The sequence below is a fragment of the Trematomus bernacchii genome, unplaced genomic scaffold (assembly GCF_902827165.1).
Source record: "Trematomus bernacchii unplaced genomic scaffold, fTreBer1.1, whole genome shotgun sequence".
Classification (NCBI taxonomy): Eukaryota; Metazoa; Chordata; class Actinopteri; order Perciformes; family Nototheniidae; genus Trematomus; species Trematomus bernacchii.
This window is the reverse complement of record NW_022987477.1, coordinates 8,492,543-8,780,900: the sequence shown is the minus strand read 5'-3', so window position 1 is coordinate 8,780,900 and position 288,358 is coordinate 8,492,543. Positions and strand designations below refer to the sequence as shown.

Here is a 288,358-nt window from a genome sequence, read left to right as displayed (position 1 = left end):
GAGGCCTAGCCATACCGAGCGAGGCCGAGCGAGGCCGTGTCGTGGAAATGCGGCATTATTGCCACTCGTCGACTGAAGTATTTGCGGTGTGTTCGTAGGCAGGCGGCGTAGCGGGCGACGTAGCCGACGCAGCCGACGCAGGCGACGAAGCTGACGTAAAAGTCGGGACGCCTTCGGTACGCGTTCTTTGGTCTCAGGTGGGTGTGTAGCGGCCTTAACAGGCCTGAAATGGAGGGATATAAGGGATGTCTAAAATGCATGATCTGTTTGTTATTTTGAGCAAAACACGTCATAGACATGTTTTTTATATATTTTTATATATCTGAGACCAATAATATATGCCTAAAAATAGCATAATAGGAGACCTTTAAATATGGATGGATTGAGCCAAAGATAGGTAAAGGTGCTTGGACGAACGTAATTGGACAAACTTCCCCCTTGCCATGTCAATTTGTGAAACCCATACCACTGTCAAAACAGTCAAGAAATAATAATCATTAATGACTTGAATTAAAAAGAGCAAACAAAGCGAAGATGTTTATCTGGAGCTCTCTACAATGACAGCCTTTCCGCCTCGATCAACAAGTCTTGATGTATCGTTGGTGTGCTCTCCGTCTGGCTGTCACTGATAAGAACTTACTGGGGGCCGCTGGATAATGGTATCGCCAGCTTAAAAAATGCAGGAGGGGGGCAGTAATGTATTCTTGGGGGAATTGTGCAAACAGGAGCCCATAAACCAAACCTCATCTCCGCCCTCTGAGCACATTTGGGCAAAGACTACGATGATAGAGCCAGTGGGGGTGGAGGGGGGTGGCGGGTGGCAACATCATGCTGCCATAGTCATGAATTGCCTTGAGCGTGATTTTATTCCTGAAGAGACAAGATGGAGAGACTCAGCCACAACATGCACTTCGTCCAATGCGAGCACAGAGATCAGCAGTGATACAGGTTATGTTTTGTTGAGATTCTACACTGTAGTTGATCTATTTCTCTGTTTGTACAGCACCTGCATGGCTTTGCCTCTTTGCACTGAAGAAAATATGTAAAGCTGGTATGACCTCTATTTTCAGGGTCAGAGGCACTAACTGTTGTCTGGTTCGTAACCCCCAGGTGTCCTCAGACTGACAGTGATGCCTCAAGGGAGAAATGGATGAAAAAAAGGATAATTGGTTGCATGCTGTAAGCTTTAAACGGTTGTTTCTAAAAATCAAATATGTATCCTGGTAGTTTGGTCATGTTATGGATATATTTTCAAAGCTACAAGTTAAAAAAATATCTGATTTATTTTTCTCCTCCTCCCCAGGCATGTGACAGCTACGTCCAGAGACATATCATTTGGACGCGTTGGAGATGATGGTATGTGACGTAAAAGAATACGCAGGATGACAGCATGAAGGAACCCCCCACCTCAAAACCCCCCCCTCAAATCCTGTTGGTTATTCGTCCAGTGACGCAGGGCGAATCAGACATATTTGGCACAAAAAAGAAAAATCATTTGAAGGGGAGTGGATTCAGGCAGACACACAAGTCAGGATGCAAAAACCCCACAATATGTTTCAGAGTATCTGCCTATACAGTACATAAGTGGCAGGGATAATTTGGATTTTGTTCATCATGTTTAGTGGGTCTCATCTCAGTGGGGGTGTCTAATCTTGATGTGTGTCAGCATGAGATGGTTGTTCGATTCTGATTATTAAATCATAGTAGTGTGGGTCGTCTTTTGCGGAGTTAATGACAGGAAGAAAGTGAAAATAAGTAAAAAAGGGAACGTGGAAGAGAGCAGATAAAGCCACTGGCCATTAACCCCCAATCAGAGCTGTCATATTATCTGGAAACACAGACAGATGGGGGGTTTGGCCTTGGGGCTTTTACTGTCTGCCTTAATAATACTATTGCATTACCATCGAGAAGTTGAAGCTTGATGAAAAAGATAGTGATTGCATGTCAGACAGTTATTATGATCGAAGGTCTAGCCTGGTTGTATTTTTTTTTTATTTTGGGAAGAAGGGATTACGTCAGAATAAGGGAAGCTCGGCTTTTCTGTGTTTGCACTTCTACATGACCTCTATTATGATAACAGCTGTTAATTACACAGTGCTGGCTTTCCCAATGTAACGTATGTTGTTTTCACACATTGCAGGTCCCCCCTGTGTGCCCCATCTCTTTCACAGACTCAAAGATGTATGCTTTGAGGTTTTTTGGGGAAAATACATGTCTTTCGTGTATTCCGGTGTTATTTCAGATTTTGGTGAAAGCATGAGAGGTGGGTGTGTTTGCTCCCGGCTGTGAATCTCAGCTCAACCTGGCAGCACTGCGGTATATGGAAAATCATGTGTGAAGCCATATGGAGAAAAAGCTGATTCAGTTTTATCGTATTGTTCAATTTAATGTGTTCCATCAGGGAATTCAAGCACTACATAATAACCTGAGGAAAAGGAAGTGAAACTCAAAAGGATACACAAAAAGTCACAAATATAACAGTAGTGTTGATCCACATTCTTTTTGGCTTGCATATCTAAAGTCCAACACCAAACTTCTAGGACTTCCAGGGATGAGAAGATTAAAACACAGAGACATATGTACTTATAAAAGAGAAATGAATGCTGAAGAGCAACATGGCACATTTGTTATACAACTCCTCTTCACTGGGGAAGAGGACAAACTCCTGATGATGAGTCACTGTTGGGACTACTCAGCATCCTGTCACGACCCCCGCTGATAGTACTTATGTGGGATGGCAGGGGAGTGGGAGGGAATAGGTCAACAGCAGTTTGTTGTTCACGCTGCAATTTAACTTAGCTACTGAAAAACTTAAAATAACTAGGATTTCGTTTACCAATAGTTGCATGGCTCTATTGTTATTAATGTTGCAATTGATTAATATACAACATGAACAAAGACTTACAACATTCCTACCAGCTGGATTTAATGTTTAGTGCTCAATCTTATAAGCAAATGCTTGTAGATTACACACTGAAGATTGCAAACATTGTAAACAGAATGACAGTAAATGTTAGCGTTGTCATGATATAAGGAAATTGATGTTAGCATTTAGCTCAGCACCACTTTCCCTATTAAGGCTGGTCTCTTAGTCCTGTTCATATTTTATTTGAAAAAGTAAAGAACATTAAATTCATACATTAATTGTGTATTTAAAACAAATATAAACACAGTAGTTATTAGAGACTTTGATGGGGTCACACCAGCCGCAATGCTAAATTGGAGGCGTAAAAACCGACCATACCTATTTTCAAACTGGACAATCATTTAGATCTCAACTGCTGTTGACTTGCAAGGTCGCAAGCTATTGCAATGACAAAATCTATTCTCAGACATACATTTTTAGAACACAAATAGTTTATCACACATTGAATGTTACTGCCTACAGTATATGGAACAAGATAAATGATAATCTGTGAGCTGTAGGAGGTGCTATCAACAAATGTCTCAAAGAAGCCCTGTGTTAAGATCTGCAATTATGGACTTCTAAACGAGAATTCATTTCCGTATATCAAAGGACAACCGGTAACAGATTCATTACCATCCGAGGCGTACCAAGGCTCATAAGCTATTCCTTCACTTCCACAGTTAGATTGGCTTGTGTTCCTCACGGTTGCGTTACATTGACTTGTTTTTTCTCCAATTTGACCTCAAAGCATTTTTGTCTCCAAACACCTTAAAACATCAGCAAACAAGGTTAAATGCTTTAGCCTGCATTGTCCTCTGCACAAAATGTTCATATAAACATTGTAATGAGCAAGGTTGTCAGGTCAACTGAAAAAAAAGGTTGGAAATGGAGCTGCATGCATGTACATGGTTGTATTCTAATGAACCTTCTATCAACTGCACAATCCCAATACTCATTTAAGTGGCTCATGATGTGCTATATAACACAGCTGGGAAAGTCATGGCCCAGTGGGCTGCTACAATGGCAGCCAGTCATTGAGGACGGCCACGTGTCTGTCAGGCATTCACACCACGTATACGGCCACAATAGCCTCATCAGTAGCCTTATTCAATCAGTCTTTACAGACGGGAGTCGACTCGGGTGCTGCAGACCCAGCCAGCCGTCCACTGATCTGCATCACACAGGCATAAACAATCAGAGCGTCCCTCCTTAAATCTCCTTGAAGTGATCTCTGATTTCTTCTGATTGTGCCCGACACCATGCACTCTGCGCTCTGGAGTATAACCATGTGATTAGCACAAGGGGAAGGTAGGGACAATCACATAGTGGTTTACTGTTTGTACAGTATGTATTGTTTTAGCAGCAGTTTACAAAAAAGGCAGTAAGAAAAGACGTTTGAGTCAATGGTTTTGAGTGGCAAATATGGTAAATTAATGATATTTGAATGCATGTTTGCCTCTCTGTGAAATGGAAAAAGTGTGCTTGTTATAAGTTAAATGAAACAATTTCAACCTCAATAATCTAATTTAGGCTAGAATTAACTTAGTAATGCAAGCGCAGGACAGAGTAGGATCCAGTTGGTGCAGCGTTGACAATGTCAGAAGCGATTCCAGGCTGAGATCGATTCCCACATGTGCACACACACAAAGAGGGACTGTGTTAATCAATTCCCTTATCAATCAATCAATTAATCATCCATCCATCAACCTTCATGAACTGCTGCTTGTCCTTCAGCCCCAGTGTGTCACCACTGCAGCAAATCTGCTGTCAAAAGCATTTAGATTAACAAGTTCTGCGAATATTCATCTTTCCTTTTTTAAAGTGGCCTGACTCCGCCTGCAGGACTGCAGAAAGTGCTGCCCTGCTAATCCTTTTTTTATTTCAAGAACATTTATCTATCATTCTGTGCACTGTGTGAATGTGAAGTCAAAGTCAATTTCACCAAGACAATTGATTCTTGAGTTTGTCTTTGCAGCATTTTGTACAGGTATTGATCAAACTGCAAATGGCTCTGCACTGTTACATAATCATACAGTACAATTCAAGTTTAATAATGCTTTTATTTAGAATGATTATGACGTAAGGAAAATTGCTCAAGTTTTTGAGACAATGCAGATGCATTCATAATAACAATGCCGTCAGAGTGTGTGGGCTAGAAGAGACTGAATGACTTTCTGTACTGAATGTCATTCCAGTGCCACTTAATTTTCAACAACATAATTGTTCTCAACCACTTACACTGTTCTGAATCCTAACACATTTCACAAATGATTTGTCAACGGAGTAGGTCTGAAATAATGTCTGAAAAAAGCTACTTTCATTTCAGGTAAGACTAATTTCTCATGAAATCCTTCTTATGCTAAATGACAGTATATCTAAGTATCTGGCTTAGTTACTGTGTTTAACTCTTCAGAGTAGTTTTGGATGATCATCTGAAAAATTCTTGATAAAAAGCAATGCAGCTCCACTAGAGATGTTGACAAAAGGAAAGAAAATGTGTTTTTGTGTGTTTGAGAGACCAATTATCGGTTTGCTTGCTTGTTGAGGGTTTAAAAAATGTACATCATAATCATTGCGGAGTTTATTTTGTATTTCTATTGGGCACAAATAGATAACATTTATTAGCCGCAGAGTTACGTGATCTTCATTTGTGAGGATTATTTGATCATGCAGCCATGAAATATCTCACGGGTAGTGTCAGAGAGGATGATTCTTCATGGTGTTGAGACTAGCGGCTGATCAGTGGGTGAGAAGCTCGCACTGCAGCAGAGCAATATGTAGGTTACCTGTCAGGAAATTAAGCCTATTAACTGCTTATGTAACACATCACACATTAGGCACGTGGATTCTCTCCTAATGTTTTATTCTGTTTAAGGCAAAAAGAGACTTATGTAAAGATGGTGTACTCATTGGGATGTCTTGCTGCAAGCTGATATTAAACCTTTATTAGTTTTTCCAGTGTTGCTGTTGCATTCCATTGTAATTAGCCTATAATAAATATGCATTTTCCACTTCATGACACCAACTGTTTACTTTTCTGTGTACAGTGTTTCTTTTTAGAAATATGTGTAGAAGGCAATTTGTTTATTAGAAGCTGAATAGCTATGCTAGCAAAGAAGCTTCAAGCTAATTGTCAGTATTCTAACCTGATCACAATCTAACAAACTGATGTTTAGCAGTGCATATTTAAAGTGTATGTATCATAGGCAGGTGATAACAATTCATTCTGAGGGCAACATACATTTCTGAATTTATGTTTCATTTTTTTAATAAATGAAGAAATAGTAAAGTAGCATTAAAAGGCATAAAAAAGGACACCTGATTAAACAATAGTTTGGAAAAGTGTCACTTAGTTTTACAGACATCTTCAATCTTGTGTGCTTTTCTACTCTCTGGTCAAATAGTGAGGTAGGGGGCAAGGAGGTGTGTCCAGTCTGCACACTGAACTGGACCTTTGCCCACTCTAATCATACGGTTATTATGGCCATCAGTACATCCCCATCCTTGGTCTTGGTCCAGCTTCAGGAGCCATTTGTAAATCAGCAGAGCAGGAAATGAGGTTGGTTTGCTGCTGTCACCCAAGCCTAGAGGACATGCTTGAGGGAACCACAATAAAGTCGGCACGGGCCCGCTGATCATGTGGAGTCCCAGACGGAAAGTGAGGGGGGGTCATTGGAGGCTGAGGTGAAGACAGGACAGAGACATCACTAGCCCCTATATTTATCATTGGCTAATAATAAGGGCCCCAATGCTGACTGATTAATGAGGTTTTATGGCACAGTCAAAGAAATAGAACTATTGCAGGTCCACCTTTAAAACTGAAAAATGACATCCCCTTTTAGCCATTTGAAAAAGAGGCTACTACTCCTTGTTCTTCTCTATGACCTATTTCTTCTTCTTTTTAGTAAAAATAAACATTCAGTCTTTTATAACTATGACTCCTGTCTTTCTGACTTTTCTTGAAGTCTTTGCCATATGTGATCTTTTATGGTCCTGTTAGGATATCAGAAACATCTTGGATTTGAGATATTTGTCATATGGTCTACCTTCTAATGTTCATAAATCTAATGAATTTGCTAAATAAATGGAGTTGAAAAATGAAAACTCACAAATAAACATATCTAGTCATAGGCCAAAAAAGCCCAACAGAAGCAACCATTTATTTGTTATTCGGAGCTATAGTGATTGGAGGCTAGTGACTAGATGTTTCATTCCAATTGTTGTTTGTGTTTGGTGCAATAACAATGAGTAGAACACACCAATTTGATAGCTTTTACTGCTTTGATAGATGACAATAAATATTTCTCTCTCTGATGGAAACCTGCCTCTGAGTGCAGAAAACAATCACTGTGCCATCTGTCAGTATAACAAATGAACAGCTTCACTGCTTGAGCAATTCATTTCTGACAGTTTCAGCAGAATCAACTTTACAGGGGAAAGTTGATCTCAAAGTGTTGTTTGCGTTGACAAAAAAGTTAGCCTATTATTAATGCAACATTCTTCCCACATGTTACAAATCTGATGAACACTTCAAATCTGACACAAAACATATATTTACTTTTATGATTTTTAACAGTTAAAATGCTTGAATTTTACCAGGTAGGCCTAGCCCTATAGGGTACAGATCATCATGAACTGCCACTCTCTAGGTACCACATGAAGTATAGACATGCAGCATTAGCATAAGGTATTTTCTGTAGGCTACATAGCCTATACACCCATTCAATAGTTACAATGCTCTTCGCACTGTATTTGTATTGTTATTTTTTGTTTGCAGGACAGCAGAGAACAAACATGTTTTCTTTATGATAATTGAAGGTAATGTAATTATAATGTAATAAGTCCCCAAGTCTGCAACTTTACCTGTTAGTAGCTCATAAGGATAATGGCTCTAACTTTCTGGGAGGCCAAATCAGCAAACGTGAGTAGGCTTTTTTAGAGATAGATAATTCTTTAATAAATATTTATAACAATACTCTATCACATAACTTATAGTATGTTAAAAAAGCTAGCTACAAAGATTAACGGGTGTTTAAATAGCAGTTTAGCTGTGGAAATAATGCTAGTGGTTTCGTAGGTGGCCAAACAGGTGTGGAAACTGCGGTAGGTTTTCTATTAGCTTGTATTGTATTGTATTAGTTGTAGCAATAACACCAGCAGCTACAGAGGTAGCTAAAAATAAAGTTAGTTGTTAATTGAGTGTTGATAACAGTCTGTTTATCAGTAAGCTAAACAAGTGTGGGAGTTAAGCTAGTAGTTTTAAGAAGTGTTGAGCCTGCTAACAGCTATTGTGACTAAGCTAAATCTATATGTAAATCGCAGTTTAGCTTGTTTGTTAGCAACATGACATTATGCACAAATGGTACGCATGTACGCATGCGCGGCAACAATCTGAAATGCGTAACGTCACTTTTGTCACTGCGCGCCTTTGCGTATCTGATAGGTCAGCAAAACAAAACACATATTTCGTCCACACGTGTTTTTTGTCAACACTCAATGGAGTCAATTACTAGACATGTCCAAAAAAACAAAATACATTAGGCAGCCACTTTGGCGTTTTGCTCCCTGCAAAACAATTCCGGACTTTATTGGACTGATCGAACTGAGCCGAGCCGCACAGGCCATAACGGACCTGTGAAGCCTTTACAGGAGGCAGAGGCTTAGATTACCGGACGACAGAGTTGTTCACCGTGTGCACAGACGGGGTTGTTGTTAACGTCGGTATGTATGAACAACATAGGCTACGTCAACTGGCTGCGGAGGGAGACTCCCCCTGTGCACATTCTGTGCCCCGCGCATACACTGGAGAACTGTGCAAAATCAGCTGATCGCAAAGTTCACGCGCTGTCAAGCTGCTGCTGCAGTTTTATTTACAACAAGGTGGAGCAGAACCGAACACACAACTTACTCAGGGTGTTGAGTTTGAAATCAGAAAGAGGTGGAAGAAGTACTCAGCTCTTGTGTAGGAATTCATAATGTTACTCAAGTAAAAGTAGAAAAGTATTATCATCAAAATATAGTTAAAGTACCAAAAGTAAAAGTAGTTATTGTGCAGATTGGTCCATTTCAGAATAATATATATGATATGTTTTATAATTATTGAATCATTAAGTGTTATCAAAAAGCTGGCAAAGGTGCTGCTAGTTTTAATGACTTTGTATACTGCAGGGTAGCTTCTGAATTTACTCCAGGTGTAACTAAAGTCTGATGTAAGACTTGATTATATTTTACATCATTAATCCAAATCTGTAAAGTAACTAAAGGTATTAAATAAATATAGTGGAGTAAAAGTACACCATTTACCTCTGAACTGTAGTGGAGTAGAAGTACAAAGTAGCATCAAATAGAAATACCCAAGTAAAGTACAAGAATCTCAAAATTGTACCTAAGTACAGTACTTGAATAACTGTACTTAGTTACTTCCCACATCTGAAATTAGATATGATTTCAAGTCATGTGATCATTTCTTAGTATTTGATCCTTCAACTTGGCCTCAGGAAATGCAAGGACTTCACATTTTTGGCAACAAGTTTTGGAGAAAGCAAATCGGAGGCTTAAACAGGGACAGGGAGGTGCATCTGCAGCATCTTCATCATCTACCATGCAAGAAGAGGACAGTGAAGGAGACACTGAGGAGGACAGTGAGGAAGACTGCACTTATTAACACCACGCTTTGTGTGGGGTGAGTACCTAACGCTGTCTCCTGGTACTCATCTGAGTAACTCACTAAAAAAGTGATGTGTACATTGTATTTTCAGTTCTGTGTTGTGACCTGTGACGTAGGGAAGGACATTTCATCCAAAAATCAGATTAGCTGTTTCTTTACAAATAATTTATGATGCTCACAAACAGAATGTATTCGAGCCAAGCTTCAGATAGCATCAGACCCTGAACTGAACTCTCAGTCCAGCTCTGGCTCAGCCCCACAGCAGCTCTTTCCCCAGCAGCAGAGCCTGTAACGGGACACTGCTAACGATGCTGAGGGCACTCAGTGCAGTCATGGCCTGTTGCACCTGACTCGCTCCTCGCTGCACACGGTACACTTGCCTGTTGTTAGTTTGTCTTCCACAGGCTAATTTATGACACTATCAGACTTATCGGCTGCTACTGCACGCCCTCATGCTAAAACTAATTACTTAAACTAATTACGTATTGAGCCTATATTACTTTGTAATATTGTGTTCCTTTATTGTTGATGTATAATACAGCAGAAGAGGTTGGGGCACACAGGAACTACACCCTGCTGCTGCTGCTTGCTAATGCTTCATCCTCAACTTATACTCAAGCATACAAATGAGCTCACAGTAAGTATGATGACTTTTTGGCTAGCATGAGAGTGTTTGCATGTGTTACTAGATCTTTAGACCCAAGCATGGCTCCTTCATTTGGATTCCTTATTTGCAAATGTTGGGAGTGGCTCAGCACATGTTTACTTGACATTCAGTGTGTGTGTGTGTGTGTGTGTGTGTGTGTGTGTGTGTGTGTGTGTGTGTGTGTGTGTGTGTGTGTGTGTGTGTGTGTGTGTGTGTGTGTGTGTGTGTGTGTGTGTGTGTGTGTGTGTGTGTGTGTGTGTGTGTGTGTGTGTGTGTGTGTGTGTGTGTGTGTGTGTGTGTGTGTGTGTGTGTGTGTGTGTGTTTGCATGTTTATGTGTCTAAATCTATGCTTTACCCTCACCCTGCTTGGGTTCTATTCTCACCTTCTCACCATCATCCATCAAATGTAAGTTTATATGAATATTGAAATATTTCTTTTTCATTTGGTAGACAGCGGTGTTGCTTATTTTAATTTTAAGCTGTGTTACTATTTTCTGCTGAGTAGTTATGAGACTCCTATTCAGGTTTTCCCATTGAGATTCGTTAAACAGTGTTTCTTACATATCCTAGACCTTAGTCCTCAAAATATTGTTCTCTTATTGTGAATGTTGTATAATTACTTTATTTACTTTTATTATGTTAGCAAAATTCAAGAACCAAACCATAGACATAATTTTTTCTGCTTTATGTAGCATTGTGATCCGAAACCCCATACTTGAATCTTAGCAGTATATCTTATATTTACTCAATTGCTGTACTTAAGTACAAATACGAGTACATTTTACTTTCCATTTTATGCTACTACACCACTACATCTCAGATGGAAATATTGTACTTTTTACTCCTATTTGTCTGCAAGCTTTGGTTACTTTACAGATAAGATTTTTCATTGCCTCTCTGTCCACTGTAAACCAATATCTCCAGATTTGGTGATATGTTTGTGATAAACTGAACAATATTATACTTTTCAGAAATGTTACTCCTTAAGCCTTAAGCCAAATATACAATTTGGATTAGCTGGCAAATGCATTGTCACAAAACTGAAGAGAAAGTGGAGTTTTTAGGGAAACATGGTTCTCCCTGAACAGCAATGCCACGTTTATAATGGTCTTGTACATTATGATGCATTTTATGTTATTCTAACCAACAGTATTAGTTCATATAAGCACAACCTTAAACCACATATTATTGCAGCAGTAATAATAATCAACACCCATGATTGTGAAACACTGGACATTTTTTACTGCACAATATATTACTTTTGAGAACTTTTAAGTAATTTTTTTTATAAAACTGACATACTTTTCCTTTCACTAAGTAATTGTGAAGTATTTTTACATTGTGGTATCAGTATTTTTTTTTAAATAAGAATCTGAATACTTCTTTAATCACTTGCACTTGCATAAATACTACTGTCTCCAACCAGCTACATTATCTTTGACTTGTTCACTGGCAGTATTGTTGTGCCAAGGTTAAGCCGAAACTTTAACCCACTCATCAGCGTTGCGGATTAGTCCACGCCGGTGTCCGCTTTTACCAAATGCATCTTCAGTTTCTTTTAGGAGCTTCAAGTGACCAAAAGTCCACTTACACATCGCTCAGATCAGAGAGTACATTTCCACTTAGGACTTTTAAGATGTAATTTGGTTTTCAATTAGATTTTTTTCAAATGTTATAACCTTCTTTCTTTCTATAAAAACACAGTAATACAGTAATGCTCAGTTATACCTGTGCAGTCCATGATTTGTGCACTTCAAAGACTCTGGTTAATGCCAGTAAACATCTAACTAAAAGTGACAAGCAGCCAGTGTTTCAGGGCGAACAAGGTTGGATAACCCCACACACACACAGACACACACAGTCTCCTGTAAGGGCTCATTTCCCTGCAGCTCCTGTTGGAGGTGTCCAATGTGAGTCCTACAGTTTCACCCTCCTTTCTCATGTGTCAAAGCACGTTGTCACTTATAGAAGCACTTATGTTTTATTGAAGTTATCTGCAGGTTTGCACTGGAGTGCAATTACCTAAACATGCATTCACATGTACAGGAGTCTAATTGCTGTGCATAGGTGATGACTGATAATATCACTGCAAAATCATGACTATGTGCCAGCTTTACGTTTCCCTGGAGTGATTTATGATCATTTACTAATTTATTCATAATAATTATAATATTTAGATTAGATAAAATTACTGTTGAGAGGTGAGTTAAGAGGCAATTTCCCTTAACACAAATAAAGTGACCACTGATAATAATAGGAGTAGTTGCCCACTGCAGCACTGTTTGTGCTTAGGTCTTCTAACCAGCTTTGTGTATGAATGGGCGTCTATATGGGGAAAGGCTCACGGTGCTACAGTGGCTAATTCCTGCTAATCCCGCTGTATCTCATACCACTTAGAGATGGTTTCCAATGGCAGCCCTGGAGCGGGGGAATTGCTGGTGAGATTAGCTGGCGTTAGCTCACGTTAGCTCCTCCTCTGTGGTTTACACTCACCGCCAGGCCAGGCTGGCCCACCACCGCTCCAAGCTAACCTTTTGCACAGAAATGGATTAACTGTTTATTCAAAAATGTTTCAAGTCTTATTAAGAAAACAATGTAAGTTTGTTTGGATTTACTCTGCTGTCAGTATGTTTTTTAGTAGTAGTAGTTTAGTAGATTCAATGTTTAATGCACAATTGAGAGGGCAGCAACAGGCACCCTTCTCTTGAAGGATTGTTAAGCAGTGTGTTTGTGGAGGATTTAGTGTTGCTTTCCTTAACATTATGAGTTTTTTGGCTCTGACTAACTTTCCTTTGGACATCTTCATGCAATCTACATTTTTTTTTTTTTTTCACTGCATTTAATAACCTTGATAATGTGTGTGTGTTTTTATCCTAGTTGGATATATGTTATTATAGTTTAAATTACACTTTTCTAACTATGAAATACTGTAGTAATGATAGAGTGATATCAGTGGCTATCATAGAAACTGAGGTCAGTTACACATTTTTAAAGTTGACATAATACTAAGGAGTAAAATGAAGTTGAATACATGTTTATTATACGTATGCCCACTTATGTCCAGAGTTTTGATTTAACCTTGTTGCGTCATGCAGCTAAATGGAAACCTCCAAGAATTAACCCTCAATCTGCCACTGGATTATCCTGTAGTGAAAAGGTCCTCCAGTTCAATTCCCAAACAAACCAGTATGACATCACTTTCAACAGTCAACAAGACACAAGTAAACAAGACACTTATCTGGTAACACTTTTGTACAAAATCATTTCACACAAAAAAATGCATTGAGTATTGTATTTGATCTTAAGAAAGGTAATATGTCTGTTTTTAAGAGACACTCCTCAGACAAATAACCGTTTCATGTGTGATAATCCAATGATTATCACGCAACAACACACCAATGTGTGTTGTTCAAAATGTATTCTATATACTGACTATATGCATAATGGCCTTTAAATCTCCTTCAGTGGAACTCTTAAAGAACAAAGCACATCTGCAGGTTTTATACAAGTTGCCACTTTCCTCTCTTGCAACACTCAGTGATCCTTGTGTGTTTTTCTTTCATAGGAGAAATCTCCAGAAGATGTTTCCACAATCAGGGAAATCGATTGTGTTCGACAACTTTCCAGATCCTACTGACGCCTGGGACATCATCGAGACAATCGGGAAAGGGACTTATGGAAAAGTCTACAAGGTGCTCAACAAACTTGATGGAAGTAAAGCGGCTGTAAAGATACTGGATCCCATCCATGTAAGTTGACTTTGTTATCTGGTACAGGAGTGTATTTCAATTTAAATGGCATATGTTATACTTCTTCTATTAGTGTTAACACTCCTTATACACTTGTATACCTGGAAAAACATTATATGCAGGGGTAGACATTTTATTGTCACATGCCCCACCATTGTCACCACTGGCCCAAGAGCATTCGTCCAAAAAATCGACTAATAATGAAGAAAATTAACACATTTGTTGCAATAGTAATTTATGCACAAACTACATTACTACTTGTACTACAACATTTTAATCATCAGTTCTTCCTCATTTTCCTCAATTGTTCATATTTGGTTTATTAAAGGTCCGTGTCATGGCCATTTCTACTGATCATAATTCCATTGTTGAGGTCTACTAGAATAGATTTATATTGTGCAATTTTCCAAACTCACATTGGTTTCTCATACAGCATCTCTGTATAGTATGTGTATTCACTCTCTGTCCTAAACGGCTTGTTGGAACTCCTGCCCCCCCCCTCCCTGTGAGCCCACTGTGCTCTGATTGGTCAGCTCGCCCACTCTGTTCTGATGAGTCTACCACCGTTACAGCGGAACATCAGTGATTGCTGCGTGGGATCTGCGAGACAGTGAGACATCGCGAATGAACGCAGCGAGGCTCCCCCCGCCCTCCCGTAGACAGTTCACGAGCTCAGTCACTTCATAACACCAAAGATGGATCGCGGTAAACGCTCTAAAGTGAGGCTCCACTACACTAAAAAAGGAAAAGACAAGGCACAGTATAATGCCTGTTAATAGCTTGCCACAGGCATAGCTCAGTTAAAGTAAAGCACAGCTATTGTGCAATACATTTGTATTGCATGTATATTTTTTATTTGTAAAAATGTCAGTTAAAGCTTAAAAGAATAAAGATATTTTTGTTATCTAAACGTTTGACCTCTTTCTTTTACAATTTTGGAATCAAAACGGGGAATCGATAAGAACCGGAATCGATAAGCAGAACCGGAATCGGAATCGGAATCGGAATCGATACATTTCAAACGATACCCATCCCTACATGGGACCTTTAAAATAATTATATTGTGGTCATTGTTAAAAAATGTCTGCTATTATCATTATTATGAGTATTATTATTTGTATAATGCGCTTTCTGCCTTCCTGTCATTAGGAGTTAGACATGTAATGGCTATATAATAGCCTAGATTAGAACCTTCATTATCCCTGCTGGGACATTTCCCTACAGCGAATACCTTTATATTTTCTACTCTTCACTTACTTGTCAGCATAGGTCGGCATTGATGTACAGAGCTTGTTTATATTGGCATCATATTGAAGCCAACTCCATCGATCAAGCCAGTGTGGCTGAAACTTTCTCTCCCTCTTCTTCTCATACTCCCTGTCACTCTCCTTTAACTCCTCCGGTGACATTCTTTTATTTGAAGATTGTTTTTTGCCCGGCGCTTGGCCGGTTACCGCTGGTATTAAAAACATTTTGGCGAATGGTTAGGTGGCGAGAAAGTCTGTAGTGAAGGAGCGCGCTCCCGCGCACGGGAGCCTGCTTGCGCTGCGCTCTGCAGCAAACAGCTGTTTGCTTTTCACCCAACATCGACAACCGCCTCATGAAACGCTATGTTGTAGCATTAATAAACGAAACAATTTAACAAAATTGCTTGTCAAAATACCAATACCACAGGACACATTTTTTTTTTTAAAGCAATATTTGTAGTGGCCCGAGCGGGCAAGTGGAAAATACGTTATGCTGGCCTGGGGTGTCTAAATAGTGCTTCCGGGCCAGCGGGCCATTTATAATGTCGAGCCCTGATATGTATTTGTATATACTGCACATTATATAAAGTATTTATGCTACACCATGTAAAAACATCACTCTTAAGTGATATGGATATGACAGTTCCAGAAGATATGATTAAACACATTTGTTTTTTAAGTTTAATTTAATCTTTGTGAGTTCTCTTCCTTTTTTATTTCTTGGCTACAGTTCAAAACAAGACATGACAATAATATTTGCAAACCATTTCAAGAGTTTGTGTTACATTACATAGTAATTATATAATAGCAAAAGCAGTTAAGAACTGACCCATCCTTACAAAAATGATTTCAGAATGAGGAGTTTAATAGGAAGAATATGTGTATAAAGTTCTGGAAAGTATTTGGACAGATCTCTTGTAAATCTGACACATCGCAGTCACTGACTCATTAGTAGATTTAAGTCATGGTGCTCTGCTCTGTTCTCTGCAGAGGGCGTTAAGAAAAGGAGGTTTCTTCCATCTACAATCATTATCTCAGCAAATTGCCTCTGACTAATTCTTGGATTTATCATTGCAGGGCTCCTCTTGCTTGTGCAGAGTTTTTAGAACTGAGCCAAAACCCATTTGGCACCCATGCATAAGTGTGTGAAGCAAATATGGCCCAAAGCAAGAACAATTTGACACAGAGCAGATAAACACGATGTTGCTTCTGACATCCAAGAAGCAGAAAAGATTTACGAATTACAGAACATTACTGCGCAAGAGGTACTAACTACAATTAAGAAAGGTTACTATTTTTAGATAAAGAAACATTAGTGTTGACTTTCATACTTCATATTTCCTTGATGTCATAGTGCATAGCCATCATTTACCTCTGTTTATTTTGATGGTACAGTGAACTGTATGGCTGAAACAGCAGCTCTAATGAGCAGCCATTTTCTATTAATTCCTGCCTTCATGCTTATGAAAGTCCCATTAGTCTTTTGTACATTTGTTACTCTTTCTCATTATTGAGAAATGATTATCCTCAGACCACTAGACTGTGAGCACCATCATTACCATCGTTTTAATCACTTGGTTGAGTATTAGACCTATTACTTTCATTACAAGTACAGTGGAAAGTCCCCTTATGTGCTACAGTATGCTGAGGTTCAGGTTATAGCATTTCAGGAGAATAATTTGTTTCTTTTTGGTGCACAGAGGCACTATATAATCATTTTTGCTACAGCTACTCTGAGGGGTTATGAGAGGGAATCAAAACCATATTTCTTTTACACAAAACCTTTTCTTGTATTCGTTTTTTCCTCTAACACTTTTTTCTCCTTGAAAAATACTGGATAGTTTTTATCTTTCTGGTGTCTTAAGAAGGAACAATCTGTTTCATTTACCTTTGTATGACTCGCTGCTTTGTTTTGGGTGGATTGGAAAAACTGCAGTGGAGTATTAGTCATAAATAATATGTCATATGTAATTTGTCATGTTATTTTTGTATTTGATCCTGATTTCAACTTATATAAATTGCGAAAAACTGTATAATATTGTGTTATATTTGCATAATATACAATTATTGAACAATTACAACTGCACAGTCAAAGGTAACACTGAATTATTTGTGTCTATGGTTAACCTAGTTTTGAATACGTTTAATTTCCATGTACAATACCCCTGTCTCGTTAGAATTAATCACACTGTATGGCTGCAAATTACAGTAAAAGAGTATCCCATAATTTATGTATTTATGAACTCCTGGATTTGCCCCTTTCACACACATTCAATTCAAGAGTCAGTGGTAGAGACTTCACTAGTTGTCCTAAAGAACAGCAACAGTTCTAAAGTGATTATTCACTTGTTTCGCTAGAGTTAGAAAACAAGATCAATAACTCTGTTACAGCTGAATTTCCCCAAGGTGATGAATAAAATACCTTCTCTTCTCTAAAAACGTTTTATGAAGCTAAATCCAGGTGACGCTTACTGTAGCTTAGCATCCAGGCTGTAACCAGCGGAGAACCTTTAGTTTTTAAAACACAATATAACATAAGGATTAGTGAGCTTTATAAATGAAGTATCCTTTTACAATACCTTTGGTCAGAGCCATGTCTTCAGTCTTAATGATATGTAAAGATAACCTTTCTCTTGGCTTAAGCTTAGTTTACAGTATAGGCATGGGAGTGGTTTCAATTTCGTTAATATAGAATGCTAAAGTCACCATCACTAGATATTTTTGTCATTTTTATCCTCATATCTATTTGAGTAAAAAGTGTTACAAAAAGGGAAAAAATGGTTGGTAAACATGAGAAATGTGTTATGTTAACTGATCTGTGTCCCTGTTTTTCAGGATATTGATGAGGAAATCGAGGCAGAGTACAACATCCTCAAAGCTCTTTCTGACCACACCAATGTTGTCAAATTCTACGGGATGTACTACAAGAAGGATGTGAAATGTGGAGACCAGTTGTGGCTAGTACTGGAGGTAGGAACACTTATTGTATTTAAAACCACCATATGTTTGCAAACCATATTGATTGAATCCTTTGTGCTGGGGTGAGCTGTTTAGTTTTGGTATTATAAAACCCATGATAATTATGCCATTGTTGCTTACTTTGGTACAAACCCCCTTCAGCAGTGGCACAGGAGTTTGTCTTGAGTATTAAAGAGATATTGCAATTATTTACTGACAAATCAATTGTAAACTCACTGCACTAAAACGTTCCCAGGTAAAACATTACCATACTCACTGTACACTTAATATTGATACGTAACGCCAATAGCGCTGCTCCCTGACAGGGCGAGATGCTTCGTTTAAATGATTTCACCTAATGATATTGGATCCTTGCTGGCATCATATGGATCATCTCTATCTTTTCTTTCTCGATGGGAGTTAAAAACTACAAAAATAATTGTGTAAATTAAAAATTGTTAAAATAAATAACTAATCGTACCAAAGGCAATGCTACGAAGCAGATCCATCTTGTGGGTATTGATTTGATGTAAAGCGTCTTCGAAAATTAGGAAAAGCGCTATAAAAATCCCATGTATTATTATTATATTATTTTTAAATTTCACAATCAAATAAATAAATAAAATCTATATGAATCCATGATGAAGTTTAAATGATTCATATTTTTTATTATATAAGTACCAGTTTATATAGCTTATGCGTCTTAACCCTGCATAACCGAATGCAACATCATATTTATGATATTCACGCTGTCAAGCTTGGCTTGCAATCGTCTGCTACAAAAACAGAATCAGAGCGGCAGGAAAAACGCCCCGCTGACGACCAAGTTCAGTATTTGAGCCATGTTGAGAGGTTTTTGTGGATTTTTTGTCCAATGACAGCAAAAATAACTCACTACCTACCTAGCCTCACGTGCTTTAAATACCATTCACCTGTATAATGTGGCTGCACCGTGCAGACACAATGCATACGTGCAGATTAAAGGTCTGGTTGTACATCTCAACCTATGTCTGGCCAGGTATATGCAGTGGTGACCAATCTGCCCAGGGATTATGTAACAGTATAAGCCACCCGGGTAGTCTAGGAGTTTACTTATAGGCCACCTCAGGGATTTGGATGTAGGCCAACAACATGGATATGTTGGGGGTGGAGGTGAGCACCCTGCTGAGAGCAGCAGAGCAGGGATTTCTGTTTACAGGCGCTGTCGCAGTGCATTACTCTATACACGCACTGCAGCAGGTTGGAGCACAGGCCCATGTGTCCTGTGGCTGATTTCAGTTTTTGGGGATTTTAGGTAGAAAATGCTAAAATGGTGGAAAGTATTCAAACATTTTTGAGGTTGTTGGTGCACTAACATGTAAACTACCTTAGCTAAATTGGCAACTGATTAGAGAAAATAACGATTTTGAACAAAAGCCTTACTGCATTTAACAAGAATCTGCTTTCTTGCACCTACTGTTGTGCAGCAATGGCTAGATGTAGGTATGAATTTGTGAAAGTTCAAGCGGACCTTCCTGATCTTTCTTTACATCTTAAAACCCCTGCAGCTCCCCAGTTCTGGGTCTTTCATATTTCATTGCCTGCTGTAGCCTTTTTAAAATGTCAACCTCCAGACAAACATGTAATGGAGGTCAACCTCAGAGAGGTGGTTGTGGGGTCTAACACTTTGGCGGATTCGGGGTGTTTCATTGAATTTCTGAGCATGTCATTTCTGTTCCTGCTTTGATAGAGAGCAGTACAAACCTTGATACATCTGATAAACATGTCAGCAAACTTGAGCGTTGATAATAATAACTAATGCTGCTGAAGTGTAGAAGTTAATGTATTTTGCTGTCTTTATAGTTGTGATTTTGAATGTGACGTTGCATTTTTTTAGTAACGCTTTCTAATAAGTCCAATAGCTATTGCCATTAAATATTTTACAGATAATCATGATCCCCAGAGGATGAATCCCAATACCTTTTGTTACTTTTCTCTTTAGTGCAAAATAAGATGATCAGAATGTTGTAGTGCTATTTACAAGAATGCTAATATGCGTCAAACTATGTTAAAATAATAAATACAACAAGTATTTGCAAACGTTTAAATGTTGCACATGGCATTATTGTGATGACAGCCATGCCTAAGTATTGAATTTACATTTCCACCATTGCTTCGGATTTTGCTAACATTTAGTTGTTTTGAGAAGTAATAATAAAAAAAGACCACATTTCTTTCCCAAACCTTATCCCTCTATAGCAGAAACTCATTTGACAGAATACCAACACATGTAAAAACACATGGAGGAGTACATTGAAAAAGCATAAAAATGAGAGAAGAGATTTGAATTTTTAGTCCATTTGCAGTTCCAGTACAAGATTGAATCAAATGGCATTTAAGCTTTGGTGTATTGTTCGTTCAGGCAATCGCTTTCAACCAAGTAACCTTTTGTGATTGCACCTTAAAAAGAAATCTGTACAAACTGTACTCTGCATTGTTCTATTCCTTCTTTCATTATCAGGCACAGCCATGCTAGAACAGAGTGTTTACATTTCTGTAATCCAAGCGCAGTGGGCTTTGCATCTACAGTAGCAGTGTTCTGTAACCCAGTAGATAGTTTTCACCTCTGCAGCTTGTGTTTCTTCCCCTTTTCATCGCTGTCCTTCCTCATGACCTCTGCAGAGGACCCTGCAATCACTTTGCTCGGATATCAAGTACAAGACGCTGAAGAATCAGACCACAAACTGCACGCAGAGTTCACTCAGCTTTGCTACTTTGTTTATTGTTTCCTCTGTGGTTTGCATGTCCATTTTCTACATTTCCCTTGCAAACATCTGCAGCCAGCACTCCAAATCTGTCTAATCCTGAGGCTGAAATCACTGCCTGACAGTTTAGCAAGTGGCTGTGCGGGGCATGTGTGTGTATGTGTGCTCTGAAGTAGATGCACATGGGGGTTTAGAAGTGGAGAGACAGGAAAGCAGGCAGTGAGGTGGACATTCACCATGGTTACTGTAATTTTCCATCCTTTAGCTCTGCTGAGAGGAGCCTTTCTCTGCCCCGCGCTGACAAGCAGGCCGCTCATTATGAACTGAATACATACAAATGGCGTCCTTCACTTTGTTAGCCCCTCATTGGGGTCTGCAAGCTTTTGGCTTCGTCTGTGTACTGCGCTCCTTTATGGCGGCGGATGTGGGCAGAGATGAGCGCGCTTTCATGTATGATGGCCTAATTTAGCTCCCAGAGAGCTCAAGCACACTTCAAAGATTGCGATGAGGAAAAACCTGATTTAGATGTGCATGTCATTTGTGAGCATCCCTGTTTTACTGGAAGACCCTGTAATATAAAGGGCAACGATGATTGGAAACTTTAAAAGCTTTCTTTAAGATGTACCAGGCAAAAATCTAATCACAATTTTGAATTGTAATGACCTATGTTGCCTTTCAAATGTAACTTTAAATTGTTGTAAAGAATGCTACTGTTTTACTAATGCTTTGTTGTCACTTACATTGGTTATAATTATATAAGTGGCAGTAGTTGGAGAGTAACTATTACATGGGAAAGCTAACTTTTACGTCTGGTTAAAAGCTGCTGATCTCTGATGTGAAACATTGCTTCTGTGATCAATTTATTGACTAAACAGAGCACACATCGGATCGTTTTCATGATGTTATCACACATCCAGCATCTTTTTCACCATTTTCAGCAAATCCTGTGTATGTAAATCTCTGTTGAATATTTAAAAAAAACCTCGTTTACATGTTCATAAAGTCTCGGCGTAGCATAGACCTCTTTACAAATATTTGCATCAAAGCTGTGGAGGGGGCACTTGGAGACCAACTTGGAACTGCGATGTGAACAGAGAAATCATATCAGACAGGAAGATTTCAAAAATTAAAGAGCTCCTATACTAGGGAATTGAAGTAAGCAGGCATGAAGGGCATTCATCAGAACCATTGGCCGAGTTCCTGCAGCCATGGAAAGTCTTGTCAAACAAGTGTGACAGCAAACCCACAGTTTATTAAATTACACTTAGAGAATAATGTAATAGTATAAGACGCATTGCGATCTTGGAGAATGGCCAAAATGGAGAAACGTGTGAATAAAACAAAGAGGTTTCTTGGAAAGGAAACAAACATGCAAGCTTGTGTACAGATATAACTGTAGAGCTTGAGATGACCTGAAATGTGAAATCAAAGAAAAACTAAGTAGGCAAAGCAAAGAGTCAAACCAAAGACATCGAGAGTCATTTCCATGTGGTGCTCTTGAAAATTCAGAATAAAGTTACATTTTTACTGAATGTAAATCTTACCCCCCAAAAAAAGAAATACGGAGAGAGATTAAATTCCATCTGAATCATAGAAATATAATTGTATTTATCCTGTTGTTCGTCCTCTTATTGACCCCACATTGATATTTTGTCGGATTTCTTCTAAAAGTCACAACAATAAACCACTGCGGCCTGCATTTCCCCCATTAGTCTCTGTATTGACTCCAACCTCAGCCAAACCACCTCTGCACTCATTAATTGACAATGAGGTCTACAATGTTATTCCTTGCTTGGACTTTGCAATAAACGGTGGCAGAAAGTAGACACCAGCTTTTGTGTGTAAACGATAAGCCCACAGTAACAATAGAGGTGTTTTTCTGTGGAGAAGATCCAGCGTGTAACACTAACAGGAATGATTAAGTGCTGCAGGCATGACACAACTACAAACATCCAATCATTTACAGGAAATAGGAAATGCTAGTTATATTTGCTTGGATACGTACATCAAAGATAGTTGACCAAAAAGTCAGCAGCTGTGTATTTTAGCGGCTGCTGTGGTTTCTCCTCACTGAGTCAAGGGTCAGGCCTGATCATTTCATCTTTATTTTTTGTTTCATCCATTTATTTAAAAGGTCTTTGATCAACTCATTTGATTAACATGACTAAACACACACTTGACCTAATTTGTAATGGAGAATATTCCACTCAGTATTCAGTGTTTTAATTTTTCTTCTTTGATAATTGATGGTTCTTTGGAAACACACATGACTTTGCAGTCCTAGTGAAGTTGTAGGAAATAAATAGTAAATATGAATAGTTTTTATTCAGATTCTACGCAAATCTGTGTTGGACAAACCTCATTAAGAAAGTCTTAAGTAAGTAGCATTTACACTTTTTATTTAGCAAAAACAACTATTTCCCAATTGTTTGGAAATGGTAGTGTTGACTTTAGTTTTAAAGTGTTATTTTCTTGATGTTTATGTCTTGTTGGCAGCTGTCGGTAATAATACATCTTGAGGGGAATCATTAGAAGTATGCTCTATAAAGAAGGTCCTAATTTTACATTTATGGCAGAATACAGTTACATTGCTAACCTGAAATGTATCAGATGTGTTTATAGCCACATGAAATTACTAAAGCTATTTTCTATTCAGCTGTTTTCTTTATTCCTATCTATGTTTACAATCAATGAGCATCATAAATTAATGATGTTTTACAATTGAATGGGAATTTGTCTTTCGTTTCTTCATTGTTACATGAAGGAATAAAACCCTCACTAGATGTGATTACATATCTGTACCCGAGGGTTAGGAAATCTGGTTTAATCTGTACAAGATTTACATCAAACCAGGTCTGAAGTTTCAAATATATCGTCTTCACCACATCTCAAATAATTAATGTTCATGCCCAGCATCACTTTCTGGAAGTGGGCTCAGGTGAGAGCGCTAACGTTTAGCTCGGCTAAATCTAGGACACAGGACCTCTCATTAATATGGATCTCTTTGTCTGCCCGGTGTAATTTAATGATGACAGGTGATATGGCAGCAGTGATGTGGACTGACGTCAGGCGCGGCTCATTGTCAGAGAGCTGTGCTGTCTGTGAAATCCTCAGTGGTGTTCTCTGCTTAACTGCAGTTAGTCTGCACGTCTGATAGCAGAGAGAGGAAGTGATTAAGCTCCCCATGTGGCAGCTGAGATGCATGCCATCCATCCTGCAACAGCTCTCTGGACTCCTGATGGATAGGTAGATTGATAGGCAAACAGAAAACAGACACGAGGCACAGAGTCGAAAACTTATGCCGTTGCTTAGTCAAGGTCAAAGACCTGCGTCACTCTCAGCATCTAGTGCATGGAAGGATTAGTGTCTACCAGCCCCAGGTGCTAATGGTGCCCCTGAGTCTCTGTCTGAAGTGACTGTTTACATTTATCGTTGGAAAGCCAATTAAATGACTGAAGAAAGACACAATGAGAGGCAAAACTACGACAAATAGGAACACCATTACTACAAGACACTCCAAACAACAACAAAGAGAGGTTAAATGACCACAAAGACAGACAAAACGCCTGAAGAGAGAAACAAAATTGCTACTAAGAGACGAAAGACAAAGAAAGAAAGACAAAGAAACACAAAATGACAGAATAATGACACGCTGTTTTTCAGGGTGTATTGCTGCAATACTGTAGGAGGGGTGGGTGGCTTTTCACATGATCATGGCCTATTGTGGTGCTATGTTCTATTGTTATACATGTTCTGATGTTCCAACATCCAAAGGGCAATTCTTATGAATTCATGATCACTATTGATATCATTTTTTAAATATTTTTTAACAAATAAAACCAAACTCATATTTGCGATAACAGTTTTTCCCAGGATGTAAGAATGTGCTGCTTTTATACCATTGTAAATTACAATCTTCATGTTTCATTGTTTGATAAAAAAAAATTAATAGGAAAATGAATCACTAGAATAAACAGTAATGACATTCATTTGTACATCCCTCAAATTAATGTAATGCAATGTTTTGTTCTCTTTAAAAATTGTTCACTGTAAGTTGTTGGTGGTAAAAGCATTTGATGGCTTCCTGCAGTTAGCTCAATTAACATAGAAACACTTGTGTGTGGATTGTGTGCAAAGGCAATCATGCCTTGTGGGTAAAAGTATAATGAAATAACACATATGAGCCTTTAGGAGATTTTAGCACACCCTGCATATATAATCTCTGTATTATGATGCTACTATTGTACCAGCATTTTAATTCTTAAGATTGCAGGGGACTATCTATATTCATTGGATAATAATACATCATTTTCTATCTAGTGCCATTATGCAACATTCAATTCATTTTATTTCAATGTCAATTTTAAAGAAATAACTATAACAATATATGCTCCATGCTAAGGCACAACAATCATTGTTTTTAATGTAATGTATAAGTTCTTTATGAGTAACCTTTGTTGACATGTGCTGTACAATGTCTTTATCACTATCGCTGCAGGGGGCTGATTCAAATCCTAAATAACCACACTCCACTGCATGCCTGATTAAGCCTTTAGTTTACTAAGTGTGGGAAATGAGTGTAATTATACAGGACAAATGCTCCATACATAGAAAGATATGATAGAAATTTCCCATCTGACAAAATGTTTTCATATGCAGTTAAGTATAAAGCTGTGAAATTCAAAATATTCATATCGAATAAAAAAAGAGGCGTTTGTATGTTTATTGCATCTGTAGATGATATATTTCCCCCCCCCAGGGATGTGTGTTTACACGCAGCATCTACAATTTCTTTTCACTAGCAGCCGGCATATCTCGAAGAAAAGTCCAAATTAAGGGTTATCATTGTTGCCAAGGCAACGTGCTGGGTAATTTTCTGTAATTTTCCAAGAACGATTGCCACTGACGGTGGAGTCCATATCTAAACGCAGTACACTATAAAAAAACACAGGAAATCAAACACTAAAAAAGAAATCTTCCATGTGGATTTGTGTTCTTGTTACATTCTGTTTCCACTCTAGATTGCTGTCCTAAAATGTCCTTTATTCCTTATTAAATGTTTGAAAACACAAGAGGATGTACTTCAATTGTGCATGTTTAATATTTACCCTGCTTAGTCATCACAGCATGCTGTAGATTAAGCCCTGCACACATAATGTACATTCTCCTTGTGGGCACGATTTGCACCCCTCACTAAACTGCCTCAGAAAGATAAGCTGCTAAAGATTGGCAGAATTACTTCCAGCATCTCTTTTCTCACTATGAAATCTTAGGATCAGAACTTTGTTCCTCCTCTGCTGTTTCTCTGTGTGAACATCTCAGATGCCCCAGATTTCAGCGTATTGAATAAGCTCATCTATAAGTGCTGACTCATGTTGAGTTTTAGCTCATTATTCCCCTCTCTTTGTGTGTTTTTCTGTTGCAGCTCTGCAATGGCGGCTCTGTGACAGATCTGGCTAAAGGCATGCTGAAGAGAGGAGACCGAATGGATGAAGCTATTATTGCATACATCTTGCATGAGGCCCTTATGGTAAGTCTGGCCTTTTCCGTGTGCAAGAGGGGAGACAATAACAATTGAATACATTGCTTCGGGGAAAAAGCTTGAACAGGATCATTTGATAGCAGGTGCTTCAGAAAAATCGGTTAATCTTTTTTATTTTTGTCACAGGGCCTCCAGCACCTGCACGTCCACAAAACTATTCACCGTGACGTCAAAGGCAACAACATCCTGTTGACGACGCATGGAGGTGTCAAACTCGTGGATTTTGGTACGCAATGTGTAAAAAACACAAACAAACCATGTCTTTTTCTGTTCTATCCTCCTCTAATCAGTTTCAATCAAGTTATGGCTCTACTTAACAGAAGAGGGTCAAATCCATTACCCTCAGATGCTTGCCAAATAATATTGTGGAGCTAATTAGTTCCGTTGAGAGGTTGAAATGTGTTTACAGGACCTGACGAGGTGGCAGACGATACACTTTTCCATTACAACCTATCTTTCACATTCCCAAGTAGACAGCAGCGGACATTGTTGCTGTTCACTCTGTGTTTGCACGGATTTGCTTTTGTGTTTTCTTAACCAAATGAGGCGCTCAGAGCAGCACGACCATATTTTTTCAATTGAAGGCTTACAATACGCAAAGTGAATCTGACTATTTCCAGGGGATGACTCACCACTGTTTTCTTCAGGGGCTGAACATCAGCTGCCTGTTTTCATTACACATACAATCCCCTTTCAACATGTGTGTAGGTTTGCATTTAGTCTGCTAATTGTGGGGCTTCTCTTAAAAGCCTTTTTCTAACCACAAAGCACAAAGTGCACAGTTCTTAGAAGGGGGGTGCACTTTAATATGAACTAGCTAATAAAAAGCAGGGCTTTCCGTTTAGTCTTAAGAGCAGCTCCTCCTCACAGATTCTCAACACCTGGTTTTTGCACCAGTTTTAAAAAGGAACTCTGAAGCCTTGAGGTTTTCAGCAATTGAAATGTTGTCATAAAAGGTCTCTTAATATCTGCATCTGGTGGTAAGCACTCTGTTATAGCTTTTTTACATTTTCCAATATTTGTTGTGATTTAGTACTCATCGCAAACACCTACATTTTTTAAATGGGCCTACTTTCGCACAATTGACATGTCTATATAAGCCTTTTTTATTGCATTCAATATTTAATTCTTGATTTCACATATATGCTTAAATTGGTTATATTAAAGACAGCAATTCAAAGCCAACAGTAAACACTGTAAATCTAATATTGTATACCTGATTACTCAGCTGAGATTGATTTGTGATTATTTCCCAAACATTAGGTTTTACCTTTTTTATTTTATTTCTTTTGCCCTGATACCCGACCATGACCCTACGGCTAAATACTAAATTGGGCAATGAATATTATGAATTGATACAACCTTAGCGCTTATGACTGGATTATGACTAGAACTGATGCAACATATATGTCAAAGTAGAACATCTCATCGTCAATTAAAATGATTTGTATAACTACAGTAAAGAAAACAGGAATAAAAGATAAAGTAGCAACATATTAACGAAAAAAAAATCCTAAATTGGGATCAATAAAGTATATCCTATCCTATCTTATCTTATATTTATAGTTCAACTGTACAGTGACTTAAAGTTGACCTTGTAACAGTTTAACACTAGTTACAAAAATGTTTGATGTAAAATGTAATTTAAAAATATTAGCTGGTTAGTTTTCGACTTTCACTACATTTTTACAATGGCATATCTACGCTGTAAAAAAAAAGCTTATAAAATAAGAGCTTATAATATATATAGATACTGGCCTTTTACAACAGAAAGTTGAGGGCATCATATGTTATTACTTACGAGCTGTTAGTGGTTGTGAAGAACTGCCACGTCACAAGATTGATATTCACAACAGCCCAGTGTGTCCATCTACAGCCACTTGAGCTGTCAAAAGCGTCATTGAGACAGACTGGTAATGCATTAAGTCCCTCTTGACAAGAGTGGCAGTTACATATTTGCTGATAAATGTCAACAGCCAAGTCTAGCATCAGCCTTTATTAGTGTCAGATAATGTAGGTAAAGGGAAGCTATTGTCCCACATATTTATTTAGCAATATATATTTCATTTTTATTTGTTCCGTTCATGGTATGCACAACTTAATGTATAACAATTATTTACAAAACATGTCTCTATAAACACACCATACCTGAAAAGGAGCAGGGAGGAGAAAATAATCTTATGTTACCTGACCCTTTCTCAAAATAAATAAATAAATAGAAATAGATGGTCTGTCCTTCATATTTTCTTAATCACAGCCAATCATAACAGTTTCGTAGGAAAATAAGAGAAACACAAAAACTTGCAAAAAAATACTTAGTTCCCACTTGACAGTTAACGGAAAGACAATGTGGACATCACATGTACAAGGAAAAATGCAACACCCTCATCTGAGTCCTACTGGAGTAAATCTAAAGTATGACATGTTAGGAAGCTCATAAAATGAATTGTTCTTGAATTGTCTTGTTGGAAAGTGAAATACAGAGAAATTCAGAATATAGCCCTCAAGTCAAGTATGATTTACAAGCTTACACAGCAGTGATGTGGAGGGCTTCACCCACTCATATTGAATGTAGCTTAAATATTAGCTTGTTAGCAACACAAATTGAATGTCGGACAACTTGACAACATCTTAGGTAATGCAAATAATTATGAGTTTGAATTTGTCTCTATAAAAGTCATATATCTCTTCATAAATCTAAATATAGGTCTGCCTCCCACTCACAATTTGAAGTACATCATGAAAGGCTTTAGGGTCTCAGAAGATATTGCACATAAGACCATTTATAGGAAGTTATAATAATACAATTACCCCAAACATCCAAACAATTTGTTATTATATAGAGATGTGGTTTGCAGAACATCTTATCAGGCATTTCTTTCACTAGCTAATCCTGATTTCCATGCCTAAAATAGGAAGAATGCAGTATCTACTATTATTATTCATAGCATTAACACATTGCTGTCACTTAGTTCATCGTGTTTTGGGAGCCCCTAAAACCAGATAGGAAGTTATTACATTTAAAGTTGGATCATTATGACCAATAAATCATTACTGCAATAACTTGACATTCTATAATTGCTCTAAAGTAACTTTACTATCAAACTTTAACTTCCATGTTAACATATTCACTGTTATCTGCTCTTATCCTTCTGCTGGCTATTCAAAACAAATGCATGTTGGCATACAGAAAGTACGAAATGTTATCTTTGTGAAACATTGGGGTTTGTAATGAAACATGATCTAAGCTGTGGGCACCATTACAGATAAGAAAGCAGAAGAATAGAGGTAAGAATTGGAGGTGAGAATTTGGTGGGCAAAGCAGCAAGAGCATCATCATGTGACTGTAATATGATATTAAAAAAGATCCAGTTATGATATTCATGATCCCATAAGGATACTGGCTTAGCTATCTCCTTAACTCTCTTATTGTCACCACAAAGAGGTTTATATTTTTTGGGGAGATTTTTTCTGACAATTACTATTTTATCCCAGCAACAAAACAAGTGTACTACTGTTATTGGGATACTGTTAGCATGCTATCATTAGCATTTAGTACATGCTGAGGTAGCTGCTAGCAATGCTGTAGAGACGTTTAGTCTTGATCAATTCTGATGTGATTTTGGCTAGAAAATTGAAACGTCAGGCATGCGACATATACATATGGGACTTCTAGAAGGATCTATCTGAGTAAGTAAATATCATATGTTTCACCAGGCACAATGGTGGCAGCGAAATCAGCCGATAAGACTCGGCCTCCTGTCCTGTTAACTTAATTTAAAGTCTAAAGTTGAATCTTTTCCAGCCAATATACAGAGCAGGCATAAAAAGCTATTTCACATCTTTTGTTTTAGCTTGTTTGCAAGCCTTTAACAATGCTGACAGTTCAAATTTCAATCAGATATTGGAAATGACGACATCAGAGAAGGAACAAAAGGAAGCAGCAGTTTAGAGAAACCCTTTGTGTATAAAAACTTGCAGAGTGACGAAAACAGTTGAAAAAAAGAATCCGACTCGTGCTCGCCTCGATGCCACTGCGTCACGCTGGGATTAATGGTTTTTCATGTGGAGGGGTGTACGCTACAATAAGCAGCTGAAGAGATAAAGCCCCCGCAGTGACTCATCACCAGCAGAGACACATAATGGCAAAGAGATGTACCCAAAAGGAAGAAAAAAAGGGAAGAATTAGAGGCACTTTTCATTCATGGGTCTCTCATGAATATTCTAATTGACAGCGTTATCTGTGTGATGATTATTAAGTGTGGCCCACCAGGCTCCACTCCGGGCTAATGTAGTGGAAAGAGAGGGGTTGTGAGAGCTTTAATAGGGGTTCTTTGGTTCTGTATCCTCACACACCTTATGTATATTTACTGTAGTGTGTGTGTGTGTTTTATTGGACATTCGGTTTCTTCTCACTAATGCCGGTTGAAGTGTTACTGTGTAGTGGTTTGCTGTTTTGGTGACAGCATTAAGTGTCTCTGTGCGTGTGTGTGTACAGCTTTACGCATATATCCCCTCCTACACACGTTTCTAATCCCCTTTCGACGTTTGCCACAGAATCATTTTCCTCTGCTTTGCTCGACTCTATTTCTTTACTGTAGCGACTGTAATGAAGTCGTCAAAACAGAAACGTACATATGGAGCTTTTACAGGAAACAATCGCTCAGAAATACATTTATGTTCAATATCATGTCATGACACATTCCCACATCTGGGTACTATGTTGGTACATTTTTAGATAAAACCCCTTTGGATCCCTATGGCTTTGATTGAGCTGTAACAAGTTGTGCAGCAACATTTAGAGTCAGTTTTACACGTCACATGCATATACTATATTTTAAGAATTATAAACTACTTGGTTAGGATTAGGACAAAATGTTAGTTAAGTAAGTAGCATGTAATGCAAGTATGTCACCTGGGTGCTTTTTACATTTTAGGGTACTTTGCACTCCCTTACATCACCTCACTGCTACCTTTGTTCCCTGCATTATAACACAAACATATTTCATAATAGCTTAAAGCGTAGGGTCCCTGACCAATCTGCCATATTTGACATCTTGTGAGTGACAATGGGCTGGACATGCTGTACAAGACAAAAACATTTTTCTGCAACAGCATGTCGTGCATCAGCCGATCACCTTTTGTTTGTTTGTAGCTGCTTTTGTCACGAGGCTCTGCTTTTGTCCTAGTTGCTGCTTGAGCTGAGCCAGCCCTGGGATACATTACAGTGTGGCATGACACTGATTTGTCTGGACTGGAAGGAAGTCACGATTGTGGGTCAGCATGTTCCTTGTCAGGCATCGTACCGCATATTACCACACACATAAGGAGGACACACAAGCATTCTCTACGATCCCTCTTTTGCTGAATTTAAACATCTTGTCCTATTATTTACATTTAGATAAACCAGAAGCTTCTAAATAACTTAAAACCATAACATGTTGTTTTGAGAGACAGTGAAAGGTTGTCTCCTGCCAAAACCTGTTTACAGCTGAATTGTATTCAAATGTTGTTCTTGAAATGCCCCTCAAAATCACCTGCAGTCACATGTGAATGTGTAATGCAAAGCAATCTATCATTTGTAGGGGATAAACATTGCAGTTTGTTGGCACTGTGTATATGAGTGTGTGTGTTTTGTTTTTCCTCCTTGTCACTATAGTGACAGCTCAATCAGTGGTACACGTGAAAGCTCTGAGATCCATTCAGCCCCGTATCAGTTGAGCAGTACCCCACTGTGTACTGTTTCCCTCTTCACAGATCATCACTTTTACCAGCCAGACTGATGTTTGTTGGGGAAAAAAAAAAATGTCAAGGAAGCTACTGAGATAGTGAAAATTGTCTCCACTGAGTGCACGTTCTGAGAGCGAGGCTAAAGTGTCTAAGGGATGCATTCTCTTCCCTGCAGGTGTTTCTGCCCAGCTGACAAATACCCGACTGAGGAGGAACACCTCTGTGGGAACTCCCTTCTGGATGGCTCCCGAGGTACAGTAAAACTCCCTTTCCACTACATTAGCCCGGAGCAGATCCCACTGGGCCACACTTAATAATCATCAAAGAGATAACACTGTCAAATACAATGTGCATGAAAAAAAGGGATTGCCGTTATTCATTTCCTGTCCAAGCATAGCTCAGTGCACCAGCAGGTTTTATACCTTCCTTGTAGAAATACTTACATTAAGAACTCGTATGGTTTTTATGGTAGCTTATTTTCTCCTTTGTGGTGTAAGGGACAACAAAAAGCGAGGCGGTTTCTCAGCTGGAGGATCGTGTTATTGATTCATCTGCCTTTACTTTGTAGCACTGGTTGATTCTGTTTGGTAATTTGTATCTTTCTCCCGTCAGACAATAGGCAGGCAGCTGTTTCTGTGTTTTGTTTCATAACTTTTATGTTTTAAGTTGATGAGCACATCCAAGTATCTCAAGGAAGTACATAGCTTAATATTCTGATGGACAGATTGACATATAATAACACGGTTTATTGCCAGTGCAGGAAGCAGTGTGCCCTCCAATCTTAAATAGGCAAGTTTGAAAGTAAGATCGTTTGAGATGTTTTCTTCTCATGTTATACCAGAAATTAAAAGAGGATTCAACCGAATAATACACATACATGTTTATTAATTCATATGGGAAAACTACAGCATATTTGAAAACAGTTGCATTAAGTCTGATAAATTGGGGGTTTGTAGAAAGCTGACCAGGCTTCTGGAGAAGAGTTTCCTTGATCTGGTAGTTGCCATTTCTTTTTTGTTGACATATCAAGCCTTTTAATCAGAATGTAATCTTTCTAGTATTTAAAAAAAGGTATCATAAGCTTATTCTGGTGATTATTTCTGCCTGTAACTAGCTGTCAAAGTGGCTAGTTGTCACTCTTTCTAGCCTTATAAATGATTTAATTTGAAGAAGGTTCAGTAACACCTGGTAACTTGGTATTTTACCGCATGCTAAGTGCTATCTTGAATGTTAGGACAGAGTGTTCTGCAAGACCAGAGCCATGCTTGGGGTTATCACACTGACGGCTTTCATTCATATTTAATTGAACTGAACCCACGACACTTCAGGAAACCCTCAACACGTAATGGCATCCCATAACCAGCCGTCTGCACACCTGAACCTCAAGGCGATTCTCTGGAGGGATACGATGTGTAGTTTAAAGGAGTGGGGATGCTGCCCTCTTCATTTGCCCTTCATTAAGGCAACTTGCATATTCAATTGTAAAATCTAAATGGACGTTTTTACATGAGCTTTGCATGCCTTGCAAATTGTGCATCACAGTATACATGACGTGTTTGGGGAAGATTTTAATGTGATTTGGGTAAAGTGTTAAACAAAGTTGCTCAGATGCTCTCTCTCAACTTGAAAGTCTTTGATTGAAAGCTTTATTCATGGCAGTAGGGAGATTTGTGTCAAGGATATTTTTATTACAAATACAACAATATTTGTTTTGACTTTGTTTTAACTAAAGATATTATATAATATAGTATTGCATTTGTAGGGACACATTCTTACCTACTTTCTCAAGAAGATCTTGTTTTGCAACTTTGATTTGTACGGGTAAGTTGTGCTTTTCTCCTTATTTTCTTGTTATCATTTTAAATACCAAAATTGTCTTTATGAGAACTGCTTTAACATTGATATTTTGTGTCTTCATTTTGTTTCTTATGTATAGAAATGGACAGGGACTTTATTTGTGATGTTTTATTAGTGATCTAATTATGATTTTTCTGCTTCTCTTGACTTTGTACATAAAACAAACAGTTTTTATTGATTTAAAAAATACTTGCAGTAAAGGTGAATGTGCGTTTTTGTGCCTCCTGCTGAGAAATGCATCATATTGTTGATGGGGTACCATGTTGCCCTAAGGACACTGAAGATTGTTGTAGTGTTTGTTTGTGTGTGGGCACTCTAATGCCCACAGCGGATTATGATGAGACTGCAGCTTTGGCTGAGCTCTGTTACACTCTATAACAGGTTCCTTTGATATTTTGGTACATTTTGCTCTTTGTAATGTTTGTTTCATGTATGTCCTTAATAAGGAAGTAGGGCCAAACTTTACCTCTTTACTCCAGAAGTATGTGCCGTATAGCAGAATATTCAACCTGTTGGATGAGACTTTATTCTCCAAAACAAAAGTATAATGTTATTTTGACATAATAAATGGTGAAGCTATGAAAGTCAAAGGCAATACAATGTTATATCTCCCACGATAACTGTCTAAGATATCAATTGATGGCTAGCTGTTTGACAAAGTAATAATATACAGGGCTGTTTTTTATTTCTGTTTCAATATTTTATCCTTATATTTTTGTGTTTTTTTTTTACTTTGTCCTTCGTCTGCTGTAGGTAATAGCGTGTGAGCAGCAGTTGGACTCAACCTACGATGCTCGCTGTGATGTGTGGTCACTCGGCATCACTGCCATAGAGCTGGGAGATGGAGACCCTCCCCTCTCTGAACTCCACCCAATGAGAGCCCTCTTCAAAATACCCAGGTGAGCTTCCATGTCACATATATTGAATTACATTTTATTTTTATTTGATAAGCACGATGCAATCTAACATAATTTAAAGCTTTTGCTACACAATACAATTTAGAGGTATTCTACTGTTATCATCAATACTCTAAACCAAGGTGCTGATGAAGTTACAGTATAGCTTAAGGTGACAGTGCTAACCAGTTAGCCACAGCACTGTGCTAAATGTGTTTTTCTGGATTAAAAACCTCATATTCAGATTGTATAGGAACTAAAAGTTGTAGTTATTATGGTAGGATCATAAAAAAATGTATTACTTTGACTTGACTTATGATTTACTGAATGAATCCTTATTCATTCAGCAAAACACAATTTGCTCGAACATACTGAATTTCATGGAGACACAACAGCCCTATTTGTATTTATAACTTGCAACATGCATTTTCCTATCTTCCTTTTTTAATACAAAAGATTAATGACAGTGTCAAAGTGAAGAAACAACAGTGTCTTTATCCCATTGGCATGTTTTTCACTCTGATGCACTTTATGTGGTGACTTCCTAATTACAACCTGTGAACTGAGAAATCCGTGCTATATTATTGTAGTGTTATTAAACCGTCATCTGGCTGCCATCTACCATAGAAGACCAAGCAATCACAAGTATTAATACATATAATTCAGTTTAATGTTTTGCATGCAGTGAGTTTATTAGTTACAAATTATATGGAATTTTAAAACAATACCCACAATTTTAATATGACAAGACCATGAAATAGTCTTTATTCTACACAATTGCTAATATGTTGAATTTTATTTCGCCAACATAATGTATGGCATTTTCACTTGGAAAAAATAAAGATGCATTTGCTTTATTTTTGTTGATTGATTGTCTGATACTGTTTTATGGAGATCTAAGACATATTCTTAATTAACAGTGAGTTAAAGAACCAATAATAATATAATTTATTTTTTAAATTAAATAGGTATAATACGATCACCAAATATACTTAAAGGGCCAACAGTAAAAGTACTTATTGTGCCTAATGGCACATTTCTGTAAAAATGTAATTGCTTAATAATATTGTTTAATTAAGGCAATCTTGGTTACTTCTCATCTTGCTCAGTAGCTTAATCAGAATACACAGGTTACATGTAGGTGTAGCTGCAATAGTGCAATCCAGGAAAGCTCCTGCTCCCAAGCACAATGATTTGCCTCTCTTTGCAGACTGTCACCTGACAAATCGCAGTCTTTTTTATTTCAAATAGCTTTTTTCCGCTCGCAGGGTTTTTTCCATAAACCCCTCCCCTCCTGGCACTGATCCCATTCATCCTGTGGGTGGAGGCTAAGAGCACAGCCACCCGTTTCTCATCTGTGTGTTTTGGGGGGCTGAAGGTGAAAAATAATTGTTTATCGTCTCCTGATTCCAGTGTGAGAGCAGCATAAGCACTTACAGTCACTGTCATATTGAAGGCACAGCACTTTGTCCATCACTGCCCTGAAACGGTGTGCTCCTTCACACACACACACACACACACACACACACACACACACACACACACACACACACACACACACACACACACACACACACACAGCCTCTGTGACAGAGCTGTGTGTGTGTGTTTGCTCTGGGGGTCGTGCTCCACAGGAGACATCACACAGCTTCCTCAGAATCTATAGTGACTGCTGCAACCAGAGCTCCAAGCACTCTGTTCATACTACTCTCCTCTCACCACTCTGGGTTCATCGTCAAGCCATGCTGAGGGCATCCATTTCACAACACTCTGTCTTATTTCATTCAGGGTAGCTTAAACAGAGCCAGATAAAAACTTAGGATAATCAAGGACAACCATTTTGATTGTTTTTTTCTTCAGCAAATCTTTCTTTTGATCAATGCAAACATCTTTATGTTGTTTTGTCCTCTATCTTGTCCACTCACTTTCATATAGCAGAATTGAATTATGATATTGTGCAATCCAAAATTACAACTTGCGTGACACAGTATAAACAAAACAAACTTTACAAGCAGAGTTATAAGCAATAGCTTTATTGTGTGCACATGTTTTGGTTGACTACAGTGTTTGAAATATAGTATTGGGTTTTGTTGTTACTTTTAAACAACAGGATTGCAGGGAAATCACATCAAAATATGAAGGAGAGGACAGTAGAAGACAGTAAAGTCATTCCAAAAGTTGAGAAACAATTCAGAAAATGAGCTAGCGAGCTGAGATTTCTTTTAATGGAGGCAAGTTAGAGAGTTAGCATTTAAGTTAGCTACCTGGGATTTGGTCAGACAAGTCATATAAGCCAACATTTGGTTTGTGGCCTGAAAGAAATTGAGGCAAATTACATAGACTCGAATATCCAGTATGTCTCAAGCATTTGCTGTCTTAGTTTGGGTGTGTTGTGGGATAAACACCAGATGCATGTCCCCTGATTCGACATATTTATCGCTGTTAGAGCCAACATAAAAAAGGCCCTGATACATTGGCAGGCAGCATTGAACTCCCCTACACTTGCAAGGAAACCTCTTGTAAAAAAGTACTTAAAGCAGAACAAGGAATTCAAGCAAATTAGCTTAGCTGTTTGCCAGCTGTTAGGGCTTGATATGCTTGAACCCATTTACGAGCTGTGTCTGTTTGAATGAGATTTTTACATGGGGAAACCTTAAGCTTTTAAGATCTGGCTATATATTTGATAGCCAGTGGTACTAACTATTGCTTTTATGTCAAAAAAAATTAGCTGTATCAATTCTACCTAGCTGCTAAGGGGCTGGGACGTTTGTCTGTGCCACTGCAGAAAATCCCCTGGATGTCAGCGATGCTGAGTTGTTAAGATTTTCCTCCCTCGTTACAATCTGTGCCTCTGCCTTTTGTTCTCCGGCCCACCTGCGTAAATCCCATCTCATCGTATCTTTCCATTTATTTTTTCAATTCCCTCCTTTAACAGAAATCCTCCGCCTACTCTCCACCAGCCGGAGCTGTGGTCAGACAACTTTAATGACTTCATCGGCAAGTGAGTGTGGATGCTTGTGTGTTTGTAACGCCTCTGTGAATAATACATATTTTTACTGTAGGTGCACTGTGAATACAAATCCAATAAATGAATTGCACTCCTCTTCCCACCTTTTATTCTTCCCCTCAGATGTCTGATTAAGGATTTTGAGCTGAGACCAAATGTGCTAGACCTCCTCCAGCATGTGTACATCAAACAGACTGTTGGCAAAGTGAAAATACTGCAGAAGCAACTGATCGAACTCATTGACCTCAACCAACAAATAGGAGTGATTGATAAAACAAGGTATTGTCTTAACTGTGGTTGTATGTATAAGTTGTTTCCTTCCAAAATAACTCACATTTCTACATGCTCTACTCCTCTCCTCTTCGAGTGTTTGATATATTTAGTTATAAAACCCTAAAAAAACTTGAAGTCTGCAAGCCTTCCTGTCAGCAGGGTTTATATAGTCGGCTGCAGCTTAGCTTTTGCAGTCAGTATAATCCAAATTACCCTCCCTGCTGGATTTTTTTACAAGCCCCATCACTCTCTCATAAACAAGCGCTCCATCCTGCTCCAGCTTCATTCGAGGTGCAGGCTGAGCACAGTATGTGTCACATGAGTCAAAATACTGGCCCAGAAAGTATGTACTGCCCGTACGGATCATGAAATGTTAATCATATTTCTGTCGTTCAAGCCATCATGGAAAGACAAACAGAAGCAGTGAAAGTAATGACAGGTAACAAAAGCCTATATGACCTTTATGCCACAGTAGGAGTACAGTAGATCCTAATTGGCGTTGTAGTTGTGATCACACATGTATTTGCAAAACTACATGGCTGATTTTAGACTGTGTATGTGCTCCCACCCTGCCATCAAAAACATTGTTGTCTTGTTTTCTGAGTCATGTTGTCTCATTGTTTTTTAACCTATTTTACTTACCGTGTAACTAAGGTCGTGACCGTCACTGTAAACCAACTACAGTATTTGATAAGCTCCAAATCTCACCAGCACTTACCATTAACTTTTCAATAAATGGTCTTCTAGCAGAGAATAAAGAGTATTACCACCATAACAAACTAAATAATATCTGGTAATAAGAAATAACTCACAAACTTATCACATATTATGACAAAACAGTAGTGTGTAATGGAGTATGCTTAGAAACTACCGGCCTCCTGGAAGTTTATTACATAAAATATACATCAATGAATGATCTTGTTTTGTTTATTTATCGCATAGGGGAAAAAAATATATTGTTCTTATTAAGTGTCCTTTAAAATGGGACAAAAGTGTTTTCCTGGAGGCAGATGTAGCCGTTATTAAGATGTGGTTTAAGTTTATTTCTGGCAACCTGTATTCTGTCTCAGGAAATAAATAAATTGCATACTGATCAATGCTATACAGAAATTAATATAAATTAAGATATTTACGGTTGAACCTTTGCTTATATTGACCTTTGTTTAAGGTGTGTTTAAATGTACAAAATGCACCATACTATTGGCAGCGCTGTGCACTGCTTCAGTACTATATGTGCTTATAAGGCATGGAATTTAAATTGACATTACTTATATTGTCATCTATACAATACATACATTACTCACTGAGAGTTGCTTGTGGGTTCTCTGAGTTCTAGGCATGAACGCATCCACACTAAAAGAGGAGGCCATATGAAGACTCAGACTGATGATGAGGTGGACGACCTCGCCACCCTAGAAGTTCTGGATGAGGTAAGAAAGTTCACAATCTATAAATATAAATAACTATTTATCTCAATACAAAACACTTATACGGGACTAAAGTCAAAAGGAAATAGCCCCTTGCAGTAAACTAATTCAAGCCAAATGGGGTAAATGGTAAACAGTTGTCAGATATAGTACAACTATAACAAATACTATCACATCATGTATTCCTCTATTTTAAGGCTGCCCTTTTTAATCTCACCTCAAGTCCATTTTGTGACTTCTCTGGAGCTTTCAATTGTTTTACGTAAAAGTCATCAGCATAATAAGTTTCAAAGCAGAGGTGCAAAGTTTATTCTTGTACCGTGGATACTGCAGGCAGATCAATATCAATCTATCAGAAGAACAGCTTAGAACATTTAAAATCAAACATCTATATTTTGATGACGACTAACTAAGCAATCTCTATTTGCTGAGAAGACGGTGTGATACAATAAAATCTTCACAACAGATGCTTAATAGACAGTGAGAGTTGGATTTGCAAAAATAATTTTCATTCATTTTACAAATATCGAAAAAGATAAAGCATTTTTGTGCTGGTCGTATTGATATGTTTCCCACTGTTAACTAGAACATTCAGCATCACTTCCCCCTGGTCACCTGTGCTGCTGTCAGTGAGAAATACACTGCAGTATCTTTTGCACAAATAACATTTAGAGCTATTTATCACTTCTGAGCGCTGCATTGACGTCTTGAATGATACAATCAGTCTCAGTTGCCAGCGGATATTTCCACCCATCCTTCAACATGAGGAGGTCTGCTAGTGTGAGGGAGACAGTGCTGCCTTGCTGTTGTTTATCTACCTGTCCTGGCAGTGTGAAGACAGGAGAAAAAAATCACCGTTTGACACGAAGACAATGCATTAACAGGCGTCCCAGGCCTTGACTTGAGTCTGGACATAAACTGTATAGTTATTTATCATAATATGGTTGGATTATTGAGGAAACATTTTATACCTGTTGTGTGAATCTCTTTCAGAACACGGTCACAGAGCAGCTCCAGAGTCGCTATGGACGAGATCAAATTTACACATATGTGGGAGACATCCTCATCGCAGTCAATCCTTTCCATAAGATGGAGATATACACTCCTCAGGTTAGTGGATATACATTCGGTCTTTTGTGTGTTCAATTGTCTATACACACACACACACACACACACACACACACACACACACACACACACACACACACACACACACACACATACAAACAGACACACTATATCTACCCCACTATTATTCATGTTTTAAACTGCTATTCATTCTCAACCCTCCTGTCTTCACAGTTCACTAAAGTGTACATAGGGGCTAAGCGCACAGCTAACCCCCCACACATCTTTGCTGTGGCCGACGTCGCCTACCAGTCCATGGTGTCATACAACACAGACCAGGTAATGTGGCAATACTCAATGATTATTTAATAGCATCCTGAGTGCTGGAAGTTTCTTTAAGATCAAATTGTTTTAAGGCTATTCAAGTGCTAAACAGCAAAATATATCATTTTTAATAGTGATAAAGTAACAGCGGTAGTATTAGTATGAATAGTTAAAGTCTGATGAATATGAGTATCATCTTTTGGGTTATATTTATTATAAAATCTTTCACTTTGAATGTCAGTTAGAGTTTAGACATATTTGAACAGTTGTTGTGACTCTGTACACAGTGTGTTGTGATCAGTGGGGAAAGTGGAGCTGGGAAAACAGAGAGTGCGCATTTGTTGGTACAGCAGCTGACAGTTCTTGGAAAGGTGAGTACTAAATACTGTCAATAACATTAACGTCATTCCCAAAAGGGATTATTCATGAAATAAAATCAATTAGAAACCATCTAAAGGATAGGTCGTTTGTATGAATGAGTTTCTGAGCAGCAGGGCATCAATTACCCAAAGTAATTTGACCATTTTTATTTCAACTTTGGTACTCAAAGAAGAACCTCCACCTACTCTAACACACTGTTAATATGAGTGTAAGACTTGAAGCAATTTAGAAGAGGTTCTAAGGGATGCCATTCATGATTTTCTACCAAATTTAAAAAAGAGTTCCCTTTCAATTCAACCTTTTCAATGTAGAGAAATGAAATAAGCAATGGCAGTTCCATTTCTGAGGGAAATAACATATATACATATAATATAAAGGCACATTGCTTGATAATAGCATTATATATTCCACCGTATTGACTTCCCAGTTACTTATGAGGAATACTGTTTTATTCAGGCCAATAATCGGACACTTCAGGAGAAGATCCTGCTGGTCAACAGCCTGGTGGAAGCTTTTGGAAATGCCTGCACCGTCATCAATGACAACTCCAGCCGCTTTGGGAAGTACCTGGAGATGAAGTTCACCTGCGGAGGAACAGTGGTCGGGGCGCAGATATCCGAGTACCTGCTGGAGAAATCCAGAGTCATCCACCAGGCAGTGTAAATATCTCTTATTTTCAATTCCGTCTATGTGTTTGTGTAATGTAAGCAATCTTTTCTGACATTTATATAAATGTTATTGTGTCTCTGGATGTTTTCTGAAAGAACATGGCAAAGAAGGTTCTTTGTATGCTTGCTGATCAGGTATCAGTGTGTAATAGCTTGTCTACTCTTCTTTTTACTTCTACGTCTCCGTTTGAAACCAGTGGCATTTACCTTCCACCTGCACTCCAGTCAATCCATCTTTTCTTCTTATCGTGTGCCTGGGGAGTGGAACAGGTCAAGTGCAGGGGCTAGCTTATTTCCTGCTTTATCAAAGAATGTGGTCTTGCAAGTGTCCGCAGCGGAGCTTCAAAGGCAGACTCAAGTATTTCATTAGAAGAGAGACACGCGGTTCAGAGGGTTTGATTTGGCTGCCAGCATTGTGTGTAGCTACACTTTTCTTCAGCCTGTTGTGCATACTCTTTTTAAAGGAAATGGCAAACAAGCTGAATTCATGTTGGAAAAAACAAATTAGTGCTAAGTGGCTGCCATAAAGTCCCTCCTGCCAAGTACACAGGTTCAATTTCGAACTGCAGAAGGTTTTTGTTTTTTTATGTTTTCACTGGCTGCTTACTGAGAAATCCCTTGACTTAAAGTGGACCTATCATGCTATATTTGAATAATATAGTGTAGGACCATACCTATATAAGGCATATTTATACTTTTTTTTTTCAAAATACCAAACAGATCATGCATTTTAGCCATGCCTCATTTCGCTCAATTTGAAAAATGTTAGCTCTGTTTTTGCAAGGGTTGGATTCTGTGAGCAACAGCACCATCTAGAGGCCTGGCATATGTACTACAGCGTCTCCAGTGCTTTCGAACGGCAATGGCCGTGGCTGTCTCCTCCTGATTGGTGGAGTTGGCCCAATAGCCGTAGCGCCACCGTCCTGACGTCAGGACAGTGTTCAAATCTGGATCAGTTTTTATCAGATCCGTTGCAGCCCCTTTTTTAGAGATTTGGGTATGGAGGAAAATAGAGAGGGTTGTGTTTTCTGACACTTGGTGAGTTCCCTGGAACACCGGGGACACATATTCATGTATAAAAGACGTACAAAAGTGCATTTTGCATGATAGGTCCCCTTTAAGGTTATTTAACAAAAACTGAAAAATATAACTATAAATGTGCCCATACATAATTGTTCACCAATCAGTTAATTTAGAGATTTGATCTTATTGGGCTTAAGCTAACATGGCTAAACACATGGTCGTACACTGGCTAGTGTACAGTATGCAATGTTAATCATTCATATCATGTATTAAATACTGCTCTCAGGATCACTGTAAAAACTCTTTCAATGCATTTGAGCCTGCAAGCTAACTCATTAATGTATTGTGTTATATTTCTGATTTGTCTTGTTTACTACATTTCTAGTAATAAACTTCTAAACTGATCATTATGCGTAAAATCTGTGAAATGCCTCTTTAAAAACAAATCTGAAAACGTTTCAGCCTTATCAGAGGTACGACTTGTCTACGTGTTTAGTTTTTGTTAGCCTGTTTTGTATTTGCCTTTCATTGTCTTTTTCCATAAACAGGAAGGAGTAATATTCGTCAATAGAGTAAAGGCTAAAATAACATGTCTAATGCTTTCAGGACCTCCATTTCAAAGCTTCGTCTTTTTGTGTTTTCCACAGAGGGGAGAGGAACTTCCACATCTTCTACTACATTTATGCCGGCCTGGCTGACAGGAAGAAACTAGCCCATTACAGGCTCTCCGACAGCAAAACACCTAAGTGGGTTTGACATCCCTCAGCCCTCCTCTTAAACACTGTTATGTTCTACTCTCACTGCAAACCTCCTGCTTACTAAGGCCGCAATCTTGATCTTGGTGTTTCTTTTTTTATCTGCAGGTATCTGTGTAACGAGCATATTAAATTAGGGCCTGACATAGTGAGCAACACCTTCTACAAGGAGCAGTTTGATGCAGTGGAGCAGTGTTTCAAAGTCATTGGATTCAGCCTGGAGGTAAAAAACTACTGCATCAATTACTGGCCAAAAAGCTGAAAGTGGTGTTTGACAGCATGACCTTGATTCCAACACTCATACAGAAGCACTCTCACACTCCTGTGTATATGGAAGACAACATGGAAGCATGTATACTATACAGAGAGTGCTTAAAAAAATACAACTGGCCTATTAGTAGTTCCTAAAGTCTACTATATGGCATGTGACGGAGCATGAAGCCACAAGCACATGTAGGCAGTTAGCTGTTGGCATTGTGAAGGCTAATGAGGCCCAAAGAACTGATTGCTTCTGCGAACTGCACGTCAATAGTACTTATCCTGTAATCACTAGGCCGTACTCGAGTAACAACCTTCTCTCCTATAGTACATCTCGTCTTGCATAAAATCACAGAGTGCACTTGATCTTTGATGCAAGGTTATTTATTTTGAAACATTATTTTGAGGAGTTCGATTATTAGAAAAGTTTTCCTTGCTAAGAACTGCAGGGTACACAAATGAATGAAGGCTAGAGAAGAGCACAAAGACTACATTTCTTATTTTAAATACCAATATGCATTAGTATTCTCTGAGACCTGCAATACAAGCTAGCTGAATTTAAGAAATAGATCTTGCCTGGCACCTACAAACAACTGTATTCATGCTTCAGAAAATGCTAACGTGCTATAACTTTGTGAATGTGACATGCCTAATTCAAGTACTGCTGTGTTAGAAAGGTTGATAATAGAGTAAAACATAGACATTATAGACTCATTTATAGACTCATTTCCATCCAGATATGTCAGAATGAGGTTGTAATAGGTACCTAACACTAGATAACTGGGATTTTATCACTTCTGCAGGAGCTGGGCAGTGTTTACAGCACTCTGGCCGCCATCCTCAACTCAGGCGATATCGAGTTTTCTCCGGTTGCGACGGAGCATCAAACCGACAAGAGCAACATATCCAATAATTCTGTCCTGGAGAACGGTAAGAGGATAGAGAGGCATGATGCAGGAAGATGTAAAACCAAACTTTAGTCTGAGTTTCGTCTGCTACACACCCCCACTCCGCTCCTTCATCCTTCGCCTCTCTCATTAAACCTTCGTTTGGAACTAAATCATCTATCATTTCAAACAGGCAATTGTAGTAATACAGAAGCATCATTACCAAACATTTAGGACATTGTTTCCCTCCTGTAATGTATTTTCTAAATCTGTTCTGACTGATAATTTACAAAGCTGTCTAGATTTTTTATTTGTATTTAATGTGATCAAGGAGCGAGAAAAAAAGGTTATTTGTTACTTGTACAAGGTTGGCATTTGCACACCCTGCATGTATTGCTTGTAGTGATTCTACTTTACACATGTAAACTTAATTTCCTTTTATAATGCGTCTTTTAGTGGCATCCCTGCTGTGTATCCGCTCTGATGAGCTCCAGGAAGCCCTGACCTCCCACTGTGTTGTGGCCCGGGGAGAGACCATCGTCAGGCCCAACACAGTGGAAAAGGCGGCGGAGGTGAGAGACGCCATGGGCAAGGCTCTGTACGGCCGCCTCTTCAGCTGGATAGTCAACCGCATCAACGCACTGCTGCGACCCGACAGCCAGCTAGGGTGAGATCACAAGCAGGAGATGTGATGTGGTGTGTTTGCCTGAAATGAGAGCAGAAAGAGGTCATCTTAGAAACGTTTTTATCGAGGAAATAGTGTGCACAAATGTGAATCCTATCTGGATAAATTGTGATTTGATAATGACTTTGTTTTATTACCAAATAACTGCCAAATGAATGGCATCCCTATTATCTGCAGCTGTACATGTGGTTAGTGTGTATAAGCAACATATTAATGCACTCATAGTGCAAAAATAATGTCACCACATAGCAGCTATGCATTAGCATGTTAGCATTGTCCTTCTAAATCACAATAGCAAGCTAAGATTAGTATTCAGCTCATATTACAATTAAAATACTATTTAGACTGTATGAATGAAATGTATTTTACACATGCAGCCTTTGAAAAGAAGACATAACTAAAGTATGCTTTATTTTCAAGCTTTAGGTTGAAAGTAGGCAGAAAACTCTTCTGGTGTTGACAAGTTATGAGGGAACTGATTTTTTGTGGTGATTAGTGGCATTGTTTCTGACCACTGATAATGTTTACCTATATATTGTTTTGGGCTCTGTCAACCTGCAGTTGTCATTCGACACAAAATCTATTAAACACATTAATGTTTAAGTAAAAAAAGTATTAAATTGAATTAACTTTTCATTTATCTCATCTCCAGAGAGGATGAAAAGGGCTTGAACATCGGCATACTGGACATCTTCGGCTTTGAGAACTTTAAGAAGAACTCTTTCGAGCAGCTCTGCATCAACATCGCCAACGAGCAGATCCAGTTTTACTTCAACCAGCACATATTTGCTTGGGAGCAGGTAAAGGCTTGGCCCAGAATCCATCTAAAACTGCCACTGAATTCAACGAATGCTCTCTGAGGGTTGAGTCCTTCCTGGAAAGCACTTTCTATGCATTTTTCACCTTGGTACTACCTCATTTCCATATTAATAGTGATAACATGTCACCATTCGTCTCTCTGCGCTTTTCGAGAGATAGCGAGGGGTAAAATATGCTGCTGTCTTTATTTACGGGAGAATGAGGATCGCGATTCTCCCTTTGTGCCGTCTCGTGGGCGTGTTTTGCCTTGGGGGGGCAGAGAATGGTTTGCTAATGTTAAATGATTTGGTCTCACCCATGGAGAGGAGCTATAAATTATCTACAACGAGGGTCAATTAGGAGTTGAAGACAGTTAGCGTTTGACTTAATCTCACTCCTGGGTATTGTTGGCACCAGGCCCAGAAATACATTTGTCCTATACTTCTACCATATAGACAAAGCATAGGGGGAATTCTTGGGCTATGGCATTAAAAGCATTACGCAACTTCTCTCATTTACAATGGAGCAGATTTCAATGTTTACAGTATCCACATGTGTGCATGACAGATTTTCTCATGTGGATCGTTTACTTCACAGTTTGTAGGTCTGGCAAGAATAAGCTCGCTGATCGGATGTAATTTTTCACATTTTGTCCTTTTCTTCTCTGACTAGAAGTCTCCAGTTATGTTGATGAGTCATAGGAGCTCTGAGTCAGTTAACCTGAGGTGATCAGGTTATCTTAATATACACTGCAGCCCTAAGCCCAGTTTGCCCTCATGGCCAGATTTATCTGAAGGGGGGAAGGGAATTGTGTCACCAAGTACAATATACCGCAACTAAGGGACAACTCTGTTCTGTTATTGTTTGCTTGGTAATGACTTCAGATGTGTACATTATAGGCTTTGTGAACAATCAGCATGACATAAAGAAAATACAAAATAAAAGATCAGAAAATGGCTGTTAAGAATAAAAAATGTATTAAAAAATACACATTGCTTGTCAAGTTTGCAAACAAACAAACATTTTATATTGTGAACATGGCTGTAAGGTAATACCCACACCAAGGGTAAATGTCCCACAGACCCCCCTGATGAAGGGGGGTTAATTAATGTTTATTTACAAAATACCACAACAGTAAACAGTGACTAACAAAGTATGTAATTGTGCCCCAATGAGTCTATTTAATATGTACCCCCTGAGGCTCTTCATGTGGTCCAGCTGGACGCTGGCAGGATCCGCGTCTTTTAGCAGGGCTTCAGCATTCTGAAAAGACACAATTACACATTTATTTACAATATACAGTAGAAATTCATTTTACAAATGATTTCATGTCCCAACCTTGTGTGACTTTAAGTTGAACCCACAAACAAACAAAAAGACTCAATAAAAAGGCACTTTTAAAATATGTGCTTTTAAAAACATTAATTTTCATAATTTTTGTATCTGAAACACAACATTGCACCATACTTATGTTATGATTGTCTTGCAGAAAGAAAGGACTTTAACCAGATATGCCATGTCTTTCCAGGATGAGTACCTGAATGAGGAGGTGGACGCTCGGATGATCGAGTATGAGGACAACAGGCCCCTCCTGGACCTGTTCCTGCAGAAGCCCATGGGGATGCTTTCCCTTCTGGATGAGGAGAGTCGCTTCCCACAGGCCACTGACCAGACCCTCGTAGGTCAGTGTCTCCAGATCATGATTCTTGGCCATCTGTTTTGGGAAGGATTCACTGTATACTGTACAACCTTTATTTGCACAGAACATGTGGACTTCGCAGTAACACTTTTTGTCATTTGATCTCTCATGTCTTAGTAATGTTCAGTACTTAACAGCCATAATTTGGGGCTTTTGGGAAAATATAATTTAGGAAACAGACGTTTTTAGTTGAGCACATTGTCAAAGACAACAGGCTGTATTTCATACTGAAGGTTATAAAACCACTTTTAAATAAGTAAATATAATAGTAAAGCATACTACACTTGTGAAATCATGCTGACATCATATTGGTAGTGGTTTTGGGCAGGGTGGGATTTTCACGGCATGGCCGTCGTAGCCCCTCGGTCTGGCCGTTATGCCCCACAAATAATTGTACGTCCTACGGCCACCATGGCCTTTGGGCCCCTCACACTGTTAAAATCTCGAAGTTGCTTTAAAAGCATCAGAACAGTGGTTTCTGAACTGCATTATGCTGCGTTCACAACGGACGCGATGCGAATATTCGCATTGCTCTAACCGCTGAAGTTTCACCGCATCTGTCAGCTGTGTTTACTCCTGTCATTCAAACAGGACGCGCTGGAGAGGGGGCGGGGCTTATATCCATGTAAATACTGTGGTGGAAACCAACTACGACAACATTTACCTATTTTACCGTGATTTAATTGTAATACACGTTTCAAAATGATGCCGAAGTAACTAAATACTGATAACGGTTAGTAAAAACCATGCTTTAATGCTTTGACAAGTCTGCAGACAAGACGACAGGCGAAAAAGCTTTTAAAATGCGTGTTTTCTGAATGGAGATCGGATCGATCAGGCTAAAGCTAAATTAACGTTGTAGCTGCTCCGTCCAAACTCACAACAACGTCCAAAAGACAGAATTAAAGCAGCGACTGTATTCGCCATGACACAGACAGTCTGTGGTTTGTACATGTTTAACTTTTGTCCAGTTTCTGAACAGATATGAGGAGCTGTGAGGAGTTGATTAAAGAGACTCTCGTACACACGCACGCACGCACGCACGCACGCACGCACGCACACACACGCGCAGACTTTTGCATTTCAAAGTATTGCTTGTTCATACAGTTGAATGTTGGAGCTTCACTGTGCACTGCTGAATGATGTATGTGTATAGGCCTATATGATGATATAATGTTTGACATTATTGATATTAAAAAAGTGATTTGTTTTCCATGTCATTCGTGTGTTTTTCTTATCAGAAAGTGAAGTTGTTTATTTGTAAGCTCCAAATCCTAATTTGTCCCTCAATGGCCTTTGTGCCCTGGCATGTGGCCTTTGTGAAAAAATGTGTGACACCAAAGAACAAATGGCCTTGCCCCTAAAATAACGAAAATCCAAGCCTGGTTGTGGGGTTAACTATGTTATATTTCATTTGACATTTTAGAAAAATTTGAAGATAACCTGAAGACCAAAAGCTTCTGGAGACCAAAGAGGGTGGACCTTGGCTTTGGTATTCACCACTACGCTGGAAAGGTACTTGATATTTGATTTAATAATATGTGTGCACAGAAGCTTTATTTCATCTAACGCTGATTAATATGAGTTTGCTTTTACATCATTATTCTCCCTCTCTTCCAAATTCTAAGGTGATTTACAACGCTGCAGGCTTCTTGGCCAAGAACAGAGACATGTTACCAGCCGACATCGTCCTGCTGCTGAGATCGTCAGAAAATGAGCTCACTCGCAAACTTGTCACCCATCCGCTCACCAAAACAGGTAAAGAGGAAAGGAAATAGGGAAAGAAAAAAGGAGGAAGTTTGTTTGCAAACAGTCTAAAAGCAGCACTTAATACATACTTAACATAAAACAACAGGATATTGTTATCTATTGTAGCAAAGCTTTCCTCTCTTATCCGCCAGACTTTGTTTCATAAACTGTTCTTGGCAGTGAGAGTGCGTTTTTTTTGGCAGAGCAGGCTGCCAGCTCTGTCGGAATTGAATCACATAATCACTCTTTTAGTGTAGTCTTAAAGCTGTTGTTTGGAGCGTTTCACTCTTAATCAACAGTAACGCGCTTAAACGGAAATACTACTGACCCCTTTGCTATCTGCTCCATTTATCTCAGTTTTGAATCACCATAAGTTTCATCTTTTTTAAGATGTTCAGTATCACAGGACATGTTTCACCTCACTAATTGATCCGGACAGATAAGAATATGCCGTCCTCTTACTGTGAATGATCCTTCAATGTATATCCAACCCTTGCCTGGTGGTTAAGGGCAGTTTTTGTTAACTGACTCTCATGCTCAATTTGTTTATTCCGCAGGCAACCTTGCCCACACCAAGGGTAAAGGCATAAACACAATGCGCAGCCCGCGGACCCCGTCACGCACCATCACCTTCGCCAAGGTACTAACAGCAATATCCGCATTATGCCTGTACTATCTTCCTCATCAAGACCTTACCTTGACAAGTTGTTCAATCTATTTTTTCTCTTCTTACTGCCAGAACTCAAAACTATTTTTTAATTACAATCAAGCCCCTTTTGTCTTTTGAATGTTTTAAACTTATTTTTACTTTGATTATAGCTTCTCCTTTTCTAACCTTCGGTGTCTTCTTTTCTCCCTGCCTCTCTGTCTCTGCATTTCTGTTGTAAAAGATGGGAGTGCTTACTTTATACAATTCCTTTTCTTTCAATGAGGTAATCAACATATTTAGGTAGTTTGTTTTTGTGTGTGTCCAGACACCTTTACTAACTTTAGATCTCCTAAACTGTAGAAAAATACCCAACTGTAGTGGTTTGTATTTTAAATTGCTCACCCATAAATCCTGTTGCGTGTGTAATTTTGCTCCTGCATGTGTGCCACCTGTAGACACTTCCCCATCTTCATGTAGTCCTCAGAATGTAGAAGCATATACTTTGTTAAACCTGTTCAAGCCTTCCTTTATATTCATTTCCACATTGTTTGTTTGTAGCTCCAAGCCATATTGTTGGGGTTTAACGCTTCACTTTGGGTGTCAAAGCACTCATGCTGAGTATTTAAGTCAAATGAATGGCATAGTGAATCCACATTTTTCAAGTATTGCAACTCAAATGTAGCATTTAAATCATTCAATAATCAGCCACAGTTTATAGCCAATGGGAAAATCAAGACACACACACACACACACACACACACACACACACACACACACACACACACACACACACACACACACACACACACACACACACACACACACACACACACACACACACACACATACAGATGCTGTACACAACTGCAGTTTTTGCCAACTGTAAGGCCTGAGGCAATTTGTTCACCCAAAAGCAATTGATAGTAGCTACATTCAAATGAACTGTGTCTGATTAGTTCTTGAATCTATTTCCATTCATCTGCATATGTTAGACAAAAAGCTCATCAAAGGCTCCGCTCTTAAGAGGCACAATGAGACCTCAAAATGCTGCAAACAGTATTAGGCTGATGGCTTACTATAAAGTGGTTTCCCCCTGGGTAACAGTACTGATAATGAGGTGGCGCTTCTTAAAATGTTACGAAATACTGTGCCGGTTAATTCATAAGTTTCGGTCTTTTTTATATAGATGTAGCATCCTGTGTCATCTTCCCAAGAGCAAATGCTGTAGTATTTTTGTAGCTAATTAGAAGCACACTTGATTTGGCGCTTGTTTTATTTTTATTTATCCATCTTATGCATCTCTTTTTGCAGCCTTCTCGGAAATTAAAGCTCGACCCTGAAAAAACGGTGATTGGTGAATTTTTAAAGGAAGATAAAAACAATTTGATATCAACAATTCTATTGAAAATTTGACCCATGTTTAATTGTTAAAGGTCCCCTATTATACTGTTTTTCATCAATATATTATAGGTCTCAGATATATACAAAACATGTCTCTGAAGTGTTTTGCTCGAAATACCCAACAGATCATGCATTGCAGCATCCCATAAACCCCTCTGTTTCAGCCCTGTTCCAAAAGTTCTGATTCTTTTGGCGCTTTTCCACTGCAGGACCTAGCACGGCTTAGTACGGTATGGTTAGGCCTTGGTAGGCCAGGCTCACTTTATGCTGCGTTTCCATTACAGTTTAGAAACAGGGGTAGTAACTATAGTAACGCAGTGTAGGCGGGGCGATCGGCTGTTCGGCCGGAGGAGCGACGCTGCGTAAAACTACCGTGACGTCATCTTCAATGCGAACCACAAAACCAAAACATCAGCCGTTAGCTGTTAGCACTCAGACTGTCTGTGGCATGGCGAATACAGTCGCTGGTTTATGTATGTCTGTAGGCCGTTGTTGTGAGTGTGGACGGAGCATATACAACGTTAGCTTAGCCTGATCGATCCGATCTCCATTCAGAAAACACGCATTTTAAAAGGTTTTTCGCCTGCCATCTTGTCTGCAGACTTGTCAAAGCATTAATTCATGTTTTTTTACTAACTGGTATCATTATGTTGTTACTTTGGCATCATTTTGAAACGTGTATTACAATTAAATCACGGTAAAATATGTTCTTTTTGTTGTAGTTGTAGCCCCCTTGCCAGCGATTCTCTCTGACCATTCAGCAGTCGAGAGTGTTTACGTCACTAGTTTAGCATATTCAGCAAAATAGCTATTTGAAAAAATAGCCCTGACCCGGAACTACCCCTAGTGGAAAAACAAAAAAAAGCTGTGCTGCAGTGGAAAAGCGCCATTTGTCTGTTACTTTAGATGAAAATAAGGAGCCACTCCCCATGCCCCTCTGAGAGATATTTGGTTTAAAAAACACAATGGTGCTCTAGGAGGAGATTCAGGTGATAATGTGGGGGGGGGGTTACCTTAGTTGGTGATTGGCTAATGGTTACACAAGCCAAAAAATCGTTATAACATCATAAAGTGGCCAAAATCTGATCAGCTCATTTTCAGACAGGTTTTTATATAAATGGATCAGGACAAAAAATGGGCCAATCTTTTGTCCTTAAACTTTCAGAATCTCTTTACAAAGAGGGGACACATATTTATGTATAAAAGACATGAACAAGTGGATTTTGCACAATAGATCTCCTTTAAATATGTGACATGTTCACACTTAAGCCCTACATTAGGGCTTAAGTGTGAACATGTCACATATTTATATACATCGATTAGGCAATTTTCCTTATTCAGTCCTTTAATGTTTGACTTATTAATAAAATCTCCCCTTCTCTCATGAGGTTATAAAAGTCTGTAAAGACAAACACAGCATGCCATACATTATTGTGATATTTGACTAGCTTTTTGTCTGTTTTCTTTAGCAGGGAGAATCAGTGGACACGCCTTACCACCCGAGAGAAACCACCAACATGAGAACACAGACAGTGGCCTCCTACTTCAGGGTAAGATTTATGTATTTATTACTTTGTTCAAATTTGGTTTAAAATGTCTAAAACATTCTCAGTGTTTTTCTTGTTACCAACTTTGTTGCATAAACCCAAGCTGCTTAAAAAGATGAATTCTTCGTGTACTTTTTCTAGTACTCTCTGATGGACCTGCTGTCCAAGATGGTGTCAGGGCAGCCTCACTTTGTGCGCTGTATAAAGCCAAACAACGATCGCCAAGCCAATAAGTTTGACCGGGAGAAGGTTCTGGTTCAGCTGCGATACACTGGAGTTCTGGAGACAGCCAAGATCAGACGGCAGGGCTACTCTCACCGCATCGTGTTTTCTAACTTCATGAAGAGGTCAGCACTTAACAGAAGGATGTCGAGTAATAAATTAATGTTGCATCAAAAGGCATTTATTTTAGTGTTCATCTGATCTCTCTGACTGTTACAGGTACTACATATTGGCTTTCCATGCTGATGAGGAGCCAGCTGTGACTCAGGAATCATGCGCTGCAATACTGGAGAAGGCCAAGCTGGAAAACTGGGCAATGGGGAAGACTAAGGTTTGTAACTGTATTGTTTGAAGGGAGCATCAACACAAGCTTAATTTTGCCCTGTCAAGTTAGTTTCAAATGACCTTATTTTAACACCGGACAATTAGAGTCCGCTCAAAATGAGCAGCTGTACAATGATTTTTTCTAATATGCTTGTCATTGATGCACCAGATTAATTTGGATCTATTGAGGAGCACCATGGGCTAATCACAGTTACAAATCCCTGTTGCAACCTATGGTTTTGTTGTAATATGTTGTAATACAGGCTGGTAAAAGTGAGTGGGAGCATGCTTCCAGATCTGGCTTCAAGCCCCGATAGTCTCAATTTAAATGTCACTGAGCAAGACATTGAGGCCAACATTTACCAAAGATTACTGCAGATTTGTTTTGTACTTAAAAGGCCAAAGCAGAACCTAGTTCTCTCACTCTGTGCAATGGCTTCCCAACAACACTCACATCAAAATCAAGCCTGTGTGGAGTTGTAGTGATTACACAGTGTTATTATTATGACCCTAAATAATAACCATGAAAGCCTTCGCAAAGACAGGCCAAATGTATTGTACTACATTGTACTAAACTCCAATGTATTGCAAAAACCTACCATCTGAGCTTGAGACTACTTTCTCTTTTCAAGTGCTTTCTTCCACACCATCTTGACTCACATTGTGTATTATAATTAAGATTGAAACTTGTAGCTAAAGCATTAGTTAGTTTAGTTGTAAGTAAAACCTAATTACTATGTGTCTCTACTCTCAGGTGTTCCTCAAGTACTACCACGTGGAGCATCTGAACCTGATGGTGCAGCAGGCCACTCATCGGATCATCCTGCTCCAGGCTTACGTCCGAGGCTGGCTGGGAGCCAAGCGATACCGGCGGACATTAAAGGAGCGAGAACAGAGTGCTCTGGTGCTGCAGTCAGGTTAATATACACTCCACTTGTAGAACATGAAGCAGTTGTTATTACCTTTCCATGGCAATTCATGTTTTAATGTTTGTTTCCCATTCTCCAGCTTACAGAGGAAATAAAGTTCGCAAGAAGGCGGCCGGCGACAAAAGCAAAGCCAAATTTGAGGCCTTCATTGTCCAGTTTCAGGCTGGTAAGAACAGGATCTAATCTATCCGACACATTCTAAGCTCAGTGTATGTTGCATTGGCTTATGTTCCCCTTTTCACCTTCTTCAGTGTGCAGGGGCTATCTTGCAAAAAAGAAATACAAGGAGTTGGTGGATGAGAAGAACAAAGCTGCAACCAAGATTCAGGCTCGCTACCGAGGACACAAGGAAAGGAAAAGCTTCAAAAGAAAACAGTATGAGAGATATTATATTAACATAACATAGCTTGGAAAGAAAAGATGTTTATTGTTTTGTGATACAAATGTACCCATTTTGTTTTAAGGGAAGAGAAAGCAGAGAAAGCCCTTAAAGAAAAAGAGGAAGAAGAAGCAGCTAAGACCCCCAACGGAGAAGACTCCACTGCTGCCGTCAACGAAGCAGGTAACGAGGAAGATGAAACTAAAGCTGCTGTGGTTCTCCAGAGCAACTTCAGGGGCTACAAAGAGAGAAAAAAGTTTAAGGAGAGAAAAAAAACAATGGCCGGGGCTGAATTAGAGTCGCCACTTGATGCAGTGGCGGAAGAAAAAGTTGGGCAAGAGTCTACCGGCAAAGAAGAGCAAGAGGGAAAGACAGCTGAGGAGAATGACGACGAGGAAGAGAGCACGTATGAAGCAGAGGAGAATGATGACAGCGATCACACACAGGTGCCGGAAGATGATGAAAATTCAGAAATTGCAGATGTAGCAATGATTGAAGTAGCCCTGTCAGAAGATGCTGGAAAAGAAGGGCAGGAGGAGGACAAGATGGAGGAGAATGAAGAAGAAAACGCTGCAGGAGAAGACGCTGTCAATGTGGAAGAAGAAACCAAGGCTGCCACTGTCCTCCAGAGTAACTTCAGAGGTCACAAAGAGAGGAAGAGGTTGCAGGACGAAGGCAAGATCCCAGTTAGGAAACAGAAAGCAACAAGTCCTGCTGGTGAAGAAGAACATCCCACAGTGAGCACAGGAGAGGAAGAGGTGCAAACTCCAGCAGAGGAAGTATCAGACAAAGAAGAACCCAACGAAGCTCAAGTTGCTGCAGACGTCAAGTCAGATGACCAAGATGAGGCCAAAGCAGCAGTGGTGCTCCAGAGCAACTTCCGCGGCCACAAGGAGCGCAAACGACTCGAGGAGGAAGGCAAGATCCCGAAGAGGAAGAAGAAGGAAGTAGAAGAGCCTCCGAAGGAAGAACAACAGGTAACGCCAGAAGAATCAGTGCCAGAATCCCAGCAGGATGCTTCTCCGGAGAACTCGGGGGGACTGGATGAGGAAAAAGCTGCTACAGTCCTCCAGAGTAACTTCAGAGGACATCGGGACCGAAAGAAGCTGAAAGCAGAGAGAAAGAATAAAACAACGGAAGAGTCAGCGCACGATGCAGAGGAGGACACTAAAGAGGAGGCAGAGGAAGAAGCCCTGGATGTTGGGGACGTGACGATTGAAAGGAAAGACGAGACAGATGCTGAGAGAGAGAGGCTGGAGGAAGAGCAGGCCGCAGTGAAGATCCAGAGCAACTTCAGAGGGTACAAAGACCGGAAGAACCTGAGGGCCAACAAGCAGACAGCACAGACAGAAGCTGCACAACTAGTGAGCTTCTCCAAAGAGGTATAATTATTAAACATTACTATTATTCTGTACCCACCAATCATCCTTTTATCCACTTACATATTCCCTTTTTATCAAATCTCTTTAACAGATCGCAAAGACTTCTCAGGACTTCATGTCGCTGCAGCATAAGTTAAATGAGATCATCCAGGCCCATCAATCAAACCCAGAGAACAATGGCATGTTTGTGAGAGGAAAAGCGATGAATGGCTATCCTCCTCAGAATCAACAATCAGGTAAGATAATTCAGAGATTAGCTCAGGAAAGAAAACACATCATAAAGCAATAAATATAATTCAAAAGGATGGCGCGGATTGACCCGAGGTTAATTGTTCATTTTTGGTTGTGTTAAAGCGCTGAATCGTCAGATAATTGAAGAAGACAAGGGACCTGTCTAGGGTGGACATGTATCTATTATTTTTTGTCTATTCATTCTTCAGTGTTTTTCCAAGGGTTATCCGTCAACGGCTAAATGACGTTGATACACATCCACCCAGATAACCCAGAGTGCAACTGTGTCATTTCCTGCTACACTGAAAAGAAAAGAAAGGATCATCTAAAGCAGTGGTGTCAAACTCAATTTCATCGCGGGCCACATTCGCATAAAGGTTGAACTCAAACGGCCGGTTGTAACTATATAAATATATAAAATAATGTATTATATTACATTATTACCTCTGAATTGGATTATTATCGGATAGGATAATAACTTAGTAATTAACTACGTCTGAAAGCAGAAGTCCAGGGCAAATGATTGCAAGTCTCTTCAGTGCGCATGTCACAAAACGAGATGCATTGTGGGACATGTAGTTTATGGACAACCTGCTTCTGTAAAGTGGCATGTAACTGTATAATAAACGTATTATATTATTTGCAAGCTCTTGCGGGGCCACATAAAATGAAGTCGCGGGCCGGATTTGGCCCCCGGGCCTTGAGTTTGAGACCCCTGATCTAAAGCCCTGTTTTTAAATATCCAGGATTTGAGGCAGGATGAATTACTGCTTTTTCCGGGTTTTATAATGTCAACGTTAAAGCTATGTGGTCCCACACTGTACTTGTTTTCTTTATGCAACAAGAGAAAAAAAGGGATCAGAGATTTTAATAACGTCTTGTAACAGACTTTGATGTTATCGACGTCCGCCCCTCTCTTTTCTCTCGTATGGCTTGATTAGATCAGGAAACCTGTGAAAGTCAAGTGCCAACACAGGACGCGCTTCTCAACCAAATGTGTCATCAAAAATAAAAGTTGATTTGCCCAGGCGATAGGTGTAATTGCTTTCGGGGTGGTGAGCGAGGGGAGACAGCAAATTGAAAGTTCACCGTCCTAGCAAAACGGAACTGGCAGCTGTAATGTCGCCAGTATCGTGGTTTCAGATTTTGAGAAAATAATGTAATAATGATGTAATAATACAAATGATTGCCTTTTCTTAGCTGGCATCATGATTATTCTCCAGTTAATTCGATTTTCAGTTGCCATTTTAAGTGGTATGTGTGCTGAATTGCATCTGTCTGATTCTCAGCATTTAAATACGTTTTGTGCATGATTTGTAATGAAAACTCATAGTAAAAGTTGCAATCCCAACTTCATGTGGAGTTCACTTCCTGTCACAGACAATTTTGAGTAACCACAGTCTTTCCCTAACCTTAGCCAATGGGTTTAGGTAAACCTAACCATAGCTGCTTACAAGTTCCCAACCTTCTAAAGTCATCATTGTGAGTAGAGAGGAGCCAAATTATGTTAGTTACACATCTTAATCTTTTTATAATGTTTTATTACATCAGCCAGCAGGAGAATTGTACAATATCGCAGGTAGACAGGCTTAGTTAAAGGGGCCCTATTAAGATTTTTGGGGTAAAAATCCCAAAGTAACATGTGAACGTAACATTCACACTTCTATTGGCCAAAACTTCAACACATTGTACGTGATAGGCTAAGGGGCAGGACATCTCTTGACCAATCACACACAGAGACGGGAAGCTAACCAATCAGAGCAGAGTGGGCTCTGGTTTCAGACAGAGGGTGAAAAGAGGTGCTGCAGCACAGGCAGTATGAGAAAAATAAAGACCTTTTTGAACATCAAAGTAAGGAAAAATACAAATATGAGTCTGAACATTTGCATAATAAGCTACATGACTTACATGCAGTTGCAGTTGTGCGTTTAGATGTACTTCTCCCTGATTTAATTGTGATTGCCAAAATAGACCTTTGTCTAAAACATTGTACACACATTACTTCACAGAGAGTTTCCAGTAGAGTACAGATGTTGCTTCAATCTGGGCATGTTTGCCCTTTACATGCTTTTCTTGCACAGCACACTGCCTGAGGTAAAGCAGAATAAATTATCTTTGTTATTTCTAAGGGCTAGTGCGATTTCCTCATAAATTATGCTTCTCAGCCCCTCTTTGTCATTTCTCCATTGACAGTCCTAAGCTGTGCATTTCATTGCAACAATAAACCTCATCAGAATCATTTGTGTCACTTACAATGAAAGCAGAAGAAGGCCAGTCACATTGTTCTCAACGGGAAAGGTCGTCAAATGTTAATCACGTTATGTGGGCAAGCGCTTTTCAATCAATTATTGCAGGAATTAATAAGAGGGTGTGGGAAATTGGCTTTGGTTGTTTGAACAATACAGAATGACCTTTTTAGATGCAGTTGTTCAATAATATTCCAAACTTTTACACCTCCTACCTGAGAGATTCTGAACATGACGGATGGCCGAGTGTTTTCCTCTTGCATGAACAGTGATTAATAATAAGCGACAAGCAAAGGTCATTGTAATATGTTGATAATGGCAAAAACAATCACATGCTCAAAGAGGAACATGGTAACAGTATCAGCCATGACATGTATGATGGATTGCAACACATCCACTACTGTATGGAGGTGATGTGCATGAGAAGTGGCCCAGCGGGACACAAACACATCTCTCTCTTTGTGTTCAATTCAACGCGGGTCACAAAGTTATTGGATGCTGTTTGTTGTTGTCAAAGGTTGACACGTAATCTCTGTTGGAAAATTCAAACTGGACAAAGGCCTTAGGGTTAAACTGCAGTGTGTATCTCCATACACACTGCAGTTTAACCCTAAGGCAGTTCAATAGGAACAACAAAGTCATAGGTCACTGTGGTGTAAGATCACACTCAATAGTCTCTTTCCAGCCAGCCGTGTATGTAATGATCCCACTGACTGTTTGATCATGATGTGCTGCAAAAGGGAACACGATGACCAAAGATGATATACGTTCAATTTACTGAGCAACCCCTAACACTAACAGACATTTTTATTTTTATTTCATTTTCCCATCCTCCTTAAAATCCATTCACAGTTAAATAGAATAGGTAAGTTTACATCATGTTGTAAAGGTCAAAGATTTCTGCAGATATTAGAACCGCATTACCACTTGAGCAACTAAACATACTAAACATTGCAATTTTGTAAAAAGGAATCCACATTTTGAAGAACGACCTCCCTGGTAGTCTACAGTTTTAAGGTGGTATTTATGTATCCCAACCAAAAATGTAACATTTTATGCGAGAAAAAAAAAAAAGATATCCTTTCCAAATGTATATTATACTTAAAAAGACAAATTATTGTCATTGTATCTTCATTATACCTTTGGATAAGTGTAAACATAGAAGCAGATTTAACATTAACCAGACTTTTCTAGTGCCAAAATGATAAGTCATTACCAATGCAATGCAAATGCAGGCCATTCATAAAGTCTCAACAAAGATTACAATTTTTGAAATGTTGTTAAAGGCAATTAAGTAAATTAGCAGGTTGAAGGTTCACGTTCAAGGTAAGTCAAAACACTTCCTTAGAGTCTGCTATAAACACAATAGTTATGGTTCAGTTTCCCTTCAGTGTCCATTTATTTGTACTCTTCTGAATCCTTACCCAGCTACTTTTACCAACACTCAACATAATACCACTGTCTGATGTCGTTAACAGACTATGTTTATTTTCAGCCGAGAAGAGACAGTCGAGGACCCCCCGCAGGACCCAGCAGCCAAAGACCCTCAACACTCCGGAGGACTCCACCTACTACAACCTAATTCATGTGAGTCAGAAAAAGATGGAGAACGATTTCAGATATCTGCTACAACAAGGCTCTGCTGGCAGCTGCCACAATGCACTATTGATCTACAATTATTTTATTTTTGTAATACTCCTACTCCATTGCAATATACATAGATCAGCCTATCACAAAGTGGTCCCAGAGTTTCTTTAGTACATTCGATTAATCTTCTTCATCAGTTTGTTTTTCAATGTTTTTTATTCACTGTGCTCTTTATGTAATAATTGGTAATGTTCCATGATTTCAGGTAACAATAGCTCAGCACAGTTTTGCAGCATTTAAGGTTTGTTTACAGTGCCGTCAGTTTGTTTGTTTGTTTGTTATTCAGTTGTATACTGAGTAATGCATCTAATCAATAATCGAATCAATTAATAAGAAGTATTATACATTTTATGTATTATACTCACTCGACACCAGCTTGAGTTTCAAAATCAGGATACATGTATTTATTATCCTTGCACGATCTTTCTAACAATACTTTAATAACATAAGTAGACAGACGATAACTTGATTACTTCTTAACACATTTGATCCAAAGCGAATAAGATGTAAATCAGTGGTTCCCAACATTGGGGTAACAACCTATCAAAGAGGCATAATGAAAAAGCAAATGGATCATAAGACAATCAAAATGCTAATATGCTGATGTATAATGTTTACCATGTTGACCAGCTTGCTTAACACTAGAACCGCCAGAGATTTTTTATACCTAAAACCGCCACCTGGGTCAAATTGACCCGCTATTAGAATGCATTGATTTTCAAGGTAAAATGTTCTTTTATTGAACAGAGAGTTTTGATTGCACAGGGATGAAACGTATACCAATATAATCTGTGGACTCTCAGGGCTCGACATTATAAATGGCCCGCTGGGCCGGAAGCATTATTTAGACACCGCGGCCAGCATAACGTACTTTCAGTTTCAACTCGCCCCACAGCTGTTTGCTGCGGAGCCAGTGCGAGCAGTCTCCCGTGAGCGGGAGCACACTCCTTCACTACAGACTGTCTCTATCTCTCTCTCTCTCTCTCTCTCTCTCTCTATCTATAACTATCTATCAATATATCTATCCATCTATCTCTCTCTCTCTCTCAATCTATCTCTCAATCTATAAGGAGGAACCGCAGTAGACAAAAGGCGTTGCTATAGCAACACGTCATGTTTATATGAAAAGGGGTGTGGTCAATATGACCCGCTTGGCGGAAATAGGTATAAATGGCAATTTTTTGGGTGATTTCTTCAATCTGACTTCATATTGACCATTTTTAACAACAGAGGGTGGTACATAACACACTTTCAGGAAAAGTCACAGACTGGGAGACTTTAATATTTTATTGAAAAAAAGTTACATCAAATATAAAACAGCTCGGGGTCAAATTGACCCCGTTGGCGGTTCTAGTGTTAAGCATCATAGCCTTCTTAAAAGCACAGACACAGTACAGCTGCAACTGATGGAAATGCCATTCATTTTAGAGGTTTTGAGCATAAAGTATTGGAAGTATTGTAAAGACTTTTTTTAAATTAACGAATGGTGGCGCAAACTAGAGGAAAGCCAGTTACCAAAAGTAAGCATTACCTTGTTAGATTTACTCCAGAGGAAGACATGAATGCCTCAACCACAGGATGAAGGAAAAGTCTAGGAATCCGTGAAATCCTGGAATGTCTATAAAAAAAAATCTGCAATCCACTACTTTTGAATCATTAATCAAAAATAGTTTTTAACTTAATCTAATCAACCTGAATGCAACCTGTAATGGGCCTGTTCAGGGGTTACACGCCATACGTTTGGGAATGATTACTCCAAAAGCACTTTCTTTTGTTTTACCTAAACACAGCGACAAGGAGTTCTTGATTGACATGTAGTTATCTGTCTTCTGTTTGTCTCTACACAGCGGTCCGTCCAGGATGATAAACGCAAGCCCAGGAAAGAGGAGTGAGTAGCAAGTTCTTATTTCAACCCTCTATTTAACAACTTCAGTCTTTAAGAGGTTGGCTTGCTGCCTGCCTGCTTGGCACACAGAGTCAGGAGTAATGACTGAGCTCAGCACCAACATAAGGACGGCGTCTCTGGGTCCAGACTTAATGATCTGCTGAATAACACACATCCTCTGTGAAATTAATTACTATCACCTTTCACCTTCGTTACACTTGCTAAATACACTGACATGTATTGTTAGGCATCAGACATGCTTGGTTCAGCAGTATGTAAGGTATCTTATATATATATTGCTATTAAAAAGCACTAGAAAGCCTGTGTGGATGTGTGCTCTCATGCATATGCTAGTCATATAGGCCACATAGTGAGTGTACCACCCAGAGTGAAGGGGTGCAGATAGACTGATATGGCTTTGCTGAACAAGAAGAGGCGTAGGGTACTTAATCACAGCAGTCTGAAAGGACACACACACCTCACACACCGTGCGACACAGTGCTAAACATCAAGGGTAATCATTTGTTTGCAGATAAATAAAGCCAGCGATGGACAGGAGCAGTTTACATGCATCATTAGGGAAGAGAAGGTCAGCAGGAAAGATAGCATCTGTGGCTAAAGCTGACAGCAGGGGATGATGGGAAGGCGTGGGTGGTACCAGGAGAGGAAAGGAGACAAAGGTGATGATTAAATAAATTCTGCAGTCGTGTTTCGGTGGCTCTCTGAGGCTTATCTAGAAACAACATTACTTTTAGCTAAATGCTAGCATGCTATAAATGTTAACAATAGCAGTGCTAAAAGTGTCATAGTTGTCAGGTAAGTTTGAGATGTTTTAGTTTAGAGTTAGCATGATAATATTTGTTAATTAGCCTTAAAGTATAGCTGAGGATGATGTGAATGTCATTACTTTTGCAGGAATTTGGTCATTAAAGGGAAAATATGCCACATTTAAATGTGTTTGTCTGTTCAGTGATGATAGTAAGTAAGTCACTTGATACAATAAATTCCTCAGTTGTGAATTTAGTCTTTTATCAAAATATGGCCTGACGCCAGTGATAGAGTGCACCTTTTTATTTAAAGTGATCCTCCAACTGGTATGGTTCATCCTGGAGGTGGGCATGGATGCCTGAAACTCATTTTATGGCAGTCATTACAACATTTGTTGGGAATATTTCACTCAAAATCACAAACAACAGCGCTGTGAAAAGATTGTCTTCTCTCATCACAATGCAAATATTGGCGCACCTCGCCCTACAATCTTTTCTTCGATAGTACTTGGTGTTTTGTTTTTCAGTATGGACTGATAAATGTTGACACTTCTGATATTGCAGCACTACAGTCACGGAGACACTGATTTCCAATAGCCATTGTCACGTATTTCAATAGTGTGAGACTTATTGATCTCCACATGGAAACTGTTTTTCTCACTTGTGTCCATATAGAGGTCAGCGTGTAGGTTCTGCTTCATGACAGCATCCCTGAAGCTGAGGAGCCTGCTGATGGACAAATTCAATATTCTTGCAAATACTGTCAGCTTGATAATTATAATCCTTTTTGTCCTTTACTTTACTTGATCTGTCATGGTCAGTTAAATGCAAGTCAATTTAAGTGTCTCAAAACATCAGGACATCGACTGGAACCACAACACATACTGTATTGTTTATTTTTGTCAGTTTATTTCCTTGTTTTTTTTTTTGCCTTTCTTATTGCGAAAGTTATTTTCAAAAATGAACACCAAAACACATTTTTGTAAAATTCAGCTGGCAAATCATTTACTTAAAGAGTTTTTTTCCCCTTCACAGAAAACAAATGAGCGTAAACAAAGTACTAGAGAACATTTGGGTCTCAAAAAGCATATTTTTATGTTGGAGATAACAAGAAATCAATAAAAACAAGAAGACTAAGGTTACTTTGATCAAATTCAAACCAAAGCTGCAATCCTTTTATGTTGAAGCAAAGGATGAATGCGTGTTCAGATGGCAAAGTAACACTAACATCCACCATTCATTTGTGAGTGTTTGACAGATAAGTAAACAAATAGGCTTTTTAAAGAAAACACATACTGAGGCTTACTACTTCAATCAAAGCAAAAATATCACAGTTGTGTGCTTTCTGAAAATATCTAAACAACAGCCTTATCAGAAATAAAAAATACAGACAATTTACGTATAAGAAATACAATGTGTGCTATTGACATATTTGCAGAAAGATGGCATTTAACTACTTAGAACAAATTGTATGAAGACAACATACACACTATACAGAAAGTATACTTTGGGGTTCTGAGAGAAAATAGATCCAGTTTTAGGCACTTTCAAGAATGTGTTGTGTGTGTAAAAAGGCTTTTTTTGATAATGAATCTTGAATTTCTTTATTTTTAAAAGTTGAAACAACAATATTGAAAAGAAAGCAAATCAGAAGAGAAGACTTGTTTGTTAAAAATGTCGAAGTCTTTATTCAAACAATCACCGAAAATAATGTTGCCTGAATGTCTGATTGACCTCTGAGTCTCTCCTCTCTAACATCCATCCCCTCTGTGTGTGCTTCAGTCCAGGGAAGCTGCTGGATGTAGAGGACCAGTACTACAGGGAGCTGTCCACCAGCAGCTCTGAACCCAGCATCTCCTCCAAGGACACGTCCCCCAGCAGCAGGCCGGAGAGGAGGAGGTCCATGGAGAGGAGGAGGTCCATGGAGAGGAGGCCGTCTGCAAAACAGACAGCAGCTGGCAGCAGACCGACCCGAGCGAGGGCCGTCACTGAACCAGAGCCTGCCAAACCTGTCGGGGACAACAGGTACATCCCTGTGCTGGATCTGAAAAATAAACGTTGGGATCTGTAAGAGAAATGGCTTCATATCTGACAGGTCATATATGTGACCTCCCTGTTTGGAAACAGCTATAAATTCAATGATCAATGATCCAGAACAGAAAGAAAACAATTCAGAGCTCTATTTTTCTAAAGCGAAGCAACAGTGCAATGGTGGTGATCATCAGGGCAAACCTGGCCTCCAATATCAATGTGGTCGATCTAAAATCTTTTTAAAGAAGCAGATTTAACTGCCTGTTTAAGCAGACACACGTATAGTTCAGTATCATTACCATTTTTTACCATTTTTAATTTTAATTTTATGACATTGGTCCTGTAACAAACGTTTTTTTAGACCTTTCTAAACCGCAACTCTTTGTATTAACAGTGTTAAAAGCAAGCATTTGAATGAATTTAGATGTATTGATATCCCCATGATAATCCAGTTTAGTTTATAGAAAATGGTTTACACAAATGAGCTGCTACGTACATGATGGATACAGAGAGATCCTGAGGCATTCTACAAATTGTATTGGTTTAAGTTAGGAATTAGCTTGTTAGCAATTGTGTATGGCAACCATGAGGTACCTGCACCTATCAGGATCAGTGTTTGTTTCTTCACAGATGATCTTTTCCCACAAAAAATGCCACACTTGCATTCTGATTCCAGTTGACAAAGTGACAAATCCATGTAGCAATTTAATCTGTTTTCCAGTCGTTCCTGAACACTGCCTGTGACAGCTCACACACACATGATAAATGGTTGAGGAAGACGATAAACAATATGAATTCTGTCTCCTGATCACGAGTCTTTTCATCTCCTTACTCATCCCTTTTCTCTTGTTCTGTTTTTCCTTTGCTTTGTACTCTGCGCTCTATCTTTGTGTTTACTCTCCTGTGTTGTGTTGGCAGGCGCTCTTTTCCCAGAATGTCCTCCACAGAGAGTCGGACAGAGGACAACCCGTACGACTTCAGACATCTACTGAGGAAGACCTCCCAGAGACGAAAGCTCATCAAACAGTACTGAACACATGACTCAATTTTTGGCAATTAATACTCATGATAAATGAGTATTTTATTCTGTTAAGTTGTGGAAATGAAAAGCATTGACGGCATTGATGAGGGTCACCACATAACATAGACAGGATGAAGGTTAATGTAAAGCTTTACCCATGACACTGTAAATGAAGGTTTTATTGACGTTATTTGTAAACTAGACATTGTTGCTTTCGCTCATGTTGCTGTTTTAATGTCCTCTCTGGTTAGTCCAATAATGTAAGGTTGTCCATATCAATTTAAAAACCAAATACAACTGTATAAAAAAAAGAGATCATGTAAATACAAATGCCATGCTCTTCAACTTGAACAAATGTCATTTGTTTTTAAGAATGTATCTTTTCAAAAAGCTGCTGAGTAACAATGTAAGAAATGTACATTCTCTTTTCTTGTTTTAATGTATTATATATTAAATTCCATGTGATGTTTATTTTTTCTTATCTTTACCATTGCTGCCTTTATACAACATGAGTTCATTTTGTGGTACCAATATGCAGCATACTTTTTTATTTTGTGTTGTACCTCACATTATTGCCATCATTGTTACTTTTCACACAGTTATTTCATTTCCATTGAAATTGACACTTACAGATCTCTGGTGGTAACAAAGGTTCTATCAGCTATCTTCACGTAGTCTGTTGACTTGAGCATTCGTCAAGATTCAAACCCCTGAGCTTTACGTGACATTTTAAAGGAGAAACCCCCACAGGAAGTGGTAGTGACATGCTGACTAAATACAATGTCTCAAAAAAACATGTACAGCCAAAACTCCAGAGAAAAACTCATGCAGCAAATAAGATTTATGGATGGTAGAAGGAAAAAAACACATTGCTGGTAGAAATGAAATTGATAGATTAAAAACAGAACTTTTAAGCTTTAAATGTATTAATATAATTTAAAATAAAACAGAAAATGACTAAGGGTTCTATGGATATACAGCCTTACAGTATTTCAATACACATGCGTCACAGTATTAGCATGGCTTTGCCAAAGGGCCCTCTTTATTTTAATAGATCCCTTGTGGCATTAAATGGTTGTTTGCTATTGCAATCTTAAATCATATCAGACGTGTGTCAGGGTGGTTTTGATGCCCTCGGGGTCCGTTTGCTCTCAATGGGTTTAAACGATATAATAAAACAGCACAGAACATAAGTGTACGGTTGTAAATTGTACCAGATAGTGTGGAATAAGTCCCTGGTGCATTTTAACTGTATTTTTACTACTTTTCAGGCCCAACATCTTTAAAACATTGCATACCATTTTTGTTTTATTTTAGGCGGACACAAATGTGGATATTATCAATCATATGATTTTCTCATTATAGGGTGAAGAAAGTCCTGATAATCATGATATTTGTATGTGCAAAAAGGCTTTGGCAATTATTCTTAATTCAGTAAATAAGTATTGAGTAATAATACTTTTGGAGTAACGAGCCCAGGAGAGAGGAGGGATCCATGCGCACTTTTCCTCAATTTGAAGCCCATCTCCTCGTGCCCCGCTGCTTCTTCCCCCGGAGGCGCGCAAATAGAGCAGCCGGTCAGCAAGAAATAGGTCCGCACCTGCCTGGCAGATGAATTAGTTTGCATTCACTGTCGTATGGAGGGTGAGTTGTGCGCGCGCGGGGGGGAAAGTGGGATGTATGGAGGCACGACGCAGCGCACTTCGTCATGACCTGAAGTGAATCACGATGGGATTTCTTTAGTGACGTTATATTTAGGTTGGGAGCAATTAGGCATGGCTCGTGCGTGCTGCATATTTAACAGCAGCTGTAGCACATAGCTGCGCACTGACACCACTTTTGGCTGCAACTCATTTTATTTTTAGTATCATTTTTCATCCAAAGCTTTGCTCCTGCATATTTCCACGGAGTGAGGAGTGCGTGGTGCGCTGACTGAGTGCGCCTGTGAAGTCAAGTGTGTGCGGATTTATCTGGGAGGACGCTCCTTTCTTATTAGTGCACCTGTGGAAGCCTGCAAGAAGAACACCGTGGACGTCTTTTGTTTTTCTTTTGCCTTTTACCACACGCGTTTTAGGTTTAGGGGCTCTGCTGCAGCGTAAAGCGTCTCCCGGATGCGCGTCTGGATTTCAGCACCACATCAGCGTTGAACAGCTCCGGGTGGACGCGTGTGGATGGGCTCTGTCTGTCTCCGTGTCTCGAGCAGCTCCTAAGTACCGGCAACAATGGCACAACAGGGCTTCTGGTCTCTTGGTGGAGATAATGCGGGAGCCAACACCGGGAATCAGAGCCCCAGCACGCGTGAGTGTTTTTTTTGTAATCTCCAAATCACCTCTGATGGACCGGCTCTAATCCCGGTGTATTGTCTCAAACCTGTGCGCTGCATTTGGTTAGAGTCAACGAATGAAAATCCAAACAGGCCTGCTTTATGTAGAGTCTTTTTTTACACATATTTTGTCATGTTTTCCCCTTCAGGGTGCAAGAATTGATCCTAAATCACTCTTTCATTGTACCTTGCATGTCGCTTTTCGGCGTCTATGTTTAAAGTTAGAACCTGCATCTATCTATTCATTCTTTTTGACTGATCCTTTATCTTTTCCAGCCAGGGCTTGGTGCCAAGCGGCGGCCTCGAAATTATCCGGAGGACTTGGATCTAAATTATGTGGTATGTTGGTTCACAGTGGGTGGGTGGGGTAAGCTATTTGAGCGACGTGCGCGGTTTTCTTTCCATCTTTTTTTTTTTAACTCCCAGCCTCGTCTACAAGGTTGTAAAAAATATCTTAATGCTGTTTTTTGTCTAAAGCTCTTCTCAATGTCGGAGAATTGGAGAAAGGCGCCGAGCCGGCCGCCAAGCAGCCGCCGGAGACAGAGGCTGCTGCCTGCGGCTGCAACAAATCCTGCAACTGCACCAAAGCTTCTGTGGTCTTCTCCGACCTCTATTCAACAGGTACAGAAGCATGCTGTAACACCGACATTAAACTCCGCATGCCGTCTCCTGATCTGTCTCATTGAGTCACAGCTTGGCCTTGCTGTGATTTATTCTGCGTAAAAAGACGTAAAAAGACATTGTTATATGTTGATGTATAGTCATTTTAAAAACGAATGAAAAACATGCAGCGTTGTACGAAAATACATTGTTATGTGATACTTGTCATTTATAGTTTACATAAATTGTCAGAGACGATCTGCGTTATTCTTTGTTCCGTCATTAAAATAGGACTTCATAAATAACACTAGGAATGAATGACATAACATGTGCTTAAAATATGATCATGCACAGTATTTAGATTTAGATTTCATATCCATAATATTCAGTGAGTTATGGTGAACATTTTCTGTACCTTGTCGGAGAGGTCACCTTCAGCAGAATGTCATGTTTTTATGTTTTCACGTCGTAGAAACTTTAACACTTTAAAACGTTGCCATACATTTTAGACCTTGTTGTTGACCTAATTGTTAAGAAATATATGCCTTTTCCCCCTCCTTTTGTATATAAATGTGACATTCTTGTGATCGTGGGTAAAAGGCCAACACAATGCATAATAATCATACATAAAAGCGGTTTTAATGGATGCTCTCAACACACAAAAATCTCATGTACTGCTTGTTTTATTTGACATATTTTATTCTTTACAGACCTGTTACCTGCCGTGGACAGTGACGCCAAAACAATGATCTTCCTGCAGGAAGTTGTGGATATTTTAATGGCCTACATCGTGGAGTCTTTCGACCGGGACACGAAGGTTATTGATTTCCATTATCCGAACGAGCTGCTCCAGAAGAATAACTGGGAGCTTCAGAGCGAGCCGGCCTCCCTGGATGAGATCTTGATCAGCTGTCGCGCCACCCTCAAATACGCCATCAAAACAGGTCAGGCCTCGGGCTGCATGGTGGGTGCATGCTGGATAAATAAGCCTGCTTCACCTGTGTAAAAACTGGGCATCTTAGAAAATATAAAATCATAGCTGCACCTTTTCCTTTCCAATATGTCTATATCACAATAGCTGTTTGTGAGATGAATAAGAAATCATAGGGGATCACACTGCTATGACATAGAAAAATGTATGCAACAGAGAATGAGGTCTTCTATCTCTATTTTATTATAAGGAATATCCCCCAACTGAAAAAAACCAAAGAAAGCAATCTGTGTGTAAAATAAATAAATGGTGTCTATTTAAAAAAAAAAAACTGGAGGTTGTCCTCCCTCTCCTCCTCCCGACCAGCAGACCGGTAAATGCAGTGACGCAGTAAATCTGGTTCACCAAGTAGATAATAGCTAATAACCACGTAGGGGCCAAGTCCATTATTCTCTCCTCTCTGACACACGCATGGGAACATTTACTGCACACATTTCATCCCAGATTTATTTTATAGATGTTATTTAAACCCCTGGTGATAAGATATCAATATATTTGTATGTTTATTTTGAATGCAGCATTCCTTTTTAGCAGTATTAGCTCCTGTTATCAAGACATTCTCTATTTTAATTTCAATCATGTCAGGTGTCAATATAACACCATACATGCATTGACAAACGTATCTGCTTATAACACACTTGAATGTTGTAATATTGCTAATACATGCTTTATTGAGGGGGTTAAAGTAAAATATCACATTGTATGTTTATATTTAAAACAAGAAATAATAATTAGACATCATTCCTTTTTTGTATTTACACATTTTCTTTCTCATTTTCAAAGCCCTCTTTATGATGTGAAACAATGGTGGGTGTGTTGATACCCTCCATTAAATTCATTACCCATGAAACACTAAATGCTTTCATCATTTCTCAAGATGATTTAAATCGTCACTGCAGCTGCATTTTCTAACCTGCAATTAGAGGGTTTAGAAGATTACAACCTCTGTGCCTTTTGCACAAACTCAGCATAAACACATTACGCTTATTTCAATTTTGCTAGATAAAATGTTCAAATTGCAGCACTCTTGCACCCTTCCTCTCCCATATTTTTTCTTTACTCCTTTTCCTCCAGCCCATCCCAGGTACTTCAATCAGCTCTCTACAGGATTAGACATGGTTGGACTGGCAGCCGATTGGCTAACATCCACTGCCAACACCAATATGTAAGTATGTGGCCTGTGCTCCATCGTGATTTTAAACGGTGATAATGATAATGACAATGAATTCTATTTCCTGCCCAGCCCAGCCGTGTGCCGTCTGCTTGTGCTGATAGCGGCTTCTTTTTTTTTTTCACTCAATCATAGCAAATGAAAAGGCTAAAATGAAAGGCTGACACCCCCTAAACTCCCACTCCCCCTGAACCCCTCCCACCTCTGCCTTTTATCCTTCCCCCTCACCCACAATCTCCATGGGGATTCAAGGGGAGAAAATTAGCCCTGAAATTAAATTCTGACTAATCTGGAGCTAATTTTGGTGTGTGTTTTTGGAGTGATAAACTCAGCCTTGGCAACTGTGAGGCACTGCAAAATAAGGGGAGGGGGTTAGATTTCATTTCAGCAAATGCACCAATTTTCTGTCGAAAATATATTAGCAGGCATGCATTGGAATATTATTTGTAAGTGATGCAAGGATGAAGGAACAGTGAGACTTCTGTACAACAACGTGCACGTTAGGGTCTAAGAAATGTGGCCTGCGATGTTGAAATATAAATAATTCTGGTACATTTTGTTCAAAAGCATCAGCAATGGAGAAGCCTGTACATTTGACATAAATTCTACAATATTACTATACAAAACATATTTTATCCCTCACTAATTTCAATTATTAGGGCTTTATCGACAGCTAAAAAGCTATTGATTTTAAATCAAATCATTTACTGAAACATTGAAACTGCAGGGGATAGAAATGTCTGTTTTCTGGCAGATTTTCGGGGATGAGTCATGGCGCTTTTTGTGTAACCAGCATCATGTGATGTCCCTTGTGTCACGCAGGTTCACCTATGAGGTGGCTCCTGTCTTTGTGCTGCTGGAATACGTCACTCTGAAGAAGATGAGGGAAATCATTGGCTGGAAGGATGGGCAGGGAGATGGCATTTTCTCTCCTGGTATGTAAGGCGACGCCAATCCCAACACCCCTCTGTTTCACTGAAAATGGAACTGCCTGTGTGTGTGCTGCAATGTGTCAATTTGCATTTTGATGATTTAAATGGAACTCCTTTGAAAACCAATTAGCATAAAAATAATTTGCCAAATTCCAGCCCCCACCTCGTCACCCTCCAATCTGTAATGTCCCTCATGCATTTCTGTTTGAGGTGAGCAATCATTGGAGGATTTGAGGAACAAGGACTGTGATTGGCTCTGACATTGCGGACAGTTTGATGCTGTGTCATATCTTGAAACACTGGAAAATGATTTGATGTTCTAGTTGCTTCATTGTTTGTAAAATACAGTATTTTACAATTCTGTTCTGAAGCCCTGCATCATCCCCATGACAATTGTCACTTACTTATGTGATTTGTGTCCTCTAGGTGGGGCTATTTCTAACATGTATGCCATGCTGCTCGCTCGCTTCAAGATGTTCCCTGACGTGAAGGAGAAAGGAATGTCATGCGTTCCCAGACTGGCGGCCTTTACATCCGAACATGTAGGCATTTATGTTTCATTTCAGCTAATACACAATGTACATATGTGTCTTTTTGATTCAAATAACTTTGCACAGTTTTCTGAAATGAAGGTCAAAGATATTCCTTCACATTTCAAAGATGCTGTGAGCTATAAAGCCATCAAATACCACACAGACCTTTCAGCATCAAAGCTGCTTGACAAATGTTTAAACAAAATACATATATTTCAGATTTTCTCCCCCTGGTGTAAAGACAGTTAATCATCTTCTCTCTTTCATGTTTTTTCTTCAATCTCCAGAGTCATTTTTCAATCAAAAAAGGTGCAGCGGCTCTTGGCATCGGGACGGAGAGTGTGATCTGCATTAAAGTAGATGAAAGGTAAAGTCTTCCTCTCATTTCAGCGGCACACCTGACAGATAACACATTAGAAGTTGAATCCCAGCTGGGCAGAAACGATTTGCTCGAGTTCAGCACCACTCTCTGCTATCTTTTACATTTACTTTAATACAATTCAGAGGGAAATAATGAAATGTCACCTCACATGTATATTTATATGACCGGACCGCTGTAGTTATTAGTCACTTCCAAAATAAAAGAGTTTGCCTAAAACATGTGATAAGCTTATAAATAATATAAGATTAAACAAGGCTTTTCCAACCTTTTTGGCTTTTTTGCATAAATGAGTGTATAGTTGGGGCCCCTTGTCAACCTTTAAATGTTTTTGAGAGCTATTTCCCCTTTAAACGTTTCAGATGATATATTATTTGGTAATATTTAAATAGTAAAAATGTTTCCATTTCTTATGCAGAAGGAATTTTTAGGAGCATTTTGCTTATACTACACATTTGTACTAGTATTGTAGGACCTTTACATTGATGTATTGGTATCTTAATAACTCTCCCATCACTGATATGAACTGCTCTTTTTTTCTTTTACAGCGGTCAAATGATCCCAGCTGACCTTGAGAGGAGAATACTGGAAGCCAAACAGACGGTAATATTATAACGCAGATATAAATACATATCATACAGACCTCATTCTTTTGTATTCAATCAACTGAAACGGCAGTAGTGATTCAACATATTGCCATTGTTACAACTGCATCTGCTCCTTTATGTACAATCATTTCCTGTGTCTTTGCAGGGATTGGTTCCTTTCTTTGTCAGTGCAACAGCTGGAACCACAGTGTACGGAGCCTTCGACCCTCTCATTGCCATTTCTGACATCTGCAAAAAGTACAACGTATGGATGCATGTGGATGTAAGTAAAACACATACAAATGTTCATTAACATCTCTGGTTTCTTTATTTAAAACAGTGTTATTACCTGTAATGTACAGTGGGGGTTGTAGTGAAGGAATACAGAGCTCACCAGCGGGTTTGTCGAATCTATTATGTCTGTCTCGCCTATAACTGCTTGCGGTTGACCCAGATAGGAGCCAGCCACCCCCTATCTAACACTGGGGATTAGAAAAACTGGAACAGAGGCTGTAAATCATCTCCTCCCCTGACTTTGCCATCATGGGCCCTCTCACTGAAGGAACTCTATCTATTAATGAAGGTGATTTAGTCCTGACAGGGGGACACCTCTATTAAGAGGTATAAATGGCCTTATCTATCACTCCTCAACTGGCTGAGATGGGGAAGAAAACATCCTGCTTCCGAGTGTGCTGGCCCCTGCTGCTTTTTTGTGGATGCAGTTTCCCATGAAATTAATGTCTGCAGGTCTTTTAAAATGAGTTGTAAACATTATGAGGCCTGCATGTCCAGATAATGCTTTTGAAAAGCATCCGCAAGCTTCCGACGTTTATATTACACCTTTTTAAAGCTGTCAGTGCTCATATTTAGCGTAAAGGCTAACATGTAAAGCTGAATTTCCTGATAGTGGCACTTTTTTTTTCAATATTGATTAATCTTCCAAATAGTTTATAATGCAAAGACCAAATGAAAGGTATGATTAATATAATAATATGACTTTTAGTTTCTCTGATACTTTTACTCTTTAGTAAATATCATTTTTGAAAAGAATACGAATATTCATATTTGCTTTACAGAATCAAGAATCGGTCAGTGAAGGCAGCAGAGAATATTATTTATATCTTAGCATATTCATTCTTCTATCTGGTTTTTCATATATCTTAACCCAGAACCTTTTGCTCTCCTGGTTAGATGCTTACAGTAAATGGATTTCTTTTGTCTCAGTTCCTGTACTCAATGATTGCAATGTAATGCTAGATTTAATTTTAAACACAAAAAAAGCTTGATGCAGCTTCATATTATGTTAGTCCTTCTACATCTGGTAAATGGTTGCATCACTTGTCAAGGATCAACAGACGCCTTTACACAACTGTTTTTCAGGCTAGTACTGAATTAGCATATCTATGGATATTAATCCATAGAGTGTCGTTTAAATAAATGATTAACCTTGAAGTTGTGTGTACAGTGCCACTAATATCATCTGTGTTTCCAAACAGGGAGCGTGGGGAGGAAGTCTCCTCATGTCCAGGAGACACAGGTGGAAGCTGGATGGAGTTGAAAGGCAAGTCAAAAAATACATGTTGTGTAAACTCAATCTGCGCAGAAGCTAATGAGCATTTGAAGTAATATGTGGAATGCATGGTGGGTGTTTTTTTGTTATGTTACCTTCAGGGCCAACTCAGTGACATGGAACCCTCACAAGATGATGTCTGTCCCTCTGCAGTGCTCCGCCCTGCTGGTCCGAGAGGAGGTGGGCTTTATGGTCATGTACATACAGAACACATGAATATTGGTTTGGGATATTTTGTTGCTATTATACATTTTCTGGATATGATCTCACAGGGCCTGATGCAGAGCTGCAACAATATGCACGCCGTCTACCTGTTCCAGCAGGACAAACACTACGACCTCTCCTACGATACCGGGGACAAAGCGCTGCAGTGCGGACGCCACGTGGACATCTTCAAGCTGTGGCTCATGTGGAGAGCTAAGGTACCAGGGAATGTGCTCATATTTCCATGAAGTTCTTTAATATACAAACTGATTTTGTGGCGATTCGTGTTGGTCAGTGTGAGAAATAATTAGTTCAGCGATTTAGGGGTGTTTTATCATAAACCTAACTTTAATTCTTATTTTAACAAACAACCATTCTCAGAAAATGATGTGAAAACTTGATGTGACTGAATATATTTGACATAGTGGTAAAGGTCAACAAATGTTAAATACATCACTTTAATCATTGGGTGCAAACCCTGAACCAAATTCTAAGTTTGTCTTCAAATGTCAAATTATTTGTTTAAACTTTAAAAGATTTTCTTAAACTGTAATTTGTTTAAATGTCACTGTTTAATTTATTTTTCTAATATTATATATGCATGACAGATTAAAAGTGATTTACACTTTTTTTTGGTGTATCTTGTACACCGACCTTGAGAGCCTTGAAAGGTGCCTTTATAAATAAAATGGGATTGTAGTCTTTGCAGACCATTTATATGCACCAAAACCTATATAACACACAGGAAAGGGAAACCCAAAAAGCATAAAAGGGGCTCTTTAAAGCACGTTTAGATTCAGGAGTCTTACCCAATTCACCAGCAGAAATATATTATTTTTGCTGCACAGTTGCCTAGATATCTTCAGTTTTACAATAATCACACAATATGTCTAACTAAAGGTTTCAAAGCTAACAGATGTATCTCTCTTCTTTCTCAGGGCACCATTGGGTTTGAGGCTCAGATTGATAAGTGTTTGGAGTTGTCTGAGTACCTCTACAACAAGATCAAAGACAGAGAAGGATACGAGATGGTCTTCAATGGAACGGTAAGTCCACATTTACCCTTCCACTCTCCATGAGGATTGTCAGAGTAACATTAACGTCGCTACTCTGACCTCTGTGTATTCAAACTCATCTCGGGTGACTTGATTGGCACGCAGTGTGCTCTTGCTTTGTGTTGGATGAGAGCCATTTTTACCTCTCGCTGCCAGTATAATGTGCTGCCATTATGTTTAATGAATAGCATAACGGCCAGTAATTGCTCATATGCATATGAAAAGCAAAGTGCCTGAAATATCCTATACAGGGCAAAACTACAACAGCCTAAACATATGTGGATGATGGGGTTATTAAGCTAAAAACTGTTTTATAAAAGCAGTGTTTGGACGGCCAGAGTCATTTATAGTAAAAGCTCTCCTTCTTTATTGTATACCTGCTGAAAGCATCAAACCCCTGAGGGTGGGGGGAACAGGCCAAGTCCTCTGGGCATCGGTCCAGGTGTTCACTTGTCTGTACATCCAATAAAGCCATTACATCAATCTGAGGTTGAATATATACAGCGGAACCAGCCCGAGTTTATAAATGAGGCTGCTGTGCATGGCTGGTCAGATGTTGGTAATGACTGCTTTCACAGCCGGGCTGCTCCAGCAGGGCTTTAGGTGCCAAACCAAATATCAGCATTCAGACAGAGTGTCTGAAGAGGAGGCAGTCTACCTGTCTGATGCTGAGAACACCTAATGGATGTTTTCTCACAGAATCTGCTATAGTTTGGCTAAAGGGACCGGCTACAGTTACTCTAAGCACTTCCTACTTTGTGCTATCTGTAGGATTTTAAGCAAGGATGATTGTGAATAATCATTAATATTATCGCAATATAGTAAATGTATGAACATTTGTTAATCAACACGTTTTTACAACTTATATTTTTACAATTTAAGAGACTATAATAGTTTATATTATCGACTAATGTGTTAGCAATCGACTGCTTATTTCCACATCCAGCAGACTTGCAGTAAGGCTGAAAACAAAACAAACGTGTTTACTGCGTGTACTTGCTAGTTGCTAGCGTGGGCAGAATCCCTGTTAACAGCTGAATGCTAAGTTACGCTAAGTTATAGGCCATAGTACCAAAACAATGAACTGTGGCGTTCAGGGGAACACAAGGGTTGTTTAAAAAGTCTCTGTGGGGTTGTTACTTTGAGCGATTCCTTTCGCCTTACAAATACAAATTATATAAATAATTTAAAAAAATGTATAAGTGCAATTTTAAACATTCAAGTGATTTTAGTTTTTAATTGCAACATGATTGAATTTATTTTTAATGTTATTATAGAATTATTCCGGTATTTTTATTTATTTAAACTGTCATCATAAATGACCACTTAGGGGGTGTCATAAAGAAGGAATTGACAATCCAAACATGGCTTTAATTTGTAATCAAATCATCATGATAAAGTAAAAAAACATCTCTTATTGGATCATTCCCCAGCCCTGCTGTATGTGTGCATGTGTTTTACTCCTCTCATCTCTTATGGTCTGTGTGTGCCCCCCCAGCCTCAGCACACCAACGTCTGCTTCTGGTACCTCCCTCCTGGGATCCGCTACATGGAGGACAAAGAGGAGAGGAAGAAACACTTGCACAAGGTGGGTGAGCGGAGATAAGAAGCCTGACTATAATATCTCCCAAAAACAGCTTTCACTGCACCTCTCTTTGACCTACAAGCCTTCATTCATATCCAGCCTGACCATCACTTGTCTTCTTCATTAGGGACCACTAGGATGGCCACTTATGCCCGTATATAAAAAAAAACATGTGCTATAAGCAAATAGTGACAGTCTTAAAATAGGATGTCACAGAGGAGGGGTATCACGGGCCTGACTTAGAGGGAGGGGTGCTAACCAGTTAGCCAAAGTGGCGGCCATTCAGAGACTCCCACAGCAGCAGGGGCCTAATAATAGTCAATTAGGACAAACAGATGGTGTACGTGCCAGACATACAAAGAGCTCTCTCTCTGTGAAAACTATCAACCATGAATCATTTGTCATAGCACACAAATGGAGTGAGTTCCTCTCAAACTATGCCTCACTGAGAGTGTGCTTTGTTTGGTTAGCTCACTTTTCTCCAGAGATAATAGATTAAGGTATGATGTAATTGCTTGATTAGCTCATTTAGAAAATGCACGAATGGAAAGAGCTTTCCTTCATTTCCACTTCCCTCATTCTAAAGGATAACTGGAAAATGGTCAAAAGACTGATTTTAAGTAAATCTGCAGCTGCTGACTGATTATTTTACCGTAACTGCAGCGGGACACCTGCAAGAAATTTAGAAGGAATGACTCTGTGTCTTATGTCTAAGGAATGATTATGAGCTACAGTTTTCAACACAGCCCAGTGGAGGAAGAAGTTGTCAGATCCTCCACTAAAGTTATAGTTACAGCCCCACATTTAAAAATACTTCAACATTTTGTAAGTTAAAGTCCAGCATTTATGTAAAAGCACATATCTATAAACAAGCATCAAAATATGCAACTATTGACTATACTGGGATAGTGGTGGTCTAACGGATAGTGAGGTGGGCTGAAGATCGGAAGGTTGTGAGTTCAAATCCCGCCAGGAACACCACCACTAGTGTGCCCTTGAGTAAGGCACTTAGTCCTTAGTTACTCCAGGGAGAATGTCCCTGTAATTGGTAATTGTAAGTCGCTTTGGATAAAAGCGTCAGCTAAATGAAATGTAATGTAATGTAATACTGTAGGTCACAATACGTCTCCAAATATGGTATTTTCTCCTTAATTGTACTGAAATTCACCAAAGATCCATGGGCACATATATTGAAATGATTTTCCTCAGTAAAATGTCAGAACTGTAGTTTAATCTGCCACAGCTTGTCACAACACAGAATGCACAAAACCATCAAGACTTTTCTGAGCACAAGGTAAATGACCTGCACGCTTGACTGCTGAAATAACCTCTCAGCCTGGCAGCAGCACACAGATTTAGCTGTCAGAGTCTTTGGGCCAGGTTTCGAGTAATCTGAACGGAAAATGTGACTTGTTTAGTTTCTGAAAAGAAAAGGAAAAGTGTTAATTAAGGAAAACAAATTAAAAGGGCATCTAAGAAGTCCGAATAAATTGATATTTGTTTTCTATTCCCACGCAATCATTCACTTTGACCCACACATATTGAGTCATGTGATCACACCTCCTGTTCATTTATATGGTTACGTGCAAGAAGAAGAAGTCTGCTGCTTGTAACCTGCCTGCTTGTTATGTCAACTGGAATTACACCCATCACTCTTTGCAGTTTGTATGTGTAAACTGAGTTCTAACGAGGTGTTTTAGTGTGTAAAGTGCTAATTCAAGCGCAATCTAGAATAGGGACACATTGGAGGAATACTCAGACATTTTAAGAATGTTAAGATTTGTTTTCCTTCTGGTAGTGAGATGAGAAGATCAATACCACTCTCCTGTTTTATGGTAATATTAATTTTTCTGCTTTAAGTGCACAGGTAAAGATTTCAAAAGATAGGTGTCTAGTGCCCAATCCCAAGATATGTTCTCAAACTCTGCTCTTACAACATAACCCAGCACACTTTATTTGCAACTTAATTGTGTGTGTGCTTGCTTAGTAGTAGCTTGTTATACTCACCTCCCAAATTAACCCAAACAATGGTTTGCTAGTGTTGGTCTGAATAATATTAACTCATACTTTTTTACTGGACCTATCAGGTGGCTCCAGTGATAAAGGCCAGGATGATGGAGTACGGAACAACCATGGTCAGCTACCAACCACAAGGAGACAAGGTCAACTTTTTCCGCATGGTGATCTCAAATCCCGCCGCTACCCTCGAGGACATCGACTTTCTTATTGAGGAGATTGAGCGACTGGGCCAGGATCTATAAAACTCATCTCACCCTGCTGTACGTTTCCCCTTGACGGATGAATTGTTTGTCGTGAATGTACTGGTAAACTTCTTCTTTTCTTCTTTCCTCCAAAGTCAAATATTTAAGAGTATATTTGAGAAAAAAGATCTACAGATATATCCATATATTATGTATTGTAGCTTTGCCGTGGACTAACTTGGTCCAAAGCTATGTAAAAGTGCTTCTGTCTGCCTTTCCTAAAGTGTAATAGATCCAAGAGTAGTGTAAGTGATGTAACTTTATATGTACTTTTTGTGATATGAAATGCTCGTGCAATAGGTCGATGAGGAAAAGTTTTATTTTTGAATCATTTCTCATTTGCCAAGTATGTTGTTAAGTGCCAAACGTGGTTGTGTTCTATTGTAACTTTACATTTTAAACTTCTTGTTTAAAACAAAAAAAAGCACTTCACCTTACCTCAGCGTAATCAACTGCCTTTACATCCGCACATAGTACTCCAAAGTAGTAATTTTGGAAAATGTACTCATGACTGGTGGTGTATATCAGAACTCATGTTAAATGCAGTAAATAATCCAGCCAACAAGTTATAATAAGGGATTTTTAATCAGGTACAAAAGAAGGTGTTTCCCTTCAAATCAAACAACTGCAAAGTCAATTCAAAGCATTTATGAAGATGTGACGTTCCATCATGCATCACATCGGCCTCTTTTGCTGCTTATGACACTTTTAATCTTCGTTCACGTGCTTCTTTCTGGTGTATTTGAGGTGGTAACAGCTTGTTAAACCCATTTTGTTTGATGTCACTTTCATATCAAAATGGGAATAATTTTCAACGTGGCTGTATATTTAACTGTGCTGGATGTGCTTTACATGTCGTTATGATGATCTCAAATTATAATAATCAACATTTAAGAGGTAACATGAAGATATAATCCTTCAGTGTATTTTTTTTTCAAAACCCATTTTCCTCATATTCAATGACCAACATTAATCTAGCCAGCCAAAGAATCTGGACTTTTTAATTATCTTAAAATTGATCTCAAAAATATTGGGGGAATGTGTATTTAAGACGCTGAACCACTCAGGTTTCTGATCAAATTGCAATTATACAAAGTATATTGCCAATTTGTTTATGGCACAAACAAAATTAAGTCATGGTGTTTTTTGTTTGGTACTGACATGGTGGGGAAAATTATGCTGGATTACCAACTGGGAAAAGTGGACCACTTCCAAAGGAGGAACCAAAGCCCTGAGTTCACTGCATGTCAAATGCTTTTGGTCATTTAATTATAAAAAAAACGTAAATGTGTCCACTTAGCTAAACTTAGCTTTAGCATTATAAGCGTTAGCTAATAAGATAACTATCCCTAGAAAATTATCCCTAATATTGTGACCAAATGATGCATTTTCCTGATAAAGTATTTCATTATATTGACGGATAAATTTGGTATATATCAGCAAGTCAAAGTCAAAAGTCAGTCAAAGTCAACTTTATAGTCAAAGTACTGGCTGCACTGGACTTTATTGGAATTATGATCACATGACCTACAGTACCAACGTTGGCCACTATCCCCTTTCCCATGCTCTTGCTGTTTTAACTGCGGCATTTTAAGGATTGTACATTTTAAGATGTGAAACCTTTCATCTACAGTCACAAAATGAAAGAAGCTATTTGTCAGTTGTGTTTTTGGATGAGCACTTTGAAAGATTGAGGATCTTGACAAAACTTGTAACGGGCAATAATAGTGTTTTGTTTAATTTAGAAACTTCACCAGATTTGCAGCTAAAGCAAACCTGACATCACTTGCACTAAATCATTGGGGAAGGAGGAGCATCCCTTAGTATTGCAACTGAGATGTCTTCTTTATTGATTCACAAGCAATATGCGATGATGGGTCCAAACTACATGCCCTGCACCAAATCAGAAGAAACAGTGCATTCAAGTCACCATAGTTAAAGATAATCAAATTTGCTATTATTTAGCAAAAACGTAAACATGCTTATTACTGAAGGCAGCTTAGTTAATGGAGTGTGAATCCTGATCAAACAAGCAGAGGTTCTGTAGCATTTTCATTAGAACAAGGTAGAAAAGCACAATTTGCTCAATACGGTCGCTTAGTGTACAATCATTTTATGATCATAGATTGTAAATAGTATTTCAAGATTTCCTAAGTACATATCTTTGTGTATACATAAGTGTATATAAGACGTATAACCAGAGACTATTTGTGAGGTAAAGTTATTCATATTTTCTCTATCTCCAATATAGATAACCTGTATTTTCATCTTGTTTGTCCAAAAGGCTTTTTTCCTGTGTGTATGTATGTATGTTTGTCCGATACTTGACTTGGTTTGTGACTCTTCTAGCTATTTCAAAGAAAATGTGTTTCAGGGACAGGCTTTAAAGAAATTGACAGTATTCACCTCAAAATACTTCAGAGTCTTGCTCAGAGACTCTAGTGTTTGGATTTTAAATGAATATGCAAAGCCATTTTGACTCTGAAGCTCTGTGTTTTTTGTGCACAAGTGAATACTTGACGGTATGTGCCAGTGTGTTTGTAACTGTGTTGCCTTAGTATACATTTGCCAGTATTGTCTAGTTTTCCTCCAAAAGGGGAGGTTGTGCACTTTAGAGTATTCCCATGACCTAATAACGTGCAATGTCCAATGGTTGTTCATAAATTGATGTTTAAAAAAAGTATTCAAAAATGTAACTTAAGCTCTTTTGTCTGAATGTGACAGGAATCAGGGGTCTGTTATGAAAGCATTTCATTGTTTGCAGATATTATAAAAGCGCTTTGTTTGATCGTTTCACATCCTAGCAGAGATTAGCCTACAGTTTAAGATGTTGTTTAAGATGTGATAATCTTTATTCTGTTCCCGATCAAATTGACGTAAACACCATGACACAGACAACATCAGATATATTACAACGGCGTTTCGGAAAGCCAGACATTTTCTTCTCTTGCTGCTGAAAGGCTTGCTTCCTTTGCACGTGCATGCGATGCCTTGCCTGTCCAGCTTGTTCGATATCTCCTATATATCAATTTCTATATACATATATATACATATATACAGTATGTGTTGCTCCTGTAATTAGCTTTAGTGTCCAATGTATAGCTTTAGCCTGTAGAATAGTGCACTGTCGCTCTAGCCTTTACATGTGATCTGTGTCTTGAGCTTCCTGTAAAGTTTCTCTGTGCCGCAAGCATGCTAACCTCGCCTAGCATTGTATTCCTCTTCGCGCTTGAAAACTATCTCTATCCTCTGTCTTTCTTCTTCTGCTTGAATACCGTCGCAGCTCAGTACCTAGCGTATTATATATCTATGTGTGTAGTCCCTCAGCATGTCTCTGAAAGCTTTTCTCTGCTCTGCACCTGTGCATACTTTTCTCTCTTCTCTTTCGCTTCGCCCTCTAGTGGCGGTAACAATGTATCCTCTCGCTTTCTTCCAATGTTGCTCGGCTGCCCGCTGTCATTCTGTTGTGAGAGCGTGTCGTGTCATGGTGTCATCAGGCCACTGTTTTCTGATTTTGTTTTAAATAGACCCTTGACTATGAGATGTATGAGAATCAATAGGATTGAGACTTGATTGTCCAAAAACTTGTCCAAAACAAGTGTTATTAGCCTTCAACACAGATATATAGAAAAAATCCCTGGTTTCTTGCTTATAGGAAATATTGTTTGTTAATGAGAACAATTACGATCCCCTAGTACTCAGAGTGCAGTCCACTTTCACCAAATATGGTACGATTTTGAATCATATATTCTGCAAACTGCTCTGCTAGCTTCTCTCAAACATTTTGTCCTGAACTGTATGTTACTATTGGGAAAATATAAATAAATATTGTCAAAACAAACCATTACTGAAATCTTTCTTCCTTTATTCTTGATTCAGTTTCCTTGCTTGGGCAAATCATTTATTAAGTGGTTTTTAACACGGGCAGCTTATATACCTTGAACAGCAAAGACATGAAAAGTTGAACTTTAACAGCACGATAAGGTACGAATGTATCAACGGTGCCAGTACAGATTGGTCGTATTTATCAATATTTTTGTGACCTTTAAAATTATGAATGGATGCCTATAGCACATTTTCTGTTCTCCAAATTGACTTTCTTCCTTTCAAAGCTAGTATGTTGTTGTTGTTGTTTTCTAAATAAAATATCCAAATGTGAAACATATTAAGCAAGCAAAATATATTTTTTGCACCTTTAATTTGAAGGGAGATCTCATTAAATTAAACAAAACAATCTTATCCCACTCCATTGAAAAGTGTGCTTTTTTGCGCAGCATCACTGGTATGTTACTAACATCTCTCTAGATGGCACTGCTGCCCCATAATTGCTCATGAGGGAGCAAGAGGGGGTATATTTCTACATTTCCTCACAAGAGGCATGTTGCAAGTGTTCCTAGAACGTTTGGCTTGTTTCCATTATTGTCTCAAACTGTTATTTTACATTTGCCTCTCAATCACTTTTGATTGCAACATCCTTTCATGTCCAAACAAAGACGGAAAGGCATCCGAGATTATGTGAAAGTCTCCCAGATGTTTTACCTCATCTTTCCCTCTCATACACAGACCCACATACAGTAGATAAAGAGGTGAGGACCACACAGTTTTGGCGGGAAAACTGAGCTAACTTGGAACGACAAAAGATGACCAATCAAGATAAGATAAATATGAATGATCTTGGACGATCGACAAGGAAATGATGGTGATTTTAACCCTACTAAAGTATTTTTAGGTATATGTAGAAACAAACTATACCCTAAATTAATGGACCAAGCCTTATGCAGACACACTAATGATTTCACTACTTGAGCTATCTATTTATCCACATGAGGAGTGTAAAGTTCTACTCTTCTTTCTGGTGATGTGGCTTACCAGAAAGAAGAGTAGAACTTTACACTAGAACTTCTTCACAATGAACATAATGGCGCATTTCCACTGCAGCGCGTAGCACGGTTTAAGCGTGCCGTGCCAAACCCGGCCCGTTTTTTGTTGCGTTTCCACTAGGGGTAGTTCTGGCTAACGGGTACCTTTTCACAGTTTTTCTGGCCCTCCAAAATCGTAGTTCTTTCCGGGCCAACAACCGGGCTGAATATGCTAAACTAGTGACATGAGTGGCTACAACTACAACACAATGAACATATTTTACCGTGATTTAATTGTAATACACGTTTCAAACTGATGCCGAAGTAACAACATACTGATACCGGTTAGTAAAAACCATGAATTAATGCTTTGACAAGTCTGCAGACAAGACGGCAGGCGAAAAACCTTTTAAAATGCGTGTTTTCTGAATGGAGATCGGCTAAGCTAATGTTACATATGCTCCGACCGTCCACACACTCACAACAACGGCCTACAGACATAAATAAACCAGTGACTGTATTCGCCATGACACAGACAGTCTGTGGTTTGTACTTGTTTAACTTTTGTCTAGTTTCTGAACAGATATGAGGAGCTGTGAGCTCTGAGTGCTAACAGCTAACGGCTGATGTTTGGTTTTGTAGTTACTATAGTTACTGCCCCAGCTACTAAACTGTAATGGAAACAGCATAAAGTGAGCCTGGCCTACCAAGGCCTAACTATACCGTACTAAGCCGTGCGAGGCCCTGCAGTGGAAATGCGCCATAAGTGACCTGTCAACTAATCCTCCATTAATTATCATCATGGAATTACCGACGTGTACTCTTGACATCACTTTATGGATTCTGTTGGTGTCATGATACCACATTTATTTCAATCAACCTTATCTCTGGAGACTCTTTTGCTGTTATTTTCCTGACAGGCAACTCAGTCTCCCACGGTGTAAATGTTTTCATCACTGCCTTAACTGATAATAAAGTATCTCAAGGATTAAGAAGAACAATGTCTTAATGACCAGGTCTGACATTTCTCAGAGATTCATGCTGGAAGCTTCCTTCCTCTCAGCGATCAGTGATGTTCCCACATGAGCAGTTTATCACCAGCGTCACCTGGATAATCTGTGAGAGTTTGCAGCATGTGGAGCACATCACAGGACTTGTAAACTCCCGATTCTCCGATCTTAAATGTTATTACCCAAAGAAGGGAAGAGTGGTTCTATCCAAACACACCGGGTGCAGATGGGAGAAATGTATCAAACATGTCAAAAAGTTTAAAGTCAGGGAAGTCACTCTTTTCTCAAACTTTGAAGTGATTTATAAGCAAACCAACAGATGGCAAAGCCAGGGTGGCTGGCTTGAGATAATCTTACCAAAGCATTTTGACAGAAAAGCCAAATGGGTTCTCATGCTTCTATAAACGACTGCAGCCTGTAAACAGTCAGTGTGATATGTCTGTGAGGAGGCTAAACCAAGCCAGATGTTGGTGTCTGTTGGAATTGGTGGCGTTCACCTCACAAGTTTTCTGAACTGTACGTTGCCTGAACTTTGCTTCTGCCTCAATGTCAGCCCGGAAGCTGGTAGGTCATCCATTAGTGTTTGGTTTCACTCTAACACTGCTCAGCTATCACATGAAAGCCTGCTCTCGTAAGGGGAGAGGCCACATGCTTGGTTGACAGCAGAGGTTACAAATACCCATTTTTTCCCCTCCTGACATGATGTGTTTTCTATCAGCTGTCCAGGCAGGAGTTTGACAGTAAAGGTGGATTTGTTGGTTAGGAGATCAAAAGGTCAAAAGTCTGCTAGCACATTATATTGGTGTTACTTTATAGATTCACTCTCACCGCTCTCATCGCATCATTTCCAGACAACGCAGACAGCTGTTTTTGATGAAGAATCCCGTATAAACCCACTGTTCACTACAGTTCCTAGCTTCTAATGGCCTTTAAACAAAGTTAGCAACTAGCCTTTGAACCTAAAGGGGATTTAGCTGATTAAGAGTAAGATATTTTTCTTCAGTAGTTGACAAGCAGAGGTAAGACAAGAGACATGGTTATTGCACATTATGGTGGTGAAAATGTTTGTTGTAGACATCAACAGTGGTGACTGGTCATTAGGGGCAGGTGCCACAGCCCCACCTAGTGTCAGCAGAAAGTAATTCAAATAATAATTTGCGGCAGGGGAAGCAAACCCAGACAACACACGGTGTAGCTTTACGGAGCAAAAACGGCAAATATAGGCGCTTTCACACCGGAGTACTTTTCCCAGGAATAGTTCCGATAGTTCCTGGGATTTTGCGTTCACACCAAAAAGATCTGGAACTAGAACTTTTTTTGCGAACCTTTTCACCCCTTTTTAGTCCCTGCTCTCTAGCCAATCTCTGATTGGCTGGGCGAATTACAAACCACGCCCCGTAAAACTATGAAAGGTTTTTGTGAAGCCGCCATTTTATTTGCTCGCATTAGCATTATTAGTATTAGCATTAGCCCAGCGCACTAACGGAGAGAGACTAACTTATGGCAACTCAAAAGAAAACATGGGTGGAGCGGTGGAGTAATGAGGAGGAGTCGGCGCTTCTGGCGATTTACTCAGAAGGCTTCAGTAGAAGCTGCTGGGAAGACCCCCAGCAGCTTCTACTGAAGCCAGTCCCCAACTCCGGGGACTTCCGGCCGGGGACCTCGGGTGGCAGTATACGCCGTGAAGTTGTTTGCGGCCTGCCAGTAAAGAAGAAGAAGAAGAAGAAGTGACGTCAGTGGCTCCCTCTGGGACTTATTCCGGTGTGAACGCGATTTACTAGATAGTTCCAGGAAATAAAAGTTCCGGGGAAAAGTTCCGGGAACTATTCCTGGGAAAAGTACTTGGTGTGAAAGCGCCTAATGTCTTACCTTTTGCTGTTTCTGATCAAATCAATGGCATTAAAACGAGAAAAACACTGCTGAAGGTTAATCCAATGTGTCTGTGTCACTTTGAAATGATTACTGATAATCCATCATTCAATTTTTGTCAAATACGAAGATTTCATATTAGCTGCTATTAGAGCTACTGTAGAACCCAGCTTCCGGTTTTTGGCAAACTGCGTGCGAATCACTCTCATTCCTCAATGGAAATGTTTAGATGGATTTAGGAACTTCCCCTCGATTACACCCAAATGACCCCAGAAGTGGTTTATTTTTTGCTAAACCTCTCTAAAAAGGTCAAATGTCACTTGTTTTGCATCAATCTTGATACAGGATACTTATTATATGTTATAGTTTGGATTCCTAAAGCTTTTAGTCTACTATCCCATCATTCAAGGGTGGTTTTCACTATACTGTAAATAATGTTTATTCTTTGGACAGACACTATAATTTACATTTTTTTACTATGTTCAATCTGAATTTACTTTAAAATTTAAAAAATCTATATTGATTCTGACTTGGGGCTTAACAGGATAATTGGCGTAAACCCCTTTGTCACTTTTTGCCTACCCAACAACTAAAATTGCATAGTTCCTTCTGTCATGACACTGAATGTTGACATTGGATATAAATCATGAGGTGTTAACGGCCTGAAATTGACGTGATTCTTCAGAATACTGTATTCATTGTTTTCCCCCCATGACTGAGCCATATAAATGTCCTCATGTTACCAGATCAAAACTACCATAAAAAGAACAACAGTGTTATAAATTGGAATTGTCGTGGAAAACGTTCAAGACAATACATCTGCAAATCACCAAATCTCCGTTGCTAGGTTGCATATAAATGCTTGCCAATTAGATTGTTGTTGAAAACGACTTAATCCATTAATACTCTGTTGAGCCCACTTCGTAAGTCAATGTCAGATGTACTAATTAGCCTGTCTGACCTCATTTTGCACTTAAACAGCTACCTAAGCATAGACTATGATTTTTTTGCAGTGCACTGCACACACACACAAACACATACAGCACTCCATCTCTCAATTTATGTGGTATATGCAGAGTCATTTGTATGGATGCATTCAGTGAGATAGTTAATCTGTAAGCGCCTGCCGGAGAAAGCAATTAACCTCACGGACCACCGGGGAGTTGATATGAGTGCGAGAGCATCTCTTCACCATTTAAATACACACTCACTCGCTCACATTCAGCCAACCTATTATTCATCATCAGCACTTTAAATGGACTCTTCATGGAGACAGCAACTCCCTCTGCATATACTGTACATGTGTGTATTGTACACTCACACACACACGCATATTTATTTCCTTACCCAGATGGACTGATCCCCATGGCTCTGGAGTTTCAGATTGCACTTGACGCAGAATGATTAAGGTCAGCTAAAGAACAAGAAAATTAAATGCTGCATTCCTTGTGATCAGGGAATTTAACAGACACTCGAAGGGACTATGCAGAGACCCTTGCCAAGCTCTGAAAAGGAAGATACAGCATATCCATCGTGATTACTTTCAGTGCCAGTATAGGTTTCAGCTTTCCAAAATATCCTATATATGCTATACCATGAGAAAAGCTGTTTTCTTTATACAGATAGACAACATTTAACAACGTTTTTGTAAAGCTTCTTGGTGAACGTTTTCTGTGTTTGTCAGACCGAGAAACTTTTCACAGGCTGTTCAATATGAGTCCCACTTTTGTGTTTGTTGCTACTGACCTGCCAGCCCATTCCCTCATGCATCAGTAACCTCTCTAATGAGGAAAAAAACACCGGCACAGATGGACGGAGCAGGGGAGGAGAGTGCGACAGATGAGCGGATGCGCAAGAAACCGAGGATGATGGAGAATAACCGGTTACTAATATGTAGTGCTTTTTCAGTTAAGACACATGTTGGACTTGTGTCAGATGCAGAGGAAGTAGTGAAACTTTTGTTTTAAATACAGCCAGACCTATAAGATGTTATCAGGTCAGTGATTCTTGGCACTTTGGTCTGTACTGAACAACATTACAGAAGTAACACGAAGGATTGCAGCATCAAACCACATGGTCTAAACATTTCTGTGTAGACACGAGGCCTCTGCTCTTACAGTAACATCCGCTTCTGATTAAAGCGGGTCTGTCTCCAGCTTTGTCCTGTTTAAGTCAACATTGGAACAGACTGGGGCCAGGTTTGGGGTAGGAGGCTGTTCGCTGCGTCTGATGTGTCTATTAACATGACTCCATGTTGCATTTTCTTTAACACTCAGGAACAAATGAATGGTGCACATCTACATTCAGAGCCCTTATCATGACACGGAGTAATACATGTATGTCACTGTTTACTTAGTTAAGTAAGATATTTAAAGTCTTAAAAAACAACATAGTATAGTATGTCGGAAATATGCAAAAAACGACATTCAGAGGAGCTACATTGCATAGTATGTTGACAGGTTCTGAAAATACTACATATAGAATGTAGAAATTGCATAGTATGTCAAAAGATATGCAGGAAACTGACATATTGTATGTCGCAAATATGCAATAAATAGGCATAGTATATAATGTCAAAAAATATACAGAAGAACAATATTGTATAGTATGTCGAAAATCTTCAAAAAACAGCATGTTATATTATGTGGAAAATATTAGGATGTCGAAAATATGTAATTTTACTTAAAGGGGACCTATCATGCAAAATGCACTTTTGTACGTCTTTTATACATGAATATGTGTCCCCGGTGTTCCAGGGAACTCACCAAGTGTCAGAAAACACAACCCTCTCTATTTTCCTCCATACCCAAATCTCTAAAAAAGGGGCTGCAACGGATTTGATAAAAACTGATCCAGATTTGAACACTGTCCTGACGTCAGGATGGTGGCGCTACGGCTATTGGGCCAACTCCACCAATCAGGAGGAGACAACCACGGCCATTGCCGTTCGAAAGCGCTGGAGACGCTGTAGTACATATGCCAGGCCTGTAGGTGGTGCTGTTCTCACAGAATCAGCCCTTGCAAAAACAGGGCTAAAAAAGTGCAAATTGAGCGAAATGAGGCATGGCTAAAATGCATGATCTGTTTGGTATTTTGAAAAAAAAAAAGTATAAATATGCCTTATATAGATATGGTCCTACACTATATTATTCAAATATAGGTCCACTTTAAGTAGAACTTGAGTAACTTTCTCGCATGCAGAGATTGTTTGAGTGAACTCCAAACATGAAAACCCTCTGAAAGCAGATAAACTCATAGCAGATGCATTGTGGTGAAGAATGATCTATCTCTGTTTTGCTGCAGTACATTAACATGCAAGTCCGCAGCCCAACAAACTGCAAAGCATCTTTGTGCTTTTACATCACAACATTAATCATTGAATTTCCAAACAATTATGTATAATTTATCCAGGCATCTGATCCACGCTAAACTTTTAATAACTTTTGGTTTAAGTGCGTGTGTGAGAGATACATTTTGGAAAAGTTTCCACCTCACTTAGAGCTGCTAACAATGCATTTTTCTGTAAAAACAAATGATGCATGACATCTTGTATTTTAAAGGGGTTGATTGAGAATGATCAACCAACTTACTAGTTCCCTTACAGCTGATTGTTTTGTTTTCAAGCAAATTGTTTCCACTTCCCCAAATAGACTAAAAAGTCATTAACTGGTGTACAGTCAGTGTTAAGTTGATCTCTAGGAACATCTCCTGTTTGCCATAAAGACAATACATAAGGTGCTAGTTAACATGAACATTTTGAGCTTATATAAAGCAGATATGTCGCCAGATTATAACTGATTGGTACCATGATTGCTAATGTGATTCACCTCTTTTACTCACTCAATGGCCTGTTAACCTGCATTTACCAAAGCACGCTAAAATGTGATTGATCAATACTTCTCTGATTTCAAACGAAAACCAGAAGGCTACGAATACCTGAATCTAGTCTAGTTGCCTGCAGATTCTACATTCATATGTGGAATTTGTTAATAGAGAGCAGGATTTGTTTAGTCTTGCTCAAGTGTTTCGGAGGTAGTTTCTTCTTTAAGCTCTTGATCAAAGAAGTCATCAATGTATGCATCCAGGCAGGCCAACAGGACACATGTGTGAAGACTGTGGTCTATGGACTGAGGTTTGGTTAGCTACTGAACTGTTGATGGTTACAAAAAGGGTGTGTTTAAAAAGGACCTTAAAAGTAGCATAAGGATAAATAACGTGTGAGATCTGTCTAGTTGTGCTCCTGGCCACTTGATGAATGTAAGACTATCTTTTAGGTGGCTGTGGCTCAGTGGATAGTGTGCTGGACTTCAAAACAGGGGATAGCAAGTTCAAGTCCCACTGCAGTCAGCTTGTCATTGAGTCCCTGGGCAAGACACTTCACCCCAAATTGCTCCTGTGGGGATTGTCCACAGTACTGAATGTATGTAAGTCGCTTTGGATAAAAGCGTCTAACAAATGACATGTAATCTTCTTTAGATCTGGCGTGACCAATTCCAAGAGGAAATAACTGATTCTTTATATCATGGCTAGACTTTTGATTTGAAGGCTTCACCAGCTAATGCCTTACTGTGATTGTCTGCAGTTTAGTGCAAGGTGTGTGATATAAATTAGGTTTATCAGAGCTCTTTTGCTGGAAACAGCTGCCGGCTCCTGGAAATGGTGTTGATGAGAGTAGAATGTGTTGGCTGCACAACTGAAGAACAAAAAGGCTTACTGAAGGCCGAGAGGCTGGAGACTTAAAGCACTTGAGCAGTTTTCAAGATATCAGAGCGAACTACAAAGTTGGATGATAACTATTTTGGCAATACAAGCAAGCCCTTTCACAAGTAGTCATTTGATCCCTTGTTAATATAGAAAATATTCATCAGAGGAGCTCTAATGACAACGTTTTCAATACACGCACACTCCTCTCTTCAGTTTTTTCCCTCCTTCCTGTTGTTTGTCTGTCCCCGTTTCTCCCTCTGATGTCTGAAACTCTTCATGTGCTGTGGGTCTCATTTGATCTACACAGCGTCAGACATCTGGAGCACTGCTCCACTGAAACACCTGTTTTCAATTCATGCAACCGACAGAAACATTTGATTGTTTCTCAGAAGCGTTTTTTCCCCCCTCTCCCTCTCATTGACTCACTGGCGATTTGTTATGTTTAAGCTAAAGCACAGCTCTCCTATAGGTAATAGATGGAAGAATAATTTGAACTTGATGAAGACCAATTGAGAGAAAATACAGTAAATGATTTTCCAGGCATTATCTTTGCAATGTTGGCACTTATTGGGTAAGGTGGCTTTCTAATAGGTTGGGTATGTTTGGAATTATATTGAATGAGTAACGTCTGAATGTTTTACCATTTTAACCTAATGGAAAATAATATAAAAAAATTCTGGAAGGAAGGCAACGTGTCAAATGATGTGTCTACACAGGAATGCATTACATCATACTAAATGAAATGCTGTAATCAAGCCCCCTGAAATGTGATATATCTCATCTCTGATTGCTAACAAGCTGGACTGAAATATTTTCTGGCAAATCATATGTACATTTTATTTGGTGTTGAACACGTATGCATGCATTGACATGTGCAGGTAGCCCAACCACAGAATGAAAGATTTTCTGAACAAAATGGAGTGAGAATAAAGAGTTTCCGTGGCGGCTTCCCTGCCAACTCCCTGAAACACTTAATTATGCCTAATTGTTTCGAGGACAGAACACACACAGAGGCAATTAGGAACGATATGCATGGGCAACTCTTCACACGGAGACAGCATTTAGGCAAAAGAATAACAAAGTATAATGTTTGCACATTCCATAATACTGAGTTAAACTATGTGTGCAAATAAACATATGATAGAGGCTATCACTGCGTGTATTTAAAAAGCAACACTGCCTACTCGGTGCCTTACCCCATCTTGAATTTTTTTCGTAGCTGACAAATATATGTATTCTATAGTGTAAATACAAAAGTCCCGTTTTACAAAATGCAAATAAATATAATCTAAAAAATCATCAAAAACCAACTCCTGCTTGTTTGAGTTTACTATGTAGCATTTGTCTTTTAATAACCAACTATTAAAGGGATTTTCTTTTGTGAAAAAGGCAAAACTCAGTTTATAACACCACTCTTATATCGCAGAATAGTGTCTATCTTCTCATGTAACTCTCCCACCTTAAAATTCCTAGTGATATGATACAAAAAGTTACATACAAGTTAAATATGTGCAGGAATGTATGGATATACATATTAAATGACAAACGTATGCATGCCAATGTATTTGTACACATACACACATATATAAGCACCACTGCACATGTATGAACACACTCATACATATTGTACAGACACACACTCACACAATCGCACACACACACAAATCTCATGAAGAATTGGTCACTGCTCAACCAGCTGAAGTACTTCAAGAAAAAGCACAATAATTCACAATAAAAGTCTAAACAGGTCCTGAAACATATATTTAAAAAAATAATATGTGTAATAGATGTTGTTTCCATCTACAATGCATGAAGTAGTTTATCGTCTACCAGTATTCTCTCTTAATTTGGTCAATTCTTGAATCTGCTCTGCAATTCAATATTGTGCAAAACTGTCTTTTTTTTCAAAATATGTATTAATGACTAAATCCCTTCTTGGATTACACTGCAACCCAGAGGATGGAAATGTTAGTGCCGCCCTTGTGTGTAATCTGGTTAACCCGTCCTCGAATACAATCCAGAGTCACATAGACTGCTGTTCCATTCTGGACCGGAAATGAGGCCCTCAGCCCGATACTGGCCCACTCGCTCCCTTCAGGCATTGAACCAGACACCTGCTGGGCCACAGGAGCTGCCGTCCCCCCCGGACCCAACGCCTTCTGCATAGTGAGTTTGACAATATTGCAGGAGTGAATCAGCTTTAGATTGAGGGCAATGTTCGCCGTCCCTTTCTCATGGAAGACAAAGTTCTTCCTGCTGTTCGGCTCCCCTTGGCGAGACAAATGAACCTGGGGCGTGTCCGGGCTGATCTGCTGGAAGGACAGCTGCTTGTTCCTGACCGCTCCGGAGGGCAGGCCGGTCTTGGACACGGTAGCGGTCAGGGCTGAAGACACTGCTGAAGGAATCCAGATAAGACTCAGCATACTGATCCCGGTGCTGTCCCCAAAGTAGCGGATGTTGCACTGGGAAGGAGACGTGATCTCGAAGCTGAGCGTGTCCCCGCCGGCTACACTCACAGCGCCAGAGAGGGTGATGGAGGTGTCCCTGTAGTTGACGCCCGTCTTGAAGGCTTGCATCGCCTCCTGGCCGGTCCCGTTGCGGTTAGTGTAGGCGATCAGGGAGAAACCCTCTCTGATGCAGGTGTGGCCCATTGAGTAAAGCGCCTGCTGGAGGACGAACTTTACAACGCCGCTTTCTGTGAAGCGGACACCGCGGTTATCATGCGTTAGAATGACCATGTACGGGTCGGAGACTGATGTAATGCGGAACGTCGGGCGGTAGTTGGTTTGGTAGTGCGTCAACAGGGACATCTGAGCCGTCATCGCTACGGCACCAGTGTCGTGCGACAACCAGAGCAAGCTGAGAGAATTGGTGGCGATATCATAGACGTGAAGATCCTTGCTCTGGTTGCAGTGTTGATTGGGACTCTTCAGCAGAAGGGTGAAGGTGTGGTTGGGCTCCACCTCCACTCCACTGCTGACGCTGACACCCTGGAAGTATTTCTTATCCGGTTGTTCGATGCGAACACCACTGAGGTCCCGACCCTCCTCTTCTTGGCTCCCATTGAGCCTCATTCCCAACTGAAGGAAGTTCCTGCAGCTGTGCTTTATCGCAAAGTTATGATCCAACCAGACCAGGCCATGCTGCAGGAACGTCAACTGCCCCACCTCATTGGACAACAGATCTATTTTCTCTTTGCTTCTGATGTTTAGTTGAAGCCCTGGGAAGATGTGTGTGCCAGAGTTTCGAGCATGAGGAATTCCAACATTGGCCCCCCAAGACTGGGAGAGTTGGCTCTCTGAAGGCTGGCCGCAGACAGAGTCAGTGACAGCGGTGCAGGTGACAGAAACAGGTTCTCCATCACAGTCGGAGCAGGCCTGGCACTCCTGCAGCTCCTGGTTGTAGAAGTAGTCATGACCACAAAAACCCATGACTGCTTCTCTCTCAGAAACTCCCAGACACCTGAACCCACCTGTGAAGTTAAAGAGCAGAGAGAATGGAGAAATCAACTTGTGAAAATGTGGAAAAAAAAGATTGTTTAATGAAAATTAAAGGGGGAATAATGATTTAATTGCTCTATTTTAAAAACGTATATATCAATGTGTTGAACTCACCTGGAGTATTAAGGCACTTCACCCGCTCTCCACAAATGGTTGGTACTTCAAGGCATTCATCTCTGTCCTGCAATACACACACATTCATATTATAAGTATTGGCATTATGTTAACAAAACAAAGGAATACAAACAAAATGTATCCATGATTTTCTTTGGATTTTATTCAGCATGGATGGTAATATTAAAGTGGACCTATCATGCTATATTTGAATAATATAGTGTAGGACCATACCTATATAAGGCATATTTATACTTTTTTTTTTTCAAAATACCAAACAGATCATGCATTTTAGCCATGCCTCATTTTGCTCAAATTGACATTTTTTAGCTCTGTTTTTGCAAGGGCAGATTCAGTGAGAACAGCACCATCTACAGGCCTGGCATATGTACTACAGCGTCTCCAGCGCTTTCGAACGGCAATGGCCGTGGCTGTCTCCTCCTGATTGGTGGAGTTGGCCCAATAGCCGTAGCGCCACTGTCCTGACGTCAGGACAGTGTTCAAATCTGGATCAGTTTTTATCAGATGCGTTGCAGCCCCTGGAACGCCGGGGACACATATTCATGTATAAAAGACGTACAAAAGTGCATTTTGCATGATAGGTCCCCTTTAACTTTTTTTCTCCATATCAAATGTTGTGTTTGAGACATGCTGGGATATACTCTAAAACCTGACCCCATTTGACACTTCTACCATCAGATAAAGCTATTTCAAGTTTGTGTACAGAATAGAAACTGCCTCACCATCAACCAAACATTAGTGCATTTAAAATTAGCAACAGGGTTGTGAACATGATTTCTAATTGTTAAAAACATTTTTATGAAGACGATCTTAAAATACATAAGAAAAAAACAAACTGAATCATATACTGTCAGCTCTGATAACGAACAAATAGGAATCCAAACATAATGTATTGAGGGTAATTTACGCTCACATGAAGTTTTGGAGCTTTAACTGGCTCATGTCACTTCTTTAGTTACAAAAAAGAGATCCATTTTATGTTACTACATCCGTTAGCTAGCTAAAAATGGCAAAATATGTTTGTCTACCTGATGTGTCGTGACATGCATGAGGATATTCAAACGTAACTGGTCATTACAATTTTGCATTATGTATTTATGTGAATCCTTGAACAAATTTAGATGAGAAATTAACTTTTTTGGTAAGTTACTAAAATATTTATATTCAATTTTACAGGTCACCTATTATGCAAAATCCACTTTGTCCTGTCTTTTATACATAAATATGTATCTCTGCGTTAAGATATTCTGAAAGTTTCAGGAAAAAAGATTCTCTCACTTATTGTCTTGATCCATTTATATAAAAACCTGCCTGAAAATGAGCTGATCAGATTTGGGCCACTTTATGATGTCATAACGTTTTTTTGGCTTGTGTAACCATTAGCCAATAACCAACAAAGGTAACACCTGCCCACCCTATCACCTGAATCTCCTCCTAGAGCACCATTGTGTTTTTTTAACCAAATATCTCTCAGAGGGGCGTGGGGAGTGGCCCCTTATTTTCATCTAAAGTAACAGCCACAGAATCAGCACTTTTGAAACAGGGCTGAAACAGAGGGGTTTATGGCATGCTACAATGCATGATCTGTTTGGTGTTTCAGACAAATACTTCAGAGACATGTTTTGTATATCTGAGACCTATAATATATCGAGGAAAAATACTATAATAGGGGACCTTTAATATACCATTTTGCAGTACCTCTGCTTGCCAACTCTAAGGCAAACCAGATGTTGAGAATAGCTGTTTTAAAGGAGCATACCTGGCACATCCTGTCTGCAGTTGGAGAACACTGTGAGATCAGGAAGAAGCCCGGCGGACACATGGTGCACTTCTCACACTTAGGTGGATCCTTCTGAAAATCACAGAACTCCTCCTGCCCACAGGAAGTAGGGCATCCCAGCAGAGGTTGAGGAAAATGTGCCTCTCCGACTACATCCATCGTCTTGGAGTCCAGATCCATTTTGTGCACGGCGTAGGATTTCTGCAGGTGGCTGCGGGCCTGGCTCTGCAGACCCGCCAGGTGGCTCTCGAAGTAGCTCTGTAGCTCACCCTGCAGACCCTGGAAGGAAACCTGTTTGACGGTGTCTGAGAGGAGGCCATACTGGTTCTTCACCACATCCATCTGATCATACATGCGTCGCTGCTGGTCCAGGATCTCCCTCTGCTGGGACAGAAGCGCCTCCTGTTGGTCGGCGAGTTTCTGCTGCAGGTCGCGGATGATTATTTGCTGGGTTCGCAGGGCCTCCACCAGCTTCTCCTGCCCTTTGGCCAGCTGGAGGTGCAAGATGAGGGCATCTTCTGAGGGAACTTCATTCTCCCCTGAGGGGAAGATAATTCAAAATGAAAGCAGGTTTTATTGTTAAAAACTGTGCAGTGGAGGAAGTGATTGGATTAAAAGTGATTCTGATTTGACGCTGGAACAAAGTGTGAACACTCAGTGAACCCCATTTTATTGGGTAGCTGGCAAGTGCAATGAAAGTTTCCTATATGGATATCATATCAAAGCTCCATATTTTCTGGACAACTGACTCAGAGACATTTCCAGTCCTGCTCAGCTCTTTCTTTTGCTGGTAGCTACTTGTGGGTTATCTGTCTGTTTTTTTCAGACTCTTTAAATGCACTTTTTTAGTTTTTTTCAGAGGAGGGTTAGGGGCTCAAACTTTTTCTGTCAGGCCCCCCCTTTGGAGAAAAAAAAAAGTCGGGCCCCCCCAACACAAGTCAGGCTCAGTGGTGGCGCCAGAGATTTATTTTGGGGGTGCTGTGGGGTAGCTTGACGTTTCATAGAGGGTGCTAAAACATTTAGGGTTTCCCATTAATGTACCGGTCGCTACAGTGGAATTTTCTACTGCAACAATCCCCACGCAAATACACAGTGTACCTGCGACTGTTACAATGAAGGCTCGATAATCAGCTCACGGCATATAGGTGTAAGCAGGGGTAAAGTGCTATTTTTATAGGTGGTGTGTGGACCTCACATAGGGGGGGTTAAATGCATCAATCTGGTGCACTTTGAGAGCAAAATGAAGAGATCTATGGATACCTCTCTCAACACCCATTTGAAACAGAACTGTAAACAGATTTACTTTTTCTTTATGGATATTTTACAAATCACCCTTTTAAACTTTATTCTTTTTTTACTGTCATATAGTATTTCATACCTGTTTTTCATTTATTCTCTTATTTTTTTATAACTATAATGATCATATAAACGTGTGCCTCGGAAATAATTGTTTACATTAATGGTGACCAAAACGTTTGAGACCCACTGAGATAACACTGAGAGAGTCCTTTAGCTCACTGAGCCTCTGAGTCTGACAGGAGAGGACTCCACTTTGTTGTTGAAAAAACTCCTTATATCCGTTAGCGTAGCTCGCTAGCACCAGAAGCTAACAACAACGATCTCCGGTACCGGTGCGCTCTCTCTCTCTCTCTCTCTCTCGCTCGCGCACACAAAATGGCTCGTTCCACACACACACAGAGCCAAGCTTTAATGAAACACAGAGACCCAGACGTAATAGTACTGTACTGTATCATATTATTTTCGAATCAATAATTTTTCAAATTATGTTTTTTTTGTAATAACCATTTTCCCTCCTGGTCTCTCGCGCCCCCCTGTCATGCCTCTGCGCCCCTCAGGGGGGGGGCGCGCCCCCCACTTTGGGAACCACTGGGTTAGGGTATGGGTTAGGGTTAAATAAAAAAGTGGTGACAGATAACCTACAAGTACCCTTTTGCTTATGGACCATGATGCCCTTGTGCAGATCACTGGAGAAACAGGGTGGTTAAAGTCAATCAAATATAATGGTAATTATTATGTTCTTGCTTTCACTGCAAGAAAATACCAGAACTGATGAAGGACATTTTAAAGAAATTAAATCATCCTGTAATCATCGCAACAGTTAAAAAATGTTGTTGACAGAGAAGATGATGAAAGCAGACCTGGCTTGATGTCACATGTGAGCTGGACACCCAAAGGAGCTCCACCAAGTTCCGAAGATGGATATCCAAGTTCCGGAAAATCCCCCATAAACTGTGCCGCTCTGTCGGACAGATGGACAGGAGGGAGCTGGCTCTCCTCTGAACTACAGCCCTCTCCCACACATGACTTCGCTCGGGCTTTTGGCCGTATCCTCAGCGGCAGTCTGCACTCGATCCCTTTACATTCTCGGGTGTCATTGGTGGTGGGCTGAAATTGTTTCACAAGAGCGGCGCAGTCCGCATCCGTGCATCCTGCAGGTAAAACTTCAGGCGCTCTTAACCGCGTGCCACTGCTGCTGTCAGTGTGCCGCACGCGAAGTGGCTGCACAGGCGGATACCCCTCTGAGACTGCTCTTGGAGAGCCCGGGTAGGCATGGTGTTGGCCGGCCACTATCTGCGCCCCTCTCGGGTGATGGTGCCGCGGCGGTCTGGAGGTTCTGCCCCCCGGACAGTGCGCTCCGACGCACGGTCTTGGATCGCTGGTTTCCGCGCCGTAGCAGTGCGTCCCCCGGCAGACCTCTGCGACAGTTTGCGTCGATATCCAAGAGAGCAGCAGCAACAATACAGGTGTTACTAAAACCATTTTTGCTTCTGCGTTAGTTTTCTCTCTGAAAAAGAAGAAACATGCACATTAAGCTTTTGATTCCCGGGTGGTGGAGAAATCTCAAAAATGGTCCTGTGATCCATCTCTGAGCTTCTTTCTGATGAAACCCCTCTCACTATAGAAACAAAGTATATAAGTATTATTGACCAATCATTACCTTCAGATCCAGAGTTCGGTGAGACTGGCTTGAACGTCTGTCAGTAAAAAATAAAACATTAGACACACGCAGTCCTACCGCCTGCTCTCTCCATGTCTGCCCCACTGTGAGGGCTTCTGCACTACAATGTCAGTATGTGGCATTCCTAAGACTTAATTAGCATCAGGTTTCCCCCGGCCACAATTTAACCCTTCACCTTCCCTGCTTTCCATGCAGGAATCCCTCATTGATGTGGAGGAAAAGTGAAACATTTCCTGAAAAAATATATTGGCTCCCACGATCATGAGATGATGTCCATGCATAGCTAAATGTTTTCCTGTCCTGTCATCTTCTCCTGCAAACTGTCACTTTTCATTTTGCTCACTGCTGACTTCCCTGTGACCTCACGACCATCCAAGTTGCAGAAAGTGGCAGTGTTATTTTCTTTGTAGCACTTTCTGAATGTTGAGACAGCTGCTGGTCCTCCACCCAGTGTCTTCAAGTTATACTGGGCTTGTCAACACTGAGCGCCCCACTTTATAGACGGAGCCAACAGAGGTCAAACTTTTGTTGAGGTGACCTATGGCTGAAGTCAGGAATGTGAAACCCACAGCTGCTTTTTGGACCCTCTCATTTGAGTTCATCAGCACAACCACATGTTATGGGAGGTTATCTGAGGATGATGTGTGGTGGGATGTTTGGAGTTCGTCAGGTTCTGTTGTCACTTTCTCTTTCATTAGTTAAAGGTCAGACACCTATGGAAGCCCATTTTTACAAAGGGAAAAAAAGGCAAAAAAACCAACTTTGACCATTGATTATCACCTTGTTCTGATTAAGTATCTCATCATTCAGATACAATCATTCAAAGTGTTGACTTATAATGTTCATATTATAACTTGCCTTAGATTTATTTTCTTTTTTAAATCAATCAATTTGTTAATCTATTTTCCCACTCATTCTATTATACTATTGCCATATTCTGAAAATGTTTACCTGAACAAGTTGACTTATTCTCAAACCATTCTTACTTCTGGAAACTGTACGTGTTTGATTCTCTCATAATTAGTTAACATCATACAATTTTGACGTAGTATACCATTATGTTGATCGAGTATCTTGTCATTTTGATTTTCCATGAGCATATAGATAAACAATATTTCTATTTTGCCTAACTATGTAGTTTTACCTTGCAGAAGTGGGCCTCCATAATGAGGCAAGTTTGACATATTCATTTTAATAAAAAACAAACCTCAGTATCCTTGTTTGTTGGATTCTGTTGGCATAAATCCAGCCAAGCAGCACTTTAGGGGCTGAGCGGAAAACTACATTAGAATAAAAAAATGTGGTTGTTTCCTGCATTAACATGCAGAGTGGATCAGCACTCCACAAAGAAAATAAGTGGTGCAGCTTGGTATCACGAACATGATCTACACCACCCACAGAATGTATAGTACAGCAGAGTACACACAGAGGGCACTACAACACTCCTAATACATCACTTTTCCCATCATCATTGTGACAGTTTGTCCTCTGCAGTGCTATATTTGACAAATGCTTTATCGTTTTGAAAGGTGCCCACTGGTTTTGTCATTAGCACCCCTTTTTCTTTTAGTGCAGAAAAGCCCAAGAAAGGTTTTTAGAGGGTGTCGTAGCACTCTGATTTAATATCATGGAGACTAATAGCTTAAAACAATGCCCTTCCTACATCTCACACCTTTCCATCTGGGGTTCTGTACATTAAAACACAAATACTGCTCTTTTTCAACTCTTTGTTTTGCAGCCTGTAAGGCTTAAAATATTTGCCCCCAGTTTATTTGAAATTAACTTAATTTGTCCTAACATCTACAAAAATCTATGTCTTGAAGCTTCAAGACATAGATTGAAGCTTATCAAGAATTAGATGGACAGCTGTCTGATTTATCAAGACCATCTAATTCCCCATGCTGGACAAAAACATTATCCGTATCCGCTATGTTGGACTGTGGTCCAACATAGCGGATACGGATAATGTTTTTGTCAGTCACTGAAATGTAACTGCAAAGGAACAACAAAGCAGAACAATCATAATTCTCTTTGCTGCAGAGCTCTCCAACCAGTAATCAGCCTATGAAAAATGTTCTCTGAGGCACGCCATGCTTGTGTTTGGGACATGCTTGGAGCTAATGGAAGGGTGCATATGTCCATCTGTTTGTCAACCCCTGAGAGAGGAGAGAGGGAATGAGGGTGGTTTTGACTCATGACTTAATACGTCATGAACCATAAAAGCCTTTTTGGAAAAGCTGAAGGCTATTTGGTTTCCCCCTGTTGTGTGCAGCTTCACTGTATAATGACTCAAGTTTAAAATGAGGTTAGCAATGGGGCAAAGTTGTTCTTTTAAGTATAAGTATGCTTTATGATCTCAATTTTTCCTTACGTTTAACCTTTTGCATTTGTTGGCCCCCCTTGTAAGCTGACAAGGAATTTAAATAAACAAGAAGTGAGATCTTGACTAAAGGAGAAATGCAAATAAATAGAGATATCTGTGTCTGACAGGTCAGATAAGAGCCAGAGGCTATTCATAGCCTGACAGATTGTCTCTCCTTGGTTCCCCCCTGAAGATAACTGACCTTTCTTCCTGATTTTAAGAAGAAATAACCTCTTGAGTGTAAGTTAAAGCAACTTCTGTATGCCTGAGTTTGTTCAAAACGTGTACAGCGAATAATTCTATATGTAGGATCTATGCATCAGTAATAGTTTTTTTGAAATACCCTTGGTCATGCCAGGCTTTTCCATCGAACTATGAATTTCTCCAATATTGCTGATGAATTTGTTTGTCAGAAACACGTCATCTCTGAGCCAGTCTCAAATTCATAGGTTTTTTTGTATATCATATTCCTGTCCTGTTTCTAAGTTTAATTAAAAGGTTATATTGATTTTCTAAAATGATTGCGAAGACAACCGATTAACACTTTTATTGTGGTTTTCCATTTTTAGTCCTGTTAAGTCTCTCTTGGTTCCCCCCTGAAGATAACTGACCTTGTTGCACCACAACAGTGTCTAAGGATATTCCTTCCTGGTTTTAAGAAGAAATAACCTCTTGAGTGTAAGTTAATGCAACTTCTGTATGCCTAATTGTATTTAAAACGTGTACAGCAAATCATTCTATATGTAGTATCAATCTTGAAGAATTCAGATCACTGGAGCTCAGTTTGATCTGGTGTTTGCTGTGTGACGTGCCACACTACCACTCCTGTCTAAAGACCGGCAGTAAATCAGTTTCAGTGAGGTGAATTATTAACCAAGACCTTCAAATTCCCCATGCTGAATCAGCCGTTCTCTCACTCCCATGAGACCTCTCTTTCCTTTTTAACCTCCAGATACTTCATCATCTCCTCAAGTGGTCAGCGCCATTAGTCACATCAAACTCCTCTTCAGAATTCCCCTGATCTGTACGCGTTTGAAACATTTGCAATACAATGCAGATAAGGAGACTGTGGAGGGGGACGGCTCAGCGCTGCCCAGACAAGACTTGTGAAAGTGTTGAGCTTTCAGAAGGAATGTAGTGACAGGTCTCGACCTGAACTTCCGCATTAAGCAGGAAGAAGTCAAGAGTCAAGACCCAGATGCAATCCACATCAACACACCCAACGCCGCCTGTATGTGACTGTTTTGTTGGTGTTCAGCTTTATTAGAGAGTAGTAATTTGAGGTGGAACTGACGCCCATGAAGCTGTTATCTTGAAACTAACTGGTGAAACTTGGATTAATACATTTGGAAAGGTGAGTTTACATCTCTGCTAAGTTGGATGTTTCAGTTAACGGTGAACACCCATAGCTGCTTTTGTTCTGAGCGTTCATATCTTTGAGTGTTCTGTATATTAATCATTGTTGTTTTTTTTATTGACTGGCTGTCACATCAAACACTTTTTTCTCCTCTAGCTAGAAGAAAAATAAAGATATCGCTAATCATACACACTGAGAATCTTAGACATCCTGTCATATCCTAGATACAGACTTTTAAAAGTTGTCAGAGTATGTAATAATAGTACACCAATGAAACAATACGGCTATTGTCACCCAAGACGGATTTGTTCTTATGAGATAAGGTTTTATTAGGTTGCTGTATAGAGATAAGTCAGTCATTAGGATATTTTTAATATAATCAAAAAGGGAGTAAGTTCATATGTGCTCTTGTCTGCTTTCAAAATGGGTGGACCGGGCTCTAATTTCACACTGCTGTATGACTCAATAACCACATGAAACTGATAGGGTTGGCCTCCTATTTTAAAGCTGTGTGCTGTCAGTGAAGATAGGAACATGTTGTGCATTCGGCTTTTTGAGATGTGATTAAATAAAAGAAAACTGGACCGAATTACTTATAAACAGTCTTTCATTGCAAAAGTCTGTTTGCAATACATGAGTAAAAACCTTTAGGTTGACAGTTTTTGACCTGCTGTCAAGTCAGAGGAGGCTGAAATATATGTTTAGACAGACTGTCAAATGACTCATGTGCAGAGGGGATTTTATGTAAAGGAAAAAAGTTGAAGGATTATGTAAATCAAACCCTTCTGGAAATTACTGTACGCGTTTGATTTCTACAAAAGCACATATACCCCCTTCAGCAAACATATATATGATCTTGTGGATTGCTAAATGTCAAATGTGATTCGTGCTTTTCATGCCTTTCAGCTCTTTGTTTTTGCTGCTGACCCCCTTATTTGCCTACTTTACAGTAGAGTACATCTAGTTCAGCAAACACATCTGCCCAAGACCCAAGTAAAGATATTTGAGCCGAGTAAGAGAGGGAGTTTCTTTACAGTATGGTAAACATGCTCGGCTTTAATATGAGTTTTGTCTGGCTTCCATTTTCTTGTCTGAAGCTTGAGTTACACATGTGTGGATTTAAAAAAGGGCTGAAACATATTTGAGATTATTAAGAGGGGAGTTGTTTTCTGTAAGAATATAGTTTTCCCTATGCTATATTTTATACTTTCCTTTTGATAACAGAAGTACGGTGGTATGTTTTCACAAATGCATTGTGCGAGTTTGAAAGGCTACCAAATTTCATGCCCCAAACATTTCCAATAATATTTATAAATGCTTGACAATTCACATATTTCAGAGCGGCCTCTGGTAAGTAAACATAAATGATGCAAAGAGGCAGCTACATACTTGTATGATTGTTTTCCTTCAGGCTTTATATTAGTTATGTGAATATGAAAACTTTGTTTTACAGTAAGAGTAGTGATTGACAGGAACATAAATTATTCCATTATTCCCTCTATTTGACCTTACCCAGGGAAATCTACACTTTTATCAGATTAAAATGCAAAACTTAGCTCTCTTTTGAGCACTTTATGCATCAGTAATAGTTTTTTGAAATACCCTTAGTCCTGCCAGGCTTTCCAATCTAACTATGAAGTTCTCCAATATTGCTGATAAAAATATTTTGCATGATTTCCCAACAGAAACACGTCATCTCTGAGCTCAAATTCATAGTTCTTTTTGTTATCCTATTCCTGTCCTGTTATAAGTTTAATAAAAAGGTTATGCTGATATTCTAAAATGATTGCGTTGACAACAGATTAACACCTTTATTGTGGTTTCTCTGGTTGTGTTTGCATTGTCTCACTTACAGAAGAAAAAAAGCTTAATACTTCCTTAATTTGAATGTTGAAGGGTGGGAAGAAGTGATTATTAAAACTTCCATAACCTTTTCACAAAGAAAACATAGAAGTGCTTCATTTCATGCGTTTGGCCTAAAAACACAGCTCTCAAGAGTGACCCAACTGACTCTTTCTTTCTCCCTTTTGTTACTTTAGAAAATACCCAATGAAAATGGCATCAGACGCTCACTGTGTTTACATGTTCTGTGTGTTGACCAAAGCCATATGTGGTCGTTGTAGTAAGATCTGTTGTTTTGTGGTTGTCATAACATTATATAAAATGTGAAACCACAGGAAAAAAAGGCTAATTAAAATAATGAAAGAGCAGTCATAAAAGAGTGCATCACTATGTTTTTGTTTAGCCAATATGAAAATGATCCCATGCATTGGCCCAGGCAATGTGTATGTTTCAGACCCTTTAAAATGTGAAACGAAGTGTGTGAGGAAACATTATTATTAAGGCCGCAGGTGGCTGTTCATGCAGGGCCGTCCCTCCCTACAGGAAGATCACGCAGACTGCGTGGGGCCTCACCTCGCGGAGGGGGCCTCATCTTGCGGAGGGAGCCTCAACTGAGCCTCAACTCCACCAACCGCCCCCCCTAACTTTGCGTGTCGGGCCTCAAGTTGGCCAGGGACGGCCCTGTGTTCATGTCACCATTTCCTACACAATTTCAACATTGCATGTGGCAGGAAATTCGCCCTTCACCACTTCCCTCAAGGGGCGTACCATTTTGAAAAACAGGGGTGGAGCTGGCCCACAACTAGCAACATTTAAGAAGACACACATACAATATTCACATAGAAGTGATTGCCTGACACTCAAGTAAGTAAAATACCTTGTGCCACAAACCAACCCAGAGATATTTCGCAAGTCTTTATCTAATATTTTCACAAACCCATTTATGGTAGTAGATAGGGATTAAGTTGACTTAGCTTCAAACTATATTTGCACACTCCATCTGTTAGATATTGGAACAATATGGATTCATCTAACGTTCAAATGAGAGACATCAGGTCACTGTATGAACTATTTCCTGGAACACAATCAGTCACTCCTGTCTCCTCTGCAACATTTCATTTTTTTTGTGTTTTCTTTTGTTTGGCTCTAAATGTGAACAGATTCCAAACTGTAGTAAGTGAATGCAGCGAGTCACATTTTGTTAGAGAAACTATAAAGCAGACTGGAAATGTTGTTGTATAATCCTTTATCTGGGATGGATAAAATCTTATCGGTTAACTTAAAGTTTAACCAACAAGATTAAAGAATGTGTGGAGCTTGTTTTTAGGTTAGTGACTTCCAGGACACTAAAATGAGGCCTATGAAAAAATAATGGGTTAAGAGTGTGTAGCCACTAACTCAACACATCGCTTTGAGGCATTCAGAAGCCGTAGCCCATCACTTAAAACAAACCAAACTTTAATATAAACCACGACACAACCACATTCACCTGCATTTTTAAATACGAGCGTATAGCCTTACTATACTATTTTGAATCAAAGAGACCAACTGAGTTCTACGGACAAGTCATACTGTATATAGGTTTTGACATAATAAGACTCAGAGTAATGCTTGTCACTCTCTGAGGCACATAAGTGCTTTGAGCTAAATGTGAACATCTGTGTGCTAACATTTTTAAGCATTAGCAGGTAGTGTTACCTTAGTTTAACGTGTTAGCATGCCAACAATTAGCTTTGTGACAAAGGGTGTGTTATGGTTAACAGTTATTTTTGCAGGTACTACTTCATAAGATGGTTCTTTCGGTATTTTAAAATTTGACGTGATGATTTTGCTTGATGGTCAGAGTACCACAATCATAAGGATACAAAGTCTTGATACCATTACATGTTTATACTGTTTATACTAAATGCTGTGCTGATCCATCCAGGAGATGTTGAGACACTGACACATGACTTAATTAATGCACAAGAAAAATGAATGATTTGCAGTATATAGGCTTATGGTAAACCATATATGGTTTCTGTTTCTATCCCTAGAAGTACAAAATTATAGCGTGACTAAAATGGAGGCTATCGATCTTCTTGAACAGCAACCAAACACCTGGCAGAAAGTGGACCTTTAATGTTCACCAGACTGCTTCAGCAGTTACAGCAGCCATTCTCTGTGTTAATATGTCCTTCCAGTAAAATTGTTCCCTTTCATGCTCAGTAATTTTAGGGTATACTGAACCATCAACATCACATTACATTTCTGGAATTAGTGAAACAAAAAACCCCATCAAAGCGCCACTGTGGCTGAATGAACTCCCATTGACACCTTTGCGCCACTGGTCATGTTCCACTGTAAGAAAACAGGTTCCTTGTTTAACAGCCCATCATAACATTTGCTCTGAGGAAAATGGGGATTAAAAAAATACATGTGTGAGAGACAGCGTACATAATTACAGCTGAAAATCAGATGTGTCTTCAGGATTTGTTTCAGGAAAAACACAGTCTGTCCACGGTGTATTTCACTTTGTATTTAAGCAGTCATATGTATGAGCCTTGACATTTAAACAACAATTTATAGCAAGCATGAATATTTTATAAATCTCAATAGTTTTAAAATCCTGTTTACTGTACACTGTAGGGTGTTCCAGGGATTTTTGTAATCATGAAATATCCTGATTATTGTTTTTCAGCCAGCAGTATTTGATACAAATTGCTATTTGTATTCATAATGAAGGAAACCTACTGTGTGTCAGTTTTTTTTAATTGAAAGAATGTACAGTAATATTAAAGATTATCTGTGGCTGGAACTTAGAAAGTAGAGGTCTGGCAAAAAAAGTACAACTGACTTCTAAATCTGAAAAATGAAATAATATTGCACTCCCAAGTTCAACAAGACACAACAAGTTCTGGCAAAAACCGAGTGCCTGGAAGTTATGAGTACATACCTTTCTTGCTTCAGTCTGGGTGGAGATGATAACATAGCCTCAGGTCACGTATTACATCTATTCTGCACACATTTTAAAGGATGCAGTACTGTGTCTCACCACTGGCTGTGAAACATGTTTGTGTATCTAACAGTTGTGTCACCATGAAGATGGATTTACCTCACCATTCCAGACATTCCTTTAATATCATTCATCATGAGAACCGTATCCAATCAATGGAAATTATTTGCTTCCTTGTACCACCAATCAATACAGCTCATTGAGAAACATGCTGTTCCAACAGTTCACTTTGGGGTTATCAGATTGTTGTCACATGGTAAAATAGTTTACGGTCTGATGTTGGTGTTTTTTTTATTTGACTGACTCTGCTGTGTTGTCGTTGCTTCAAACAGATGGATGACATTGACGCCATGTTCAGTGACCTGCTGGGGGAGATGGACCTCCTCACTCAGGTGAGATAAAACAGTTGTCAAAGCATCGTTTTTTGTTTTATTGAATATTTATTTGTTACCTATTTTATTATTTATTACTCATGACTCGTGATTACCTCCTACAACTTACTGTTATGTTATTATTATTATTTAAATTATTGCTGTTTAGACAGTAATAAATACCTTATACTAGTCTTATTTACGGTTTTAAGACACCACAGCATTTCACAAAACACTACAGCATTTCAGAAAACACTACAGCATTTCAGAAAACACTACAGCATTTCAGAAAACACCACAGCATTTCACAAAACGCCACAGCATTTCAGAAAGCGCAACAGTATTTCACAAAATGCCGCAGCATTTCAGAAAACACTACAGCATTTCAGAAAACGCCACAGCATTTCAGAAAACACCACAGAATTTCAGAAAACACAACAGCATTTCAGAAAACGCCGCAGCATTTCAGAAAACACAACAGCATTTCAGATAACACCAACCACGAAGCGTCATTTCTTGACTGGCAGCAACAAAAAACAATCACAGCAGTGCTTCTCTGGCTGGCTCTGTCCAATCACAAACAAGAAGTGTTCTCCCTAAAGGAATACCCTTTCCGTCCAATGTGAAATGTTGTGGTGTTTTCTGAAATGCTGTAGTGTTTTCTGAAATGCTGTGGCGTTTTCTGAAATGCTGTGGTGTTTTCTGAAATGCTGTACTGTTTTGTGAAATGCTGTGGCGTTTTTTTGAAATGCTGCGGCGTTTTGTGAAATGCTGTGGTGTTTTGTGAAATGCTGTGGTGTTTTGTGAAATGCTGTTGTGTTTTGTGAAATGCTGCGGTGTTTTGTGAAATGCTGCGGTGTTTTGTGAAATGCTGCGGTGTTTTGTGAAATGCTGTGGCGTTTGGTGAAATGCTGCAGCGTTTTTCTGAAATGCTGTAGTGTTTTCTGAAATGCTGTGGTGTCTTGCACTTCAGGGCCACCATACTTATTATTACAATAGAAAAGCTTTATCTCCAAAGATTTTTTCAATGTCAATATAAAGCATCATCATAATCCCTTTTTTGCCTTTGGTTTTGAAGGAAATATCTCATGCAGCACATACTGAACACAACATCAAATTCTCTGAACTGCCCATCGTTAATCCTTTGACCTTATACCTCAAATAGCCTTTTCTTTGTTTGAGATAGACGACAAACTCACTTAAACCCACCATCGATCACTGAGACACTCTAGACTGGCGAGCACAGACACAACAGGGGGTAACACTCTTTGCAGTCATCTAACAGCCATAATTTACACACTCTTTTGGGGGGAGGTCAAATGGCAACAGCCAGCAAGAGATTACACATTTTTTTGTGAAAATCCCTGCTGAGCACTTTGATGTTGTTTTCCCACCGACCAGTCATTTTAAATCACTTCTATTTTTGCCAGGGGGGCTTAATACAACACATAGAAGTTCTGTTATGCGTACTACTTAAAAACAGATGTAACTTTAGACAACATTATACTTTCTTACATGATTTTTGGTGACAGTTTATGTTATAGAATGTGTTGTGGATTAACTCACTGGGCCTCTGGGGGTCTTATGTCTGTAGGCCTACAGATAATATATTCATTCTCTTATAAACACACTGCCTTGTTTATTCTTCCCTTCAGAGTCTCGGTCAGGAAACTGTACCTCCTGCGTCCCTCAGCAGCACCAACAAGGAAACCAACTACTCCATGAGCTACACTGACCTGAATGGTGACTTAACATTTTGTCTGTCATGTGTGTCGAAATACTACAAAGAGCTGTGTGTTCAGCTTTTCCACGATGACATACACAGGCAGGATATACTTTGAATGTTTCAGTCAGCTAAAAAAATATTGAGATTGCTACAAGTGACATAAAGAGGTAGTATATTTGGCTACTGTTTAAAAGGTGATTTTAGACGAAGATTGCTGTAGGTGCTAATTGTTCGGTGTTGGCCTCTGGCATTAGCATTCTTCTTTAAGTCTTGTGTTTTTGTCTGTATCAGCTTTTCACCACCAACTACTTTACAAGGATTATAAACCTTCATATATCAAACTAAAAAACAATCAATCAAAGAATAAATGTTTTTTTTAACAAGACTAAAACTTTATAACCATGCTAGTAGCTCTCAGTTGTGCTTAAAGCTAAATGCTATCATCAACATGCTAATATTATCACAATGACAAGATCAACATGCTAATGTTTTAGCATGCTAGCATATGCTAAAAAGCACTGAACACAAATGAGGCTGAAGCTGATGGTAAAGCCATTAGTTTAGCAGGTTTTTTGTCTTGCCCAAATATGAGATGTTAACCTGATGGTGGTTAAGGTATCATAAAAGTCATTTTTAATTGATCAAATCAGTAGTTGAACACCAACGTCATTAGAATTGACTTCTAGCGACCACATATGTATGTTACATATCTCAATGTATTCTTAATCTTTAATTTTGCATAGAGTAATATTACCATTTGAAAGGTGTACTGTAGAACATTGAATTTGAATATGACACAGAGAAAAGAAGAACTTGTAAAAAAATGAAAGTTCTTACTGAAAACGCTCGAATCATTTCTAAAAAGGAACTAGGGCTAGTTGACTCACTGGTCAAATACTTTAAAAGAGAGGTAACACAAATGAATTATGAATAATGAATTAAGATAAGATAAGACAAGATGGACCTTTATTAATCCCTGTGGGGAAATTCAGTAGAATTACTGAATATACTGAAATGGGATACTGTTCCTAGGTCAGTTCCTAACAAATAATCAGACTTTCTTCTAACATCAGACTCCCTCCATGAATTGGAAGACACCGATTTGGATGCGCTCATGGCGGATTTGGTTGCGGACCTGAATGCTACGGAACAGAAACTTGCAGCAGAGATGCAAGGTCTGAAAGTGCCATCACCGCCCCCGCCTGACCTGCCACCCCCGCCTCAGGGCCTGAGCCCCCGTCCCACCTCCTCACCCGTTTCCCCAGCATCACCAGCGATCAGCACCAGCAGCAATGTTAGCACCCCCACCTCCTCCACCACCTCCCCTTTACCACCTCCTCAGACTGCAAAGCCTACAAGGGTGAGTCAGCTAGAGTTTGTAAAATGAGAGTAGCATATCTGCAATTACCTTTTGACCTCTGTACTACTTGGAACTGATCCAACATTTAAGAGGTGAGAGATTTAACCAAGAGAGTTTGGTTGATACAGTTTGAAAACAAATGCTGGCTGTCACATCTTGCTAGCTGGAGATATTGAAAAAGAAAAGACACATTCTTCACATTATTAAGCTCTTAAAATGTAATAGCAAGAGCAATAATGCTATAATCTCTGTTATAATTAGAGGTGTGTCTTGATTTACCGATTCACTTCCTGAGCCGTGCGTGACTAGACACTGTTACAACAAAAACACCTTGCACCAGTTCCCAGCATATTCCTTTCTAGTGATTTCTTTTTGCCTTTGTCGAACTGGGAAGAGTGGTATTGCTCTTATAACAGTTGAGACGATGAGATCATGGCAAAGTTGTTCCTGGATGGAGGCATCTGTTACAGTTGCAGAGACGTGTGACACGAAACAGCCGTGAGTCTGTCTGGAAAAGATCAAACACATGCAGCAGGAAAGGAACAGGATCAATACGAAAAGTTGGGGAAGGGGAGTGGTAGTGTTGGTGGGGGTGAAGCCAGACTGGAGCTTATTGCTAGCAGTGCTTGTTACCTCATCCCTCTGAGGTAAAATCACCATCTGTGCTGAGGCAGAGAATGTGTCATTGTTAGGAAGAGGTGTGCAAGTTCATTTAAACTGCACTGTAGGCAGGAGTTATAAGCCAAAGGAAAGGGTATCCTATCCCTGCTAATGGAGATTTTGTAGATTAGATCTAATGTCTCAAATGAAATTTCTAAATGCACATTTCACACATGAAGTTATGAACCTTAAATTAAACACTCCACCTCCTGTGCAGCAGTTGAAGTGCTACATCCGCAAAAATGATCTACCCAGATTAAAATATTTTCCTCTCATAGCATATCTCAACATTATGGGAATCACACTTTTTGGCTTATCTCATGAGAGTTAGATGAGAATGTTAATTCCACTTTCATTTATAAAGCTGAAGCTATCGCCTTATCTTAGACTAGAGACAGGGAAAAGGCTAACCTGGCTCTGTCTCAGGGTATTAAAATGCACCTGCAATCACCTCCAACTCACAACTAAATGTGTTTTTGGCTTGTTGGTTTAATCTTAACTTGAAAAAGTGTCTTTAGAAGGTCAATTGTAATGTGCGCAGAGCCTGCCTGTCTCGCGCTGTAAACAAAAGTGGAAAATAATATGTGCATCTGATCCGTTTTTAGGATCTGGCAGAGTTTATTTCCTTTGAAATTAGTCAGCCTTTCTGTTTTCCCCCTAGACAATTGTATGCTATGCTAAGTTAACAGACTGCTTGCTGTAGCTTCAAATTTGTTTGTAAATATATGAGAGTGGTTTCAATCTTCTAATCAATACACAAGGCATATTTGCTATTGGTCTGTGTGCAGTTTCCGACATCAAAGATGATTTCTCTGTGTTGTTTGCCAAAGTATGGTAGCGTAGATTTAACACAATGATGCTAATGTATAACCCCTACTAGATAATAACTCATAGTGGATGAACATGCACTATAACGTAATGTATTTTTGTCCTATTTAGGAGGAAATCGAGGCGCAGATGAAAGCAGACAAAATCAAGCTGGCTCTTGAGAAGCTCAAGGAAGCTAAAGTAAAAAAGGTAAGAAAGCTAAACCCTGTACTGTACTCCTCTGATCTTACATCCACTGGCAACATAAAATGTTGTGAATTACGGCTACATGGACATCACTGTAAAAGACAAAATGATCAAAGATAGTTTGGTTCTTTCCTTTCCTTTGGAAGGGCCATCAATCATAGTGATGGATGGCTTCTTTCATGTAGCTAACTTCCTGTAGGACAGCACTGTTTCCCTTCTTTGGGTGATATGTGGACACTCAGCTTCAAAGCAGTCAACAAAAAAACAGACATGTAGTGTTGCATGCAAAGCTTCATATCAAGATGTGCAAAAAGGCTAACACTTTCATCATATGTGATATGATTGATGATATGTCTGCCTCGTGGTTTGGAGAAGTCTTACAATTTATATGGTTGTGACTGCATTTATGGCCTGTTTCTTTTTAGTAATTACAAATGCTTTGAAAAAAGTGAAGGAACAAAAAAAAAATCTAAAAGAAACCAGTAAAAACGGCTTTTCCACTTTGCCATATGTGTGTGGATGCTGAGGAAACAGAGCAGTGGGCACTTTCACAGGAACATCTGTTCCAATGGTGTTAGAAGCAAGGTGCGCCTCAGTGGTTTCAGAACAACCGTCTGTGGTCAGAGGCCTTTAAGTTTCAGATAAAACAACTGATTCCGGAACAAGCATTCGACACGGATCATGTATTATTAAGATAACTGGCTTGCATGAGGAAGTACTGTAAGAGGGAAAATAATCAGATATCCAGTGACATTTAATTCCACTACATGCTGAATCCATATTGTATTGCAGGGAGGGTCGAGCCATGTGATCTAACACTCTAAATACTATGGTGATAACATCTGTGAAACCCACATTTCTTATGACACACGCCAAGCGACTGGCTGACCTTGGTTCTGTTCAACTTCTCAGCTTCCAAAATGTGGATTTGTTTCAGATGAGAGGAAGTGCAAAGCCATATGAGCCTGTGACGAAAGCATTGCTCTGCTCCAGAGAAAAATTAAATTCAGCCCACTGCAAAAAGGGACAAATAAAATGTGGAGGAAATTACTTAAAAAGCCAAATAAGTTCAACAGAACAGAGAGATATAAATGCTGCTGCTCTAACCCTCTTAGGAAACAGTAACAGCCATTTACTACGTAGCCTGTAATTAAACTGGATAATAAACAAGCTGCATGTACTTCAAGGCTTCATTTGATATCACACTTTAGACACCTGCTGCTGTCCACAAGACATTTTAACTTCAATCTGTCTAGTAGGGGATATCGTCATGTTAGAACCAAAAACTCACAAATCCAGCCATTTTCCTGCAACTCTCCTTAACTGATGCTATTTCAACTACAACTACAATTAAATAAAACATCTATTAAAAGCAATAAAAACATTGCTAGTCATATTTCGAATTGTGCTTACCTGGAATATTAAAGTGGACCTATCATGCTATATTTAAATGATATATTGTAGGGCCATACCTATATAAGGTATATTTATACGTTTCTGTTTTCAAAATACAAAACAGATCATGCATTTTAGCCATGCCTCATTTCGCTCTATGTGCTGTTTGCTGTCTACGGGGCTGATCTCTGTGAGCTGCAGCTGACCACGCCCCCCTGCAGGACAGGGGAGCCGTGCTCTGATGAAGTCAAGAGGGGGAGAAAAAAAGATCTCCGTCCTCCGTGTTTTATTATATAGAGTCGTTATTCATTTGTTTTAAAGCTCAATAAATAACAAAGAAGACCTTTGACCGGCACTTTTCAATTTTGTCCGGAAGATTTAAACTTTAACGGACATCTTGACCGGCGAAAGAAACTGAAACTGAAACTCTGCCGCACGGTCCCCTCGTTCCTTGGAAGAGGCGGAGAGGTGGGTGTTTGTCATCTGCTGGTGGACTAACCGGAGAGAATTACAGTGCTTGCCTCGACGGGGAGGGATTGCATTGAATTAAAGCAGCGGGGGGCAAACGCTTGCCTCGGGGAGGGAGAAAAAAAGCCACAGCGGAGAATAAACAGAAGGGTAACCATGGTAACTATGGGCGGGAAGTCTTCTTCGCTGCTTTTGTGGCAGACTACAGCGCCACTTACAGGCCTGGCATATGTACTACAGCGTCTCCAGCGCTTTCGAGCGGCAATGGCCGGCCGTGGCCCAACCCCACATTCCCCTGATAGGTGGAGAGTTGGCCCAATAGCCGTAGCGCCACTTCTGTGATGTAATAGAAGTGTTCAAATCTGGATCAGTCTGTATCAGATCCGTTGCAGCCCCTTTTTTAGAGATTTGGGTATGGAGGAAAATAGAGAGGGTTGTGTTTTCTGACACTTGGTGAGTTCCCTGGAACACCGGGGACACATATTCATTTATAAAAGACGTACAAAAGTGCATTTTGCATGATAGGTCCCCTTTAAGTTGTTTGGTGTACTTTATCGACTTTTTCCTGAAATAATGAAAAGAACCAAAATGGTCTTGGTTTCCTCTTAACCTGTTAAGCCCTGAGCCTGTTTTTCAGGTCTCAGGCTCGAAAATGACATTCCCAGAACAAATGACCATATCTTCCCTTCTAAAAGGGTTAAATTAATAATCTTTACTCTCAAAGTAATGATAAACCTGTGAGTTGGATGTAGAAAAGTCAGAATCAATATAGATGTTTTTTATTTTAAAGAAAATTCAGATTTTACATAGTAAAAAACTGTAAATTATAGTGTCCGTCCAAAAATTCTTTTTTACTTATAGTGCAAACTACCCTTGGATGATGGGTTAGTAGACTAAAAGCTTTAGGAATCCAAAGTACAACATATAATAAGTACCCTGTATCAAGATTGATGCAAAACAAGTGAAATTTGACCTTTTTAGAGAGATTTAGCCAAAAACCCCCACTTCTGGTGTCATTTGGGTGGATTTGACCTATCTCTGGCCCCCCTTGGTCGATTTTGATGAATGAAATCTCTTTATAACCGCTAGAGCCAATGGAATCGAGGGAAAGTTCTATACACACCAAAACGTTAACAAACTCGGGTTGCGGTTGAATACTCCAAAAAAACAGCTCCTAAGTCTATTCCTTGACCTCGGAGTGAAACGTCATGGGGTTAAGGGATAGTGGATAGGAGAATTCAAAAGGATTTAGGAGAAGAGACTGCGGCACTTTAGAGAATCCGACTGCACTTTCACTATCCGACGTGTTTATGATGCGCCAGCGGAGGTCATAAATGTGCGCCTGCTGCTGTGGGGAAACTATGGAAACTACAGTTTTCTATACAGCGGACTACAACATGGATGTTTAATAAGAACGAGGGACTACTGTAAACTCATCTAGAGACTCTGCACCGTGCTCTGATGCTGTTGTTGTATGCTTTATGAACGGGGACAACAGAGAAACATATTCTTCATGACCGAAGTTGGAATTGAAATAAAAAAGGAAAGTGAAACTTATGCTCGTCACCCTCTCCCTCCAGTCCTCATTAATACAAATGATCCCAATACGTATGATTGTATGAAAAGATCTTAAAATCAATACAAATGTATTTATTATAAACGTTAGTCCTTAACATCTATCACTGTGTATATCACCATTCAAACATCTTTTAAAAGTTGAACAAACCCCACACAGCTCAGTAAAGACTGTGAAATGTTGACTTTATTTGATCATTTCAGTAAAAACTAACGTTCATATTTCTCTTTTTGATTATAATACTGATGAACGTTCAAAACAAAGCACTTTGGCAACTTACCACATACGTTTTAAAATGCTTAATAAGCACCGTAACTTTCATGATATCATTTCTCGTTCATAATCGGTTGTTTCCGTGAACGGCCAACTGTTGTGTGACGGCAAATGCTGCGGCCGCAAGGCATTGTGAGGCAGCATGTTCTCCTCTCCTTTAGGTTAGGGAGGTCCAGTGGTTCCTAAGCTAAAGGAGGTTATAAAGGAAGATTGAAACCTCCTTTCCTTTTAATTTAGAGAATTCGAACGGCACTTATCATGGCTGCCACTGAGGGACTTCCGGGTCATTTCACTCCGTTAGGAAGGTTCCTATGGGCTCAGAACAGTCTCATAATACACACATGCACACAGAAGGATTCACACTTGTATTTCATGATCCGCAAAAGGATTCACACTTGTATTTCCGGATCCACACTTGTGTTTTTCAATGCACACACAAATGTGTTCCGTTTCATATACATGTAAATAAAATCCAAATACAGAAAAAAGTTTTACATATGTATTTTTGATCCTCACATATTTGTTTTCCGTTTAAAACCGCTGCACCTGCAAACACAAACCGCTTTCTGTGCATGGATCGCTCTGCATTCGTGTGTGGGTTTTTTGAGACTCCCCTGACGGTCACCCGATTCGTACTTGTAATTTTTTATATCTATAGCCAATCAGATGTCTCCTCAATTCTAAGCCAATCACATGAGCGCGCCCCCACGAGGGTAGATTTCTTGCGTTCATGACGTATCGCTTCATGTACGCATTTTGCGCTGTCTGGAGCTGACAGGTCCATGGAGCCTGCCTGCAGGCGCTAATCTCAGGACACTTCCACTCTCAGTACATTGCCACTTTCCGAGCAGGAAATGCACGCAAATACAAGCCTTTATATTAGTAAGGTACAGTGCCACTTTCCGAACCATTAATGAATGCTTGTGTACACAAAAACGGCAGGCAAAACCGTTTTAAATGTGTGTTTCCTGTATGGCGAATACAGCTGCTTTATTTATGTCTGTATGAAGTTGTTGTGAGTGTGGAGGGAGCAGCTACAGGTTAGCTTAATCGATCAGTGCACTACGAAGCCAGTGCTAGACAGTGAACTGTCAACGGGGGGAACACCGCCGGTCATTATCGGCCGATATTCACTCTTAATAGTTTGATCGGTGCTCTCTATAAAGGCCGATCAGGAGAGCTGGATCTGATCGATATGGACATAAACGCGAGTGAAGTTTTAGCGAGCTGCATGAGAAACTGACGGGCTGTCAGGAGAGAGGGAGGGAGAGAGGAAAAGAGGGGATCCATTACTCCCGTGTTATTAGCCATATCCGGTCATAGTCCGGTAATTACCTGCTAACGGAAACTCTGCTACACAATTCTTCTTCTTATTATTATTATTATTATTATTGAAACATGACCGGTAAGTTTCAAATTTGTCCGGTAAAATAAATTCTGTCCGCGGAAACCCTGCTCCGGACAGCGCAAAATGCGTATATGAAGTGTCATGGAACGCAATAAATCATACCCTCGTGGGGACGCGCTCATGTGATTGGCTTAGAATTGAGGAGACATCTGATTGGCTATAGATAGAAAAAATTACAAGTACGAATCGGGTCACCGTCAGGGGAGTCTCAAAAAACCCACACACAAATGCACAGCGATCCATGCACAGAAAGCGGTTTGTGTTTGCAGGTTCAGAGGATTTATACGGAAAACAAATATGTGAGGATCAAAAATACATATGTAAAACTTTTTTCTGTATTTGGATTTTATTTACATGTATATGAAACTGAACACATTTGTGGATCCGGAAATACAAGTGTGAATCCTTTTGCGGATCATGAAATACAAGTGTGAATCCTTTTGCGGATCATGAAATACAAGTGTGAATCCTTCTGTGTGCATGTGTGTATTATGAGACTGTTCTGAGCCCATAGATTCCTAAGCTAAATGGACTATTCGACTGCAACCAAGGAGTGAGAGTGACGCGTTACCAAAACCGGAAGCTGCATACACTCTGGTGGCTACCATTAGCAGCTAACTTTTCCGCTCCGATTTTTACATAAAAAATGGAATTATGGATTATAAATAATTTCTTTAAAGGCACAGGTACATTATCAACCTATGGATCAACAGTAGTAGTATTTTTTTTTTTTCGTTTTAATGCCATTGAACACGTCTTTTGACCTAATTGACAGCTACGGTGAGACGATCTGCCGTAAAAGCTCCGTAAAGGTACGTGTTGTGATGTCTGTGTTTGCTTCCCCTGTCGCAAGTTCGGATCGCTCAGTGATAATACTATACCTAAATAATCAGTGGAGTCTCAGCTTTAATCTGCTATATTGTATGTGCAGCTACGATAAGTAATAAGGGTATTTTTATCTTGAATTGTGTGCCGCAGTGCGTTAGAATTTTTTCGCTCAGGGGTCATTTAGACGCTTCTTATGAGACTTGTGTTTTGTTTTGGTAAAATTGGTTCATATCTTCAGTTAGCTGAGATTCTTCCCGTTAATCTGGTGCTACACATTAATAGTTTCATAAATGTTAAGAAGCCCTGAGACATTATCTCGAAAAAAAAACGGTGGGAGGGGTCCAATGGGGGGACCGCCGTGCTTAAGAGGTTAAAGACAATTATAAGTGTTCACTTCCTATTTGACCGTTTGAAACAGTTGCCAACAGGTTACATTGATTAAGACATTTCAAATATCCAATACAGTTATTTGAATGTGACTTATTAATACATTAATGTTATTGTCTTTTAATTAACAATGTAAATGTAATAATGTACTTATGTTGTCATCTAAGCAAGGAAAAATCAGATACAATTCAAATCACAAAAAGGGCCGTTATTTCACAATGTCTTCTGTCGATCAAAGTCATGCATCTATCACAAAGAGCCATGAATATATGACAAAAAAGTTGTCTTGTGGCTTAACTTGCCTCTTTGCCTCTGCTGCTCCACTGTACCCTACTGTTTTCACTTCTTTTTCCTCCTTCCTTTTTATTTATCTACACAGGGTTGACCTGTCAATATTTTTGTCTTTTGCCACTGCCCTGATGGATTTTCCTCCCTTGCCATCAATTGTGGCTCTCTCCATCTCCTTAGTCTTTCACTTGTACTCTCTTGGCATGATAGCTTTTCTACAATGTTTACAAGCTAAAAACAGTTGTGTTAAACTACATGGAAATATTAACTTCAGTGCCTCGTGCCTCAGTGTTAGGTTGAACCTCTGGCTCACTTTGCCCCATAGCCACTTTTTGGGAAAAACACTGTCTAGCTTAGTGCTTCATGCTTATCTTTAGCTAAATAATTCACATGGTTTTACACCTTGCTAATCAACATGTATGATAAATATTTTCAGACCTGGATACATTTGCTTTGATATAACAGTAATTTTACCTGACATGTTGAACATTTACTTTGACAAGTAAAACATGGTTTATTATGAAAAAACATATTTACCACTTTACCATGTGCTTCTATCCACCACAGCCAAATAGTAATTATGGGTGCTTCCTCAATTCCGTGTCACATGACAACAAATATGCATAATTGCCAAGATAAATGGGTCAACTTACCCACTTGCTCAACTTACCCCACTCTGCCCTAATAAACATGAACAGATATTACTTATGTTTGCAGAAATGTGATTGGTATTCTAACTATCAAGCCACTTTTTCTGACAGTTGGTGGTGAAGGTGCTGATGAATGACGGCAGCGCGAAGACTCTGATGGTGGATGAGAGGCAGAGCGTGAGGGAAGTTCTGGACAACCTGTTTGAGAAAACTCATTGTGACTGTAACGTGGACTGGAGCCTGTGTGAAACCAACCCTGAACTGCAACTTGGTGAGCTACTGCAATACCACCTAATAAAGTGTACCATGTGGTTGACGACTGCATTTCAATAAGCTATAAATCAATCTTTCACATAGGTTAGTGCAACTAACAGATGTTCTAAAAATGTTTCTTTACATTTTGGCACTCTAAAATAGCATCACTAGGTCTTTGTTTTATCCGAAGATACAGACCCATAAATCTGTGTGTCATCAGCATACAGATTTTGAAGTTTTCAAACATGTGAAATGAAACCCATTCTCAGCTACGGAGGGTTTACAGATAAATCCATCCACAATCACCATTGATTTGTTGCCACAAGTTGATACCATAGTGGTTCAATCTGTGGTCAATTTAAGAAATATTAGCTGTTTTAAACACTCTGGCAGGTAAAGTATTTTCAGGGGAGAAATTTAAATACTTTGGTGTATTTCCAGCAGCAGTTTTCACCAAAATGTTAGTAAAAGGAACCTCAATAAAAACTTCAGATATACCTTTGTTGTGATTTCAGAAATAGAAGTGAGCTTGGCAGAAAATGTACCAACAGAAACAGAAGGAACAGGAATAATAAGATAAATAGACTTCAAGTACAGGCATGCACTCACACATGCGCACACGATATGCAGGGTGCGATATTTCATTCCAGTCCCGGTGACAAACTGTGTTTTTATTGGCACGATGGCAGCCATTTTGCAGTGAGCTCACAATGAAACGTTGATCTTACTCCTTTTCCGTCTTTCTCTCACTCCTCCTCTCTTTCCTACACACACACACACACACACACACACACACACACACACACACACACACACACACACACACACACACACACACACACACACACACACACACACACACACACACACACACACACACACACACACACACACACACACGTACACACACACACAGTGTAGACAGGTGGGTTTGATTTGCTTTATCGGACACTGTCAGTCATCCTCGTTCGGAAATTGAAGCCTTATGATCTCAATCCTCCATCTGAGCTGTCTGTGCTGTATCTAATTGAGCTGCCGGACTTCACTCATTACCATCTGTTTTCTCTGTTTTATAACATCTTCATCAGATTGTTACGGAGATAATACATATATTTAAAGAACGAATCGAATGGGGAGTCATTTTACACCTTCCCGAAATTGTTTTGATGAGATACTGGTGGTAAAGTCATTAACCTCTGTGAGTAGTGAAATGAATGTCAATATTATTTAGCTTGATATTACTTTTTAAGTGATTCTATATGCAGCTTAAGCTGTGAAGAATTTAAATTAAAGGATAAGCCTGGATTTAATATTACATTTTTCTATCAAATTCTATTAGAACATTTCCCAGCATGCTTTTTTATATTTAAAAAAAGGGGATGAATAATAAAAGAAAATGCTGGGCACTAGTATAAGGCAATATAGACAGGAATAAAAAGGGCATTTTTGGGGACTATCTTCAGCAGTGCGTTTATACTTATTCGGCATGTTAGAAGGCTATTTACTGAGGCTATGTGTAAGTTGGGTTGGCTTAGAACAACCTACTGTCCATGTACATTATCTGTGAAGGATGCCTCCAATGCCATGGTGTGTCATGTGGGTAAGATAGTTAAAGAGGACAAATGATAGCAAATTGAAATTTTGATGCAAATATCTTTACAGAAAACTGTTTTACTCAAAGCATTGCGCAGAAATAGTTCTTCCAGACTATTTATGTATAGGTTCTTGTACTTTAAATCACACAATTTATATTAGTTGGTTATAATAACCTTACAAGAAGTATAATCACTACTGTTCATAAACCAGGAACTCACTCTTATAAGTTCTGGTTTTCTTACAGCTTCGTTATGCAAAATCATCATATATTGTGCCAGTACACAGAAAATGAGGAAATTATTGTTTCCCTTTGGTCAACACAGTTTATTTTTAACTAAATTATGGCCCTTGATTAAATGAGCTCCTGACTCACAGATTTATTTAAAGAATGTCATCCATTCAAGTTATTTGACTCATGAGCTCGGGGTCTTGTGTCATCTCTTACTAACAAGGCCGTATGACACTTTGACAATGGAAACTGTTAGAGTACGTTTATTTTTAGATTCCTGTAAACTCCTGAGTGTGTTGCGTTCTCAGTATTATACTGACAGAATGCTAAGGCAGGTCATGCCTAATTAACACCCAAAGAGCTCAACAGCAACACGTCAAACTAATCTTCACTGTTAAATCCACCCATATGCTCACCATGCATACTATTGAAACGCACCATGTGGTTAATGCAGTTCAAAGGGATTTCTTTCTCCAAATAAATCACTCTAGAAGCAAAGTCACACCATGCATTTAATGACTGTAATAGTCAAACTATAGAGTGGAACCCTGGCAGCAATTTATGTAATGCCTACCTCTGGTAACCTGTAATTGGGGAGCAGGGCTGAACTACAGTCAATGCCCAGTGCATTCTGCAGATCTATGGCACTCAGTGTGTGGGTGGGCAGACAGGAGGAGTGGGAGGGGGAGGGGGAAGTGCCCTTAATGTGTTTTCGAGGTTTAGTGCCATTTAAAGTGCTCCCAGCGTGATGGGGAGGTTTGCGTTTTATTGAGCCCTTCCTTGATTCATCCCATTTGAAATAGACAATTGTACAGCTGTGAAACTGAATTTGAACCTGCAGATTTCAAGATTTCGTGACAGAGTGAACTACTGTACATATGGTAAAGCATTTGTTTTGAAGTGATTTATAGCACAACACTAAAAAGAGGGGACAGAGAGGATATTATGTGAGATTAAACTTGAGGCCGATTCCGGTTTAAACAGTAATGTATTGCATAACAGTGTGAGATATGGACGTAGAAGATACATCTCCAGTCTCCAGAGAATTAGCATTCGTTTTTGTATGTGCTGAAAAACATTTTTTTAATCGCTGTGTTTACTGCAGAGGTGAGCAGTAATCAACCAACCAAAAATATAGTTGGATGAGCTTCAATGCAATGACACAGTCGCAAAAACGTATGTTAAACTCGACAAACTGAATACTACCTATTCTAGTTAGCTGACATTTAAGTTTTCTTTTTTCGTTGACAGAACGTACGTTTGAAGACCATGAGAACCTTGTGGAGCCACTCTTAGCATGGACAAGAGACAGCGAGAACAAACTACTCTTTCAGGAGCGAGGGGAAAAATATGAGGTTTTCAAAAACCCACAGGTTGGTCTTCTTATTGTCTGCATCTTTATATACCTCTCTAAAAATATGCTGCGTGACTAGAAGTGATGTGCGTGTAATATCTCTAAACTCCTACACTGGCTAGTTCATTTTTCCTGGCCTTGGTTTGTGAAAATCTCAACATTGTTTCAGCTCAGCGGCATCTGGGTATTTTCACTGATGAATTGTTGCCTGAATTATGATATGTCTTTCTTCCTTGCAGGATGACCCTTTACATTTATGCCCTCACTGTAATATATCAAACTAAACAGCATCAGGCAAATGACAGGGAGATCTTGGCATGTTTGTTAAAATAATAGGACCCTTTGTATTTAATGTAATCGGTCTGTTGGCTGAGACAAATAGTTGGTGGAAAATAGTGAGATATTCTCATTTTTTAAGTACTCCATCATGGCTTCCACATTCTCTAACAAAAGGACACTCTGTTTTATACAGTAGGTCCCTATCAGTATACAATTTCAACTTTTTACCAGAACTACTAAAATAGAATTCCCTTTTGGGCTTTCACTCGCCACAATGAAAACATATGCAGAGACTATGATATAAAATCAAATAAGCCCAGTCACACAGGGACAAAGTGTAGGGTTTTAGAAAACTAAAATAAATATTTAAGATGCCCGTAGCCAACATTTTTGTTCTGATATTTAATAGGAAAAATGTTCTTTGAAATAATTATAATGTTTAAAATAGTTTGTGACACCCCAGTAGCTCATCTGGTAGAGCGGGTGTTAAGGCCCTGACACACCAGGCTGCTTTAAGCTAAGTGCTAATGTGAGCATGCTAACATGTTCAAATGACAACGCTAACCTCCTGATGATTGTTTAGCATGTATATTGTTAACATGTTAAGTTTGCAGTGTTTGAATGGTAACAGCTGCTTAACACAAAGTAAAGTTTTTCAATAACCTACTGTACATGTCAATACCAGTTGTTGAGGCATTTCACAAATGTAAACCTGCTGGTATGCTAAAGGAAGGTGAGGACATTCAGTAATTCCCTTTTTAATGTTTTATTCCTGCAGAACTTTTATCTATGGAAGAAGGATAAGAAATCTCTCAAAGACATGAAAGACCAAGACAAGGAGTTACTAATCCAGGTAAATAGACTCATGAATAAGCACACAAACCACAAGTGAAATATTGCATTTCGCTCCTCACATTGACCCCTTTCATCCCTTCTTCAACTCTGCAGGAGAACTTCTGCGGGACTTCCATCATTGTGCCTGATCTTGAGGGGGTGATGCACCTCAAAGACGACGGCAAGAAGTCCTGGAAACCAAAGCTCTTCCAACTGAGGGCCTCGGGAATTTATTATGTGCCCAAAGGGAAAACCAAGGTCAGGGGTCATAAGGGGACATTTTGTGTGGCAGAGACCAGAATAAAATCACACATCCAGCAGCTAATGCTCTAATCATGCATATATTCAAGACTCAAGCAACTAGTGAAAGATGATATAGAAATATTTGTTTCAACTGAAACCTTATTAAATATATAAGGTTAGTTTATCTGGGCCTGTAAAGTCCTTGATAGTCTTTCTGCTTTATTAACCACATTCTTCTTTCATGCATCGTTTAATGTAGCATTCTAGTAGATGATCAATTCAAAAGTCAAACAAATAAACAACTGAACAGAATGTCTAATATGAACCATTATCTCTTTTTCAGTCATCCCGTGACCTGGTCTGCTTTGTCCAGTTTGACAATGTAAATGTCTACTACGGTAAAGACTTTAAGGGCAAATACAAAGCCCCAACTGACTGCTGCTTTTTTCTGAAGGTAAGTTAACTTAACATTGCTCCATTATTTCTAATATCCAGCTGGTAGCAACAAATGGTATAAAAAAATCTTTATAGAAGTCTATGAGAAAAATGTACCTACTTCTCACTTTATTTATGGTCTCAATCTGCTACAAGTCTTCTTCAATGCAGCATGATGTTTATTTTGTGGTCACATTTAGAATAAAAGGTCCACACTCACGCCCTTTTAATATGCTGTAACTTCCCCTACACCGAGAACACCAACATTCTTTATGCCCTGTCAGTTTTGCTGTTGAAGTAGTAGGTGTTATGAGGCCTATATCAAACTTTAAATAATGGAAATAATAATCCAGTCTTTAGAATCACGATCTGTACTGGGGAGTCAACTTGTATGGATGAATTGTATTGTCTGTTAGACCTGAGTCTATCTATCTATCTAAAGGCTAGTGTATGTCTGTCTGTCTGTCTGTCTGTCTGTCTGTCTGTCTGTCTGTCTGTCTGTCTGTCTGTCTGTCTGTCTGTTTCGATGCAGAATTGCTTAATGTACCGTAGTTTCTGAGTATTTGGTCAGCTACAGCTGCTTACTTGGCTGAAAACGAGAAATGCAATAAATAGTTTCATTTGAAGAAGTGAAAGGAGAAGCTTTTATCCAATTTAGCTGAAAGTGGCGAGAAAGAAAGACGACCGCTTAAGCAGTTCCTAATATTTCTCCAAATGTAGTTACTGTGAAAGCCCCACGCATTTAATTAAAAAACTGTAATGGGAGGTACTAGCGGTACTTATTCAAGACCAAGAAGTGCTGACTAACATGAAAAAAGCCAGAACAAGATGGTAGTGCGTTTTAAAGGGAAGTGAAAGTCTACTTTTATTATCTTCCTCCTATCTTCTCAGGGAAAAACTAGAATCAGCAGATACCATATACTAGTTGTTGAGGATCCGAGCAAAAAGAGCTTGGAGAGGCATGAAACTGAATTACCTATGAGCAGAAAATGGAGTTTTCAAGGATTGAGCTGAAGGAGCAACGAGCAACGTTTTTTCTAATCTGCTCATGTTCAACAATGCTAACTGGAGTAACAGCAGTTAAAATAAAAAAATCTTAATAATCTAAATGTTTCCACACAAATCATAATGTTTTGCAAATAATTTGGCGGCAAATATTGAATTTACATTTACACCCTTTAATATTTTATTTGGGCTGTTAGATGAAGACTGCACACAGTTAATAAATACAACTATTCTTCTGGCTAAAATACATATTTTTAAAAGTCAATCAAGGAGTAATCTTAATTTAAGGTGTTTGAAGAGTAGATTAAAAATACAATTTCTTTTGGAAAAAATGATTGCCACAAAAAATCAAAGGGTGGCTCAACACGTCATGAAATGGGAAATAATTTGCTCTAACGAAGAGTGGGATTAAAGGAACAATATGCTTGCCATGTTGTGTTTTTGGTGGTATTTGGTTGTCAACCTATTTTTGTTTGTGAAATGTTGAAGTGATCCTACTGACTGTATCTTTATTTCTTCTGTTTTTGTTTTGTTTTTGTCTGAGATGGGAATTTCATTTCCAATATGTTATTGTTATGTCCATGTTTGTGTCTTTAGCCTGTACAAAAAAAATAATAATTAAAAGAAAGATTATTTGGCGGCCCACTTGCAATGCCTTCGCGGACCACTAGGGTACCGCGGCCCACAGGTTGGGAACCGCTGCCATAGAACATGAACTAAAAAATATAGCATCCATTTAACTGGATTAGGCCATTTACACTCTGATACTAGACTCACTCTGCCCCCTTGTGTTACCTTTAAAAGCGAACTCCAAAGATTTTACACAAAAATGTCGTGTACATTGCCTGAAGTGATGTCACTTGAGTCAGCATCGTCATCATCATTATTGTTTAAGACTACAAGTTTGAAAATGAAAAAATCTTCGGGTGTAGATGAAAATAAATTACGCTGGTGACTCGAGTGTCCATTAGCCGCTCTTAGCACAGCACACCTGATTCTGTTAGTGTTGTTTGTACTTGAGTTGCATTGTGGGTAATGTTGTGTCCAGGGGCCTCATTTATAAAGGGATATACGCTCAAAAAATGGCGTACGCCAGTTTCTACGCAATGTTTGCGATTTATAAAATACTAACTTGACGGGAAAATGTGCTGTCCTCCACGCAAACTCAAACCCATGCGTACGCACTAAGCACACAAACGGGAGAGACGAGAAACTGCGACACCGTTGGCAGAAGGAAGAATGGAGAGAAATATGTGGAAATAATACCATAAATAAAATGTTACCTCTCATTTATCAAATATGAAGAATTCATTTTCAAACATTGATTAAAGCCAATCTTAAAATGATTAAACAAACGCCTGTTTGAGACTCCTCAGTGCACACAAAAACATAACTTGGAGAAATAAATAAATACGGATATGTTATTTAAAACCACCTCGAATATGTTGTGTTAATGTTATGAAATGTTTTCTCATAAATGATGCGGTAAGCAGGAGGACAGAATTACGTCTAAACTGACGCCGTTTTGCATTTCTATAGGTTGTAGATACGAGCATGGTTTTATATACTATCACGTTTAATCGTGTTTTATGCCGTTTGCCAAGACTTGATAAGTTGCTCGTAAAACACAGGAGGTATGGAAACTAAGAACACCATATGTGGTAAATTGTACAGCTAATACACAACACATTAGTTGTATTTCCTTTAACTGGTGGATTATGGATATATAGTTGCTGATCGACAGCTGGAACACAAACCACCAAATACAACAAAATAATTCAGATCCAGTCGTCATGACTCCACTCCGGAGGGATTCCCCGATCATTTCTTACAGTTTCTCATTAAGGGGGTGTCTCCTGTCCCCAGTACAAACACACTGCCTGAGGAAGGTTATGTGTATTTTTTTTGTCATTATCTTTTTTCGGACCACTTATTTATTTATTTTGGTGACGATCCGACCTCCATGCTGCTACTCTGGTTCAAACTGCATCCACCAAACAATATGATTTATCTCGACCTCCCCAAAATAACCTAAATCTGACACGGTGTGAGATGTCTTTTTTAGCGGTTCTGTTGTCATTTCCTGCGATCTTCTTCATGCAGTCAGTCTAAATGAATGAATGAATGGGCGTTTCTTTGACTATTTATAGGCAAATATGGGCGTTACGAGTCGATTGTGATTTATAAAGGGAAACAGGCGTAGGAAGTGCCGTACGCACTTCCCTCGCCGGTACGCAAGGTTTTGTGAATCGGAAAATGGCGGAAAATGTATGTACCTATTTTTGTGCTTTGTACTACGTAAGCAACCTTCCTACGTCAATCCTACGCAAGGCGTTATAAATGAGGCCCCAGGTTTTGAAAAGGACTTGGGTTCATGGTATGAAAAACTTCTGCAGCATTTAGTCAGAGTCTAAGGTTTTTATCCTGTGTGTTTTTTTGTAGTAGTAGTGGACAACAGCTTGAAATTAGGTCACAGACCATACTGTATGTCATGTTTTGGTCAAATACTGCAAAATCAGCTTATTGCAAATTAAATGTGAGATAAAAGCAGGGTTATTTGGGTTCAGTGAAGTTGTGTGTAACATTATTTTACCTTCATTTCCATCAAGAGTCAAATGATAAGCCATTGATTGTGTCAGAAACACTCACTGTATGTAGCCTGAATTATAAAAATACTGGCTGAATCATGTAAGAAACAATAATGCTAATGTAATTTCATTTATGTACATAGATGGATCATATGATTTATTATTAAACTATGTTATGTTTTTTGACATTTAAAAGTCCTAAAGGGATTAGATACAAATAAATGTAAATCCAATGTCAAGTCATTGCAGTATTGTTATGGACATATTAAGAGTTTTAAGCATAATATTTCCAGACAATATCGTGAATCTCGTATATTTAATGGTGACATGAAATTCTGTTATCGTCCCATGCCTATAAAAGATAGTAACAAATGATAAAATAACCTGTTTATCTTTTGTATTTGTCTCCACAGCACCCTCAGATCCAAAAAGAGTCTCAGTACATTAAGTACCTCTGCTGCGATGATGAAAATGCAATGAACCTTTGGGTAACCGGAATACGGATTGCGAAGGTACACTTTAACACCTTTCCATTTTATGATTGGAACATTTTATCTTCTCTATTGGACTAAAACTCATGCTCTGTGGTTTGTGTCTTGCCGTTCCAGTATGGTAAGTCGCTGTATGAAAACTATAAAACCGCAGAGAGGAAGGCAGCCGTCGGCTCTGCTTGGACAAACTGCAGCACTCCATCCAGCTCCAACCCATCAACACCCTCACCCACCATCAGAGGTAGCACCACACACACTGTCCTACAGAGTGTTTCACTGATGGGAAACAACCCACATGTAGTTATATTAGTTAGAAATGTTGCCTGCACACCATTTTTACTCATGGCGTTTCTCCTTCTCTGCCAGCTAAATCACCCAGCCAGGCCAACGGTCATGTTCCCACGCTGCCACCAGGACCTATTACCAAGGTACAGTTTTATTTTTGTTATCAATTTATCCCTTGATAAATATTGATTAGCTTATAAAATGTTGGAAAATGGTGAGACATTTAGAAAAATGCCAAGGTACATTACCTTTGGGCCGAATTCAAATATATTCAATTGACAATATTGACAAATATAAACTTTGCTGGAATCTTGGTTATATTTAAAATCTTTTTTTAGGGCCAGTTTGAGCTCTGATAGGTTACATATGCTAGTATTTGTTAAAAGGCTACTATAAACGATATAATTATATATGTTTTTCTCCTTTAAATGTATGATATGGCACAATTTCTGTCTGGCAGGCGGTACTGCAGACTCAGGGACAGTTTCATTCTACAGGCCATAAGACTATTTAACACCCGAGCTTGCACTATTTTTATTGTTGTCTTTTATATTTTTTTGTCTTGTAAATTGCACTGTTGAGGAACCTGCGATCTAAGTTATCCATACATTACATAATTACACCGTAGTTTTGTATATGTTATGACAATAAACCTTTGAATCTTGAATTTAAGGGAGTGGAAGCCAATGTTTTCACTACATGTACGTCATGAATGATGTCATGTTACCTCTTAACACATATTTAAGTATAGAATATTACAAAATCTATTTTACTACAAAATCTATTTTTAAACTTTCTATACTTTTCAAGACATCATTTTGTACATTGTGTTCTCTCTTCTCAGGACTTCGGAAATGTCCCACCCCCACCCCCACCTCCACCCCCACCCCCTCCTATGGCCAATTTCCTTCCCCCACCACCTCCAGAACCAGTCCGACCTTCTCCACCTCCTTTGGCTCCCAAGAGTTCCTCAAAACCAGCCCTCCCCCAGCGGCACCTGCCCACCAACTTCCCCCCACCTCCACCTGCAATGGGAGGCCTTCCTCCTCCACCGTTGGCGCCACCCATGGATGATGCCTCGGAGGCCCCGCCCGACTTCCTCCCACCCCCTCCTCGATCCACTGGCTTTGGTTCCCTGCCTCCTCCTCCGATGAACTCCCTACCACCGCCGCCTCCCCCAATGAGTATGGACCTGCCTCCTCCACCGCCAGATCCAGGGTTTTTACCTCCGCCTCCACCAATGTTCACTGGAGCTGGAGCACCCCCTCCACCTCCACCTCCCCCTCCCCCTCCACCTGCTGCCCCAAGAGCCCCGGTCCAGTCCGGCTCAGTGAGGAAGGTACCGCCTGCTCCGCCAAAGAGGTCTACTCCATCGCTGCAGGGAGGAGCGGGAGGAGGTGGAGACTTCATGTCAGAACTGATGCTGGCCATGAACAAGAAGCGTTAAAAAAAAAAAACTGTGGACTTCTCCAACATGAAGCCAGGGGAGATCAATATGGACTTCACATCCATTCTAACAACTTATCCTAGACATAATCATGCATGAATTAAGTAAAAGTGTAAATATTCTTAAGAACAAAGAGATTAAAAAATGTTTTATGTAAAACCTGTCAAAGTCATTTTTGCTGCAGGTAGACATGATGAAATCTGTTATCAGAATTATTAAAGAATCATTTGTTAAAAACAAGTAATTTTTTTTAAAGGTGATGTATTGGATATAATGTATCGGACTGCAATGAGACAGTTTTAAGGAAGTGTACATATGTCACGTTTGAATGGAGGGCTGTAAATATTATAAAACACTTTTCCTTATCTCTGTAAAACATTAATAGTTTAACCCTTAGTTAAAATTATATAACTACATTCTTGTTTTTTTTTTTATCGGAACAAGGCTTCATGATATCCTCCAGCAGCTATAAACACTACAAAACAGATTTTGACAATTTTTGCGAAGTCTGAAGGTCTCTAAAAAAAAAGTAGAATTGTTTTTGGGTGACTAGGTCAAATTTGGCCCAACCAATCAAGATTCATCTTTGACTTTAGACACCCAAGCCCCACCCCCTTCATCAACTGTAACAATTTTTCACAACATGCACCTGGTGTCCCCTCCCTCTGCCCCCCTCCCCCCACGGGAACTCGAACTTTCTCAAAGAATATGCACACTAACACTTGAACACACATACACGTGTGCAATATGTGGTGTAATGTTTTTTGGGCCATAACATTAAATTACAACAGGATTGTACAGTTATGAATGCATTATATAACTGCATATAGTTATGATGTAGTTAAAATATTGGATGATAGTCATTTTTTTTTGTGTTTTGGACTGAGATAAATAATAGGTCAAAATGGACCCGCTAACACCATGAACGGTAACAGCTTTTGAACACAACACAAGCGTTAACATGATTTTAAAAAGCTAAATAAAAACCTGGCATAAGCATTCATGAACAACATTTTTTACTGGAATGAATAACCAAGTCTCTTTTCTGTTATATTTTGGGAAATATAAAAAGCAATGGACCTAGTTTTCATTGTGCAGCTCTGGTGTGTGCTTGCTTTATGTGTTTAAGGTGAAAAGTTAATCTGCATGTAAACCTAGATCCTTAAAAAAGCAACAGGACAGTCTCAACTGTAGCATCTTTTAATATACGTTTATGTAAATATGCAGTAGAAAAACATTTAAAAAGCCACGACCTTGACATTTTGGAACAAATTGTTTCCACCAGCATGTGAGAATTTACTAAATCACACCAAAGAGTGCAAGTATGCTGTTATTCTTCTTCTCTTTAGTGTTGTTGCTGTATCCAAGAATCTCTCAAGAGGAACAGCTGACCTTTAACCTCTTAGCCCAAAGCGGGGATCTTGCTGCATAGCCCGCCTCCTCTGCAGTCTCTTGTGTAACATAGGGATGTGAAAGGATGTGGTGCAGCAGCTCCACCTAGTGGGAAAAAAAAGACTAGGTTAAAACTAATCACACAACTTTTAACATGAAAGAAAAAAAGGGGGCATTGCTATGATTTCCAATTACTTAATAAAGGGTTTATGTAAGAATCATGGAGTTAATTGTAATATTTAGTAATGATATGTAGTAGTAATGAATGTGATAAAAAGGCATGGTAAAATTCCATCGTGTGGTATGTCATAAAAGCCATATAAAACGTTTGGTAAAATATTAAATATATAGTAAACACATTTCATAAAAAAAAGTGTCATAATATTTCATAATATAGTACGTCATACAAAAGTTCATAGTAAATTCATAGTATAGCATCACCTAATTGCAAAGCATAATTCACAATGGACTACGTCATATAAAAAGGTACCTTAAAGGTCCCATGTCATGGCCATTTCTACTGATCATAATTCCATTGTTGAGGTCTACTAAAATAGATTTACATTGTTCAATGTTCCAAAATCACATTGGTTTTCTCATACAGCATCTCTGTATAGTGTGTGTATTCACTCTGTCCTACACACCTTGTTGGAGCTCCTGCGCCCCCCCCCCTCTGCCTATGAGCCCACTGTGCTCCGATTAGTCAACCGCCGTTACAGCTGGACATCATTGTTTATGTTTTACAATGGCATTTGTTAGCAACCAGAAAATGACACCAGTAATGACAAACAGATGAGAATGCTGCGTGGGGTCTGGGTGCCGTGTTGGCGGGACGTTGCGGTGCTCGCTGCTCCGCCCTTTGAGGCTCGAGGAGCGGACAGTGTGAGCTGGGTTACTGGTGTCGTTTCCTGGTTGCTGCGTGGGGTCTGCGAGACACCGCGGAACTCAGCCTGAGCACACACACACACACACACTCACAGCCAGGCTGAGAAATTTCCAAAGAGGCGTTCTGGGGCAGCATAGACAGGTATTTTCTGTGTTAGAGTTTTCCTCGCTACAGGGTGTACTTTGAGAGTTTGTGAATTTGCAGACCGCTTACATGCATAAAGCTACATAACACACAAGGGGACGGGTAATAACCGGAAAAGCATCTCATGGGACCTTTAAACAAATAATGGAATACTTTACAGGCGCATATTGCGAATTATGGTAATAGCCTCAGCCTTGCGTAGATACAGTAAGATTGTTAAATTGATTTATCAACTTTAATACATTTTGAGACCTTGAGGAGAACCTGTTTTAAAATTAGATTGATATCATATTCACACACACACACACACCTCAGAAAAATCGTTCATCTCAACTTTACTTATAGCAGACTCTGCCATCCAGTTCCTCAGCACATATCGAGGATTTACATCTGTAAGATAATTTTCACAATCAGTCACATTTGTCAAGTTGTATTCCTTGTTATATACTGTTTTGAAGCACAATGCTATTACTCACAGTTCCTATAATTAACTATTTTATGTTCACATCAACTTTAGTACGAGGGTTTAGTGGCTTACTTTTCATCCTGTTTTGACGCTGCAAATCACTATCATTTAGTTGTCTGAACAGAGAGAACAAACATTTAAATCCAATCTTACAAACTACAAAAACAACATTATGACACCAAATGAGTATAAGGCCCCAGCTCCATGGGAACGCATACGGCAAAACGCATCGGGGGAACGCATACGCAACCGCAAAAAACCTTCCGCCCACACGCAATATACACCGGATTGCAGAGGTGGGGACTCGAGTCACATGACTTGACTCGAGTCACATGACTTGACTCGAGTCAGACTCGAGTCACATGACTTGACTCGAGTCACATGACTTGACTCGAGTCAGACTCGAGTCACATGACTTGACTCGAGTCACATGACTTGACTCGAGTCAGACTCGAGTCACATGACTTGACTCGAGTCACATGACTTGACTCGAGTCAGACTCGAGTCACATGACTTGACTCGAGTCACATGACTTGACTCGAGTCAGACTCGAGTCACATGACTTGACTCGAGTCAGACTCGAGTCGAGTCACATGACTCGAGTCAGAGTCGAGTCACATGACTTGACTCGAGTCAGACTCGAGTCACATGACTTGACTCGAGTCAGACTCGAGTCGAGTCACATGACTCGAGTCAGAGTCGAGTCACATGACTTGACTCGAGTCAGACTCGAGTCACATGACTTGACTCGAGTCAGACTCGAGTCACATGACTTGACTCGAGTCAGACTCGAGTCACATGACTTGACTCGAGTCAGACTCGAGTCACATGACTTGACTCGAGTCAGACTCGAGTCACATGACTTGACTCGAGTCAGACTCGAGTCACATGACTTGACTCGAGTCAGACTCGACTCGAGTCAGACTCGAGTCACATGACTTGACTCGAGTCAGACTCGAGTTGCATATTTTTTTACTTGAGACTTGCTTGACTAACATTGATAAAAGACTTGACTTTGACTTGGTATTCATGACTTGAGACTTGACTTAAGCTTGAGACAGATGACTTGAAAGGACTTGACTGTTTAAAATTAAATATTTGCGTTTGTTTTTGTAGTGAGATATTACGTTTAGTTTTTCGAAAAACGTGATTGGGTGATTATAGCGCCATGCGCGCAAACCTGGCAACCCACTAGAAGGCAGGAGTGTCAGTTAACATTGCAGCAGCTAGCGTTACTCCACAAATAGTGAAGTTTGGATTCAAGGATTATGTTGTCGATGACGATAATAAGAAGAGAACAGCGGTATGCAGGGTCTGCAGCATAAAGATCAGTGACACGACCACCACAACATCCAACTTCATTCGTCACTACAAAAAAACCCACAGAGAAAGGTGCGTGAATGTGTTGTGTTAGCTAGAAAGCTAACGTTAAGTTTAAGCTACGTTAGACTTGGTTTCAAATCGATTAAGCATTGCAGAGAGAAGACAAAACGGTAAATGAACACTAGAACCACCAAGGGATTCATTTTGACTAACCCCGATACTGACGGGCTGTCAGGAGAGGGAGAGAGAGGAAAAGAGATGCCTCGTTTATTTCCCCTGTGTTATCAGAAGTTACTGTAAACTGTTGAATAATGTAGTTCATCTACTTTTAGTAGTTTGTTTAAATGTTTTAATTATGTTGTTTTTGTTTGTAGAAGTGCACCATTCCTTGATTTATTGTAAAATGAATCTGAACTTTTTGATCTGTTATGATGATAAACTGAAGCAATTTCTAAATTAACCCAATTAACTGAGTTTTAAATCGTCCTACTTAGTTTATAAGGAAATTATGAAGAGGAACAAATTAAATGATTTTAAAATGATATCTATGTAGGTGCTGACGCTGTTGGCGGTTCTAGTGTTAACAGACATTTAAATTAAATATGTGTAATGGCAAATGCCATATATGATTTTCTTACCTGGAATTCTGCCTTTTTGAACAGACTTTTTGATTGAGTCCTAGCTATATTGTCTGCAGTTCTAGGGTTAATATGAATCTAATATGATTGTCATCGGTCTAAATTAGATTTCAAATGATTAACTGTGTATGTAATGAAGATCATAGTGTGGGTTGAATCCATTTTCATAACCACTGTCTTTTAACTGATTTAAATGCGGAAACTGGGCTTATTCATCAGAATTTCGTATGACTTGACTTGCTTGACCTGAGCAATGACTTTACTTGACTTGCTTGACTCTCACCACAGTGACTTGGGACTTGCTTGATACTTGTAGGTCAAGACTTGAGACTTGCACATGTAAGACTTACTCCCACCTCTGCCGGATTGTGTCAAGCTCCACGAGACGGCTCCGTTTACATCCAACCGCTGGAAAAGCTGCAGTACATATGCCGAGCCTGTACGTGGCGCTGTAACTTCCTCCACAAAAGCAGCAACTTCCTCCACAAAAGCAGCGAAGAAGAATGGTTGTCATGGCTGCACTTCTGTTTATTCTCCGCGGTGGGGGCCGAGGGATCCGGGCAGAGTTTTTCGCCGGTCAACGTGTGTTAAAGTTTAAATCTTCCGGACAAAATTATAAAAGTGCCGGTCAAAGGTCTTCTTTGTTATTTATTGAGCTTTAAAACAAATGAATAACGACGATATGATATATGATAATAAAATACACAGAGCCTGTCTCTTTTTCCTCTCTTCTCACAGCGTCAGTGTCTGTCTCATGCAGCAGCTGATCCAGTAATGATGACTCGACAGTAAAAATAAACATATTTATAACTAGTTTAGGTAGTTTGAGAGGTAATTAAAATAGCTATTGTTGTTGTTAACGAAACACATCAGCAATGATGCGGGGTACGCGGAGAGGTGGGAAGAGGCGGGGCGAGGCGGGGCTATGAAACGGATGACCGTATAGGCGACCCCACGGCACCGTTGGACCCCCCAGAGCGCTCCGTTCCCAGATCTATCCACCTTTGGACCCGTTGTCGTTTGCGGGGTCTGTTTCTACGTTTCCGTTACGGCGTCGTCGAGCTCAAAAGGGCTATACGCATGAGAAATATGCGGATTCAACCCGTTTTCGTCCCCGTGGAGCCTAAGCCTAAGTACCTTGTAAACATTTGAGAATAACTTCAAACTCTTTAACTTCAGAATGGTGAGCCATTATTTAACATGATTTGCTTACCTGCTGAGCCGGAGCAGGAACATGCTGAGCCAATCAGAGAAGAGCTTGTGGGATGACAAGTCTTCAAGAGCCCACATCTAATTCAAAAACAAGCAAAAAGGTTCTGAATATTTCTGCTGATGCAAAATCAGTTTCTTGAATGTGGCCTATTGTACCTACATATGTTACACGAATTAACTTGCCATATAGATTGGAAAATATTATCCAAGTGTCATTTACATAATATTGCAAGTAATTTTTCACCCTATATTTGATCTACTAAACACCCAATTAGAAGAAACATGATGACCAGCACGATGAAAGCTGGATTTAGATATGAAAGATGTCATGATAAAATCTAAAAACAGAAACATGACAAGCTGCTGCCTCAGCGCTTCTCTACCTGTGGGAACTTCCTGTTGTGAAGCTGCTGGGCTGAAACTTCACTGAGCTGCCTGAAGGTCATGGTGAAGTCTGACTGAGTGTCCTCCATCATCTGGTGAAACAAACACAAATTAGATTGGGAGTAAGAATAAGTTACAGCCAGTAAACAGACAGTGAGTTTAAATCCATTTAGTAGACTGACATGAATTATGTAAGATTGTCAATGGCTTGCCTTAAGCAGGAAGGCAATGAGGTAGCCATCCTCCTCCTCTTCACCTAGAAGCCCTAGTTTAGCTTTAAAATGTTGGTGAATCCTGAAACAAATGCATGAATAAAGCTGTAAAATCAAATATATATTGACTCTCACTGGTTGGATATATCATTAGGGACAACATAGAGAAAATACATTATTTCATGTGGACCTCACCTCATCTGGTTAATATTGGCATAGCCTTTCAAAATACGTTGCGCCCTGAAAGAAAGAAAGTTGTAATGAAACATTTCTAAATGAAATCGGAGAAGAGAAAAATATGATGTTGCTGACCAATATTACAGGGTCAATTCTATCGTCATTTATTCATTTCATTAGTAATGTGCACCGGGTTTTGTATTTGAACAGTCAGTTCAAGTTCTGTTTTTATGATCAATACAAACTGCCAGAAACCAAAAGGTGTGCTTCAACTATCCCTTCTTTTAAATCAAGGACAAATACTTTTCAGTTTGCCGCGGCCTTTTATTTTCAAAGTATTATACTATTCAGATTTTACAGAGCCTTGTAGCTTCTATTCCTCTCTTATTCTATTTTAGCTGAGTTTTATGTTAAGTCCAATGGCTTTTTTAAATCAATGTATATGTAATAACATTATGTGTTTCTCTTGCACTACGTCTTTTTGCAAATCAATTTTGTAATTGCCTGGTTTTTGGAATGTGCTATATAAATAAACGTGCCTTGCCTCAGTGTTGTTGCACTTGGTGTCAATACACCGCTTAATTTGAACAGCTGTTGTTCTTACTGGTTCTGCTGATGTTTAGAGAGCACAGGACTGAGCGCATTTAAGAGCTTCTCCAGGTTGAACAGTCCGACGTTTGCCTGAGCTCCAACGCTATATCTGCCCTCATCATCAGATGTGTTGGGGACAAAACCTGTAACGATAAAGCTCTATTTGACATTGGACAAAATAACTAAACATTCAGTTATTTCTATAAAGCAAAGTCATTGTACTCACCGGGGTCATACGCCTCCATGAAGCCAAACGGCCCGTAGTCGATGGTGATGGACAGGAGGCTGAAGTTGTCAGTGTTGCACACACCTGTCGTGATAAAACAATAAATATCAGTAGATGTTGGTAAAACAACAAACTGTTTGACAAAATGTTCAGACACCACTCACCGTGTGCAAAACCAACAGACATCCACTGGGCAATCAGATTGGCTGTTTCATTTACAACTGTGGAATAAAACACCTAGAGAATAAAGCAAAAAATATTAAGCAGGAAGCAAGGAAGTTCCTCAAAGAAATATATAATATACATAAATACCTATTTTTAACTATATTAAAGAAACCTTGTAATTGTACTTACCAAATATTTATCTGGGTCGTCTGAATTGATTGAGGAAAAATGCTCATCAATCACAAAGTTCAGCAGCTTTCTAAAATCAGCAGAAAAAGGCATTATTTTACAAGCTGCAGTATATGTAACAGGAGGCCATGGAATGAGAAGGGAGCCCAAGTGGGCTGACACTATGATCATGTGATCATACTAACCTCAGGAGATCTATCTCTCCACTCTGAGACAGAATTTCTAAAGATCCAATCCGAAACCATGACTTGGCTAACCGGAGAACAACAGCCCCTGGGAAAAAAAGAATAAAGAAGCTAGAATAATAAAAACAAACTGCAACATAAGACACCATTTACTATAAGAGACATTATACAACTTTTTTCAATGACCTCAATGTGAATAGTTGGGCACCACCCAGTGGTAGTTTTTGGTCCTAAAACAGGTGCACAGTGACAATAATTAAAGGTATTTTTGAATGAGCCACTGTACCTCTCTCTGTCTTCACATTGCCATTGTAGAATTTATCCCTTATCACAGGCTCATCACTTACAATTAGACTGAAACAAAGCGAAACATTATCACATCAATACCAGAAAACACCTAACAGTCAACACATCAAGCTAGTGGTTATACATTTTGAATTCATCCATAAATAATTCTGCCCTCGTTGTTAAAACACAAATAAGGCCCCTCTCTTTCTGCGTAGGAAGTTCAGCTTAGTTTATAACGTTGTGAACCCATACATGTTAATACAGATACTCGACTTCTTAAAATGGGAAGTAGAAACGTACAAGTTCTGAATAATTTGGTGTCTTTTAAACATTATGATGCTTTTATGCACTGCAAGTTACAGATAAAACTGCACACATTCTTTGAATCCTAAACAAAATATTGTAAAGGTTATATTAGTCACATTACAAAAGTTAACCCAGTTTCATCCATCACCTGGCAGCTCTGCTGGTTGGAATCCCCAGGAAATGCATGGCTTCACTGCAGAGGAACTCCCTTACAGAAGAACGGATCACAGCCCTACCATCTCCTGACCTGTATACAACAATTACATAAAAATGTATATTAAAGTTCCAGATTTAAAAAAAGTTGGCGCTTGCAGCCATTTGTTATCCCAGAAACAAAATGATTCCAAATGTGGCAAAGGGAACCAAGAAAAAAATAATGGGAACAGGTATGACAAAAAAATATACCTGGAATAAGGAGTCTTCCCAGAGCCTTTAAGCTGCAGTTCCCACACTTCTCCTTTCCTTTGGGGCATTTTAAAGGGAATGCAAGTCAAATATTTAACTGGAGAATTTACAATACTGTCAGGACAACGGTATGAGGACCCAAACGCAGTAGAAAATGGAACCAAGCGAGCTTTATTTAACAAAAGCCGATGACAGGAAAAACAAGAAAGAACTAAACATTAACAAAACCGGGGAGCATGACAGACAGGAACAAACTTACAAGCAGGAGCAGGCAGGTAACATGGACAACAAGTCGAAGACAAGACTAAATACACAGAAGGGTAATCACAGGACAAGACACAGCTGGGGAGGGGAGGCAGAAACACAACAGGTGAACGCAATGAGACAATCAGACACAGGAGGGAAAACACAGGAAGGAAGACCAGACAAAGGGAGAACAGAATTTCAAAAATAAAACAGGAATTTGGCAACATAAGTCCCAAACCATGACAAATACTTTGGAAAAACAAGGGACCTAATAAAATTCTCACCTGTTTGTATACTGACCAAGGGAATGTGCTCGACCATCGCCAAGCTGACCTGCCCAGTACCCAAACTGATGGAGAAGGAGCATTTTAATGTCATCAACTGTGATTAATCAGTAGAATAAAACGATACAATTTAAAAACAGAATGTAAAGTTTCCTTGACTTTTCTAATCAACTTGTTTTTGTCTTATTGTAGTCCTCTGTTGATGTATTGTCTGTTAAAGTAATACTGTATATGTCCTCAAATAATTATATTTTTGTGGTATTATTAAAGCACTTTATAAATATTCACAGTAGATTTTAGGTAATACAATAAACCGTGTAAACCTGCTTTCACCACAAAGGGAATTCTGCATAGCTTGATTGTACTTTAAAAAAAAGTCTGTATTTGAAACTTTATATGTTGCAATTTACATTAGTAGGTTCAAATGTATAAACTATCAGTGCACAAAATGAAGACTGCAAAACAGAGAAAACAAATGAATCATGACCTGATGACCTCCATATCTGTGAGCGAGGGGTACAGATCTTGATAGCAGTTTGTCCCCACTGGCAAAATGCAGGAAATCATTGGTGTGGGTTAGAGCCACATCCAAGTCTAAAATTCCCTCGATGACATCCTGTTGAGACAAATTCAAATATAAATGAATTATTCACATCTCACTGTAAAGACTCTGTGGTGCTGCTGATGATATTGTAAGATCACCTTAGAAGCTGCTGCCAGTCTCAATGGGCCTCTCAATGGGGTTGGAATGGATTTGGAGAATATACAGTTCTTTACAGAGCGAGCAAAGTTGCCATTAACCTCATCAATCGGGAATGCTTCTGCAGAACATATAAAAAACAATTGAATCGTTACATTATCAGTGTATCACCCTCAAAAGTACATAAAAAAGAAGATCATTTTGTACCTATTAGCTTCTTGCTGGACACTTTCAACTGCTCCAGGTCTTTTATAAGGTTGGAAACACTCACATTCCACCTGGATTTGACAGTGTGTAGGGACGGCTGGCTGTTTGATGCCATATTGTCATGATTATCACCATGGCAGTCACGGTCAGTACTAGTGATGGGAATTCCGGCTCTTCTTGGTGAGCCGGATCATTTGGCTCGGCTCACCAAGAAGAGCCGGCTCTTTCGGCTCCCAAACGGCTCTTCAGTTTACTACATATTATACCTTTTATAATTCAATCAAATGTAGCCCTGTTTTGACTCATGATTTATATGTGTACACATATCACTTAAATTATTCAATACATCCTTTGTACTGAAGTATTCAAAAGTAAAAATTACATGTTTAATATCAATTATTTGCTGTGGCCAGTTTTCATTGCATTTACAGACCCTTGTATCTCTCTGATACCACCCAATGAATGCACTGACTTGCTTGAACCACGCTACACAAAGCAGATAGCAACACCTATAAAAAACCCGAGGTGACAGGGCTTTCAGTGTTGCAGCTCCTAGACTGTGGAACAGCCTCCCAGTACATATCCGGACTGCTGAGTCTATTGAACTTTTTAAATCTCAGCTAAAAACTCACCTCTTTGCACTGGCTTTTAATACTAGTTGAACATTACATTTTTACATTTGTATGTGTTTTTTTTAAATATTTTTCTAGTTATTGTGCTTTTTATCATGTTTTTAATTATTGTTTTATTATTGTACTCCCATTGTGTTATTTAATATGTATTGCCTGTACAGCACTTTGGTCAACTGAAGGTTGTTTTAAATGTGCTATATAAATAAATAAAGATTGAGATTGAGATAAAAACTTAAGCATAGACATTTAAATAAAGGGGCTACTGTATCGACATTTTAAAATTATATTTAAAGAAAAGGCCCTGACTAAACAGCAGGGCTCTATTTCAGTATTAACTATAGAAAAAAAGACAGCAACAGCTGACATCAAATCTTTGCTGAGCCCAAGGATAATCATAAATAAATGACATAGTGAAAATAAATATATTGCAATGCTCAGTACAGCAGCATCCAACAGTCTCTAATCCTTGGATATTACATGTCACTGCATGCATGCACGGAGCAGCTGTAGCGCGGAGATCATCATATCATTCTGTCTTGTATTACTTAACAACAAAATAACAAAAAAAAACGGCTCGTTCGCGGGCGCGAGCCGGCTCCCGTCGTTCACTTAAAAGAGCCGGCTCTTTGAGCCGGCTCGTTCGCGACCGACACATCACTAGTCAGTACTCTGGCAGAACTCCAGAACATGTACAGATGTGAAGCTGGATGCTGCTACCAGTGCAAACACTAACACTTGGTTAGGGCTCCACATGTCATAGACACAGACACCGCCTCAAAGGAACCTGCCTGTAAGCTTTATTTGTAGATTTGAAAATGGGTACAAAATGATTTTCAGCTGGAGCACACAGCGCATTTGGGGAAGACGAACTCAAACCTGTACTGAAGTGAAAGTAGCAATAACACTATAATGATCTACTACATTCAATACTATTTTTTACTTGCCTAAGTAATATTCCCAAAATAAGCTTAAAGAGTCAACAGTAAAACTAGCCTACTCTTTGGGTAGTTCATATATACAACTTCATATATTTTATGTATGGATCATAGGTTATGTACGTTGAAATCTGAACCGGCAAATAATTTTACTCTGAAATGTCATTTACTGGAGTAAAAGTGTAAGGTGGCATTACATGGAAAAATGCACACAGTACAAGCAAATGTACTTTGCATAATTTACACCAATGGCAAACAAGCTCACATGTCATTGACACCTGTGATTATGCTGTGAAAAACAAGATTGACTTAAAGGCAACCTTTTTCGTAAAACATTTGTGTGTGGATTTTAAAGTAGTATTATTTAATTAATCTGCATTACGTCCAAGATCACAGTATAACAAACTGGAAAACAACAGCAACATTGGCTACAGGCTAAAGCTAGCTGTTAGCTACTATCTCCAAATAGTAACGTTACACACACAATCTACTTAATTCCTGGAGAACTAGACAAAGACACATTTGATATCTTTAGTTAAATAGAAAGCAACAGTTGTTGACATCTACCACTGCATTCCTGAAATGTAACAACTCCCATATATAGCTAGCGTTAACTCCGTCGCGTGGATCGACGTCAGTAACTTGTCATTTCCGGTTCCGCTTAAATAACCTGTCAGTGCGTCCCACTAACTGTGGGAACATGGCGTGCCCATTGCTTAGGCAATGCTCAAAGTGGAATGCAAACTGTTCGAGTTTATTCGAAACGTTGTGGTATAGTAATGGCAGGTCGGTGTCATTCTCCACATCTTCTCTGGGGCGGACATCCTGGAGCTTTGGGCCGGGGAACGAGGTGAGTTTACGGCTGCTATCGGCACCGGGTAGGGAGTGCTGCAGAAACCCCGGAAGGTCACCACCGAACCGTCAGCCTCCCCGGCTCAATGTTAGCGATTTTTAGTTTACTGGTGTATTACTGTACTGTCTGGGACGTTTCCAGTCAATGTTAGGTTTTGAGCCAATGTTAGGTTTTGAGCCATTTAGTGTCTTATTTTCTATTAGTATTTCGTAACTGAATGGTGACTCACTTACTTGTGCCAGGGGCTGTTGGCTCTTACAGAATTAACTCAGCACCGTGCGCTGAATACACTAAGGTCAAGACCTTTCATAATGCATATTAATTACTCTGACCTTTACCTAGCTAGCTGTTTACATCATGTTTCTCGAGTTCTCTTTGCATTTTTGTTATGTTTATCTATAAACCTTTTACAAATACATTATACTGTGGGTCATTGTTGCTATTTATATGTATTTAGAAATACAGTACAGTATATACACTCTCGTTTTCATCTACTTGAATGTAAATAATTTACGATATTTCTTACACCAAGGTGAGGGTCTATGTTGTATAAAGCCTTCTCCAAGCTGCCAGAAATAATGCATTTTGTGTTGAAATGCTGATTCTGCTGACCTAATAGTAGCCTGATATAAAACCTAAATACAGTCTAAAAGTCTCATGTCCTTTGTTTTTTCCAGGGGCAGCCATCAGCACTGCGAAGACGGACAGGTCCAAACACTTTTAACTTTACCACATCTCTCACCAAGTGAGTTGTCTTTACCAAAGGCCTTGCAATGTAACCAAAATATTCCTGGATTTTTGTGTATTATTATAATGTTCACCTTACACTGCGAGACAGGTTTTAGCTGAATACAAATTGGCCTATATTTTCCCTCCGGTTGAAGGGGGTTCTATCCTGTACATATTGTTGATAACATTGGGCTGTGCAAAAATGATTGACAAACACTGTATGTTGTACCACAGTAATATAGGCCATTTTCAATGACATATTTCACTTATACCGTGTTAAAAACTTTATTTAACATTATACGCATATGTTCTGTATTTCAATATGTTTCTGTATTTCACAGTTGCTGTATGTTGTTGTTTTTCTCTTGCAGACACAAACCACGGTTGCTGGATCCCTCACTAAAGTCTTGCTTTTGCATAAACAGTGCACACACAGATGTGAAGGTTCAGGACCCCTTCACAATAGCACAGAAAGATCTCACTAATTTATATGATGACATCAGAAAGGTACATTGAAATACTGAGTTTTTCCTCTATGTTTCTTTAGATATAAAATAGTGGAATTTTCTGTCTACAAAGCATAGAGACGGATGGATTCGCAGAGTTATTTCAGCTTTAATAATAGTGAGCCATACCTGTGTTGTTATCTTAAAAAGATGTTGGTTAGAAATTAGCAGAAGTCATTTTACAGTCATGTGGTTTTTTGCAAATGTTTATCTGGTTTAGTAGCTGTTTTGATGCAACTAATATAAATTATTTGTTGCTTTACAGGAGCTGTTTGTAACTAAAGAGCTGAAGGCTTTATGTCATTACTACTTTGATGGAAAAGGCAAGGCCATCCGACCAATGATAGTTGTCCTGATGGCGCGGGCACTCAACAGCCACAGCAACAGATCCGGGTAAAAAAAAGATCACTCTAGATTTCCACAAATGTTCTCTTTTCCCTACTAACTGCCTCTTACCCTTGATACCAGAGGGAAGATGCATCACACTCTGTTATAACTCTTTTAATTGTCATATGAATCACAGTCCAGGGTTTTATCTTATCTCATTTCCTGCAATTTGTTGTCCTCTGTAGAGAATTGCTCCCAGGGCAGAGGGCCGTAGCTATGATCACAGAAATGATCCACACTGCCAGCCTGGTGCACGATGACGTTATAGACGGATCTAATAAACGAAGGGGGAAGGGAACCATCAATGAACTGTGGGGTGAAAAAAAGGTAGGGGTAATGAAATCAGCTGAAAAACCTTCCCCTGTTTATTCCACTTGATATATTCTGCTTTATCACTTAATTGATAAAAATTAACCATTTTATTTTATGAATGATTGTTTTTTTTCTCTTCCAGGCAATCTTGGCTGGAGATTTCATCCTATCAGTTGCCTCCATAACCATGGCCAGAATTGGTAACAACACGGTTGTAAAAGTGTTTTCCCAGGTGATAGAGGATCTGGTGCGAGGTAAAGCAATCACATTATTCATGCAAATTTGCTAAATCAGTCGGTTATAGTGTTGTACCGTAGTAGTCACCATTTTTAACTACAGCAAAAGCTGTCTAAAACGTTTAAACTTCAAACTGTAAAAACATAAAATCTCCTTAGATGTCCGTTGGCAAACTCCCTAAACTTAATTTATTTTACTTCCAGGTGAATTCATGCAGCTGGGCTCCAAAGAGAACGAGAACGAGAGATTCAAACACTACCTGGAGAAAACCTTCAAGAAGACAGCGAGTCTGATTGCAAACAGTTGTAAAGCAGTATGTACGTTCTGTTTCCACACAAATACCAGAGAATTGAAGAAACTGAGTCAATTCACTCAGTTAGGAACTCAAACGTCTTTTAAGTAAGCTCCACAGTTGTCTTTTCCTAAGTCCTAATGAATTCTCTTTACATCTTTTCTTGAACAGATCGTTGGAAAACTCTAGGATGTTTTTCTTACTATTTGACCGCAGTTAGAGACTCCTTCCATTTTAGTTAGATGGCTCAGTTTCTACTCTTTTTTTTTTTTTTTTAATTAACTCTCTCTTCTCTTTCATTAAAGGTATGCGTTCTAGTAAGTTCTGATCCTAAGGTCCATGAAATAGCCTACCAGTACGGGAAGAATGTTGGCATCGCATTTCAGGTAACTTTCTGTTTGAATCTTTGAATCCGTTTTGAATACTTACTAGCTAAATTATGAGAATACCCTTTAACTGTGTCTGATTACATGTTTTGTTATCCAGAACATAATGGATTGTAGAACTGGAATAAAATAATTCTATTTGTTATTTTTCTCCGTCTCGTAGCTGGTGGATGATGTTTTGGACTTCACATCAGGGGCCAACCACCTGGGGAAGCCCTCGGCTGCAGATCTCAAACTGGGCCTGGCCACTGGACCGGTGCTGTTTGCCTGTCAACAGGTGAGATCCACATTAGCACTTTTTGTTCACCTATGTAAGCTTTAATATAAACTGTACTGCTGTATGAAGTTACTGGAGAATACAGACACACACACTTCATTACTGTTGATTGTCAGTCTTTAACTCAGTTTCTTTCTGTCTTTCCAGTTTCCCGAGCTCCACTCAATGATCATGAGACGTTTCAGCTCTAAAGGAGACGTAGATCGAGCCTGGCAATACGTCTTTCAGGTATGAACAATAATTAGTTAAAAACCAAATACATATTTAAATGTAAGGGTTTGAATGTAAAGGAGTTCGTAAAACATCTACTTTGAGAATATTTGACTGTAAATAAGGGTAGATGAATATGAACATTTTTCGCTTGGCGGCTTATACTGTACGTCATTTATCAAGGCACAGTCTCTCTCCAAGCTCTCATAATATAATAAACCATGAATGCCATACACATATCTCTTCTTACAATGGGTTTGTGATTCATTACGACAAGTTCAGATGGTTTAAAGTGTGGTACTTATCCATAGCCAGGGATTTTGTGTTGGTTTGTTTGTAAGGGGAAAGATGCTTAGGCACGATACACTAACAATGTTACACGTTTGTTAACAAGGCATTTGTGCTGCATTCATGTGATGACAGAATAATCAGAAAACATTGTTCCAGTCCGAACACTCTCTACTCAAACAGCTGAGATTCACTAATGGCGCGTTTCCACTACAGCCCGCAGCCCGGTTTAAGAGGGCTGTGACGTCAGCGGCCCGTCTTTGGTTGCGTTTCCACTTGGCCTAGTACCGGCCGGCGGGTCCTAATTCACAGTTTTTCTGGCCTCATAAAATCGTGGGGCCAGGGCCAGAGGCAACGAGGCTGAGTCGGGCTGAGTATGCTAAACTAGAGAGAGCGTCGCTGGCAAGGGGGCAACAACTACAACAAGATGGACATATTTGACCGTGATTTAATTGTAATGCACGTTTCAAAATGATGCCGAAGTAACAACATACTGATACCGGTTAGTAAAAACCATGAATTAATGCTTTGTCAAGTCTGCAGACAGACGGCAGGCGAAAAACCTTTTAAAATGCTTGTTTTCTAAATGGAGATTGGCTAAGCTAACGCAGTATATGCTCCGACCGTCCACACTCACAACAACGGCCTATACAGACATAAATAAAGCAGCGACTGTATTCACCATGACACAGGCAGTCTGTGGTTTGTACTTGTTTAACTTTTGTCTAGTTTCTGAACATATATGAGGAGCTGTGAGCTCTGAGTGCTAACAGCTAACGGCTGTGTTGTTTTTCTGGGGTCCTCTGAAGATCACGTCACGGCTCCGCCTACACTGCGTTACTATAGATACTGCCCCGGTTCCTAAACTGTAATGGAAATGCGCCATAAAGTGAGCCAGTCCTAACGAGGCCCAGCCATACCGAGCGGGGCCGAGCGAGGCCGTGTAGTGGAAACGCGACATAAGTGGTCCATAATACCAATCGGGGTTAATGTAGAGCTTTGCCGAAACACAATTGCTTGAATAAATGAAGACTAAAACAATGTTGCCACCCCTTCTTCTTCTTGTTCTTTAGAGCGACGGCGTGGAACAGACCAAAAACCTGGCGCAACACTACTGTCAGGAGGCCATCAGACAGATCAGTATGCTCAGGCCGTCGGCGGAGAGAGACGCCCTCATCAGACTCACTGAGATGGTGCTCACCAGAGACAAGTGAACCTCCACCACTGGGATTCACTCGAGGCAGCTACCTGAAGAAAAGCAAATCATCCTGCCCGCCATGTTTGAGCTGGCCAGGTCGGACAAAGAGATGGGAGTTTGTTAGGAAGGAGCCCTGGTGCTGGATTGAGTCAAACTCTGAATGTGGCAGCATACTGATGTGTCCGAACACTTAAATCACAATCAAGTGACAGCATAGAGACTGGTATCTGTACACTTCCAAAAAATATACATGGGTGGCAGGGGGGGGAGATGTTAAAATAGCACCATATATAAATACATTTAGTGCAAATGCTTTGATTCAGATTTCTGGAATGGTGTCAACAGCTAGGACTTGGAAAGAAAATATGAAATACAGGAAATTGATGCTGCACTCCAACTATACACTTCATTCAGTACTGTCATTGCAACATCCTACCATGCTTGAAACTAACTTTGACTGAGTGGTATGTGAGCATTGCAACATTGTCCCTTGTGTCCGTTTGGATCTGTTTTGCAAGATCCGTCCACACCTCAGAGGCCAAACTGTTTTTTGACTTGTGAAATCCTGTAAGGCTACTTATTCAATGCAAAGTGCCCTGTAACAACCATGGCCTTTTCCTCCACAACGACTATGTGCTCAATAAATGTACGTTTTATTTAAGCCAAGCCAGCGCTCCTCTTGCATTCCCTCCAAGTGACCACACATGCATCTTATACATAGAATTGTTTATTATAAAAAGACTGTACATTAATATTTCAATCAACATATTATATGTACAAATGAGGGGCAGACAGATGGATTTCTATATTTCTACCCATGAAATTGAGCCAGAACATATTTTTAAATTGGAAATTCCTAAAGCAAACGGGCAAAATATCAAGGCATAAGCTGCAGTATCCTGAAATGGTCCGAAATCAATCATTAAGTGATGTTGTTAAATGGTACGTACAGAATGGTGGCCAACAGAAAAACATACAATGTTATCATGATGATGTTAGACCTGAGTGACAGCTGATTTTTTTTTTTTACTAGTTAAAAATACAAACAGCCCAGAGGATTTCATGTTCAGAGCATTCAACATGGTCCTTGTTGCTTTTTGAAGGCTGAGGAGGTATTAGTTGTTTATTGGTCTGCATTACATTTGAATTGTCATGGCAGTGTCATGCATCTATTCCAGCCTAAAAATCACTGCACATTATCCGTTGTCTATCATAGTCCATTATAGCCAGTTACCAATGGATCCTACAGGTTTTTTTTTTACAAGGATTATTATTAACTAATTAACAGTGACGTGACATAATCTTTGAATTTGAGTTAAGCCAAACAATGAAATGTGTTCTCTTGCTTTCAACAGATCCAAAATGCATGAAAAAGTCAATTTTATGTTAATATCCGATGCCTGAAACTTACGTCAGTCTAAAAACAGTTCAGTGATTTCAACAGTGTAATAAAAATTAAAAAGGTGAATACATTTACAACATAATGGAAGCAATAAACTTAAGATTACATTATATCTCTTAAAATGTTGCATGCTTTTAACGCCAAGATTTTCAGGAGTAATTGTCTTTGAAATACCATATACAGTATTTAAATTTGTAAATTATTGACCGGCTGTCTTATTTCAGCCTTGTTGAGTCGAGGAGGGCGCCACTAATGAAAACTATCATATAATCGACATTCACTGAATTCACATTACAGAAACTCAAGTGGCTGCAGCTCACAATATATACAACTGACAGTACAAACACTTCCACTGAAGGTGTTTTACATTTGATTTGTTCCATCGAAACCTAATACTCTTGTTCAGAAAGCATTCACTTCTGAATCTCCTTTTTTTTGTCCAGGCAAGATGATGTCGTACATCCTTCAGCTGTGTGACCATCGTCTTTGAGTTCAACGGGTGTGATCAGTCCAATTTTCTTTTCTTTTTTACATATTCTATAAATGTCCCCAACCCCACCCATATAACACCAAAATAAACTAAATAGATATTACTTTTCATTTTATTTGCAATCAGTAAGGGAAAGAACATTCTGTCATATCAAAAGGGGATCATACAGTTATGTCTACGCGTCTCGGGAGTCAAGGTTGCGGCGGTCAGTCTCTCAGTGGATTATGATGTGACTGAATAAATAGACTTTTACTGCTTCAGTCGGCGTAGTGCATGATGGACTCCACGTAGTTGCCGGGGAACAGCCCTGTGGTGCCGTTGGCAACGCCCTCATACCAGCCGTCGTCGTTCTTCTTGATGACATAAATGATCGAGCCCTCCATGAAACTCAACTCGTCGTCCTTGTCCTGGCTGTAGTCGTAGATGGCCACCACTGACAATGGAAAAGAAGGTTTGGATTAGGTTGTGCTCACTTTTCAGAATTAGAATCAGAATTATTTAATTATCCCAGGGGTAAGTGGATTTTCTGAGTGTTGTTCTATTTTAGAATTTAAAAAAATATTTTATGAACATAAGAAATTAAAGTAAAAGTGTGCAATGAAAAGAAAAATAACATAATATGCATGTAAACAGAAGTTAAAATAAAGATTTGCAATAAAGACTAAATGAAATAAATAATACAATATTGATATAAATATAAGTTCAAAATAAAAGTTAAATAATATAAAAATAAATACAAATTAAAGCTGCAAGCAGCGTTGAGCGGGTCTTCGACGCTCCGCAGGCTGTTGTCCGTACGTCGACGTCAGGCAGATGTCTCGAGGACTCGGCCGTTGGCAAACGTGGAAAGTTTTAGGCCGATCGGACAATGTATTTAGGAGTTACAGCAGTATCATAAACATTGTGTTTGATGGCGAGTGATCAGTCGCCATGGCAACGGAATTTGATGACACCCCATAATACGCCTAGATGTGTTGAGGGCTGCATCGTTATCAAACCTGTGACGTTTTGGGCCGTTTGGAGCATGTTAACTGGAGTTATGAGAAAACCGTGTTTCACGGCGACCATGTTGTTACCATAGCAACGACATTTGACGAAATCTCAAAACTGACACATATGTGTGTCGAGGGCTTGACGGTTAGCACACATGGGGAATTTGAACACTTTTTACCATTTACACAGGAGTTATAGCAATATCGTGCTTAACGGCGAGGGATGCGTTGCCATGGCAACAGCTTTTGAGGAAAACTCACTATTGTCATATTGATGTGTTGAGGGCCGGACCATTAACTGTCATCTGAAGTCTGGTGCAGTTTGGACCATTTTCCATCGAGTTATGACAACACTGTGTTTCATGGCGAGGGATCTGTCACCATGGCAACGGCATATGATGACATCAGACACGTAAATGTAGCAAAGTTCGTGACTCCACCACGCACTGCGGTGTTAAGGAGTCGTGGTGGAGTCATGCATTCTGGTGAGACCAGGTTGGTCTTGCCACATGGCCTTCCCTTGCATAATCTCAAATATTTTGTATTTGTATTTAAACTACCAACGTGTAACAGAACCATGTCATGTTTGTTGTTCTCTGACACAAAACATCATGTTGAATCAGTCAAAAACAAGATCATTGCCATTGGCATGATGACTTCTGGTTTGGAACACAAAGTTCTGTAAGTAAGTTTCACTTCTTTCGGCTGCTAAACCTTAACTTGTTTTTCACTTATCATCTTGTGTAATCTTTATCTTGTGTTATTTCAAGCTTTTAATTCAGATTGACATGCATGGTATGGGTGTTAGTGTCCCAACAATTCTGTATCTTGTGTAAGTGTATCTGATTATTGCAAGACAGCAGCTGCAAGAGAACTATCGATATTTAGCCGTGTGATTCCATGGATTGTTTATTTTGTTATAACAAAGGTCAAATGTTTCTCAGCAGAAAGTTAACCATCCAGTTCAGCAGTTGATATGGGAGCACCAAAAACTGAAGTTCAGGAAAGAGCCAATGCAAAAGACTTCTCCGCTCATGTCTTCTGCTTTAATTCCCCACAGCTTCCAATAAATAGTTTAAAATGTTGTTTAGAATGAGTATGATGCTTTAAACCAAAGTGTTAATGACTGAAAACCCTGGTTAACATTCAGTCATGTGATTTTTTTTTTTAAAACAAACAGTTATCAGAATCAGAATATAATTATCATACCAGTATATGCACTTGGCTACCAAAACATGAATAGAGTGTGGTTAAAGTATGTGTGTGATGTCATGTTTACGGCGAGGGATGCGTTGCCATGGAAACGGCATACGGTGAGATCTCAGATTTCACGTAGAGCTGTTGAGGGCCGGACTAGTCACCATCATCTGAAGTGTGGTGCAGTTTGGACCATTTTCCATTGACTTAAGACAACATTGTGTTTTACGGCGAGGGATGCGTTGCCATGGAAAGGCATATGGTGAGATCTCAGATTTCACGTAGAGCTGTTGAGGCATGGACCGGTGATATAAAAGTGAAGATTGGTGGACGATGGGACCGTGTCCATTGGAGTTACAGCGACACCGTGTTTTATGGCGAGGGATTCGTTGCCATGGTAACGCCATATTAAGTAACATAAAATTTGACATAGAGCTGTTCAGGGCCGCAGTGTTAACCATCATGTGAAGTTTGGTGGTGTTGTGAGCATGTCAGTTTGAGTTATGACATCATCGTGTTCCATGGCGTTTGATGGGCCTAGCATCGAGCGAACGCGAACTTTGGCGCCAAATCACGGCTGTGCCGTGCGAAAGAAAAAAACTTCCGTGATAACTTTGAATTGTCCATGTCTCAAGACGCTACCCGACGAATTTCGAGTCGTACGGATAAAGTCCCTGGGAGAAGATAGATTTCGTGCGGAGGACGAAAAACGCGATAAATCGTGTTTTTCCGACGCCAAATTCAAAATGTCCGACTTCCTGTACGTTATTTTATACCCCTCCAAGAGGCTTTTTTGTTTGTCTCCGCACCCTAGATATGCGTCGCGAGTTTCGTTCGTTTACGTGAAAGTTAAAGTGGGGGGAGTTTACGTTAAAAACGGAAGTGGGCGTGGCCTACGCAATTTTTTACGCAAGGTTCCGGAACCAATTACATATCGCAAGTTGCACCACTTCTGACGCGCGTGCACAATTTGGTGAGTTTTCACATATGTTGCGGGGGTCAAAGGTTTATCGGTCGCTGCGCGACCGATTTCAATAGGGTCTTCGCCGACCTAGGTCTCAGACCCTAATAAAGGTAAAAATACAATTATATATACAAAAAAAGGTATGTAAAAATAAAATTGAGCGGTTAAAGGTAAAATAATAACAATATTTAAAGAAGTTCAACAGTAGCATGTCAAAATGTGTATATTGAAATTGTTGCAGTCTTTTTTTTTTTATTAATAAAGATGTAAATGCTGAATTGTGTTAGCTGCTGATGTTGGAGTAGATGTTTTGCCGCAAACCTTTCTCGACGTAGGTCTTGGGGGCCCACTGGGGGTCTCCATCAGCGTAGGGGTCGCTGTACTGCACCACGGCAGCATCCTCCTCCTCATAATCAACTGGAGGAGGCGGAGGAGGTGGAGGCGAGTCGTCAAACAGGGGCAAGTCATCTGGAGGTGGAGGGGGAGGTGGAGTAGGAGTATCTGCAACTGTCGAGCAGACACAGAAAGTTAGATTTTCTTCGAGGGGGTCAAAAGGTCAAGGACATGGAGAGGACGGCTGATGAAGCATGCAGGATTAATGATAGAGGGTGTATGAATGGTATTTGAATATTACATTCGTCAAGCAGGCTGCATCACTGTTAAAAACATTCCATGGATGACTTTAGGGTGGAGGCAGTGATTCTGGAGAAAGACTGTAGATATTTCAACACCCAAAAAAATACCCAATTTTTTTTGTATTTACTAAATTTGACATGAAAGGTATTGGTTGCCTGATATTAAGAAAATATACAATAATTTTGAGGAGCAATAAAGATTTTACTTGCAAATATATGACCAATTGATTCTTGAATAGAATAAAGGCACCAATACAAAAAATAATTATAGTTACAATTTAAAATCCCGTTTTCTACTGATATTAAGTCTTGGTATGTGGCTATCGCCCTAGTTCACATTCCAATGAGAATACAAATCAGATATATTCTGCAGTCCTCCATTAGAATCACTGACTCCACCTTTAACATGAATACATATACTGTATGTTTAAGCCTCTTAAAAGGATTGATGTACTCCGTGCTCCTCTTGTTGTGGTTCTGAAGCTCTCTGCAAAGGGGAACTGCACAGGATTTATGAACATTTCCATGATCTGATGACTATCACATGCTGTGTCATGCTACTTAGTAGGTTAAAGGTTAGTGTCATGGCATCCACATCATTAGAGACAAAGCCATAAAAAAAGGTATGTACTATGTAGATATCTTCTAATGAACATTTCTTATAAAACTATGATACAAAGTGTTGTATGTTAACACACATACACAATCTAAAGTTGCTTTGCGTAAAGAAACAAAATAACTAATATTTATTTAACTGTAATATTTGTATTGTAGGTTATCATCCAGCAGGGGGCAGCAACGTTTTTTAGAGACCTTCGGCACTTTTCTTCTTAAACATTATCATTCACCTGAGCTCAACTGTGCAGTGCTATATCCAGTATATGAAAACCAAGCTTCAGGCAGTAATACAATCTCCTGCATGAGAATAAATCACTAAAAACAGCAGGTGGCGGCCTTAACAGTCTCAGATGGTAGCTTTTCCACTGCATGTACTCTAAAAAGATACCTCCTTTGCCAAGAAAATAAGCTACGTAGTGCTAAAAGAAACAGCAACAAGGAAGAAATAAATCTCTCTCCAAACAGCAGATTTAAAAGTTGCGTTAACAATGACTGGACTCTAATGAGACACATTCCTGGTATTGCTACAAAAGGATGGTATTATTTGTTCTCAAAAGAAAAAGGGAAGAGGAAAAACAAGAATGAGGCATGCTGGGTGTTCTGGAAATGGAAGTAGTTGGCATGGATCGGGAGGAAAGTATGTCTTAGCCTCTTCACTTACTGCTCTCCTGCATCCTGGCCACAAAGCCAGTCAGAGGTATCTGTGGAGTCAGCTGGGCCATGGGGGGAGGAGGAGGAGCGATAGACACTGAAAGCCAGCAGAGAAGAAAACGGAGAGGCAGAGAAAGAAAGCAACAAAAAAAACAAAAACAGAAAAAGCCCCATCAGTCACCACGAATATACAGAAGACAGTTAAGAGTGCAACCTGATACCAAGCATACGTAACAGTGACACAGACTAAAGACAGACACACTGCAGGAATGTGAGCTTATACAAGTCTAACAGACAGAGTGATGTGCTTGGTCGAATTAATTAAACTGTCGACTCAGACATTTTTATAAATTCCCAAATGATTGAAAGAAAATGTTTGAATGATCAATTATTGCAACAAGGGTCAACTGAGTAATTAATTCAACCGTCTTTAGCTGCAGAAAACACAAAAGTTCAGTGACGTTCGTGATGAGATTTCACATGGTATCTGGGGATTGCTGAGGCCAGAGGATAAACTGCGGATTAGGTTTGATTTCTGTCAATCAGGCGGCTCGCACTCATTGCTTTAAAGGTCCCATGTCATGCTTTTCCGGTTATTACCCGTCCCCTTGTGTGTTATGTAGATTTTTCTGCATGTAAACGGTCTGCAAAGTCACAAACCCTCAAAGTACACCCTGTAGCGAGTAAAGCTCTAACACAGAAAAGACCTGTCTATGCTGTCCCAGAACGCCTCGTTGGAGATTTCTCTTTTTCCATTTTTGTCCTTCCTGAGTATGGTGACGGAACCATGCCCAATCCGTGGAGCCACACACACACACACACACACACACACACACACACACACACACACACACACACACACACACACACACACACACACACACACACCACACACACACACACACACACACACACACACACACACACACACACACACACACACACACACACACACACACACACACACACACACACACACACACACACACACACACACACACACACACACACACACACACACACACACACACACACACACACACACACACACACACACACACACACACACACCTCATCTGTTTGTCATTACTGGTTGCTAAAGCCATTGTAACACATAATCACTGATGTTCCGCTGTAATAGTGTTGGACTCATCAGAACAGAGTGGGCCAATCAGAGCACAGTGGGCTCATAGGGAGGGGGGGGCAGGAGCTCCAACAAGCCGTTTAGGACAGAGAGTGAATACACATATTATACAGAGATGCTGTATGAGAAACCAATGTGATTTTGGAACATTGAACAATGTAAATCTATTCTAGTAGACCTCAACAATGGAATTATGATCAGTAGAAATGGCCATGTCATGGGACCTTTAAAAGAAGGGATGTGATTGGCCAGAGGGAGGCGCTGTTTGTATTGGATGTCTATCAACCCTATCCTAAATCCAAGCAAACCTGCTGAACTCCCCATACAGATTGAAGCTATGTAGAGCACTTTGAATTCATACTTTTGACGGATCATTTGCACTTGGATAGATCAATAGAGACACAAATAAATACGGCTACAGTGCTTCTGTAAATGCACACCCAGGCAAAACAAGCACATTATTGCCAGGTGTCAATGCCGTCAAACACATGGTGAACGGAATGCGATTGAACACATCTGGAGGTGGTCTGTTGGTCTGATCTCAGCCAGGTGTGCATGCAGTCCTTACAGTGTGACCACATTCTTAAGGGGGGGGGGGGGGAAGAATCCTCCAAGCAAGGTGAAAGGTCAGCTAGCTCCATTTCTGTCTGCTATCTCAAGCTGTGGCAGAAGCTAGCAAGTCTTCCGTTTAAAAGGTGACTCGAAAATAATAACGTAATGTAAAGGTCCTGATTGGATGTCATTATCCATAGAATTTAACCAGATAATGATCACATGTTATCACCAAATAGAGACTGCATCTTAGACAGTAGCTAGTTTTAAAGAATTAAAACCCACATGATGAACAGAGAATTATATTGACAGGTTATTAGTCTTCTGCAAAAACATAACCAAAAACTGCGACTATTGTTGAGAGAAATAAAGTGTCTGGTTGAAATCTACTGTCAAATCCTAGAAAAAGACACAAATTCTGCATAAATACCAAAGTCATCCCTTTGATAAAAAGCCTTGAAGGGGTTGTTCAGTTTTGAAGATGGGATGTATGAGGTACGTATGCACCCAGAGTAGTTAGCCTTTAGAACTTTGAATAACAGACCAAGTTATGGCATGTAAGTCAAAAATAAACTGCTTTGGATGGGGGCTGCAGCAAGTTATATTAGCTGGAAAAAAAAAAAGGCACAGGTAATGAAATCTAGTTCAAGTGTATACTTAATTTAGAATGTTTTCACAGCTTTACCTTGACATTAGACAGCCCTGTCCCACAGAGCCTTTACAGTAAATCCATCTATGCTCTCGACATAGCCAGCAGAGTGCATTGACAACATTTGTGATTTTAACTCGCATAACACAGGAGTTCCTAGTGTACCAATGCCTAAATTGGTTTGTTTGTTGATTTTATGCGTGACTTTGGCTTCCCCACAGTACTTTGTTTTAAATTGTTGCTGGTACAATGGTCCGTCTGGTACAAACAGTGAACTATCCCTTAACCCGCTCCATCAATCTGCAAGAGAAGTCAATAATACTGACAAGAATTAAATCTTGACCTTTAGGCCACAGTGACTCTCTTGCAAATATGTGGCTTCTTTAGTTTGTGACTGTGCGTGATTTGGAAGAAATGTGACATGTTGTGCTTCAGTGACAGTTCAGGATGTATAAAGCAGGTAAAGGCTGGAGACAGAAGGGCCTTACTTGAGTTCTGGCCGTAGCCATGAGTGCCTCCATTAATATGAGGCTGTTGCTGCTGTTGTTGTTGCTGCTGCTGCTGCTGCTGCTGTAGTAGTAGTTGTTGTTGTTGTTGCTGTAGTTGCTGCTGCTGCTGCAAGGAGAACTGGGAAGTGACCGACGGCGCCCGGCGGTACGTGCCCGTGGCCGAAACCATAGAGACAGAGGAGTTGGAGGGGTTGTGCCGCGAAATCTGCCGCGAGATGGTTCCAAACTGGGACATTGGAGCGGGTCCCAGACCAGGCCCAGGGGCCACCACTAGAAACACCCAGAGACAAGGGGAGGAACAGAGGAAGGATAGATGAGATGAAAGAGGGGGGAGGGGGGTTAGACAGAGGAGAGAAAAAAAAAAGCACCCAACACATGAATCATCAAGATTATAAAAGATAATGTGAGCTTTTTACATACTGATTAGAGCCCCACACCTTATGAAAAGACAATCAATAACCAATTTAAGGAAGCAAGGTGAGCTAGGGAAGCAACACAGATTGTCAATTGATCATACAGTTGCACAGATATTTAATTAAGGTGAAATGAAAAACAAAAGTCGAGAGAATAAATCCGGCACCTAAGAGTTCTTGAGGGAAACACTTCAGTGAGCAAAGAGAGCAGCAGCAGAACCAACAGATCCTTTACGTTTCCACGGATGTGAAAACAATGTAACTTCCAAATCAGCAACAGCATCCACAATGTTTCAACATTACGTTGAAAATGTGCAGACTATTCATCGAGTGGGTGTGTGTGTGAGAAAAAGGTTTATTTTGTTCGTCTCAAGTATTTCCTGTTCACATTTCTAGATAGCGTACTGTCTCTCAGGAGAGGCCCTGCTCAGATAAGGATGGGTGGAACCAGAGGAAGTAGAGATTCAGAGGAACACAGGGGGCAAACAAACTTCTGCATACCGCCACTAGCAGAAGTAATTATAGCTGCATTGATGTTCTGAGGATTAAATGTGCATGTTTCAAGTGATCATCTCGCTGAAGATTACTGCAGTCAATCAGATATGAGCCGCCATTGTACAAACACAAACACACAGTCGTTGGTAGAGCTTTGCAGAGCTCTTGACAGGAAATCAAAACCAGCATATTCCAGTGATTCAGAGTCAATATCCCCGGTAAATTGAAGCTTCATCAGGCAGTATTGAATGTTTCCAGCAATCAAATGGCTATTTAAATGTGTTCCAACTTCATTAACCAGAAATCATAATATGTGATATCAGTTGTAAATGTAGCTGCTGCAAGATTGAGTGCTTGTTATTTCTATTTTAGTATCTACCATTCATTCTTTAGTTCTTAGTAAATAGAAGCCATCTTTAGAATAGTGTAACTAAATCAGATTGCAACATTCAAATATAAATAGTGTTTTAGCTAGTTATGATTTAAGTAAGGTTAAAACATGCTGCTAGTTAACATTAAGCATGGTCTATTAAAGTATCACAAAAGTGTACAATTATTTTAAAGGGGGGAAAACAATATATTAAACTTGAATGACAATGCTTTGTATATTTACTTATGCATACATGGAAAAAATGGCTGCGTGTCAGAGTTAGTATTAGGTGTCTTCATTTGGAACAATTACTTACTAGCTAGTTTTATGTTAGCATGCTAGCTAGTTCAATGTTGTTGGCATGTCATTCTGTAATTTAAAAAGGTATGCTGTGAATATAATGACATTTAATGTAAGAGTTCGCCAATATTCTGATCAAATGTGAAATCAAACTTTGACCATATTTCTTTACTTTTTATACTCCTTAATCCAAGCAGATCGAGTTTTAGCCATTAGCAAGTTTACGTTAGCTTTGTCAGTTACTTCAGTTAGCTATGCAGCACTTGGTAGTAACTGAGTGAAAATATTTTGGATGGATGATATAATAATAATAATAATAATAATAATAATAATAATAATAATAATAATAATAATGTGCTATAGGCCTACTAACATGTGCAATTACGAATCTGCAACTACATTCTTTTGTACCGTTACAATACCGCTCATCACTGTACAGTTTTTTACATTCATTACTTGTTCCATCTTTGTTTTGAGTAGTTTGTTCGTTGTTCAATTTAATATGCTAATTATGTTGATGGTACCTTTTGTAAATCTGGCAAAAATAATTTGCTTCGGGATAAATAAAGTCTTATTTTATACAATTAATCTCTATGTAAAAACTCAATTTTGTGGTGTTTATTTAGTTTTCCGCTATATATGTTATAACTAGGTTATAACTAAGTAGCAAATAATAGCTGAGATATAAAATATCTGAATTACCAAAATGGTCTCCTTCGTTACTTCCCAATCATGATGTATGCTATAATAAGAACATTTTGAGTAATGCAGCTGCACCAATCCAACATCCTTTTATTTGGTAAAAGGGTAACTTACCTGTGTAGAAGAAGTCTCAAAAATCACAAAGGTAAATTCATTTTGTATCTTATTTTTGGAATCACTACACATCCTGCTTGTAGGGCTTACATTTCATTTTTAAATGTAGGTTGTTAAAGTTATCATCACTTCTATCAATGTTAATAGCCTAAATATACTGCAGATTGAGGTCAAATGTAAATAGACCAGGCAGTTATTAACTTTTGACAGGCCTTAGGTGATATGAGACTTCTTCATCAGCCAATTATAGAAAGATCAGTGAAGAATAAGGAAGCACCACCACCACTGAGGATTGAGAAAAATGTTAATAAACCGCAAAGAAAAAGGCATATTGAAAGTAACCTGCTGTGTCTTCAATTAGAGGCAAAGATACAGCCTGTTCACACTGCAAGCAAGATGATCATTTCCTAAGGAGCCTAACAACCAGTTTGGAATGAAATGATGAGCAATCGCTTTTACCTTAAAAGTGCAGAGTATGGGGAGCTATTAAAACACTCAAACCCTTTGTGCTCTATAAACTCCAAATATCTCAAAAGATGTTTGGAAGCAGCTGCATTGGTTTTCTGTTTTCATTAATTAACTAGGGGTTTGTTTGCAAGCTTTGTTTACTCATTACTGTAGAGAAATTCAATATAACACCTTTAATATGCAGCCCAATGTGTATGGAAATAAAATGGATGATTTGATTGCCGATAAACATGAGACTCTCTTGCTTGCAGTGTGTACAAACAGACACCCATCCACCCTTATTTGTGCTGCTCCACCATAGGAAGATACCAGAAGCCGTGCTGATTATCCACCGTCCGGGCAGAAGAGGCGATAAGAGCGGCCTCTGGGGTTTCGGCGTCTCACCTATAGGTGGAGGAGGTGGTGGTGGTGGTGGTGGTGGTGGGGGGCCGAGCCCGGCCATGGGAGGAGCGGGAGGAGGAAGAGGAGGAGGAGGAGGAGGAGGAGGAGGGGGGGTGGTGGGGGTGGGGCCCCCAGAGGAGCGAACATTGGCGGTACTGAAAGGAGTATTTACATTAGTAACCATTTAACTTGTAACTTGGTCGTGGAGCCGCACACTCTTGGAAACACTTCTTTTGTGGAGTGTTTCCATGGCAACGAGCTTGCAGGGAGAGCAGTGGATGGTTCTGTTCAGGCAGCAGGAGGCTGGCGCTGAGGTACTGAAGCTGCATTAAACTAAAATATTTCTTTTCAGCTCAAATCTTTTGTAAAAGTCCAATGAGTTGTATCTAAGGCGTGTGTATGGTGTAAAGCAGTACTGTGAGTGGTGTTATGTGAGCCTTACTGTCCCACTGTAAAGCAGCAGGCCTAAAGCAGCGTGGCCTATTTACACTGGAGGATAGAGAATCAGCTGTGCTTAGAACACAATGGGCCTGCATAATCCCTGTCTGGTAAACATAGGCTTTGTGTAGTGTGGAGATTTACTATGTGCAAATACATGTTACATTTACACCTCCTCAATGAATGCTTAATATTGGCATATAATACATGTTATATTTAAATGTATGAACTCTTTCCTGATGTTTGCTGCTCCAAATTTCCAAAAATTTTATCATTTATTTGGGGAAATAAGGTCATTTTTAATGCAAATTCACAGATATGCACTTAGGACTTAAAGGCACGTAGTGTGTTATTTAGCAGTTACTCAGTCTACTGTTTGTAATGGGGGCATGAATGTTTTTTTTAATGTTAAATATTGTTAGTTTTTTCATTTCAGAACACATATTGCAAAAAACTATTTTCTTTGGGAATATAAAAAGCAGATATTTGCTTTTTTTTTATACTCAAAAGTGTTATTTCATCCTGTATTTGGAGCATGGGAAAGGGTTATACAACTCTTAGGTGGGTTAGCAGCACAGGGTGGGGCAGGATTTATTGGCGGTTTAAAAAAATGCCTGAAGCTGGTTAAATACAATCCTTCCCTCATTTAATATCAGCAAGGGGAAAAGGCTGGCTGGCCTCTGGCAACTGTCACTGCATGATGTGCTGCTAGCAAAGAGCTCACCTGGTCCAGAGTTGGGGATGGAGGGTGTAGGCACGGCGATGGGAATGCCAATACCGCTGCTGCCGCTGTTCTCCCTGCTGCTGCTACCCCCGCTGCTTCCACTGTGGAGGAGAGAAGAGGAAGAGGACACGGTTATATTCAGGGCAACATGCTCACACTGCACAGCAGGTAAGACTGCAGATATATGGACTATATAATTTACAATTATCAGAATGTAAAACTGAATATGTTTCTCTCAACTGTCTTCTTAGTACTGAGCTGCAGATTGACACACCCCGCTGAGCAACACATGAGTCACTCTGGTGAGGTAGGAATCATACTAACAGAGTAAAATGGAGTATAATATAGCATTAATATTGATAGTTTCTTATTTTCTATCTCACTTCAGATCCTCTGATTGCCCCAAAAGTCTTACACACACTTACATTAACAGCAATTATTATATGCATGTATTTGGCAGCTCACATTAGAATGGGTTTGAATATCAGGCTAAATTTAAAATAAACACTTCTACATGAGATGAGCTTTTTGCCAAATCCATTCACATGCTAAAGCATTAGTGAATGGACTCAAAGCAACCAAGACACAATAGCGAAACCACTTTATGAGAACATATGGATTTGAGGCGCAATATGTAGCCACAGATAATAATATAGCCAGGCAGGATTATCAGTGCCGATACAGTGGATTATGGGTGATTCTATTTATATAAAAAATTTGACACGTGAATATGTGTTTCACATATTTATTGTGCAAGAACATGCTAATTTTTGTGAATTTGTCTTGTTCTTGTTTCACAGACACCTATATATTCCTGTATTTGAAATTAGTTTCAACATCTTTTATCAGGGTCCCACAACCATAAATCATATACATTTTTATGGTAATTAATAGATTCAATTATTTATCATAAAATCCTTCTTCCTTAAATCATTGCAAACTGTACATTTGTAGACTTTCTTGGACAAAAACAAACAAAAAAGTATTAACGAGGTGTCAGTTTCGGCTCTGGGAACTTGTGATGGGGAATTTATGACTGTATTATTGACTTAATCTATAAAAAGAAAGAATCATCAAGGAAAATAAAAGCTATGTGAAGTCAATATCAATATCATGAGACATTTTGGTTATCATAATATTCTGATAAATAAATCTTTGCTGATCTGAAAAGCTAGTGTTTTTTTCACATATTTCACAGTTCCAGTTAAGAGGCATAATAAACAATTACATTTGAACTTTGCTACCATAACCAGAAAATTAATAATTGATTACTAGTAATTCTATTATTTTGTAAACACTGCCCCCCCCACCCCACCCCTGGGATATAGGGCATGTTAATTCAGCATGTATGTCAGCTGTGCCGCGGCCTGTATAAGCGTTGTTCACCCTGTGTTTGACCCTGAGGCGCTGAGATCAATGATGAAACCCCCCCCCCCCTCTCACTCTCTCTCTGGCCTTGATCCACAGCCCCTTGTGCCCCATCTCTCCCTTTCCCCCCCTCTTTCATCCCTGCTTTTCAACTGATCCTTCTCCCCACCTCTCACCCCTTACCATCCCTCGACCTCTTCCTCTCATCCCCTCCTCGCCTGTAAAGTGATTCCCCTCACCCCCGTCTCCTCTGATTCCTTCCATCTCTTTGCACCCGCTTCCACGTCACCTCCCCCCACATCTCTTCTTTATCCCCTTTTCCCATCATCCCCCTCTCTCCCCTTTCCTCTCTGATCCATGTCAGTCAGGCCCTGGGGCTCTGTAGGCACGACCAGCAGGGGTTTCCCTCTGAAGGTTGTTGGTGGTAGTGGGAGTCTTCGGGGATAAAGGCTAAACAATATAATGTCATTCCTCTTTTGAAGTGAACGTAGTACTTTACTCCCCCATCTGATTCTGATTCTAATCCCTCTATAAGTTAGCGGTTCCTTCACTAACCCATTTATATTTTCCCCGGCTTTTGTCTTTGTTTCAGAAACGCGGTGAAAGAAAAGCACTCAGCTCCATCTCTCCACCTTCCTGTCTCATTCAGCCACCACTCAACATGGTGAGCTGTTTAGAAATCAACTAACTCACAGAAAAGGCTTTACAAAGTTCTAGCTCACTCGCTCACAGGTTACCAAATGTCCTCGAGCCAGTGAGGAAAAAGACACAGTTCACAGTAAAAGGAACAAAAAGTAAAAAAAAGTGAATTTTGAAGTGATATGACTAGACATTAGCGGAAAGACAAGACGTACAGATGAGCCTGGAGCATAATGTAACAAGAGAACAAATTGAAATCTCTTTGATACGAAAAGTGAAGATTGTTATCAAGGCTTCAAATAACCTGAAGCACATAAAGAGCAGAATGAGGGTTTCTGTAATCTACCATAATAATCTTATGATGAGAAATCAGATCAGTTACTGTATGCCAAATTCAGACCTAACTGCAACATATTTTGAAAAGGACCATCTGGGGCGAAATGTTCAGCTATCTTGCCAAAAAGAAGAAGTTCTGAGCTTGTGGATGGGTTATGAGTTGCTTCACAATTGAAGTTAAACAGATACAAATTGATAGTTAGTACATGAAATAACATATTCATGTTTACGGGTTTAACGATTTGGCGAGGTTACACAGAGAGTGCAAAATACAGTCCTTTCAGTCCTCAAATAATGTGTATGCCACATTTTAAGTATTTTGGAGTCTTAAATGGCACTTATTTTGAGACTGCAAAATGAAATGAACAAAGGTATTCAGCAGAGAAACAGGCAGCCTATGTATATCCTGCTGGTGCAAAATAACACCGTATAAATATAGGGTTTTTACTGTATTTAACATGTACAGTCCTCTCTTTCCGTGGTGTATTTTAAGTGCACCAATGAAGTATTTCAAAATCATAAACCAGTCACTGTGGCAGAAGTCATCATTATTTTGAGATAAGAAAAGTACTTTAAGAGTCATTGAGCAAGCAAAATACACTTTAAAAAAAAAAACTGTACTTCAAATACAGCATGGTTATGTGTTCCAAATATCTTTTTAACTTGCTCTAAAATCTCACATCATATAGAATGTTTAAGTGTGTGTTTACGAGTGTTGTGTTGAAGTATTGTGAAGAGTACCTTTTTTGGGGTATATGCATTCCTATGCTTTTATCAGAGAGATAGAAGTAGAGAGATGTTGAACAAAATGTAACAAAGCAACATGACAAGAAAATGGAGATAAATTGAATATTTACTGCATTCTTCAATCATTTATTGCATTTTGACGTATACTATACCCATCGAGTCAAACGCCATCTTAAATGCATTCTGTTTGGTTTGTATAGTTGAAGTAGGAATCCTAGTAACAAATGTTATTACCATGACCGACTGTAATGAGCATGTTTTCTCCAAATGATATCTGCATAAGCCGGTGTAATCTTTTCCACAGGAAGATGATAACAGCAGGAACACGCAGATATTGAATTTAGGTCTCAGCTGAGGATGGCAGAGACGGATGAGCTGAATAAGCAAAGCTGACTTTAAGCCTGTGCAATCAAATAGTGATGCGGCAGCAATGTTATCTGAAGCAGGGCGTTTGGGGGGGGGGGGGGGGCACGACTCTGAGGACAGCATCCGTTTGTCAAAGGGACATCAATACAAAGTAGAATAACTACTTTTGTGAAAACAAACATGAGCAAGAAACAGAAGTTGAGGCGAGGGTAAGGAAAATATAATAGCTATGTAATATTCACGAGTGTCACAGTCAGCATTAAAGGCTTTTTAGCTAATGAGGCTCACTCGTAACTCAAATTTGATGAACGGGGAGACTGCTGTATAACAAGAGCCATGTTCAAGGGTTTCCATGCTGCAGTTGACTTAGGGTTTTTTGAAACGGCACTTTATATCAGAGGCTTTTACAGATATTAATATCAAAGTGATTCAGGCAGCGGTGAGAAACCCTTGTCAGACAAATGCTGGATTTAGTGTAGCGGAGAGGAGGAAGAGGTGCGTAAGTGCTCCAAACAGCTGAACTAAGAGAAGAGATTTGAGCTGTGTGACATGGAGGGGAACTGTGTTTTATTTTGAAGAGATGCTTTTATACCCATAAGCATTCATTTCAAAGGGGTAGCTGGAACACTAATACCACTCACACCTATGCATATAAAGTCCTCACTCACAAAACACACATAAGTTCCTGTCTTACTCGCGGTTAAAAGCTAAGCGAAGTTGATTACCATTTCACTTGCAGGATTTAAGAGTGTTTTCTTCATAAAGTTAGTTGATCTAAAATATCCCCACCCACATACTCCACCCAGAATTCCAGCTCCTACCTTCTGGTAGAAGATTCAGGGTTCATAAGCACTCATTCCTACCTATGTCCATTAAGCTTCTTAACATTCACATGTAATGAAATGTACTTTTTAAAGGTTGACCATGAGGGTTGTGCAATAGGTCGCCATTGTCAGTATGTGCGTCTGTGTATTGTGTTTGTTCAAACGGTGTATGAGTGATGATATGTGTATGTATTTGAATGTTTACTATGTTTGTATATGTACATGTATGCGGAACTGCAGGACGGAGTCCAGAACAAAGTTCCTTATGGGGACAATAAAGTATATCGTATCGTATCGTATCGTATCTCAAACTTCATCATCAGCAGCATACTGTATACTGTCAATGTATTTATCTCCATTGCAATTTCACTACCACTTCTCCTGTCTGCTTTGTATTTGCTTAACTTCTTGCTTATTCAAATAAACCTGACTTGACCTTAAGTTGTGTGTGTGTGTGTGCGTGTGCGTGTGCCTGTGCGTGTGTGTGTGTGTTGATCTAGTACTGTAGCTAACCCCTAATCTATACTAAATGTTGCGCAAAGTGCACAGAAAGTGTCTAGAGATCTCTCTGCTTCTTTATTAGATTCAAGCAATTAAATATTGTAATTATCGATTCATTTATAGATTTATTTTTTATTCAATCAATTCACTTTTCAGCCTGTAAAATGTTTGAAAATAAAAGGACATCAAAGCTCACAAAGCCCATGATGGCACCTTATAATCATCAATGGTATAAAATATATATTTTTTTCAACCATTAATCAGGAATAAACAGACAGTAATTGAAGAGTTGTGACTTCATATGCTTTGTTAGTGACTGTCAAAGTGTTTTTTTGTTTTTATCATGATGACTTTTGCATGTGTGGCTGCTTTGTATTTTGGACTTTAAATACTTTTCAGCTTTTCAACTATACAGCCTGTGTAGTATATTTTCAACGTGCTTCTGTAAAGCGGCATGTAACGGTATAATAAACGTATTATATTCTTTGCAAGCTCTTGCGGACCACATCAAATGAAGCCTACCCTGCTGTAGACAGACTGTGTGTTATCTACCTGTGTGTGCGCTGCCTCTGGTTGAGTGATGCCGTGCGTCCGGGGCTCTGCTGGCCCTGCTGGTTGTTCAGTCGGGCGGGGCTGGTCATGTAGTCGTTGGGCACTGTGGGAGGCTTCACCGGCTCCAGGGTCTTGTAGGATGTGTTGCGTCTGCAAGCGGGCAAAGATGGAAAGACATATAATGAATCAAGGACAGGAATGATCATAATTCAATCTGCTATCAGAACTGCAAGGCCGTGTTCAGTAGACTGTAGTCCATCCTATCAGTTTACCCAGCTGGATGCAGCGAGCTAAAGGCTGGCTATGAGGCACAGTTTACCCTGGGAAATTAATATCTGATTACTGCCGCTGTGCATCAGACGATGACATGCTTCATCAGGCCTGACACTGACACATAGTTCCAAGACTGCCTTTTGAACCTTTTCTCTGGCTTCACTCACTTGAATTTTGTCATTTCAAATGTTTTTCCAAGCCAAAACCACATTACGACCACATGATGTTAGCTCAGTGTGGGCGGTCTTCTTTAAATGTTACTCTTCACCAAACATTCATTCATAAAAGAAAGCACAAATGCCCAAAAATAATCTTAAATAAATGCGACATGTACTTAAAACTGCATGTTCTTCTGTCGCCCCCACAACATTAACTTTTAAATGTTCAGTGATTTATAATTAGAGGATTAGCCTTCCTTTCGGGGCAACTGAATGAAATCCTTACCCGAGCGTGCCACGCCCTGACATGGGAGGGCTCGGCGGCTTCTGCGTGGGCGGATTGGTCCTCGATAGTGTTCCTCCTCTGATAGTCTGATTGTTTCCATGTTGCTGTGGCAAGAAGAAAAAACACGTATTCAACAGACAAATGACTTCAGGCACTTATGTGACAGAAATAACATTTTATAGGCTGCCCAGATTAAGACTCTTCGACACACAAATGTATATTTTAGTTGGTAATGTTTGAAGAGTTATGTAATGCCACCTTGGCTTATGTTTAACTCTTGCTGCTAATTGTAAGTTAGAAACCTCTGCGTTGTTTCAACAAGACTACTTGCATAACACCAAATAACAACATCTGGTTTTGCAGTATTTCAAATTACACATACATTTTCTGCAATACTTTATTACACACATAAGGATACGAGTTAAGCTTTGTCTGGGTAGCCTATAAGGATTTTGAATAATCTATAGAACATTTATAGACAACTACACAACATGTAAAGGACGACACACACAGTTGGTACAGTGACAAGCAGGGTGTTCTGGGAGAAGAGGACTACAGTACAAGTCTGTTAAAGGGAACAACATGGGAAATGACAATAATGATTACACATACAGGGGTTTGTTGTGAAAGGGAGTTGAACTGGGATCTATCAATAATACATTCTAGTAAAATGGGTCATGTGACAACCACACTTACCTTGGCTTTTAGCCACTTTTGAAGGCAAAGGAGAAAAAACAGGAGAAAGAGACAGAAACAGGGCATGTCAAAATGGCCATGTCCAAACGGATCAGTAGAAGTCAAAGTACAAGCGAGCAAAAAAAGTGGTATTTACACTGAGTAAACATTTAGCAAGGCCCAGGCAGGTCAGCGGTTAGAAGTCATTCTACCAGCTCCTGCCTGCTGCTCTTTTTCCTCAGACTTACAGTACCACACCCAGTACCAGACAGACTAGAAGCAAATCACTGGGATCTGATGGCAAAGCTATTGTGCGCAATTAAAACACATTTCATCTCAATCTGAGAGTGAATTTGTCTTCGTAAATCAAAAGTTTGTTGCATATATATATGGATTTTAAGTATACTTGGCATTCATGTTCATTTGTTTCATATTTTCTTTTGCACATATCCATGTTTAGATTCAATTTCAGATTATCACATCACCCGCAGCGATTAAAAACACTTTTGTACTTGGTCGGGCTGTTGTCAAAGAGAATATAAAGCCAACATAACAGTGGGGTTTGACAACTGCCGAGTCAAGTGGCTCATCTATAATGCAGCTTCCCTAGTGGCCTTTGCAGAAAGCATTGTAGCATCACAAGACCACGGTGAAAGTGTGAAGATGAAACAAACAGCCCATTCCTGGCAAAGGTCAGAATGAAAAGAGCTTTCTGCCTCTTTAAAAAGAGAGAAAAGCTCTGAATGGGAAATTTCCCATTCAAATTTCACTCTCTCCGGGTTATCAGAGCTAGACGAGATTCCATTTTCAATCTAGGTCATGCTAGGAAGGCAAAAGCCTACTACAGCATTCTCTTATCTTCCCGGCTAATGCTGTATCTGTTCTGCTGCCGAAACCAGAATGATAGCGTGGAAATGCTTGAATTATTTCAAAGTTGAATTATGGGACAGACTCTGGTTCAGATTACGGTCATCATCAAGTCCAAAAAGGCTTAGCCTGCTGAGCTGGGGTGAAAATCTAAAGCAATGAAGTCTGTCAAAGTTGCGTGATTAGCAAGTACGGTAATCTTTCACTTAAAAAGGGATACACCCCCTGATCTTGGGTTTGTTGACAAGGATACATCCCAAACAATGATCTAAAAAGATGACAAATGTGTATGCAAATCTGACTTTTCTTGCTGGTGTGACATATGACAGTTGCCAATGTTGAATTTTTTTGTGTTTTAACTCAGATTATAACTCTTAAACTCACACTTGCCATCAGCTCATACATTCTTTGATTATTGGGTAATCAATTAGCTAGTATGTTTCAAATGTAAACCTCTTTTTATTGATTTACATTAGTTTAAACCCTTTTTTTTCGCCCAACCCTGCCAATCGTAATTAAATATTCATATGCTCTCTAGTAATTGATCTTGTAATTGACTGGCTACACACAAGGCTACAGGAAACTAAACATGAATCTGATCCAATATTACTGTATTTAACATGGTATGAATGAATCACTATGTATTTGACCCTTCAGTTAGTGCTTACAGTCATCTAAAGAACAAGATAATAGTATTTTTTGGCATTTTTGGACAGGTGTAAGAGGAACAATAAGAAAAAGCAGCCACAGTGAGTTGTTAGGTGAAGGTAACCATCTGTTTTTACAGTGCTTTTTATGGAAACATTTCTATCACTGTGTAGAAAATAAAATCTGATCGTAATTGGAATCATTTTTGACAACATGGAGTTTGTTGTGGCTGCACTACAAACGGACACCAATTGCTCTTCTGCTGAACTGGTTTGCCGTCTCTCCCTTTAAAACTAACCTTTTAAACTCATAAATGACACAACTCTACATGTCGGAGTAATGCTGTCAAACACCTGACATCCTCCCAGCTGACTAGATTAAACATCAGCTGACTGGAAGAAATAATCTAATCTTTGGGTATTGAAGCTCAAACATCACGCCACTGTCAAAATGCCTTGAGAAAACATCTTGATCTGTCAACTAAGAGATTTCATTTATTATTGATAAGAGAAGATTATCTATCAGATGAATTTGAAAGTCTTTATTCTCTCAATTCATCTTCTTTCTTTATTGCTACTTTGGATCTGAGAACAGCTTCTATTAAATCATTTATGTGAGCACTTTATTGTCTTTTCTCTGCACTAGAGCTCACGCCGTGGTGTTTAACTGTACAAACATTGTGTGAGGCCGTAAAACCAATTCAACATTTAGGCCAGTGTAAACACTCAGGCACATGCAAAGCGCTTCACAGTTAACTGGAGGCAATGGACATAATTTAAACTCCCATTAAAGTATTGATCCTGGTCAGTAAGTAAACCATGGCTATAGATATTCTATACAAGCCGGGTATCTGACAGCAGCCATCACGGCATACTATATGAATTAATATGAAGTATTGATGTAAAATATCGATTGGCTCTTTGGGCTGTGACATGCATAGATGAAAGGAGGTGAGTGATATAGGACGGCTGCATGAGCTAGTGTGTATCTGTGTGTGTGTTCCCCGTCACATTCACATACCAAATGTAAGAATAAAGAATCTACTGGGATTAGGCCCAGAGTAATATGCAATGTTCTTTTAATAGATGCATCAAACACTCTCAAAGCAGCCATGAAGCACGATGGTTTCGGTAATTTGACACTATTGAGCGATGACGTATTGCTATCCTGATTTTTAGAAGCTCTTTTGTTTATTCTAACACAGTAGAGTCAGGAATGTGGATGACTCACACAAGCCTCACTGGGATTCTGCTTGTTTTTTGCCCTGTGAGCATATAAATGAAATGTTCTTATAAATGAACAGGATATATAGACCATTCAATATTATAAAAAGCATCAGAGTAGCTGCTAAATAGGTCGTGAGATTGTTTTTGTCAACTACATAATCTGTTGATTCAAGCTTTTGATGAAGACTAATGCATACATTGTGTTTTTTTTAAACTCAAGTATTTTTTTTATATCTAGTTACTGTAACTCTTCGTTAGCCTCCTTGAGAAGGTTGTGAGAGATTGTGGTAGTAATTGTTTTTTGAATTGCTGTTGGAACTTTGGACAGAGCAGTCTAGTCATAGCTTCATGATTTCAGGCCTTATGCTAAGCTAACATCCCTCCTCTAGCTTCAGATTTAGCATAAAGACACGAGTCCCTTTTTAGAAAAAGAGGGAATTAATACAGTTATTAAAATAACACCTCTTTCTTTTATAAAAGAAGCAACAGTTCTTGTATGTCATAAAACATCTTCAAACTATTTTAAGTACAATTTGAACATTAATAAGCAGTGTAAACATGACCCCTTTGATGGGAACACACCCAAATAAAATCCTCCCACCATGACAGTACACAGTCAATTGAGAGTGACACAATGGCTTTTATCCTGCCTTTAATGCCCGTAACGCAGCGGTACGGTAATGGCGGCCCTCTAACTAGATCTATCTGAGAGCTGCAATTGATTGGCTGATTGATGGGGGAGAGAACGCTCAGGGGGCAGGGTAGAGAGGTCGCAAAAATGCCTTTGGCCATCAGGAAATTATGTCATTACCACCACCATAAGGATGACCCAGTGACCGCTAACGTGAGCTCTAATGGCAGAGTGGGAGTTAAAATGTCACACTTGGATTATGAGAGTGTATCACATCAAAATCAGCTTCTCCCAAGCCTTTTAGATTGCACTGATGTGAAAATAAACTACAAATCGAATTCTAACAACATCGTTCCTCTGCTAAGAGAAACTAGAGAACGAGATTACGAGGACGGTCCGAGGCCTAAGTGCCTTTAAAAACGTCTCACAAATCTGTCCTCCGCTCGCCCGTTTACAGATCATTCTAAGAATAGGGCCGTTTTCTGAAAGCTAGATGATGTAATCACTTTTTTTAGTTCATCTCCACCCCCGACCAGTTCCCACCAACCCACACTGAAACGTATTCCTGTAGGGTCAGAAGGGGTGCTTTCTGAAGATGAAAGAGATGGAGTGTGAGCCATAAAACCAGGCAAACCTCCGGCAAGGAAGAGAGGAAGGGGGGGAGGGAAGAAAATTAGACATAGTGTAAGAACAGAAGCAGAATAACTAATGGAGTGTGCACAAATCTGATGAGGTAGCGGATCTAAAAGTCGAGAAAAATACCCCAAAAATCCGGAACACTCACCTTGACACCATGGCCGACGTCATCCAATACATTGTAGTCAACAGGCTTCCTGATGTACCTGACAGGCCGCTCCATATTAGCCGGCGCTATGATCTTATGGGTCCTCGACGTGTTCTTGTTGGTGGTCAGGATCCCGATCTCCCGCCTGGCCACTTTTTCTTTATGGATGTCCACCGTCTGTAAATGACAGCGAAGACAGAAGATGTGATCGATGGTACGGCACAACAAGGTCCTCTGGGATTCAATATACTCGTCATACAGCATCTTAAGAAGATTTAATTTAATCATGAGGCTGTGCTTTTCATCACCGAGGTCATAATCTTTTTACAACAGCCATTGCCCCGGACACTAATAAAATCAATTGTGGTAAATGGCAGAGCCTGAAACCAATAATGGATGAAGCATGTGTTTCTGAACATATATTTGAATATTTAAACATTGAGTTTATTGACTACTGAATCTAGATTGTAGAATACATTTGACGGAAAGGAACCCTGCATTCAAACATCAAAAGTCATTGTGCATTAAACTCATATCCTCCCAGATGTCTATTATTAGAAAAGGACTCTTTCATCTCCCTTTTTTCAAAATGCTAGGGCCAAATTGTGATGCATTATTTATACTCCTCGAAAGCACAGTGTTTTCCTACAGAAATTGCACCAATGTTCCATTAATTAGCCAGTCCCCTTTATACAAATGAATTACTTTAAATATGCATTAGAAAACCTTGAACACTACTGGCTCAGAATAATAATATAAACGTGTTACTGAATTCTAAAAGTTGGGTTTTGATCATAAATGATCCTGTTTACGGCTCAAAGATGTAAAGTTTCTTGTTTATATCTCACAAAAATATAAAATGAAGGTTTAATTATTTGAGTTCAAGTGTTCCAAAAGGTCAATTGATGTTTTCAAATCTCTTGTTTTGTCTGACCAACATCCAAGATCCAGATATTCAATTTTAAAAACAGAGAAAAGCAGCAAATCCTCACTTTTGAGAAGCGTAAGCCACTGCCCTATACTCCCATGAGCGGAGAGCAGCCCAGGAGCAGCTGCCCTTCCTCTGAGAGATGAAAGGCTGCAATGTCTGCTGAGGGCAGACCAGTAAAACGATGGTTTCTCAGGGGGGAAGGAGTCAGCGACCAGAGCCAACAGAGGAGTCCTTTCATGCCACAGGGATCTGGAGCACCACTGAGCTCTGTCTCTGTTTCACTGTATAGCCTTCAAGTATCACTCAGTCCAGAGCGAGGGGAATCAACAACACTGGTGGATTTATGCGTTGTCCAGCAGTACAGTCCTCTCTGGACAATATCAAGTCTAATTTTAAACTGTGACATTAATGGTATTGTAGGCCTGAGAGCAGACAAGCTCTAGTAGTGTATATTTAAAAAAAATTATGCAAAGCCGATTTGAATTCTTACAAGGATATAAGAAAGTGGATTGTTAAAACTGACAGAACTGACAACAGGCAAAGTTGCTCATACATAATTGCTCCCAAAGAGATTTCCCATACAAACGGGAAACATCTGTTCTTTTCCAATGCCCTGTTGTGTCTGTTTGAATTAAGAGGGATGACAGAGCGCTGACTTCCGTCATGTTTTTTTATCCTGAGCTGCCAGAATACAAGAGGCTCTTAATATAAAAAGAGTGCAGTGATAAAGTTTTCCAAATGAGGCGAACAAACCAATGCACACATTTTCTATTTTAGCAGCATGTGAAACTAGAGTGCAAGTCCTCCACTGTGAGTGAATTTGAGATATTCATTTGATTCCACAGTTCAGAGATAATTCCCAAACTGCCATGAATCATGACGCTCTGAAAACAGCCTAAATCTTATCGGAGATTTTGTTTCCATTTGCAGGGTAGTAATGCTGATTGTAGGTCTGTTTTTACTTCCAAATCTTAGCTTTAACCTCAGTTCACCTCATTGTGACCCCAAAACAAACGCATCTTTAGAGACATTTTTAATTAATAGGACCACGATATCATAAGAAATTATGGGGAAGAAGCGGTTTTCTGACAAAACTCAAAAAGAGGAAACAACAAACCAATGAAACCAACTCCTCCTACACAAAAGAGCGTTTTTTAAATCATATATATATATATATATATGCTAATTCTGTAGCTAAACTTAATAAGCATCTGTTCTTGGCTGAACACACTCCCCTTATCAGAGAGAAACGTGTGGACAAACATCATCGCAGCTGGCATAGGGGGGAAGTGAGAAGGCAACATGGTGTGAGTTAATCTCCTTCCTTTATGCCGAGAAAATAACCCTGCTGTAACAGTACAGGGTGATGATACAAGTGTTCTCAGAAGGGTATATTTGACACCACCCAACGAGCGGTTGCACCCTCTCAAGAGCTCTGCTGATCTGCTGACCGTTGCCCAAAGAACGTTAAGAAGATCTGACAACAATGCAAAGGTCTGACCCAATGGGGAGCTCCAATGGCAACTTCATAGTTTGTTTCTTCCCTAAACAGCTTCTTCTTGACTTCAACTGGCACTAAACGGTGTTTACTTACGATCCAAATGGTCCATCCGTTTGGTGGAAAGAGACTGAACTCAGAAGCTAAACTAAGAGGTGGATGATTCACATGTTTTCAACCACTGTCAACCATATGTCTGAGGCCTGTGGGTGTTTTTCCAGAACATTGAGCAGTTTGGCTCTGGTGTTTGGCTTATCCATCAACTAGAGGCTTTTAGGATTTAAAGGGTCTCTCCATGATTCTTTTTCATGTTTTACTCATTGGCAACTCTCCCTTTCACTCAATTCTTCTTCTGAATCCTTTGTCTTCTCTCACTCAATATAATTTCACTTTCCCCCCCCCCCACACCCAGAGAAGAGTCACCCATCAATATAACTAGGGTTAGGATCTAGGTCATATATCGCTGCCAACACCATTATCATCATCCACACGTTCTAGCCAGACAGAAAAAAACGAATCAAGCCGATTACTTTGTACAGAAAGAGTTCTTCCCTTTTTGAGATACGAGTGAGTCAGCACAGTGGTTGCCACAATGACAGATCCTTGTTGTGTTGCTAGGAGCAACCAAAGCCTAAATATGAGTGATTAATTTCTTCTTTATCCAGATTTTTGCCATTTTGGTTACCCCTGCACTTAGATACGTTTTCCAGCTCTAAAAATGGGACACATTAGTCAGCTAATATGATAGTTTGGGCTTCAACACTTAGGAATCTGATGTGATATCGTGTCACTCCAGAAAACATTGCCACGTTTGACAGGCTGGGCAGTCTAGGAGAGATGATCTAGTTTTGTAAAACACAGCTTAACATCCCAAATTGACTAGGTTTGTTTGCCTTTAAATTCAATGCATCCTGACTGACTGGATGAAGCATTTCAAAATGGCAATCTAGAAAGGGCCACGCTGAAAAAAGAACATTTTTGGAGAAGGGAACTTTAACATTTTAAGGCTGAACTTTTTATAACCTAGTAAACTTACGTATACGTTGATATAAAATGTATAAAAGTAATTCAAAAATAACCTTTATTGTCTTCCATCAACAGCAGGTGTGTCCTGAACTTCCTCCATTGTGTATTGTTCTCTGTGTGTTTGTTGGCTCTCGTTTGACTGAAAGCTTGGACAATAAAAACGATAAAATGGAGATAAGAGTGCAGGCAATTTATTTTTATTGACACAATTCTTTGTGTACAGCTTTTTAGACCTATGGAAGTGAATGATAGATCTGAAAAGTGAAATTAGATTTCTTCTGCGGTGAACTTATTTGACCTATCTTCCTCATACTGATTTAAAACTGCCTGATCAGGAGGAGTGTTGGTTTGGTTTTTGGGAATAGGGTCAAACGTGGACAGAATACGTCCACACATCAGCAGGAGGGGCATAAATCTCTCAGTCTAGTGGAACAGCCAATTGATACACCAGGAAGGGAATTTTGAAGATAATGTAACATGACAACTCCCCACCAGACGAACAGGATCAGATAAGAAGAGAATAAAAAAGGGGGAAAAACATGTCTGTAGACTTCGATATGGAATTGCCGGTTTCACTTCAACAACAAAAAGAAACAGCTTTTTCAGCGCTTTGGCAGATTGGCCTCGGGGTGATATGCTCAATAAAATGCCAGCTATGCACAAACGCATAGACAAACAAAAAAGCTGCACAGCATGTGTAGGCGTAGTAGGGCGCTTACACACTTCATGTGGAAAAGAGAACTAATAAACAAACACACCCAACATACAAATGTGTCTGTGTACATGTGTGGCTAGCCTGACCAGACCAATGTGCCAATGGTTAATGATAGAGTTCAACTGCCATGTTTTGCCAAACTCACAGCAAGGAATTTTCTTGCTGCTCCTCTGAGATACCACACAACACTGAAAAGTAATCACGCTGTCCAAGGATGTTAGGACATGGACTTGTTTTACTGGCGTGTAATTTCATAAACCAGAACTACACATAATGATGAAATAAGACATGCCACAAGGTCTTATTAAAAGGCCATTCCTGGCTGACAGCTAAAATAATCTTGTTTTACAGAAGTTCAGGAATTAGAAATCCTTGTTCTGTGGGATTACGAGAAGATAATAACTATGAAGCACACGTCTGTTAAACACATTTGAACTCCAGTATCAGGCTTACTGTGCAAGAGGATTTATCTCAATGGTTGGAGGCGCCAACAGGTGAAGACAGGCTGATGAGGACATGAACATTTCTCCTTCCGATATTTTACAGGAAAAAGTTGACTCTGGAAAGCCCTGCTTCACGCTCACACTATAAATTACCAACGCTCACCCAAGAGAGCAGATTTGAAGGATTTGTTATGCTCAGTGTGTTCCAGGAGTTATTTCATTATGAAGTACTGCAAGTGCTGAAGTGTGCTTTTTCTGCTGCGCCCGCTTTCTCTCAACCTGCCTGTTGGCTACAGCTAAAAAAAAAAAAAATCTGTGTTGCCTGAAATAACTTCCTTTAGAGAAGGATCCTTAACAGGTTGTTTTTGATGAATACAGAAACCTAGACACTTTAAGAGCCTGGAAATGTGATTATCTGTCCGTGTCATTAACACATTGCGGGGTTTGGTTGCATCAATATGTCCTGAAATTACTGTTGGTGGAGTTGTGACTGTCTTTTTAACCTATATTAAACAATCAAATCAATTGTAGAACTTCACACACTGTTGGTACCAACAATAGTGGGCCTGCTCAGATTTATTGTGTTAATTTTTAATCCCATGACCCCACAGGTTGATCTGTGGACAGTCCGAACCCCAGAAGCCACTGCTGTAAGGCACCTAGATTTGAACCAGTACATTTCCAGTCGCCTGGTTTCATTCTTGAGCCTGTCGGCTTCTGTAGCTCCAAGTCTTTTGTTTCTCACTGTGTTTGGCATGATTTGTCGAAACAGAACAATCCCACACTCCAAACCTTGCAACAAGCCAAGCTAACGCCTCTTTGTCTGGTCTGTTTCTCAGCGTGAGTACAGCCAGCACATCTGAAGCCTGTCATCTGTGAAGTCAAACTGTTGTCCAAAGGCCCTTCGGTGGGGCTGTTTGTATGATCAGTTAGAGCATCACATAGCATGACGGGGCTTCCATACACACTCGGAGCCAAAATGGGAGGTCAAACACCCCGTGGGGAATTCTCCGTTTGGCAGCTTTTTGTTAAACATCCCTCAAAGAACAGATTTGTCTGGTAAATCATGTGTAGTAGGATAAAGCCAAAAGCGGAGGTTGTGAGAGGATTTTAATTGTGAAACCTTGGAGGGATTTTCTATCCCAGCTGGGAAAACGAAGAGCCAGTACAGCGTGCCAAGGTCGACACTTTGTTTGCTAACACAGCACATATGGAAACACCTCGCCTGACTTTTGCCAATCTAACTTTTGGGCTGCGGCCAAACATCATTCTGACTGAGCTATGAAGTTTACATACAAGCTGAGCGTGAGCCTACATAATGCCCCCACTTATGGCGCATTTCCACTGCAGCGCGGAGCGCGGTTTAAGCGTGCCGTGCCTGGCCCATTTTTGGTTGCGTTTCCACTAGGCGTAGTTCCGGCTAGCGGGTACTTTTTCACAGTTTTCTGGCTCTCCAAAATCGAGGTTCTTTCCGGGCCAACAACCGGGCTGAGTATGCTAAACTAGTGAGAGAATTGCTGGCAACTACAACAAAATGAACATATTTTACCGTGATTTAATTGTAATACACGTTTCAAAATGATGCCGAAGTAACAACATACTGATACCGGTTAGTAAAAACCATGAATTAATGCTTTGACAAGTCTGCAGACAAGACGGCAGGCGAAAAACCTTTTAAAATCCGTGTTTTCTGAATGGAGATCGGCTAAGCTAACGTTGTATATGCTACGACCGTCCACACTCACAACAACGGCCTATACAGACATAAATAAACCAGTGACTGTATTCACCATGACACAGGCAGTCTGTGGTTTGTACTTGTTTAACTTTTGTCTAATTTCTGAACAGATATGAGGAGCTGTGAGCTCTGAGGGCTAACAGCTGATGTTGGTTTTGTGTTTCGCATTGAAGATGACGTCACGGCTCCGCCTACACTGCGTTACTATAGTTACTACCCCAGTTCCTAAACTGTAATGGAAACGCAGCATAAAGTGAGCCTGGCCTACCAAGGCCTAACTATACCGTACTAAGCCGTGCGAGACCCTGCAGTGGAAATGCGCCATTAGTTTCAGAGAACAAAAAAAGACAACAAACACCAACAGCTAAAACTCAACAGATTGTGACTTCAATAAGGGGAGATTGGTGTTTCCATGTCAGCCCTGTTTATACAGAGATGTCAAATAATTGCTTACATTATTCTTAAAAAGGGAGGAACTGCAGAACAGAGGTGTAATGATTAGATCTAATTGCAGAGGGTTGTTAAGGGGGAAGGAATGCACTGGTAATGATGATGATGCTCTGCAGTAGGGAGGGGGGGTGAAGGGGAGAGCAAGAGAGGAAGTTACCACAGAGCAGAGGAGCTGATGATTCACTGAACATCAGTCATTTCACATTTAACCTCTATTCACGCAGGACAGAGAGCATGTGCTAGCACACTTCATATTTAGGGCGTGACACCTCACAATGAAACACACAGCAAGCTAATGCAGCAACAATGTTTAGGGGTATACCCATGGATGCTTAATCAAATGGAGATTAGACAGACGAATCAACACCTATTATATAACTTTTAGAAATTATTTATTTTGTATATCTGACATTTGATGTTTTCAAATAAGAATGTGCTGTTTGTCCTCTGGTTTTTGGACTGTTTTGGTGATATAACACGAGTGACATAACAAGCCGTTTCTGTCTTCAAACTGCTACAATTTTAATAATGGATTAACAATTACACCTGCCATCCAAAAATGGCAACCATTCTCTGGTTGAGGCTAAACAAATGTTAAAAATGTTTTATGTTTTACTTAATTTTAAACTATGAATATCGTTTTGGTATGGACAAAACCGGCAAACAAAACATTTCGAAGATGTCAAAATGGGCTCTCAAAAGATTTGTATTTTATTTAAATCTTTTAGATCCAAACATGCAAATTATTACATTTAAAAAAAAAACATTGACATAAATAATGAAAATAACCTACACTTTTTTCAGTCATAACTTGCTTTATCAGTCCCATCTTTTCATAACATTTGAATAACTACTGCCCAGAGGCAATGGACCACACAAAGATTCTAACACAAACACACTCACAAAAAAACACTGAAAACGGAAAGAGGCATCTAGAGTAAGTATAAATATTCAACAGTGAAAGAAAATACAGACAAACTCTGCATGGACTCTGCATTTCACAGCCAGGCAAGTGGGAGAGACCACCAGGAGAGGCAGGAGAGAGACCAAAATACACAGGCACCAGTGGGATCAGCAGGAAACACAAGGCACACACACTCTCATATACAGAGACCTATAAGGCTTCATTTCCTGTTTGGATGAGTGCCAGTCTTCCTCGACGGGAGGTCAAAATGCCACTACTGCAGCACACAATTCGAAGTCTTTGCATGTGTGAGTTTTCACACACACACACACACACACACACACACACACACACACACACACGAAAAATACCCAAAACAATGAAGTGCATGCCCCGCTGAGATCATAAATAAAACGCGGGCTGACACATGTGATTGGATAAGAATAATGTGTAACTGTAGTCACAGTGAAGCGCACAGCTGTGGGAACTAACTGGGTGTGTACAGTAGATTTGTCAGCCTGTTGTGCTGCTTCATCACTCTGCTCAGTCACTGGGTTCAAAACACACACTGGCCACAAACAAAAATGAGTACTGGCTATTTAACATGACTGTAAACACAGCTCTTCCGTCAAAATATTGGGATATAAAGTGTATTTTCTACAACCACATATATAAAAAAATCTGTTTTTGTTATCGTCACATGGACAGCAGTGTTCTTTAGACAGTCATACTTTAATTTTCACTTGATTAATCAACAAGTTTTCAATTTGTTGTTTCTAAAAAGTTTAAAAAAAGGTCACATTTCTTCACATTAAGATAAATGTTTGCATGACAACAATACTATAGAAACACATTTTTCCCCACAATTGTTGCCTTAGACTGACTCAGTACTTCCTTCCTGACTAAAATCCCACAATAAAAAAAAAAGATACAGACAAATATCTTATATGTTATTATTTATAGCTCAGCATGTGCGTATCACTATTTCGAGGTCAGAGGTCTTTGTGCTGAATTTGTCGGTAATTGTTAAAAAAAAAATTCGTTATCGCATCGACTCATAAAGACAAGCATACACTAAGGATGTAACCTTATACCATGGCATCATTTGCTGGAGGGCAACTTATAATTGTTAGTGGCCATACTTTTAGAGGAAAATATCGGTTTGTCTTAATTCCAGATTTGCTCAGAATGCCATAGTTAAACAAAGAGTGAGCTCTACATTGGGTATTGTGCTGAACCATGAGCTGAATGTATTTGTTTACCCATAGCATGCCAAAAGAAACAATATGCATTTATATTGCGGTTCTCTCTGTTTTTCCTGAACCATTTCAGTTGAAATATGTCCCCAAGTTTCCTAAAATAAAGTTGCTTGTATTCCATTGTTATGACTCATTCTCCACACCAACGATCCCTCAATGAACTGCCACAGGCTCTGAAACTATGACTCACTATCACTTTTTTTCATGGCATTAATGACAAGTTCAGATTTTAATTTGTGTGTGAATGCATACCTTTGGGTTCAAATGTCTATTTCTAAAAGGATGTGGTGCAGATCAGATTTAAGAGAATAACTAATGCATTCAACTTCAGATCTGTGTCAGTGGAGAAAATATGAAAATCAGGATACAGGAACTGCAGCATGACTTGGGTTGACTGTGAATCCCCAACACACGCAAACCCTTTTCTTCTTTCTTCCCTTTCTATTTGGGGTATCACAGAGGGGTTTTCAATGCGAGGCATTTTGTTCCGCCGGACACACAAAGCGCTCCCTGTTCGCAGTCTCTTAGCAGCCACTTCACACGCAGCACAAGGTGGAAGCCCCGCAAGCGACTCTATTTAATCATCAGCCCTTCCGCCTCAATACTGCGCAGAGAGACCCCGGCTTGTGAAAGGGAATGACAGCAGGGTAGGTTATGCAGAAACAAATACCTGTCAACACACACACACAAATACTTGAGCATCTGTTACTGCGCACACAGACCCAAGCACACATATTTGATTATTTTGCCATACTGCAGCCTGACCCTGCCATCCACTGAATATCAATAAGAGTTTAGGTACAGATATGACTTTAATTAACATATCCAAACACATCTGAAATGACTAAATGTCAAAAATAAAGTTTAACCAGTTGCAGAAAACATGGAACCAGTGGCCCAAAGTCACATAGGTTGGACATCTCAGTACTACAAATTGGCATCATTGGGTTCTATAAAAAAAAAAAGGTTTTGAGTACATTTGTAAATAGTTCACATTTAAATTGCTGAAGAATGGAATCATTGGTTGCAGCATTACAGGTGTTTGAATGCAGTTTGTTTTTAACTCTGCAGTTGAGGAAGTGAGTTTAATTGCTAAAGATTCTAATTATGACTTTCAAAATCGTGCATTGTATTTGTTCCTTTTTTTAATGTATTACAGTACAGTACAGTACAGTAGTACAGTACAGGGGAACCAGTTCCAGTTGGAGAGATTCCATAACCAAGCCGACACACCCTGACCAGAGTTAAGCCCTTCTAACTGTGGGCACATCGACAGAAACGGCCCTGACGCCAGGCTACGTCTCACCACACACTGACTGACACGCTAATGTCAGAGAGCATCCCATCTTCAGGCATGGATGGGTACAGGCTAAAGTCAAAAACGGAACACAATGACAAAAATAGAAACAGCTAGTATGACTGTACTATAGTCTTGTACATTCTGCGGCGTGTTTATCATTGGTGTCTTGAGTCATAATGTTTCATTGGTATACACCTGAGAAAACACTGTTCCACTGTTAAAACAAACAGATATCCCACGAGCTGCAGACTTTCCTCTTCATTACCCATTCAGCAGAATGCAACGCCGGCCTTGAGGGCGACACGATAATGATCCACCTCTGGACCTGACAGTGGAGCAATAAAACACACCCACGGCCCGCAGAGCTCACAGCCCTGTCTATATATGATTAAAACAGAGATACGGATCATTAAAGCAAACACATTGGGACTTCCTCTCTCCAATCATATAAAATAACTATGGAGATGAAGAATGATTAAAGGTCCCCTATTATGCCCCTTTCACACCAACGCAACTCCGGTTCAAGCTCCGTGCTAGAGCTTTTCTGGTTCAGAACCGGTTCTTCGGTTTAGCTCCGGCTCTTTTCACACCGCTCAGAGCCCGACTGGTGCTGCCGCTGCTGCGTCATGACGTCACAGTTTACGTCGCTGAGTTTCTCCCCAACGCCGGAGCTCACCTCACAACAACAACGGGCCGGGGACTGCGTTGCTTTTAATCATACGAAGCCAGATTAAATTAAATAACGACTTCTCCAACCTTATACTTTTCTCCAGAGTGCCGTGGTTCATTGTTTATTAATGTGTTTCAGCGGCATTTACCGACCGCTGCAGTGCTGGCCGGCTGCTCTTCCACGAGTGTATTCTCCCGTTAGCTCCGGGTTAGCTCACACGGCTCTAAAGTATTCACTGTCTGACTGTCACACAAGCAGCTGATACATATCCCCAGTTCCCCTTAAGTGAATGTGTGTCAGTCTGAATTGACGCTGTTTGGTGTCAGTCTGAATTGACGCTGTTTGGCATCACAACGCTGTTATGAAAGTTTCTCTGGTATAACATGGGTGATGTTAGCATAGCAACCGAAGCTAAACTGACTACTTGCTAAGCAGTTTTCTACAGGCACTTTTTACCGACGTATTTTTCATTATGATTCTACTTGTGATAGTCGGACATGACAACCTGTGCAGCCCATGTATTGATTCCATCCGATAGCTGCTATAATAACAAACAAAACGTCTGCCTGCTCTCCACAATGATCAATAACAGCGAACGGATGGTCAAAGTAAGGTACAAATTAACAGAATCACACGAAGCCTGGTTAGTGTTGCCTGACTTTATAAAGTGTGTTTTTTTTAACAAGTGTGTGGTTGCGTTCTAGTCACTTTGCTCAGCACTACTGCTTGTTACAACTTTTATTTGCCGTACTCGCCTTAAGTGTTAGCTCAGGTTAATCTCGCCCCCCTCCGACGTAAGCGTGACGTATGCGGTTCTTGCTTCTAGACGGACAACTTTTTGGTGCTCGAAACGAACCGGATTCCAGAGCTATGACGCTGCTCCGCTGCGGTGTGAACAGGAAAACCCGGTGCTTTTCAAGCACCAGCACCGAACCGGCCCTGAAACACCGTTGGTGTGAAAGGGGTATTATACGGAGGCGTGTGGCGCAGTGGATAGAGCCTTGGTGTTGGGATCAGGGGGTCACAGGTGGAAGGGGGGGGTTGTCTTGGTTGGTTATTGGCTAATGGTTACACAAGCCAAAAAATCGTTATGACATCATAAAGTGGCCAAAATCTGATCAGCTCATTTTCAGACAGGGTTTTATCTAAATGGATCGGGACAAAAAGTGAGCGAATCTTTTTTCCTGAAAGTTTTAGAATCTCTTTACACAGACGGGGCCCCTTGTTTATTTATAAAAGACAAGAACAAGTGGATTTTGCATGATAGGTGACCTTTAAGGCATTATGTGTTTTTAAGTTTTGAAAGCTATCAGCCTTCATATTTGTAGGGAAATGTTGATCAAATAGAAAAAGGCTGAAGGAGTAGGGTGTTTTTCTTGAGGCTATACAGATTATCTGGAAGATAATGTTTTCACTCTTCGGACCTAAAACAAGAAGGAACACTTTTTTCACTGACCCATCATCAGTAAATGTGACTCATCATGACACAAACTAGTCCATATTCACCATGGTTACACAAACATGGATATAAAAATAGCAGAGGAAGAATGGAATTTCCCATGCACAAGGCAAGAGCTGGTGATGAGTACTTGCCATAGCCAGAAGTCAAACAATGTAAGCTCCGCCTGGGGTTAAATGTGTGGCAATGGCTTCTTACTTCTGATCTCAGAGACCATGTCTAACTGCCTCTCAGACTTGGCCCAGGGGGTTGTCATGGAGACCAAGGCAGGCAGTGACCTTGGCATAGGCTGAATGCCATTTGTCAGATATTGACTCCAAACCTGAAGGTGTGTAAATATGCCTTTTCGGTTTCTCTCTCTTGCCTTTCTTTGCTTGTCATCATCCATCTCCCATTTCCTTCATCCTTCCCTCTGATTGCCCGGATCTCTCTGCTCTCTCTCTCTCCCCTCTCTCTCTCAAACCCTCAAGTCTCACAAGTCCTCTTTCCTTCCATTAGGCTGACCTTCAGTGAAACCTGAACGCATTTCTGGCGCTCCTAGCAAAGCTCTGACAGAGGAAAAACACAGATAGCATCCATGGGAAAGAAGTGTAAAAAGGAACTTCCATTCCATCACATATTACTCCCTAACATTATTACGAATGTACACTACATTACAGACTGTGTTATACATGTTCCCGGTTCAGTGAATGCCTCACACTTCTAATCTACGACATGCCACCTGACCGGAGCTCTCTGTTTGATTTGTCTGAGCTCTTAATGCCTTCATTGGATGAGCGGCTGGATTTACCTGCACATGGCAGAACCCTCAAGCCATGGCAAGAAAAAAGGTTGGGAAAATAAAACATTGATGTTTAAAGCAACATATTTTGATACACATAAGTTAGATATGACCTTATATATTAATGTGCAACACTGATTTTTTAATCGAAAAAAATCAATGAATGATGATTTTCTGGAGAAAGAGGTAATTACATGAAAACCAGACAGAAATGTCTGAATTTGATAGACTGATAAATCAAAACAGGTCATCACATGAATGCAAAAACTCTGTAAAAATGAAATATTGTCCTTTGATTTGAAACATATCAAACCAAGGCCTAAAAAACAAATACCAGAGAGATAGCTATCAATGTCTTCAGAGTAAAGCAAGATCTCCTCATCTGATAAATGATGCATTTATATTTGCCAGGGTATATATATATGTATACCATTACATTACATATACTGCTTCAAAAAGCACTTTTGTATTGGTTCGAATCATTGTATTTTTGGAAAATTGTTGTTGATATTTTTCTGTCAAATAAGCCAAATAACATTATATAAGTATATGGGGATAAATGTTACTAATATTACTACAGGCTTCAAGACAGACCTATAATTATTTCCTTATGTGTGTTAGGGCTGCTATGTAATCAGTATTGCAGACCAATAAATGCCAGTTAAAGAGATTGTGGTACATGTTTTATAATGTGTTTTGTGGCTCAGAAGAGGAAAAGAGCATAAAAGAAAGAAAAACAGACCAGCAGTCATTTAGCCAAACACACAGCCAGTCAGACACTTGTGCAAGACTGATACCAAATACTGAGTAATAAAAAGGAACCATGGTTACTAAAGAAGTCCTTGTACTGTGTTTGAAAATAACAGAGTCTGTTTGAAAGTGAAAAGGAGAAGTGGGGAGCATGGGGTACCATTCTTCACAGCTGTACGGTCTGTGGTGTGTGAATCTGTGTGTATCTGTGTGTTTCTGACCTGGGAGATGTGGTTGATGGAGGACTCCATGCGCCGCAGCTGCGAGGCCTGGATGTCCAGCAGCTGGAGCACATTGTTGGCTAAGGCATTGATCTGGTAGGCCACGCTGGCCAGGGACTGGGTGGTGTAGGCTTTGGTCTCTTCCAGAGCTTTTCTCTTGTCCTGGGCCTGTGCATGAAAAGAGATTAGAGAGAAAACAAATGGATGAAAAAAGATGTAAGAGGAACCCAGTTACTGTTAATATCAGATAACATTCTAGCCCCGTATCCAGGTCAGGTTTGTGGTGGATTCAGGCCAATAGAGCGTCCTTTTCCCACCCCAGCTGTAATTCCCCAGACACCATGCTCTCTATGGGAGGATTTGAGATGATGTAACCCATCCTGCAGCAGCCATATTGGAGGCTCTGAGAACAGAGTACACAAAACTGACTACATATCCGAACTCGAAAGGGCTTGAGATAATTAAATGTACTTGGCATATTCAATACTTTGTTTTGATTTCATTAATTTCTAATGAGGAAGTATCCTTTTGGAGGTTAAACGGGTGCCTACATTTTATTTACTGGAGGTAAACTAAACAGTTCATTGTTTTAACACTCGGTTTGCCTGGTCACAAATGGCAATTGCTTACACTAAACTGCATTATCAACAGAAACTGTATTTACCCATATTGAAAAAAAAATACGCTTATTTTGCACATATTGGAAGTGGATTATCCTTTACAGGAGTTTTAAAATGTCCGGCAATTGCTGTAATCAGCTGTTACTATTATCAAAAGTTCAGCTAACATTTTTTCATAATGTTTGATACTCACGTAAGTTATTAATTAATTAGCTTGCAGCTGCTGCCTAAATATGCACCGATATTTCTTGTTTTGCAACTAACTAGGTACAAAGTTCATTTCAGATTCAAATAAAAATTGCTTAGATACAATTGTATTCTTTATACATTTAGGGAGTTCTCCACCTTTCAAGCCTACAGGCCATGAAGTTTTGATACATAAAATATTTCCGCGGTGTATTCCTTAAATGTATACAGTAGAATCTCATTGGCATCAGAAGCTGCAAGCGGCCACTAAAATGAATTACCCTGCTGGCAAGTTAGCCTGCTCACAAGGCCAAAAAATAAAGAAGAGTGGTTGTTTTAAGTTAACTGAGCTGACAGCACAAAATCAAACTACAAACTAATCATGCTTTCCACTTGTACGTGGAATATGGAAATTGGAGCCGGTCCAAAAAAACATTCTGGCCAGGTTAAACTTGTTAGCCATTGTTAGCAATAGTTGACAAGAACTATTCTGTGCATACAAATGCTACAACAACATATCCTCAGATAGAAGTTAGACAGTGCTGTATGTATGACTGTTTTAATGAGTCTAATAAGACAGAGGTGCCAAAAAAGATTACATTACAACTGTTTTCACTAAGGTGCAGCATGGAGCAACCATCTGTATTTTTAAGTAAGGATTGTCAAGGTTCTCCTGGAAATAAATAAATATGTCTTCAGGGATGTTTCAGTGGAAATTACTGTTTGGGAACTTGGAAATTCTGACAACCCAGTTCAACATTGATGGCACCATAGTGCTACAGATATTTTTTCCACAGTTTCATTCTCCTTTCAAATGATTCCAAACAGAGAATAACAATGACGGTTACAGAGAGGCAAAAAGTGGCTTAACCAGAAAAACTGTGGTTTCTGTGGAACCACCTCACATCAAACAGGCTGGGGCAAAGAGCTGAGCTCCAAACTGAGCCATCCTGTTTGTTCTCTGCATGCTCATCACGCCGCTGCCGCTCATAAAGCTGAGTCCAAAGAGCGCTGCCTGGAGGGGGGACACTGGACTTTGATAATAAGCTTCCGTAGCAGGGGATAGGTGGTGGTGGAAGCCATGATTACTGGTTGCAGTGGGAAGGGGGCAAAACAGAAGAAAAGGGAGAATTTGGTCATAGGAACAACCATGTAACTGCGTGTCTCATTACCGATTCCACTATGGCAGCGCGCAACTAATCCTGAAGCAATCCAAAGGGCTAAAAGCTCCTGACCTGGAGAGCTGCTGGCTGGGTGGCTGCAGGAGATGACTGTGTTAGTTGTGTTTCCTTTAGTGGGAATCAGAGCGGCAGATGTGTTGAGTGATAACAGCCTCAGAAAGGAGGAGAGATTCCTCCAGAGGGCTCGGAGCATAAGGACATCTGTTGAAAACACATTCATTCATGTGCACACACAGACACCTACTACTGACACTGCAATATGCAATGTGGTAAATGAAGCTACAGCGGCATGAACACATATTAAACAAAAACAAACGAGGATGCAGTTTTTACTTTATAGGGACATTTCTAACAGATTACTGGACAACATATGCTCGCCTGTGCAGGACTGATGGCCTACATATAAAGCTGCAAGTTAGAGATCAGTTATATCAGGGGTCTTTATTGAGTTTTACTTAAAATATTAAGTTTGCGTTACAAGTTTGAAGATGTCAGGGCAAGGAGGGTCCTCTGAATACATGCATTCTGGGAAATGATGCTGGGTATCTTGGCATCTGCAGCTTCCTTTATAACCAGTCATTTTTTAGCAATTTCTAAAAAGCTCCCGTATTCAAATCAAAGGACAATACTAAAAAGCTAGTGTATCCCTAACTTAGTTTGTCAATATATTTCAGCTGCATAGACAAACAGCAGCAGTGACAATGCAGTTACCCAACAAAAAACGGTATAAGAAATAAGTATATCTATATATTTTTAGAAAGTCTTAATGTAAACATGCTGCTATTTGCTATGATTTGGAATGCAGATTGCAACTGTAACATTATAGGAAACGGCTTGATTTACTTGGTTTTAATATCTTACAGCTGTGAAGTGCAGAGACAAGCAGCCTAAATAATAGTGCGACGTCTAAAGAGACACATTTCTATCCTGCATTTGTTGCAAACATATTCAATTGAGGTATGCTTCCACACAATATTTAGTCAATGTTTTTCAATAGCTACAATAGTACCTTTTAGAAATGTGTCCAATCCTCTGTCATTACTCATGCATTCTGTGTGAATGCTTGTTTCATTCCCCAAGTAACAGCTTTCTTTCATTTTGAATCACAAGGACAGGGCTTCCTATAAGTGAAAGGAAAATGTGTCTGTTCTGCAACGGCTAGACCACAAAGAACCAACTTATTGTCTTATAAGATGACACAAGATGAATATCCGTTTCAAATCATAAGCTGTTTACTGGGCACCAAAGAGACCATTAAGAGTCATCCCCTCTACTTTCATTTCCCCAGTGACACAGTGATTACAGCCACAATGAATCAGATGAATTGGACAAGAAAGCTGATACGCTGAATTACATTACATTACATTACAAGTCACTTGTTAGACGCTTTTATCCAAAGCGACTTACATACATTCAGTACTGTGGACACTTCTCCCCACAGGAGCAATGTTGGGGTGAAGTGTCTTGCCCAGGGACACAATGGCATGCTGACTGCAGTGGGACTCGAACTTGGTACCCCCTGATTCGAAGTCCAGCACTCTATCCACTGAGCCACAGCCGCCCTTCTGAATGGTAAGGGTTGACCGAGGTTATGCCTTTCTTTCATGGTTTACATGAGGTTGAATCTTAAGCCTTGCGTTAATCATACTGTAACTGTAATTCTTCAAATCCAGAGCTCAGTCAACACGATCAGTTGCACTAAGAATCTTTTTCTTAAATTAGGATTAAAATAAACTGAGACAACATGTCAGAAAATGGCTAAACGGTGAAATCAGCTTCTTGTCATTTTTCTGAACAGATTCAAAGTGCCTCCCTTCGACTGGCTCACACATCAGAAGACAGCTGTCCGTATTTCCTTAAAAAAAAATTGATTTGTTGTTCAATTACCCAATAATTGTGACTCCCTGTGACATATGGTATCAACGGATAAGGACTACAATAGATAAACAGAGCTTACTTTGCTTGAGATAATCACCAGAAGAGGAACAAAATGTGTGTTAGCCTAGTACAAAAAGGTAAATAACAGCACCCGAGAGCTGAGTGCTACACAAAGCAGGAGATGCAGAGAATGAGATGAGCTCCTGGGGTGCTTTATCTCATATTTCTGAGCTGAGTAATGACTGAAAGAGATTGCAGAGTATCCAGGCAGTAGTAGACAGGCTGTCAGCACCTCAGCTGGGTTTAAAAAGGGAGTACAGAGGAATGCACTGTCCTTGTACACACACACACACAAATTGTAGCTAGGAGCTGAGGCAAGCTAGATAATCTAGAAGCCACTTGAAAACAGCAAAAAGATACAGAGCCACAGTAGCAATCTTAAATGTTATTTGGAAGCAAAAAGGGAGTGGCAGTGGATTAGTTTCATGGGAAATGTTTGAAGCGGTGAACTGGATAGATTCCTCCAATTTCGACACCCATCCAGTTTGGCAAGATAACGGCTATCAGCTGTCACTGAAGTCAAATGATGCTTCGTTTTAAACAAGGTGGTGCTTCCAGGGAGGAAAGGATTCAGATTTCCTCCCCGAGTATAGAAATTGTTCAGGGGTGAGAGGAGGTGTAGCTGCCCCTTCACCCAGAAGCAGAAATAGGAAATGGACAAAATGAGTATTCCTCCGAACATGACGAATAAAAGATCTGGGGAAGTGAGACCAAATTGTCTAAATCGTAACTCATGCGGGTTTTTCACTGGATCATGCCCTCTAAAGTTTTGGAACATCGCAAAAAATATTACACAGGGATGAAAATAAAGACTACAATAACATGCTACATCTGTTTGTACGGCACCAAGTATGACAACTCTATACCGTGCAATCCGCCCCTGGATTTGTACAGCTGACAGGCACATTTGTGTTTATGTGCTCCCACTTGGCCAGAGGGGAAATGCACTCGAACTAAAAAAAAACGTTCAGGAATGTTTGGAATCCTGCAACATGTCTTCCAACTTTGAAGTGTTGCTGGAGAGCTCTGCTACAGTGTCAGGAATGAAAAACATACATTGTAAGGGAGCTACCATACATTTTTCTGTATACTAAACAGTTTAGAAAATATATAAGATAGTTTCCCCTCAAAAACACAGACTAGGAGTGGTACTTTGTGTAATCTAAGAGCAGAGTGACTGTAAGTCCAGCTGGAAGGTCGAAGAGCTCACATAGCACTTTGTATCGACTGCTGACCGCTGCAGACTGGACGCGGTGGGATAAGTGAGACAGCTGAGAGCTACTTTTCTGTGGGTGGTTATACTGATGGGGCTGTCTGACATTCAGCAGCTAATTGGGAATAAGGTGGAGCACTAATGAATATGATATGAGAAGAAAGACACATTTAGGATGTGGCTTTTTCCTGGTCAATTCCTGCTATAGTGCACACAGTGATACATTAGAAAACAGATGAAAGGTCAAACCAAATGGCGACTCTGCCAGTTGCATCAAAAAGTGATAGCTTCTTTGTCGCTTCCTACTACGACATCCACTCTACTACATTTTTATGACACATCAAGTTCAGACATGTTCAAAATGCAGAGTCTCGCAAGAGCAATATTGATTGGAGCCATTATAGCAGGTAGGTCCTTAAGAACTAACATTTACCTTGTTTGTATTAAATCCAAAGCAACACATATGATGTAACCAAATTCTAAACTATGTTTTAGAATTGCCCTTTTTCAAGTCAGTCTTTTCTACTTCACCCGAGTGACAATGGGACTTCAGATTTATTGTCATGCTAACGTGACTGTATGGCAGCATGGCGTTGAATGAATGAATGCTACATTCAGCCATGTTTTCTAGTTTTACCTCAAATAAACTGCTGTAAAACGCACTGAGGGTGTGAGGGCATGAACTACTTCAGATGGATATTTCATTTTAGGACTTTAAGGAAACTTTAGCTTCAAATAAAGTGACAGCTCCAATGCAGTTTAGAAAGGTTGCAGGGATATCGAGGAAACTAGTCGGTGTTTACATGGGTTGTAAAGCTGTAGAAAGCTTATGCTTGCAATGAATATCATTTAACATGACTTAAAATAAATGTTGCAAATACATCATTTGTCCACCAGCAATCACTGACACATATATGTATCCACGGCGAAATGTCCTGCTCGGAACATAATCTTAGTTACAGTTACATTTGAGGATAACACTAATTCTATTAGAACCTATTCAGAATCAGTTCACATCCAAACGTTTAAATATGAGGCTGTGAGAAACTTAGCGCCACCTGAAAAGACCTTTGTGGTGAAAGCAACACTGGGACGTGTTAAGCATAAGTAAAACCTGCAGACTTAACTTCAATCCATTCTTGAGTTAGCTTGTAGCTCTTTGAAAAACAAAAACTCTGCAGTACACTATTTGAATTCCTAATTCCTCCGGGGCAGATGGAGGCTGACTGAAAGGCCATAAGGTCTACCTGACCTTGAAGATATGCCAGCGCACAATTAAAAATGCCTTCAGTATGTCAGGCAGGAGACACAAAGGGGAAGTGTGCACATGGAGGAAACTCATTAACCTTTCAGCAGTGACTTGTGAAGGGGTTTGGCAGAAAGTTAAACTCCTGAAAAAACAAACTCAACTGATAAACAAATAAACACAACCACATGAGTATTTCAGAGGAGCTTTTCTTGCTGTTTGCTGGGTCATCCTGACACAGAAAGTGTTTGGGTGGATTCTTCACACTTTTTAACAGAAAAAAGTGCTAGCTATCAATACAAACCTGCACTACTATGGCATAAATAAAGTCAGAGAGTTTTAGACTGATACAAAGATGTCAGTATAAGCCTAATTCCTCTAAACTCCTACATTCTAACCAGACTTTAACAGATCAGTCCAACAGTTTGGACCACACCATCTCCGGTCAGCTGAGGGGGAAAGAGTGACAGGTGGTCCAAAAGGATGAATGGGCCCAAATTGTAGGCGGAGAGCCACTAGGCCTCAGCATGATGGGAGAAAAACCAGGCCACTCGGCAGAGGGAGAGATGGAAAGAGACTCAAAAAGAAGGACAGGAAACAGGGACTAACCCAGAGAGACAGAGCAGTGCTGAAAAAAATATACCACCTGCTCTCTTCCAGGGTAGCATAAATAAACCTGGAAAACAGCGCAGGACAGGTAAGGTTATATGACCAGGACACGGAGAGGACATATCTCCAGGACTCTCGCGAGGGGCTACCTGCATCGATTATCACATGTCAGCCCTCAGTTCAAAGCTGCTTATTTAGGAGCAGAACTAGAAGTGGGCATCATGCTGGCTCAGCAGGGAGCGTCACATGCTCTTGAGCTTGCGACATTCATCTGATCTGACATATGACCTCTTGATTTGCCATAAATCTTACTTCCATTTCCCTATTCCCTGGTACTGTATTCCGATTATTCAACCTCTCCTCCATAATTCCTGGTAATGACACAAAATCAATTTCAGAAAATATATTACCGACATGTTTTGTAAATGGAAGGATAAATACAGTAGCCATTTTGAAAGGGATATGATGGGGCTACAATATATTATGATGTATAATTGTTCAATTTTAGGAGATATCAAGCCATATATACTCAAAGAATAACATGTAACCAAGCTTTAAATACCAATAGGCTGCTGACACAAGAGGTTTTTAAATTAGGTATTGTACTTGTCAGTACTATCAATTGACTGTTTGACAGAGTGTTTAATCAATTCATTGCTTTATTAATGAAATTAATAAAGAAGCCTCTATGGCAAAATATGATCATTATCAGAGCTCGTAATTACATAAATGGATCGTTTAAATTGCTCTTAGTCTTAAACCCAAAGATATTTTTTTGTAAAATCATATGAAATAGGAAGGCTACACATGCAGCACTCCATAAGATGCCTGTACATTTTCTGTCAATAAATAAATCAAAAACAGCCTAAGCATATAAAAAAAAAAAAAACTGATTGTAGTCCAACTGTTTATCTAAGCAGTGAAAAGCCCTCTCAGTGTGTCTTCCTGCCAACATGGCCAGGTGGCCTACTTTGCATACAGTGCATGTGTCCTTGTCCCAGAGGTTAAACAAAGTGACAAAACCAAAAATGAGCCAAATAAATGTAAATGGTGCAGCAGGTAACATTTTGTTTTTCTTCAGTGAGACTACCCTAAATGGATGAGAATAAATAAGAAAAAGATAAATAAGAAACACTAGATCCGTCAGATTCATCTCTGTGCGTGTATCTTAATTTTAAAGGGTGTTTTGGCTCTATTTTTAAAGGCACTTCCTGAAGGCATTTCCAGGGAGGCAGTCTCCGGTCAGCGGGGCAAACAGGAAACATAACTCTGAACTGTCAGTGTGTCATAAGTTACACACATACATACACACAGTTTTAAACACTCAAACAAAAGTCACTATCAAGTAGAAAAGTAGGGCAGTGATTTTTTTAATTACTTAAAGACAGTTTTCTCCATCTGCTTCATTCTGCTGAGCCACACAACAAGTCACTGAACATTTCCAACACCACAGCCTCCATGACAGGAACATAGAGAGGAGAGGAGGGATGGAAATGTGAAGGAGGAGTGCTGAAAGGACGAGCCGATTCATGCTGAGGCATGTTGATATGTGCGGGGTTTAGTTCAGAGTGCACAGTGTATGCGTCTGTGATTTTGTGTGTGTGTCTGTCTGAGGCAGAGAGAGAGTGTATCTACAGCACACAGAGAGGGATTATGAAAAGTGCACTGTTAGTCTGACACTCGTTTCACACAGAACGCGCAACGTGTGCCCAAAAGCCTAAAATCCTGTTTTTTTTACATCAGCGTTTAAAAAGAGTGCTCTAACTAAACACAAGGACAGACGCACAAATCAGCTCATGACACAAAACATTGTATATGTTAGCTTGTGTTAGATCAAATACTGTACATCCTTTTACATCTTTTTAGTTTGGATCTTGGTTCAGATGTTTATCTTTTGATGATATATGATCGTTATGGAGCCTCTTCCATTTACTAAATGTACACACACTGAAATGGTGATGGATAATACAGAGGTTGTCAGATGTAAATATAATTTCAGTCCTTATTGAACAAGGATGCATCATCGTGTTTTAATAATGTAGATGTTCTACGTTGAACTTACTGTAAGTTAGTTTGGACAAAATACTGGCTAATGAGCAAGAGAACTGTGTCAGTATTGACCTTAAATATAGGGCCATGGATTTAAAAGCAAGTACTTCTAGCAATACAGATACAAACCGTATAGTTATTCCTATTGTTTCATCTAACAAATGAAAAGTTATACATTGAATCAGGTATTATCTAACCAATTCAGCTCCTATGTTTTGTGGAATACCAAAGTCAACACCAACTTCAAGCAGTTTACAATAATCTCTGCGCCAGACACATCTCCTTATTTGTCAGTATGTAGGTTTGCCATGCAGCACTACAAAAAAGTAAGGGTTGTCATTTTGTTAGAAATGTGCTTTAAAAAAGTCATCAATGATCAGCGACAAAGTTGGGCTATTGGCAACTGTTGTTTGGACAGAAAATAACAGCAGTGCTAGTCTTCAAAACTTCCTGCAAAAGAGTTTGGTGAAAGTTTGACAAAAAACCATTGCTTCTACTTTCTTATAGATCTTATTACGGAGTCATTGTGGGAAATCAGTTTTCAATGGCCCTATCAGAGTTCCCGTTAGCCGGTAATTACCGGACAATGACCGGTAAAATATGCTGAAGTCCGGCAAATCTAAATCTCTCCGGTCAAAATGTCCGGTCAAAATAATTTTCCCTTAGCGCAATACCGCATCAGTTGCGCCACTTATGTGACAGACAAGAATAGTATGTGACAGACAAAAGAGTATGTGACAGACAAAAATTGTCAATTCTAATGTCTAACACTTAATGTGGAGAAAGAGATGTCCTGTATGGGTTGATTGTGCGTTGATCTGTTGGTAATGCCTCGGGGTTCCGGTGGGCATGTAAACAAATGCATAATGCTGCGCTATACTTTGTGGCCTCATCCGGTTGCATAGCGACGCTTATTGTTTAGGTGTCTTTTAACAAGCAGGTAGTCATATCATTAGCTAGAACTAGCTAGATCTGATCGATATGGACATAAATGCGAGTAAAGTCTAATCTGACAGGAGAGAGAGATCGGCTGCTGCTGACGAGTCGACACGCAGCTCTGCATGATCCCCTGCAGCGGCGAGCAGAGCAAAACACACTTCAGGTTAGAAAATCACACGTAGCTATTTTAATTACCTCTCAAACTACCTAAACTAGTTATAGATATGTTTAGTTTTACTGTCGGGTCACTCATTACTGGATCCGCGAGCTGCATGATACTGACGGGCTGTCAGGAGAAGGAGAGAGCGCTCCGTTTATTATTCCCGCGTTTTTGTAAATTACTGTACACTTTTGAATAATGTAGTTAATCTACTATAATTAGTTTGTTTAATGTCGAATCATATCAATTTGTTTTAAAGCTCAATAAATAACAAAGAAGACCTTTAACCGGCACTTATCTAATTTTGTCCGGAAGATTTCAACTTTAACGGACATGTTGACCGGCAAAAAAATATTCTAACGGGAACTCTGGGCCCTATCTCATGTCAGAGTGTGCTGTGGTAAACAAGATCCACAACAAGGATATTTAGTTATTACCCTGTATAAAAACCATCATGGGGAGAAACAAAAAAACGTCATCAACTTCATTAAGGGGCACAATGGATCGACCATGATAACCTTCTTGTTCTGTAGTGTCTGCGAGGGTTACAGCAACATTCAGAGCTGAGCTTCACAATACCACATCATCTGAGGACAAGAAAAAAGCTAAATTACAGGGAGTCCTTGGGGAGTACAGCTGGAATGGACACACCCTCTGCAGCTGATATTGTGGGTTGTTTGTCTTCCTGTTAAAAAATGTTTTTTCACAAACCACAGTTTGTGTGTCACTCAGTGTGCTCTCAAAAAGCAGCTCTGGCTTTTTTAGATGTGGCTTACCACAGATATATTTATACGAAAATACAAAACGATGTATGAAGTTTCGCTGAGAGTCATTTCATTATGACACATGTAAAATAATCCTTAGTAACCTATCAAAACAGGAACTTTAAATACTGAATGAGCTACTTTGGCAAAATAACTCAAATAACAGGGGAGAAAGCTGTGAAGCTGGATAAGTTGAGAAAAATCAATACCTCCAACCTTTATTGACCAACTAACAAAGACTTTACATTCCTCCCTCAACCTAGTTGCAAGCCTGCAAACCAAGCTTAAATAAACTATCCATAAAGCAGCCTTCCACAGATTTCGACGCATTTATAAGGCTTTAATGTGGCATTAAAATGTGTTTAATAGTTACATATAATGCAGCAACAATAAAAGCCATGCACTGACATAGAATAGTGCTTACAAGTCAATAATGTAGCCAATACACCTCCAATGTTTTATTCCTGTAGTATCCCAATGGGGACTGTTGTGGTTTTAAATGGTGAGTTTAATGACCTTATGGAATGGCATGGACTGCTCTGTACTACTACAATATTCATGTAGACGTGTACTGTCAATGTGACATTTAGTTTCCCACAAATCTAGGTTTGCATGTAAAGCCTGGTCAATGTCAATAAAGGTGAAAAAACTAGATAAAATATCTTGCTGGTGTCTTTAAATACAATTAAAATAATTGTAACAGCTAAAACTTGCTGCTGTAACGTTAACACTCAAAGGCCTCCCTATCAGCAGTGAGAGTGGAAGCAGTTTTTGAACCGACCCACTGTAATAATAAAAAAAGTAGACACACCCTCAGTAAACGGAATACATGTGATTAATAGTTCAAAAAGATACAATATATCTAAATATCCCGCAGTTGTAAAGGCATCAGACTGGTATTACAGCTACAAGCATTGGGCGGAGGAGATCATTCCGGCTTCTTTATCCACATTTCCTGTCCCAACAACCAATTCAATCCGGAGCTTTTCACGACAAAAGGAGGTTGAAGATAACGTGCTAACTCACTTACCTGGACATAATTGTTCTCGCAGTAGTCTGCTACTCTGGTAAGGTTTTGGTAACTCTCCACAAGCGCTCTTTTACCGGCTGGAATCTCTTCCTCTAACAACATTTGTAGCTCTGCCATCTTACATCTCCCCACAGAGCCTCCCTTCCCTCTGCTTCCCTTTGATTCAAACAGCCACTAGCCCAGCTCCGCTTCGAAAAAAAAAATCCTCTCCGCCTGCTATTGTGGGATTTCTGCCCTCGCTTTGGCGTAACCTCAACCCGAAGATCGTATGTGCACGGGAAGAGTACTCGCTCGACTGTTTATACGTAGGATCAGTGTTTTCTCTGCTAGCAAGGCATCAGCATTATGTGTGGAAGTACATTTACTCACAACTGACAACTTTTACTTGTTTTAAGGTATGTATTGTCATGTGCACAACAACTCTACAGAAGAAGCCCTTCGCATTTAAATGTTGGATCTCAAGCTTAAACATCAAAGTGGTGTACACACCCATTAATGCAATATTTGTAATATAATATACATTTTTGTAAAAGTGGTCATTCTGCACAATGAGAACTTACTTTAGTACTTTACGTATATGTTGATGCAATAATACGTTTGTACTTGAGTAAACATTTGAATGGTAATTTTGTATTACTGATTTTCACATATTAGCCTATTGCTAATTATACTTAAAGTGGACCTATCATGCTATATTTAAATTATATATTGTAGGGCCATACCTATATAAGGTATATTTATACGTTTCTGTTTTCAAAATACCAAACAGATCATGCATTTTAGCCATGCCTCATTTCGCTCTATGTGCTGTTTGCTGTCTACGGGTCTGATTCTGCTGACCACGCTCCCCTGCAGGAGAGGTGAGCCGTGCTCTGATCAGCTGCTGGGCTGTCAGAAGAGGGGAAGAACAAGAGATCTCCGTCCTCCGTGTTTTATTATATAGAGTCGTTATTCATTTGTTTTAAAGCTCAATAAATAACAAAGAAGACCTTTGACCGGCACTTTTCTAATTTTGTCCGGAAGATTTAAACTTTAACGGACATCTTGACCGGCGAAAGTAACTGAAACTGAAACTCTGCCGCACGGTCCCCTCGTTCCTTGGAAGAGGCGGAGAGGTGGGTGTTTGTCATCTGCTGGTGGACTAACCGGAGAGAATTACAGTGCATTGAGCAATCCCTCCCCGCAAGCGTTTGCAGCGGGAGCAAACGCTTGCCTCGGGGAGGGAGAAAAAAAGCCACAGCGGAGAATAAACAGAAGGGTAACCATGGTAACTATGGGCGGGAAGTCTTCTTCGCTGCTTTTGTGGCAGACTACAGCGCCACTTACAGGCCTGGCATATGTACTACAGCGTCTCCAGCGCTTTCGAGCGGCAATGGCCGGCCGTGACCCAACCCCACATTCCCCTGATAGGTGGAGAGTTGGCCCAATAGCCGTAGCGCCACCATCCTGACGTCAGGGCAGTGTTCAAATCTGGATCAGTTTTTATCAGATCCCTTGCAGCCCCTTTTTTAGAGATTTGGGTATGGAGGAAAATAGAGAGGGTTGTGTTTTCTGACACTTCGTGAGTTCCCTGGAACACCGGGGACACATATTCATGTATAATAGACGTACAAAAGTGCATTTTGCATGATAGGTCCCCTTTAAGTACAATATCTGAGGTATTTGTACATCTTCACAATTGATTAATCTGGAAATGTTTTCGTCAACTAATTAACTATTGGTTAAATTAAAGAAATTGGTCAAAAATACCCATTAAAATATACTTTAAAAAAAAGCCAAGGACAGGTAATGTTTTCAAATGTCATGTTTTTTTTCTGGCAAACAGTCCAAAACTAAAAGAAAAATATTTAAGCACATTTTCACATTTGAGAACCGGAACTAGTTAATGTTGACATTTTTCTTGCATAATATGTTTCAAGTTTACTTTAACAGATTATCAAAAATTATTGTTGTACATTTTTGACAAATTGCAGATCTCGATATTTTACGAAGATGTGTGGTGATCGGAATTAAAAACAAAGTGAGAGCTCTTGTTTTTCACTCCCGTCCACCGATCACCCTTCCAGCTTTAGAAAAAACATGGATCCCGCTTAGGGAGTTGTGGTAAATGTAGTTCTACCCTAAACTGTTACTATATGTATAGTTTATATTATATAAAGATCGCATTTAAATATTATACACTAACATGTCTTATTCTATAGCTGGAAATACTTTTCTTGTTTATTCAGTACATGTTTTTTTTTTATCCAAAAGCCGCTTTCATTTCTTAAAACCTGGGTTGCATTCGAATAGTCCATTTAGCTTAGGAACCTTCCTAACGGAGTGAAATGACCCGGAAGTCCCTCAGTGGCAGCCATGATAAGTGCCGTTCGAATTCTCTAAATTAAAAGGAAAGGAGGTTTCAAACTTCTTTTAGCCTAGGAACCACTGGACCTCCCTAACCGAAAGGAGAGGAGAAAATGCTGCCCCACAATGCCTTGCGGCCGCAGCATTTGCCGTCACCCAACAGTCGGCCGTTCACGGAAACAACCGATTATGAACGAGAAATGATATCATGAAAGTTACGGTGCTTATTAAGCATTTTAAAACGTATGTGGTAAGTTGCCAAAGTGCTTTGTTTTGAACGTTCATCAGTATTATAATCAAAAAGAGAAATATGAACGTTAGTTTTTACTGAAATGATCAAATAAAGTCAACATTTCACAGTCTTTACTGAGCTGTGTGGGGTTTGTTCAACTTTTAAAAGATGTTTGAATGGTGATATACACAGTGATAGATGTTAAGGACTAACGTTTATAATAAATACATTTGTATTGATTTTAAGATCTTTTCATACAATCATATGTATTGGGATCATTTGTATTAATGTGGACCGGAGGGAGAGGGTGACGAGCATAAGTTTCACTTTCCTTTTTTATTTCAATTCCAACTTTGGTCATGAAGAATATGTTTCTCTGTTGTCCCCGTTCATAAAGCATAAAACAACAGCATCAGAGCACGGTGCAGAGTCTCTAGATGAGTTTACAGTAGTCCCTCGTTCTTATTAAACATCCATGTTGTAGTCCGCTGTATAGAAAACTGTAGTTTCCATAGTTTCCCCACAGCAGCAGGCGCACATTTATGACCTCTGCTGGCGCATCATAAACACGTCGGATAGTGAAAGTGCAGTCGGATTCTCTAAAGTCTCTTCTCCTAAATCCTTTTGAATTCTCCTATCCACTATCCCTTAACCCCATGACGTTTCACTCCGAGGTCAAGGAATAGACGATAGGGTTAGAACTTAGGAGCTGTTTTTTTGGAGTATTCGAACGCAACCCTGCTTCAAACTACATTTTCACGCAAAGGATTGTGGACCTAGTAGGAAATGTTGATATCTAGTAGAAGACTACAAGTACCATAGTGCACCTCTATCTGGCATTATACACTGTTGATGGCGTCTGGTCGAAGGCTAAAGACAGGTCGCCTTCTGACAAACAGATAGGCCGTTGACATTAACGGTACGTATCAACGGCTTAGAGCTTTTTCGTCGACAGTTTATAAGTAAATGTTGTATTTGTCACAAATATACAGGCAGTTTGACGTGTGTCGCATAGCTTATTGTGTGTCCTAGATACACAACCGACACAACCTCCTCCTATTGGTGGTCACACCAGACTGTAAATACAACAACTTGCCAGTTTAGCTAGTCGCATTAGCATAACAAAAGTCTGGCTGTATATGCAACAACTGTTATAAAGAGCTAGCATACATGTTATTGTGGAAGTCCGCTTTTAGCATACATTTGTTCTCATATTTTAACGTATGTTTATTTACTGTCTTTCTGTAGGTTTTTTGTTGACAATCTCAGTTTGACACAATGGAGGTGGAGAGTGTGGAAGTGGAGGATGAGAGGCGTTTGACCCTCGTGAGGTTCGAGGCTGCATTAAAAGTGATTAAGAGTTTACCCCCGAATGGTAAGTGAACAAAACAGTCGATATTTACATCATTTAGGCCAGTTCATGGATTTAAAATAGGGTACAAACAGAATGGTGTCAGGCATAGTCTGGTGCAGTGCAACAGCTTGGTCTACTTTTGAGCTCGTGCGATTTAAAAGGCCTAATCCACTTTACTAACAGTGTGCAGAGATTTGCTTTAGTGCCAGCAATCTACAACCTATTGCAGGATACATGTTTAAGTCGAATTTTGTTTAATGAAATGTCCTTTATTATCCTCAGGTCCTTTTCAGCCGTCCAATGATATGATGCTCAAGTTCTACAGTTATTATAAACAAGCCACTGTTGGTGCATGCAATATACCCCGACCTGGCTTCTGGGATGCAGTTGGCAAAGCAAAATGGTAAATATACTGTCAGTCAATTAGTTTTTAATGTTATTATCTTAATACACATAGGTCATTACATTCTTTGAACAGTTTATGGGGAAAACATTAGTGTCTTACAATGTTCTCTGAATCTGCTGACATTTAATTCAGCATAAACCAGCGAGTGTTTGTGCACATTGCACAACATGTTGTTTTTGGCCCACTTTGACCTCACTGTGCAATACGACACAGTACAATTCTCTCCACTGGGGTTCAGGCTCTACTGATTCTCTCTCTTTAATCTTAAGTTGTGTTAGGGGATCTTTGGACTCTTGGAATGTAACCTCTTACCCACTAGCCTGCACAGTTTCTCTCATGGTCCCATCAGGGTGGGGATTTGCAAGTTTATCAAAAACTGTAAAAACGCTTGTTTTAAGGTGGAGTCTGAGATATTTATTCTCAAAACCCATACAAATATCCCCTCCACATTCACTTTTTTGCAATAATGTTGTGTGAAACTTTATTTTTATCCAATTTACCTAGCCAGGTAACATTTGATTGGATTCTAATTTCAGACAATACCAATTTAAGGAATAACCTTTGTTACCAATGAATAGTTACATTTCAGTCGGCCTTTGAACCTCTGTCTAGACACATTAACCTTACATAAACTGAGCTTGTTTACAAAAGAAAACTGGCACAGGAGTCTTCAAAGCAAATCTTCTCGCTGGCATTGATGCTTTACAGGTTATACTTGTTTAAGTTGTATAATAATACTGTTTTTGTTTTAATGTGATAGGGATGCGTGGAGCTCTCTTGAAGATATGTCAAAAGAAAAAGCAATGGCAGGCTACGTTGATGAAATGAAGCTGGTATGTTACTTTTCCTGACCATGTAACAATTGTATAATATAGTATATTAAAGTCAAACCTTTTATTGTTATTGTTTTGAGCTAAACATCACTGTCATTGACACTGCATTTGTTGCTGTATTTGATGCGTAGATCCTGGAAGGTATGCCCATGACTGATGAGGTGGAGGAGTTACTACGTGTCCTCGGCCCCTTCTATGAGCTGATTGACGATAGGAAAAAGATCACACAGATATCAGACCTGAGCATGGGTAGGTTTTTAATCACCAGCTTTTACTTGGCGTGTCATGTCAATAACAGCATGTGGATCTTAACCTTTTTATAATTTGCCTCTTTTTATATGCTCAGCCCGTTTGACACAGTTTGCTAGGCAAATGGATGGCAAGTATATTGCTGTGTAAATATTTGAGTCTGGTGATATAGTTTTAGTGATATAGTATTTGTCTGGAGTTGTAGATTAGATGCTTTTGGTGCTTAGTAGCAGTCAAGTTGCACTTGGTGAATTAGTGTTACAGAACATGGGTCTTATTACATTTACATAAACTACATAAGGGTTTTGCAAACATCCTTGGTCTAAGTGGTTACCTAATTTTGATTTAAATCTTCACGTTAATAAAGTATTAGTAACCTTAACCTCAAAGGAAGCATTCCTTTGTGTTTATGGTATTGAAATGAAATCATTTTTTCTGCACAGGGTTTAGTTCAATGGTGAATGCAATGCCATCGAAGAGCATCGCAAAGAGCATCGTCAGAACAATGAAGATGAACGGCACCCTGGAGACTCGTCCTGCCAGACTCAAGGCAAAGGAAGTGAAGGAAAAGTCAGAGGAAGAAACACAGGATGAAGAAGAGGAGGAGGAAGAAGTAGAGGAGGAAGAAGAAGAAGAAGAAGAAGAAGAAGAGGAAGAAGAAGAAGAAGAAGAAGAAGAAAAAGAGGAAGAAGAAGAAGTGATAAAGGAGGTCAAAAAAGGTAACAACGTTATCAATACTGTGTCCAACAGTACTGTAAAAAAACATTTAGTTGACTTTTTTGGGCATTCATTTCAGACAAGAAATCAACAGTTTCTCAACCAAAGAAGAAGGGTTCAACCAAGAGACACAAAGTGCCTCTTTCCAACGGTAAAGTGTCCAACGGGGTCACCCATCTGACCAATGGGAGTCATCCCAAGGCCGGCCTGAACGGTGTCCCCTCTCAGGAGGGCTCAGTCGCTGAGCCTCTGCTCAACGGTCACCACACAGGTGAGGAAGAAAACGACTGCTATGACAGCATTCTGTTCTCTTTTAAATCTTGCATTGTGTTTCTGAGGGCTGTGTACCATGTGATCAATTAAACTGCTAAACAGAGCTGTGGCAACTCAGGGACTGAATCTTAGCACTTTACACATCAGCTGCTCCTTTTAATGGACTCAATTATTGGATCAAATGGCAAAACAAAAATATAGTGAATGCTGCTTTCCTCCATGCCACTTAGTTACATTCCAGTATGAGTCTGAGCTTCTTTTTTTCCCCTCTTCTTGCCCTTTGTACTGATGTCAGATCCTGGTTTAGATGTGTCTGGTCCCAGTCAGCTGGCCAGTGACTCAGACAGCGAAGTCTACTGTGATTCTGTGGACCAGTTCGGACAGGAAGAGGCAAGTAGCACCTTAAAACTGTTTAGCACAGTGTTTGTAGCTACTTGGCTGTCATACATGAATATTTAATGTACATCTTCTCCAGAGCTCAGAGCATAACCAGTCTTTAGACGACCTGGATGAAGACGAGAACCACGTCTTGTCCCCTTTAGAGGAGCCCCAGGACGATGTTGACGGTGCACCAGAGGGTATCATGTGTGGAGGAGAAGATGGAGAGAACGGTGGAACAGTGTCGCAGAGACAGAGACTGAATGCAGACATGTCTAACAGCTCTTTGGTCAGAAGAGAAGGAGGTAAGGTTTTCTTAAATAGGGCATTTATGCTCCACACAGCATTTTGAAGAAGGCAACTGTACATTTTTCTTTTTTTGGCTGTTTGCAAACATCAATTCTAAGTAATTTCTGTGTTTTTAGGCTCCAGGTCTCCAGGCCATGGCTCTGGATCTCTGATGCCCATGTATGGTGGTGGAGATGGGGACAGGGAGCGCTGGGGGGGAGCTGTCACACCCGGAGGAAGCCTGAATGAGCAGATAGTTGTAGTGTTGGCTAGACTGCAGGAGGACATGCAGAGCGTTCTGGAGAGGCTGCACACCCTGGAGGCTCTGACTGCAAGCCAGGTCAGACCCCTCTGTCCTCTCATCATGATAAGAAAAACATCTCTGTTAATTTTCTGGTCCTCTTTGAAAGGAATCTGAATACATTTTAGGATTAGGCTATTGCCTGACAAAATAAGCTATATAAATATGTGAACTAGGAACCTGAACAATTGTATTGGTATTGTTTTACTATCTTCTACCATTTTATAAACCTTTAACAACAACCATGTCCACGGCAGGTAAAGTCTATAAATATCTCCCAGATGCAGCTATTTGAAACCATTAAGGTGCAGCTTCAGTCGATGCGTGTACATCAACCGCACTTTCAATTTAGAATCAACCACATAGAAAATCTTCCATTCTTTGTTCAAATCGTTTGAACTTTTTCATTGAGCATTAAGGGGCAAAGTACCCCGTCTAAAAATAGCATAGATTAGGCTTAGATAAATAAAACCCTTGTACTTTGGCACTGTAGACATTCAGACTTTTATGTTCTTTTATTTTTGATTCCTTACCCTGCAGGCAAGATCAATGTCTCTGTCTCCAACTTGTGGATCAACCCCGGTGAATAAGAGGAGTCGGGTAAGCAGTTTAAAATACATTTTACTATATATATATATATATATATATTGTTTAAAAAAAGAAAATCACTTTTCACCAAAACCATGTTTTAGCTTATTTGAAAGATTTATGATCATTAGTGGTAACCTAAATGATTTAAACATTTTAACTAATCCCAATTGGTATTAATTATTCATATTTCCCCCCAGAAACCATCCTGGTGGCCTTTCGACATTTCTCCGACCAGTTTGGCCTTTGCTGTTATTTGGCCCTTTGTTGTACAGTGGCTAATCCGCCTATACCTGCAAAGGAGAAGGTATTTTTTTATTTTTAAAGAAAGTAATAATATTAAAATGTGTATTTGCAAAACCATATTTAACTTCTTAACTTTCTTATTCCCTTGTAGAAGAATCAACTAAAACCTGCTCTCACCCAAACACCCATGCACATAGAGGATACAGAGTCCTCTAAATGTCTTTGGTTGGGTTGCTAATGGCTGTAACTCCCCCCTGCTTAGACCCACAGCCCAGTAATTTGCTTTTGCACTATGAAGAAGGAGCCTAGAGTAATGAGTGAGAGGGAGCCATCTCTCAAGTACTGTGGATGTGGAATCAAATAGTGACATGAATGTAAGGGGTTGCAGCCTGTGATTGTACACGCTTTTTAAGATGATGCCACTGTACCAGATTATTTTCCTCTAAGAAATGGTTTGTGTTGAGAGGTGGAACTCATAGATTCAACGTTTCCTGCTTGTTTATAAACCAACGACGGCAGCATCTCAATTACAGCTCTGGGGGAAAAAATTAAGAGACCACTGCACATTTTTCTTCAATCACAATCTCTACATGTATGACAGCCATTCCATTCCAGTGTCAGTTGAATTCCAACACAGATAAATGTTGTCAGTAGTTTATAAAATAAACACATACCTATAAATAGTGAAACCAGAGAAACTGATGATTTTGCAGTGGTCAATACACATTTTTCCAGTGCTGTATTTCTATAACTAAGGCTGTGTTGCACATAAAATGGGCTTGATACTTCTTCTTCTTCTTTTTTTTTAAACATAGTGCTTGATGTGGTTAAACATTTTCACAATTCTCTGTCATTAGTTGCCCAGGCAATGCTGCTATAATACAAATGTAATAATTGTAGTTCAGAAGGGAGGACTGAGTGTAAAAATATATTGATATGTGAGATTTTTTTTTAATTCTGAGATTAAGTTAATATTTATTGCTTTTAGAAAGTTACAATGAAGGCATTGCTCACCAGATTTCAGCTGTATAAATTAGGTTTACATGGCCACTAAGTTTTATGTGTATGTGAGACAAGGTTATTAATATGTTTTCATCACCTGTCCTGCTGCATATCAATCTGTGCTTTATGTCATATTGGTATCTACTTCAAATTGTTTTCCAAATCGAAGAAGTGCCTCATCATCATTAAGGTACATTTATACTGTAGGTGGCATTATGGTTTCTTACATTGACAAATTGTAGCATAATTGTTGCTGTGCTGGACCAAATTATCACTAATCATAATACCTTAGCCTTTAGGTGATGAAAATGAGAATCTAGACAGCTGTCCAATTATTAATGCATAATACTTGTCACTGTTGTTTGACCAAGTCAAGTTTTTCTATATTGTATAATTTTAATGCGTGATGTAATATGTTTGTGCAAAGATTTTGTGAGTGATATGGTTAACATGATGTGTGCAAAGAAGTGAGATCTATGTAAATTCTATACAATAGCTGTACAGTTCAGATTAAAATGCAGTATTTTAATTGCATTCTCATGTATTATGGATATAGAATACTATATAATTTACAAGTTTTGCATCTGCAATAGCACTAATCTTCCAGAGCCATTATGTTTTAATAAAGAAGTAATAGTTTATCTTTCTACTAAAATTGTGCTAAGGCTTAATAGCCCTCTGCCTGTGGACAGAGTGGTGTTTGCATGTGATAATCCAAGCCTCAAATAAAGTTTTCATAAACTATGTTGTTTCCAGTATCTTTTGAAAGGAATTGTATGATATTTAGAGACATTTATTATGAACTGTATTTTCTAGAATTGGTGAGAAGACTGAAAACGATTCATATTGTAGGCCTACTGTAAAAATGTGCTACAGCTAGCAGAGCTTTAGCTTAGCTCAGCATAAACAGTTTGAAAAAGGTTAAGCTTGACTGTCTTCAAACAGTAACAAATTAGCATGACAGCACCTGGTTAAAAAAGGATTACCCACACTTAACCTCTGTAACGCTTTGTCAATGTTAAACTTTGTATTGATTAAAAAAATGATATAGGCCTATATAGGCTATATAGCTTTGGGCGGAACCAACTAAGCATTGCTAGCTAACTGGCTGCTACTCTTGCATAACCAGACATATCTCAAAATTGCTTGAGAAAGGAGCTGCCAACTGTATATTCATATTTTCCAGACAAAATTGAGATTCATATTTATCTTATTTAACTTTTGTTAAAACAAGCTATTTTTAGACAATATTTAAACTTTTCCTTCAGGCACTAAACATAAGAGACAGCACAAATTACGTTATGTTACAAACAAATTTTATTTGTACAAGATACAATTTCACACGCAACTCGGAGCCTTGTGAACTTATCCTTAAAACTAGTAGTGTGGAATATGACCTGGTGAACACATCAAAACAACGAACAAAGATGACATAAAAGCAGAAAAAACTGTTCTGCTACAACATAAAGTAACCTGCTATGGTCTTAAAACAATGACACTGAAAGTTATTAACACAATTTACATTTAAAATAGATTATTGATGAATATATTAGTATTTTTGAAGCGGTTTTGTATCCCTTAATGATAAATTCAGGCGACTCGCCCACCCAGTCTGCTAAGAGCAAGAGAAAACATTACCATGAGGAACAGTGCGGCAAAATAAATTGGGTGTTGGCACGGCAGTAGGTGACACATCTACATGAACTTACTTATCTTGTATTTCATTTATATCACAACACAGCGATCAAAGCCTTTAATAGGGTAAAGCCAAAGCAAATACCACTTTGCTAGTATAAGAACCTAATTTAAGATAAATAACTATTAAATATGGTAATACCAAGGTTTAAAACAAGTTTACTTTCTACTCGTAAACTAAGTAATCATTTTACAGATATGGCTTTTGTCCTGGCTTTAATGACCAGTGATTGCAAAAACCTCAAATGCTTTTTAAAATGTTATCACCTTGAACAGAGAAACTATCAGATTCTGATTCGGGTTTTTGTATTTATAGTGGATCAGATTTCTGGGAAATTTTCACCATGAGATCAAGTGAATTCACAAACCCGCACAACATTCTGACTTCACTACTAGCCGCAATTTGTTGACAGCCACTTCAATAAAACATAACTGTTACTAACTCTAGAGGCTGAAGCCGGACACGGCAATGTGCTGAGCGTTATTTCTTGCCTCAAAGTACGAGGTGTCGGTTTCGTCCTCTGGCTGCGGTATGAAAGGCATTGGCTGGTTTTGCTGGTTGTCCCAGTCCAAGCCCTCAAACAGCGGGTGAGGCTTGAGTTCTGGTGGATGTTCAGAAAAAAAGATGAGAACACTTCCAATTAAATTGTGTCATATAATTAGATTATTATTAAGGACATTGAAACTAAAAACAATATTAGCCTTCAATTATGTAATAATTTCCTGGTTACAGCTGCTTGAAACAGTCTCATCCTTTCTTCTTTTTCTTTTTAAAGACATAAATGTTTAACACAAATCAAAAAACCATAGGACATAGATTAATGTGTTGTGTACTATATTATATTATATCACAACATTTTTACTGCAAGGCTCAAAAAACAAAATCCTACAATCTGTGATTCACATGCACTCTCTTATTTAATGGAATTTCTCGTATTTTTTTCAGATAAGTTCCCTGAAATCTAAGATCTGAGGACCAACATTGTTTTAAATTATAATTTGAAATATTGTAAGGCTGTTCTCACCCTTTAGACCAGCTCTTTTAGTCATGTCCATGGTTAGGAGAATTTCAATTGCATTTCTTGAGTTTACAGATAGTTCCTCCTCTTCCTCAGGCCAGGGAACATCTAAAATGATTGAGAGTGTTAAAAGAAGCAACCATTTTGAACAGGAAGGTGGTGACAAAAGCATGTCATTAACATCATATTGTAAACTAAAATTGTTATTTGTTAGGCATGTGGATCATCAAATACAGGCTGTGTGCGAGTTACATATTTGAAAGCATTTTGTGGTTTACGTTAGGATGTTTCTGTAAAAAAAAAAAAAACCCACCTCTGTTGAGGATATTCTGGAAGACCAGATGAGGGGCATCATCATTGAAAGGTGGCACACCTGTGAGGAACTCAAAAAGACACACACCAAGCGCCCACCAATCCACCATGCAGTCTGGATAGAAGCAAAGAGAAGTCACATTTCATACAGCTGCTGGCTTCAACATGTTTTCCCTTTGATTCAGTTAGAGTGCACCAATTGTACTGCAGTGGCATGAGCAGGGAATAAGTTAGGTTGAGGACAAAAGGAGGTTCTGGTGTGAACTAATTTTCTTTCAATCACCAACACGTAGCTTAAAATATCTGTAATTATCATCCACATCTAACACACATGAATATTGATGTGTGTCTGGGATTGTAGTTGTAACACAGTCTTTTGCAATGAATGAAAGGATTTGAGAATCCATCACAATTATCTATTGAGTTGAGCCATGAACACATCTTGAACGCTGATGAATAAATACTGCCACACAGAATCAATCATGTCATAGACTGACGGTTCATGAATCCAAATGTCAGCAATTATGTTACAATGGCATGGTGCGACTGACAGGAAATACTGCCCTCAGCTTGTTAACATTTGAATAAATAACAGCATATCCGATCAATACGTTATTATTAGATGACAATTTGCAGTGTGATGATTGACAAAAATAAAGCCAGTGATATAGCACATTGAATATATGCCACAATTTGCCCTAATATTTAACCTTGTTCCGTGTAACAATGGTGTTAGCTGAATGTTAAAAGACAATCCCATTTCTTTAGCCTTTTTAATCACACGTTTTAAATGCTTCCCCCTTGCCTCTGACCAGGCCCACAGTTTTTCCAACAATCCCACGGGAAGAAAGAGAACCAGTAGGGGAAGGACAAGGGGGAAGAATCAGCTCATTCCCTTTAGCATATTAGCAGGCTGGGTGATCATGCAAGCTTACTTGCACAAACAGCAATATCACTATAAACTTACCACACTGAAAACTTCCTGAAACTCAAACAAGAGGGCTTGTCAAAAAGACTACCAAGTCAACCATCCAATGTCAATACAGTAAGACTGTTTTGGGCTATTTGTGTGTTGCTGTGTTACTTGCTCTTACCATGTGGTTTTCCCAAGAGAAGCTCCGGAGCCAAATAGTCAGGAGTTCCTAAAATGGGTACACCCTCAACAGGCAGTGCCCCCCTCCTGACACTCTTTGGGGTCCTGAAGGGGGTGTAAGCGGTTGACATGGGCTGAGGAGTCTGATGTGAGAAAATGATTTTAAAAAATGAATTAGAAAGCCTTAAATAAGTAACCTTTGTGTGGTTTATGTAATTTACAATGTATTTTAATACCACCCGACAGGTACATCACCACAACTCTTAAACTCATTTAGGTCATCCCAAAAATGTATCTTTTTTATTTTTACCCAAGATGTGCACAAAAGACTGCAGGTCTTAAACTTAGGACAGTGGCGAGTTCTACAACATACCTGAAATAGAGAGCTGTTGGAACTGGTACTTTTCTGCACTGGTGTTGCGTTGCCAGATGCAGAGGGACGGGAAGCAGTTGTGGATACCTCCATAACATCAACAGAACCGGTGCTTAACCGGGACACCCCCGACATGTTGGAGCGGTTGATGGAGCTACAGTAGCTACGGAAATTGACAACATTTCTCGGCTTGAGGAATGAGGAGGACTTTGTGTCACCATCAGGGAGCCGGTTAAGGAAGGAGCACTCAGATCCTTTCCGAACAAAGTTTCCAAGTTTGGGTGTTCCCATAGCAACAGCAGATGGAGTTTGTGGGAGTGATTCAGCCATGGATGAATCTTTATGTTCCTCTTGCTCATCAGATGATGCTGAATTGTTGTATTTGGCAAACTTTCTTGTCTTGAGAGATGCACAGCTTTGCATAGTGAGAGATGTTTCATGCATAGAGCCATCAGATTCAAGGCTCAAGCTCCTGCAAATGTCACTGTTCCCGGTAAGGGGTGATGTGAAAGGCGACAGGTCTTTGGGTCCGTCTTCAAACACGTCCTCTGTTGGCTCCTCTAGTTCACTAAACAGACTTTTAGCGATGGGACTGGAGAGTGTTGGGATCCGCTCTTCATCTAACCCAATCTCCTCAGTGGAGGCCAAGAAGTTACCGATTTGGATGTTGGAAAATGTTCCAGTCAGGCCAGTGTGAGGCCTTGCAGGTTCTTCTGGAATCTTGTAGCATCTCTTATAGGCTGTGTTACTTTTCTTGGCTTGAATCTCCAACGTCTCAGGGCTTCTCTCAATTTCCGAAAATGTCCTCTTTACGGACGAGGCTGATGGACACAAATCATCCAGAACGGGGTTTTTTGTCAGCACACAGTCCTGTTTGGGCCCTTCGGATTCAGAAGGCAACTTCCCCTTCTGTTCGTTGGTGTGTTCATTTTCCTTCTAAATAAAATATAAAAAGAAACGGTCACAATAAGGATGAACCAATGAAGGCATATTTTAATGAATCCCCAAATTTCAGCACCAGCTGTTGTATAATACTACAAACATTAAACTCAATAAGCCAACATATCTGTAACCATTTCAAACTAAATCATAATTTGAAATTAAACAAACTGGTGGTGACAAAAATGGTCGGGACACCCGTGTTTAATAGACTGTAAATGACATACAGTCAGGTTAACAATCACTGACCTCATCACACTCCCACATTGGAGAGATGGCCCCTTCAGTATCGGTGGTGCTGACTGCACTCATCGTCTCAAACCTCTTACTGGTCTTCAGCAGGGTGGGGGTCAGCTTTTTAGCCAGGTTGTGAGGACTAAATACAACATTGTTGGATCCTATGGAGAAATAACAGATAAAGCAACTGTTAAATCGGATTTTCTTTGCCAAGAGCTCACGAGGAAGGTACCCTTTAACATTCCTTGCATTCCACAATGTTAATGAAAAGGGTGGGAAATAGCCAAGATGTGTATCTCTTTGATATGTACCATGACATACCTGTTTTCCAAGGGAATCTAGCCGGTGACTGCTGCTCTTTTTTCTTCAGCAAGGGAGAACCAAGAGAGTTTTTCTTCCTTCTAACTTTGCCGCAGGACATTGGACTTGACGCAGCAGAGGCGCTGCAGTGACGCTTTCCTTCTGCTGCAGGTGAATTCTGTGTTTGATAAAATATGATAGAGGAATCATTATTGAACTTCAAGCTATTAAGAGCTATTAGAGAATTTCTCCACGCAAAGTCATATTAATCCACTTACAAATCCAAGTGAGCTGATTAAGGAGAGCACTTGACCCGGGGTGCGGAAGTAATCTTGTGTTGGTTTAGCCAAGGATGGAGTAGTAAGGATATCCAAAATACTCAGCTCTGAAAAGATTAAATACAAAGGAAATATCAATACCATTACACTTTGGGATCAATGTGTTCAAATGTTAAGGGAATGGGACTACATACCTCTGTCAAGCTTGACTTTAGAAAGGCCGAAGTCTGTCAGCTTAACATGTCCTTTGTTGGATATAAGCATGTTGTCTGGCTTTAAGTCCCTAAAAAGTTGTAAATCAGGTAAGTGTCCAAGTCATACAACAAGTCTTATCAAAAGACTACTCACTCAGTGTTATTAACATTAAACAATACATAAAGAAATCGCATCACAGTACCTGTGGATTATACCATGACGGTGGAGGTAGTCCAAAGCCAATGCAACCTCTGAAATGTATTTTACAGACATATCCTGGTCGAAATACCCATACATGAGTAGCAGAGATTTGACATCTCCACCAATGAGATATTCCATGACCTGAAAGCAACATAAAAATAAAGCATTATCTTAAGCAGTCACTATTAATGTATTTTTGCAAGTGTCATTATTTTTGCCTTTGGGCGTTACCAGAAAGATCTTGGTGGCAGTCTGAAAGGAGTAGTACAGTTGAACCACGAAGGGGCTTTTGCTCAAAGCAAGTGCAGCTCTCTCTGCCTTCATCTGGCGCGTCATATTTTTAACAACCATATCTGCTTTCTTCATCATCTAAAGAGAACAATAACAATTACAATTAAAACATTTAAATAAATAAGTCTCTTTTTGATTATTCAAATCGTTGACAACCAAACCAACTGACCTTTATGGCATATAATCGCGGATTTGACTTCTTCCGAGCGAGGTACACCTTGCCAAAAGCACCGCGGCTGATTGGCTTCAACACGATGAAATCCTCGATAGAAGTCGGTTTAGCTTTATCCACCACTTTCTCATTGGTACTGGAATCGTGCTTTCCTTCTACGTCCATTTTCCAAATGAAGACTCAAGCTGTGTGTCTCCAACAGTCAGCTAGCTCGGAGTAAACACTTACATATCAAGAAAAACAACATCAGGTTTGTTTTGAAATTTTGAATTCACTGCTCTTTCGCGGGGTCCTCGGACGTCCGTTCAATTTAGTTGTACAGGTTACTGCCTGTATGTAAAGCATGACATGTTATTGACATGTTATTGATATGACTGTAAAGATGTATTATTTATTAACTCTTTCTGTCAAATTGCTAAACGTTTAACATTTTCTGAAAATAAGATAGCTAATGGAACGATAATAATTACATTTTGATCAGGCAGTAACGAATGTGTGTGAACTACACAGAGAGAATACAAAATACAAATATTTAATGACAGCCTAGTCTAATTTCTGTACCTATAATATGCAAATAAAGTTATATTTTTCTCATTTACTGTTTATTTCTGATAACATTGCGGTTTGAGGTCCACATTGGGGTCCACACAATGACGCAAGCTGCACCCGGTAGTAATTCAACTTGACGTAATATTGTAGTCCAGTCAATTGACCTCAGATGCCGAAGAATCCATTTGCTGTTGTTAGCTAAGCTGCTGAAAGTTGTGTAACAAGTACAAACAAAAGGACACTGCTGCTGGGAGGACTCGCTTATTTAAGTTGTTTAGAGGGCCTCCCCCTACACGTCAAATCCCGAAATCCTATTTGTGAATTGTCACTCTGCAAATATGTTTTCACTGTCAGCGTCGTTTCAGCCCCAGCAGGTAAGCCGTGGATAGCATTGTATTTTAGCTAGCTAATGTGTGCTATTCTGTCAACGTATTGCTAACTTAATGTCATTAAGCTATCAAGTCAGAGTTGCCTGTACAGGATTGTCCTGGGATGTATAGGAATAAGAAGCGGGGTCTGTCGGTGTTTATGTCCTGTGTTCTGTAACGTTCAATGACAACCTAGCTCAGCTAATGTTAGCATTAACAAAGCGACGGTCATAATCAGCCTCTGCTTATGTCACGCTGTATGCGTACGTACAGTTTTGCTTATGACTGTACCGTCTTATATGTATGGGAAGTGCTAGGTTGTAATAAAGTCGAAGGGTGCTAACTTCATTTTCGAACAGTTGAGGTTATATAACTGTCACACATCTGACGTAGGTGAGCCATACTGCTCTGTGATTGGCAACGAGCAGTGTGGAGTCAGCCTTAATAACCGATGTAATTGTCCTGACCCAATGCCCTGTATGGAAGTTTCACAACAAAATCTAGCAAACCTTTAAACATCAACTTATATTTGTGTTTAGCCTATATAGTAAGGTCATTACATCATGTGTTTTTCTCTGTTTATATATTTGCCAGATGATAGTGCCCCTCAGCCAGCTCATCAATGCCCTCCAATCGCTGAAGACCTCAGCCACAGCTTCAATCCAGACCCTGCAACAAGGCTTCATTCCAGAGCACAGTTCATATCTGAAAGAGGTGAGATGGGCATCACAGATTAAAGATATGATTCCCTGAAGGGACTGTACATAATCATCAATGACTTTTGTCTGAACTTGTATGTTTTTACACATATGTATTTCATTTTACTTAGTTGGTAACCATGAACCAGACATACAAATAATACTGAACATTGTCTATGTTGGATAAACTGTAGTAAACACTAGATCTTTATCTATTAACACCCTGCAATCACCTTTGTGAGTGAGAAAGAACCCTCTTTTCTGGAGGTTTACACTTTGATTAAACACATCAACCACAGTGAATCTCTCATGGTTCAACTTTAAATATTGTTTGAATCATTTATCCCAAAGGTTTCCCTACAGAAAAAAACATAGAAAAACAAGGTGAAGCAGTGATGTGGAAAGATAGTCGTCCTGCGTCCCTGACAAACTGAAAGGACGCTGTTAACACACCATCAAAATGTACTGCAGGCATACCCTATTTATTACCTTATAGTCAGAGGGTTGTTTACCTATATGTGTTTTTCTACTAGTACCTGCAACCTTGATCGTCTATTTAATGTTCAAATTTTTTTTTCAAATTCCTAAGTCATGACGTATGTCTAACTTCATTTCTGTCTCTAAAAAATTATTGTGATAGTAAGTAATGTTTAAAGATTTTTCCAAACCTACGTAATGATTTTATTAAGAAGATAACCTACTTTTGCTTCCCCGTATTTACAGCCCAGTGTGAGGGACCTCGGCCTGTCAGAGATCAGGGGAAGTCAGCTGGATGAGCTGCTCAGCAGGTTGCTGCCTATTCCCGCACCAGAAGAACCTCCCATTGTCCCCTCAGCATGGAGGTCGAGCCACGTTTCTGCAGACAGCTTCTTTCAAAACAAACATGGTAAGCAGCTCAGAGCGATGAGCCTTCACACCCTTATTGTTTTCTAAGAATATCTTACTTTATGGAACGGTTTCGTATCTCAAAAATGTGTAACTCAAGAAACAAATTATGCACATTTGTCAATAAATCTTTAAATATGAACAACCCTTTGTTTACTTTTTGTCTGACAGGGTTCTCACACAGGACGTTGGGGGTCTTTGGCTGCCCAATATTCCACAGACAGCACCACAGTCCTTTAAAAGCAGCTTGCTCAGAGCTACAATTCTTGCCTGGTAAGAAACTGATTTTAAATACGTAACCTGCTGTGTGAAAGTTATCAATGTGTATGAATGAGTTGACATTTTAAGGGTAGTGTTTAATGTGGCTTTCAATATGTCTCTATTTTTAGTATTGGTCCAGAGTCGGGGCTTCAAGACTTTTAGACCAACGACCAGGCGAACAGAGTATGACGGTCCGGTGGAATCTGAGCCCTACACACCAGCTTTCATGAAGGTAAGCCAATACGGGGCAGATTTGGAAGTTTAATAAGCCACATGTTCTTTTCCCAACCAACTCTTTTTCTGTTTGCCTTACAGGGATTGCTTCAGCGGGAAAAAGGACCAGAATCACTGGACGAAGTGCTGAAGCAGAAGAACCTTCCAGAGAACCAGCAGGAAGCTTTCAAGACGGGTTTCAGTGAGGGCTTCATGAGATCTCAGGCCTTCACTCAGAGAACACAAGGCATGTGGCTCACTTACTTAGCTATCAGGCACTACACTTATAAATAACAAAGATAAGCAACCTTGTATAATATTAAGATAACACCACATTTCCTTTGAGTGGCAGTGCTGAGTTAAGTTGCAGGGAGACCTTATGATTTACATAAACATCTTATAAGTGTCTTTGCTCTGTTTACAGACTCGCTGAGGAGAACCAGGTTGATCCTTATTGCCCTGCTTCTTGTTGGGATTTATGGCTTGTCGAGATCCCCGTTTCTCTCGGGTAAAGGCTCCTTTTCTGATGCTGGTTTGTTTCAGTTCTTATTCTCTCCTATGCTTACACTCAAAACCCTACATGCACACTGTGAATACAACACTTCTTGTTCATCTCCCAAAAGATGGAATGGAATAGTTTCACTTGAGCCTATTTTAATCTTAAATATGTTCAAAATTGTCCCTATTTTAAGTTAATACCTCAGAATATAACTAATAAGAGATAGCATTCCTCCTTTAGTTTGCATGTAGGGTTGGACTTATGATTCTGCTGCATTCAACAGTTACACTAAATTACAGCTATGTATATCTTTATACAAGTATGCTAAAACTTTTCTAATAGTAGGGAATAATACATGTCAAAAGGAGCGTAGATTTGCATCATAAATGTGCTGCAGTTGGCATATTGTCGTTCATTGTAAAACACTGTAAATAAAGGGAGCGTTTCTTCCGGTGTTACTGTTCTAACCAGTTGTTTGTTTTTTTCTCACAGTGAGGTTCCGCACTACATCTGGTATTGACTCTGCACTCGACCCCGTCCAGGTGAAGAATGTGACATTTGAGCATGTCAAAGGAGTGGAGGAGGCCAAGAATGAATTACAAGAAGTTGTGGAGTTTCTCAAGAACCCCCAGAAGTTCACCGTTCTGGGTGGAAAGCTGCCTAAAGGTATTTTAAAATGTCTCTAGATCTTTCATTTCCTCATTTTTTGTTGTCCAGGAAATTAGTGCACAGTGTGGCAATAGGTCTTTTCGTTGACATGCTGTTATTTAAAACGTATTATCCCTCTGTTATCCTCTCAGGGATCCTCCTTATTGGTCCTCCAGGCACCGGAAAGACTCTGTTAGCGCGCGCCATCGCTGGGGAGGCTGATGTTCCTTTCTACTACGCCTCCGGGTCAGAGTTTGATGAAATGTTTGTGGGGGTCGGTGCGAGTCGTATCAGGAACCTCTTCAGTAAGTCTGCTGGATTTGGAGAAAATGAAAGAGTATCCAGTTGAGGATTTATCGAAACAAACTACAATCTGTCTTTGTGGTTTGCAGAAGAGGCAAAAGCAAATGCTCCCTGTGTCATCTTCATCGATGAGTTGGACAGCGTTGGAGGAAAGAGGATCGAGTCTCCGATGCATCCTTATTCTAGACAAACCATCAACCAGCTGCTGGCTGAAATGGATGGGTCAGTTTTCTGCCTTTGACATTAAACAGACTTGGTGTGAAAAAATGTTTTGCATTTTGAACTCTTAATGTTTTTTTATTTTACAGGTTCAAACCAAATGAAGGTGTGATCGTTGTTGGTGCTACAAACTTTGCAGAAGCTTTGGATAGGTATGTTTACAATTCATTGTTTCACATAAGCTCTAATTTGCCTTAAGCTTATTTAAAATGGAAATTAGGGATCACTCTACTATATTTATTAACTAATATTTCTTTCCTGCTTCCCAGCGCTCTGATAAGGCCAGGAAGATTTGACATGCAGGTGACGGTCCCTCGCCCCGATGTGAAAGGACGCACGGAAATTCTCAACTGGTACTTCTCCAAGATCAAAGTGGACCCTGGTAGGTCTTAATGTTAAATATTAAGGTACTTTCTTTAAATGAATATCTCAGCAATCAAATCTCTCAGGATATCTTTCTTACTGCACTCTTTATTTGTCATCCTTATACATTTTTTGGCAATTCAGAAACTAATTGAAATTGGAAACTTAGAACATTAGATTTATTTTACGAACCAACATTCTCTTTTCAACCAATACCAGCAAAGAAAAGTGGCAACTTCTCTTATATTATTGACAAACCCTGCACATTTTGCAAGTATTAGCCTTCCTTATCAACTGAAATCGCAAAGCATTCAGAGCGGTACACCTGTGAGAATACCTCTGTTTTCCATTTCTATGAAGGGACACCATTGTCTCTTGAACACTGATCACCTTTTTATAAAGAAGGCATTTCCTATTGTGTTGCTCTGTTCCAGCCGTGGAAGCAGGAATCATTGCCAGGGGGACCGTGGGATTCACCGGGGCCGAGCTGGAGAACCTGGTGAACCAGGCCGCCCTAAAGGCAGCCGTGGACGAGAAAGAGATGGTCACAATGACAGATCTGGAGTTTGCTAAGGACAAGATCCTCATGGGTGAGTACACACCGTGTTTAAATCTCCTCTGGAACCCTGACATCACATGAGACAGATTACATCGACTCGATCTAAGATAGGAAAAATATAGAAAAGCTGAATGGAATTTTTGTAATCCTTTTTAAAACCAGGCCCTGAGAGGAGGAGTGTTGACATCGACAAGAAGAATAAGACCATCACAGCCTACCATGAGTCCGGCCATGCTATTGTAGCCTATTACACCAAAGACGCAATGCCCATCAATAAAGCCACCATCATGCCCAGAGGCCCAACTCTTGGCCATGTAAGCTCTTCCAATATACCTAATAAGTGCTGTTTTTGTCTCATTAAACCTAAAGCTAAACATATTGTCTTTGTCTCTGTCCTTTAGGTGTCCATGCTCCCAGAGGATGACCGCTGGAGTGAGACCAGAGCCCAGCTGCTGGCTCAGATGGATGTGAGCATGGGGGGCCGAGTAGCAGAGGAGCTGATCTTCGGAGATGACAACATCACTACTGGTGCGGGAGAGATACCTTTAGTTGATGCCTGGGTGTTATGTGCAATCAGCATCAGAAATTATGTTTAAGAGAATATGTTTCAACCACACTGTAACCACAATATGTATATAGTTTCTTAATACAGTCTGTGTGAACTCAAAAAGCAAATGTACCTTGACAGATCGGTGTTATAATAAGAAATACAGAATTTCATTTTTAGCAATTTGTATTTTAGCTGTGATGAAACAAAGTCTTTTTTTATAATTTGACATCCACACTCAAGTACTCCATTGCCATATTATAGTTAATGTCTGATTATATTATCTGTGTGCTGTGTTACTACACAATAGTTTGATTATTTGTATCTTTATGTGTATTTTAGGAGCCTCCAGTGACTTTGATGGAGCGACCAAAATAGCCAAAATGATGGTGACCAGGTTCGGCATGAGTGACAAGGTAACGGTTTAATTTGTTTGGTTGATTAGGGGACATTTTTAATACTTACCATTAACATAAATGACAAAAAGAAATACTCAATAGTGCTGTTTTGTGGATTTTATTGCTTTGGAAGTGTTTTTATAGTGTATATAAACAATAAAGTGGTAGCGCAAATTTCAATTTTTATTCTGATGATGTTGATTTCAGCTGTTCTTCAGAGACCGGGAGAATGGTTTATTGTTACGTTACAATGAAACCCTTCAGTCCTCTTGACACTGTAACATATAATTACTCCTAAAGCAAAAAAAGTATTTCATTCTGGAGTCCTGGGAAAAAGCTTCGCAGCGTATAATGATGCATGAGGAAGTCTATTGTTCTTTTGTCTAACGGAAGTCATTTGTGTTTTGTTGCAGCTTGGGGTGATGACCTACAAGGACGTGACCAAGCAGAGCCCCGCGACACAAGCAGCCATCGAACAGGAAGTCAGGGTTTTACTGCATGTGAGTTTCCTACAGCATTGACTTTATTTGTCAGATATGTTTAATAATGTATCTGTTTCTTAATCCATTTATTTTTGACCTATCTTCCTATTCGATCCAGGACTCTTACGCACGTGCTAAATCCCTCCTGAAGACGTACAGTGAGGAGCACAAGAAGCTAGCGGACGCCCTGCTAGCACATGAGACTCTGGATGCCAAAGAGATCAAGATGTTGCTTGGGGACAAATCACTAGACCTCCCGATACCTCAGTAGATATTTTAGAAAATCTTGTATTATGTATATATGAAGCTGTGCAATTGCGCACTGGCCTTTTGGAGGCCTTGTATTTCATTTGTTTGAATCCCTCTTATTATAGATGTGAAGATGTTTCACCCCTTATACATTTTTATTTTATCTTCATTTCTCTTGCTTTTCCTGTAGAGAAGACTTTTGGTTTCACAGCAATCTTTTTAAGAAATCACAGTTTAATTGGATGAAATAAAAATGGGGTCTCCACGTGTTTGTCCACAGGTTTCGTCAAGGGCTTATTATCCTCAACTCCCAAGACAAAAGGCATCATTTTATACAAATTTGGTAACATTACGAGGTTATAGAGCAAGTTGACAAAGGTCATGGTGCGATGAATGCTTTCATGTATGTCTATGTCTCATACACATTTGTACAGACAAGTCAACACCATAGAACCTTAAAAGACCTCAATCTAGAATGTACCAAGGTACAGTTGATTCTGCTGTTCATAATAGAGTTCAATCTCTAGATTATGTCTTTCAGTCGCATCTATTTTGTTTGTTCCTATTTATTTAAGTGCCCAAAAGTTGTTCTCTTTCTGAAATTAGTAATATTCCCTTGTGTGATTCTAAGCTCACGTGTAGCTGATATAGGAGGGGAACTGTGTATATATACTGTCAGCGTGTAAAAGGATTGCCTTTGTGCTTCTGTTTGTTCTTTTAGACAAAGGCTTTCTTGAAGCTCAAATAAAGGTTACCCTTACTCATGAAATTGGTGTTCAGTACATGACTCAATGTGATGACATGACTAGCAAATGTGTAACGTGTAAGTAACTGTTTCTATTTTTAATATCCTACAGAAGGAGTCTTTAGCATTCCTTTGAAGATAAATAACTCCAATACATATTATTTTTACTATGGGTACATTCTTTGGTACAATATTATTTAGTCACCTATTTAAAACACAAATGATTCCTAATGTTTAAATGTGTTTTTTTAACCCTCTGCTTTTGTAACTACAGCATATTTTTATGAACTGAATTCCATTGTTGAAATGGACACACACACATCAAGTAAAAATGGGAATTTTTGGATTTGGTTCAATGTGGATGCAGAGCAACACAGAAACATAGGGCTGGATAGTTCATTCAATTGCATGGCTTCTGTAGAAATATTCCTAAATGGATAAAGAGAAATGGGAGGCTTGATTTTGATTGAAGATTCTGAATACTTATGTAAATGTGATATAATTTAAATGTATCTGCAAATGATTCCTCTTTCTCATCATGGGGGTGAGTGAAGTGCTAAACACTTTCAGGATAAGGCTCCAACATAACAACATGTCCAAAAAATGAAGGCAAATATTTTCAGAATCAGAAGCGGTTTTATTAACAAGTAGGTTTGGTATGTGTGATGCATACAAAGACATAGAAAGAAAAATATGTAGCAAAATAAAATAAAATTGACTCTTATGACAGCTTTTTACAAGAACTATTTGAAGACTATTCTAACAAATTAACAATATTTGCATATGACAAATACTATATGCTGTATGTAAAGTGGAGAGCTGTGCTGATTTGAAAGAGGTAGTGTGGAGAAGAAATGTGCAAAGGAATAACAATTGAAAAAGTAGCAAGATAATGTTTGCATGATGTGATGTGCGTTAGTGTAATGCATAACGTTTTACTGGGGTTTATTATATCAGTTTGACCAGTTGTATTATAATAATTACTGTTGCATTTGTCAATAGACTTTGGTTAATAAGTATGCATATATCTGCAGATTATGTGTTCAGCCAATTAGTTATAAATACAAATAATATCATTCTTATATATTTTAAAGCATACGTTTGTCTTTTTGTAATAGATCTCAATAGAGAAAGAATGTGCTCTCTTGTGTTCTTAATCTCTTTTAACACCTGATACCTTAATCAGGTTGTCTTAATGATTATTTGTTAAGGAACATCTATGAGGTTAAAAGGTTACTATTTCCTTTGAGATACTAGGTGATCACAGGTTTCTTTGGAAATGACCACTTAGAGGACTTAAATGTCTGCCTTGAAAAAGCAGACTTTATTTGACACTGAGCTCTTTTGTTAAACTGCAAACAAGAAAAACAATGTATTCACTACTCCCTTTGAATGATCTTAAGTTACAATTAGTGTATATAGTTCCAGGTGAAGTCAAGTGAGGTGCAACAAGGCAGGGCATTGTTGCGCCCCCCTTTTCATTGGCACAATGTTTATAAAGGGTTACAGGAACAGCAGCACTAGCTCTGCCAAAGAAAGAGCAGCCAGGACTGCACATTAAGCTTCACTATGGAACAGCTTGAAGTTTCTCTTTGGGTTTTTGAATAAAGCAACCATGTCCGCAGAGCCACCTTTCTGCCATACCAGAGGAATAATGGAGGACGCAAATGATGACATAGCGGTTATCGGGATTGGATGCAATTTCCCTGGAGGTATGATTGAAGTATTTTGAATTTCTCTGTGTTTTTTTTCGAGGTAGTCTAAAGGTTAATTCTTGAATTGTGGTACATTCTATTTTAGGTGAAGGTTTGGACAATTTCTGGAAGGTTCTGTTGGAGGGAAAGAACTGCGTTGTGGATATTCCACCAGAGAGATTTGACACCACCTTTTGGTATGATGCTGATGAGAGCAAACCCGGAAAGACACAAACAACCAAAGCAGCTCTAATAGAAGGGTAAGCATTTTCTGGCAAAATCAAATGTTAATCCCCACATTTTAAAACATGTTGATAAATCTGCTATTTTATATTTCAGGTTTAATGAGTTTGATCACAGGTTTTTTGGCATTACTGAAGTAGAGGCTGATTTCATGGACCCTCAGCAGAAACTCCTTCTGCAGTGTACATACAGGGCATTAGAAGATGCGGGTATAGCTATGGAAAGCATCAGCGGAACCAGAACTGGAGTGTACATGGGTAATTACTATCTTTCACATACATAAATCAAAAAGTCAAATCATATTGTTATGATAAACACACTGACATTTTGTTTTTGAATGGTATTGCAGGTCTAATGAACAGGGATTACGAAATACTCCAAAGTAACAGTCCAACTACGATTAACCACTACAACGGCACCGGTACAGCCATGAGTGTGGCGGCCAATAGAATATCCTTCACCTTTAATCTCACCGGCCCTTCATTTGCTGTTGACAGTGCCTGTTCTTCATCTTTGGTGGTGCTTCATTTAGCCTGCCAGGCTATAAAGCAAGGTATGTGGTTAATATTTTTCCCATACAAATGTCATTCCTAAGAGCAATGCATCACATTCAAATGTTTCATATTTTATTTCACTCTCTTTTTCAACTAGGAGACTGCGATATGGCTCTGTGTGGAGGAGTCAGCTGTATATTAGAACCAAGAGTGTTTGTTGCTCTCAGCAAGGCAAAGATGATCTCACCTGAGGGGACCAGCAAACCTTTCTCTAGCAGAGCAGATGGCTACGGTAGAGGGGAGGGTTGTGGTGTAGTTCTCCTGAAGCCGCTGAAAAAGGTAAGATTTTTACAGTAATTTCATGCTATTAATACACTTCAAACAGAAGGGAAAATAGATAGTCTGCTAATAGTGTCACTTTCTCTACAAAGGCCATAAAAGACTGCAACAGAATATGGGGTATCATCAGCAAAACAGCGGTCAACCAAGATGGACACTCTGTTACTCCGATTACCAAACCATCCATGACACAACAAGAGGAACTCCTGCGCAACATCTACTCAGAGTCTGACCTTGCAAATGTCCAGTACATAGAGGCACATGGGACAGGAACCCCAGTTGGAGATCCAACAGAAGCAGGAAGCATCTCAAATGTCATTGCTAAAGCCAAACCTCCTGGTTCAGAGACGCTGTGGATTGGCTCTGTCAAGGGCAACATTGGACATACAGAATCTGCAGCTGGAGTGGCCGGACTGATAAAGGTACTTTTAATGATGAAGCATGCAACCATTGTTCCGTCAGTTTTCTACTCAGAAGACAATGCCAGTGTAGATGTAAAAGCTCTTTGTATAAGAATTCCAACCAAAGCTGAACAATGGGAGACAAAGGGGTCATTAGAAAGGGTAGCTGGGATCAACAGCTTTGGATTTGGAGGCACAAATGCACATGCGATTGTAAGAGAGTACAGACAGACCACGGTACCAAATCAGATCCCAAAAAGCTGTACAAATGTCTTTGTAACATCTGCAGCCTGTGAGAAATCATTTATTCTGTCTGTCACTGACACCTACCAGAGGCTTTGCAATGATCAAACTGTTGACTTACAGGCCCTGTCCTACACTTCCGCATGTGGAAGGAGTCATTCTAGGCACAAATATAGAAGAGCCTTCCCAACATCTTCCCTCTCAGAGTTAAAACATCAGCTGACATCTGTGTTGAAAGCAAAGGTTGAATCAATAAGTCCTGACATCAAGCTGGTCTTTGTGTTTTGTGGAAATGGCGTTGCCTACAGTGGTATGTGCAAACAGCTCCTAACAGAGGTTCCTGTTTTCAGAGATAAGGTCAGAGAAGTAGAGAATCTCTTTCAGAGTCATAAAAACATCAGCATCAGTCAATGGCTTTCTGGTGAATATGATAATAATGATTTCAGCAGGCCAAATGTTGTCCAACCTCTTATTTTTGCAGTTCAGGTTGGAATTGCAGCCCTCCTAAAGCACTGGGGTATCAAACCTGACGCTGTGCTTGGACACTCTGTTGGTGAGGTTGCTGCTGCTCACTGTTCTGGTCTTTTGTCTCTTGAGGATGCTGTGAAAGTGTTGTACCACCGCAGTACGCTCCAGAATAAGGTCACAGGAGGAAAAATGCTTGTTGTTAGTAATGTGGCTGTAGAAAAGGTATTAAAAACCCTTCCGGAGTTTGCTGGTAAAATTTGTGTTGCGGCGCTCAACAGCCCCCAATCCTGCACTCTGTCAGGAGATGCAGATGCTATAGCCATCCTTCATGAGAAGCTGAAGATTATGTTTGCAGAGAAAAATCTCTTCCTCCATGAACTAGATGTACCAGCAGCATACCATAGTCATATGATGGATCCCATACTTGATGACATTGAGACAAGTATTAATCCCTTGTATGCCAAAAACAAGGAGTGCAAACTTTTTTCAACGGTGACTGGTAAATGTTATTCAGATGGTGACTTTACAACAGGCAGCTACTGGGCAAAGAACATTAGGGAGCCTGTTTTATTTGAACAAGCACTGCACGCTGTCACCAAAGACAAGCACTCAAGGACAAATGTGGTCTTTGTGGAGATTGGGCCCCGTAGGGCTCTCCAAAGGAACATACATGAAACTTTTGGAAATAACACCGTAGTTCTTCCCTCAGTCCAACCAGAGAAAGATTTCAGCACAATCTTGTCCACCGTGGCCAAACTCTTTGAACTAGGCAACAGTGTAGATTGGCATCAGCTGTACAGGGGTTATGAAACATTGCCCACAGAGTTTCCAGTCTACCAGTTTGTCAACACAACAAAGGAATTGCATTTTGAAGCTGTGATAAAAGGTAATGAATCATCTGCATTTCCCCCTCACATGCTCATATCCCCAATAAAGCAGGATAACAAAGAGTACATATGCAACCTCTCTTTAGAGACTGCACCATATCTTTGGGAGCATAAAAACAATGGTGTTCCTATTGTTCCAGGCGCATTCTTTGTCGAACTGGCTTATGCCTCAGTGATGGCGAGTTTAAGGCCAAAAAAACCTGTATCTCTGCTCCAGCTCAGTGTAAGATTTGAGAACCTGTTTGCACTAAGCTCAAACTCTCATCAGTTGAAAGTGACTCTGGAACCTGGTGAGAATGGAGCTTCATTTAAAATACATTCTCCTGTCGCAACACATTCCTCTGGAATGTACAGATATACAGATGGCCAAACGCAGTTAGAAGAACCAACCATTTGTCTTGACATGATCTACCAAAGGTGCAAATTGGTTATGAAGAAAAAAGAGATTTATTCTATTCTATCTCAAGCAGGATTTGAATATGGCAATGTCTTTGAACAGCTTGATGATGTGCATTTCGGAGAAGATTTCAAGGAAGCTGTGACAGCTATTCAAGTCCCAAAGGAACTTCTAAAACACCTTCATGACTATTTCATCCACCCTGTGCTATTGGACTATTTCTTGCAAATGACCGCTGTGGTAGCTATCGGAAGGCTAACAGCCAAGCAAGGATTTCCCTCAGCAATCAGTAGTGTAGCCATATCAGCACCACTACAGGAGAATATGGTCATGTACTTGCGAGCCACTCAAGAGACTCCAGGTTTCCTTGATGTGTCTGGTGTCTTTTCCAACACAGATGGTCATGTACTTGTGGAACTTATAGGGGTGAGGATCTCATTTTTGGGCAATTGCTCAAATGGTCTTCAGTCACGTTTTTTCCACAATGAAATGACCTCAATTACTGACAAGGAAGACTTGCAAAATTCAAAAATTAAAGCAATAGTTTTTGAAGACAAACTTGGCATTGCTAAAGGACTAAGGCCATACTTACACCCAGAGTCCGCATTTGTTGAAAGCGGTGAGCATTGGATGGCAGATCAAATTCGAAAGTTAGTGTTGGACTCACTTAAAAGCAATGTGGATTTGGAAAATGTTCTCTTCCTTTGGGGAGTAGATGATTTCAGTCACTTGTCACCTGAGAAGATGCTAGACCGCTTGGTGACTTGCTGTGAGCTATTTCGCCAGATTGTTTTAGTCTTGAAAGAGAGCAAACGCTCTTTCACTGTCCGAGTCATAACCAACAGATCAAGAGAAATGACTGTGGACCATGTAAGTCCTGGTTTTGTGCTGTCTGGTATGACAAGGTCTTGTGCAGCAGAGATTGCAGGCCTCTCTTTTCAACTGATTGATCTTGCTTCTGTGACCGGTGAAGACATTCAAACGCTGGTTTTTGTAATCAACACCTGCCAACATCACGAGGTCATGATCAGCAATGGACATGCATCAACAACGAGAATTGTAAGGACCCCCATGAGAGAGGAGGTTTTATGTGAAGGAGATATGCGGTCAGGAAATGAGGACGACTTTGTTCTTCAGACAACTGATCCATACAGGATGGCTCACTTGTCTGCAGTCCTCTATGACACAAATGCAAGTCCTGTCCAAGAGAAGTCTGTTGAGATTCAGCTGACCACTTTATGCGCTCATTCATCAGATTACTTTCCCGTCACCATTTCACATTTGAACTTTGGCAAGACAATGTATTGGAACAAGCATACATCACTGAATCACAAGCTTCTGGCTTTAGATTTCAGTGGAATTGTCACAGCTGTTGGGAAAAATGTATATAATCTAAGAGTCGGAGATCATATTGCTTCCTGTTATCCAGTTGCTGCCACCGCAAAGATCATAATTCCTGAAGCCGTGTGCTACAGCACCAAAAAACTCCCGATTTTGAAAGAGACTCCATGTGTGTCTTACTTCATACTGGCCTGGGAGATCTTGCAGAGAATGCTGTCCAAGGTAGAACAACAGCACAGAAAGCTGATCATTATCTCCTCCAACTCTGCCTCTGCTCTGATGAAAGTGTTGGCTTTGTCAGCAAACAGGTCAGGCTGGAATGTTTCCTCTCTTCCACACTTCAGAGGACAATCCCTGCATTTTGATCGGAGTCATGCATTTGTATTTCTTCCCCCCTTTGATCACTCTTGGCAGGGGATGCATGACAGTGGTAATCGCGATAGACACATTGTTTTTGTATGCAACAATCACATGTCCTCACTCACAGCGAACAGATTTGCAATGCAGAGTGAGCACATTCATGTGCATACACTTAATGTGGCTAATGTTCTTCAAAGAGCCAATCTGCAAGAACAAAACAGGAATATCTCCAATTGGCTAATGTCATTAGGTTTTGATTCATTATCTTTACCTTTGAAAAGGGAGACCTTTCAACTATCACGCACGAACAAGCATCAGACTGATGCAGATGATGAGTCCTACTTTACAACAAAGACGGTGCAGCAAGTTGTTCTAGACCAAACAGAATCACACTGTCCAGTGTCTGATATCCCTTTCCTTCCAAGGTCTGGAAAACTGTTCAAACAGAGCTGTGTTTATATTGTCACCGGAGGGCTCTCTGGATTGGGACTTGAGACCGTAAAGTTCATTGCCCATAATGCTGGAGGTTGTATTGCAACGCTGTCCAGAAGTGCTCTGACTGATGAAATTAAGTTTGAAATGGAAGTTCTCCAGAGAAGATATGGGGTCACAATAATGAATGTCCAATGTGATGTTTCTGTGTCGACGCAGGTCTTGCAAGCAATCTCAATGATTAAACAAAGATTCCACTCTTGTCCAATCAAAGGAGTGTTTCACAGCGCGGCGGTGTTACATGATGCGTTGATCGAAAACCTTGATGAGTCCCTCTTCCGAAAAGTGCTGCAGCCCAAAGTGTGTGGGGCTCTAAACCTGCATTATGCAACACTTCACAACAAACTCGATTTCTTTGTGTGCTACTCCTCCATCTCTTCATTTATTGGCAATGCCTCACAATGTAACTACGCTGCAGCCAATTCTTTCCTCGACAGTTTCTGTCATTATCGGAGAAACCTTGGACTTGCTGGACAGTCCATCAACTGGGGTCCTTTGAACCTGGGTCTCTTGTTGAACAAGGACCATTTCCAACAGTTTCTGGAGGCAAAGGGGATGATGGTCATGGATGTGTGTTATGTTCAAAAGGCACTTGAAACATGTCTTGTGATGAACAGACCACAACAAGTCATATGTAAGTTCAACTTCAAAAATCTTCACATTCATGTGCTTTCACAAAATGCCTCTCTCCGAGAGCGGCTGTCAGCTTTAGTGGAAATGGAGTTTAAGGATTATCTCAATAATGAGCCTAGGGTTCAGCATTTGTCTTCGCCACATGAAAGTGTCAGAAGAATTGTAAGTGACATCAGCAATGTTAGTGTGGATGAGCTGGATGATGACTCAACTCTGTGTGGGCTGGGCATTGACTCAATGTTGGCCATGACTCTTCAGAACAAGATTTTCCAAGAAACAGGTGTAAATGTACCTTTGGTTAAAATACTGGACCCCAACAGTACACTGGCCACCTTGGCAGGTATTGTAATGAATGGATAATTTCCCCTAAAAAAAATGGGTGGGAAAAGCATTTGCAGACATGTGAAAATGATTGGACTGCACTTATTCCACAAGGACGGCTGTGTTTCAGTGCTCTGGTTTTACTCTTATAGGAGTGATACAGTTACAATTATTTCGATAGTCTTGTAACCCTAAAATAATTATTGTATATGCTATATTAGTACTACATACTGATTTATTTTTACTTTAACTGATCTGTACAATATCTGTAATCATCCAAATGTGCTGTGGTTGCAGTTCCTGGATATGTAAAAAACACATTTTATGTAAAAGTCAAAATGATTTTTTTTCTACTGGCAAATGTGTTAGTGTAGCAAAAGCTTGATATAGCTCATAACCATGAAAACCACTGTCATTGTCACTGCACTTGTATTGTGTCTTGTTTGCTTTGTGATTTTAAATAATGAGCGTTGGCCCAACATATGTACCATGGGGGCACAATGTTCAAAAATAAAATGTCTTGGCTTTGAAATGGGTTTTTGAATCTTCACATGTTTAATTTGTATTTTCTAAGATGTGTAATCACTAAAGAAGGGCTACTGCAATTGTGAACAAATAAAATAGGACTTCATGATCCAATTTGGAGCCAGTCCCTGCCAGTTGTGTAACATTGTTATTGTGTAATCTGCTTAAAGAGTATTTGATTAAAAAAAAAACACTATCAGGTGCATAGAAAATTGTCATTTTATTTTATTGTGTTATGAAGCAAAAACATTAGATGTGTTGCAAAGACAACATGTAAAAACGTATTGTTAGAACATTTTGAAACCACATTATGGTCATTAAAAATTGCTATGAAGTGAAAAATGTTTTACACAAGATGCAATACAAAATATATGCTTTTCCAAAACTCCTCATAATACTTGTGCAGCCAAATGATTTAGGAGTTCCTTAATGATTATAAATTAATGAAAAAAATACTATACTGACATCATACTTTACAGTTTTCATTTTATTTGCATGTATGTCCTCCTTGAACACAATTTTGTTGTTCAACAATACAAGGCTCAGTATTTATAGATGCCCTCAATTAAACATTTATAAGACATGCAAGAATACAGTATCACACGTTTTGTTCCATCAATATCATAAAGGAGATTATTAATCAGAATCTTTGAGCCGGCTGTGATAAAAACTTGCCATGAGCTGTGAGAGATGAGGGAATGTAAAACAGCGGCAAAATTAAGTTACACTTGTACTATATATGCAGTCTGAACATTTACATGTTTTTACATAAATAAGTGTGCATTTTATTGTAATGCTGACTGTTTACAAGTTTACATCATGAACATATCACTAAACAGAAAGGGTAAAAGAAAGTAACCCTTCTACATCTTCAAAAAAGAGTAAAATAAGACAAAGAAAGTGAGTAAAATAAGACAATGTATAACAAATATAAAAAAAAAAGAAAAGCAAAGTTCAGTAGGAATGTGCATTGTTTTTTCAATGGCTATTATAAGCCTCATATTAAATCCAATAACATTTTCAGGTATTCCTGTGTTATGATGGTCTAATAACTGATTGTCTAGAATTCTGTGTCTGCATTTGACATTTTTACAATCTGGTGGAAACATTACTAATGCTTCTAATGGGAATAGGCTCCAAGTTATCACTGGAACCTTCACCTTCACCTTCACCTTTACCTTCACTCAGTAGAGAAACTAACGTTGAGAAAGTAGCATTTGGATCCAACAGTTTCACCAAAGGCACATTCACGCCTCTCTCCTGAAAGATGAGATTCTGCAGAGTCATGGCCTGCATGGAGTCAATGCCTAAAGATGAAAGAGGTGATTCATCTTTCAGCTCGCTTTTATCCATGCCGATGGTCTCACAAATCAGAGACACAACATAATCTTTTGGTGACACTGTTTGAGTTTGTTTGGTTTGAGAATCTGTCTCTTTGGATTTTTGGATAGCCTCCTCTGCCAATGCAGACATGCGCATGGTCAAGGCCGCATTTTGTGAGAGGATGTTGAACCTCATGTTTCTGAAGTGAAACTTGCAAACCGCCTGTTGGGGTAGATTGAGCACAAGGCATTGCTCCAGGCTTTTATGAATCTCAGCCACATCCAACACCATCATCCCCTTTGCCTCAAGAAACCGCTGGACATGTTCCTTGTTCAAGAGGAGGCCAAGGTTTAGGGCTCCCCAGTTGATGGACTGCCCAGGCAGCCCGATTTTGCGCCGGTATTGACAGAACATGTCGAGGAATGTGTTGGCTGCTGCATAGTTTGTTTGTGATGCGTTTCCCAGAAAAGCTGAGATGGAGGAGTAACACACAAAGTAATCCAGTTGACAGTGCTTTGTTGCATGATGCAAATTCAGTGCACCATTGACTTTGGGTTTGAGTACTTTCTCAAAAAGAGATCTGTTGAGGGACTCAATCAGCCCATCATCCAAGACAACTGCACTGTGAAACACTCCTTTGATTGGACAACCAGAGAATTTCTGGCCTACGGTGTTGATAACCTTGTGCACACACTCAGACACAGATATGTCACACTGCATGGAAGTGATGCAGTTTCCACACTGTTTCTCCATATTGTGTATCTCTTGCTCCACATCTGGTGTGGGCTTGCTCCTAGAGAGTATGACAACATACTCACCCCCTCTTTGTGAAATGAACTTGACGGTTTCAAACCCCAGACCAGAAAGACCGCCTGCCACTATGTACACTGCCCTCTTTCGGAAAAGCTGTTTTTTTGTTGGCAGCAAGGGAATGTCAGACGGCGTACTGCTGCCATCTTTTTCCAAAACCACAACAGCCAGTTTCTTTGAGTTGAAGTATGATTGTGGTGTCTCTGACTTAAGGATCTCAATGCTTTCAGATTGGACATTCTGATAAGTATAGCTTTCAAGGGAAAATGTCCTGTTCAAGTTCAAGGATTTTAACCAACGATAGATGTAAGGCCTTTGTGCACTCAAGGATCCCTTTTGCAAAATGACAGGCATCTGAATTGTCTGAACATGAACACTGTCCTTAACACTTTGGATCACATCCTGAGCAAGCAAACACTGCATCTGGGATTCACAGATCAAGACAACATGTTGTATACCTGGAAAGTTGCATATGTTAGCAATCAGTGATTCATCAAACGGAGGCAGGATGACAAAAACATCCATTTGATTGACATTTACAAAAGAGCCATTGCACTGTGTGCCAACAATCACTTTCCAGCCTGACTTGTAAGCAGTGAGTGCCAAGACTTTCATCAGAGCAGAATCAGGCACAGAGGATATGATTCCCAGATTATGTTTGGCTCTTGACAAGGCTCGATGAAGGATCTCCCATGCTAGCACAAAGTAGGAAACACAAGGTGTCTTTTGAAGAAATGGGAACTGCTTGATGCTGTAGCACACATCCTCTGGAACTCTGACCTTGCTGGCTGCTACCACAGGATAACAGGAAGCAACCTGGTCTCCCACTTTCAATTTCCTGACATCTTTTCCGACTGCTGTAATAGTACCACTGAAATCAAGCGCCAGTAGCTTGTGTTTCTGTGATGAGTGTTTGTTCCAGTACAGCGTCTGGCCAAAATTCAGATGTGATGCACTGACAGGGAAGTAATCTGGCGAATGAGCACATATCTTACTTGGCCGAATTTCAACTGATCTGTCCCTAACTGCCTCGGGGTCTCCCTTACAGTGAATGGCACTCAAGTGGGTCATATTATGTGCCTCATCTGTCTGAAGGATGCAGGGCTCTGACATTGTAGAAGTAAACCTGCCCACTGAACTGTCCATGATTTCAGGTGGAGTGCGGACAATAGAAGGTTTCAGAATCTGCCCATCTTTTACCACCAACTCTGGGTACTTGCTGCAAGGATGTGATCTTAGGACTTCAGACAGAGCTGCAATGTCCTTGGCAGAGGTGCTGCTGATATCAATCAGCTGAAAGGAAAGTTCTGGTATCTCTGCAGCAATTGACCTCGTCATGCCAGCGAGAGCAAAACCTGGACTTATGTGGTCCACTGTGATATCAGATGAACAGTAGGTGACTGCTCTGATGGAGTTTGGAAAGTGAGTTTGCTTTAACTCAAGGACTATTTGGCGGAAAGTCTCCAAGCAGCTCGCCAAATTCTGCAAGACAACATCAGCTGACAGTGAAGTCAGGTCTTCTTTGCCCCACAAAAATAAGACCTCATCGAAGTTGTTCTCAATGTCGGTAATATTAAGATTGGCCAGGAGTGTAGGAAACCCATTGCTCAAGATGTCTTTTGCATGTTTGAAGGGAACGTATATAGACTTCAAGTCCAAATATTGTTGCAGGCCTTTTGAGATCCCTTTACTGTCGGCAAAGACCAATGCCTTAGGAGGAGAAGCAGATGTGACACCTTCAGGGATGACACTAAAGGCATTATGGTAGAAATACTCCTCAACCACATGAGAGCGACTACCAAGGTACTTGATTATCACGTGCTTCACCTCAACCAGCACTTTCCCTTGTTTATCTGCAAAGCAGCCACATATCTCAAAATGATCTTTGCCCACATCAATTGCTCTCAGATACACAACCATCTCATCTTGCAAAGGTTCGAACACTGTCAAACTTCCTATTTTGGCAGGAAATCCTGGTCTACCAGTAAAGATGTGCTCCACTGTAATTGGGAGAAGCTGCATCAGAAAATCCAGAACAACAGGATGGATGTAGTAGTCATGCAACTGAGACCGCAGTTCTTCTGGAACAGTGACATTTGCAAAAGCCTCCTTGAGATCTTCTCCATAGTGCACATCCCACTTATTCTTGAAGATGTCTCCATACTGAAAGCCTCCTTGAGAGAGATACCCATAAAACTCCTCAGAGCTCACTACTGATTTGCATCTTTTGTAGATGGAGCTTAATGAAATGCACTGTTCCTCAATCAGCCTCTCTTTCTTTGAAACCACTGTGCCTGATGCATACATTGCTGATGGAGAGAGAACCATGAACTTAGTGTCTTCCTCCCTTTTTTCTAGTTGCACCTTAATTTCAGGTGAATTCTGGCTTAAAACGAAAGGACTGTGGAAATTGACACTGACCTGTAGTGAGCAGAGCGGTACTTTTGGTTTGGCACTGGCCATGAATGCGGCTAAACCCAACTCAGCATAGAAGGACCCAGGAATTATGGGTATGTTGTTGTGCTTGTGCTCTTTCAGGTAGAAAGAAGACTCAGACATCAGATCACAACTGAAAATGTTACTTTCACTCCCTGTCTGACAGAGCACAGGGTGATTGCTCACTGTGTTCTTCTGTGCTGCTCCAATGATAACATCCCTGTCCGAACAATCAAACTGGTATTTTGGAATAGGCAGTGGCATCGTCTCATATCCTCTGTAGAAGGTGTCCCAATTTACTTGAACACCTAGTTCAAACAGATTAGAAACAACAGACAGTAGTGTTTCATGATCTTTTTCTGGCTGCACAGAGGCAAGGACAGATGTGTCATTCCCCAGAGATTCCATGATGTTTCTCTGTAGTGCCCTTCTTGGCCCTATCTCTACAAACACTACATTCTTCTTGCCTTTGGTTGCTGAGTTCACTGCCTGCTCAAAAGCTACTGGCTCACGAATGTTCCTCGCCCAGTACTCCCCTTTGCAGAAATCCCCATGCTGGACTTCCTTGCCAGTCACTGTTGAGAACAACTCTGTGTCAAGATCATTGACCTTTAACGAGCCAATTGTCTCCTCGATTTCTTGCAGAATCGGGTCCATCATGTGGCTGTGGTAAGCAGCAGGAACGTCCAAAACACGGAGGAACAGATTCTGACTGTTAGCTGAGGTGCTTAGCTCTTTATGGATGCTCTCAATTGCATCTGCATCACCTGAGAGGGTGCAGGACTGCGAACTGTTGAAAGCAGCCAGGCAAACTTTACCAGAGTAACAAGGGAGAAGAGCAGTTACCTCTGATATAGCCATGTTGCTGATCACAAGCATCTTTCCCCCAGTGACTCTGTTCTGGAGAGTGCTGCGAAAATAGATGACTTTTACTGCATCCTCAAGAGACAAGAGGCCAGAACAGTGAGCAGCGGCAACCTCGCCAACCGAGTGTCCAAGTATTGCATCGGGCTTGACACCCCAGTACCTGAGTAGGGTAGTAATGCCAACTTGGATAGCAAAGAGGAGTGGTTGGATAACATGTGGCTTGTTGAAGTCACTACCCTCAATCTCACTCTCAAGTGTGTCCAAAATGTTAGTTTTACTCAGTCTTTGGAAGAGTTTTCCAATCTCTTTGATCTTACCCCTGAACACAGGCTCATGTTTAAGTAGCTGTTTGCACATGCCATGGTAAGTGACACCATTTCCGCAAAACACAAACACTAGCCTTGGATCTGAAAGGGAAGGGCGAACATTTTTGCTTAAAGTGGCACTTAACTTTTCCTTAAGCTCAACTTTGGATGAAACAATGATGGCCTTTCTGTATTTATGTTTTAGATGGCTCCTTCTGCAAGCTGATGTGTACAACAGCGAATCTACATCAAGTTCACTATCTGCATCTAGCTGTTTAATGGTGTCTTCTGTCATCAGAGTAAGAGATTTTGGTGAATTTGCCGACATGACAAAATACTTTTTCTGTTTCCCACCATTTCTCTGCTCAATGTGTGATTGCTTGTGCTGTTTGACAATGGCGTGTGCATTGGTACCCCCAAAGCCAAAGTTATTAACTCCTGCAATTCTTGGACCTAAGGCTTCCCATTTTTCTGATTCCTTAGGAACTTTAATGTTCAGGGCTTTAGCATCTACACTGGTGGTCTCCTCAGAATAGAAAACTGAGGGGCAAATTGTTTCATGCTTCATCATGAGGAGAACCTTAATGAGTCCGGCCACTCCCGCTGCAGATTCTGTATGTCCAATGTTGCTCTTCACAGAGCCAATCCGCAGTATCTCTGAACCAGGAGGTTTGGCTTTAGCAATGACATTTGAGATGCTTCCTGCCTCTGTTGGATCTCCAACTGGGGTTCCTGTCCCATGTGCCTCTATGTACTGGACATTCACAAGGTCAGACTCTGAGTAGATTCTGCGCAGGAGTTCTTCTTGTTGTGTCATGGATGGTTTGGTGATTGGGGAAACTGAGTGTCCATCTTGGTTAACGGCTGTTTTGCTGATGATTCCCCAGATATGGTCATGGTCTTGTATAGCCTGTAAAGCAAAAACAAGAAAAGAAACAACAAGAGTATGTAATATGGAATAAAATGTGTGTTGTTTAATGTTTAAAATAAACCAGTTACTGGAAAAATAAAAAGATAGAAATTACATTGTTCAACTTTTATGACTCTTCATATTCTTACCTTTTTCAGCGGCTTCAGCAGAACAACTCCGCAGCCCTCCCCTCTACCATAACCATCTGCTTTGTTGGAGAAGGGTTTGCTGGTCCCTTCAGGTGAGATCATCTTGGCCTTGCTGAGAGCAACAAACACTCTTGGCTCTATAATATAGTTGACTCCCCCACAAACAGCCATTTCACAATCGTCTGATGAAATAAAACACGTTGCATAATCTCAAACAATAATATTTGAAAGCCCTCATTAAATAGTATCTTTGCAATTAAACCCACAACGCTACAGATTTCCATCAACTGTACCTTACAGGCTGCTCTAAAAAGTCTCATTAATATTAGTTGGACTACTATACAGACCTTGTTTAATGGATTGACAGGCAAGATGAAGAGCCACAAGAGATGATGAGCAGGCACAGTCTAGAGACAGTGAGGGCCCAGTGAAGTTGAAGATGTAGGACACTCTGTTTGCAGCAATACTCATAGCAAGGCCTGTGCCAGTCCAGTGGTTGATCACACTTGGGTGCACGTGTGCAGTATTTGTCTCATAATCTCTGTTCATGATGCCTACAATAGAAGTCACATTAAACTGATAAGAAACGTGCATAACATAACCTAGTGGTTATTGCATGGAGAATATTCAAAGAAAAGTGGTAACGTCTGATGGAAATATTAAACAAAACTAAATTAAAAAAAGATTTCCCTGGCAAAATAGTTTTAGCGACTTACCGAAATACACTCCAGTCCTGGTCCCACTGGCCTTCTCCATAGGGATTCCGGCATTTTCCAATGCCCTGTAGACACACTGAAGGAGCTGTTTTTGTTGAGGGTCCATCGTTTCCACTTCACTGTCACTGATGCCAAATAATCTGTGGTCAAATTCATTGAACCTGAAAACATTTAAAATCATTAAATACAATTCATAATTTATTACTTTTATTGCCTGAAGTGAAACTTCTTTGCTGGTGATAACCATACTTTAACATGTATGCTCTTCACAGGGAGAGATCTTTTTTAGGAAGATGCATTACAAAAAGAAGGGGGTTTCTACACACAACCTTGTTTGTTGTGTGCAAAGACCCCCTTCCAAAGTTTTAAGGTGGTCCAGAGTCCCTTCTTCATTTTTAGTGATCCAAAATCCCTTCAATAACAAGTTACACAGTCTATATTTAATCAGATTTAACATTGTCTTTTTTACTTTATTAGAAGTTTATATTAAGGGGAATATATATATATATATATATGACAGCACATTGAGCTTGGACTGTATATTATATTACGGAAATGACTACACTTTGTTTCTCATGGCAAGTTCAATACAATTGTCAGTTAAGGCCTTTATATAGATTTAGAATAGATCCGGCATCGACCCGGAATCTGGAATTAATACAAAATCAGTGACATCATCAACATCTGAGTTCACAGTTTAATAGACATTTCAACAACCAAGGACACCTTAAATTAAGGGCCACAAAGAAATGACACCCCTGTTTTAAATTTACCCCATACAAATAAAAAGTATTATAATAAGCCTCAACTAAGCTGGTACAACATTACAGAGATACCTTTATTAATAGGGAAAACATGTTATTTCATCATTTTATTTAAATTTGAAAAGATCCTTTATAAACAGCATACCCATTGATAAGTGCAGCCTTGGCTGTGCGGGATTTACCCGCCTTGTTGTCATCAGGGTCATACCAGCTGGATATGTCAAATCTCTCTTTGGGAATTGGCCCAGAACAGTTTCTCCCCTCCACCAGAACCTTCCAGAAATTGTCAAGTCCTTCTCCTGTTTGAAAAGATATATGTCATACTTTGGTAACATAAATTGTAGTAGGTAGTTAAGGAGAACAATTCCCACTGTCAATTGAATTATGCTCTTGGTTTGCAAGACAAAGTTATGTTGAAATGTGTAGGAATTGCTTTGTGAACTAATAAAAAAAAAAAAAATGAAATTACATTTGAATACAATAAAAAAAAAAAAAGATTTTGGGAATTAATTTCACCAGCTCTGATGGTCTTTAAGGGGTTGTATGTCTCAGGTAAAACTATTTTTATTCTGTTTATTTCTAAAACAATCTTTTATTGTAACCATATGCAGCTTCTTTTATGTTTTTTGAATAACTACACTCACAGTGATATTGTCAATTTGTCTTAACACACAAATGGAACATCTGTGAATGTAATATTAAATAACACAAAAAACGATCACAAATTCAAAGTACTTACCCCCTGGAAAATTGCATCCAATGCCTACCACGGCAATAGCGTCTTCAGCTTCTTCCATTCTGACTGTACATCACTGAGGAAGACAAAAATCCCAAATCTTTACTGCATCATCAACATCAACATCTCTGCTGCTTGCAGGCAGCATCACATCCAGAAAGTCAATGTATTTAGCATTCTTGCAAACTGTTTAATTAGTCCCGTTTCGTCATGCACCGGTGCATCCTTACATCCATTCTGTTGCCTTTTCCCCCCAGTGATGGTATCACTGCCGGATTTGCGTTTTATTAAATATTAAGGATTTATTGTATACGTGGCCATGGAGATGAAGGACTTTGTCAAGGTTTGTCAAGATTGCGGACCCAAAAGCAGTATAAATAAGGAGGCAGGTAAGGGGATGTACATGAAGGCGAGCTTTTAATAAAATAAAAAGCTGTTTCAATACAAAAACGACAGGAGCAGGCAAGGGGGAACAAATGGGAAAGTAACACACACAAAAAACCGGGAACACAGGAGGACAGACCAGGGAAATCCAGAGCACGAGGAACAGGAACCAAACCACCATAAAACAACAACGAACTGACAAGGGACACAAGGGCAAGCAAGACTAAATACACAAGGGTAATCACAAGACAAGACACAGCTGGAGAGGGGAGGTGAAACACAGCAGGGGCAACAGGTGAACACAATCAGACAATCAGACAGGAGGGAAAACACAGACAGGAAGCAAATGCAGACATGAGACTGTGGCCGTTTCTCAATTCCGAGGATATTGGCTTCCAAGCCAATATTTCAAGGATGCTACGTCATCGAGTGCCTCCGAAGGACTGTTCCAATCTCCAGCATACTTGGAATTCCACGAGGCCGCGTCCTTGGTTTGGGGGAAATTTCGAGGCTGCACATGGGTAGACTTCGCGTCCTTAAAATCCCCACAATGCTTTGCGCACGGACCAATTTCCCCAAATCTGTGGCGGAAAATGTAAGGCGGGGCCTCTCATATGACGCACACCTGCACACTTGTTAGCCTGTTCCATTCTTCTTCGTTTTCCGAAGCCGTGGCTTGGAAGCATACTTGCTTCGTTTCTGAAGGAAGTGACTTGGAAGTACGCGACTACCAAGCCAGCATCCTCGAGATTGAGAAACGGCCAGGGGGTGTTTCTCAATCTCGAGTAAAGCTGCTCCAGAGCCACTATTTCAAGCATACTACGTCATCGAGTGCCGCCGAAGTACTGTTCCAATGTCCAGCATACTTGGAATTCTACCGAGCCCGGCGTACTTCGTTTGGAGAAATTTCGAGGCTGCACATGTGTAGACTCCGCGGTCTTAAAATGCTTTGCGCACGGACCAATTTCCCCAAATCTCCGACCGCTACCCCCCAGGTCAATAGTGGTACATTTCCTGCAATTCGACACGAAAGAAGTAATTCTTAAGAAAGCATGACAGAAGAAAATTAGTGTAGGGGGCAAACGCATATTCTTTGACCACGACTATGCAACCGCAGTGGTCCAGAAAAGAAAGTAATATCTGGGCATCAAGGAGGTATTGAAGGACAAAGGAATACGTTTCCAGACACCACTCGCTAAAATACGCATTTATTGGGAAGCCGGAGTGAAGACCTATGACGACACCATAGACGCCGCCAGGGACATGAGGGAGAGGGGACTCGAGATGGCAACGAGTCAGGGGAAAAGAAGGAAGACACGACTCAGCGCGCCGAGCGAGAGAAATGCTGCAAAAATGGAAAGCGTAGGACTGTTTTGCTTGAATAACTTTCATTGAGGATTGGGGAAATATACAGGCTTTTTTTTTTAAATGTATTGGATACCAACGGAGAGAGGTAGGCCAGTGTTAATGTTGGACATGCCTAGACAGCACGTAACCCCACGAGTTGGGTATAGTAAGTAAGTAAGTCAAGTTTATTTATAAAGCGCTTTTCACAGACAAAGTCACAAAGTGCTTGACAAAACAATAAGACATCCACATAGGAGGCGTACAATGATCAATGAACCCACATGTTAAGAAGTCATAAAAGCACCAGAGCATAATTAAGACACAATAAAAACACAATAAAACAAAACTTACAAATGAAATTTAAAACAAACAAAATAAAAACATAGTATTAAATGGAATAAGATCAAGCACACCGGTTACCCAAACACCTGCCCAAACAGGAATGTCTTTAAAATAGTTTTAAAAGAGTCAACAGACTCCGCAGACCGTAGATGAGCAGGCAGAGCATTCCATAATTTAGGAGCCACTGCTGCGAACACTCGATCACCGCGGGTGGGTACGTGGGACAGACAGTACATTTTGCCTGTGAGACCTGAGTGGGCGGGCTGATGTATAAGTGTGAATTAAGTCGGCCACATAAGCAGGAGTCTGACCGTGCAAAGCTCTGTTGGTGAGAGTGAGGATTTTGAACTTAATCCTATAAGCTACAGGGAGCCAGTGAAGTGATCTGAGTATTGGGGTAATGTGGGACCATTTGTTTGACCGGGAGAGAAGTCTTGCAGCTGCATTCTGGACTGACTGCAGACTCAAGTCTCAAGTCTAGAGAGGGGCCCTCTTACGAGAGGATTTCCCCTGCACCCACCAATGGGGATTGGGGATGTTAGAGTTAGTTTTATGTGTATGTGTGTTTTGTTAACGACTGTTTAGCCCAGAGCTTCGAGGGAGCATACCAGAAGAATAACCTACCAATACACATACATGGTTAACACTAAGATACTGTCGCTAAATGTGAATGGTCTTAACATACCAAAGAAGAGAGAAAAGGTTATGACAAAGTTGAAAAAGGAAAATGTGCAAATTATATTCCTCCAAGAGACTCATTTAACATATTTGGAACATGGGAAATTAAAGAGATATGGTTATAGACGCTCATATTACAGCTCCTATAAAGAAGGTCACAGAAGGGGAGTTGCAACGTTAATATCAAACAAAATCCAATTTGATTATGATAAGGAAATCAGGGACAAGGAAGGAAGGTACATTATAGTGAAGGGCAGAATAGAAAATGAACCTATAACATTGATAAATGTTTATGCCCCTCCCGAAAGCGATAAATATTTTTTTAAATCTTTGTTTAATATTATAGCTGCTGAATCGAAGGGAATCTTAATCTGTGGGGGAGATTTTAATGTGATTTGGAACCATAATATAGACATGACTAGTCTCAAAAGAACCAAATCGCAGTTATCTAGATTTGTAAACTTGTCATTAGGTGAGATGAGAATGATTGGCATATGGAGAGAGTTACACCTACAGGAAATTGGGATTACACTCATTATTCAGCAGCACATAAAGTCCATACAAGGATAGATGACTTTCTTATGAATAAGACTGATATATACAGAGTGAAGGAATGTAGGATAGGAGGGGCAGACCTGTCAGACCATAACCCATTATATTTAGAAATATATCTTAATAGTTGGAGACGAAATACAGTCTGGAGACTTAATGTAGGACTATTAAACTGTGGACAGAGAAAGATTAGGATGAAGGCAGAAATTCAGAGATATGTAGAAGAGAACGACAATGTCGTTCCCAACAATATTTTGGGATGCCATGAAGGTGGTCATTAGGGGGAGGTTGATAGCGGAAACAGCATATATGAAAAAGGTTAAGTCAGAAACATTTGGAAAGTGTACGGAAAAATTAAGAGAATTGGAGAGGGAACATCAGACTACGGAGGATGCAATGGTATTGGGACAAATAGAGTTGGTGAAGGCAGAGATAAATGATCTATTACTGGATGAAGTCGAGAAAAGGAACAGATATATGAAACAAAGCTATTATGAAACGGGCCCGAGGGCCACAAAATTATTGGCAAAACGAATACGCAAACAGCAAGCAATTAGTCATATACATAAAATTAGAGACCCTTATACAAACGAGTTATAATGCATACCAGAAAATATAGAGAACATTTTTCTGGGATACTACAAAGATTTATATTCACAACCTCCATCTGCAACAGAAGAAGAAATTAGAACCTTTCTAAATTCACTGGATTTAGCATCAATTGGCAGTTTACAAAATGATACATTAACAGCTGATATTACATTAAAAGAGGTTATAGATGCAATAAATACGTTAAAAAATAACAAGTCTCCAGGTAGCGATGGATACCCTGCAGAATGGTATAAGCTGTTTAGAGATTGAATGGCACCGATACTCCTGGCATCCTTCAATTGGACTCTCCAAAATAATAAGATGCCGCCATCATGGACTGAAGCAATCATATCAGTCATTCCAAAACCGGGAAGAGATAAGGAATTCTGTGGGAACTATAGGCCTATTTTGATATTAAATGTAGACTACAAAATCTGTACAACCATTATTTCTAAACGATTGAGTACCTTCATAGACGATTTAATAGAAGACCAAACAGGATTTTTGAGGGAACGTCAGACCCAGGACAATATCAGGAGGACACTGCATATACTGTATTAGAACAAGCAAAAATGACAAAACAAGATACTTTATTGGTAAGCATAGACGCAGAAAAAGCATTCGATCGGGTGAATTGGGCTTTTTTGTATACAGTGTTAGAATGACTAGGATTCAATAATAAATCAATACAATGCATAAAAACACTGTATCAACGACCTACTGCTAGAATTAAAATAAATGGAAACTTATCTGATAGATTTGGCTTACAGAGATCGACTAGACAAGGTTACTGCCTGTCGCCAGCTCTGTTTGCCCTATTCATTGAGCCTCTAGCTCAAGCAATCCGCCAAAAAGAGGGAATTACAGGAGTGGTGGTGAATGGTAGTGAACACAAGGTGGGGCTATTTGCTGATGACGTAGTGGCATTCCTCGAGCAACCAAATACATCACTCCCAGTACTGATGAGGCTACTAGAATCATATGGTCATCTCTCAGGATATAAGATTCATGTCTCAAAAACACAGGTACTTGCTCTTAACTATACTCCATCAACAGAGATCAAAGAATTGTTTAATTTAAATTCGAATCTAAAGAAAATCAAATATTTGGGGATATACATCACTAAAGGAACATCTAAATTATTCAAAGCAAATTATGGCAAGATCAATGAGGAGATTCAAAAAGATATAGACAGATGGTCAACTCTACCACTGGATTTTAGTTCAAGAATTGAGACAGTCAGGATGAATATATTACCCAAGCTTCTATACCTATTTCAGTCCCTACCAATAAATGTTGCTCAAACTCAATTCACAAATTGGGATAGGACAATATCTAGGTTTATTTGAGGAGGTAAAAAACCCAGAGTCAGATATAAAACCCTCCAACTCCCAAAAGATAAAGGGGGTATGGGCCTCCTGAATCTGAAAGAATACTTCTATGCTGCCCAGTTGAGATACATAGTTTGCTGGTGTAAACCAGATTATACAGCTAAGTGGAAATAAATGGAAAGAGCATTAGGAGAATACCCTATTCAGAGTATTATAGGAGATAAGGACACATACAAAAAAAAAGAAAATCATATGGATTCAATTACATTATTCACACTGGAGTTATGGTTTAAAATAGTAAAACTTCACAAAATACAAGAAGACATAAATATACTGAAATGGGTAGAATTTGACAGTAACTTTGTACCAGCAAGACAAGATGAAGGTTTCAAACGGTGCGTGACCAAGGGAATCACAGCATGGTGCACTTTGGAGAAGAAAGGGGAACTAGAGAGTTTTCAGGATATGAAAGATAAATACGATTTACGGAAACATGACTTCTATAGATATCTACAACTAAGGGATTATTATAGAAGACACATCAGGAGAACACCCTCCAAGGACGTGAATGAAGAGATTCAGACTATAATCAATTCGTATGGAGGAAAAAAAAGTAAGACTATATCTGCACTAACAATGAACAAATATTCAACCACGTATATAAAAGAAAAATGGGAATCACAATTCAACACGAAAATTGAAAATAATGAATGGCAAAACATGTGGAGAATACACCAATCATCCACCAGTTCGCGGATATGGAGGGAGTTCTCTTGGAAAAATCGGATCCGTTTTTTTATAACACCCAAGGTTAAAAACAGATCATTCACATGTATTTTGGAAATGTCACAAAATAACAACGTTTTGAGGAATGGTTCATAAAGTAGTACAAAAGATAATCGGATATGATTTCCCCAAGAGTTTTATGATTCTTTATTTGGGTAATTTTACGGAAAATGATATACAACCAAGAGATAGATGTTTAGTTAAAGTGTTGTTGATAGCCGGCAAGAAAGCCATCACAAGGAAATGGGGGCAAGTGGATATCCCTACCCAAGGACAATGGATGGAGATAGTAGAGGAAATCTACATTTTTTTTTTTCATTTCATTTCATTTCAAACCTTTATTTATCCAGGTTGTATCCCATTGAGATCATTGACCTCTTTTTCAAGGGAGACCTGCTCAAGTAGGTTCCACATGAAACATTAAAAACATAAACAGAACAACAAAAGGACATCATACATTAGCATTACAGGGATTACAATTTACATAACTATCCACATGCACAGGTACCAACAGCTTCCGATTGAGTAGCATCCAACCGAGCTTTAAAAACATTGAGTGGCACCAGATTGCTCAGTTTCCATTTTAATTGCAGACTATTCCAGGACAGTGGAGCTGCGCATCTAAATGCTATCTTCCCTAAGACAGTCCTAGCAGTTGGCACATTTAATAAAACCATAGCATGCGATCTCATGCAGTAGCCACTTACAATTCGCCGTGAGATCAGGGAGCAGATGTAGGATGGAAGTTTCCCTAACATGGCTTTATATATAAAAATGTACCAGTGACTGAGCCTCCGTGCAGTTAGTGAAGGCAGACCAGCCCTTGCATACAGGGTACAGTGATGGGTTAATGCTTTACAGTTTGTCACAAATCTCAGTGCACTGTGATACGCAGCATCTAACTTGACCAGGCAATTGGCAGGTGCATTCATATAATCAAATCACCATAGTCCAGCACAGGTAAAAAGGTCACAGTGACTAGCCTTTTTCTGGCCTCGAGCGAGAAACAGGACTTGTTCCTGTAAAAGAAACCTAGCCTAACCCTCAGTTTTTTAAGCAGGTTATTGACATGACATTTAAAAGTGAGACAATCATCAAGCCAGATACCAAGGTATTTGTAACAGGCAACCACTTCAAGTTTTATTCCTTGCGTAGTTAAAATATCTAAAACAGGCTCTGGTGTCTTTTTGGCTTTTGAAAAGAGCATTACCTTGGTTTTATCCACATTTAAAAGAAGCTTAAGCACTGAGAGCTGAGTCTGAATAATGTTAAAAGCAGCTTGCAATTCAACACCAGCCTCCTTAATGGAGGGACCTGCACAGTACATAACGGTATCGTCCGCATAAAAATGTAAGGTTGCTCCATCGACATTTTCACCTAAACTATTGATGTAGATGGAGAATAAAAGTGGACCTAAAACAGAACCTTGAGGAACACCATTAGTAATGTTTAACCACTCAGAAGACAGCCCATCAAAATGAACACATTGGGACCTTTCAGAGAGGTAGTTCACAAACCACCCCACTGCATGGCTGGATATGCCAATACTGAGTAGCCTCTGCTTTAAGATGCGATGATCGACGGTATCAAACGCTTTGGAAAGGTCAATAAATAGAGCTGCACAGCTCTGCTTATTATCTAAAATACTCGCCACATCATTCACCACTTTCATTGTGGCAGTGATGGTGCTATGTTGCTTTCTGAAGCCTGACTGATGTTTAGACAGGATGTCATTTGTACATAAAAACACCTTTACCTGCTCACTCACTAGGCGTTCAAGAACCTTAGCCAGAACTGATAATTTCGAGATGGGCCTATAGTTATTTAAAACAGTTGCCTCCCCTCCTTTCAGCAAAGGCAGGACATACGCTGACTTCCACAATTTTGGAATTGTGTTTGTGCTGAGGGAGAGGTTAAAAAGAGTAGTGAGAGGTGGAGCAATAAAATCTGCAGCTATCTTTAAAAAGAAAGGTTCTACATTGTCCGGGCCAGCCGGTTTCTTAGGATCTAACTTGGTTAAAGCTTCACGAACAACATCAACAGTAAAAGGAGTAAAACTAAAAGGGTTTTCCAAAAGACGTTTTTCAGAGTCACAGACTGTGGTGTTCACAGAAGCAGAGTTTGTCACAGAATCAATTTTAAAAGGGAAAGTGTAATAAATATGTTTAAAAGACTCAAATGTATAATTACAAATATTGTGTTTTATTTTGAAAGTTCATGGTTGAAAGAGGAAGTAGTGTTCGTGAATAGAGAGGCGAAGTCCCTCCCTTTCCGGTGAATGAGACCTTATTTCGGAAAAATGATGTATTGAAGTCAATGGCGAGAGAAAAGTTATCTTTCGATCCCGTTTGAATTGTGCCACGAATTGCACATATGATGTTTGTCAATTTAAAAGATAATTTTGCGAGTAAAAACTTTTTTTTTTTGACAAAAAACTGTGAAGTAAGACTTTAAGACCACAATGAAACACGTCCAGAAGAATGTCATGCAAAGCTGCCTGCCTGCCTGGCTTCCTTCCATTCTCCCGGAACGGCCTGATCTTTTTAATGTTCAATGTTAACCATTTGTGCAGATAGCATGAAGTAGAAAAGATCGCCGATGCTAGTGTAGCGTTTGTGTAAGCATGTCTCTTAAACGGTGTATTATAGACAACCCGGTATCACGGCAAGACGTGAACATGTGACGATCTACCATGCTGGGAGACGTGAATATGTCACGGTTTCGTCCCTTCAAACGTGACAGTTACACGGTATTGTTAACATGGCCCAACCAGTGGAGAAATACCCGGAAGTGCCAAGGAAATGGTCTACCGCGCCTATTGGTCGGTTTTTATTGTCAAAATGAGATGTTTTTAATTTATTTTTTAATCATCACACTTGATTTCGCCGATTTTCTTGTTGCCCTAGCTGGTCGACACCTCTTTTAGCAGAAACAAAGGCTACATTAATGTATTAAATCGATGTTAATCCATGTGTGTGGAGGTGTGGATGTGGAATTAACGGACGTGACGTTGTGCGATTGCGTTGCCCTGGCAACGCAATTTACAAACTCTTCAACTACAACCCTAATTATATTTAAAAACATTTTAGAAGGCCTCACGAAATACTTTAATGTAAATTCAAATGTAAATGTGAAGGGATGTGTGTAATGTGGTGATTGACATTATTCACCCACGGATCTATGGGTTGGGGGTATTGTTCCGCACGGACATTTTAGTTAACTGGACTCCTGTTGATGTGAAATCTGAAAACATTTTTTTTTAAATAAAATAATACTTTATTCCGAGTTTGCTTGCTTTTCTCTTTGGAGGTCATCACATAACGGCATTGTAATACACGGTTCGGCTGCATTAAATATGACATATCTGCCGTAGTTCTGTATTTATAGAGCCCTGATGAGAAGACTTCTGGACAAACAGGAAGCACTGCCGCCAAAACTGAAAACGTGACGTGGATCATAATATATTCAGCAATTAAACAACATCTTACATTTCTTTTCACACAATACGTCTCCTTGCAGTATCAATACTAATTCGGCTGACTTTTATATTTGATCCAATTGGTAGATAGGTTATATTTACACCATAACGGTGCACAGCTGATATAAAATGACTTGTCATTTTTAAAGATATTACTGATTTTCTTTGAATATAAGAATGTAAATACTGAGTTGAGAGAATAGTCAGGGGATTTGGGTGATGGGAGACACATCTATGGATTCAGAATTTCAATAGCTTACTGTTAAATGACGGATATACCTTTCTGTCTGTGATGTTTTACAAATCAGATATTAGAAGTAAAACATGTGAAATTATATTGCAATTTTCTGTACAATTATGTGAAAACATGAATAAAACTACACATCTTCAGATGTTATACATACACAAGTGTCCTACACTAATAATACAAAGTTATTATGGCTGTGTGTGTACAGTACCTTGTGTGCACCGCCTAGTGGTTAAAGCACGTTATTGAATTAGTTGTGTATGATATGTCAATGAACCTTAGAAAATCTTGAAATCTTGAAAGGGATATGCAAAATAGCCATTATATACAGTCTTTAATTAACTATTAGTAGAGAATAACGAGTAATGAATATACTTTATAGGGATCTGCAGATAAATGTTTAGTCTTCTCAAGCAGCAACTATCAAATATCTCTCCTGATTGTTGGCACTTGACAATCACCTTTCCCTGAATTTTACTCAGGTGTAACTAAAGCCTGATTTAAGGGTTGTTTATATTTCACATCATTAATCAGAATCTGCAAAGTAACTAAAATAAATGTAGTGGAGTAAAAATACCAGGTTAACCTCTGAATTGTAGTGGAGTAGAATTGCTGTTTTGTTTAGTAATGGAATAGACCTGGAATAAAGGTTTTGACAAGACCTGGTGTAACAATAATCAAAAAGGACATTAAAAGAGCTCCAGATGTTAATGATCTAAACAAAACAGCACACCTGAAATGTATATTTAAATACTTTATTAAGGGCAGTGAATTCGTTTTTTCTGTATGTTTTTCAAATCAGTACAGTAAGTAAGTGTCATAGACAGTGTTACATTGCTATTATTATCCTTAAAATATATGTAAAACAAAAACCACTTATGATCTTTTTATTTGAGTGGTTTACTAATGACAGTTAATTCTGTTTTTGCTATTGATGGTTTCATTTTTATGAAAAATAATAAAATAATAAAATTCAATAACGTGCTTTAAAGGTGGGGTAGGTAAGTTTGAGAAACCGGCTCGAGATACACTTTTTGTTATATTCCATGGAATGCTCTTAACATCCCTATAGCAATGAATATCTTAAGTGCTTTGACAAAAAATCCATACAAAAATGTCATCTGTGGAAGCCGTAATACTGTAAAAAGTACGACCAATCATTTTAGCCAGGCCGGCTAAAATAACTGGATGGCCTACCTGCCTGTCAGCCTTCCATCTGTGCACAAACTTATCTCGTGCCCTCATTGGTCATGTGCGCGTTCGTGTGTGTTGGAGGAGGGGCTCTATAAGGAAGTGGCAGATTTTCTCCGGTTGTGTATTTTCAAATTCTAGCGATCTCGAGCCGGTTTCTCAAACTTACCTACCCCACCTTTAACCACTAGATGTGCCTTTCTATCAGCTGTGCACCGTTATGGTGTAAATACAGCCTATCTACCAATTAGATCAAATATAAAAGTCAGCCGAATTAGTATTGATACTTCAAGGAGACGTATTGTGTGAAAAGAAATGTAAGATGTTGTTTAATTGCTGATATATTTATGATCCACGTCACGTTTTCAGTTTTGGCGGCAGTGCTTCCTGTTTGTCCAGAAGTCTTCTCATCAGGGCTCTATAAATACAGAACTACGGCAGATATGTCATATTTAATGCAGCCGAACCGTGTATTACAATGCCGTTATGTGATGACCTCCAAAGAGAAAAGCAAGCAAACTCGTATGTAAGTATTATTTTATTTAAAAAAAATGTTTTCAGATTTCACATCAACAGGAGTCCGGTTAACTAAAATGTCCGTGCGGAACAATACCCCCAACCCATAGATCCGTGGGTGAATAATGTCAATCACCACATTACACACATCCCTTCACATTTACATTTGAATTTACATTAAAGTATTTCGTGAGGCCTTCTAAAATGTTTTTAAATATAATTAGGGTTGTAGTTGAAGAGTTTGTAAATTGCGTTGCCAGGGCAACGCAATCGCACAACGTCACGTCCGTTAATTCCACATCCACACCTCCACACACATGGATTAACATCGATTTAATACATTAATGTAGCCTTTGTTTCTGCTAAAAGAGGTGTCGACCAGCTAGGGCAACAAGAAAATCGGCGAAATCGAGTGTGATGATTAAAAAATAAATTAAAAACATCTAATTTTGACAATAAAAACCGACCAATAGGCGCGGTAGACCATTTGCTTGGCACTTCCGGGTATTTCTCCACTGGTTGGGCCATGTTAACAATACCGTGTAACTGTCACGTTTGAAGGGACGAAACCGTGACATATTCACGTCTCCCAGCATGGTAGATCGTCACATGTTCACGTCTTGCCGTGATACCGGGTTGATTATAGAATGATCACACCGGTGTGACAGTACTCTTCAGGGTACTCTTACTGTTTAACATTTTGGTTTACTTAAAGGTGGGGTAGGTAATTCACTTCAGAAACACTTTTTGTTATATTCCATGGAATGCTCTTAACATCCCGATAGCAATGAATATATTAAATGCTTTGACAATAAATACATGAAAAGAAGCCGTAGCGCTGTAAAAAGCCCCGACCAATCATTTTAGCCGGCCCGGCTAAAATAACTGGATGGCCTACCTGCCTGTCAGCCTTCCATCTGTGCACAAACTTATCTCGTGCCCTCATTGGTCATGTGCACGTTCTTGTGTGTTGGAGGAGGGGCTCTGTAAGGAAGTCTGAAGGAAGAGGCAGATTTTTTCCGGTTGTGTACTTTCAAATTCTAGCACACTCGAGCTGGTTTCTCCATTCTTACCTACCCTACCTTTAATGTTACTTCATGTTAAGGCTAATAAAAATGACATGGCTAAGGCTGTAATGCTAACTAAGGTGCTTGCTACTAGCTAGTTAAATAACTTGATCCAGCCACTCCTGGGGCCTCATTTATAAACGGTGCGTACGCACAAAAGATGGCGTACGCCAGTTTCTAAGCACTGTTTGCGATTTATAAAAAACTAACTTGACGGGAAAATGTGCGGTCCTCCACGCGAACTCTGACCCATGCATACGCACTAAGCACAAAAACGGGAGAGACGAGAAACTGCGACACCCTTGGCAGAAGGAAGAATGGAGAGAAATATGTGGAAATAATACCATAAATAGAATGTTACCTCTCATTTATCATATATGAAGAATTAATTTTCACAAATTGATTAAAGTCAATCTTAAAATTATTTAACAAACGCCTGTTTGAGACTCCTCAGTGCACACAAAAACATAACTTGGAGAAATAAATAAATACGGAAATGTTATTGATCACCCCTCGATTATGTTCTCTTGTTAAGAAATGTATTCTCATAAATGATGCGGTAAACAGGACAGAATTACTTTAAACTGACGCCGTTTTGCATTTATATAGGTTGTATAGATACGAGCATGGTTTTATATACAGTACTATCATGTTTAATCATGTTTTATGCCGTTCGCCAATAGCCTACTTGATAAGTCGCTCGTAAAACACAGGAAGTATGGAAACTAAGAACATTATATGTGGTAAATTGTACAGCTAATATAACAGAACACATTAGTTGTATTTCCTTTAACTGGTGGATTATGGATATATAGTTGCTGATCGACAGCTGGAACACAAACCACCAAATACAAAAAAATAATTCTGATCCAGTCGTCATGACTCCACTCCGGAGGGATTCCCCGATCATTTCGTTTCTCATTAAGGGGGTGTCTCCTGTCCCCGGTACAAACACACTGCCTGAGGAAGGTTAGGCTATGTGTATTTTTTTTGTCATTAACCTTTTTCGGACCACTTATTTATTTATTTTGGTGACGATCCGACCTCCATGCTGCTACTCTGGTTCAAACTGCATCCACCAAACAATATGATTTATCTCGACCTCCCCAAAATAACCTAAATCTGACACGGTGTGAGATGTCTTTTTTAGCTGTTCTGTCGTCATTTCCTGCGATCTTCTTCATGCAGTCAGTTAAAATGAATGAATGAATGGGCGTTTCTTTTACTATTTATAGGCAAATATGGGCGTTATGTGAAGCCCGCAAAAGCTGCGCCGCATTTCAAGTTGATTGTGATTTATAAAGGGAAACCGGCGTAGGATGTGCCGTACGCAAGTCCTGTGCCGGTACGCAGTCTTTTATGAATCGAAAAGTGTCGGTGCGTATTTATTTGCTTTGTCCTACGTAAGCAACCTTCCCACGCCAATCCTACGCAAGGCTTTATAAATGAGGCCCCAGGTCCTTTCATCAGACGGGAAGCAAAAGAACGAGCAAGACCCATTGCTGGTATGATTACAACCTGGTACAAAGCACACAGGCATCTTGTTAAAGTTATCTTATCTTAGCTATCTCTTATATTTAGTGGAGGAAAACAATTATGACATCAGTTATGACATCACTTACGCGACTCTGGGATTTGTAGTCTTTCTAGTTGCGTATTTTTCATAGTCTTATATTTCAACAGTTTTACGACAAACTGACTTTTTTTTTAAGATTGACAAACATCATATGTCTAATTCATGGCACAATTCAAACGGGATCGAAATATACGTTTTCTCTCATACATAATTTTTCCGAAATAAGGTCCCATGAGGTCCACCGGAAAGGGAGGGACTTCGCCTCTCTATAAGGGAAATACTGGTCACTGATTGGTTCAGGTGGGCAGGTTCAGGTTCGCAGGAAGCGAGTGAATGCGAGAGAGAGTGTGCGTTAGAGTTGTGACTTGACTGACAAAGTCGCGGCACAGAGTGAATAAAGTTGAAAGTGTATAGCAAATAAGTATGTAGTTAGTGTTTTAAGATTATCAACTCGACAGTCTTCATATGGATTACTTTTCAATGCCCGACTGTTTTGGACGTAATATGGTCGGTGTTTACATTAGCATCGCTAACACTCAGAGCTAACCTGTACTGGAGAGCATGTGTGCGAAGAAGCAGGAAATAAAAAGGAACTCACCATGTGGTATAACCGGCAAGAGAGAAAGCCTTTGAGCTCCATACTGTTTCAGAAATAATCCTTGATAATCCATGATATGGCGTTTCATCACGGCAGTATTTAGTTTAGACAGTAGCTGCTGGGTCCCGCATGAGCTCAGCCCCCTCCTTTTTAATTTGTTCTAAAATATATATATTTTTAAAGCTTTATACCCAAAATCAGCACTTTTGAAACAGGAAGTGAAATAGAGGGATATGAGGCATGACTAGAATGGGTGATCTGTTTGGTATGTTGAGCAAAACACTTCATAGACATGTTTTTTATATATTTGTATATCTGAGACCTATGCTATTGCCTAAAAATAGCATGATAGGTGCACTTCAAGGTATCACTCTGGTTTTATTGCTCATTTGAGTGAAGAGGACAAATAGTTGGGATTTTCCACGCTCTCAAGCGTCACATCAGGCCTGCAGCGTGAGGGGTTTTATTTCATTTTATTTGCCGGCTTGTGTGTGTGTGTGCTGTGTGAGTGTGGGCCCACTGAGGTGTGTGTGAATTTGATTTAAAGGTGACCTGAAATATATTGATATGATAATAATTTCCAGTTAAAGGGATTATTAATCTGACATTATTGAAGGTACATTTAAGCACTGTATATTTCATGTTGTTTGTTCACAAGTGTACAGTAAATAATTGAGATCTCTATTTCTTAAACTGATTCCAGTGTGATATTTGTTGTTTTCCTTTAATAGAGGTATTTAAACTAATGTGCTAAAGGTAAGTGACATTGTGCTCAACTCATTTAAATATACATTTTTATTATATGTGGCTCAGCTACATTGTTCAGTGTGTATATTTTATAGCAGAGTAGACATAACCTAATACTAGTGAAGTTACAGTATTTAAAAGGGACTCAAGACAACAAAAAGGGTACATTTGTAAAATATAAACAGGATAACTTTAGAGAAATAAGACAACAATACCTTATGTATTCTTTATTGTAAATTAGATTTATTGAGTTAACGAACTCAGGGCCCTTCCCTGATTAAACTAAGGAATAACTGGGCTACAAACACAAAGAACACACACATTTGAAAAGTCATATTCCATTTTATGCAAAACGCGATATCCGTATGTAGGCCTACTACAGCGTCTCCAGCACTTTCGAGTGGTCTCGTGTGAACGGACACGTTTCTGGTGCCTTTTGCGTGTGGACGGAAGACTTTTTTGATAACGATTGCGGTCCGTTTGCGTTATCGTCCTCGTGTGGCTCCAGCCTAAGGTATACATAACATACCTGATGTGGAAAAGTTACTCGTGGATGGGGCTACAGAGCTACTAGAAAGACAGTCGTAAACGGTGCATTTCTCCGTCTGAATGTGGTACACTTTTGCAAGATGTTTAGATAAATTGCTTGTGTTACCGCCCTTACATGCTAAACTTTTATTGCACTTTTGGCAACGAGCATTGTCCACATCGAGACGGGTAAAGTTTAACCACACCTTGGAGCGCTTTCTCTCTGCCATCTCCGCCGTCTGTGTGTTGCATGCATGTAGCAGCCGCGTGTGTGTAGGGGGGCTGCCCCGCCCCCTTGCACACAGACGGGGGAGAGAGAGACCTCTCGTCTGGATTGGAAAGATCGAAAATACATCACAGATGCATTTTGTAGTCGTATTTTGTATATTAGAAACGGAGTTGGCGAAACTAAAACTGCAATATAATGTTTAAGTAGCAATAATACATATGACATATTTTTGTTAAATTTCTCCAGGCCTACCGATAAAAAGACCGATAACATTGGAGCTTAACCGTACCATGGTCTTTAATAATTCAGCCCCAGGGCCCATTTAATACCGGGGCTCGGTACCCATCCCTAGGTGTGAGTGACTTAAAGCACTTTTCAGAAAAAACAAAAAATCATGAACAAACTAGAGTCCGGATAATGCTATGTGACTAGCCATGTTTGGGAAAGTAAACACAGCTGCCAACTCAATGAAGGCTACAGGGGTTCCCAACCTTTATTGTGCCAAGGACCGGTAGATACATTAAAAAAAAATCACGGACCGGTTGTCAATTTTAACTGATTTTAATATTTACTCACCACCAGCAGGTAGCAACAGAGGCTAATTGTATGTAACAGCCTGAACAAATACTAGAACAATATGCATCCAAAACATATTAACAAAGTTTAAAAAAGAACCGGTGTTGTTTTTTAGAAAACCCAAAAACCGACGTTATTCAGTTTTTAAACCAAAACGGGAAAACAGATAAATCAACGTTTTGGTTTTGTTTGTATGATTTACGGATAATCCAGTGAATGCTAGAAAAACGAGGGGAAGGCGCATTATGAAGGAGATGTCCAGTCGCCAGGGTGTGTGTGTGTGTGTGTGTGTGTGTGTGTGTGTGTGTGTGTGTGTGTGTGTGTGTGTGTGTGTGTGTGACACTGGCATTTGTTTTCAGAAGATATTATGATAGTGTCGTTCGTTCCGGTGCACTCCCGACAGCATTTAGCACTACATCGAGATTAAGATTAAACTAATTTATTTTGCGAACAGCCGCATATATGCCGGTGTCGGACAGACACAAACACAGGATGTATGATTACCCAGAAGAGCATCAGCAGGGGCGCCGTTTGCCGAAGTTCGATAAAATCGGTCCAAAGCAACGACAACATGAAACCCCCTTTAATTTACTGCAATGACATGTCGGGAAACCCCCCCAAGGGGGCCCCATGCATAGCGCGCTGTCAAAAGTCGAATGCGCTAGAAGTTTCACTTCTAGGAAAGACTACAACAGTATGGCACCACTATAAAAAAATCCCAAATGAATAAGAAGTTAATAAAAACTAACTCTATTTGACAAAATAAATAAAGAGTGAGATCAAATGTAAAGTGTAGCCTGTTATACAAACAATGAAGTGCCCAAATGAAACACTTGCTGCAGTGACTGAGTGGAATTCTAAAACAATCAGTGTCATTTTTTATCGCCCTGGATATATGTTAGAACACCTGATTTACAAAAAATGCACTGGTGGGGTGGGGTTGTTTTTGGCCTCACAACATTCCAGTGACTACATTGTACATACATATACTGTATACATATTGACTGGATTAAAACAGGTGCAACTTTAAATAAAATATTAATTATATTGCAAAATTATTTGAAATATATGCCTTACCGTATGGTACACCTGCAACTTTGATACTCAGCAAGAAAGTTGAACTTCTTTGCTGCGCTGTTGTATGGGTTCAGACTTTAAAGAGTTCCGCCCCTTAGACACTCAAGAAAGTGGCCAATTAAACCTTATCCTGCAGTGAGTAACAGAAAATCTAAACCAATCCGTGTCATTTTTTATCGCCCTGGATATATGATAGAACACCTACATTTACAAGAAATGCACTGGGGTTATTTTTGGCCACATCTCCAGGTGCTCCTTTGAGAACCAGGGCAAAAAAGTTATGTGCACCCCTGATTATACGGTTACATGCTACTTTGCAGAAGCACGTTGCCCATAAAATACATGTGCCACAATGCATCTCAAATTTGACTTTTTCTCAGAATTTGACTTTTTTTCTTCAACATATGCAAATGAATTCTCAGAATTTGAATTATTTTTCAAAATATGCCTTTTTTCTTAGAATTTGCCTTTTTCTCATAAATAGATTTTTTTCTTCAAAATGCTACTTTCTTTTCAAAGTTTCACTTCTTTTTTTCAAAGTTTCACTTCTTGTTTTGTTTTTCCAGAATTTGGCTTTTCTTTTTAAATCATATTGTGACATTCTTACTGAAGAGACTTGCAATTATTTGCCCTGGACTTCTGCTTTCAGACGTAGTTAATTATGAAGTTATTACCCTATTCGATAATAATCCAATGCAGAGGCAATAATGTAATATAATACATTATTTTATATATATTAAATATTTATATATGTATTTTTATATAGTCTAATGGCGCATTTCCACCATGGCGCGGAGCGCGGTTTAAGCGTGCCGTGTTGTGCCGGGCCGGTTTTTGGTTGCGTTTCCACTATGCCTAGTTCCGGCCCGGGGCTACTTTTTCACCTTTTTTCTGGCCCGACAAAATCGTGGTTCTATCGGGGCCAACAAACAGGGCTGAGTCGGGCTGAGTTTGCTAAACTAGAGAGAGAATCGCTGGCAAGGGGTCTACAACTACAACAAGATGAACATATTTGACTGTGATTTAATTGTAATACACGTTTCAAAATGATGCCGAAGTAACACCATACTGATACCGGTTAGTAAAAACCATGAATTAATGCTTTGACAAGTCTGCAGACAGACGGCAGGCGGAAAACCTTTTAAAATGCGCGTTGTCTAAATGGAGATCGGCTAAGCTAACGCAATATATGCTCCGACCGTCCACACTCACAACAACGGCCTATGTAGACATAAATAAACCAGCGACTGTATTCGCCATGACACAGACAGTCTGTGGTTTGTACTTGTTTAACTTTTGTCTAGTTTCTGAACAGATATGAGGAGCTGTGAGCTTGAGTGCTAACAGCTAACGGCTGATGTTGTTTTTCTGGGGTGCTCATTGAAGATGACGTCACGGCTCCGCCTACACTGCATTACTATAGATCAGGGGTGCCCAACCTTTTTTGAACCGAGAGCTACTTTTAAAGTTTCCAGTCTGCCGAGATCTACCAGTCCAAATAGAGAGGCGTAGCCATTACTGACAGCCTACTACCAGGTAAATACACACTTCTACTTGTATAAAACTGACCTTTGTACGATTAATACTTCATAAAATACTGCAGATCCTTTATCTTACCTCTTTCTAATCTACACACATACAAGTATTTAACTGAAGTTACACAACAGTGTTGTTGATACAGAGTTGGAGTTTATTCACATGTCACATACTACAGTGGGTAATGTTTTCAAGAAACATTGAACAGTGCTGCCACATATGACACAGGAAAAAAAGAAAAGACTCTGAACCCTTTCTTTGCCATTATATAAAAATAGTGTTGCTACAAAAGTATAAATTAGGCTTACTATTAATAAGACAACTCAGATCTGAAGCTACACAGGAATCTGCTGCCAAAGTGGAATTTGTTGCATTTTAGTAGAATTTGTTGCATTTTAGTAGAGTATAAAAAGAAATGCCTTTAAAATAGGATGCAAGCAACACTAGTTTCTTAACCTGAATTGATAATTGACTATAATCAATTTAAACAGAACAGATCTTAATGTTTGCATTCTTATACCATTTTGTACAATAATTATAATGAATAAATTCAAACAAACTCAAACTTACAGCTGATTAATAACGGTATCTAACTTGAGTTTTTATTCAAAAACCTGTTGAAATGCTACTGTTATTTTTACTGTCCCCAAAAAGCGCGTCGGCAGCCTCCAGGAATGCTTCTTTCACAACTTCGCCGTCTTTGAAAGACTTCATGTGTTTCGCAAAACGTGACTGACACGATAAGATGCTATGGTAGCAGCCTTGCTCTTGTTGTTGGGCCTGGTGAAAATGGACTGCTGTGCATTTAGCTGTCCTTTCAGGTCCCTTACCTTTTGGGAGCGTAGGGCAGAATTAGGAGGGAATCCCGTCTCGTAGCGTTTGTGCACTGTTTTGAAATGCCGCTCCTAAATTACCCTTCTTCGATAAAGCCACGCTCGCATTGCAGATGAGACAGATGGACTTTGAATTGGAATAGATAAAAAAATAATCATCCTCCCACTCGGAGTGAAAATTATATATTTTGGGCTTTTTTGCTTCTGCCATAATTGCGGTCTTGTGTGTGTGCGGACTGTCACTCCTGTTGACACGGACAACGTCAGCTAACTAGTGCCACTGCCCACTGCCCACCACGCCCCGACACATGGGGTCACGCCGGCCAATCACAAAGCTTTGATGCGTTCAAGTGCATTATTCTGGCACAGGAAGATTATGTTATAGGACATTAACGATAAAACAGAATATTGTTGTTCTATTTTTAGACACATCTCGCGATCGACTAGGAATCTCCCCGCGATCGACCGGTCGATCGCGGGGAGATTCGGTTGGACACCCCTGCTATAGATATTACCCCAGTTCCTAAACTGTAATGGAAGCGCAGCATTAAAGTGAGCTGGGCCTAACAAGGCCTAACAAAACCGTACTAAGTCGAGCGAGGCCTGCGGTGGAAATGCGCCATTAAAGTTACAACCGGCCCTTTGACCATAATGCTGATGTGGCCCGTGATGAAATTGAGTTTGACACCCCTGATTTAGGGGAAGGAGAAGCCCAACTGTAACGGCCGGTCCACACAGCGGCGTGCGTTGAAGCTTGCCGGCGGGCGTGTCTGAAACTCGACCAACAACCAATCACATGAATCTCCCGCCCCAGACACACAAGCACGCGATTTGATTGGCTAGAGCTTGTACTGGCATATGATTTGATTGGCTGACACTTCCGTCGAAGCTTCAAAAGTTGAACATTGCTCAACTTTTGAAGCAAGCACCGCGAGCAAAGCGTAGCGACGCTCCCACAATGCAGTTCGGCGAAGCGTGACGTCACCCCATTCAAAGTGAATGGGCAGAAGCGTTGAAGCTTCAACGCACGCCGCTGTGTGGACGGGCCGTAACTGTGTACATGACAGGATGTATGATTACCCAGAAGAGCATCAGCACGGGCGCCGTTGGCCGGCAGGCAACTGCTTGGGGCCCCGGACCAGAAGGGGGTGGGGTTGATTTTGGCCTCACAACATTTCAGTGACTATATTTCAATCAGGAGAGAATAGAATAGTTCGTTAGTGTGATAACATATTTATTGCCGTGTGTACAAGGGGCAATATTATACACTTTGGAGATTAGACCCCATCGTGCTGTGATGGATTTAGGGGAAGGAGAAGCCCAACTGTAACTGTGTACATGACAGGATGTATGATTACCCAGAAGAGCATCAGCAGGCGTTTGCCGGCAGGCAACAGCTTGGGGCCCCGGACCAGAAGAGGGCCCCAAAAGAAGGTCGATAAAATCGGTCCAAAGTTAAAAAAGTTGTGTATATTTACAAGGACTGTTGCAAAAACCAAGCAGCTTATAAACATCAGATTTTAAAACAAAAAGTGTTTAACAAAAAGGAAACACCATTAAAGATTTTTGGGTTATTTTTAATCCAAGATATGCTGATTTAAAACCGTTGTTACGAAAAGTTACGGCATTTCCTGTTTCTGCCAGAGAGAGGGGAGTTCGTCCCTAAGCTTGCCGCTGTTTTTACCCCCTCCACCTGGAAAAAGGGAGCCTCGTTAAGCTGCGAGTGTGACTACAGACGGAGTTAACTCCATCACAGAGGGGAAGTAGCGGGTGTGGTTTGGAATTGGGCCTCAGTTTCGCAATCTCCGAAACTAAGGTTTTTGGACATTACAAGACCTGATTTACAAGAAATGCACTGGGGTTGTTTTTAGCATCATGCTCTTCTGGGTAATCATACATTATGTCATGTACACAGTTACAGTTAGGCTTCTCCTTCCCTGAGTCAATGCAAATGTTGAGATGCCAAAAACAACCCCAACCCCCCAGTGCATTTCTTGTAAATCAGGTGTTCTAACATATATCCAGGGCGATTAATGGTCGGTTAAAGGTCCCATCATATGCTTTTCCAGTTATTACCCATCCTTTCGTGTGTTATGTAGCTTTTTCTGTAAAGTCACAAACCCTCAAAGTACACCCTGTAGCAAGTAAAACTCTAACACAGAAAATACGTGTCTATGCTGCCCCAGAACACCTCGTTGTAGATTTGTCTTTTTCTATTTTTTTTCTTCCGGGCAGTGGCGGATATTGATATGGGCGACATGGGCGGTTGCCCAGGGCGGCATTTTGACTTGGGGAGGCACAAGTGCAATATAAACGTTTTTTTTTTGTATCACCAATTTGCACATAATTTCATGTTGTGTATTGTTGTTGTGGTTGTGGGTCGAAGGGGGCGCAGCCGCCCTTAGGACAGTAGGCAGCTGGGATGGAAGGTCTCACAAACAAAGAAGGGTAGGGGTGATCTCAGGTCGCCTTACTATGGTGGAGAGAGAGGGGGGTGGCGGGTAAACTATCTCTATCAAATAAACACTTTTGATGTTTATAAAGTTAGTCAAATTAATCTCACGCCTCGAAATGCCACCAAATTCATTCTTACAATATAAATAGTTTTTCAGATATATTGTTTTCCTGGCCTGGGTTGTATGAAACAATAAAGAATTATTTAAAAACTGACTACGGCAAATTGGTATAGTCTTGACCTGTAGTTGACGGTCGAAAATGAATACCCACGGTCAGTGTAGAGATGGCAAATCCGGATCCTTTTACGGACTCAGGGTCTTCTGAGTCAGTCATTGAAGAGATCCGGATCATACGAGTCATTTGAGTCATATGAGTCAGCATCACCAAGACCGTAGAAATCCTATCGGTGAAACCGAAAAGTTGATGCATTTCACGAGCATATTATTATTCCATATATTTTGAATATATATATATATTTGTATATATATATATATATATATAATATCTGCATGTATATTTTCTATTCTTGTATATTTTGTAGTTTTGTTTTATTGTAAAATGCCTTTTATGCTGCTGTAAGTACTATCTATCTATCTATCTATCTATCTATTAAACTGACGTTATATTAACCTCCGCTACACAGTGTATTTTGCTTTAATAAAAAATGTTGATCACAAAAAAAGGGTTATTTTGCGATTTGGCAAATCTGAGTCTGCTGTTGACTCGTGCATGAGGACGAGTCTGCTGGATCTCTGGATCTGCTGCTATATACGGCTCCGAGTCCGCACGAGTCTGCTCTGCTGTGTGTTGCGCACAGTGAGTCAGGATTTGCGAATCTGAGTCTGCTGTTGACTCGTACATGACGACGAGTCTGCTGGATCTCTGGATCTGCTGCTATATGGTTACGGCTCCGAGTCCGCACGAGTCTGCTCTGCTGTGTGTTGCAGCGAGTCAGGATTTGCGAATCTGCGAGTCTGCTGTTGACTGCGAGTCTGCTGTTGATAGCGCGGGAGCCGGGTGCTGGAGGAGGAGCTATGCTCGTGCACATGACGAGTATGGATTGCTGGATCTGCTATGCTATTACGGTTAGGAGCCGTCGGCTCCTCTGAGTCCCCACGAGTCTGCAGGAAGTTTCACTGATCCGCGTCCCCTCCCCTGAGCCAAACGATAACTTCTGGCAGGCAGCTATCCTGTATACTTGCTAAAGGGTAGGCAGATGGACTGGGGTACGTTGTAATGTGATTTTACATGTTATAAAGAGAGTAGCGAGTGACGCAATTTATAGTTTTAATTTGTACGTCACACCAAGTGTGGGACTCAAGGACTCGGGTTAATGGAGAGGGGAGACTCGTCACGACCAGCTCATTTCTAGGATCCGGGTTAATGATCCGGATGAATCAGGACTCGCCCATCTCTAGGCAGGGTTGCCAACTTTGGGTACCTGGCTGGAGTGAGATTTTCATATCATGGGTTTAATTCGGTTTAATTACACATATGCGCACGAAATGACTGCTATCGTGTCAGCAGCGGGACCTTAGCATATAGGATATATATACAATATATACAAATACACAATAATGGACACAGACTATAAAGGGCACACAGTTTCATTCACTAATGAAAGTCAAACATGTTTGTTTCCACTGTTTTATTGTGTGCCTGTCGCGATAAGCAATTAATTGACTTATCGTACGATAAATAAAAATGAACTCGATAACTTTTCTGACCTCGATAAATTGCCATTTACATGAGGATGTGACTAGCAGTTTGAAAGGATGTACTTGAATAATTATTATATATTATCATTATGTCAGTGGTCTAAAATGGTCATACAACGGTGCCGACAATATTATCGCTTATCGCAATAATTTCCGGGAAAATGTATCCAACAAAATTAATTATCGTGAGAGGCCTATACATGAAACACACACACACAAACAAATCTACAGACTTACTCCAAACTGCCAAATATATTAATTAACACACTCTCACTCTCATATACTCTTTGACTCTATTTTGGCCTAGTAGAACAATAAGCAGCAGACTTTTACTTTTTTATCATTTCTACTGGATCTTAGATCTGCGCATGCGCTTCAGAGTATTTTTGTTGGGTAATCTATGGTAGGGCTAACCCATACAGTGGTGGGGCTCAAGTCAGTATTTGCAATGTAATTACATACATACATCCCCCCGACAGTGAAACGCCACGCGTGAGGTTTAGATTATTTCCCTGTCTCAATCCCAATTGAATTGTATGAAATAAAAAGGCACATTTGTCTTGTAGGAAATAAAAAGGGCGACCTGGAGCCAATCCTGCAATTTCCCCACAAGTGAAAGAGTTGACATGCTGAAGACCCAACCCCTGCAGGGGGGTCTGGGGGGATTCTCCCCCAGGAGAATTTTTTAAATACTAACATAAAATACACATTCTGGTACTCTCTTGAGAAGAAAAATAAATAAATCTATTACTACACATTTTAAAAAATGAATGCCATATTAGTTTTGTGTTACTTTGTTCTGAAAGCTGAACCTGCTGCTCCTCACAGAAGAGGCTGTGTGAATTACTTTACATTGTGGATAAGGGTGGATAGCCCCCATTGTTCTGTGTGTCAAAATGAAAGACAGCCCACACACCTATCAATCATCAAACCGTGGGGTCTTATTTCATTACGTGTTGATTTCTATCAACACGTAATGTTGTATCGATGTATAGAGATGTACTACCGCAAAAGTATTCTCCGTCGGGACTTCCTGCAACAACACCACTCCGTTATCGTGATTCTGATTGGCCAGAAGACATTATCAAAGATGTTCTATTGAGAAGACGATCACTACGTGACAAAAGTTTTCAAAACCGTTTCTAGTCTTCGTATTCTTATTTTTGGCGTGAGAATAGTTTGGGCAGCGTGAGAGCGTGAGATTGAGAGTGAAAGCGTGTGTCACACGCCAGATGCGTGAGAGTTGGCAACCCTGCTCTAGGTCAGTGTTTGAATTACCCATTTGCTTTCGGGGGAGCCCTATTTTTCAGTGCACATCCTGCTACTAAATATGTCACACGCACGCTCTGTTGACTGGCGTACCTTAACTCAACAATATCCAAGAAAACATTGTCCACTTCCCCTTTTCCTGTCATTTCACATTGCACGTAAATAATCATGTATAGGCCCGCCCATGAACTGTGCTCTCATCTATTGTGATACTAATTAGTGAGCCCATATATTTTACGTTGGAAACAAATGTAGCTCTCATTTCCTCGGCGATATGCCTGATTATTTCAGCACAAGCATGGTCCGATTTGTGCACAGTCCCGACGGTAGCACCATTGAGTTTTTGTAGGAACATTACAGCAGGTAGCATTCTGTATGAAATTTCTTCTTTGGCAATCATATAGGCAGACCTGAAAGATGTATATGTTTCCTGCATTAGATCAACATTGATTGCCAATACCTTGTGTGGTAGGACATCTTTTTTTCTCATCTCCGAAATCTCGATCGCTTTTTCATGTGCCTGGCTCTTATGGTGCTTATAAATCTTTTTCCGCAGGTTATTCTGTTGATCACTGCTGACTTTTCCCTGAATCCATTCTTGTGAAAGGTGCACTCAGGGTGGATTTTCTGCGAGCGGCAGGGAGATCAATATACTTTTTGCCTCTTTGCAATTTCAAATACCGTGCATTGCCGCCGTAACAATAGCAACGTAAGTAGCGTAAGGAATGCAGCGCCGCCACGTACAGATGGAAACACCCAGAAATATTCACAAATATAAAACAAATATTCAGAAACTGTAATGAACAATGACTGTTATTTATTTCAAGAACTTTTATTTACAGAAACTCAACATTTCTAACCTGTGTGACACAAATATGCACAATTTTTTTGGGCTCCCCCTATTTATCTCTAAGTCGGCCTTCAGGGGAGCTCCCCCCTCTTTAGGGGAGCCAAGCTCCCCCTGGCTCCCCCCCATTTCAAACAGTGCCCACGGTGATGGAGAAAAAAAGGCACAACGCATCAGGTGCCCAGTTTAGAAAGAAAAGGAAAGAAGAAGAAGAGAAACGCTCAAAAGATAAAGGTATGTATATGCACCTGTAACATCTCATTTATTTAGTTGGGCTGTATTAAAAAAAGTAATAGGCCTACATTGTGCATACTGAAATGAAAGCTTTATTTAACTGCACTGTGTGACCAACCCACTCTCTTCAGTCTGCGTACAAATGACACAACTTCACACATTGGAAATGCGTGCAATAGATACGCAGAAGTCCGATTTTGCGTGCATATGAGATCTGAGGCCGAGTTTTGCGTGCATATGATACTCTCACGTTACGTTTGTTATGAACGTATCTCAAATACATTTATTTTCTACATATCTTCTAGAAACATATTTTCTCCCACGTTACGTTTGTTATGAACGTATCTTAAATACGTTTATTTTCTACATATCTTTGCCATTTATTGTCTTGCTTATAATAATGATAATAGTCATTTATAAATATCATTTTAGAGCACACATTTTAAATCGACAATCGGGCTCGATATATGGTTAAATTAAAATCAGTAGGTGAGGCTGTAATTTTGCCAGCTGTTACTCTCATGAGCGAGGCACAAAATAATAGTTGTATCATGCCAAAAAGCTGCTGTGTCGTTTATTGCACCTCAAACATTAAAACAAATCCAGAGTTACGTGTTTCTGTACTTCCTCTAACCCCTAGATTCCACCGGGTCCGTCTGCGCCGCGTTACGGCTGCGCCGCGGTTTTGGTCCGGCCTCCTTCGGCATCATACCCTACCAGGCGCGTTTCAGAAGCATTTCAGAAGCGGAGCGTCTTGCCTGCCGGCTCGCAGTTTTTGTTGATTTGGGCATATTTCCGGGACAGGCTACTTTGTACAGACAAAGTTAATAATAACTGTAATATTCCAGTTATAAACGACATGAATCAAAGATGTGTTGCTGTATTTTAGTGGTAAAAAAATGCATTCATCATCATAATTATTCGATATATATAATTTACACAGTGCCTGTAAACCGGAGGAGAACGCTGGCATTTCTCCTCCTACTTGAAAGACTACGGAGGGATAGGGTCTGCAAAATGAGTTTGTGTGTGTGTGTATATATATATATATATATATGCTATATATGCTCTGAACGTTCCACTTCCTGCCTGCCCGACCTTACGTTACGGCTGTGCCGCGCCAAAAATAGTGTTCATCCTAATTTTAGAGGAGCCCTGCGCCGAGACGCTTCTGGGACGCTTCTGGGACGCTTCTGAGCCGTAACGCGCCGCGTGTGGTGGAATAGCACCCATTGACTATAGTGGGCGTGAGCGCCGCGGCGCAGCCGTAACGCGGCCGTAACGCGGCCGTAATGCGCCACAGACGGACCCGGTGGAATCTAGGGGTGAGAAGAAAGGACAGTAAAAGAAGAGCTCTGTGGCTTCAGGCTTGATCGCCGTTCAAATGACAGCGTTGGTTTCCCCAAAAGTGGGCGGGGCTGTAAAGTGACGTAGATTTTACTCTCATCTATTATTCAAAACCATTCTATTTATTCTAACGTAAATTACATGCCAGTGTTTTATCTTTTTATTTAGCGATTTGTTTTTGCATGTTTAACTGGGAATGTTTTCATGTGGAACCGGAAGTACGTCACTTCACTTTGTCTTCTTCGTCCCTTTTACGTTCCAGACAATGCATGGCTCAGCGTAACAGACAGAACAGCGACCCCAGGTGTGTCTACAGTGCATGACATTAAGGATTTTGGGAGATGGCCCTGTGGGCCATCTAAGCTAATTTATAGATGGCCCTGAGCCCAATAGAGATTGCCCTGAAAAATGCGCGCGGACGAAATGACGCACGAAGGGTTTGGGGGGCCTCCCCCCAGGGGTGGGCATTTTACGGCCCGCGGGCCACATCCGGCCCGTTGGCCGGCCTTGGCCGGCCCGTGTGAGGTTGATCATAAATTATAACATAATGAAAAAAAACAGCAACCTTTTCAAAATAAAAGCAACACAGCTGTATTGCTTGCATGGCGTAAATACTTTTCTAACTGTGTTGCTTTTATTTTGAAAAGGAAGCTGCTGTTTTTTTTATTTATTTACGTAAACGCGCATGCCGTGAACAGCTAGAGTGATGCTGGCCGGCTAGTCCTCGAAATGTCCGCTAAGGGCAAAAAAAGAAAGATCGATACTGAATGCCGCGTTTTCAACAAGACATGGACCGCTAAGTATTTATTTACAGAAGTGAAAGGTAAAGCTGTGTGTTTAGTTTGTGGTGCGCAGGTCGCTGTGTTCAAGGAGTACAATTTGAGTCGCCACTATGCTACCAAACACGCAGATAAATACAAGAACCTGTCTGAGGAAGAGCAGGCAAAGGGGTCGGATGCTTTGCTAGCTAAGCTGCAAAGCCAACAACACATTTTCACAAAACATTCCACATCCAGAGATGCAGCTGTCAAGACGAGTTATGTCTTAAAAGTAAACCGTTTTCGGACGGAGAGTTCATTAAGGAGTGTTTGAAAGTGCCGCTCTCCCGATGCACTGTTACAAGGAGAATTGAGGACATCGCGGGAAATCTGGAGCTTCAGCTGCAGAACAGAGCGGTCAACTTTGACTTTTTTTCCTTGGCTTTGGATGAGAGCTGCGATGTACGTGACACTGCCCAGCTACTCATCTTCCTACGTGGGATAACTACAGACTTCAAAATCACGGAGGAGCTGGCAGCCATGCAGTCAATGAAAGGTACAACAACAGGGAGTGATTTGTTCACGGAGGTAAATGCATGTGTGGAAAAGTTGGGACTGAAATGGGACAAGCTGGCAGGCGTGACAACGGATGGTTGTCCAAATCTGACGGGGAAAAATGTTGGACTATTGAAGAGAATGCAGGATAAAGTGACAGAAATTAACCCTGAGCAGAAATAGGTATTTTTGCATTGTATTATACATCAGGAAGTGTTGTGTAAGTCAGTGTTAAAAATTAACCATGTTGTTGATGTTGTAACTAAAATAGTTAACTTCATCAGGGCAAGAGCATTGAATCACAGACAGTTTGTTGCACTTTTGGAGGAAAGTGAGACTGAACATCGTGACATACCCTACCATGCAGCTGTCAGGTGGCTCAGCCTGGGCAAAGTGCTGAAAAGAGTATGGGACCTGAGAGAAGAGATTCAAGACTTCTGTGTGAAGAAAGGAAACGACATCCCACAGCTTTCAGATGCAGACTGGATGGCAGACCTTGGTTTTGCTGTAGATGTGACTGCACTAATGAGTGAACTAAATGTCAAACTGCAAGGCAAGGGCCTTTTTGTGCATGACATGTACAGTGCAGTGAAGGCTTTCATGAGAAAGCTGCAGCTTCTCTCAAGCCAAATGGAGGACAACATTCTCACGCACTTGCCAACACTGAAGGAAGCCACACCATCAGCTGATCACCTCCAGAGGTACTCATCCATGTTAGAAGCACTGCATGGTGAGTTTTCAAGGCGATTTAAAGACTTCAAAACAGTTGAGAATGAAATGAACATGATATTTTCCCCATTTACATGCCATGTGGATGATGCACCCAGTGATGTTCAGCTTGAACTCATTGACCTGCAGTCTGACACACTTCTGTCAGAGCACTTTAGGTCAGTCTCACTGCCTGAGTTTTACTCTTCCCTGAAAGAGGAGAACTTTCCACACATCAGGAGACATGCTCAGAAGATGAGGGTCCTCTTTGGATCTACCTACATATGTGAACAGACATTCTCAGTGATGAAGTTCAACAAATCCAGATACAGATCCTCTATCACTGATGATCACCTCTCAGCTGTCCTTCGCATATCCACCTCAGACATTGAACCAGATTTCCGTGCACTTGTTCAAGCCCAAGACAGACTGGATTTTTCTCACTGAACAAGTAAAATTAACTGAAAAACAAAAGTCAAAAGCACTAATTTCTTTTTGTATAAAGCTGATTCATTTCTTATCTTTAACATACTGTAAAACACCTTTTCAGTATTGGTATATTGAGCAGAATTAAGTTAAACTTATTTTTGATTCGGCCCCCCAACACAGCTCGAGTTTCTGAAGTGGCCCCTTGTAAAAAACAATTGCCCACCCCTGCCCTAGAACATTTAGATTTTTGCAGGTCTTAGATGCTGTCTGGTGCATTCTCTAGACCAGGGGTTCCCAACCCCCGGTCCGCGGCCCGGAGGTGTTACTGCTGGGCCGCGAAATAGCTGTGAGTTTATCGTAATATTTGCAGAATTATAAATATATAAAAATATTCTATCATAATGTTTTTTTCAAAAAGTGTTTAATTTTCGCACCTATGCCACCAGTCATATTATTTCATCCAGTAGCTAGTTAATCTTTCACCAGAAAACCGTTGAAAATGGCTTTTATGATGTTCCGAGGGATTCGGCGGCTCAGCCTAAGGTCTCCTCTCGTGCGCACGAGAATGTTACCGGTGCGCCAAGTAGGAAGAGGAGCGCACAGGAGACAACCGTTTGATTGCAGACTGTTATGTTTATGTGGGGAAATGGTGGTGCATACATTATTTGAGATATATTTCAAACTCGGACTTCATTTTAAGGACATGTCGGCCAGGGGTGTAGAGCTATTTGTGTTAAGCACCGGATTGGCAAAACAGGAGAGTAAACCAGTCTGCCTTGATCTATGAATTAATGTCCGGGACTCTCACGGTATCTGCTGCCCGCAGCTGTTTTATAGAAGGAAACCCTCCTTCACTTCATGAAATGGCTGCAGCATCAGGAGGCAGTGGGACGTATACTCCGCCTCTGAGAAGTGCAGCACCAGCGGGTAAAGAGTTGTGCCTTTTTACGCACCGCCTTAGCTGTGTTTAACTTCATCAGAACAGCTTAAGAGTGACTGCAGGCTGCTACGTGTTAACCACACACACCTCTATGGCAAGCCATTTGAGTATTTATTCCATATCCTTGATATCAGTCGGCAGCTGCCTACACTAGTTGGCTCTTTGATTTCACTTGTTAGATACATGGTCAAACTAGTTTGGCACTCTGCTTTACTAGTTAAATAAAACATTACACTAGTCACTCTTTTTCAGCAACTAGTGGCACTTTTGTCCGACTAGTTAGCACATAAGCCTTACTAGTTACGCCAGGAGCAGCACTGATGGCAAGCCATTTGAGTATTTATTCCATATCCTTGATATCAGACGGCAGCTGCCTGCACTAGTTGGCTCTTTGATTTCACTTGTTAGAGATATGGTCAAACTAGTGTGGCACTCTGCTTTACTAGTTAAATAAAACATTACACTAGTCACTCTTTTTCAGCAACTAGTGGCATTTTTGTCCGACTAGTTAGCACATAAGCCTTACTAGTGACGCCAGGAGCAGCAGTAGTAGAGCCAAAGTCCCAACTTGTAAGCTTTTTGATGAACTAGTGGCCCTCTGACCGTAGTAGTGACCCTAAAAGTCTTACAAGTTAACTAGTGGGCTGCAAAAGCTCTGACATGTTAACTAGTTACACAAAAGAAGCACAACTAGTTAACTAGTGGCATACATTTGTCTGCACTAGTTAACTAGTAGCACCCAGAATCACTCACTAGTTAACTAGTAAAGGCAAAAGGTTCACTAGTTAACTAGTTGACGCCTCTTTTGACCTTACTAGTTAACTAGTGGGGCTCAAAATGTCTACACGTTTACTAGTGAACCCTTTACCCTTTACTAGTTAACTAGTGAGATACATTTAAATTCAACGAGTGAACTAGTGAGGCTCAAAATGTTCACTAGTAGTACTAGTGGATCCCAAATGTGCACTCGTCACACTAGTTGCACAGAATGCTAATGAGAAGGAGGGGAAATAATGCATCGAGGTCTCCTATTGGCCCTAAGCTATAGAGCGCCACCCAGCCCAAATAGTTTATTTAAGAGCTTAAATACACTGTTTTAAAATACAGTCATATGACCATATTTACAAAAATATAAAACAAAAGTATTGTTGTAATTATGATCATATGACTGTATATCAAATTAGGTAATAACATTGAAGACTTTGTTAAAATTAGAAAGTTGCCTTAGGACTGCAGACAGGAATATAGATCCTCTTTAAAACATTTTATTAAGCTGCAATTTGAAAGGTGCTTGGATTAGAATAGCATTGTGATAACAGAGTGACATTAGTGATGGATAGAAAGAGGAAGTAACCCTCTTCGGATCACAGCTTTGAGAGATCGCCGTGACTTCCGTGAATATTAGTCTAAGGCAAAATATGGAGAGGTTGTTTATCATACAGATCTATCGTTATCCTGATTTTAAGATCTGTCCAGTGTTTCTGCTTTATTAATTTCATGAGCACCGCTTATAAAATGTCCCACGATCATATACTTTTGTGTCTCGAGTGCCGGTGTTCTCACACAAGCGTACGCACATTCGCACCAACAAAAACACACACACAAAGCGGAACAAAGCAGAAACAGAAACATGTATTTTTCTAGGCAAAACACACACTGACTGACTTCCCACGGACAATATGTTAACAGTAGGCACTAAATACCCGACTGATGCACCTCACGTCTTCGAGACGTTGCTAAAAACATTGCAGGAGAATGCTCTCGCTCACAGAGCTGAACTGACCAATCAGAATCTGGGTCCCGCCTGCTTCATTTGCATATGGCTGACTAGTTAACATGTTGGCCATATGAACGGCAACTAGTTAACTAGTGGATACATATTGCAGCTTACACGTTAACTAGTGAAGGCAAAATGTGCACTAGTCGCACTAGTTGAAGCGTCTTTTGGTCTTACAAGCTGACTAGTGAGGCTCAAAATGTGCACTAGTTAACTAGTGAGGTCCAAATTGTCCACTAGATGCACTAGTACAATTGATTTGACCTTACTAGTTAACTAGTTACACACACTTTATCTCACTAGTTAACTAGTGGAGCCTTAGAGGAGTCACTAGTAAACTAGTGACACAGATGTTTTTCTTACTAGTTAACTAGTGGAGGGCATTTCTTCTCACTAGTCAGGTTCTGTTATGAACATGTTAGACTTTGACCTTACATGTTACACATTTTTCTTACATGTAAGGCCTTTCCTTCGACTAGTTTGGCTTTTTGTGCACTAGTGAGCAACTGTATGCAACTAGTTAGATGTTGATTCGACATGTATGGCTTTTTCCTAAACTAGTGGATATGTTCAGCCCACTAGTTGTGGTTTTCTTCTCACTAGTTCAACACAATGACTAACTAGTTGACATGTACGTGCAACTAGTTAACTAGTGAATTGTTTCAAAGTCATACATGTTGACTAGTGCATTTTTTGACAATTCACTAGTTAACTAGTTGCACGTACATGTCAACTAGTAAGTCATTGTGTTGAACTAGTGAGAAGAAAACCACAACTAGTGGACTCACAATATCCACTAGTTTAGGAAAAAGCCATACATGTCGAATCAACATCTAACTAGTTGCATACAGTTGTTCACTAGTGCACAAAAAGCCAAACTAGTCGAAGGAAAGGCCTTACATGTAAGAAAAATGTGTAACATGTAAGGTCAAAGTCTAACATGTTCATAACAGAACCTGACTAGTGAGAAAAAATGCCCTCCACTAGTTAACTAGTGAGAAAAACATCTGTGTCACTAGTTTACTAGTGACTCCTCTAAGGCTTCACTAGTTAACTAGTGAGATAAAGTGTGTGTAACTAGTTAACTAGTAAGGTAAAATCAATTGTACTAGAGCATCTAGTGGACAATTTGGACCTCACTAGTTAACTAGTGCACATTTTGAGCCTCACTAGTCAGCTTGTAAGACCAAAAGACGCTTCAACTAGTTAACTAGTGAACATTTTGCCTTCACTAGTTAACGTGTAAGCTGCAATATGTATCCACTAGTTAACTAGTTGCCGTGCATATGGCTGACACGTTAACTAGTCAGCCATATGCAAATGAAGCAGGCGGGACCCAGATTCTGATTGGTCAGTTCAGCTCTGTGAGGGAAAGCCTTCGGGGGAGTTCTCCTGCAATGTTTTTAGCATTATTTAGTGCCTCCTGTTAACATATTGTCCGTGGGAAGTCAGTCAGTGTGTGTTTGGCCTAGAAAAATACATGTTTCTGTTTCTGCTTTGTTCCGCTTTGTGTGTGTGTGTTTCTGTTGGTGCGAGTGTGCGTACGCTTGTGTGTGAGAACACCGGCACTCGAGACACAAAAGTAGAGGAAGTGATCGTGGGACATTTTATCAGCGGTGCTGATGAAATGAATAAAGCAGAAACACTGGACAGATCTTAAAATCAGGATAACGATAGATCCGTATGAAGATAAACAACCTCTCCATATTTTGCCTTATACTAATATTTACGGAAGTCACGGCGATCTCTCAAAGCTGTGATCCGAAGAGGGTTACTTCCTCTTTCTATCCATCACTAATGTCACTCTGTTATCACAATGCTATTCTAATCCAAGCACCTTTCAAATTGCAGCTTAACAAAATGTTTTAAAGAGGATCTATATTCCTGTCTGCAGTCCTAAGGCAACTTTCTCATTTTAAGAAAGTCTTCAATGTTCTTACCTAATTTGATAAACAGTCATATGATCATAATTACACAAGTACTTTTGTTTTATATTTTTGTAAATATGGTCATATGACTGTATTTTAAAACACAGTGTATTTTAAGCTGTTAAAGAAACTATTTGGGCTGGGTGGCGCTCTATAGCTTAGGGCCAATAGGAGACCTCGATGCATTCTTTCCCCTCCTCCTCATTAGCATTCTGTGCGACTAGTGCGCATTTGGGATCCACTAGTACTACTAGTGAACATTTTGAGCCTCACTAGTTCACTAGTGGAATTTAAATGTATCTCACTAGTTAACTAGTAAAGGGCAAAGGGTTCACTAGTTAACGTGTAGACATTTTGAGCCCCACTAGTTAACTAGTAAGGTCAAACGAGGCGTCGACTAGTTAACTAGTCAACCTTTTGCCTTCACTAGTTAACTAGTGAGCAATTCTGGGTGCCACTAGTTAACTAGTGCAGACAAATGTATGCCACTAGTTAACTAGTTGTGCTTTCTTTTGTGTAACTAGTTAACATGTCAGAGCTTTTGCAGCGCACTAGTTAACTTGTAAGACTTTTAGGGTCACTAGTACGGTCAGAGGGTCACTAGTTCATCAAAAAGCTTACAAGTTGGGACTTTGGTGCTACTAGTGCTGCTCCTGGCGTCACTAGTAAGGCTTATGTGCTAACTAGTCGGACAAAAGTGCCACTAGTTGCTGAAAAAGAGTGACTAGTGTAATGTTTTATTTAACTAGTAAAGCAGAGTGCCACACTAGTTTGACCATATATCTAACAAGTGAAATCAAAGAGCCAACTAGTGCAGGCAGCTGCCGTCTGACATCAAGGAAATGGAATAAATACTCAAATGGCTTGCCATACCTTACATGTTACACATTTTTCTTACATGTAAGGCCTTTCCTTCAACTAGTTTGGCTTTTTGTGCACTAGTGAGCAACTGTATGCAACTAGTTAGATGTTGATTCGACATGTATGGCTTTTTCCTAAACTAGTGGATATGTTGAGCCCACTAGTTGTCGTTTTCTTCTCTCTAGTTCAATACAATGACTTACTAGTTGACATGTACGTGCAACTAGTTAACTAGTGAATTGTTTCAAAGTCATACATGTTGACTAGTGCATTTTTTGACAATTCACTAGTTAACTAGTTGCACGTACATGTCAACTAGTTAGTCATTGTGTTGAACTAGTGAGAAGAAAACCACAACTAGTGGGCTCAAAATATCCACTAGTTTAGGAGAAAGCCATACATGTCGAATCAACATCTAACTAGTTGCATACAGTTGCTCACTAGTGCAAAAAAAGCCAAACTAGTTGAAGGAAAGGCCTTACATGTAAGAAAAATGTGTAACATGTAAGGTCAAAGTCTAACATGTTCATAACAGAACCTGACTAGTGAGAAAAAATGCCCTCCACTAGTTAACTAGTAAGAAAAACATCTGTGTCACTAGTTTACTAGTGACTCCTCTAAGGCTCCACTAGTTAACTAGTGAGATAAAGTGTGTGTAACTAGTTAACTAGTAAGGTAAAAACAATTGTACTAGTGTATCTAGTGGACAATTTGGACCTCACTAGTTAACTAGTGCACATTTTGAGCCTCACTAGTCAGCTTGTAAGACCAAAAGAGGCTTCAACTAGTTAACTAGTGAACATTTTGCCTTCACTCGTTAACGTGTAAGCTGCAATATGTATCCACTAGTTATCTAGTTGCCGTTCATATGGCCGACACGTTAACTAGTCAGCCATATGCAAATGAAGCAGGAGGGACCCAGATTCTGATTGGTCAGTTCAGCTCTCTGAGGGAGAGCATTCTCCTGCAACGTTTTTAGCAACGTCTGGAAGACGTGAGGTATCAGTCGGGTATTTAGTGCCTCCTGTTAACATATTGTCCGTGGGAAGTCAGTCAGTGTGTGTTTTGCCTAGAAAAATACATGTTTCTGTTTCTGCTTTGTTCCGCTTTGTGTGTGTGTTTTTGTTGGTGCGAGTGTGCGTACGCTTGTGTGTGAGAACACCGGCACTCGAGACACAAAAGTAGAGGAAGTGATCGTGGGACATTTTCTAAGCGGTGCTCATGAAATGAATAAAGCTGAAGCACTGGACAGATCTTAAAATCAGGATAACGATAGATCTGTATGATAAACAACCTCTCCATATTTTGCCTTGGACTAATATTCACGGAAGTCACGGCGATCTCTCAAAGCTGTGATCCGAAGAGGGTTATTCCATCTTTCTATCCATCACTAATGTCACTCTGTTATCACAATGCTATTCTAATCCAAGCACATTTCAAATTGCAGCTTAATAAAATGTTTTAAAGAGGATCTATATTCCTGTCTGCAGTCCTAAGGCAACTTTCTCATTTTAACAAAGTCTTCAATGTTCTTACCTAATTTGATAAACAGTCATATGATCATAATTACAACAATACTTTTGTTTTATATTTTTGTAAATATGGTCATATGACTGTATTTTAAAACACAGTTTATTTAAGCTCTTAAAGAAACTATTTGGGCTGGGTGGCGCTCTATAGCTTAGGGCCAATAGGAGACCTCGATGCATTCTTTCCCCTCCTCCTCATTAGCATTCTGTGCAACTAGTGCGACTAGTGCACATTTGGGATCCACTAGTACTACTAGTGAACATTTTGAGCCTCACTAGTTCACTAGTGGAATTTAAATGTATCTCACTAGTTAACTAGTAAAGGGCAAAGGGTTCACTAGTTAACGTGTAGACATTTTGAGCCCCACTAGTTAACTAGTAAGGTCAAAAGAGGCGTCAACTAGTTAACTAGTGAACATTTTGCCTTTACTAGTTAACTAGTGAGCGATTCTGGGTGCTACTAGTTAACTAGTGCAGACAAATGTATGCCACTAGTTAACTAGTTGTGCTTATTTTGTGTAACTAGTTAACATGTCAGAGCTTTTGCAGCACACTAGTTAACTTGTAAGACTTTTAGCGTCACTAGTACGGTCAGAGGGCCACTAGTTCATCAAAAAGCTTACAAGTTGGGACTTTAGCTCTACTAGTGCTGCTCCTGGCGTCACTAGTAAGGCTTGTGTGCTAACTAGTCGGACAAAAGTGCCACTAGTTGCTGAAAAAGAGTGACTAGTGTAATGTTTTGTTTAACTAGTAAAGCAGAGTGCCAAACTAGTTTGACCATATATCTAACAAGTGAAATCAAAGAGCCAACTAGTGTAGGCAGCTGCCGTCTGACATCAAGGATATGGAATAAATACTCAAATGGCTTGCCATATGCTCACTAGTGCACAAAAAGCCAAACTAGTCGAAGGAAAGGCCTTACATGTAAGAAAAATGTGTAACATGTAAGGTCAAAGTCTAACATGTTCATAACAGAACCTGACTAGTGAGAAAAAATGCCTTCCACTAGTTAACTAGTAAGAAAAACATCTGTGTCACTAGTTTACTAGTGACTCCTCTAAGGCTCCACTAGTTAACTAGTGAGATAAAGTGTGTGTAACTAGTTAACTAGTAAGGTACAAACAATTGTACTAGTGCATCTAGTGGACAATTTGGACCTCACTAGTTAACTAGTGCACATTTTGAGCCTCACTAGTCAGCTTGTAAGACCAAAAGACGCTTCAACTAGTGCGACTAGTGCACATTTTGCCTTCACTAGTTAACGTGTAAGCTGCAATATGTATCCACTAGTTAACTAGTTGCCGTTAATATGGCCAACACGTTAACTAGTCAGACATATGCAAATGAAGCAGGCGGGACCCAGATTCTGATTGGTCAGTTCAGCTCTGTGAGGGAGAGCATTCTCCTGCAATGATTTTAGCAACGTCTCGAAGACGTGAGGTATCAGTCGGGTATTTAGTGCCTACTGTTAAAATATTGTCCGTGGGAAGTCAGTGTGTGTTTTTCCCAAGCGGCAAACTCTGGGGAAGAGCCGGGACGCCAATACGGAAGTGCCACAAACTGCAGTTCATATATTGGCCGATAGGCGATGACTGCAGAAAGGAGCAATTTCCATAGACCCCAATGTTAAAATGCCCATTTTCACAGCAGAAAAAAAACGTTTCTAGCCCTGGCTCCAATACATTTTATTATGTATATAGTTAGATTCCACCTTCGTGATTATGAATCTGTGAGTGAATTGTTTTCTAACGCGACCCTTTTATTTATATTAGGTCTTAAAGTTTTTGCATAAATTAGGGCGTGGTCACATTGAGTGACAGCTCTGTCAGGTGACTGCTGCTGTTAGCTTTTTGTCTCTCTGCTAGCTGCTCCGTCCGTGAAGCTACAGGGACACTGCCTGCCCAGTTCATCCAGGGAACACAACTTGATCCCGGCCGTGTTTGTTTGTTCTTCATGCTTATATATCGGACTATTGTGACTCGCTCTGCGGTTAAAACAGACGGTGCATGAATGCCGTTTTGCGGTAAGTGAAATTCGAGTACTTTATTTATGTGTTTATGATACGTAATGAATGTTAAGGCTTGGGTTTGCGTGTAAGCGAGTGGTAGCTATGCTCAAGTATGTAGACAAGCTAACGTCGAAGTAGTGTATGTGAAATCAACCTCACAATAAGATGTGTGTATATTACAATTATTAATGTCATATTTTCAAGATGATTACTTAGATATTACAATATGGTTGGTTGAGCTGGAGTTCATTATTGAGTTTACACGTTAACGTCACAGTCATCTGAAGAACGAACCCAAACGTTGTTGTTTTTATTAATTGCATTACCAAATTGGTATCAAATAAACAGTAACACAACAGCATTGGTAACACAACTTCCAAAGTTACAGTAAAATAAAAAGAACCCTGACTCGGACAATACACAATCCAACATGTTCAACAGAAGAGAATAAGTTATATTGTTTGTACACATGGTTCTTTACATATATATCTGTTTGTTTAAAGTTTCCAGGTGATGCAGACAGGATGGACCAGAGAGTGAGAGACAGAACTGGACTCCTCACAGCAGTGAACTTCAGCACAGGTACAAATACTCTTTTTTCATACTGTACAAAGAATCAAGAAAGATATTGGTTTAAATAAATGAAGTATTGACTTTAATACACTGATATACATTCCATTAAACAATACTAAATACTAGATCACCTACACATCAGTGAAGTTGAGGGTTTTTTCCATGCAAAGGGTTACATTTAGATGTTAACAAGCAATATGACTGTCAGCTTTTTAATTTAAGGTATTGAAGGCAAAGATATTAGTGACAACTGCTATTTATCTCTCAATATTGTCTGTAAAAAATGTGGTAAAAGTTATGATTTCAGTGAGAGAACAGAGCAAGCTTCTACAGTTGCACTAAGTTTTGATAACAGTTAAATATTATTTTGATAATAAAATATATTTCAATGTTGATGAATGTCATACTGTTCATTCATAATCTGATTGTCTTTGTAGCTCACTGTTGAAATAAAATAAAACATTACAATTACAAAATAATTATATCTACAGCCCCTAAACACAAGCACACCTCTTTCATAAATAACACACTTGTTCTGCAATAATATGTTTTATGTTTCCTGTAATTTTTGTTAGGAAAGGACATGCCTGAAAGACACGACTCAACATTTTCTCCTTCTCTGAGGGTCAAGAAGAACATCCAAGAGGAAAATTAAAAGCTGATGTTATGAGATTTTAAGACCAGTACAGGACATTCACTGAGAAACTACTTTTATTGTGAAGTCAGCTGATCGAATGCACCTATTTCCACATCTACACTCCATCAGCTGATTAATTCTATTTGCCTCACTTTATGAGCTTCACAACATGTACCTTGTACCGCAGAGTTTGCAACGCAAATAAATGGGGCCAATCTTCAGTCGGATGTGAATGTGTAATCTAACATTTTCAGTAAGAATAATGGACAAAAGGAGTGCAAATACAAATTCAATTTATTGAAATCTGAACCAAAAGTTAATCAAACATGTTTTAAATAAAAAAGCACATATGGACAGAAGGTGTAAACCTATTAAATGTATAAGTAAACACATTTAGTCAAATAAAGTGACAGACAAGGCCTGATCAGGTGGTATCAGCTATGCATGGGCTCCTCCATCAGGCCTGGTCCTTCTCGCAGAGGAACGACCCTCAGTCCTCTCCAAACCAACAGACTGGACGTCCATCACACGGAGGTTTCTCCCTGAAGTCTCTGCAGCTCTCTGGATACCACGCTGTCTCAATCCGTCCACACTGAATATGAGAGGGGAAAATGAAAATAATAAATGCTTTAGACAATAAGAAATATAAAGTTGACTGTTGAGTTGCTCAGTTTTTTTAGATTGTCAGTACTATTACTGTATAACTAATATCCCAGGTTAAGAGGCACCTTCAAATAAAGATTGGTCTTTAAATACATTTTGTCTTTTGAATTGTTTGTCTAAAGTCAAGGATCTAGAACTGGTGCTTATAGTTTTAATGATACAGTCTGGTTATAATGCTGTTTGGAGGAGGCCTCACAGGTAAGAGCACTAACTAGCTACCATCACATGCACCTTAGCTTAACTTAAATGTATTAAACGTATAATTAAGTGATAGCAAAATATAAATAACTAATGTCATACAAACATATTAATATTTGCTTGATTCCAGTGTTGCATTTAGCACATTGCATACAAACGTTAAGGGATTTTAAGATTCTGAAGTATTATGCTAAAAACTCAATAACTTAGATTATTATTTATAGTTTTGCTGAATAGTTTCATGTCCGCTTACCTTAGAAACGTAAATTGTGACGGCAGTGTGCTGATGGGGAAGCATGTTAGCTTAGCTTCTTAGCTTGAGCTAGCTCTGTTACTTCCCAGCTGGAGGCAGAAGGTCCCGCCTCGGCTCCGCCTCTTTGCCCTTATTTGGAGCAGGCGGGAGTTAGACTCAGACGTCACTGTCGAGCCGTTAGTGGCCGACTCCGCCTACTAAGGGCTTCTCGGCAACTCTGCAGAATCCTATGGGTGACGTCACGGACCCTACGTCCATTTATATATACAGTCTATGGTTTTTCCTAGAAAAATACATGTTTCTGTTTCTGCTTTGTTCCGCTTTGTGTGCGTGTTTTTGTTGGTGCGAGTGTGAGAACACCGGCACTCGAGACACAAAAGTAGAGGAAGTGATTGTGGGACATTTTATAAGCGGTGCTCATGAAATGAATAAAGCAGAAACACTAGACAGATCTTAAAATCAGGGTAACGATAGGTCCGTATGAAGATAAACAACCTCTCCATATTTGCCAAGACTAATATTTACGGAAGTCACGGCGATCTCTCAGCCCAGTCAGCGATTCGGCAGTTAAGGGGAAAGTTAAGGGACATTTAATTTACAGCGCTGAGCGAACAATCCTCCGTGTTTGAACCTCTTAAATCGCTGCACAGCCGATTTATTTGGACTGGATTATCCCAGAGAGTCTAAAGATTCTTTATAACACAGTTTGAGATTTGTGAAACCTTAATTCTATTTGTGAACATTTTAAAAAGGGAGATTTCAGTGCTTTTTTCGCATCTAGACCACATAAAACCATGCAGGGCCGGCCCTAGACATTTTGGTGCCCTAGGCAAGATTATGATTTGGTCCCCCCCCCCCCTGCAAGCAATACACAATAGAATATATAAAGAATAAATGAAAAATCTCTACAAAAGACCAATACACTACAAAAACTGAAACGTATTGACATATTGGTTATATATATCAAAAAGGTATAAAATGTATTCATTATTGTATGAACATGTTTTAATTGGCGGGTGGACGTCACATCCTCTAGGGGGGTCCGGGGGTATGCCCCCCCCCCGGAAAGATTTGTTTTAACATTTTAAAGTAAAATGCTTCAATCTGGTGCACTTTGAGCAGAATGACTAGAGACCTGATCTAGGGGGTACAACTCTAAACACCCATTTGAAAAAGAGCGGTTTACATTTTAATAATCAAATAAGTATATGAACATAACCAATAACCCATAGCCAATAACAAATACATGTAACTTATTTTATTTTTTGTTGTTCATTCATATCTTATTTTACCTAGTTAACATTTATTTATTCATGCATATTTTTTAATATCTACAGTTTTAAACGATATTTTTGGTTTACTGTCTATAGTATATGGAATGATTTCAAACCTGTTTTTATTTATCCTAATAATTATAAAGGTGTGCTTAAATTGTGACCAAACCGTTTGAGACTCACTGAGATAACTTAGACTAAAGTGAACTATCTAAACACTCAGAGTCCTTTACCTCACTGAGCTGTAGTTATCATCCATCAGCAACAATCCGCGGTACCGATGCATGCGCGCCCTCTCTCTCTCTCTCTTGCTCGCTCGGAGGCTCGCTCGCACTTTGGCTGTGAGCTGCGGGC

The 288,358-nt window shown here is 39.7% G+C and overlaps 12 protein-coding genes across 16 annotated transcripts; 7 read left to right on the top strand and 5 right to left on the bottom strand.

The window, feature by feature from the left end:
- The first annotated feature begins 13,802 nt into the window (after nucleotides 1-13,802).
- myo3a (myosin IIIA) lies at nucleotides 13,803-66,990 on the top strand. The gene is made up of 36 exons (XM_034150007.1): nucleotides 13,803-13,970; nucleotides 18,053-18,187; nucleotides 26,345-26,449; nucleotides 26,588-26,687; nucleotides 32,367-32,443; nucleotides 34,802-34,947; nucleotides 37,880-37,945; nucleotides 38,075-38,230; nucleotides 38,622-38,663; nucleotides 39,561-39,654; nucleotides 40,645-40,761; nucleotides 40,954-41,058; nucleotides 41,331-41,414; nucleotides 41,881-42,083; nucleotides 43,763-43,861; nucleotides 43,979-44,093; nucleotides 44,932-45,058; nucleotides 45,472-45,682; nucleotides 46,353-46,500; nucleotides 48,027-48,180; nucleotides 49,624-49,712; nucleotides 49,826-49,955; nucleotides 50,504-50,586; nucleotides 53,466-53,546; nucleotides 53,685-53,890; nucleotides 53,985-54,096; nucleotides 54,844-55,006; nucleotides 55,098-55,184; nucleotides 55,270-55,393; nucleotides 55,483-55,695; nucleotides 55,831-56,779; nucleotides 56,871-57,015; nucleotides 60,752-60,843; nucleotides 62,751-62,791; nucleotides 65,338-65,580; nucleotides 66,505-66,990. The coding sequence occupies exons 1-36, from the start codon at nucleotides 13,803-13,805 to the stop codon at nucleotides 66,617-66,619; spliced, it is 5,325 nt and encodes a 1,774-aa protein (XP_034005898.1). The 3' UTR covers nucleotides 66,620-66,990.
- A 1,249-nt stretch (nucleotides 66,991-68,239) lies between these two features.
- Nucleotides 68,240-84,634, top strand: gad2 (glutamate decarboxylase 2). The gene is made up of 16 exons (XM_034149572.1): nucleotides 68,240-68,905; nucleotides 69,207-69,269; nucleotides 69,408-69,551; nucleotides 70,241-70,474; nucleotides 71,596-71,686; nucleotides 72,515-72,627; nucleotides 73,051-73,166; nucleotides 73,445-73,524; nucleotides 74,085-74,139; nucleotides 74,290-74,406; nucleotides 75,620-75,684; nucleotides 75,795-75,873; nucleotides 75,966-76,115; nucleotides 76,836-76,943; nucleotides 78,451-78,540; nucleotides 80,625-84,634. Exons 1-16 carry the CDS (start codon nucleotides 68,830-68,832, stop codon nucleotides 80,796-80,798), a joined length of 1,755 nt encoding a protein of 584 aa, XP_034005463.1. The 5' UTR covers nucleotides 68,240-68,829; the 3' UTR covers nucleotides 80,799-84,634.
- A 9,429-nt stretch (nucleotides 84,635-94,063) lies between these two features.
- On the bottom strand, nucleotides 94,064-101,706 carry si:ch211-37e10.2. Its single transcript, XM_034146211.1, has 5 exons — nucleotides 101,615-101,706; nucleotides 100,815-101,461; nucleotides 98,635-99,194; nucleotides 96,855-96,921; nucleotides 94,064-96,712 (listed from the first exon to the last, which is right to left on the bottom strand). Exons 2-5 carry the CDS (start codon nucleotides 101,434-101,436, stop codon nucleotides 95,181-95,183), a joined length of 2,781 nt encoding a protein of 926 aa, XP_034002102.1. The 5' UTR covers nucleotides 101,437-101,461; nucleotides 101,615-101,706; the 3' UTR covers nucleotides 94,064-95,180.
- Nucleotides 101,707-105,148: 3,442 nt separating this feature from the next.
- On the top strand, nucleotides 105,149-133,795 carry apbb1ip (amyloid beta (A4) precursor protein-binding, family B, member 1 interacting protein). Its single transcript, XM_034148019.1, has 14 exons — nucleotides 105,149-105,351; nucleotides 110,524-110,583; nucleotides 112,218-112,305; nucleotides 113,362-113,648; nucleotides 115,248-115,325; nucleotides 122,707-122,866; nucleotides 125,927-126,048; nucleotides 127,087-127,161; nucleotides 127,257-127,400; nucleotides 127,729-127,839; nucleotides 131,827-131,925; nucleotides 132,022-132,145; nucleotides 132,271-132,332; nucleotides 133,034-133,795. The coding sequence occupies exons 2-14, from the start codon at nucleotides 110,524-110,526 to the stop codon at nucleotides 133,634-133,636; spliced, it is 2,013 nt and encodes a 670-aa protein (XP_034003910.1). The 5' UTR covers nucleotides 105,149-105,351; the 3' UTR covers nucleotides 133,637-133,795.
- A 1,027-nt stretch (nucleotides 133,796-134,822) lies between these two features.
- LOC117496324 (protein adenylyltransferase SelO-like) lies at nucleotides 134,823-146,447 on the bottom strand. Of its 2 annotated transcripts, none has more exons than XM_034148009.1 (20): nucleotides 145,564-146,447; nucleotides 144,263-144,416; nucleotides 144,058-144,176; nucleotides 143,843-143,971; nucleotides 143,356-143,420; nucleotides 142,826-142,882; nucleotides 142,569-142,667; nucleotides 142,113-142,180; nucleotides 141,827-141,914; nucleotides 141,642-141,711; nucleotides 141,452-141,524; nucleotides 141,288-141,371; nucleotides 141,075-141,204; nucleotides 140,489-140,533; nucleotides 140,294-140,375; nucleotides 140,081-140,173; nucleotides 139,699-139,775; nucleotides 136,597-136,640; nucleotides 136,369-136,448; nucleotides 134,823-135,133 (listed from the first exon to the last, which is right to left on the bottom strand). In XM_034148009.1, exons 1-20 carry the CDS (start codon nucleotides 145,645-145,647, stop codon nucleotides 135,011-135,013), a joined length of 1,764 nt encoding a protein of 587 aa, XP_034003900.1. In that variant the 5' UTR covers nucleotides 145,648-146,447; the 3' UTR covers nucleotides 134,823-135,010. The 2 variants fall into 2 exon arrangements, with proteins under 2 accessions (XP_034003900.1, XP_034003906.1); XM_034148015.1 differs by having other exon boundaries at nucleotides 136,393-136,448.
- A 38-nt stretch (nucleotides 146,448-146,485) lies between these two features.
- On the top strand, nucleotides 146,486-152,170 carry pdss1 (prenyl (decaprenyl) diphosphate synthase, subunit 1). The gene is made up of 11 exons (XM_034148006.1): nucleotides 146,486-146,679; nucleotides 147,360-147,427; nucleotides 147,783-147,918; nucleotides 148,183-148,310; nucleotides 148,490-148,631; nucleotides 148,759-148,870; nucleotides 149,057-149,166; nucleotides 149,451-149,531; nucleotides 149,695-149,808; nucleotides 149,956-150,036; nucleotides 151,380-152,170. Exons 1-11 carry the CDS (start codon nucleotides 146,530-146,532, stop codon nucleotides 151,518-151,520), a joined length of 1,263 nt encoding a protein of 420 aa, XP_034003897.1. The 5' UTR covers nucleotides 146,486-146,529; the 3' UTR covers nucleotides 151,521-152,170.
- A 45-nt stretch (nucleotides 152,171-152,215) lies between these two features.
- abi1a (abl-interactor 1a) lies at nucleotides 152,216-202,931 on the bottom strand. The gene is given in 13 exon segments (XM_034148005.1): nucleotides 152,216-153,829; nucleotides 156,871-157,056; nucleotides 158,464-158,550; nucleotides 161,287-161,577; nucleotides 164,554-164,671; nucleotides 164,674-164,705; nucleotides 165,713-165,813; nucleotides 171,046-171,195; nucleotides 171,763-171,866; nucleotides 172,459-172,473; nucleotides 176,594-176,770; nucleotides 190,739-190,906; nucleotides 202,674-202,931. Coding segments are annotated over 13 exon segments (1,722 nt in total). The 5' UTR covers nucleotides 202,791-202,931; the 3' UTR covers nucleotides 152,216-153,653.
- Nucleotides 202,932-206,041: 3,110 nt separating this feature from the next.
- On the top strand, nucleotides 206,042-212,630 carry acbd5a (acyl-CoA binding domain containing 5a). 2 transcript variants are annotated; one of them, XM_034148173.1, is made up of 13 exons: nucleotides 206,042-206,170; nucleotides 206,500-206,626; nucleotides 206,888-207,008; nucleotides 207,772-207,844; nucleotides 207,976-208,093; nucleotides 208,537-208,812; nucleotides 208,890-209,081; nucleotides 209,391-209,473; nucleotides 209,559-209,766; nucleotides 209,887-210,089; nucleotides 210,591-210,650; nucleotides 210,839-210,945; nucleotides 211,036-212,630. In XM_034148173.1, exons 2-13 carry the CDS (start codon nucleotides 206,530-206,532, stop codon nucleotides 211,046-211,048), a joined length of 1,551 nt encoding a protein of 516 aa, XP_034004064.1. In that variant the 5' UTR covers nucleotides 206,042-206,170; nucleotides 206,500-206,529; the 3' UTR covers nucleotides 211,049-212,630. The 2 variants fall into 2 exon arrangements, with proteins under 2 accessions (XP_034004064.1, XP_034004059.1); XM_034148168.1 differs by having other exon boundaries at nucleotides 209,379-209,473.
- A 555-nt stretch (nucleotides 212,631-213,185) lies between these two features.
- mastl (microtubule associated serine/threonine kinase-like) lies at nucleotides 213,186-219,280 on the bottom strand. Of its 2 annotated transcripts, XM_034145521.1 has the most exons (13): nucleotides 218,989-219,280; nucleotides 218,760-218,897; nucleotides 218,530-218,669; nucleotides 218,327-218,415; nucleotides 218,133-218,239; nucleotides 217,876-218,032; nucleotides 217,567-217,715; nucleotides 216,379-217,314; nucleotides 216,007-216,148; nucleotides 215,880-215,894; nucleotides 214,914-215,027; nucleotides 214,607-214,708; nucleotides 213,186-214,183 (listed from the first exon to the last, which is right to left on the bottom strand). In XM_034145521.1, the coding sequence occupies exons 1-13, from the start codon at nucleotides 219,154-219,156 to the stop codon at nucleotides 214,026-214,028; spliced, it is 2,415 nt and encodes an 804-aa protein (XP_034001412.1). In that variant the 5' UTR covers nucleotides 219,157-219,280; the 3' UTR covers nucleotides 213,186-214,025. The 2 variants fall into 2 exon arrangements, with proteins under 2 accessions (XP_034001412.1, XP_034001413.1); XM_034145522.1 differs by lacking the exon at nucleotides 215,880-215,894.
- Nucleotides 219,281-219,680: 400 nt separating this feature from the next.
- Nucleotides 219,681-227,001, top strand: yme1l1a (YME1-like 1a). 2 transcript variants are annotated; one of them, XM_034148915.1, is made up of 18 exons: nucleotides 219,681-219,914; nucleotides 220,503-220,622; nucleotides 221,330-221,492; nucleotides 221,663-221,764; nucleotides 221,881-221,984; nucleotides 222,068-222,212; nucleotides 222,390-222,497; nucleotides 222,957-223,130; nucleotides 223,265-223,417; nucleotides 223,505-223,637; nucleotides 223,724-223,786; nucleotides 223,904-224,016; nucleotides 224,432-224,587; nucleotides 224,719-224,870; nucleotides 224,958-225,084; nucleotides 225,446-225,519; nucleotides 225,915-226,001; nucleotides 226,102-227,001. In XM_034148915.1, the coding sequence occupies exons 1-18, from the start codon at nucleotides 219,879-219,881 to the stop codon at nucleotides 226,252-226,254; spliced, it is 2,163 nt and encodes a 720-aa protein (XP_034004806.1). In that variant the 5' UTR covers nucleotides 219,681-219,878; the 3' UTR covers nucleotides 226,255-227,001. The 2 variants fall into 2 exon arrangements, with proteins under 2 accessions (XP_034004806.1, XP_034004817.1); XM_034148926.1 differs by having other exon boundaries at nucleotides 222,390-222,473; nucleotides 226,102-226,385.
- Nucleotides 227,002-227,499: 498 nt separating this feature from the next.
- Nucleotides 227,500-235,329, top strand: pks1 (polyketide synthase 1). The gene is made up of 6 exons (XM_034149998.1): nucleotides 227,500-228,689; nucleotides 228,778-228,931; nucleotides 229,011-229,171; nucleotides 229,264-229,467; nucleotides 229,566-229,747; nucleotides 229,840-235,329. Exons 1-6 carry the CDS (start codon nucleotides 228,593-228,595, stop codon nucleotides 235,327-235,329), a joined length of 6,288 nt encoding a protein of 2,095 aa, XP_034005889.1. The 5' UTR covers nucleotides 227,500-228,592.
- A 687-nt stretch (nucleotides 235,330-236,016) lies between these two features.
- LOC117495675 (phthiocerol synthesis polyketide synthase type I PpsD-like) lies at nucleotides 236,017-262,755 on the bottom strand. The gene is made up of 7 exons (XM_034147111.1): nucleotides 262,673-262,755; nucleotides 244,835-244,907; nucleotides 244,241-244,394; nucleotides 243,332-243,492; nucleotides 242,963-243,169; nucleotides 242,616-242,797; nucleotides 236,017-242,466 (listed from the first exon to the last, which is right to left on the bottom strand). The coding sequence occupies exons 2-7, from the start codon at nucleotides 244,890-244,892 to the stop codon at nucleotides 236,905-236,907; spliced, it is 6,324 nt and encodes a 2,107-aa protein (XP_034003002.1). The 5' UTR covers nucleotides 244,893-244,907; nucleotides 262,673-262,755; the 3' UTR covers nucleotides 236,017-236,904.
- Between the last annotated feature and the right edge of the window lie 25,603 nt (nucleotides 262,756-288,358).

Coding starts and splice junctions, on each gene's coding strand:
- myo3a (XM_034150007.1), top strand. CDS start 13,803: ATGTTTCCACAATCAGGGAAATCGATTGTGTTCGACAACTTTCCAGAT. Junction 26,450..26,587: donor TCTTGCATGAGGCCCTTATG/GTAAGTCTGGCC, acceptor TTTTTGTCACAG/GGCCTCCAGCACCTGCACGT. Junction 43,862..43,978: donor TCCGACAGCAAAACACCTAA/GTGGGTTTGACA, acceptor TTTTATCTGCAG/GTATCTGTGTAACGAGCATA.
- apbb1ip (XM_034148019.1), top strand. CDS start 110,524: ATGGATGACATTGACGCCATGTTCAGTGACCTGCTGGGGGAGATGGAC. Junction 110,584..112,217: donor AGATGGACCTCCTCACTCAG/GTGAGATAAAAC, acceptor TCTTCCCTTCAG/AGTCTCGGTCAGGAAACTGT. Junction 131,926..132,021: donor CCGGAATACGGATTGCGAAG/GTACACTTTAAC, acceptor TTGCCGTTCCAG/TATGGTAAGTCGCTGTATGA.
- yme1l1a (XM_034148915.1), top strand. CDS start 219,879: ATGTTTTCACTGTCAGCGTCGTTTCAGCCCCAGCAG. Junction 222,213..222,389: donor CTTCACTCAGAGAACACAAG/GCATGTGGCTCA, acceptor CTCTGTTTACAG/ACTCGCTGAGGAGAACCAGG. Junction 223,638..223,723: donor CTGCTGGCTGAAATGGATGG/GTCAGTTTTCTG, acceptor TTTATTTTACAG/GTTCAAACCAAATGAAGGTG.
- si:ch211-37e10.2 (XM_034146211.1), bottom strand. CDS start 101,436: ATGGTTTTAGTAACACCTGTATTGTTGCTGCTGCTCTCTTGGATATCG. Junction 99,195..100,814: donor CACATGTGACATCAAGCCAG/GTCTGCTTTCAT, acceptor TCTTCCCCTCAG/GGGAGAATGAAGTTCCCTCA. Junction 96,922..98,634: donor CTGCAGACAGGATGTGCCAG/GTATGCTCCTTT, acceptor TGTGTATTGCAG/GACAGAGATGAATGCCTTGA.
- LOC117496324 (XM_034148009.1), bottom strand. CDS start 145,647: ATGTGGAGCCCTAACCAAGTGTTAGTGTTTGCACTGGTAGCAGCATCC. Junction 136,641..139,698: donor TTCCTGCTCCGGCTCAGCAG/GTAAGCAAATCA, acceptor CTCTCTGTTCAG/ACAACTAAATGATAGTGATT. Junction 135,134..136,368: donor AGATGAACGATTTTTCTGAG/GTGTGTGTGTGT, acceptor TTTTCCCACTAG/GTGGAGCTGCTGCACCACAT.
- gad2 (XM_034149572.1), top strand. CDS start 68,830: ATGGCACAACAGGGCTTCTGGTCTCTTGGTGGAGATAATGCGGGAGCC. Junction 71,687..72,514: donor TCCACTGCCAACACCAATAT/GTAAGTATGTGG, acceptor TGTGTCACGCAG/GTTCACCTATGAGGTGGCTC. Junction 73,525..74,084: donor TGCATTAAAGTAGATGAAAG/GTAAAGTCTTCC, acceptor TTTCTTTTACAG/CGGTCAAATGATCCCAGCTG.
- acbd5a (XM_034148168.1), top strand. CDS start 206,530: ATGGAGGTGGAGAGTGTGGAAGTGGAGGATGAGAGGCGTTTGACCCTC. Junction 206,627..206,887: donor TAAGAGTTTACCCCCGAATG/GTAAGTGAACAA, acceptor TATTATCCTCAG/GTCCTTTTCAGCCGTCCAAT. Junction 210,651..210,838: donor CGGTGAATAAGAGGAGTCGG/GTAAGCAGTTTA, acceptor ATTTCCCCCCAG/AAACCATCCTGGTGGCCTTT.
- LOC117495675 (XM_034147111.1), bottom strand. CDS start 244,892: ATGGAAGAAGCTGAAGACGCTATTGCCGTGGTAGGCATTGGATGCAAT. Junction 244,395..244,834: donor TGGATGCAATTTTCCAGGGG/GTAAGTACTTTG, acceptor CTTTTCAAACAG/GAGAAGGACTTGACAATTTC. Junction 243,493..244,240: donor AAGGCTGCACTTATCAATGG/GTATGCTGTTTA, acceptor AAATGTTTTCAG/GTTCAATGAATTTGACCACA.
- pks1 (XM_034149998.1), top strand. CDS start 228,593: ATGTCCGCAGAGCCACCTTTCTGCCATACCAGAGGAATAATGGAGGAC. Junction 228,932..229,010: donor AAAGCAGCTCTAATAGAAGG/GTAAGCATTTTC, acceptor TTTATATTTCAG/GTTTAATGAGTTTGATCACA. Junction 229,748..229,839: donor TCCTGAAGCCGCTGAAAAAG/GTAAGATTTTTA, acceptor TTCTCTACAAAG/GCCATAAAAGACTGCAACAG.
- pdss1 (XM_034148006.1), top strand. CDS start 146,530: ATGGCGTGCCCATTGCTTAGGCAATGCTCAAAGTGGAATGCAAACTGT. Junction 148,311..148,489: donor AGCCACAGCAACAGATCCGG/GTAAAAAAAAGA, acceptor TGTCCTCTGTAG/AGAATTGCTCCCAGGGCAGA. Junction 149,809..149,955: donor TGCTGTTTGCCTGTCAACAG/GTGAGATCCACA, acceptor CTGTCTTTCCAG/TTTCCCGAGCTCCACTCAAT.
- mastl (XM_034145521.1), bottom strand. CDS start 219,156: ATGGACGTAGAAGGAAAGCACGATTCCAGTACCAATGAGAAAGTGGTG. Junction 218,670..218,759: donor CTGCCACCAAGATCTTTCTG/GTAACGCCCAAA, acceptor TGTTGCTTTCAG/GTCATGGAATATCTCATTGG. Junction 217,716..217,875: donor TAGATTCCCTTGGAAAACAG/GTATGTCATGGT, acceptor ATTTCTCCATAG/GATCCAACAATGTTGTATTT.